The sequence below is a fragment of the Dermochelys coriacea genome, chromosome 3, assembly GCF_009764565.3.
Source record: "Dermochelys coriacea isolate rDerCor1 chromosome 3, rDerCor1.pri.v4, whole genome shotgun sequence".
In the NCBI taxonomy this organism is placed as follows: domain Eukaryota; kingdom Metazoa; phylum Chordata; order Testudines; family Dermochelyidae; genus Dermochelys; species Dermochelys coriacea.
The window spans coordinates 129,461,231-129,747,794 of NC_050070.1; the positions used below are offsets into that span (position 1 = coordinate 129,461,231).

At 40.6% G+C, this 286,564-nt stretch overlaps 1 protein-coding gene across 2 annotated transcripts; it reads left to right on the forward strand.

The window, feature by feature from the left end:
- Positions 1–38,688: 38,688 nt before the first annotated feature.
- On the forward strand, positions 38,689–230,681 carry SMOC2 (SPARC related modular calcium binding 2). 2 transcript variants are annotated; one of them, XM_038397794.2, is made up of 13 exons: positions 38,689–39,456; positions 96,716–96,887; positions 122,281–122,387; positions 123,824–123,923; positions 139,898–139,945; positions 144,882–144,932; positions 145,732–145,806; positions 173,796–173,982; positions 182,258–182,340; positions 217,550–217,652; positions 220,929–221,203; positions 225,582–225,622; positions 228,964–230,681. In XM_038397794.2, the coding sequence occupies exons 1-13, from the start codon at positions 39,379–39,381 to the stop codon at positions 228,985–228,987; spliced, it is 1,344 nt and encodes a 447-aa protein (XP_038253722.1). In that variant the 5' UTR covers positions 38,689–39,378; the 3' UTR covers positions 228,988–230,681. The 2 variants fall into 2 exon arrangements, with proteins under 2 accessions (XP_038253722.1, XP_043367257.1); XM_043511322.1 differs by having other exon boundaries at positions 39,055–39,456; positions 144,849–144,932.
- The last annotated feature ends 55,883 nt before the right edge of the window (positions 230,682–286,564 follow it).

Here is a 286,564-nt window from a genome sequence, read left to right on the forward strand (position 1 = left end):
GTAATGGAGACAGGCAGGAAGGATGAAAAGCAAAATTTGATCATCTATTTTTTTTTTTGCTTTCTTTTAACAAATACTGGCTTTCTGTCAGTCACCCCCATAAGGCCTCACATGCATTCTTTAGGGAGCTCTTGCTGTGCTAGTTGAGCTCAAGTGAAATGTAGTATTTTGTATTTCCTTTTGTATTTATTAAATGTGTCCACACAGCCTTTGGCTGTACAAATTTGAAAACCAAGTAGTTTGTTGATCTCTGTCAGCTCTATGTAGAATCCCATCCAGAATAAACTAGACACATTTCCCACTGCTACCTCTGCAGGCAAAGGCCTGAGTAAATAGATGAGCCACACTCCCTGTCCAGAAGGTCAACAGATGTGCATTCTGTCAGATCAAGGGAGGAAGCAAAATTTCACAGCAGAGAGTTCTCCACTGGCAACTCCCTGCCACCAGTGCCTAAGTCTTCAAAACTAGGGGTTGCTGGCAAAAGTGATCCGGCTGAGCTTGTGGAAAGAAAGAGAGAGGTGGTCTTGAATTGAGGCAGTTTAATATCTGACATGCTTTCTATCAGTGGGGGGTGGGGGTAGGGGGTTAGAGGCCCCAGTCCCGCAAACCTGTACTCATAGAAATAATTCTATTGAAACTGAGGGATTATTTACAGGAGTAAATATTACTTACATAAGGAAGGCCGGAAAGATCTGGCCATACATTGTGCACTTGTAGGAAAAGGACTATGATGATCTAGAAGGTCTTTTCCATTTCTAACTCCTAGGATCCCATGAGCCAAGCTGACAGAGAAAAGAGAAATATTGGGTGCCAATCTGCCTGATTTACACCTGTGTAAGTGACAGGAGAAACTCCAGTTCCATCAATGGAGTTATGCTAGTACAAAAGCAGCGTGAGAGGAGAATCAGGCCCCAAGAGTGGTTGCATGATGGCCAAAATATTTTAGCCTTTATTCAATATTAGGTTGACTCCATTGACTTGAACCCACTTACTGAATTTAGCTCATGATGAGTGGCTGCTAGCAGGTATGATAGTTGTAGCTCTGCTTGATCAAGCCAAAAGAGATGCTATGATATTTATTGTATTAGCTCCCAATAGAACAATCCATCAACTTTGTATGTATTCAAACCATAATTAAGGCAAGCTGGTATATGACAAGCAATTATTCATAATCCATGAATAGCAAGATGTTGGGTATACAGCTAATGTCAGGTGACAGCTTTTCCTTGTTGACATTTTGAGAAAACAAAACATTCATTTAAAGGTGAGCTGAGGTTACTTGGAAAGCCTTTTTTTTTTAAAGGGTTTAAGAACTGTGTATGAGCACAAGTGGAGGACAGCATGTGGTACCCACTGATTTATTTTAGCCACATTGTAAAACATATTTTTGTCTTTTAGCTACCTGTCAAGACCTTTGTTCAGGGTTATATTACTCCTGCCTGAGCTGAATAAATCACAAACAATGCAGAGCAGACCATTTTCCTGCACTCCCCATATGGCAACGGTTACCAAACATTTTTGTTAAATTGTTCCCTGGTGACTGACTGACATATGGACCTCCCAAGGCTGTTCATGTCCCCTCACTCTTGGCATGCTTGCCACCATCTCTCCTTTTGTCTTTCCTCTTTCTCCTGTTCTTTCTTTGTTCTCATCTTCTTGTTTTTTTCTCTCTCCCCCCCTCCCTTTATCTGACTACCTTCGTTTTTTCTCCTACCTTTTCTTCTCCATCCCAGCATAAATTCGCCTGCTCCTAGGCCACCTCCTGTTTCCAAAACCTGTAATGTTTTGTGTCTTGTTTAAGCACGCACTAAAACACTAACACAGTCCATTTCTGGCCAGTCCTATTCCCAAGAGCTCATTCTGACTGCCAAGCAGGGGTTAACAGGACAACATAACTACCACTCAACAACCATGATGAGACACAAACAGAAGAATGGTGGCTATCCTATTTTGATCTATTTGAACCACTGATGCTGGGCTAACAACCCCATCTTTCTTGCTGTTGTCTGACACTAGCCCAGAAAGCCAGATGTTCTGAGCTAGTAACTTCAGAAAGGCATGTCTGTGTCTTGCTTTGGTTTCAGTCTAGCCAGCTACAGCTAGAGATGTTGACCTAGTGTCACAGAGACTTCTCTCTTGATATCAGCCCAATCAGATAGAGGAGCAGAGCCAGTGATCTCACATAGGCCTGTGCTTTTACAACACGCATCAAAAAAGGTGCTGAGCAAGGATTAAAGCAAAAGGGAGCACATGGAAGGGCAGCCTGGCAGCTCCCCCCGTTCTAGATGCTGAGTAAGAGAGTTCCTCTCCTCTTCTCTACAGCTTGGGTGAGCTCAGGAGAGCTCCCTTACCTTCTGCCACTGCAATGGCTGGTGAAATGACAACTTGTGAGGTGGGAGAATCAGAAATGGGATCAAAAGTGGGAACTGGTGCCTGGATGTGTGGAGCAGCTGTCATGGAGTCATTCCTGGAAGTGTGTTCTCCTTCATTTCCATGTTAAGGGCCATTCCATGCCTTAGCATGCTCAACATACCCCCTGGAGAGTTTACGTTAGGAGGCCCCAAGTCTTTCCAACAGCAGGTGGAGCAGCAGATGGAGAAGAATTGTCCAAGGTGGAGTCCCTGATCTACATTCATTTTTCTATTTCCCTGCTGGTTTCTCCTCTGGGGCAGAGGGAAAGAAGTAAAACCTGCCACCTCCAACTCCTCTTTTTTCCTGGGGAAAATGGGGACCCTGCTCTCAATTTTGCCAACCTGAGCTAGAATCTCAATGGCAGAATGGCAATATTAGTTCTGTCTTCTGTCCTGGCTCTGCATAATGGGAAGTGGGGGTAAGAACTCCAGTGTTGTCCCCCATATAGCACTATGGTCTGTGTTCACAAACATATCCATCCTTTTGTTTGGCTGGCTATGGACCTTTTGAAGGATGCTGCCTCCCTTCAGGCGCATTTCCTCATCTCCATTCTCTATCCCGTACCACTTCCCATCGCACAAGACAATGCAATGATATTCATGTCAAGACCTCAACAACCATGATAACATCCAGGACAACCACCAAAACCAGTCAATTCCATCTTTCTATTTTGATCTGTTTTAACCTCTTCTGTCAAAGATTGGTGACATTGACACAGAGCAAGTTTATTCTGAGGCCTTGTCCTTCTCCTAGCGTGCCAAAGAGGTGGGGAGTCTAGAGGGAATGGTGTTGATAAGCTAACGAGACATGCAAAGAGCAATGCCACATTCTATAACCAGTTCCAGTTCTTCCCATTCAAATCCGATTCTCCCTCTCTGGTAAAATGCACAGGAGACTCCCCTATCTGTCAGATGCATCATCTGCAATTTGGATTGTCTGCTCTCCTCTATTCAAGAGCTGCCCAGTGCTTCTTCCAGTCGAGGTACATTATATGAGGTGGGGGAGGGGGAGTCAGAGAGCATACCTGGTTTGTGGCACAGCTCCCTGATGTAACTGATCTGGTACTACCCCACCACCCCCTGCAGTGGTTGGACCCTCATTTTTGATGAAAGTTTGAGTTTTGACACTACAATCAAAATATGGGGGGAGGGATGGGGGGAAGGGAAGGAGACCTTGGAAACAGTTTTACCTAGTTTTCTCCCCTATTTCTGGCTAGCTCTAATTATTTGTAGAACTGAGCTAATATTTCACACCAATGAATTTATTTCATGCATGTAACTTTTTTTCTATTTTCAGAATTTCCACAAGATGACCACAGGTTCCTCAGTGATAAATATTATTTGCATTATTGGCAGAATGTCTTTTTGAATGTTTTATTCAATGGCTTGATTGTTTCTATTCAAAATTTGAGCTGTGTTGCCTAATTGTTACTGGGCACTTAAGTCACATGGTATTATTTCAGTTCCCTGATTCACACTTCCTGTGTGAATTGTTGCATGTACAACTTTATAATTCAGCCGGTGTGAGACTACTCACACAGACAACTTTAAAATCCACTTTCTTTCCACATTCATGCCACTGAAACTTGATTCTTTGAATGTTTAAGAAAAGGCTTGCAATGTTTAAGGGGAATGCAAAAATGGCAGGAGCATAGCCAAGGTGAGTGCATTTCACATCAGTTATAGAGGATTTTTGCATTATTCTTCCAGCTCTTATGTTCTATCATTTTAAACATATTAACAGGTTTTTTATATCCACCAAAAGGGAATCCAGTTGTAGCTGGTCAAACAAGTTCCAAACGTAATTTTCTCACAAACCTTTTCCAGTTTTTACACTTTCATCCAGCTCATTAATGTTGGAGTCAATGGATCAGGACTAGAAAAGTAACTGTGGGTGTGAGATACATGATTGTTACATGACTGAATTCAGTGGACTTCTCTAATGTATAAAAGTGGCCAAATATCTCTATTACAACCACAGAGAGTTTCTCACTCTTAATCTCTATGCTTCTCCCATGATGTCCTTTCTGTATCCTTGTCCTACATCGTATCTTTGGACCTTCCACCATGTACTTTTCTTTCCTTCCTTCTCCTTGTTTGGCAAATGGACACCCTCTCTTCATTCAAATTATATGACAGAGTTGCCTGTGATAGCAGGGGACTGGACTCAGTGATCTGGGTTTTCCCCTCCAGTCTCCAAATAATTTCTTAAGGAAACCACACTTCTCCCATAAAGCCTTTTAAAAATAATCCAAAGTAAAATGAACCATAAAATATCTACACAGTTTAGAGACAAGACTACTATTTGGTGGCTTGATGTATTATCAATTTTAGACCCAGGCAAATAGAGGAACAAATATCTTCAAATATTCATCTGAATCCAAAGCAAAATTTCAGTCAGTCATTTAATGGCCCTTTTGTCTCTGGCTTTTTGTGAACTTCTATGAGTTTGACAAAACTTGCAATTTTTTAGCTTGCATGTTCCCTGAGAATGAATTTTGAAATTGGCACATTCAGTTGTAAAATTTGAAACTGACTGTTCAAAATCCGTTGGATAGTTTTATAACCAACATGGTACAAATTGAGAAGCGCAAATTGTACAAAAGAACATGCAATTAAAAATCCATGCTGTGCTAGGTATAAAAGTAATCCAATCAGGGAATGGAAACAACAGCAGGTGACTTGAGTTTTACCCAGCATAGGTCATATAGAGAATATCTGCAAATTCTCTGTATGCAGAATGATCTCCCATCTGCTTTGTTTAGAACTTTGCCTCCAGAGGCAGGAGAGTCAAAACATTTGAGTACAGCACATAATGGAACGGGGGGAAAAAGTTCCTGACGAGAAGGGTATCTGTCATCTCTCTCTTCTCTCTATCCCTTGCAAGATAGAGTGAAGGTAAATGCTCTGCAGGGATATTCCTATCCGATAGCACAAGGTGCTTACCATTCCTGCCTCTAGGAGGTTCATTACTGATGCAAGACAATGGTTAATGTAACCCTACAGACCAAGTCTGCTATAAGTAGATGCTGTTTTATTGATGATCCCATTAATAGCTGGTGACAGTGGAGAGTGAATTTCCACAGTTCACAGCCTTTTGTAAGACCTCTTCTGGAACATTTCTTTCCACTGTCATCACCCAGACTCCCCCTTTGACCTCTTTATCAGTCAGTGAGTGGTACCAGAGGCTTAAGATGCATACTCACAGCAGTACACCATGTGCACTTTTCACAGCAGCACACCTAGTGGGAAGAATTAAAATAGCCCAGACATATAAAATAGACATCCTTGAACGGGTGTCTATTAAATAACTCATAAAGTAATAATACTATCATTTAGTTTCCCATTTCCCTCTCGTGGTTACCATGATTGCATTAGTGTTGATCTTTATAGTTATAAGGCCAGATTCAAAACTCTCCGAGGTCAATGGGAGTCTTTCCATTGGCTTTGGCTCAGGTCCTTAATTAGCTCATGGCAGGGGCCCCAATACTTTGTGACACCAAGGGCAGCACTGGCTACTTGCCATGAGACTGAAAAAAATGCAACCATGCTTGCTTTGCTTTTACCTTTCTTAATAGAAGAACAGAAATTGCGGCTTGTATGAATTCACCAGCAACTGAAATCTGCAGTTAATCATTTTTTATTATTTATAGTATCAAAAGAGTGCTCAGTGCTATGCAAAGCATGGAAGATGACACTGCAATGAATAAAGGGGAATGTCACTAACCAACATTGTTGCTGTTCAGCACACAGAATTACATGTACACACAATGGATACCTTGACTGCCCTTAGTGCCTGAAAGACTATCTGAGGACTTTGAAGCCTGCCAAATGTTTCAGAGCTCTGCTGTTAGTCTTATGCACAAAGCTACTCAAATAAAATAGTGACACTGCTGGTGATTGCAATTGTGAGAACAGGAGGAAGGCCTGTTGCTCAGTGCGAGATAGGAGAAGTACAGGCATTAAAGATCATTAAACTGTCTCCTGGACTTAATTGATTTTGCTCCTTTTGATGCCTCCTTCCGAAAACCTTTGCAATAATTTGCAACATATTCTGTTACTTAATTTGCTTGCATTGTAAAGACTACATAGGAGTTATCATACCAGACCTGGCCATTTGTTCAACTAGTCAAACATCCTGTCTCTAGCAGTGAATAATGCAAAATGTACTTTCCCCCCTTATTTTCCAATAATAAATAACAACACTTAGCATTCATATATAGTGCTTTAAATATTCAAAATATTTTAAAATTCTGTTTTTTTCAGAAGACTCAAGAATTCAAGTTAAACATCTCTTTTCATAATTAAAATCAATCAATTCAGTTACTTTTAAGTCCCTTCTTCAAGGAAAAATAAGCAAAATGTTGTAGTCTTTCTATTATTTTTTTAAAGCCTAGCCTCATGGAGATTGCATATATCACATATGGACATGTTTAGTTTTTTAATGTATATATAAGGCATCTTTGAAGGTTTTGTTTTCATACCACAAGATGCTGAGTAATCTGTTTACTTAGTAAAATATGTAATAATCCCTAAAGAAAACTCTGAAAAGTTTAACATTCTCCAAAGCATATAGAGCTTCTAATTTAATGTAATGCTAAGATCTCTGAGTTCGGCTGCAAAGCAGGATGAGCTAGGCTGGTCAAAATATATGAACGTATAAACAGCATTCTTTAATATATATAGTACCTATTTAAAACTCCTGTGCCTGGCAATCTTTGGGCATTTAGTAGAGGCCACAACTTTACATGGGAGCGCAATGTTCCTCTCATTAGGTGTAGGTGTGAGTAGCAGAGAGCATTTTTGACAATGTCCCTCAGTTCCTTTCTGTGACTTGCCACGCAATTCAGTAATAACACCCAGCACTTTAAGTCTGTACACTGCCCTGAAAAACTTATCTAATTAACCCCCTGTGGGGTAGTTATAGTTATTTCCCCCACTTTCTGGAATGGGCCAAAACCCTCGTTCTCTCTCCTGACCATATAGAGGCTCAGCAGCCAACTACGTCTCCACTAGCTGGGCTCAGACAAAGCCAGTGATGTGCCTATCCTGCTCTTATTCAGTATTGACAACTCTTGCAATTTTACTGTGAGTCTCGTGATATTTGGTATTTTTCTTGATGCTCCAATTCCTGGGCTCAGATGAATATATGAGATTCTCAGTTTTCATTAACAAAACCAAGGGGAATAAAAAGCAGCTCTTAAAAGAACAGTGCATCTTTTTAAGCTGATCTCATGATTTTGGGGGGCCTGGTTGGCTCATGAGTTCTGAGTGCTTGGGGTTGGCAGTACTGCTCACTGACTGGCAGAAAGAAGTCAGAGTGGTGTTTTCTTCCCCCACCTAGGGAGGTAGTCAAGCAGATGGGAAGGTTCTTCTCAGCAGCTCCATGTAGGAGATACAGAACAGTTGGTCAGAGAACTCCCTGCTCACACAGAATTAGATCCTGCAAGGTGCCGAATGCTCTGGCCTCTTCCAGTGAAGCACTTAAGTATATGCTTAATTTAACACACAAGTCCCATTGAAGTCAAGCCCACAGAGGCTACGATACAGATAGTGGTGAAAAGGAAGTGACCCTACAGCTTCCTGGGGCAATGGGCCTGTCTGCAATTGTCTTTTTGGGTCCTAGAGTAAAACGATCACAGAGTGACCTGCTGCTCAGTCTCGGGCCCAGGCCAAAGCTTGTATAGTTTGTCAGTGAGATGTTATCATCTCGGAGAAGACAAAACTCGGCTTGCAGAAATGTTCTCTCTTGCAAGAGATGTCACGTTGTGGATTGTTGGTGGCAAAGGGGACACTCCTTATGTTTTGTTCTCATCCCACTGTTGACATCCATGACGGGTTTCCCTTTTTCCCTTATGCTACTGCTCAAAAGATTCCAATCCCTGCCTCTGCACATGTCAAAATGTATTTCCAAAGCAAATGACAAACATGAGGGGCAATTAGAACTGACACTGTGGTGTCAGGAGACAATATAGTTCTTGCCCTTTTCAAGGCTCATCTTTCAGGGGAAAAATATCCCTCACGGTCAGTAACATTAGGTAGAAGGCCAAAAAGGATTGCAGAGGATGTGCCATTTTAGGAAGCTGCATATTCAATATTCAGCAAATAAGCTAATCTCCCCATGCTGCTGCCCAGGACCAGTCATGCTTTGTTCAACTGAGCTACACAGAAATTGTTACTTGTCCAGCATCACATACAGAGCCAGCAACCGAAGAGAAGTGGGCACAGAACCAGAGAGTTCCAATTCCCAGTCTCTTTAACTGACTAGACAAGCTGCCTCTGTTAGAAAACAGTTGCCCTCTGTCAGAAAATGACAAAATCCCAGAAACATGTTATCCAACAATAAAAAGGAGAGGTGGTGGGGTCACGTTGACAGACTTGTAGACAGATTTCTTTATACAGAGTTTTACTGGATCACAGAACCAATCTTGCAACATCCACATCAGAGGTGCTTGAAAGATTTTTTTCTGATTTTTTTTCCCCCAGATTAAAAATGGCTTTTTGGCCATATTGAAAATTTTGCTGGGAATTTTTTTGGTAGGAATTTTTTTTGGTTGATATTTTCTGTTTATATATGTTTGTATATGTACATATATATTGGGCTGTTTATATATTTTTTTACATTTGGCTTTCAACTCTCCCCCCAAATTTTAAGTTTTGGTTTTTCAGTGATAAAATAGAAACATTGCACAGGAAATACATTTTTTAAACAATATTTCCCAAGAAAAATAATTGGCATTTCCTGACTAGCTCTTGCCATTAGGAGCTTCTCATGGACTTCAATGAGTGCAGGATTGGGTTTTATATAGCTTTGTAAAAAAATCAGACCATTTTGGTGTGTTTATGACAGCAGGCAAGAAAACATTTGCTGCAATGATGAAGTCAATGATAATTCACTGGTTTTGTAAAAACATTTCACTGTTTTACCCCCCCCCCCAACCCCACAAGCTTTTTCCTCAAAATCATAAATCTTTGCACCTTTTTTGTAGTAAAAATGACAATGGTTTTGAGCCAAAAAGTAACTAGACGTTTTGGTAGAAATGGAAGAACTTTGCTCAAGTCCAAAACCTCATATGCTCACAAACCCCTATTAATTTCAGATTTTTTTCCAGTGAATAATTTCATGCAGCTCAAATAAACAGTCTACATTTTAATGTATTAGCTGAAACTTTTATGAACTATGAAATATATGCTAGGACACGTCTACACTATAAAATTATGTTGACCTGATTTACATTGTCAGACATCCGCCACTGTTATTACATCTTTGTGCATATGCACACTATGCTTCTCGTGTCAGCGGTGCATGTACTCACCAGGAGCACTTGTGTCGATGCACAGTGCAGTTCACTGTGGGTAGGTATTCCACTGTGCAACTCGCCATCATCCAGCCCAGGGTGTTTTGGGAAATTTTTGCAATGCCTGATGGGGCCAAAACAGTCATGTCAGAGTGACTGGGATCAAGGGGTCAACTTCCCATAATGCTGTGTTCCCCATCCCATAATATTTCACATCTTCTTTTCAAAATTCCTGCAAACCCACTTGTCCCGCCTCACTGCCCGCCCTCTCTGATAGAAGCATGGAGCCTGCATAGCTCTGCACCATTGTCATGAGCAGTCCAAGCACAGGGCGCTTGACCCTGCAGCATGTGCAGAGCTGCAAGGAGAACCGTGGGGAACATGATGATTCCTGGGAGGCTAGTTTGCTGTGACACATCGAAAGAAACAATTCAAGGTTGGTGGTGGTGTTCACAGAGCAGCTGTAGATGGTCTAGCACCAGTTCCGGGTCCGAGAAACAAGCACTGACTGCCGGGATCACACTGTCAAGCAGTTTGGGGATGATGAGCAGTGACTGCGGAACTTTCGGATGCGCGAGGCCACATTCCTGGATCTGTGTGCTGAGCTCATCTCACCCTTCCAGGGCAGGGACACCAAAATGAGAGCTGCACTTTTTCCTCTTTTGTAGGGTGATAGTGGAACAGTGAAAGCAATGGCATGACTATAGTTGGATCTTAAGATCTGTTTCATAGATTCAGAGATTCATAGATACTAAGGTCAGAAGGGACCATTCTGATCATCTAGTCTGACCTCCTGCACAATGCAGGCCACAGAATCTCACCCATCCACTCCTACGAAAAACTTCACCTATGCCTGAGCTATTGAAGTCCTCAAATTGTGGTTTAAAGACTTCAAGGAGCAGAGAATCCTCCCTCAAGTCAACCATGCCCCATGCTACAGAGGAAGGCGAAAAACCTCCAGGGCCTCTTCCAATCTGCCCTGGAGGAAAATTCCTTCCCAAACCCAAATATGGCGATCAGCTAAACACTGAGCATATGGGAAAGATTCACCAGCCAGATACTACAGAAAATTCTTTTCTGGGTAACTCAGATCCCACCCATCTAATATCCCATCTCAGGGGATTAGGCCTATTTACCATGAATATTTAAAGATAAATTAATTACCAAAATCACATTATCCCATCATACCATCTCCTCCTTAAACTTATCGAGTAGAATCTTAAAGCCAGATAGATCTTTTGCCCCCACTGCTTCCCTTGGAAGGTTATTCCAAAACTTCACTCCTCTGATGGTTAGAAACCTTCGTCTAATTTCAAGTCTAAACTTCCTAGTGGTCAGTTAATACCCATTTGTTCTTGTGTCCACATTGGTACTGAGCTTCAATAATTCCTCTCCCTCTCCTGTATTTATCCCTCGGATATATTTATAGAGAACAATCATATCTCCCCTCAACCTTCTTTTAGTTAGGCTAAACAAGCCAAGCTCCTTGAGTCTCCTTTCATAAGACAAGTTTTCCATTCCTCGGATCATCCTAGTAGCCCTTCTCTGTACCTGTTCCAGTTTGAATTCATCCTTTTTAAACATGGGAGACCAGAACTGCACACAGTATTCCAGGTGAGGTCTCACTAGTGCCTTGTATAACGGTACTAAAACCTCCTTATCCCTACTGGAAATGCCTCTCCTGAGGCATCCCAAAACCGTATTAGCTTTTTTCACAGCCGTATCACATTGGCAGCTCATAGTCATCCTATGATCAACCAATACTCTAAGGTCCTTCTCCTCCTTTACTTCTAATTGATGCATTCCCAGCTTATAACTAATATTCTTGTCATTAATCCCTAAATGCATAACCTTACACTTCTCACTATTAAATTTCATCCTATTGCTATTACTCCAGTTTACAAGGTCATCCAGATCCTCCTCTATGATATCCCGATCCTTCTCTGAATTGGCAATACCTCCCAGCTTTGTATCATCTGCAAACTTTATTAGCACACTCCCACTTTTTGTGCCAAGGTCAGTAATAAAAAGATTAAATAAGATTGGTCCCAAAACTGATCCCTGAGGAACTCCACTAGTAATCTCCCTCCAGCCTGACAGTTCACCTTTCAGTAGGACCCGTTGTAGTTTCCCCTTTAACCAATTCATTATCCACCTTTCAATGTTCATATTGATCCCCATCTTTTCCAATTTAACTAATAATTCCCCATATGGCACGGTATCAAATGCCTTACTGAAATCTAGGTAAATTAGATCCACTGCATTTCCTTTGCCTAAAAAATCTGTTACTTTCTCAAAAAAGGAGATCAGGTTGGTTTGGCACGATCTACCTTTTGTAAAACCATGTTGTATTTTGTCCCATTTACCATTGACTTCAATGTCCTTAACTATTTTCTCCTTCAAAATTTTTTTCCAGAACCTTGCATACTACAGATGTCAAACTAACAGGCCTGTAGTTACCCGGATCACTTTTTTTTCCTTTCTTAAAAATAGGAACTATATTAGCAATTCTCCAATCATTCGGTACTACTCCTGAGTTTACAGATTCATTAAAAATTCTTGCTAATGGGCTTGCAATTTCAGGTGCCAATTCCTTTAATATTCTTGGATGAAGATTATCTGGGCCCCCCGATTTAGTCCCATTAAGCTGTTTGAGTTTCACTTCTACCTCAGATATGGTAATATCTACCTCCATATCCTCATTCCCATTTGTCATGCTACCATTATCCCTAAGATCCTCTTTAGCCTCATTAAAGACTGAGGCAAAGTATTTGTTTAGATATTGGGCCATGCCTAGATTATCTTTAACCTCCACTCCATCCTCAGTGTTTAGCGGCCCCACTTCTTCTTTCTTAGTTTTCTTCTTATTTATATGGCTATGGAACCTTTTACTATTGGTTTTAATTCCCTTTGCAAGGTCCAACTCTACTTGACTTTTAGCCTGTCTCACTTTATCCCTACATGTTCTGACCTCAATAAGGTAGCTTTCCTTGCTGATCCCTCCCATCTTCCACTCCCTGTATGCTTTCTGCTTCTTCTTAATCACCTCTCTAAGATGTTTGCTCATCCAGCTTGGTCTACAACTCCTGCCTAGGAATTTTTTCCCCTTTCTTGGGAGACAGGCTTCCGATAGCTTCTGCAGCTCTGATTTAAAGTAATCCCAGGCTTCTCTACCTTTAGATCCATAACTTCTTCAGTCCAATCCACTTCCCTAACTAATATCCTTAATTTTTGAAAGTCAGCCCTTTTGAAATCAAAAACCCTAGTTGCAGATTTATTTTTGTTAATCCTTCTGTTCAGTTTGAAATGAATTAGCTCATGATCACTTGAACCAAGATTATCCCCTACAACCATTTCTTCTGAGGTCCTCACTACTCACCAAAACCAAATCTAAAATGGCATCCCCTCTAGTCGGTTCAGCAACTACTTGATGAAGGAATCCATCAGCTATCGCATCTAGGAAAATCTGAGCCCTAATATTATTATTAGCACTGGTCCTCCGGTCTCCCATGATCACGCAGTTTCCATTAGTATTTACTTTATTAAAAACATTAAAAAGGGCTCTATGCATATCCAAATTAGATCCTAGTGGTCTATAGCACACCCCAAGCACTATCGTAGGGGAGGCCCTACTAGTTTTCTTCCCCAGTGTAATTTTTGCCCAGACGGACTCTGTCTTATCCATTGCATCGCTTCTTATTTCTTTACATTCTACCTCATCATTGATATACAATGCTACTCCACCACCTTTACCTTTATTTCTGTCTTTCCTAAACAGCACATACCCTTCAATACCTGTAGTCCAGTCATGACTACTATTCCACCATGTTTCTGTTATCCCTATAATATCAGGTTTCACTTCCTGCACCAGTAGCTCTAGTTCCTCCATTTTGTTACCTGGGCTCCTCACATTGGTGTACAAACATCTTAATTTTTGCTGTTTGGCCTCGCTCACATTTTGTACCCTATTAGGCACAGTCATTCTACAGCCAGTATAACCTATTGGACTGGTATCCACACTGCCCTTCCTCCTTATATACATTCTCCTACCTACGGCTATATCCTTTCTTACTTCGTCTTCTTCCCTCTCAATGCTAAAATCTGGCGTGGAGATTACCCTCACATCTCCCAACCATCTCCCCCAAATTCCTAGTTTAAAGCTCTCAATCAGTTGTGCCAGCCTCCATCCTAGAAGTCTATTTCCTTCCCTACTCAGATGAAGTCCATCCCGAGAGAACTGTTCTCTGTCCATGAATGTCTCACAGTGGCCATACATCCCAAAGCCCTCCTTATAGCACCACTGCCTAAGCCATCTGTTGACAGTCATAATCTTGTCACACCTTTGTTGCCCTTCTCTAGGAACAGGCAGAATCCCTCTAAAGATCACCTGAGCCTCGATTTCCTTAAGCGTCTTCCCCAGCCTAGCATAGTCTCCCTTAATACTTCCCAGCTAGAATCTAGCCATATCATTTGTTCCCACATGAAGGATAATTAGGGGATTCTTTCCTGCTCCCTTTAGGATCCTTTTCAACCTCAGGTCTACATCCCATATCTTAGCATCTGGAAGACAGCACACCCTTCTATTCTCTGGATCAGCTCTGGTTACAGGCCTGTCTATTCTTCTCAATAAAGAGTCCCCGATTACATAGACCTGCCTTTTCCTGGTGACGGTGCTATTCTCCAGTCTCTCCCCTGTTCCCTCTGGCTGCAAGTTCTTTCCATTCCTATTTTCCCTTATAACTCTTCAACCCAGCCTGTATCCTCCTGGGGCTCATATTTGGTGTAGTCTCCCTTGACTCTTCCCCTTTTCCTATAGGGCTAGCCACTCTTCTCTTCTTCCTTGCCCTTCCACTTTCAGCGACTACCTGCTGAGCCCCTTCTTCATTTTCCAACTCTGCAAACCTGTTCCTAAGCTCTATTTCTCCTTCACTAGCCTGTCTTTTCCTCTGCCTGGTTCTTTTAGTCACATGCTTCCACTGACCACTTTCCTCACCCAGTCTCCCCTCAGAATTCCTCAGTCCTGCTTCCATCTGCAAGTCTGAGCTTTTCCTTTCAGATACCTCATGTCTTTGCTCCGTAATCTGCTCACACCCCTTTCTAAACTCAACCAGACTTTACACCTGCATCTCCAAACCTCGGATCTTTTCCTCCATCAGCTCTATCAGGCGGCATTTCGTGCAGACAAAACTCTTACCAGGTCCCCCCTCCAGGATCATGTACATACTGCAGCTTCCACATCCAGTCATCCTCATTGTGTCTTCCACGACATGAGTCACTCAGACTGCTGCCTCCGTATCTGTCATAGCCTTCCCCTCTAAATCCTGTTAGTCCGGGTAACAAACCACACCAAAACAGCACCACCCACAGCAAAATCAAACACCAAACAAGCACCACAATACAAACTCCCACTCAAACTCCCCCGTTTACAGCTCTGTTTGCTGGCTCCTGTGCCGCTGCAGCTGTCTGTTATCTAATCCAGAGCAGATAGGGTGGTCACATGAATGGCTGCGACTCCTCCAGGATAAGCATGGAGTGGACAATCCTCCACGATATGTCCGACAGTTTGCACCACACCACAGTCGCAGTTCAGTTCCCTCACTTTCCATCTATGGAGAAAGTATTTGCATTTTCCATGTTGGGTGCAGTTACGGTTTAGAGCTGTCCCTATGTTCCATGGGGATGAGAAGCTGGCATTTTCACCCTTAGGTCATTGATTATATTTTTATTTGGTACGTTGGCAGATACCCAGGCTTCAGACCATCTTCTGCGAACATCCTTAACTTCCGCAAGGAGAGCTGTGGCATGAGACCAGAAGGGTTTTCTTGATTTAGTCAGTGGCAAGGGGGGTGTGTGTGTTCTAGGTAATAGTGGTGCATTAGTATGGTATTTGCCCCAATCTTTATGTATCCCCTGTCATAGGGTCTCTGCCAATACTGGCACCATTTTCCGCAGGCAGTGGTGATTTTAGCTGATATTTCACTTCTGAGGGTAACAGAGGCAGAGAGAGCAGAGATGCTGTTGGCATCCAGGTGCTGCTCAGGTTCGTATGTTGCTAGCCTGTGCACTGCAATGGAGCCTGCTGAAGTGATCAGTGAGCGGTGTGTGGGAAAGTGTCCTACTGCAGCAGCAGAAATAAGGCAGCCCTCCCCAGAAACTTTTGGCAGAGGATTGCACAGTACCTCTATAGAAGTTTCCTAGAGATCTCTACAGAGGATTCATGGGACATCCCGGTGCACATAAACAAACTGCTCCGCAAGGCTCCCTCTACCTAAATCTAGAGGAGAATGAAAAGCAGATAGCAACTCTACCTCTCTTTGTTGTCCGACTACTGCTTCTAACATAAGTAAAATACAATACAAAAGCGAAAGAACCAATACAAAATAAAAGAACAAAAAACCAAAAGCAACAAACCCCCAAAAGATTCAAATATCCCATTAAACCAAACTCAAATGCTGTCAAATTCTGTATCCTCCTTCCCTGGATGAAATCTGATGTCAAGTTTCATGTAGGAGTGTGTCATTGATGAGGTATTAAATCACTGAATACAGGGGATGTTTACTTATCTAATCTTTCGGTTTGAGAGATCAACACAATCTTTTAAGTATCATTTTGAATCAACAAATGCATGTCAGATGTGACAACTGCTGCCCGTTTTGAGTTATTTCCTACTTCTTCTTGGTTATGCTTAAGTTTTGTTGGGGGAGATGTAAAACAATGGAAGATGAACAAACTGGTGGTGTGTAAAAATACTCTTGAGCTTTGGAGGATGCAAAAGTGAGCTGCCAGTCTATGTGCTAGTAGCAGCTGTGTATCTAACTCTGCAGGTATACTTCATTCCACAGCATTTCCAGCTGTGAAGGAAAAAGTGACTAATAACCCCAGGACATGCAAACTGAACACACACACACACACACACACACACACACACACACACACACACACACACACACACACACAGTCTTAATTTTTCAAATAAAAGACTATATTTAGTGTCTGTGACCTATTTATTTGTAGCACCCTCACCAACTAGGGCATTGGAGTACCTTATCACAAATGATGGGAGCGTTAACATGTTTTAAAAGTATGTACACATTTTCTAAAATATATTTGCTAAAAGTCATATTGTTGTGATTTTAAGAGCTGATATCTCGCAATATGCCGACACTAGAAATGGATATTGTACGCAGTATTCCCTCTAATTTTTTCCCACACATGTGCAGAATTAATTTTGTTATGTGCACCAATATGGAGGTGATGTGTCACACCTCACCTCCATATTGGTGCACATAACAAAATTCATGTGGTGGGGGTGGGGTTGAGGGGTTTGGAGTGTGGGAGGGGGGTCAGGGCTGGGGAAGAGGGTTTGGGTGCAGGGGTGTGAGGGCTCTGACTGCCAGTGCAGGCTCTGGGGTGGGGCCGGGGATGAAGGGCTTGGACAGAGGGTTGGGGTGGGGGGAGTGAGGGCTCCAGCTGGGGCTGCGGGTTCTGGGGTGGGGCTGGGGATGATGGATTTGGGGTTAAGGCTGCCCTGGGGTTATGGTAGGGAGAGAGGACTCTCCCAAGCTATCTCTCCCAGCAGCAGCACCTGGGCTGGGGGGGATAGGCACCTCTCCCCACCACAGCAGGTCTAGGCTGGGGCTGGGTTCGGGCCGGGGGGCGATCTAAATTGGGGTTGGGGGGAGGGGCACCTTACAGGTAACTTAGGTCATATGTCACTGCAAGCAGAGCCAGCCTTACACTCTGTGGGTGAGCTGTTGAAACAAAATTTTACTGTCTTTCCCCTCAAAATATAAATAGCTCCTGTCTGCTGGGATGACACCACTCTAAAGAGGGTCTGAAGATTTATGGGAAGGTTGGCAAGGTGATGCATTGGGGCACCCAGAGATTACTGACTTATTTGATCTGTTATGTGCCTCTAATTTTATACACAAATGTTCATCACCCTAGTTATCTGAGAAATTCCTCTTAATATAAAAAGAAGTTGGAGGAGGTGAGGGCCAGAATCTTCAGGTAGCCTAAAATTTTCCACTCTACCCAGGGTTGGCCTTACCATGAGGCGAACTGAGGCGGCCGCCTCAGGTGCCAGACTGTGGGCAGGGGGGCGCCACTAGGACCCAGAGTGTAGAAAATCGTGTCTGCTGCTGGTGCATATGTATTCTCTCTGCTCTAGTTGCACAGACATGGTGGAGTGTTGTGCTGGATGAAGGAGGGCACAAGAGACATAACAGGCAGGCAGGAGAAAAGATGAGAGGGAATAACAGAAAGCAGCTGGAGCTGCAGGGAGAAAAGGCTCCTTCTCTCTATGTATCTCTGTAACACCCCCAGGAGCCTGGACTGATTAACACCAGCTTCTCAAAGAGTTTCCTGTTTCCTGCTGCTTCCCTGAACCCACTTGAGGGGAACAGGCAGTCAACTGAAGTAGTAGGAGCCAGTTAGGCCCTTAAGACGCTGATATCTTCCCTCATTCAGGCCCTGCTACCAGCCTGCTTATTTGTCCCCTTCAACTGAGTGTTGAGAGCCACTATAGCTGGCACAGAACAGCAGTCATGAGCGAAAGAAGAAAACGCCCCTCTGGGGCAGCATTCAGAAAAAGCAAGCAAGCAAAGGAAGCTTTTCTATCTAAGCAGAAAGGAGCTCTCCTGACATACATAGACATAAATGTTCACGGTGAGCCTTCCAGCCCCAGTGAGGATGTGAGTGGTGAGGAGATGACTGATCTTCCAGTTAGTCAGAGTGCAGCATCCATATCTCCATCTCAAATGGATATAACCATGCACATTCCTGAAGAAAAGTGCAGATCAGAGAAGAGTGTGGTGGAGGTGCAAGAAACAGCTGCTGCTGAGTTTAGTTCCTTAAGTCTAGATGATCCAGGACTGTGGACCCACTTGAGCAGTAGCCTGAGGGACTTCCTTGTTCTGCATGGGCCACAGCAAGTGAAAAACTTCACGTTCCCCAAAGACAATGAAAATAGAAGTTTCCATCCAACATATTACTGGCATGAAATCCCCAATGGTGACAAAGTGGAGAGGCCATGACTTATGTACTCAAAAACCCGGAATGCGGCATACTGTTTTTGTTGCAAACTCTTCCAGTCTAATATTCCAGCCACATTGGGTTCTACTGGAACAAAAGACTGGAAAAATCTGGCATACAATGAGAAGGCAGCAAATCACCAAAGAGCATTCTATAGGTGGAAAGAGCTTGAGATGAGACTAAGGTTAAAGGCCACCACAGATGATCAGCATCAAGAGAAGATTATATCAGAGTCTCTTTAGAGGCAAAATGTTCTGAAAAGGCTCATTGCCATTGTGAGAATGCTTGCTACACAAAACCTAGCACTGCGTGGCACTTCAGATCAGCTGTATGTGCCAAACAATGGAAACGTCCTTAAAATTGTGGAGCTGATGGTTGAGTTTGATGCTGTACTTCAGGAGCATCTAAGAAGAGTCACCACCCAAGAAACGTACACAAACCACTACCTTGAAAAAACAATTCAAAATGAAATCATGCAGTTACTGGCAACAAAAGTCAAACAGAAAATTGTGGCAGATCTGAAGTCATCAAGATATTACTCTGTTATTCTGGACTGCACACCTGACAGCAGCCATATGGAACAAATGACTTTAATGATGCATTTTGTAACAATAGCAGAACCTAGTGAAAATGTCCCTGCAATGGTGACTGTCAGAAAGCATTTTCTAGAATTTATTGACATTGATGATACTACAGGAGCTGGTATGACAAATGTGCTTCTTAAAAAGCTGGAAGATATGGGAATTGTGAGAGCTGACATGAAAGGTCAGGGCTACGATAATGGTGCAAACATGAGAGGAAAGAACAGAGGAGTGCAGACACAGATCCGAGAGTTAAATCCTCAAGCTTTTTTTGTCTCATGCAGTTCTCATTCATTGAACTTGGTGGTCAGTGATGCAGCATCAGCTTCCAGTGAGGCTGCTGATTTTTTTATGTAAATTCAAAGCATCTATGTATTTTTCTCTGCATCTACTCATCGATGGCAAATTTTGAAGCAACATCTGGGAACATACTCTCTGACACTGAAACCACTGAGTGCCACATGATGGGAAAGTCAAGTGGAGGCGATAAAGCCCATCAGACACCAAATTGGGAAGATAGATGATGCCATAGTTGCCATTATGGAGGATAATGCTATGACACAAACTGTTCGTGGGAGAACAGTGGCAGAGGGAAACGGAATCACCAGAAACATACATAACTTCAAATTTCTGCGTGGATTAGTGTTCTGGCATGATATACTGTTTGAAATAAATGTTGTAAGCAAGAGACTCCAAGGTGTTGACCTTTATATATCTGGAGCAATGGAACAACTGAACAAAGCAAAGTCATACCTACAGTCTTAACGGTCAGATGAAGGATTTCAAAATGTTCTAAAGTGTGCACAGAAGTTGGCAGAGGAACTTCACATTGAAGCTATTTTCCCACCCATTCAAGAATACAAGAGTCACCGAAGAAGAAGACATTTTGATTATGAAGCACGGGATAATCCCATAAGAGACCCCAAACAACAATTCAAAGTTGAATTCTTTAACCAGGTGCTAGATTGTGCAATACAGTCAGTTGAAGAACGTTTCATGCAGCTCAAGGAACATGGCAGTATATTTGGGATGTTGTAGGATATTCCAAAACTCCTCACTATACCTGAAGAAGATCTACACCAGCAATGTAGGGCACTAGAGACAGTGTTGACACATGATGACATGTGTGATATTGATGCGAGTGATTTAGGTGATAAACTGAAAGCCCTTTCAAGATACATTTTAGCAGGATCAACTCCAAAGGCTGTTCTGAAATATATGTGCACAAATAAGATGACAACCCTATTTCCAAATGCCTTTGTTGCTCTGCACTTACTTCTAACACTTCCTGTAACAGTTGCAGTGGAGAACGCAGCTTCTCCAAGCTGAAGTTAATAAAAACACATCTATGCTCCACAATGACACAGGAGAGGCTGGTTGGCCTTGCAACCATCTCAACAGAGCATGAGCTGGCCCAGACTGTGGACCTTCAGCAGGAAGCAGTTCAAATCTTTGCAACTAAGAAGGCACAGAAAGCACCACTTTGATTATTCAAACAGATAAAAATGCCAGTGTTTACTATGCAGCCAAGAAAAGTTACATTTGCTGTTCAGGTGTTTGAAAGTTAAGTGTTATGTAACATTTTTGAACAAGGCATTTTAAGTTGTTAGTTCTCCTTTATTGGGGTAGGTAGCAGAGGAGTAGAACAGGAAGAAGGCAGAAATGAGACCTTTCAAAGTTTTGGTCCAAGTGAGGGGGAATGGGGACGGTCATTTGAGCTCCCCACCTTAGGTGCCAAAATGTGGGCCGGCCCTGACTCTACCAGTCAGTTCACATTTTTAAGGATAGCTTCACAAAGAGAAGGGCCAGGAACTTAGACAAAAAGCTGAAATGATTCCTGTCATTTCTAGTTCCAAAATGAGATGGGAGGTGGGGGGAGCCTGTGGCTGCAGGCTTCAAGAGCTTCCAAAGGCTAGCTCTGACCTCAAAAACCTGGAATTTCTGCCGTCTCTAGGAGTATAAAGTAAGTTGAGATAGGTTTCAGAGTAGCAGCCGTGTTAGTCTGTATTCACAAAAAAGAAAAGGAGTACTTGTGGCACCTTAGAGACTAACAAATTTATTTGAGCATAAGCTGTAGCTCACGAAAGCTTATGCTCAAATAAATTTGTTAGTCTCTAAGGTGCCACAAGTACTCCTTTTCTTTTTTAAGTTGAGATATAAGATCTTAAAGCTGTCAGAGGTACAAGACTGAACAGTACCACTGCAGTTACTCGTCAGTCCTTGGTTTTCTCTAGCTAGTCTGCCTGCAAAGGACTTTCCTCTTTTAGCATGGTAAGTAGTCCTACAAGAAACCACTGATGAACAATGCATACCAAAGAGAGAAGGAAGTGAGGCAATAGTGTAGACAAGAAGGAATGGATCATCCCAGACAACATTCCCTTAGATTCATGCATTTTGGGATGGAAAGAAATAAGACAGTTGAAATGGGTATTTCAGAAAGAATGAGATTTGTCTTTTTATTACTAAAAGGAGGAGACAGTATTAGGCTTTGAGAGGGGGAAAAAAGTCATATTACCAGCACAGGTAACTAAGCTTAATGCCAGTCTGGGGATGCTTTCCAGAGTATTTGTAGAAAAGTGTTCATTTCTACCTCACATTGTTAAATCTCTCTGTGTTTCTGTAGAATAGCTGTTTGTAAAGATTCTGAGAACCAGTAGCTTACAGGCTCCTCAGAGAGAAAAGCTAAGTTCTGCCTTCTGGAAAGGCAGAGTCAGGAGTGAGCAACGGCTTTGAATAGCATAAAGAAGTAACAAGAGCCACTGTGAGCCCAAGGACAACTGAATGATCCTCAAAGGTACAAGGGACTGTCCTATCTGTATACAGCAGTTCAGTGGTTGGCAGCATCCCTGCGATCTGATATTGAACATGCTGATGTGTCACACTGACACTGCTGTGGGGACAAAGTTTACACAAGCCTTTCTTGTGGACTACAGTACGGACTTGCTTTTAAAGTTGCGCTATTTGTGGCACCATTATCAGTCGATACATCAATAGAGCAACACGCACTCTCATGACCAAGAGACTCAGCTTTGTAATTCCCTCTTTGCAAGGCAGCTCTGTCATCTGTAGCTATGTTCAGAATACAATGGTACATTTTCTTGCTGCTTTGCACTACTGTGATTATATCATGTCTATTCCCATATTCTTTATGCTGGCTTCTTATAAGGTGGCAGATTGGCTTTTAGAAAGTCGCTATTGGGTTTTAAAGACCTTGCAGTTTACCCTAGTCTTTGATCATTCAAGACCTTCTCCTTGACCCTTGTACTGATAGGATTCTGGTCACTGCTGCCACTTACCAAAATAAATCACCCCATCATTGGATCAGCATCCAATCACACTTTTTCGATAGGGAGCCCAACAGCATGGAACTTGTTTCCCTGGGAATCCATATTATTTCATCCCTCCATACTTTTAAAAAGCCTTGTAAAACTTTTTTCATTTTTTTTTTCAGAATGGCCATCTAACTGTTTCTTTGTTTGTATTTTCTGATGTTTCCATTATATGGTATTTATTCTTTGTGTATTGTATTTATTTTCCTTTGAGTTGTACTGAGCCCTGAGTGCTTTGGCAGGGAATAGATGTTACTTAAATAATAACAACACTAGTTCTATTAAGATATTGTTTAGAGTCACAAGCTCTTGAACAGAGCGGGTGACAGACCTCTGTTCAAGATTTAGGGGAAATGAATATTTCCAAATGATACAAGCTATTCAAATAGTCACATCCCTTCGTAAACAGAAGAGACCTTGTTCAGCAGTACCTGATATCAGAAAGGGAGTATGTTCTTTGATTCAAGGAGGAACCAATCATCTTTCACGAAGGCAGCTATCACCACATGAAAGAAGGAAAACTTGTAAGTTAAAGAGCAGGACCATACCATCTTGGGCTAAATTCTGCTCTCAGTTATACCACAGCAATGCAATGAAATCAATGGGATGGACAGGGATAAGGGAGAGCAGAATTTGTTTCTCTCTCTCTGAACTGTCATTTGGATACTGGCTACAGATGGGAGCAGCGGGCTGCAAAAGGGTCTGTGAGATGATTTGTTTTGTTATGTGGTTTGCCTCTGTAACTAACTTTACAGCCTAACTCTAGCAGAGCTTGCCAGTGTTAAACTAGGTGTGTAATGCATTTACACATCTAATTTTTATGGTTTTCTCTCTGTTTCTGAAAAATTGTCCATAAAACTTCTTTTGGTTAAGCCCAGGTGTTCTCAAAGTCTTTCAAAGGCTTAGTCGACACTAGAAAGGGTTTGCTGGTAAACCTGGGCAAAATTTTTCGACCACAACTCTTTTATTTATTTATTTGGGAGCGTGGGGAGGGCAATGAATGCACAATCGGGTCAATCAAAATATTTCAGGAATTTGTGTAGAATTTGCCAATTTCTTTCAGTAAAAAAGCCAGAATGGTTTGTTTTGACATTTTCAATATGGAAATGTTTTGATGTTTCGATTCAAAACTTTTAGTTTTGAAATCTCCTTCAATTTTATTTTTAAAATGGTTTTGTTTGCCCAAAATTTTTTTTTTTTTTAAAAGGAACTTGTTGGAACTGCCAGCAAACAAACAAACATAAAAATCAGTTATTTGCACAACTCCGTTTGCCTGTAGAGCTATGCCAGCAAACCTCCTGGCCTCAGTGGACACACAGCTTATATTGGCAAAAGACCATTTTTGCTGGCATAGCACAGACCAGTTTCCAAAATGAAATAAGCTAATCCAACAAAAGGAATTTTTGCCCATATAACTATGTCTACGCTAGGGCTTTTGCATGTACAAAAATGTCAAAAAGTCATAGCCCTGCCTGACACTGCTATGGCAACAAAAGTTTCTAATGTAGACCATAGATTGGATCACCACATCTTATCAGAACTATTGTCTCAGGCCATCTCCCTTTCCATGCAAGATCACCAAAGCCATTACACCAATGATTTACATGGAAAAATATCAGGAAAGCATTTAATATATTTTTAGCTTCTTTTAATGCAATTTAACAGCTGGAAGCAAACAGGAGGCTGAGCAATACAACCAGTAGCTCCCTTCAGATCACCATCAAGTTCTGTGTAGACCACCAGTAGTCTATAGACCACAGTTTGAGAACCAGTGGTATAAGACAAACTGAATCGGATATTTGACAATTATCTGAGATAGTTGCTGGGTCTTGCACTCCTCTTAAGGAATGAAATTATCTGGTCCCACTGGAGGAATAACATATGGTCACAGGCTCAGAGAAAGCTGTGGACTTTTTCTGAAGCAGTGACACAGAATAGAAGATGAGAACTGTTGTGAGTACAGGGAGAACCAAATGACCTCATGAATACAAGGTGCCAGTTACCGATAGTGTTTCACATTCTTTTAGAGAAAATAAGTCCTGAAACTATTTTTTCCCCTTTCTTTTTTTCTACATTTCTCCCAGTGCAAAGTACTTTATTCTTCCAGTGGAAACCAAACATTTGTTAAATATTTAGTGCAAGTCATCTCTCTCTCTTTCACGTGGCCAATGTTTATACTTCAAAAGCAAGAATCTTCTTTCTCATGCCATAGTCACTCCACAGAAATAAATACAATCCACAGAACACACACAAATCTTTGCTCAGGAACACCATTTTAAACACCTTATGGATTAATGTTTATGGAGCCTGTCAGAGATTTAAAACCACAAAAAGAGTAGAAAAGGTGGAAACCAACCTTTTGTCTAACATCAAACCAAGCAAGGAGAGAATCTTGGCAGGTTGTTTATTTAAGCAGACAGGTCCCCATTCAATTGTTTGTGACTTTTTTCCCCCCCACTTACTGTTAACCATAAATTTTTCTCTTTGTTACCCTCTTTTCCCTTCACCATGGTGTGATGTAGAGAAACACACAGCCAGCAGTTCCCCACTAACTCAACCAATAGCACAGCAGCCAAAAACTATAGCAACTTTCTGCTTTTTGCCTTACTTTAAAACAAAATAAAGCAATAATATTGGTTTTGCTCTAAAGTGGTAAAACATCACATGCCTAAATGATGTTTTGACATTACATTATGGGCCCTATTAAAGGTCTTAACAAACCTTGGGGCTTATCAGCATGCTCTTTTTAAAATTATGATTTGTTTTAATTAATGTAGTGATGGGGATAAAACGGTGTGCAGTTGGTGCTTGATCCAAAGTCCACTGATGTCAGTGGAAAGACTTCACTGAGCTTTTGTGGGGCCCTAGAGGCTGAAGCAATTGGTTAATCCAAAGGACAAGTACAGTTTAGGAAGTGAAAATAGAGGCTAACTCATGGTGCCCCTGGCTAACAGGCCTCTACCCTGCCTCTGAGAGGGTCACTGGCCATATAGTCACTATTAATTACAGCTGGTCAAAAATAGGAAAAGAGTTCAGTGAAAAATTTCAAAGTTGTTTCCATCTTGTACAATTCAAAATTGACCCACTTTCCATTATTCACAAAAATCTTCTACACCCCTCTCCCCCTCCCCGAAACAGTAACCGAAATTTTGATCAAAATAGTTTTTCCTTTGCTGAAAACCCAGTAAGGCAATATGGCTCTTGGTGGATGAAAAATGTTGCTAATAATTTTGAAAAGGATTTTGAAAACATATTGGTAAAGAACAATGTGGAAAATATTTGCAAAAAACAGAACATTTTGATAGTGATGACAACTTCTTGTAAAAAGTTTCATTCATGTAAAAAAGTCACTTTCAACAAAAAGTTTGTGTGGAAAATTTTGACCAGCTCTTCTACTAATTTAGGTATATTACAATTAGTTGGAAAGAGTAACAAGCAATACAGAGCAGTATGTATATCAGAGGAGGAGTACAGAGGCAAGTGCCACTCAGCAGCTACAGTATAGAGCTCTCACTTCCTGTAAATTTATTACAGTACTGTACATACATCAGTTCAATCCTACATTCTGCAACTAGAGGCCTTTGCAACCATTGCACTCTGAAGGTAGGGTGCGATTTCCAAAAGCACTTAACATTGCCTTTACTCTGTTTCTATTGAAATCATTGACTCCTATGGGCTTCAGTAGAAGTCCTACCTTTAGTCCTCCTCACATTGTCCTCTTGAGATTCATGCATTAGCCTCCCAAAAGAAGGCATAATTATATTGCTCTCTTCTTCATCCTACACCTCCCACTATCATCATCTCCTCTTGCTGATCTCATACTTACACAGTGAGCCCTTTATCCACATTGCATTGCAAGGAGACTCTATAATGCTATATAAAAATAATAACTGCTCAACCCTTACACATTTTATACAAAGCCCCATGTACTCCATGCATCACTCAGGAAAGTCAACTGCAGTTTCATTGGAATTAATTCTAAATTCCATTTAATCTCATTTGAGGGTTCTAATTAATTAAACAGGAAATGGACAATACAATAAGTTCTGTAGACCATGTGCTATTTATTTTGCTATTATATTTATTTTACACTGACCCCATATTTTTCTTTTCATTGTGCCATTGATTTTTGTATGGACAACACACACAAGTTTCAGGGGGGAACAAGGAGGTTTGGGCAGCTGGGTAGGGATAAACTGGATGAAGTGAGCTGTAGATCACGAAAGCTTATGCTCAAATAAATTTGTTAGTCTCTAAGGTGCCACAAGTACTCCTTTTCTTTTTGCGAATACAGACTAACACGGCTGCTACTCTGAAACCAGACATCAACTGGGCACTTCACACCTCCCAGAGCTTTAGATGGGTTAATTTACCATTATAAGAGCTACAAACTTGCTTTAAAAGAAATAACACCTAGACTTTGTAGTACAATTCTGTCAGCAGGGGTGGAGACTGGAGCAAATTCCGTGGCTGTAAAATGTACAGAATCCTAACAACACACTATACTTGAGAAATAGAAGCTGTTTTGGTGCAAATCCATGTCTCTCTAGCTGTACAACCCTTTGTGTTTCGTTTGGCCCCCTCCCCTTCCCACCCTGCTATTGTGTATTTTTAGAATGCTCTGATCCTAAAGAGATGTGGCCCGAATAAAATGACCCAATGGTGGGTTCCCCCCCACCCTTTATTTTTTTTCCCTCTTCTCACTGCAACAGAATTTCTCCTAGAGGATCCTATGGAGTCCACACTGCAGCAGCAGTTCTGTTACTTTTTCAAAGGGTGCAATTTGCCATTGCCTTGCCTCACATTGTCTCTTCCCATCCCTTTTCAGACAGCTATAAACCATGGGGACTCAATAGAGAACAGTGCCTGCATCTCCCCACCGGATTATGACCAGCTCATTCCTGACCACTGCCCTTGCACACCCTCAGCTGAGTCCATTGTTTGCTGGCACAAACATGCATTACTTTCCCATCTGGCATAGCAGATTTGTTTCCACTTTGTTTGGAAAGTCTTTGAGGTCAGGGAGAAGAAAATATAGCCCTACTGTCCTGTGTGACCATATGATTAACTAGGGTTTTGAGGGGGCAGGGCTAACCTTTGTTTTTGTTTGTTTTCCACACTTTTTTTTTAGCGAATTAGTATTTGTGAAAGGTGCCAGATTAACAACCCTGGAGACTGAAGTCCTCTGTTTATGCACAGAACAGGTACAGTATGGGTAGTGGTGATGGAAACTTCCCCACATTGCTCTACCAACGTGCCTCAATCCTGTCCTGGATTGCTCTCTTAGTGGTGAGGGTGTAGTTCAGTCCCTATGCCCGTATAGTGCTTGGCACCTGTGCTGAGATTGCAAACAAAGGGGTCAGTTGAGGTGAGAGACTTTGCAAATGTCCTTGTCCCCATGAGACTGGCTCAAGCTCATTTTACATAAGGCCAATGAACAACCATTAGATGGTAATGATTTTTATTAAAGATCTGGACAGGATTTACAAATCTCAAGTAGGGACCAATTATGTAACATACATCTTAACATAGGGACTGAAAATAACAAATATACATGTACATTGCACAGCCACTTCATACCCCACGTTTGGGGCTTCAGTAACTTTCTGCTACCAAAATGTCAGTGTAGTGGTAGCCATCTCCGCTGAGCCCCAGCTCGCCCCCGTACTACTCTAAAGGGAGTAACGTATGTAGGGTGCTGAGGCAGTGTGTGCTTGGTAACTGTTCTGTGTCTTTGCTGTGATCATCTGTACCTTTATAGTCAGTCCACTATTTACACTCCATTTAATACAAATTAGTTAAACCCATGTCCTCCAAAAGATGACCAGTTCTACGTCAGATCGATTATGATGATGATGACAACGACAGAAGTTCTGATAAACTATAAGAAATCATATGAAATAAGCACATTCCACATTGTCTGTTCCATTTTTCTCATGTTTATATCATTACGTAACTTACCATCTGAGGGGCAGAAAGTCATCATTTTATTTTTTGTTTTATTTTTCCTCTCCCTGTTCCCTATTTGTTCCCTATGTAGATTGAGCCACTCCACTAGTGTTCAGAAAGAGTATTACAGCTAATACATTACTTCATGTAATGGCTATAATTTCCTGAATATTTTTGCTTCATCTTTGGTGCAAATCCAGGGACTCCAATAGGGATCAATTTAGCCATATTGATAATGTACACAAATACATACACAGGCATCTATTATTATGTATGTTTTTAAATAATGTGTCACCATAAATATATTACAGGAATGTACAGTAGAACTTCACTAATTGTCACTTTGCTAATCCACAAATCTGATCCTTTTCAAGAACAAAGAAAAATCTTGTCAGTCTCACCCCATTTCTCAGCACAGATTTAATAAAGGAGTGTCACAGAGATAACTCATTCTTGTAAGATTTCATTAACTTTACAAACATGCAACAGTATGTCCACTAGCAGTTAAAAAATACCATCAAAAATAAAAACAAATTGCTCATCAAAGTAAGTTAGTAACCTACATTTACGTTTGTGTATTCCTAGGTGGTTTTGTGCGTGTTATGTTTGCCCAACAGCTAATTTGCAAAACTTGGTAATCAACAGAGTATCTTGGTAATTAATAAAAATAAATTGGATTCTACAGTAGAATTAGCACTATGTTTAGATTGACAGCAAAACAAATCCCAGCTTCTTAAATTATCTCTCACTACAGTTCTTTCTGGAGATTTGGGTAGTTGTCTTTTTTCAAACAAACTTTCACACACTGATAGTTCTGGGGCTGTACCAATGAGTGTATTCATTAAATCAAAAATGGGCAGAACAAGGAAAGGTATAGAGCCTATTGACACTGTTAGCATTAACATACTCATAGTCCTTATGGAAATTCCCTTTGGGGGAGGAAGGGAGCTCTAGGGTACAATAGCTTGAGAAGAGCAGGAGTTATACTATCAAAGGGCCAGATAAGTCTGAGTAGAGCTGGGACCAGTACAAAGATAGGCCTTTGCTACCACAAGATATAGTGGTTCTGGGAGCCAAACTTCAAGTCACTCCCATTGTTGTTGTTAAGCAAAGAAGGCAAGGAGAGAAACTCTGCCTCAAAGAGAAGAAGAATTCTGTACAAACTCCACAAGTGGAAACTCAGAATTTCCTGTCCCCCATGCAGGAACAGCCCATGTAGGGGACCACGTGGCCCTTGTTTAACAAATTGTTATATATTAATTCAGAGAGACAAGGTGAGTGAGGTAATATCTTTTATTGGACCAACTTCAGTTGGTGAAAGAGAGAAGCTTTCAAGCAACACACAGAGCTCTTCTTCAGGACCTGACCCACATTGTCTCTCTAATATCCTGGGACTGACACAGCTACAACAACTCTGCATACATACTAATTCAGTCATTTCCCACAGCCTTTTCATTCCACAGACCACTTCATAAGAGAGATTCTTTCGCTGACCCACCTCCCTTCCAACATTCCACACCCCCACATTTGGGTCTCAGAATGTTTCATTGTATAGGTTACCAGCAATGTGTGCGTGGAGCACTGGTGTTCCTCAGACCACTGTATGAGAACCACTGGTTTAACAGAAATAGCAAAATACCAACCAAACCCTCACACAAGTCACATCTAGAGACACTGGGCCAGCTTCTCAGCTGGGTGTAACTCAGCATAGCACCACTGACGTCAGGGGAAATACACCAATTTACATCAACTGAAAATCTGGCCTATCTACTTTTACAGCATTTTAAACAACCCAGTTGCTGTATGCATCTGAAGTAAAGTCAAATGTGTAATCACTGGGCTGGTTATCTCTGATGCACATTATGACAGAATCATAGAAATGTAGGCCTGGAAGTGACATCTAGTCCAGTCCCCTGCAGTAAGACAGGACTAAGTATTATCTATACCATCCCTGACAGGTCTTTGTCTAACCTGTTCTTAAAAACCTCCAATGATGAAGATTGCACAACCTCTCTAGGTAATTTGTTCCAGTGCTTAACAACCCTGACAGTTGGGAAGATTTCCCTGGTGTCTAACCTAAATCTCCCTTGCTGCAATTTAAGCCCATTACTTCTTGTCCTGTCCTCAGTGGTTTATAACAACCTCTTTATAACAACCTTTTATGTACTTGAAGACTGTTATTGTGTCCCCCTTCAGGCTTCTCTTCTCTGAACTAAACAAACCCATTTTTTTCAATTTGTCCTTGTAGGTCATGTTTTCTAGACTTTTAATCATTTTTGTTGCTTTCCTCCGGACTTTCTCCAATTTGTCCACATCTTTCCAGAAGTGTGGTGCTCAGAACTGGACTCAGTACTCCAGCTGAGGCCTTATCAGTGCTGAGGAGAGTGGAAGAATTACTTCTCCCATCTTGCTTGCAACACTCCTGCTAATACATCTAAGAATGATGTTAATTTTTTTTGCAGCAGTATTACACTGTTGACTCATATTTAGTTTGTGATCCACTATAATCCCCAGATCCTTTTCTGCAGTACTCCTTCCTAGACAGTCATTTCCCATTTTGTATTTATGCAATTTACTATTCCTTCGCAAGTGTAGTACTCTGCATTTGTCCTTATTGAATTTCATCCTATTTATTTCAGACCATTTCTCTATTTTCTTCAGATCATTTTGAACTCTAATTCTGTCTTCCAAAGTGCTTGCAACCTCTCCCAGGCTGGTATTGTCCACAAAATTTATACATGCATTCTCTATGCCATTATCTGTATCATTTATTAACATATAGAATAGAATCAGACCCAGAACTGATCCCTGCGGGACTCCACTCAATATATCCTTCCAGCTTGATAGTGAACCATTGATAACTCCTCTCTGAGCACTCTTTTCAAACCAGCTGTGTACCCTCCTTATAGAAGGTTCATCTAGGCTGTATTTCTCTAGTTTTTTTTATGAGAAGGTCATAGTGTGACAGTATCAAAATCCTTACTAAAGTCGAGAGGTATCACATCAACTACTTCCCCCTATCCACAAGGCTTGTTACCCTATCAAAGAAGGATATTAGGTTGGTTTTTCATGATTCACTCTTGACAAATCCATGTTGACTGTTAAACTTATCATCTTACGTTCTTCTAGGTGCTTACAAATTGATTGCTTGATTATTTGCTCCACTATCTTTCAGGGTACCAAAGTTAAACTGATTGTTCTATAATTCCCTGGGTTGTCTTTAGTCCTCTTTTTATAACTAGGTACTATATTTTCCTTTTTCCAGTCCTCTGGAATCTTTCCTGTCCTTCACAAATTCTCAAAGCTAATCGCTAATGGCTCAGAGATCAGTTCAGCCAGTTCTTTAAGTATTCTAGGATATATTGCATCAGGCTCTGTTGACTTGAAGACATCTAACTGGTCTAAGTAATTTTAACTTATTCTTTTCGAATTTTAACCTAAGATCCTAGCCCATTTACACTGATGTTCTCTATGTTAGTTGTCCAATCGTGGCTAACTTTTTTTGGTGAAAACTGAAACAAAATGGCATTTATTACTTTAGTGATTACTGCATTTTCTGTTTTTGCTTCTGTTATCCCATCTGTTATGGGGCTTCATGACAGTGCTGTAAGATTAAATAAATAAATAAATAAATAATAATAATAATAAAAAAGCCTACTACCCCAATTAACTTCCATAAATTACTTGAAATCAAGTGGGTCATGAACAATTATGACTTTGCTAACAGGTGAACATGTTTTTCACTTTTAGTATCCTCATTATATCTTTGCTGATGACATTTAAACAAATCTCCATGTCTTAGAATAATACTCATGATCAAGAGTGAAGACACCATCACAAATACATGCTGATCCAGGTATCATTTTCGAAATTAAATTCAATAGTGCAAATTAAATGATACCAAATAAATAAATAAATAAATAAATAAATTGGACAGTGAAATTTATTTATGATATTTGATATTTTGCACCTAGAGACTGCAGTTTTTACACATGCCTAAATAGTTAGATCTATTAGACTGGGAAACTATCTCCCAAGCAAAGCAAGCCCTTTGCCAGGGAATTTTAAAAGTAACCCGGAAACAGCACCAGAAACTGTATTTTAGAGAAAAATCTTGCATTGACAGAAAAATGGACTAGAAATGGTTCTCCTCCATTTTTGAATTCAATGAGTAAAATCCTTGCCCTACTGAAGTCAATTGGAAAACTCTCACTGACTTCCGTTGGATGGAGATTTCACCCTATGTCATGGCAAATAAACAATACTTAAATAAATGTGATATTACACAGAGAATTTATAATTGCACATCCTCTGCTCATATGCCCTGTTTATACCACACATTTTTATGCATCTCATGTTCCATCAATGTTGACCTCAGCACTAAAGGAGGAGAGTGGACCAGAATGTTAAGTGTGTGGGCAGCATGGAGGGAAATGCTCAGTGTAATTGAAAGGTTTCTTTATTACAGTATCACCTTTCATTACTTTTCTGTCTATATGAATTGCATCTGTGTGGTCCATGCTGCCAAGTGCTCCCGGCAAATTGTGTGTCTGTTGCCATTTTTAGCAGTAAAGATACAGGTTGGTGACACTATTTAGTAGAATGGACCATTCAAAGAGATATTTTCATACAGAAAAAGGTTAAAGGCTGTAAAGAATGACACATTTCTTTAAAGTTTGTCAGGCAGCAATTTGAATTTGGAATGTTTCAAACAGTTCTTCCCCTATCTCCCGTCGCAGATGATTTTTAAATCATTAATTGACTGATTTTTCAGGGCCTGTGATTGACGCTAATCACAGTGAGCTTAAGTTTGCACACAGCTGCAATGAAGGAACTTGACTGACTACAAGGGAGTTACACCAGTTTTACCCTGGTATAACTGAGAGAAGAATTTATCCAATGGTGAATATATTAGTGGTGACAAAAATGCGACATCTATCAGAAAAACATGTAGCAAATATCCCATCTCCCACTAGGAAATGAACAATAGATTCCCACACTGTTGGCAGAGCACATATTAATAACTCTGGTGTCATATGGACCAATCCTGCCAGTTACAGAGTAGCACCAATGAGATACTGTGTGCCTTCAATTCATATCGACCAAGCAGGATCAGGCCCATAGCTTTTTACTAGGACAACATAAAAGTGTGAGATAACATAAGACAACGGACAGGATTTCAACCAATAAGAATGCAGTGGGTTAATCACCTAAAATCTAATCAAAGGGTGAGAGTTTCAAAAGCACATAAGTGTCTTAGCATAAGACTCTTTGAAAGTCAATGGGATTTAGATATAAAAGGCCTCAATCGTACAAATACTTATACACAAGCTTAACTTTGTTTCCATGAGTAGCCCCATGAATTCAGAAGGTGTGGGAGGGGGTGCGGGCTCCGTCTGGGGGTGTGGACTCTAGAGTGGGGCCGGGGACGAGGGGTTTGGAGTGCAGGAGTGGGCTCAGACCTGGGGCAGGGGGTTGGTGTGTGGGTGGGGGTTCTGGCTCCAGCCGGACAGCAAATACCTCAAGTGGGTCCCAATTGGCGGCGCAGCAGTGCACTGCCATTCACAACCCCATAGTCTGAACTACCGGGCTGTGCAGACAAGTCCTAAGTCCCCAGTTTTGCATTGAGAAACACATTCAGCCTGCTGCACCCTTGCACAGCCCCAACCAAATCAATTAGATGCTGAACACAGTGGTCCATCTGCATGATTTCAGTGCAGCATTGGGACCCAAGATATTTTACTCCTGTGATTTTTAAGATTTAAGAAATGAACTGGTTCCTTTCCACAGTTGGTCTTGGTGGATTTCCCATGACCCCATCACAATCCTTCATGGAACACTGCTATAGAATTTAATATAGAATGCTAAACTTTCTATAGTCTTTTAAACCAGCCTAGATAATTCTAATAGTAGGAATATAATTCCTTATTAATTTACATAGGCTAATTTAAACTTTCTATAGAAAGACTTTTATGCTCTTCTAAATCCTATCAAATTTTACAGCATTTCCTATAGAACCTTATTGGTTTCATTCCTATTACATTGTATAGGAAGTGCCATAAGGGATCACTTGTGTAAGCAGCTTGCATTTCTTTTTAACACTTTCTGAATGGGCAGTCCAGAAATGACAAGAGAAGGAAAGGAAAAAGCATGGTCTTGCAGTTAAAGCATAAGATTAGGATTTAGAGCTGTTCAACTAACTGATTTTTTGGTTCATTTTGGATTCTGGAAAGTAACGTTTTTTAGTGAACTGTTTTCTGTTACTTATAATTTTGTCTGTTTGGGCTGAAATTTTCCATGTCAGGTATCTGATTCAGGCTGAAGTTATTTTATTGATTGATTGATTGATTTTGAAAATTTCAGCTGAAACGGCTCAGCCATTTCCAAGGATTCTGGTGACCTTTTCTTTGAAAAACGCTAGCACCTCCATTCGTTGGAGCAGGGACTTTAAATTTGACAGCAGTGGCCTTTGTGTCAGGCCTTTATATCAAAATTGCAGTTTTGAATGTGCTCAGTAGACACTACTTAGATTTTGGCAGCTAAATTCCCTGAAGATTGTGTTTGCACTGAGCATACTCCACCCTGGGGCTGGGTAGGAATTTCCCTGCAATTGCAGCTCCGGGCTGCTACCGGTTCTGCTGGGTCTGGGCATCCGAACTGAAAGCAGGAGACCTCTCTCTCCAAGTCTCCCAATGACTGCCTGACTGAGCCCAGGAAGCGTGAAGGATCAGGCTGTCTGATTCAGATGCAGAAGGGACAAGTGCAAGAGTGGTGGTGGTGGTGGGGGCGGGGAGAGTTAGGAGCTAGAGCAGTGGATTGGGACAAGAAGCCATGGCGTGAGATGGGGGCAGAAACTGGGACTGAAGCCTAGCAGTGGGGAGAGAGAAACTGGGACAGGGAGCTATGGGAGGTGGAGACAGGGATTGCAGGCTGGGTTGGGGGGAGACTGCAACGGTCTGGGCAAGGAGACTGGGAGACAGAGAGGGAAAGGAGGAGGGGCAGAAGCCGGTAGGGAGATTGAGATTGGATAAAGAGCCAGAGGGAGACTGGGACAGGCTGGGCAATGGGACTGGGACAAGGATTGGGGGAGGAGCACATATACATTGGAGAAGGAGTCCAGGGAGGGAGATTGGAACTGGGAGCCAGTGCTGAAGGGGAATGTGGATAGGAAACCGGGGCTGGGAAGAAAGACGGATTGGTTGAGGAGCTAGGAGGGAGGGAACTGGGACTTGCTGGACAAAGAAACTGGGACTACAGTCAGAAGCCCAAAGCATAGGACAGCCTAGGTCAGGGGTGGCCAACCTGTGGCTCTGGAGCCGCATGTGGCTCTTCAGAGGTTAATATGCGGCTCCTTCCATAGGCACTGATTCCAGGGCTGGAGCTATAGATGCTAACTTCCAATGTGCTGGGGAGTGCTCACTGCTCAACCCCCTGCTCTGCCCTCACTCCACCCCTTCCTCAAGGCCCCTGCCCTATCCCCCAAGCCTGCCATGACCTCGCTCCTCCCCCTCCCCGCAGAGCCTCCTGCGCATGCGAAACAGCTGACTGTGGCAGGCAGGAGGCGCTGACTGGTGGGGCTGCCGGCAGGCGGGAGGCACTGGGGGGGCTGCTGACATATTACTGTGGCTCTTTGGCAAGGTACATTGGTAAATTCTGGCTCCTTCTCAGGCTCAGGTTGGCCACCTCTGGCCTAGGTGATGAGAATAGTGTTGGGAGGAGGAGCCAGGGGTGGAAAGAGACAGGACTGGGACCAGAAACAGGTTTGAAGGGACGATACCAGAAGGTATCATGCTAGGGGGCAATGTGCAGGAGAGTCTGTGCCAACTCAAGCGCTCTCCCCTCCTGAGCCTGGAATGGAACCCAAGCTTCCCGAGTGTCACCATTCCTCTGCTGTCAGCATTATCTGTGAAGCCCATTGGAAAAGTATACTGGGCCACACTAAGGATGATGACGTATTACTGCTATCAGTTACCCCATTGGCTTAAAGTGGCAGAGATCTTTGTGGTTGCTCTAAAGGTTCTAACCCTGCTGATGGCCCAAATGGACGTCAAGATGACACATGATGAAATTTCTGGTTTTCAGTTTGCTCTTTAAAAAACCTAGGAACTCTCACACACAAAAACTTGATTTGAAGAACACTATTAAGATTGCAAAGTCAAGCACTCACAAGTTAGGAAATACAAGAATTAAGGTTGTCTGTGCAACTTTAACTTAGGCCCCATGTACATTATAATACATTCTTCAATTATATTATCACAAGCTCTTTTCCCCACAGCCCTGCCTCATTTAGTGTGTGGGATGAACCTGCTTGGAGAATAAATAAGGGCTGAGCAGTAAAAAAAGGCTCATCTGTAGAACCTCTGTCTCATCTGTTGCAGAAGCAGGAAGGTGTGTAGCAAATAAAGCAGGAAACTACAGGAAGGGAAAGGAGGGTCTCAAGGTTAAGACAGATGAAGGCTGCCCTAAAGAACTGGAATCTATCCTTGCCTTTGTCACAGAATTCCTCTGTGATGCTGGGCATGTTGCTTAAACCACATTTTTCATAACTGTCACTAGTTATATGGACCTCATTTTCTCTGTGCCTGACTTGGGACTCTGAGACCTTATTTGCAGAAGTGCTGAACACTCACAGCTGCAACTGAAGTCAGTGGGAGTTGTGCTTCGAACATATGAAATGGTAATTACTCTGAAAAATCAGCTCCTTAGTGTTCATATTGAGCACCTAAAATTAATGGATACTTTTTACTACAATCTTTCTATGCCCCTGTTCCCTATCTTTAAATGGAGCTAATAATACACACTCATCTCATAGGGGAGCTGTAGAAAATAATTTTTTTGGTGAAGCACTCAGATACTAGCGTGATGGCCACTACAGAGAAGCCCATGAGGATATTACTAATTCTGTCAGAAGAGCAAGGTTTGAATAATGTGCAGTAAATAAGGCTCAGGGCCACACCCTGAACACCTGGGAGAAAAAAAAAACAGTGAATAGCTTGCTCATTAATTGAGCACCACCTGTTCTGTGCACTGAATGAGGCAGTGTTCAGGGTGGGGGGGAAATAGTGTGTGAAAATACAATTAAAGGTTATCATAATACCTATGTACAAGGGGACAGAATTAAATTTGCACAGGCATTCTTAATTCTGGCATTTCATAACGTTTGAGTGCCTGATTTTGCAAACTTATTAGTGCTATTTTAAGGTAGCTCTTTTGTGTATAATATGCATGTACAGTGGTTAGAATATTGAGACTCCAGATACTAACATAATGTCAGCAATCATTAGAAATGGCTTATTGTTTCAATTAGCGTCCGGACCATTAAACCCTGGAGATATCTGCAGTTGTAAAGCTCAGAGAACCGCTGCTTGCTATGGGATCACTCGATTAAAAAGAAAGATGGCGTGTAACAGTTTCTTGTACCTATCCTCGGTAAGGAATCTCTAGTTTTAGAAGGAGATAATAAACAACACTCCTTTATGCGGTTCCCAAAATATAACTTACAAGAATGCAAAGCTAACGCTCTGTTACTTTAATTTAATCACCAGGCATTTCTTGAATACAGGCTGATAACCAAGCAGTTCTACTGCATTTCCCACAGAAACACATACCAAAATCCATGCAAGACATGCTTTGGCCAAATCCTTTCTTCCCCTCTATGGTACAAGGCCTTTCAAGTAAACTGACAGCCAGTTGTCTCACCGTGCTCGAAAGCAGTCAAGCTTTGGGTTTGTGTGAGCCAGCCAGATTCGTGTCCTCCCGTTACAAGCCCAGGCTGAACTATTTCAGCAATGCTGCACTGAAAACGATGCTTTCCAGCGTCAGGGTGCAACGTACCGAGCAACAACAAAACAGGCCGGTGGCTCTGAACTGGGCAGCAGACAAGACCCAGGACACAACCCTGTGCGCCCCTTACCCCTCTGGGTCGCGCTCATTGGTGGGTATAAACCAACCCGCACACGCTCGCCGCTCTGCACATGTTGTTGCACAGTCTCCAAGAAACTGCCGCAAACCTCAGCGCTGACCGCGGACCAGAAATAATAAAAGCTGCGTGTCCCCGTCCCCCCCTTAAACATTACTTTGGTGGCCGCGAAGATGCTTGGGGTGTGTGCGCGTGTCCCCCGGAGCCAGGCTGGCCGGGTCAATCCATCGATCAGTCAATCAGCGGAGGATCGGGGGGGGGGGGGGCGGGCGAGGGAGCCGTGAAAGGCAGAACGCAGAGGAAAGAGAAATAAAAGATTTGGGGCGGTTCGCACAGCAGCAGCAGCAGCTCCAACCCCGCCAGCGGCTGCAGCGCGAGAGGGCACGTGCGAGCGGTGCTGCCCCGGGGGAAGACACAGAGGAAGGGGGGGGGGCGGCTCGTTGCCCCTTCTCTCCCCCCCCCCCCCCTTCTCGTTGCCCCGTGGCTGCGGCCGGCGACCCTCCGGCGCCGAGCGCAGCAGAGACGCGGCAGGGAAGCCGACAAGCGGCAGGCCCCGGCCCCGGCGCTGCAGGCGAAGCTTCCCGGCAGCACGTTGCGCGGTCTCGAGGGAGCCCGCGCCCAGGCTGGGGAGGCAGCTCCCGGGCCGGAGGTGGGAAGCGCTCGAGGAGCCGGCGAGGGGAGGGAGCGCGCTGTCTCCCAGCCCTGCGCTTCAGGGGGTGGGGAAAGAAGCCCTGGGCAAAGGGACCTCCCCGCGGGAGAGACTGAAAAGGAGCCAGCGGAGGGGGGGGGGAGGCTGAGGAAATTCCCCCTCCTCCCCCGCCAGCAGCGACTTTGCGGCTGCCCCGGCTCCGGATCAGGATGCGCCTCCCGTTGCTGCTGCTGCTGCTCCCGGAGCTGCTCCTCCTGGTGCCGGCTCAGAAGTTCTCCGCGCTCACGGTAAGGCTGGCGCTCCCCTCAGGTGGGCTTCCCAAACCAGGCCAGCCCTCGGAGCTCGCCGCTTGCGTCCAGCGCCCGGAGCGAGTGTGAACCGTTTGGGGGGGGGCGCCCCCCCCCCCCTCCCGCCGCCACCAACAAATCCTGGACCTGCTCCGCGCTCAGGCCAATGCGGAGGCTGAATGCGGTGCCCGGGTCTTAGGGGGTGGCTCCAGGGGACTCTGCCCGTGTCGGTTCTAACCTGGTCTCGTTTCCCGAGATCAAGCCTTCCCAGCCTGTCCTCGGGCAAGGGCTGATGGATGGCTGTCTATTGCGGGAACGCGGTGCAGAGAGACAAGGAGGCCCCTTTCCAGCTGACAGGCCCTCCTGTCAGAGAGCAGGGCAGCTGACTTGAAACAACTTGGATAGACCCCGCACTGCTTTCTGTTCACCTTGCCTGTAAGTCGAGCACTGGTTAGAGAGAGACGCAAGCCGCAGGAGCTAAATAAGGAACCTGATGGTGGACGATTTCGAAGGGTAAAGCGTGCGAGTGACAAGGGCAGTAGCAAGAGAATTCGGCACCCGAGTTTCGCCAGAGAGCGGGTAGGCATACGGGTTGCAGGGCACACTTCTTCCCCTTTGTTTGTAACGGGCTAGGTAACTCCGCTGCTGCTGAAAATGCTTTTTCTGAGTCTCCCTGGGACAAGATAAAGTGATGGTGGGGGGGGGGGGAAGAAGAGGAAATAAAACCTCTCCGTCTTCTTGTATCTATCTTAGATATTGAAAAATCTTCAAGGCTGTCTTTATTTGCGTGTATCCTGCAACACAGAGGTAATACTCCATAAAAAGTACGATTTGCATTTTCCAAGGAGAAAGATTAGCTATTACAGTTAAATGGAAGTTTACTGTGGGTTTCCACAGAGCGTTAGTTTAATATAGGTTTCAGAGTAGCAGCCGTGTTAGTCTGTATTCGCAAAAAGAAAAGGAGTACTTGTGGCACCTTAGAGACTAACAAATTTATTAGAGTATAAGCTTTCGTGAGCTACAGCTCACTTCATCCGATGAAGTGAGCTGTAGCTCACGAAAGCTTATGCTCTAATAAATTTGTTAGTCTCTAAGGTGCCACAAGTACTCCTTTTCTTTTAGTTTAATATTATTGCCTTTCTTATGCTGCAGTGCATCCACGTTGCACTGAAGGCTGCATTTGGAAATGTGTGGATCATCTTTGGTTGACTATTTTTTAACTATAAAGCCCCATGAAACGTCCCTCCTTGGCTATTCTGGGGCCCATGATGCTAAACCTGGGACTGTGTGTAGGGATGGGTGAGCCAATTCATTAGGATTGCTAAATAAGCCATAATCACTTCTCTAGCCAAGACCTGAGGTTTGCAGCTAATAGCTCAGCTCAATCTTCTCTTAGAGGTTGCAGTGTTTGCAAAACTATAATTAATGCAATCTGTAGAAATAAAAATATATTTATATTTATTCAAGCACTCATTTAAAAACAAAGGGCAGAATACCCATTTTCAGGCAAAGTGTTTTGGTAAAGGATATTCAGTTTGGAGGTTTGCAAAGGGAGATGTGTTCTATTTTATCTTAAACTTTCAGACAATGAGCGTTTCTATAAGATAGTAAATGTTACATAGTGATATTTTCAGGGGCTTGGGGATGTTGCTTATACCTGAAATTCTTCATAAAAGGTCTTGTCTCCCTGTCTAATTTCTTGAAAATTATTTGTAGATTAGAAACTGCTAACTGAAACCACAAAGCTCACTCCAGAATTTTATAGTGTGACACTTTTGTAAGCACAGAACACATGAAATCAAGTGGATATTATCCTTTTTACTCTTGGAGTACCATAACACCACTTGGAAAGACTGGTTTTTAAACTGCTCTCTCGCAGTGAGAGGATTTTTGGAAAAAAAAGTAGGACAAGGTGATTTTTGGCACTGAATTCCAAGTTTGATTTCAAAAGCACGTTAGAAGTTGAGTTAGTTGGTTACATGAACAAGGTTTACAGAAACCAATACTTTGTTTTCTTTCCTTGGTCCATTATAAACATTTTAAATGATTGTGAATTAGAAAGGCTACCCATCTTAGTTGTTCCACATAAAACTTCTGTTATATCACACCTTGCAGCCCAAAGGATCCTAAAGCATTTTACCACTGCATTATATATACACTGCCACTGAAATGCAGCCATCTCTGGGGAGATGGATGGTAGCTCTACTGAAGTGGAGGAAGTGAAAGTTTGGCCAATGAGACTGGGCCAAACCACTGTCTTATAAAATGTAATATGTCCATACAAGGCAAATAGAACTTTGGTTTCACCTAAAATACTTCCCTCCCCCAAATAAACTGTATGGCACTCAATTTATATACCTTGGAAGGATGAAGAGCTAAGTCAATTCTGATGGCATTTGAACCTGGGCTTCCAGAGGGAATTGAAGTTTGAAACTTGATGCTTAGGTTTGATCTACACTGGGGTTTCCTCACTGGTGGCAACCAGCTCTGGTATAGCTGCAATAGTGCTAACTCCTATAGGCAGTGAGCCTAAGCCAGTTCTTCACAGCACTCCCTGTGGATGTGCTCTCAGAGAGCTGGCCAGCAAACATGTCACTGTTTACATTAGAAATCCTTAATCCATAAAGTAGGTAATAAACACCTGGATGCACATAGTCTGCAAACAGAAAATGTTAATCTTGTAAAAATTTCCCATAAAAATAAATCTTGGCTCTTGAGTTTTGGTACCACGTGGGGTGGGGGGTGTTATTCCTACAAAATATTCGGAAACGTTCCTTATTAAAATGGAAAGTGAAGTATCACAGCAACAGGTAGCTCAATACTAAATCATCCTGTATTCTTCCTTACAGTCATTTGGCATGTAGTTCACAGAGTGTATCAATATGAAAGTTATTTTTCTCCAGTCATGTGTTCTTCATTCCTTATTTCCTAATACATTAGGGACATTGACTTCCCTGAGGTACTAACACAAAGGGGTGCATTTTCATCTCTAACACTTCTTGGAGATGTTAATAGGTGTTGTGTGTGTGAGAACTGAACCAGGGATATTTGGGTCAAGACGTGTGGACGGGAGCGAAGGGAAGTGTGTGTGTTTTGTTTTGTTTTTTTTTGTTTTACCTGCTGCATCATTCTACAATGCTAGGTTATCTTCCCCTGCTTATGAACACCCATCTCTGTTCCCTGTGGGAAATGAGAGCTGCCCACCAACAACACAGTTTGGAGAGTAACTAACAGAGGCCAACATTTTCAAAAGTGGCCACAGATTGTAGGTATGTAACCTCACACACCAGGGAGCTGAGTTTCTCAAGAGCTGAGTACCAACAATTCAGAATGAACTCAGTAGGAACTGAGTGCGCTCAGCCCTTCTGATAATTAAACCTCAGGTGTTTTAGGCAAAAAATCAGAGCATGCAGAATCAGTGGCAAGTTTTAAAAATGTGGCTCCATGGATCGGAAAACTCACTTTCTCTCATTCAGATTATGAACAGCTCTAGATTTAGAAGAGAACTTGACAATGTTGAGCGTCAATTTTTATGTTTGGATCTGGCAAAATAGGAGTTCTGGGCTTTTTGTTTTAACTTATTTCTCTGGTAGCCTGAGAAGCAGAGCAAAAATTGCTTTCAAACAAGAGTCTGTTGTCCGCTTCCATTTAAGTGAGCTGTAGCTCACGAAAGCTTATGCTCTAATAAATTTGTTAGTCTCTAAGGTGCCACAAGTACTCCTTTTGTTTTTGCGAATACAGACTAATACGGCTGCTACTCTGAAACCTTCCATTTAATTAGGAATACATTCTTCAATTAAAATTCCCTTGGGGGAAATTAAAAGCCCAGGGCTTAAATTAAATGGAAAAAATGATTTTGCAAAACTTGAAGTTTCACAAAACCCAAAGGGAAAAGTTCTAAAGGTTTCACACAACTCATAACTCCAGTGGGTTCGCCAGTCCCTGGTAACCAACCTCATTGGTGGCTCCAGTGCTGAGCCACAGCTGGCCTCTGGTCATTGTATAACTATGTGGCTTCCTACTGCCTTGACACTAGCAGCCAAACTGATTTCTGATGCGCACAGGAGTCAAAGACTCCACCACTGCATCCAAAATTATAATCTGGTCCTTAAAATTATTTCAATCTTGCAGAGCTCTTGGCCTGTTCTCGTTCTAAGACTGCCTTTGCCAAGCTTGCTCCTGAACTCGTCTCCTGTGAAGCATCATGTTGCAATGCCAGCGAGTATGAATAAAGGGGGGAAAATATCTATCATATTAAAACACTGTCAACTACTAGCTGAGCCACTAGGCTGGGGGGAGATTTTATAAACAAAAATTGGCAGCAGAACACTTTGGGAAGCTGGGGTGGGAGCTATTTCACAAGTACACTATTTTAGGGGACATCTAGATAAGAAACTGTTGAATGTGGAGGGGCTGTAGCCAATTTAGCTCCCTCTCCCTCTGTCAAACACCACTATACAAAGTCTTTACCATCTAAAAAGAACTAAATAACTGTGTTCTGGAAACAAGTCTATGGAATGACAGATGGGATTCTGCAACTCTTACAGTACATCACTAGAATATTTTCCTGACGTATTACTTTTGTTATGGCACATATTTATTTAGCATCACAAATCTCATATCTATATCTATACCTATATCTATCTTCTTACTGAAATATATTTGGTAGATGAGAGAACAGAACTAGATTGGCATGATTCCAATAAGGGAAGTCACATATTATGGATTTAGGTATTTTTGCATTGAAATACAAAGCTTAATGTATAGTTCATCTTTCTCTAAGTTTAAGTAACACTTAGATTACTTCATTGATTCTGAACTGAAAACATGGGGCATCTTTTACACTATGTTTTTAGAACTATCAGTGCAGCTTCTATCTCAGCTGGAGTTGTGTGTGTGTGTATTAATAGGATGCAAGTATTTATTTGAAAACATTTGCATTGTTCCTAATGTACCACGAATATTTAATTTTATGCCCAAAAGACATGCAGAATCATGTTTGTCTTTCAATCAAATATCAATCTTGGATCCTAGCAGAAAAGAAAATTCTTTTTTGCATCTGGAAAAATCTCTTACTGAAATGTACAGCTCAGTCTGTCAAACATTTCTTTCATCAGATGCTGAATATTTCAAGGAACAATTGTTTTCTTTTTCTCCGTTGGCACATGCTTTGTGAGTATTCAGTAGCATTTAATGCCCTGGATAGGTTCCACAACACTCACCAGTATAAGATGGACCACTAAGGTAGTTGAGTAGAGGGAGGCTAAACACAATCAAAGCTTTCCAAGTTATGGACCCAGTTGAATGGTGCCTACAAAACCCAAATATTTGGAAAAGTTACTTTAATTGTGACTCAAAACCAAGACCATAAATAAAACTGTAAGTGGCTCCAGATCCTAACAGCACTGTTAGAGAATATGAGCATTGATGCAACAAAGGGTACATCAGTTCCGAAAATAAAACATTCTCAGCAATGCTTCCCTACAATAAACTTTCAAGACACTTCTCATTGTAAAAAACCAAACAAACAGGGTTATTATTAAAAGTGTCAGAAGAACTTTAGGTTGTGTTAGAAGTCACTTTTATGCATGCAGCCAACAAACACAGTCCCATTTAAAAAAAGAAAAGGAGTACTTGTGGCGTCTCTAAGGTGCCACAAGTACTCCTTTTCTTTTTGCGAATACAGACTAATACGGCTGCTACTCTGAAACCAGTCCCATTTAATGTGAAGTAAACAATGTAGATTGACTTGACAGGTTGACTGCACACTGGGAGTGTTTTAAAACTGAAAGGGTGGTGGGGGGGATATAGGGGGTGGTTTACAGGAAAAAAATATACATAGGAAGATACATTTATGAAAGGCCCTCCAGTCCATTTTGCTGCCTTCATTCATTCCCTGTCCTGAGGGGTAGTCCAAGGAGCCATAGCACTAGTGTTTTTTTTTTTTTTTTTTTTTTAACTGTGGGCAAACCTCCAAAGCTTTGGAGGTTCCGTTCATTTTGAAGGAACATCCAAAAATTTAGATACTTATCCAAAACGTATTTGAACCTCATTGGTTTGGAAATCAGTCTAGAATTCTCTTCAGGGTCTGGCTTGCTCAGGAGTTTGCTAGTGTTTCCAGTATTTTGGCCAGGCCAGAGTTACCACAAGAGCAGCTGTTTTCATGATATTTTGGTACTTCACCTTTCTGTCATGCTCAAGACCTGGAAGTGGAGAGGGGCCTGAAAATTAATAACCAACCTAGGAAGTCCAGAGAACTATTTTTGGATTGCAAATGAAAGTTTGAGTTTGGTTCAGGCGTGTCAGTTTTTATCTGAAATGTTTCATATGTGCTTGACAGAGCTGTGTCGAGGATGGTAATTGTGTTTCATGAAAGGAGTTAGGGATTTCAAAATCTGGTTTTATTCTGATTAGGAACAAAAACTGAAAGTTTTGAAATTCTCTGCATAGGAAAACTGCAAACATTTGTTTCAAGTCAATCAAAACCTTTCATTTTGATACAGACTTTTTGATTTTATATTATAATATATAAAATAAAAATGCTTTGAAATGACAAGTAGTTTCAAAACAAAAAAAAACCTTTAACTATCATGTCAGAATAGGATTTGCAATATTGTCAGAACTTTTTTCTAGGGGAGGAGGCTCAAAATGAAATTCCAGCAACATTGACCCAATTTTGCAAAAATGTTTAGATTTCAACAGAATATCCTATTCTAATGGAATATGGTTCCATCAAAGTTTCTCTGACTAGCTCTACTTCCTGACCAGTACCCACCCCCTTTCATTTCACTAGCAGAACTGAAAACACCTTCCACATATGGACACTGATTATTGGCTCAAAAAAAAAAAGTTGAGGAAAAGCTTGCAATCTGTTATATGCTGACATTACAGGTACTAAGACAAGGAAAGATGACTGAAAATGCAGCAAAAATTTAGAAATATTTGTGTAGATTACAGACCAGCAAACAACCCTAGCTGGCTAAAAGATCAATAATGGCTAAAATGGGGGCAAATTCTCAGTGCAGACAAGGTCAGAGAGGCCATGTCTAGGAAGAGAGGCTAGTGGAATCTCCATGCCCATTCATTCCTTGGCCTTGCTGTCAAGGTTATCCATTAACCATGTCAATTGATTGTTTTGTGTGATGTGGCCAGCTAGTCACTTGGTATTGGTCTGAGTTTCCTGACATCACAGCTCCAAATAATAAATATGCTTCCGAGAAGAATAGGTAACACAGTACCACTCGTTGGCACAGAATCACTAGGGTAAGATTCTTAGTGCCATAGGTGCAATTAGCAGCCTGAAATTTTAATCAGCGTTCGGAGAATAGAATTTTTTTTGTTTGCAAACCTTAAACTTAAGTAAATAAACTGATTTTAAAACAATTTTTTTTAATTTTTAATTTTAGTTTTAAGAGATGGTATTTTATCAGCTGATTGAAGATTCAAGATAGCAGACATAGCATCACAGAATCATTGTTAGGGCCACAAGGAACATAAGAACAGCCATACTGGGTCAGACCAAAGGTCCATCTAGCCCAGTATCCGGTCTTTCAGCAGTAGCCAATGCCAGGTACTTCAGAGGAAATGAACAGAACAGGTAATCATCAAGTGATCCATCCCATGTTGCCATTCCCAGCATCTGGCAAACAGAGGATAGTGACAAATCCCTGCCCATCCTGCCTAATAGCCATTGATGGACCTATTTTCCATTAATGTATCTAGTGGTGTGTTTTTGGTTTTTTTTGGACCCTGTTATAGTCTTGGCCTTCATGACATCCTCTGGCAAGAAAAATACTGACTGAAGGTTATCCATGCTCATTCACCCTTGGAATTCCCTAACGTATTGCTCTGCCCAGAAGTTCACTCAGGAATATTTTCCTAGTATCCACTCCAGTGGTGGGGAACTTGCGGCCTGTCAGGGTAATCCGCTGGCAGGCCGTGAGACAGTTTGTTTACATTGACTGTCCATAGGCATGGCCGCCCGCAGCTCCCAGCGGCCGTGGTTCACCGTTCCCAACCAATGGAAGTGGTGGGAAGCAGGGGCCAGCACGTCCCTGCTGAGATGGACCAGTGAATCAAAAGCAGAGTAGCAGACTGCAGCACAAAAGACAACTGCATCTTGGTGTGAGGCGTGTGTGCCACTTGAAGAGTTTCTTTATTTTATACTCCTATCAAGGAGGGAGTAATGGGGAGGGGGCATGGGGGTTAGGCTTGGCAGAAGAATCTGGGGGTCTGTCCTTATTCTGGGGGAGTTGAAGAAATGGGCAACGCTTTTCTGGATTCACAACCCATTTGACCTTAATCCACATCTGCAAAGAGAAGTGAATTTACCCAGTGCACATGTACTGAACTGTCTCAGCAATGGGAAGGTGCATGTAACCAGTGTAAGCTGAGCCATATTTTCTGAATACTGGATGTAAATGTTCAGTTTCCCACATACCAGAAATGCTTTGAGATTGAAATTAAAGTTCTAAAATAGGCAATTTAAAAAAGTAGAATCTTTTTAAAAGTAAAGCCATTGTAATATGTTTAATATAGACTGAACTATGCTTTGTTTGCTTTTCTCATTTCCTCCTGTAATATGAATACATCTATTCTCCTTTTTGAGATATGGAAGTGAATTTAGTGCTTTTGAAAGGGAAAAAAAAAGACAGTGCTAAAGCCAGGCATGGCTAAAGAAGATACAATGGAAAGGTTTACTAGACAGCTCCAACAGTGGACTTAAATCCTCCTCAACAGCAGCCCTGCTATCCAAGTCTCAGATGACAGTTAAAGACTGCCAAATACACTTTGTTGTGTAATTTTTAATTTAAAATGCACAAAAACCTAAGATCTTGAGAGCGAAAGCACAAAAATCATTTGTTCCAGGAAACCAAATAGGAATCAGACAGTGCCTCCTAAAGTGTAGGGTTCGTGCATTAGTCTAAATAGGGCCAGATTCCAAACACATTCACACCGGTGGCCACTGCAAATCCAAAATAACTCCAGTATATCTGGTGTATGGTCTTTGTAGAGTTCTATTTAATGAAATACTGCCCTGATGGACACACTGTGTTGCCCCAGTGGTGCTTCATAGTCTTGGTCCAGACAGAATGTGCCAATTACATGTCCTGAGATTATATGTGAGATTAATTATTCTGATCATTTTTTTTTCAAAGTCACCATTTATCAAATGTTTAGATGAACATTATCCAATCAGTTCTAATTACAGTACATAGACTATAATAAATATAAAAAACAGTACCCTTAGAATATGCATAGGGATTAAAAACACAGAGGACTGTGATTGGAACATACATATGTATGTGTTATGTTAATTATCCCTGCTATATTTGATAGGATTTCTTTTTGGATGTAGATGTCAAAGACCTCAGAGACTAAGGATAAAGTCCAAGTGGAGTGTGATTTTTGCACACATCCCTATATTCTAAGACATTTCCCCTCTTCTTACCCACTGCCTCCCAACATAGCCAGGTGGTATAACTCATCTACCATCCTAAAGGGCAGGCAGGTCACACACATCTTCCTTTGAAGCCAACATCTATGGCACTTCATGAATCGGCCACTGGAGGGAACCCAAGAACAACATTGATCAGCTCAGTCATCTGTGGGGGGCTAACAGTGTCAAAATTCCTCTCTCCACAATGCAATAGGAGACACACTGCAATGGGAACCTCAGCGCCCGGTACTTGCACCTCCACTTGCCATTAAGTGGGACACATGAAAGACAGTATCAAAGGAATCTTAAAAATGTGGGATTTCTTTCTTTAAATAGAAGATCTTCTGTAACTTTAGTGCCACGATTCCCCCAAACATGAATCATTTACAGTAATAAGAATGCTAGTGTGGCACAGGAGAATTACGGTCTAAACTGAAAGCAGTCCCTTACACTGTTCTACATTTTGAGGTGCTCAACCTACCGAAGAGGCGTTTGGCTGGCTCGTAAAATGTTTATTGCATGCATCATTTGGCATTCGTTTTGAAGCATTTATTTACAGGACTTTTAGTGAGTGTGGTAAGAGAACGAGAACTTATTTTCCACACTGCATTTAATAGGATTATGTTTCAAGCAGCATCCTCTCGGGAAGGCAGGTTTCAAGCATGTCAAAATTTTTGATGGATTTCAGCCTGAGTGGATTTAGTTGCAAATCTGAACTTTGCACAGGAGGGTTTATCTTTCCATCGGTTTTCCAAAGAGGCATCATAAATTACATTTCTGGAAGAAACAAAGCCTTTTGAAAGAAGAGTTCATCTGGTAAATTCTTCCTCTAAATTCCCCTTCCCTGTCCTGTCATGCCATGCACTACACAGATAGCGACATAAGCAGATGCTGAAGGACTCTCCAAGCAATGCCTCTGTCATTACTTGATGATAGAACTTCCTAACACAATTTTCGGGCTTAGTCAACATACAAGTATTGACAGTGCTATTTCCTTTGAAAGAGGAAAGGCAAAACTTAATGAGCACGATTCTCCATTGTCCTGCACCTTGTCCAGTCATTTACATCAGTGCCAAATAGGTGTAAACTATTTCCACCATTCTGATGTGGTAGCATTTTACACCCACTTGGCACTGGGGCACCTGCTCATATAAGGTGCAGGGTGACAGAGAATCAGATCAGGCCCTTTAACACTAGATGGCGGAAGCAGAATTGATATCAAGGTGAAATAGTTTGAATCATCCTGTTATGGATTGGTTTGTGTCCCCCTATGGCTTGGGGAAGACCCACAGAGGCAGCACTGTGGAGTTGGAAATAGAGCTCCCAAATTGGTACAACGAATGGAGAGATTGCTTTTGATTTGTCTGCTGATTTTTGGCAATGCACCCATTTTATTTTCAACTATAAATTAATGCAAATCCCAGTCCTTATTGGTGATAGCCTCATGTCCTGGACAGCGAGGAATTTACAAGAATCCCAGTGGAGGAATGACCGGCGTTGTGGTCCCTTTTTGCAATGAGGAATGCCATTCCAGACTCTACCCCATGTTACCAACCTCCTGCCAATGATTGATTTCCTCCCTGCTCAAAGCAACAGATTTGTATTTTGGCCAAGCCCGTTAGCCACTTCTCTTTAAGCCTTAAATACAGAATATGAGGTTACTTTTCCCATTTAGCAGCCATCACTGGTATTTTTATTTCCTGTGATGAAGATTTGAGTATAATGTTACTGATGGTAAAATGGATTATACCATACGATAAAGAATTTATTGATGAAATACCTATAGCAGAACTAAAACTAGCCTGAGTTCCTCCTGGTGGTAAATCTACTTGGACTGGAGGGTTCAGCAGCTCAAACAGCCTTTAACCTCTAATCCACTGCTGGTCAGCAGCAGGCCAGTGCAGATGAGGTCTAGCCCAGGAGCAGATAGTGGGATCCACTGTTCCAGTTCCTCTTCCAGGAGGCTTCGGTTATTGGGCCTTCTACAGAATCCTAGCCAGATTTTAAGGTTGCCGTCCATAGAAGAGCCTCCAGATCATGGGGAGGCAGGCAGAGCGGGGTGCAAATTGCCCACTGTGGTAATTTGTCTCCAACAAGTTTGTTACAGAGTGCTTGCACAGTGTCTTCTATAGCTAAAATTGTTGTCTCCTCAAGCCAGAAGTTACACCTGCAGCACCAAATGTAGATGCACCCGAATAAAGACCCTCCCAAATCAGCTGGTTGATTTTTTTGAGAGATTCAGCCCTGTGCAGAGGGGTTAGCAAAAGGCCTGGACACCAATTAAGTCACATTTCAGGCCGAAGTGGGACATCAGTTTTGCATTAACCTTGAGCTGGCTCCTCTGCACAGGGGCAAATTTCACCCTTTCGTGTTTTTTCCAACTTCTGAGAGCTTGATTTCTCAACCTAATCGTTGCAGGGATGTGATCTGTCCGATCTCTATGAGAAGTCAGGTATTATTAAAAAGCATATCCCTTGTTCATACAAGGAGCTGCAGGCTCCAAAATAACATCTGCTATCCTTTGTTTGTAGGTCATCTAATAGCATGTATCCAAGAATGCCATCTTCTCTCCAGGACAATGATTCCAAATTTAGGTTTGAACATACTGTGTGTATATTTCACCTCTACATTCCTGTGCAAAGTTTTACTGCTCATTTTGCTTGTCAAGAATGATGGTTCAGTTCAGCAAAATTCCAGAATTTAAGATTTTTTTTGGAAGTTTATCCAAATTATGTGAAACATTTTGGTCTAAGAATCTCATAATAGTTTTGATTTGACAGGATTTTGAAAGTATCCAGGTTTTAGCCATGTTGGAAATACTGCAAGGGCTGTTGTATTTGGTAGTTGATAAATTTGCAGAGGTATCTGAAATTTAAAAAACTCCCCAATCTCACTCCTCCAAGCAAACAAAAATTCAGATCAGGTTCACTTCCCGATTAGGTTAAGGCAAACATTTAGTTCTTATTACATTAGCCTGCTTGTCCACCATCCTACATTTCTAATGAGTGGAATACAGTACATTGTTTTAATATCTGGGACAGTACAATGTACAGTACCATGAGTCACATTGTAGGAATAGCCAAAAGTTTCTCTGTTTGCCTGCCTGCAAAATATATCATCTCTTGAAAGGTAGTTTGTCTCTCTAATACCCAGGGGGTCAGGAAGCTCTAAAGTGAGGTTTGTTTTACAACTGTGGCAGGAAGGAACATTTATTTAATACAAGCAAGAAGCGATTGATTAAAAGTTTTCATTAAAATTAAATGGGTACAAATAGGTCTAACCACAGGTGAAAACTCATTACTTTCATTAGACTGCGGTTAAATCAGTGTCATGCAGATGCTAGGTTCAGCCCCTCAAGGGGAACTTCGTATAAAACAGAAGGACATACATGGAAAAGAGCATGTTTGATGGATGGAAAACCTGAGTGAAATGTCAAGTCATCAGCGTTTAAGAGGTCATAGTTCATATTCCATAGCTAGTCTCTGGCATGCAAGATGTGTTCTCAGGAAGAACCCTGAAGCAATCTGTGTTAGGCAGAGGAAAAGCAGGTGTGCTACTCCACTCATGTTTGATAAAGGGAGTGCTAAGCTAATATTTACTTCCTGTGCATGGGCTTTCTTGTTCAGAATTGCTTCATGATTTTTAAAGCTATTTGCATTTTTTAAACCTTTTTTTGCCAATGATATTGCAATTTACTGTAGCTACATATACAAGTTTTTGCAGATGAATAATAATTTTTTTTCAGTACTTTGTAATTATAATGTGGCCTGAAGATCTCGTATATAAACACATGCACACACCATCCTGTATTCTCAACTTGGATATTGTTCAGGACCTGCTCGTGTTTTGTGCCATGCAAATGAATGCCTCTTAGAAAACAGCTGTGTCTAAAGTAGGAATTCTCCAACAGTCCATTAATGGGCAGTGGCCTTTTCAGAGGAATTACAGATGGAGATACTTAAGTTTAAGTGAGTGCTGTAGAGTATACACCATTGCAATGAAAATTGTTTGAGCTCCTCCCTTTTGTTTAGAATGGACTCAGCAAAACTTTTACATTAGAACCGGCATTCTTTGCGTATCCCAAATGCCCATGGAGGTCAATGAGAGTTTAGTGTGTGTGCAAGCCCTGCACAACCAATCCTCTTAAATGCAACCATCTAACCATATACTTCTGGACAATGGAAGCTGTCCATTTTGGAATTAACCGACATCTGAAAGCAGATAAACTTGTGAGATGATGTAGTTTTTTCCTCCGCATCAGCTCATCTCAGAGTAACTCTGCAAAGATAGAATCTGTAATTCAAATTGGCCTTGATATGAGAATTGTTCAAATGGACTGAGAATTAGCTGAATCAAAAGACTGTAAGTAAAAGCTAATGGCAACACTTTTGATTTTGGGGCAGGGAGTAAGTCCTGGGGTGATGAACTGAAAAGCATAGTCATTACATTTGCAGGGTGTTACTAATCTGGTGTGTTCCAAATACTAGCAAGGAGAAAGAACAATTTTAGAATGGACTTTGAATTGTATGAGATATGGGAAGGGGAAAAAAAGAGAAGAAAAATAAGTTAAACATGGAGATACTCCTAGTAAGTCATCAGAGGAGAAATATCCAAAGAGATATTTAGTTGGAAGGAGACACCTGGAAAGTGGTAATGCTGAAAGAAAGAGACTGAAGAATGACAATGGACAGCAATTTTGATATGAGCTGGGAAAAAAAACCCAGAGCAAATGTGGGCTATTTAGGCAGTAGTGTCAGGTATTAGACATGGGAGGGGATAGCTCTTCTATTATTATATACATGCATTGATAAGACTGTACATGGCATAATGCAGGCAGTTTTGGTCATCTCTTTACTAGAAAGATATTGACTAGCAGAGGATAATTGAAAGAGGAGAGCACAGAAATGATTAAGCAACGGCTTTTGATGAAGGAGTAAAACAACTAAATATGTGTAATCTGTTTAAACAACTCACACCTAAACAAAGACGTTTGTGATACTGGAAAAAAAAAATGAGGAGTCCTTGTGGCATCTTAGAGATTAACAAATTTATTTGGGCCTAAGCTTTTGTGGGATATAATCCACTTCATGAGATGCAGTAATTATGGAAATGGAAAATCCAGTAAGCAGGTATAAATATACAGTACATGAAAAGATGGGAGTTGCCTTACCAAGTAGGGGGACAGTGCTAACGAGGCCAATTCAGTTAGGGTGGATGTAGCCCATTCCCAATCGCTGACAAGAAGGGGTGAATATCAACAGAGGGAAAATTAATTTCTAGCATTGACAAGGTCTTTACCAGTCTCCGTGCGTTATGTAAAATGTAGTTGGTGGGTCTACTCACACTCATTTTCTGGAACAAAATAGAAACCTGATATCAGCCTCCTGTACTTAGATAGCAGTGAGACAATATTAGTCAACGACAAAATACTAGTCTGGCATGTACTGTATGGAAGAAGGAATCAGACTCCTTCACCTTGCTCTGTAGACTGCATTAATATCCTGAAATTATTGATGTCCAGTGAAGTACGCTTTAACTCATTCTTATATCATGTTAATATTTATCATGCAATTGTAAACAAATGAAAGGAAATTCAATTGGTTTTCTTTTGAAATGATAGACAAACTCCAGTCTGACGAAACAACACTTGATAATCTACCTTTCCTTCTACAATACAAATGCAGTTTACTCTACTGCTGCCCAGAGGGTCCAGATTCCACTTCCATTAAAGCCATGACTTCTAAGTTGCCCAGCCCAGCTTTCAATGAAGATCCCATTGTTGACCCCAACAGCAATGGCAGAGTGTCTTTTAGGTCATTGCCTGGCACACTTAAATTCAGGCATGGCCATGTGCATGCTTCAGAGTATACTGTCCACCCCAGATATTGTGAAACATGAGTTTGGTAGCATGAGACAGAGAACAAGGGATGCTGACCTCCCAGGTAGAGCTCTGCGAAGTAGGGAAGCTGTGAAAAGAGGGGAGAAACCAGGGCCTATTGAAGGAGAAGAAGAGAGTTGCAGCCAGCCACCCCAAAACTTTGGAAGAAAGCAATCCAGGTCTTATTTTTTTTTCCAAAGCAGCCTGCTTATCCATAAATAAAATGAACTGATTTTATAGCTTTTTCTTCCTAAAGTCAAACTATTACAAGTTCTTTATATTATATCAAAACTATATTAATTTCCCTAACATAAAACTTTTTGCAGCCTTAGCTTTAAGTTAACTATCGTATTACATATCAATGCAATAACTAAAAAATATCAAGGAAATGACCAGTTAAAGCATCACGAACACTCAAGCAACAGCTGTTCTCCCAAAACTCCATTATGCCCAAGCACACTCAAGACTCCCTAGTTTCACGACAAACTCCATTTTCAAACCCACTTACAACCAGCTCAGATGCAGCCATCCATTTCATGGCAATCCCACCCAAATGCATATCTTGCAATCCAGTCTGACCTAAATTAAGATATTGGGCCAGATTCTCATCAGAAGTCCTTTGAATTCAATGGAGCGATGCCGATTTATACCAGATGAGAATCCAATCTATGGTCTAAAGGCATTGATGTATGTGTAACAATCAGAATTAAGGTGTTGCATCTCCCACAGCTTGCTTTCCCCCTGTAACTGTACAATGCACGGAAACAGCTAACAGTACATTATTTAATCTAGCAATGTAAATGCTTCTCAGATCAATTTACTTGACACTATAATCGGTGGAATCATGAAACAGAATAAGGGAAAAGTCTGTTACTCCAAGGGTGACTCATTTTGTACTTGAAGCTCACCTCCATGAGAGCTTTGGCCTTTCCTATCACAGGTATTGCTAGGTCTGACAGTTGCTTTGCCTCTCTCAAACAGCTGTACAGCATATGCTGTATTTCTGAAAGATATTAATTTTTTGCACAGCTTGCATGTCAAAGGTGAACCCTTGCACTGTTGCCTGTATATCTTCCAGCTACAGTAGGAGCTGTGCCATGTGAATCCATTTAGCTGCTATACTGAAACAGCTTTTCAAATGTGCTGCCGCTTGAATGAAACAGAGGCAGGTGTAGACTGACTGAGAATCCAGATGTTATCCCTCCCCCGGCTCACCACCTAATAAAATTTAAATCCAGAAATTTGTAACCCTTATGATCATATACTGTCATCATTCAAAGCCATTATGGAGTGTATCCTGCCCCTGCCTCTCTGTGGCTATGGAAGCTGCCAACCGGCAGCAGATCCAACGCAGGCCTACTGTGCAAAGTAGGTGCTGAATATGGGGGAGTGCACATGCTCTGTAGACACAGAGCTCAGCTCCGCCAGATCCTCCTGAATGCCCAAATACAGAGGATGAGCTAGGACAGGGACAGAGCCAGCCCTGTGAGAGATGGGTCTGGGTCCAGAGAACCTTTTGCTAATGGACCCTCCTGTTCTTCCCTTTCCCACTTCCATAGATCCTGATATCCTTACCCCCTGATCCATGCAGGGGATACGCTGGGTCTGTGGAGGCTACTGAAGCTGCAATAGTGGCCAGAGTGGCTCTGTAGCCATGTTAGGGACTGCATGCATGTCAACAACAGTTCATAGGAATAAAAAAGGATAAATCTGAATGAATGGGCATGGATACACGATTGTGACCCCTTGTCAGAAGGAGATGATGAATGACTACCACAAGAGCATTTCTGTCCTCTACACAGGCCTAAAGCCAACTAACGGAACGGAAGCAAATCCATGGTATTACAGGAGCTGCTTTGCCACTCCCTACTCACTTCATTACCTAGTTTTGAATTACTTCTATTCAGCAGGGAGTCATAGGAAATGGAGTTGATTATGAGGATGCTTCTCTTGCCCAAGAGAATTGTCTGTCAAAAGATCCTTGAGACCTTTACCTGAAATACAGTGAGACAAAGCCACAGACATCTGCCATGGAGTGGACTGAGCAGGGAGAGGGAGGGAAGAGTCATTCTAGGTGTCAAAAATACATACATACATACATACTTGAAGGATCAAAGAGATTCACAAGAAAAACACGTTTTAATTAAAATCATATACAAGATATCCATCTACCCTGGAGCTCTTTGGAGGAAAAAAAAGTTCACCTCTTGTTCAAATCCTGTACATGCATGATATACTCCCTTTGCCGTTTTAAACTAATACTCTGCTTTCCGGGATAAGAGGCTTTTTATTGGCCAGGGTTTAAGCATAATTGTCTCAACAACATAAAAAATAGAATCTCTACCAACCAAACTGATTAGATGGACAGCTAAATGTTTTCTTTAATGATAACAATTACATAAAACTACAGCATCAAAAACCAGATGATCATAAATGCATTGTTAACATTTTTCAAAATAGAAGACACTAGATAAGCTGGGCACACAAAGCACATGAAGAGAAGTTCACCAGGTAAATCAATAATGGTATAGTATTGAGTATCTGTCAATTTACAGCACAAGCATCTTCCAGTTAAAGGTCAAAGCCTGGTTCCTTTTTCTAAATGCAAACAAGCTTTGAACAGGGAACAAACAAAATTTGGACACTTTTTTTTTAAAAAAGCATTATTTTCTTGAAAAAAAAAGTGTCAAAATGGTCTTTTTTGAAATATGAAGAAAATTTCATTTGAAAATTTCCCACCAGTTTTGAAATCTGCTGAAATAAGTAAGCCCATAATGTTGGTATTCTTCAAAAAAATAAAATAAAAATCATGTATATTGTACTGCACCCTATAAAGTGCAATCACTAAGTGTTTGTTTTAGGGCTAGTCATAAAAGGGGGGGGGGTTTAGTTTCAGTTTTTCTCAAATTTCAACCAGCCTCATTATTTTTCATGTTTAATGTAAGAAATGGACATGTAGGCTGCTTGTAGTTTGTGTGTGTGTGTGTGTGTGGTTTTGTGGTATATCAGTTACTGCAACTACATGCTAATTAATATACCTAGAAAAGTTTCATGAACTCAGACTAGTTTTGTGAACCTTTTCAGCTCAAAAAGTACTCCCAAAAATCTGCAATCCATCTTGTGTCAGTAGCAAACCAGAACTCACTGCCAGCATAGATAGTGTTGCCTTTGCTTTCCCCCCCAATTATTCTCCTTTACCTTCAGAGTATTCATCCAAAGTTTGATTCATGCTACCATACTGGTTTTGGATAAAACAAAGATAAGAAGTTTCTCTTCCTCGGATAATGGATTTAGCAGATGGCGTGGACTTTGTTCTTTAAAAGCCAGTATGTTCACACCATCCATACGTGCACTTCAGTAGCCTCCATTTCTGAGATTTAGGGCCAGTTTTTCAAAGCTCTGTGCAGTGCGAGCACCACTCAGAAGGCACATTCAGCTGATATGTAGGTAAAATCCCACTATTTTGCATGTAATCTAGAGGACTCTGTGAATAAGCAGGACTTTGTGCAGGCAGTTACCGGTCTTACATGTGCAGATGAATATTTGTGTGCACAGTTGTGGGAGTTTGCCCAAACTTCAGGTGTACATAATATTTGCATGGTTCTGCATGGTTATAGAATAAGACATAGGTATTTTAGTCTGCACCCTATCCTCCATTATTTACTTATTTCCTTGGTTGCAGTTCAAGTTATATAGTGTAAGATTATTGTGCACTCTGCATCCCTTGGGGGAAACAAGTGAAATAAGGTTTTATTAACCTAGTGTAGACAAGATGCTGGTGGCCACTGGCATATCGGTGTTTTAGCTACTGATGTCCACACCAGCTTTGAGCAGGGTTAGGCAATATAGTGGTTAAAATGCTAGCAGACTGCCTGCTTTAGTACTCCTGCCCTTGCTACTGTCAGTGAAGCTGCACCAAAATCATCCACAGTATCACACCAAAGGTTTTAGTAGATTTACACCAGATGAATTTGGTCCAAGATATTGTTAATTAGACAAAACTACACAGTATGGGCCAGATCCTCAGCTGTACTAAAAATTGGAGGTGGGGGAAGAAAGCCACGTTTACTTTCTCCTGAATCTTGGGATAATGGGTCAAAATGGCCCCTGGCATATTTCAGAATAGCCCACGGACTTCTCTAAATTATTTCAGATGGAGGATTCCTAAAGATACTGGTCTCCTAGGTGAAGACTGACCTGAGTGCCCCTGCCTGTGACACCTCCTTCCCCAATAAATGCTTCCCCTGCCACACACGCAGAACACAGCCCTTTATGAAAAGCAGTGCTGCCTGTCAATCTGGTTCTGCCTCCTCCCTACAACCTTTGGGGTGCCACAAAGGATAAGAGACAGAACAGTCACTGCACTCCCTGCAGCACAAAGACTGCAATTCTTCCTGCACAAAAAGATTGGTCTTCCCACAGAATCAGTCCTAAGCTTTTAACCAATAGTATAAACTACAGATAACCTTTCTACAGAGGTTAGATTCTCCACACTGCTTTGCACCTTGAGTAGTCATTTATACCAGTGCAAAGACACTCGCTGACACCACTACCCCAAGCAGAGTTTTGATCCTAGAAAGAAGGAAGGGCCAGAGACTACAGGAAGGCCACAGTGGCTTCACTTTTGATTTTCCGTGGAAGGTGTTCAGATACTATGGTGATGGGCATCAGTATTAACCTCTGAGATACTAACTTTGTACCCACTTGGTAAAGCTACAGGGGACAGCATAACATGCAGGATAATGGGGAATCTAGACTTATTTTTATAGCACATTTAATTTGGGCGATCTGAAAGTGCTTTATTATTCATTTCATTACTGAGTGAGGGTACTTTGCTTAGAGTTGTACATGCATACGAAAGGATGCAATGCCAAACTTAAGGAGCTCAAAATCAAACAAAGATAAACCAATTCATATAAATGTGCATAGCTTGAGAACAAGCACTTAAAAAAAATTCTAATTGCGTGCATACAAAACCTGTTGAACAGTGTTTCTCAACCTTTTTGTGCAGGCAGTCCCCTTTGGACTTAAAACCGTGACCACCTCCCAAAATTGCAACCCTTTCCCTTAAGCTTGGGATACGGGGGTTCAGCCCCCCCTTGGTTTGGAACACAGGGCTCTGTGCTTCAGCCCCCCTCGGAGCGCGGGGCTGAAACATGTACATTAAGCTTTAAAGATGCCCCTGTGGCGAGGAGTCCCAGGCAATTGCCCTGCTTCCTACCCCTTAATGCCAGCCCTGCTTGTGACCCCCCCAAACCTCTCCTGTGACCCCCCCCCGGAGGTTGCGACCCCCAGATTGAGAAACATTGCTGGATAGGAATCACTGATTCAATGCTGGAATTCGTCCACATCTCGGATAGAAGGCTGTAGCCACTTGTTGAGAACAGTCAATTGCATGCTCCAGCCTAATCAATCTCTGTAGCTAAAAAGCACCAGTCTTTGAGGGACCCTGCATCCCAACGACCATATTTCTAAGGTACCTGTCACTGTACTATGAGCCATCTTAATGTTCATGACCACACCCAACGTGCTAGCTAGCATTCAAACAAGGCTCACCCTTCCACAGTTTTATCTGACATAAGCAGTGACCTACAACAGGAAATGAATAGCTACTCTCCTTTCTTTGCAAGCTGCCCATTAGCTCCACATCCTGCTTTCCAGTTCACGTGAATGGTCAAAGGCAATAGAGTCTTATAAATGTCTGGTGGGTTGCCATAATCAGAGAAGCTGCAGGCAGGAAGTGACCTTGTATATGTTTTATCTTATATGTGTGATGTGTAGTGGTGGCATGGGCAGGATAGATAGATAGTCTGTGTACTGTGCCTAATGCTTCAGAAAGCCTAGGGCCAGCCTTGTCAGCAGTGCTACAGAGAAGCTTTTCAAGCTGGGAAATGAAGACAAAAATGACAGAAAAGACATACATACTACTTACAAAAAAACAATTGCTTTGAAAATTTTCTTCCCGTGATTGCCCGAGAGGGACAAATTTCCAAGATCTTGAAAGTCCTCCCCAGGAGTATCTGGAGGACCACAAGCCTCTCCAGGGAAGCCTAAATTTGCAGACTCACTGAAAGATTGAATTTCATACTCACAGCTGCATTAGTGAAACAAAGTATTCTTGCCAGCACTGTCTTTTGTGAGACAACAAGATGATTTATCAAGACCACTTCCTCCACCACCAAAAAAAGAAAATAAAAAATATAACAAAAGAAATCCTTTCCAACTTCTTGGCTTATACGCTGAAAAATATATCTTCCCACATTTGGTCTTAGATTTTCTTCTTTTTTTTCCTGCCCTCCACAAGTAACTCTTTATATGAAAAGTATTTGCATATTGATTTGGATTAACTATCAGCAGATCTGGCAGTAAAGATGGCACAAACTCAGAACCAGTTTCAGAATTTGTGATGGGGATCACCATCCATAGTCCATCTCCTGGACTCAGATTGGACTAGTAAAAAGATAGGAAGGAAACTCCCAGCATTCTCCATGAAATTTTACGGGTGGGGATGGTAGTAATTTTCTGGTGTTGTAGGCCAGTGTTACCCCCCAGACCAAAGTCTTTAAATCAAGACTGGCTATCTAAGATATGCTATAGGTCAAAAAGAGATTACAGGGTAGATGCAGAAATTACTGGCTGAGGTTCTATGACCCATGTTATGCAGGATGTCAGACTAGATGATCATAATGGTCCCCTTTTGGCTTTAAACTCTATGAATCAAAGCACACAGTACCTTCCTGGGATTGTCCTTGAGCAGCAGAGTAACATGCCACCCCATACTATGGGCTGTGTCCAGAGCTGTCCCTTGGGTAGGGCGAATCAGGGCAACCGCCCTGCCCCTGAGCTTTGGGGGGCCCCGCACTTCGATAAAATTGGGTCTGTCCCGATATTTAGCCCTTTGTCCTGCGTCCCGACGGATGTACGATCGGGACACCATTTGTCTGATATTCAGGTGAGGAGGCAGGTGGGCAAGTGGGGTGAGGAGACAAACTGGGAGGTGAGCAGCAGGCGGGAGGGAGGTGAGGAGGCACGCGGTTGGGCAGACGGCGAGGAAGAGAGTGGCGGTTGGGCGGACAGGGAGGGTACGCCAGACAGACAGCGAGGAGACTAGCGAGAAGGCTGATTTCTCCTGGGCCCCACGCCCCTCTAGGGACAGCCCTGGCTGAGTCCTTGTGACAAAATCTAGCTAGCTCCAAACCTTTCAGTAACACATGATTAGAGCTTTTAAAACTTACTCACTGTTGGCTGACATATTGAATGTATTGACATACGTCAATCTAGGGAGATTATCGTTATGCTGCAGGTGGGGCTGAAGACAAGGGAATGGAATGACCTGTAAGTGCTGAAACTACACAACAGTGCACAACAGTGAACTGGACAGTCTCTACGTAAAAGAATGAATGGACACAAATCAGACGTCAAGAATTACAACATTCAAAAACCAGTTGGAGAACACTTCAATCTCTCTGGTCACTCGATCACAGACCTAAGAGTGGCTATACTTCAACAAAAAAGCTTCAAAAACAGACTCCAACGAGAGATTGCTGAATTGGAATTAATTTGCAAACTGGATACAATTAACTTAGGCTTGAATAGAGACTGGGAATGGATGAGTCATTACACAAAGTAAAACTATTTCCCCATGGTATTTCTCCCTCCCACCCCACCCCCCACTGTTCCTCTGATATTGTTAATTGCTGGAATTAGCCTACCTGCTTGTCACCATGAAAGGTTTTCCTCCTTTCCCCCCCCTGCTGTTGGTGATGGCTTATCTTAAGTGATCACTCTCCTTACAGTGTGTATGATAAACCCATTGTTTCATGTTCTCTGTGTGTGTGTGTATATAAATCTCTCCTCTGTTTTTTCCACCAAATGCATCCGATGAAGTGAGCTGTAGCTCACGAAAGCTTATGCTCTAATAAATTTGTTAGTCTCTAAGGTGCCACAAGTACTCCTTTTCTTTTTGCGAATACAGACTAACACGGCTGCTACTCTGAAACCTCTGATTACTGATCTATGTTACACTGCATGCGATGTTTGGAACTAAGCTCATCAAAGAGTTTCTTCCACAGCCCTGCAAGGACCAGAGAAACTAACAATTTCTTCTTTTGGCTTGAATGGGAAGTTTTTTGTGGACAAGGCAGCTTATATCAACAAAGGAGGCATTTTATCCCAGCACAGTGCTTTTGGCTAATAATTGTCATACACAAACTCTAAGCAGCATAAGATCTCTGACTGCTTAAGTGTTCAGGTTAAAAAAAGGAATGGAAAAAGAATGTGACTTAACATTTCATGTAGAAACAAGAAGTAATCATTTCTGTTTTCAAGATGGGATTTTTTTTATAATTAGTGTGCTTAAAACTGAAATAGGGTCCTCCAACTTCCCCCTTATTTCATTAGCCCTTCCAAGAGTTCTTGAAATAGAGCTTAGCCTGAATGTTTTTACTGATCTAGGCATAATGGAAAGTGTCAAGTATTTGCTGCTTTTGAAGGCCATTTGAACAATCAATCTGGCCCTACTTCTGGGATGAGGAAGAGCCTGCCTGGAGTAACTCAGCCCATGAGTTTTCCATATTACACTGTTAACTTATCTGCTCTTTGAGAAGCTGTCAAAACTCATGGTTGCCCTATAATGGCACCTTGAAATTTTCAGATGTTTTGTGTTGAATCAGGAGTGGAGTTTCCCCTGGAGAAAGAAAAATGGGGAAGGGATTGAATGATTTTTATTGCTAAACTCCTTGTGTAGGTAGATTCATGCAAAGATGATGAGACCTTGCTTATCTCTGATTAACTGTGAACAGTTCTCTAACATGCAGAAAAGCACAAACCTGCAAGATGAAAAATATGGATTGCAAGTGAACATATCTGTCTGGTGGTTCTCAGGTACAAGAGGTGATGCAAATTATTCAGTCATGATTGTGTTCACTAAAGAGACAGATACATTTCTCTTGGCGGATTCTCAGGAGCTTATGCTAACACGTAACCCTATTTAATGAGATGTGTAGCATAGATGTGTGGGAAGATGTGTGGTTTATCTATTCTGGGCTCTGCCACTGACTTGCTTTAAATCTCTGTTCTTTATTATACCCATCTGAAAAATGGAGAGAATACCTACCTCTCAGGGAGGTTGTGAAGCTTGCTTTACTGGGGGCTACTGGTCTGTTATCAATATGAAAGGTTTTCCTCCTTTCCCCCCCCACTGCTGGTGATGGCTCATCTTAAGTGATCACTTTCCTTACAGTGTGTATGATAAAACCCATTGTTTCATTTCTCTGTGTGTGTATATAAATCTCCCCACTGTATTTTCCACCAAATGCATCCAATGAAGTGAGCTGTAGCTCATGAAAGCTTATGTTCAAATAAATGTGTTAGTCTCTAAGGTGCCACAAGTCCTCCTTTTCTTTTTGCGAATACAGACTAACATGGCTGCTACTCTGAAACGTGGGAGATGTGTCCCTCAGATCACAGGTTTTGTAGGTGCTGCAGCCTTAAATGGCATTATGCATTTGTGCATACCATTAAACCACTATTTGCCCTGGTATAGGGCTAGCAAAACTGTGCAGCCATGAATAATTCATGATTGAAGAATTTTCCAGTTCAGTTATTCCTCCTCAGCCCAGTTCCTGATTGTACCAAGCAGGGTAACTCAGTGATGTAAAAAGCATCGAATTGGAAACATTCAAGCTCCCTGAAAACATGTTGAAATCCTGGCTAGGTTAACTCAGCCCTTCATTCTTCTGAGGTACATAAATTGACTCCATTGCACATAGGTCTGTTGTATGAGAACCTGAGTATTCATGGCCTTATCTATCTCTATCTTTGCTATTTAGTGATTGCATGTATTGAATAGCTTCATGAGTATATTGCTGTAACCCTTCTCTTTCTCACCACCTTCCGTCTCCCTCAGCGGTTGTCTTTGGGGCAGGGACTGTGCCTTCCACAAGAGTAAAGCAGGTCTGTACAGGAGATAGAGCTTTCTATCTTTGCTATTTAGTGATTGCATGTATTGAATAGCTTCATGAGTATATTGCTGTAACCCTTCTCTTTCTCACCACCTTCCGTCTCCCTCAGCGGTTGTCTTTGGGGCAGGGACTGTGCCTTCCACAAGAGTAAAGCAGGTCTGTACAGGAGATAGAGCTTTCTTGGATGGCAGTGTGAGACTGTGGAACAAACTCTCATTACAGACCTCATCACCTTCTGTGCTAAATGTAAGGCACGCTCTGACCAACACAAACCCACAACAGTGTGTACATATGGAAGAAAAACACCGTTCCAAAACAAAGCACACCACTGCATAGACAGTTATCCCTGGGGGGAATCGATGAGAGAAAGAACCACACATGAGAAGTATTTAGTCACATCACCTAATGCACTAGCAGAAGGCACTCGGATATCATGTGATGAGGGTGATATAAAAAACAACTTATAGAATAGCATAGAACTTCGCCTTCTAAGAAGCACTTAGCACAAATCCGGGTACTATAAAAATGACTTTAAAACCATGGCCGCATCTGCTCTGCATGGAAGCTAAAGCTTAGAGAACTTTTCATAAGTCAGAATGCTTGGCATTGTTGTAACAATTTGTATGCCCAGAGCACTGATCGGACATTAAATCTCAACTTCCCTGTGGAGAGGTAAGTGGGTAAATATTGACTCCATTTTAGAGATGGGGAAGCTATTAAAGAATGTTGAAGTGACTTGCCCAAGGCCATCCAATGAAATAGTGGTAGGTGCAGGATTAGAACTCTAGACCTCCTAACACTGTTAATGCTGGAGTGGCTTTGTCCAGAATTGCCTTTCCCCATCTGTGGTGCAGCACAGGCAGATATGTAGTTGGCTCAAGCTGCTGCCTTTTATTCCCAACCTGACTGTATTGAATTGGCATTGTATGTACGCTGGTTTGTATCATTCCATCTCCTTTTCAGCAGAAATCTCAATTGGAATCCCTGGGTAGTTCTGCTGAGAAATCAATGCAATGACATGGCTCCATCATTTAGATGCTTCCTGACAAAAACTGCTATATACACGCATCAATTTAATAATATTGGGCCAAATTCTCCTCTCCATTACACTGGTGCGACTTTATTGAAAGCAGGGTGGTTGCACAAGTGTAACTGAGAAAAGAATTTGGCCTATGGTGTCTACAAATGGCCTAACAATGATAGTAAACTGACATCTGCTATTTATTATTTGTTAGAACTGAACCAGATGCCTTTATATTAAAAGGGTATACTCCAAGGAAAACTCCTAACAGTGAATCCTGATGTACCTCCCACAATCCTCACATTGTTGTCAAATTGTTCACCTGCAAAAATGAAATCAAAATAATAATGTAAAAACACTCTAGGGCATTCTATGTCAATGATTTCCCCAAACACTACAGATTATAAGGGGACTATAATGTTTGGGATCTTTTACTGTAGAACACTGATTTTTTTTTAAAACCATTTTAGGATGAAGTGTCCAGCTTTAACTGAAAGATATATTGCTTTAGGAAAGACAGAACACATTCCAGCCTGTGTTCACTGCTTTTGGAACTCGCATTGCAAATGAGTCCTCTGAAAGCATCACCAGCCCCTTCAGTTACTTGGTCATTAAAAACAACACAGAGAGCACATTTAATTGGTGCATGAAGATCCTAGCTATTGAAAAGCAAGGCCCAATTGTTAACAACACTTTACTGACTTTTATAAACTGGATTGGGTTCACAAGTTCAGAAAAACACTAGGATTCTGTCCAGCACACTTTTACATTAGTAGAATCTAAAAGGCTTAGATACCAGATAAAATAGCAAATTATGTTTTAATCTCCTGGGCTGCTGGTGGAGTTCCTGAAGTTGATATTAATTATTTGCATTTCCATAGCACCTAGGAGCCCCAGTCATTGATCAGGACCCCACTGTGGTAGGTGCTATGCAGACAGAATGAAAAGATGGTCCCTGTCCTCAAAAGCTCACTCTAAGTATGACAAAAGACAACAGATGGGTCAGTATGAGGAAACAAGAAGACTGTATTGGTCAGAAAGATAGGCAGGAGACTCAGTAGCCCAACTGTTGTCAAGTTTTTTGTAGGCATCCTGGTAAAGGAGTTTTTTTGGGGGAAGAGGTTGTTAAATGAGGATAAGGAGTTAGTTTTGCGGATATTAACATTTGTAGCACAGTTATAGCACAAACTCAAGTCCATGGTAAAGTCAAATCCAGTACTACAGTTTGCAATAGTAAGTAACCTACCCATGCTTCACAGTTGCATTACGTTTATTGCCAACAATGTTCACAGTAGCCATTTACCTCTTATCACTAATAAATGGTAATATAAAAGTGAAGAAAGGATTTAAAAAAATATGTACAATGGAATTAAATATTTTAAAAATGAAAGGAATACCTATGGTGTGAATTTATAGCACAGAGAAAGACCTACTCTCAGAGTGAGAGAATAGGTCATTTTCCATAGACATTAATTTCTTGACCTCTGTTGTGATGGCCTGCAAGGTTGCTGGCTGTGATGTTAAAACTTGTCCACCTGGACACAAGTTCATTTCTCACCAGCCACTAACCTATCAGATGGCAAAAACATTTGGTGACTGATCTGGACTGGAAGATTTGAACATTTGACCTTGAAGTGAAAGTCTCTTGAGCTATCAAGCCTCCAAATCTGGGATATTTGCCTTCAATTAGTAAATCATCACAACAACATGCACCAAAGAATAAATCTATCAATCTGGGGTAAATAGCTACTGATTCACAATGAAGACAACTAGTCCAAAACCAGATTAGCATAGCAGCCAGTGACCTAATCAAGCTACCTAGGCTAAAACACAACTTCATGAGTAATAGGCTCTTTTCTATGGTGCTGCTTGGGACTTTTGTATTTTGCAAAGAAAAAACTGTCACCATCATGTAAGAAGAATTAGAACTTTAATGTATGTTTTTCTGTTATGGTATAACATGTTGTTAAAAAATTAGACCCAAAGGAACGAATTTCCAGTGGTGGATCATTTTTGCCCATTATGTTTGGCAGTGTGTTATTCAATTTTGACAAAATATCAGCTCTTTTGCACATAACAAATGCCCAAATATCTCAGATACATTTAAATCAGAGGATTCTTAATCAGATCATGGCAATAGCAGTAGCACATATTTCAAAAATAAAGAATGTCACCAATTTGGAGTAACACAGAAGGACTGTTTCATTTCAGCATTGTATTTGTACACATGGAATACTGATAAAGCTTTGCAAAATTTAATTTGTACTCATCAATCATGAACATGGTTGGGAATCCAGCTCCCTGTTCCTTTGAGTCATCAGTAATAGACCACAACCAGGCTTCTGCTCAATCATTTACTGTTAGTGTGTGAATTTATCATTCTCGCTCCAGTTGCACAGGAGTATTAAGCATCTGCTCTCTATGGCAGATTGAAGAATCATCAAGAAGCCACTTGGATTTCCTTAACAAATGCTTATCACATTTAAACACAGAAAGAAAATTCCAAACAGCTACAGGTCAGAAACGTCAGATTCAACCATTTCCAGGAGCCAGTATTTTATCTGTGCTGCTTTGATGATGTTCTCGGTAGACATGTCCAGATTGATACTGGGCCCCATCTTGTTCCCAGGGAAGTTGATGTCAAAATTGGTGTTAACTTCAATATTGAAAGTATTGGATTCTTAATGAAATTCTGTAAGAGCAGAATGATAGTTTCAGCTATGTATCAATCTTAAGTTGAAGCCAGCTATTTTTGTCTACAAGAAGCAAAGTAGCTATATGTGCTGTAATTAACCCATGTTCAATTGGCTCCTATAATTAACTCAGTTTGCTGGATTAACTGCCAAAGCATATATCCAGCAACCCCAATTCCATGATAAACATGTGCTTAACTTTTCTGAAGATCAGGAGGAACATGATAAATATGTGAAAGAAACAAAGATTTTTTTTTAAATTAAATTTACCGATGGGAGAAATTAACAGGCTTGGAGACTAAATTCTTCTCTTTAGTCAAATAAAAATCACAATGAGGATATAGTGCTTAGACAACACGATTCAACCCTCACTCAGAAGACATACCCAGTATCTGTAGTTCAGTCTCCATGCTTGCTTAGTCCTTGGCATCTTTTATGCCCCCCCTGAAGTGCCATTATGATAGCGTTTTGGTGTATTTCGACACCTGTGCACTAGGTTCCAGTGCAATGCAGGATGCAAGGATCAAACTTGCACTTACACACACAGACTGATAGTTTGAGTCAATTAAAATACAAAATGAAACACACAACACAGCTTCCCCAATTTAAAACTATCAGCTCATTACTGCAAAAACAGACAAAAGCATCTGAAGTGACAGGTACAGTAATACTTAAAAGGCTCTGACAAAGCAAAATTTCTTAACCTGGATTAATTTGAGAAATCAGATTTAGTTTATGGATATATAGGAACAACTCTGGCTTTGGCAGTTTTCCCATCTGTATGCTCAAGGTTCACAGAACAACTCTTGCCATAAGTGTGTAAATGCAGAAGAACATATGGTTCCAGCTCATTTCCCTCCATTTATCTCCCATGCAAACAAAAAATTAGGAGGCTTGGTATTGATACATTTCAATGTACTTATCCAGCACATGTGGCTTTGGTTTTATGCCACTGTTACACAAGCACATGGCACTCGGCAAGAGAAGAGGGAAGTCCTAATTTCTTTTAGCTTAGTGCTCAAAAACCTAGAACAGCTGGATCAACATAACAATGAACAAAAGAGTGAATGGAAACCCTTAGAGCCTCAGTTAGAATGGTCCTGATATTTCTGACTTGGATGACAGTAATTCCCACTCCTGTCAAGAGACGAACAGTTGCTGGCTCTAGGCAATGGAGCGTACCTTTCACTTAATGGGAATGCACTTTCTTCCTAAACTTAAGATTGCAGTGTGACTTCCAGCAAAGAGAGCTCCTTCACAGAATTAACTGCATATTTTGGATGCAAACATTAGTCCCTCACAAAAATGAAAGCTAGTCCATTATATTATCAAATACCAATTACTTCTGACATCACTTGGTTTCAGTAAACAAAAGAGTGTTCTACCTAAAAGGAAAAACAATGAGGAGTCCTTGTGGCACCTTAGAGACTAACAAATTTATTTGGGCATAAGCTTTCATGGGCTAAAACCCACTTCATCAGATGCATGGAGTGAAAAATACGGTAAGAAGTGTATATATATGAAAAGATGGGAGTTGCCTTACCAAATGGGGGGTCAGTGCTAACGAGGCCAATTCAGTTAAGGTGGAAGTGGCCTATTCTCAACAGTTGATTACTTTTTTAGTGCTAATGAGGCCAATGCAATCAAGGTGGACGTCGCCCATTTCCAACGGTTGACAAGAAGGTTTGAATATCAGCAGAGAGAAAATTAATTTTTGTAGTGACCCATCCACTCCTAGTCTTTATTCAGGCCTAATTTGATGGTGTCCAGTTTGCAAATTAATTCCTGTTCTGAAGTTTCTTGTTGAACTCTATTTTTGAAGTTTTGGTGTGGCTGATGTGGTTAGATCCTATGATGATATCCCTTGAATAGATATGCGGACAGAGTTGGCAATGGGGTTTGTTGAAGGGATTGGTTCCTGAGTTGGTGTTTTTGTTGTTTGGTGTGTAGTTGCTGGTGAGTATTTGCTTCAGGTTGGGGGGCTGTCTGTAAGCAAGGACTGGCATGTCTCCCAAGGTCTCTGAGAGTGAGGGATCATCCTTCAGGATAGGTTGTAAATCTTTGATGATGCATTGGAGAGGTTTTAGTTGGGGGCTGTAGGTGATGGCTAGTGGTGTTCTGTTACTTTCTTTGCTGGGCCTGTCCTGTAGTAGGTGACTTCTGGGTACCCTTCTTGCTCTGTCCATCTACTGATTGACAATCTACAGATCTAGAGATTGACAGAGCCAGAAGAGTACCCAGAAGTCACCTACTATAGGACAGGCCCAGCAAAGAAAGTAAAAGGACGCCACTACCCGTCTTTCTGATTTGCTGAAATTTTTCAGAGTTTTCAGTTTTGGTTTTAACCTAACTGAATTTCTTTTTCTTTTTTTTCCCAGAACTGCCAGCAACTGGAAAAATTAGTCATTTACTCAGTATTGGGTCATGGTAAAAGTATTAGTGCAGTAATAACACTTAATTATTTAGGGTCATACTTTTTCTCTCAAGTTTATCTGTCAAAATATGTGTGGTTTTAAAAACAAAGGCAATGAAGAATTCGATTTGCAAAATGTCTGGAGGAAGAGGAGGAAGTAGTATCATCTCCTTTGTAACCTTTAGCCCAGTGGCTAAGCTGCTCATCTGGGATATGGGAGACCTGGTTTCAACCCACCCTCACTTTTGCCTATGTGCAGAAGGGATTCCAACAGAAGGGATTCTTGCGCATTTCAGGAGGATGCCCTAACCACTGGGCTAAAAGTTAGTAGGAGCTGCCACCACCACAAGCTCCTCCACCTTTTCTGGCTGAAATTATTCAGTAAATTTGTGTTTCTTTTGATAATAGTTTTGGATTGACCAAAACTGCATTTTTTGGGCAAATAAACCATTCACCTGAACAATTTCACCCAGGTCTATAGCATGCTGAAGATCTTCACATTCTATGTTGCAATTCCCAAAGTTCAGCTGTAGAATAATGAAGTTTTCTTATTATTATGTGAAGATACGGTTGATATCTTGCACATTTAGTGTCTACTGCCTGACACTCCCGGTGAAGAACAGTGAAAGTTGGTACTGCAGTTGGAAATAAAAGGCAACTTCCAGTTTGACAACTCTTTCTTTTCCATATTTTTTTAATCCAGTATTTAGTTGCTATATATTTTCCCACAATCTAATTTACAAGTTACCACAAAACCTGTAAATTAACAACTTGATGTTGGCTATACAGTAGGGTATATTAGTATAAATCACAGCATACTATGAATTACTACAGGGATACAGAGGAGGGTCCAAATCAAAATCCTGGAACTGAACACCCTCAGACTTTCAGAAAGTTTGGATGAAGATCCAAACTCTGTGGCTTGGACTTTTCCTTAATCAAATGATATTATTAAAATTCATCTTGTGTGCATAAACAAACCCAGCTGTGCAGGGAATTTCTGTGCATATTTTGGGCCCCATTCTACTCTCACAGGGGTATAATTCAGGAGTAACTTCATAGAAGCAAATGGAATTACACTGGTGTAAAAAATAATAAAAAAAAACCTGTGTGAGATTGTTCTTTATGTGATACTTTTGTTCTGATAAGGCTTGCACACACTGGATATCTAGAGAGAGCCACCAGCCATGATGCTACTTGTAAATATGCTCAAACATTTGTTCCTTCCAAATTTTATATAATGTGCATATGCCTCATTTGTATGCTAATCTAATAAGAGTGCCAGCCTCCTGGAAGACATTTGAACTAGAGATAGATGAACAGATAGGACAAAATATTGATCTTCACTCCACAATCTCCCCTCTAAGGAAAATAAAAAAAACACTTTAATCAGCACTCCAGCTGACTTCCAGCTAAAGTCTTTATTTAGATTCAACAGAGTTTGCCTAACTTATTTTGTTTTCCATTACTTTTGCATGCACATCCAGTTCTGGCTAAAATGTGGCTGTTTTCATGGTATTTCTGTCCTGGTCAGAAGGAGGAACTCCTGGAAATTTTGCTAGAAAATCTTTTCTTTCAAGAGTCCCTGCCTGGTTTTTCAGACTCCCTGAAACAGAATTTTGTATGTTTTGAGATTAACATATCACTAATCACAACTTCAGTGAATTCCCTGCCCCCTCACCATCTCTTTACTTTGGACATAAAAGAGGGAAGTATAAATGATCAAGGAGGGGTCTTGATTCATCATTGTTAGTATAAGATGAATTATACTTTAAGTACAATTTGCAACCCCCCTTCCCAGCAGGGAGCAGCTGCACCCCATAGGATTTCACTTCCAAATTACAATAGGTGGACTTTGCACTGTTGCCCTTTTCTGCAGTTCTCCCAGAGGGGGACAGGAGTTTTAACTTGCACCACTGGGAATCAGCAACAACGCATCCCTGGTTGCACCAGCCAAAGACAATATAAAATGAGATGAAAGAAGGCCAGAATCTGTGCACTTCAGGATACGTTACCAGGAGCTGTTCAACAATAATATTTAGTGTGTGAATTAGATTATCATCTACAAAGAGATAATGGGATAAAACCACAGGACAGGCCACTGAAATTATTTGTTCTGGAATTTTGTTCAGGAGGAATTGGTAAGCCAACAGCTATAGGAGGGCAACAAATGCAATCAAATATGAGCCAAAGAGGTATATGGAGTTGTAAACATTTCTTCCTTGATGAAGTATGAAAGCAGTGGGACTTGGCGTGGCAACTAAAAGTCATGACTCCTCTCAAACTCGCCATTCAGACATGTTTGTCATTTTGCACAGGGCCCGGATGAGCTATGAGGGACTCCCTTCCCTTAAGAATGGCAGATTTCTGTAGCTTGGACCAAGTATAAATCTTTTGAGGAACATTCAGAATCCTATTTTTGTCAGTAAAATATATCACTAGTAAAGTCTTAGGATGGCCTGTGGAGAACCCAGCACAGCCCAGTGATGATTATCAGCTCTCTCCTCCATCTCCCAAATCCTATTTAAAAAACATCACAGGAAAGGCCAGTTCCTGGCCTCCAGTTTTTATCCTTATTTTTCTGTTTCACCAGAGAAATGCTCACCTTCGAACCAATATTGCAGTTTATGCTAAAGCAAAAAAAAAAAAAAATAAATCTGAAGTTAACATACAGAACATTACCACAAAGAGGGGTTTGAGCAGTAAGCCAAATGGGAAAATTCCAAAAACATCCCAGTGCCTCTTACATTAGCTGATTAATTTGTGGTAGTGAGATAATATAGCGTGCTCCATCAGTCCAAGACTTTCTCTTCTGTGGAAATAGCTGGGTGGAAGTCTGTTTGTACTCATCCCATCAATACTGGGGCACTCCTAGTTAAATCTTATGTTAACTAAATCCTGCCTGTTAGTCAGCCAGTCAGAACACTGGGGTTAAGGTACTAATGTTCCACCTATTTTATAATAAAATTCATATTGGATATTCAAAACTCCAGCATCATCTGGCTCTAGTTTTGCAAAGTCCTAAGAAAAGCATCTTTTGTCACTTTCTGTGATCTTGCTTGTGCCTTCCCTGAAAGAGGTTGGAACAACACTGATCAGTTTCTCGGCTTGAGAAATGGGCCCTTGGGTGAAGATCTGGTCACATGGAAGATTAAGTCCAACTTTCAAACATCATAAATATGATGTAACTACCTAGACAGAAGAGAAAAGTACCATATCTGTCTGTTGGTATTGTTTTTGTGTACAGTGTGCATGGAAGGTTGACACAATATTGCAATTTCATATATGCAATGCTTTGGAATATGCTGTGTCTTTTCTGGATTGCTCTTTCATAAATATTCAGAATGAAACATACTGTAGTAGAGAGCAGAGTTTTCACTGGACATATTTAGCAGTAAGAGTGAACTGTTATTTATCATATTAATTTCAGAGTTGGCTCAGGTCATTTCACCTCCCTAAGCCAACGTTGGTTGGTTAAGATCATATCCAAACCAATCATAATTCACCAGTGAATCAGTAATAGAATATTTTGGGCTGGTGTATAAAAACATATCTTACTCCATGTTTAGTTTACTTGGATCCTATTGTGGCTCAGACATACAAAATCTTCTCAACTCCAAGTTGAGTCCAGCTTCTTTGGTAAAACTTTTGATATAAAACTGAAGTTGAGATTAAGACCTCAGATAATGTAGAGCTGCATTCATCATCAAGCAGTTAACACGAACAAAAACACTAATTATATACTCTCATACTGCAAATTGGTGAGTAAATGGGGATTTTCCACTGTCATTTATTTTCATTAGCTAACAGGCAGTCTGATATTACAATCCAGGTGCATCACAGATAAAAGACAAAATTATTAAGTCACTGCTGTGATGGAAAAGAGACAAGGAGATTGAAGTATTTGTGCAGGCCAAAAAGTACATCTTTTGAGGTTTGAGTATTTTCTATCTGGAACCATGGAAGATTCTTAATCACCTTTCCATTTTCCAGGCAGGAAAATTTATCTGAGACATAGCTACCCAGAAGCAGCATGGTACCATATACAGACAACTTTAGGTGAGCTTTAGAGCTTGGAAAAAATACTCCTTGAAGACGCACCAAAATATACCTTCTGCCTCAACATTTCCATAACAGCTGTGCAGCAGCGTTAATTACATCAAGTCTTGTTTTTTAATTGGATGGAAATATTAATACCGTACATTATTGTTGCTACACAGTTTTGACTCAAAGACTCCTGAGTGCTACACAAAGAACACAACTGAATACTGAACATTTCTTAAGGTTTATAAAACCCAATAACGAAATAAAACACTGAACTAGGCTAGCACAGAAAATCCTAATCACTTACCACTCAGCAACGAATAATCCTGACAAAACACAAACTTCAGTCAAATCTTTGGCCTTGTCCAGAGGGTGACAAAAACTTGTGGCTTTAGCACTCATTTAAATAATGCACAGCTCTTGTATAGCATTTTTCCACGCAAAGAGTTTACAAAGATAGGCAAGTATAATGATCCTGATTTTACAGGTGAGGAAACCGAGGACCAAAAGAGGTGAACTGACCTGCCCATGGGCATTTAGTGAGTTAATAGCAGAGCCAAGAAGAGAAGTCAGTTCTTTTGGTGTTGACTCCAGTGCTGTGTTTTCTGGATGACTGTGGTTCCTATCAAGAGGGGAGTACATTACAAAACATGTATTATACATTCAAAACTTATATATACACTGCTGGTCTTTTATCCTCTTCTATGGCTCAAAAATGGAGAAACATTGTGTGGATGAGAGAGAACCTTGAATTGGGGACCAGGGGTGCTGGAACTAGGGGTGTTGAGGGTGCAGCAACACCCCCAGGGTTGAAGTGGCTTCCATCATATACAAGTTTACAGCTTGGTTCAATGGCTTTCAGCACCCCCGCTGCAAAGTTATTCCAACACCACTGCTGGAGATGCTCCCTGAAAGAGCCAGAGATGTTAAAAAAAAAAAATTCAGAACACTTTTTTTTTAAATAAAAAATGCTTTGGCATGCAGATTCACAGCATCTTACTTCAGTCCCTGCTTCTCCCTTGGAACTCCAGTCCTACTCCCATGAAAAAACATTGTTTCAAAGAATGGAAAACCAAAGATCCTAATTTTAGTTTTCAAAACATCCCTAAGCATTTTTTGCAGCAAAATCCTTCATTTTGGAAGAGAAACTTTATGACTCTTGTCATTGTTCAGCTTGGCTAACAAGCAGGCCTCATCCAGCCATGGCTAATCCTTCCACAGGGAAAAACCTTTGGAGTGAGAATCTTGTGGTTAAGACAGTAGATGGGACTTCGGGTGTCTTGGGTTCATTCCCCAGCACAGCCACAGACTTCTCGTGTGACCTTGGATAAGGCACAGTCTCTGTATGATGAAATTTCCCATCTGTAGAATGGGGATAATGGAACTTCCTTCCTCAAAGGCAGGTTGTTATTTATTATTTGTATTGTAGTGGTTCCAGGAGCCCAAATCATGCTCCAGGACCCCACCGCGCTAGGTGCTGTACAAACAGAAGAAAAAGACAATCCCTGCCCAAAGAGCTGACAGTCTGGTAAATCTGTTAATGTTTATGAGTCATTCAGATACTATGGTAATGGTGACCATCTCAATATCTCTTACATACGTATAGTGGTTTTTGGGTGGTTTTTTGGTTGTTTGTTAAAATGCTTGGATCAAGTTTATTTTCTCATGCCCGAGTAAAAGGTAAATAATATTCTTTGATTCTGACTGACTTTTTTAAAAGTAGGATTGATATGAAAAGAATTTAAATCTGTAACCCCATTTTCAACGGATTCTTTTAATAAATAAAGTTTACTGAAAAATTCCTGCTGTAAAAATGGAGCTGTATAATAATAATCTGCACTTTGGCAGCTCCGTCCCTCTGAGGATCTTGAAGCATTTTACAGATGTGAATTAAAGTAGCCTCACAATAACCTTGTGAAGAAGGTGGATATAAGCTGTAAGGCGGGCAAACTGAGGCACAGAGTGATTAGAACTTGGCCAGTATCTCACAGGAAGTCTGTGCTAGAGCCCGTAAGAGAACATGGATCTCCTGGTTTCTAGTCCTGTGCCCTAACTCTGGACCAGTGGGTTTCAACCTATTTACCATTGTGGGCCTCATCCCATACTACCTGTATGGCCCTGAGGATGTCACATGGGCCACAGCTATGTGCTGATTGGGCTGCAGGTTGAGAACCACTGCTCTGGACTATCTGGTGGGCCAGCATGGTTCTGCTCAATTGGATAAAATAACAGAAGTGAACCTTCGCTCAAAGTTCAAACAAACCCCAAACTTAACCCCTTTCAGGTGTCAACATTTGATTAACTTTTCCATACAGAGAAAGACTTTGAAATGGGTGCCCCACTTCTGTCACTGTTTCGGATCAGGACTGAAAACAGAAGTACTAAACATATTAAGAATGGGTGAATTGTACAGTGGACTTGCCAAAGAACCTGACTATCGGCCATATTTCCCTGTCAAATATTTGTAAATATCATTCCAAAAATATTCTGCTGCTGGATATTCATCTTGACCATTCCTTAGTCTGCTGTTCTCGGCAGCAAACCTGTGCTAGGATCCCAGTTGGCCAGGCAGAGCCAAAAATTGCTCGCTAATTGCTTATAGTTCTGCTTGACTGGGCACACCTCCCATATGATCTCAGAGACAGAGGGAGGGGATTGAGGGTTCTCGTATAACAGCTGCCTAAAGTTCCCTTTCTCCTGAGGGGAGTAAAGAATGCCTTAGCAGCTATCCTACTGCCCCCACAAGCTTCCTTCTCTGGGTTTCAGGGGACAAGGCGTGAAGGTTAAGCTCTCTAGCAAGTCTTTCAGTCATCTCCTCTTACTCTAAGGGGGTAGGGATAGCGATTAGGGATTTCAATGCTGGCCTTTCTAACAATTACAGAATTTTCAGAAATGGGTCTGTGGCCAGCCCAGACTCCCTGATCCTTAGAGTGATTGGGGAGAGAAAATTTGGCTTGCAAACCTCAAGTCCCCAGTCTTCAAAAAAAGATGACTAATTTCATACAGGCCCAAGGAGAGGTAGATGTTTTCATCTGGATATTATTTATAATGGGGACGGGAGTTCAAGGGGTGGGTGTGTGTCCATGTCCAAAAATATTTTGAGTGACAGAATTCTGGAATATCAGAGCTGGTTGAATACTGTTTATTGAAGATATTTTTCAAATGTTGCCATTTTCCAAAATAATTTATTAGAGAAGCAACTTTTCTCCCCCTCCAGTGTTCAACAATCTTTATAGATATCACAATCAATATTTTTCTGGTACCTGTCCACTTCTGTTAATTATTATCCAATCCAAATCATGAGAGTTTTATCTATTCCCTAACAAAATACTATGACAGAGGCTGTTCTTGTGGTATTTCCAGAATGATTAGAACCAGGATATACCAGTCGATGAATAGAGCTAGCATGAAAACAGAATTCATAGTACATCTCTGCAGAGGTGTGTCCGTCAGTAACTCAGTGAGAGGATATGGGTCTATTGCAGAAGTGGTTGTCAAGGTTCTGTGGTCTGCAATGTGCAGGAGGTCAGACTAGATGATCACAATGGTCCCTTCTTATCTTAAAGTGTATGAGTACGAGTAACTGCAAGAGGAGAAGTTGTAATCCAAAAATTTGCATCCCAATTTTGTAGAATCAAGATGTTCAGATAAAATTGAGATCAGCACCTGAGCTCTTTGAGCCCTAATACTTCACTGCAGGGTACAAGGAACTTCTATTACAGTTAATTACCTGTACCTTTGGTTTTAGTTTCTTTCACCTCTTGTTTTTCCAAAGTGCCTGACACGGATTACCCATCACTAACTGAAGGTGACCCTACTTCCTGGTCTCCACAGCAGTGTTAATGCAGGAAACTGCTCAGACTGCATCTCACATTACCTGAAACTCTGTATTTTCTCACGGGGCTTTTGATATTATTAGAGGCTTCCAATCAAATGAAATGGTCCTTCTTCATGTCCATTCTCTGCTCACACATGTTTAAAGAGGCAATTAGCCTTTTCTGCTGGAGTACAATACCCTCTTCTGTCCTGGCACTCCTTGAAGCCAGTCTGAGTCTTGTTCCTTTTCCAGTGTTTGTAGCATCTCCTGGGTTCAACCCACACTTTTATCTTCTTGCTGTCATTTATAGAACTATAAAGCTTAAATACTTATTTTTACAGTGTTATAGGTTCTTCACTTACAGGCTGGAGAAGCTGGAGTATTAAGGCCCAACCTTCAACCATCTTTCTGTCCTGTGTTTGTACAGCTCCTAGCTCAATGGGATCCTGGTCAATAGCGAGGGCTCCTTGGTGCTACCACAATTCATATAATAATCAGTTCCCACATTCTATTTTTATGGGCAAGCCTCATCTGTTGTGGATCATGATGCAAAAGGAATAGAATAGGCTGCCATGTTATGTTTCTTTTTCCTTCTTTGATGTCCCTAGGGAAAACTTATGCAAGATTTCAAAGCAATAGGCCAGCCTATATCTTCAAGCCTGGCAGCATGAAAAGTACAGCACGGAGAACTGAAGGTTTTTAACCATCAGAGGAGTGAAGTTCTGGAATAGCCTTCCAAGGGAAGCAGTGGGGGCAAAAGATCTATCTGGTTTTAAGATTCTACTTGATAAGTTTATGGAGGAGATGGTATGATGGGATAATGGGATTTTGTAAGTAATTGATCTTTAAATATTCAGGATAAATAGGACTAATCCCCTGAGATGGGATATTAGATGGATGGGATCTGAGTTACGCAGGAAAGAATTTTCTGTAGTATCTGGCTGGTGAATCTTGCCCATATGCTCAAGATTTAGCTGATTGCCATATTTGGGGTGGGGAAGGAATTTTCCTCCAGGGCAGATTGGAGAGGCCCTGGAGGTTTTTCGCCTTCCTCTGTAGCATAGGGCATGGTTGACTTGAGGGAGGCTTCTCTGCTCCTTGAAGTCTTTAAACCATGATTTAAGGACTTCAATAGCTCAGACATGGGTGAGGTTTTTCACAGGAGTGGGTGGGTGAGATTCTGTGGCCTGCGCTGTGCAGGAGGTCGGACTAGATGATCAGAATGGTTCCTTCTGACCTTAGTATCTATGAATCAAACTCATTTTACCAAATTAGGAACCTGTTTGAAAACAATAGAGCCAAGATTTAGAGCACAACTGAGATATAGAGTCTGGCTCTGGTAAAGCACAAGTTCTGGCTGCCGCATGCTTTTCTGTTTTGCAACCTTTAGTAGTTCTAGAAACAGAACAAGAATTTTATTCCAAATACAAGATTTTTTTGTTTTGCAAAAGCACAGGCTTCAATTTCATTAGAATTAGATGGCTTTTTAATTCTTTTCCTTGGAATATAATGGTTTAAATTACAGAGGAAAAATGTTTTGTGCCACACAAAAAAGTTCCATGTAACCAAAATTTTGAAGGGAAATAAAACCACCAGTGGTTCTGCAAAACCCCAAACATGACCAGGCTCAGGCATCCCTAATGGAAAGGGGTTTATTGACCAGCATACAGAATACTTATCTTTCAAGAGTGTTATGTATATTTATCAATGTAATTTCAGTATAGATTTTTTCTTACATAAGACAATATTTTACATCTACAGTATATAGTTGTAAGCTTAACCACAATAATTTCTGTCTCTGTTGCTTTGTTTCCTGCATTCCAACATGCTTTGTCCCGAGAGACAATGACAACATAAATGGAAGAGAATAAGAACTTTAGTCATCTACAATTCTGTGCCGTGATCTAGCTTTATGGGTGGGGTTCAGACCACTAATGTGATTCCCTTTTCAAGTTTCTGCCTGCATGAATCAATTGCTTATTTCTTTTAAACCAATTTTTAAAAAAAAAAAGCTTGATTGTAATATTGTCGCATATGGGATCTTCTCCCCTCGGAGATGCCTTCTCTTCCCTTTACTTCCCCACGGGGAGAAGGCAAGCAGCCATGTTTAGTGTGGCCAGTTGCTCAATAGGTTCTGAAAGTCAGTGTACACACACACACACACACACACTCTCTCTCTCTCTCTCTCTCTCTCTCTCTCTCTCTGAAGGATTTGTTCCCTACAATTCTGAAGCACTTTGTCCAGTCTAATTTTATTTTTCTCATGTGATGGGGCTTTCACAGTTTCCACTAGTAAGTGATTCCATAGTCCAGTAGAGCTCTTCAGTAGGAAATTAGGACCAAGCCATCCCCTAAAGCTCTGTGGGAAACAAAGGCTAGCAGATACAAAGTCAGGAGAGACTTAACCAACCTAATCTCTTCTCCCACTTTTGGAAACCATGGAAGCTCCTGTGCTAAAACTCCATCTCCTCTGGGGAGTGGCACACATTAGTGAAACACGGGGGCCAGATACTTTCCATATCAGCATCTCCTGCTGGCACTATGGATTTCTGATCACAGACCCAATAGGGACACATGGCTGCTTGTTGCTAACTCTTGCTGGGTGTTGGCTACTACAGTGTTACAGGGGACTCTGCCAGTGGCAGCGTAGCTCAACACTGCCAGGAGGGGTAGTAGGGGTGGGAAAGAAGGCAAAGCAGCAATAAGTGTGTGAGGAGGTCCCTTCTCCATGGATCCCAGGAAACTGCAGCATTGGGGTGGGGTGGGGGACATTTCTCATGCCTATCTTTGGGGAGAATGGTTTGAGACAAGATCTGAAAGGTGATCTTTAGGGTTTTCTTGGACATCCCGTCAGTGGATAGGGATGTTTTTGGTCCTTTGATGATTTTCAGCTTACTGTTTCCTATATTAAGTTGCATCCTATTACTCTTAGTTGTACCCTGTTTAGGAAAATGTATACCTATTCCTTTGTCCCAGCACAAACATTCTATGCGTAAATGTCGTGTTCTAATAACTGGATTTTTTAAAAAAAATATTTTAAAGTAACATTTTCAATATTGTAGAAATCATTTAAAACAGGCTTAGAATACCTTGATTTGAGCAAAACTTAGAAGTCAAGAGTGTCAATCTTCTAAAATCCTAATAGTTGGGAAATAGAGAGGCAGCATAAACAAATTATTCCACCTGTGAGTACCTTAGTTAATGGGGTGTTTGTGTGTGAATCCAGCTATATTCTAAAGGACGGGTCAGGAGTCATGAAAAGATGGGGAGAACTAGTACGAAGACAATGTGGCCTACTGAGAACTGGCAACTGAGAAGAGACACAGTAAATGACTGCAACCTGGCAAAGAAAATAAATTATGAAGAACAATATCACAAGAATGAAAGGGCACAGAATTACCAGTGATTTGGGGATTATGATTCAGTGTTCACATGACACTTCCCTTTGCTTAGAGAATTAGCAGATAATGATATACAAACTAGAATACTTTCCTGTCTGAAAACTGTTTTGGCTTGAGTTCCAATATCAGTACATGATGGATTTTTTTGTCCACAGTAGTCCAAAACCCATTCATCCATAGAAGCTATGTGGCTGCCATGATTTCATTATCCCTAAGTATTTTACTGTAGTGACAATACTCCAAAACCAAAGTAAGAGTGTCACTAATCTAAAAATATATAAGCAAAAGCTATATATTTGCTGAAGAAATAAAAAAGATCAGAATCTCTCCAATTAGTGGTTACTTATGCATACAAAGGACATCACTCTACTGATAAAAATTGGCCTCTTTCTTCACCACATCTATACCAGTGCTGCATTGCAACACTATACTTAAGGTTCTGTCATGCTTTCCATCCTAATCCACAGTTTAATTTTCAGGCAGCATATCACAGCAGGCTGAAGTTTGGCTGGCATACCAACAGTTTGGATACAGTTTGGGTTTTTTTCCCAGAAAAAATGGTGTAAATCACATACACCAGTTCTTTAAGTCACACAATGACTCAAAATAATAAAATAGATAATACCTGAAAGGAGTTTTGATCATAGAAAAACTGAATTAGACTTTCTGGACAACAAATCTTACACTGCACAGTCAGTTTGTCCAGACTCTGTGCATGCTGGTATTTTTAAATAGCAGGACTCTAAAAGGCTATTTTCACCTACTGTGTACACACAAAGCCCAGTTTTCAAGTGTGGGTGACTTAATGGAATTTGGGACACTCTGATAAGAACACTGACGCATCTAACAAACGGTTAGTGTGGTTATAGGTGTTCATCACATTGTGAAACTCAGGCTCCCCCTATATTTTATAACTTGTTCACTTTCAACAATATGGGTTCAAGCAAATATTTCACAGCATAGGCCTGATTTTCAGATCTTGTGGCTCCCATTGACTTCACGTGAAGTGGGCATTCAGAACTTCTAAAAATCATATCCTACAAGCATAGGACAGAAGGCAGTTAAAGCTCTTTCTGAAAGGATAATACATCGAGTCTAATCCTTCTCTCACTGAAGCCAGTAGGAGTTTTGCTATTAAGTTCAGTGAAGGCAGGACCAGATCCTAAAACTGTGCAGGTCAAAAGAACAGAACCTCCTGTAACTGGACTATTAATGCACTGACTAGGAACCCAAACTTGGGACAAAAATCAATAAAAGATAGTTGGGTTCTCCATTGCTTTAACGGTTCCATAGCATCTTACCATATTTCCGTATATATATATTCCCCCTTTCAGACTGCTTTTCCACCCCTTCAGAAACAAAAGGGAATCAATTCTGCCTTAAACAAAGCAAAAACGAGCAGATATAGAAGAAACATGAGATTAAGTGGCACTTTTGGACCCTTTAAAATGTCCCATTTCTTCCTCTGTAGCTTGTGCCGCTTTTCTTTTTCTTATTGCAGGATCTCCCCCACGGAGACTGGGAACACTGCTAATCATAGGCCAGATCCTTGCATACCCAAAGCACCCACTGAACTCAGTGAGGGTTACCACTGGAGATTTTGAGGGAAGAGGGACTGCAGGAAACTGAGTCTGGATTGACGAGCAGTTAATTTTTGTCCCTTTCTTGAATTAGGATTGAAAAAGAAAATGTCATTAGGTTTGATTGGGGCGCAGTTCTGTACATCTGGTCCACATGGATAAGGAAGCCAGACTGACACATTTGTTGAACGGCAACACGGGAAGAAATGAATTTGCTGACATACATCTTAGCCATACATCCATCAATATAGCATAATACAGCTCACTTAACTAAATGCCTGTTAAAGCAATAAACATTTTTTAAAACAACCACACCAAAGCATAACATATCAATCAAAGCAGAGCCCTATTTAACAATCAATTTACTGTGCTGGACTCAACAAGCTGATACTGTAGTTTAGTACATTTTCAACACCAGAGGAATGCAGCAAGCCTCTCTGGAATCCCTGAACTGCAGGCACTGATGGAGTGAAGCAAAATAAGGTCCTAATTGATAGGCAACTTGGAACTGACCTTGGGCACAGACCCAAGGCTGCTCTGCAAAACCATCTCGACTAAATGAAATCACATACTGTAGCTGGTTTATCAACCATCACTGACACAGCTCGCTTAGAAAGAGGACTGATGGGTAAGTCACACCTGAAGAGTTACATGTAATGTAATGAGGGAAAGAGGTGTCTGTGCTCAGAGGTTTAAAAGGGCCCCTTTCAGCAAGACCACATTTTAGCAAACATTAAAGACCAGCCCATTGACAACTTATGGAGACCTTCTGTTAAAAAATGATTCTTCAGGAATAACAGTATAGTTTCTGTTTTCCTTCTTGAGATATTAGTGTGGAAATTGATTTAATACATTGCAATTTAGACCAGAAAAGCAGCATTGTACTGTGAAAGCAGTCTTTTACTTCAGGGGCTTCTTTGCAAGAGCAATGACTGAGAGGGTTGTACTGCCTTCTCAGGAATAAACAAAACAGAAAAGCACAATAAGAACCAAGAATACTCACTGATTTGAGGGATGGGAGATAACCCATCATTCAGATACAAAATGGCAGCCTTAGGCCTGCAGCTGCTTCTCTCTCCTGCATTTAAAGGATCAGCTCTGAAACAAGCATGCTGGGAAAGGCTCTTATCAGAGGGTGAAACCTCCACACTCCCTGAGAGCTGAGCTGTGACTAGGCAATTAGGGAGTAGCTCCTAGGGAAAGTATTGGACTCCTACCTTTCTAAGGGCTGGGGATATCCCACATGTTAGAAAACTAGAGCTTGGTATTTTTGAAATATTTGTGCCCTTCTGTTGTTCTCTAACAATATATTTCTAAACTAAAATCTAGATCTTTTTGGACATCAGCTGTTTCCTGTGCTTAGAATGTATCCCACAAGAGCACATGGTTACAGTAATATTAGAAAGGGACTGAAACTGAAACTGTGAGGTTCAGATCCAAATTTCCCCCAAGTTCATAGTTGTTTGGGTTGGGGATTCCAGTTCAGGACCCTTATAGAGACAGCCCTGGCCTGTGAAATCCACAGGTCTGTTTTAGATTTTGATTTCTGGTTTGCATTTCACTCTAGTTAGCATAGCAATACATAAGTAAGTTCTGCCCTGTCCAGCTAATACCAGAGCCAGGTCATATTGCTGTAATAGGATTTGTGTTTCTTAAAAGTGCTGCTGCTTCTGCTTATTGTCCTTTATAAAATCATAATCATGTGCCTGCTACATCATTGGTAGTTGCTATGTAGATTATTATGATGCAATAAACAGCAAATTCATTTGTGGTTCTGTAGGAGCAGCAGGAACAAATGATTGTCCAGGCAACAAGTCTTCATTTGCAAATATATTTAATAAAGGAAATTAGAGGTCAGAATCTCAGCTGGTGTAAATCAGCCTGGCTCCACTGATTACTCAATGGTCTATTTTATTAGTCACATGAGTGATGATAGGAGTTAATGGAACTATGCTGATTTACATCAGCTGAGAACGTGTTCTAATGAGAAGAGAAAAACAGAAATTATTGGTCTTGGTTCTTCTAATGCACCTTTAAATCCAAATAAACTCCACTGACTTTACATTGGTGTGTGATAGTAGCAGAATTTGGCACATTACAGATAGTATAATAGTTTTTAATAGAACTTCCTATGAGCTGACTTTTTATGTTCCATTGGAGAGGCATCTTTCTAAACAGGACCTCCTTAGAGATGCTGTCTTATATGTGTGGATAGAGAATTGCATTATTATCTACTCTGAGTTTTCCATCATTATATCTATCATATATCTAGCTCTGAGTTTTCCATCATTGTATTTATGAAGGATTAGCAGCTATAGAGGGGTTGTTCAAGATCCGCTGTTCTATGGAAGATATGTTAAATCCAGCAATCATTTGGAGCCAGCATTTTGGAGTTTAACTGTGATAATGCTGCCCTAAATCACTCAGTAATGAAAATAAACAGTGGTAAAAGCAAAACAAACCAACTGTGACCCTAACTCTTGTCCCTTCAGAGTGAATCCTGAACTTAGGGTGTCTGTTCTGTAAACAATACATTATAAGACTGTTATGGTGTGCTCCCTTTCTGGCTGAGACCCACGGGAATTAGGCACCTAAATACCTTTGAGGTTCTGGGCCTGAGATGCTACCCTATGTAAAGAAACAATCTGGGGGTTGTTTGTTATGTAAATGTGTTTTAGCGCTTCATCGCTTATCTGGTGAATGATAAAATGGAGGGCTTGTTCACACTAGGAAAATAAGTAGGTTTTAGGCAAGTGAGCTAAAACAGTTCCATGGTCATATTTTGCCCTAGAATAGACCATGACCAGCAGATGTTTTAAAATAGCACTGTCTTCGTATATACTGGAGGCCAAGTGGTGTTTAGCCTTAGCATACAGCCCTGATTTCTATCAGTTTAGAACACATAGTACAAATACAGATTTCCTGTGCATGGAGTGGAGAAGTCAGAATATTCCATTCAACATCCCACAGTAAACTGATGCAGGATAAAAAAATTTCTTTCAAAACTTTATGACAAAGTCGTACGCTTTTCCAAGGAGAACAGTGGATTTACTTCTCTCTCTGTCATGCTTGGTTCTCATATTTTCTACCTGAGGACAAATTGCCAACCTTTTGGTTTGGCATAATTGAATTGCATTTTACCCCTTAAAGGACAAAGTCAATTCCATATAATTGTGCACTTTCAGCTCTCTGTTTTCCCCAATGGATAGGCTCTATCCTGTTGCTATTAAAGACAATGGGAATTTTGATGTCAGTGAGAGTGGAAGCTGGTTCTGTCTAAGGCCTTGCCTACATGAAAGGCTTACTTTGAGGTGTGCCACTATAAATTCTAATGGGTTCTTGTGTAGTCTGTGCACTTTAAGGGTTTAGGTTGGTGTAATTAAATCACTTTAGTTAAATTGTGCACATTTTCTTAGGGTAGATAAGGCTTGAGAAAAAGACATTCTTCTCCCCTGCCTAGCTCAAATTAGAATTAGACAACAGCAGCTCCTAAACCCAAAGGTACATATTTTTCCTAAGATGATACAAAATACATATTGCATTATTTCACATAACATAGAGTAGAATTTTCCCAGTTACAATTTAAAACATTGAGCCATATCCCATGGCTAATCTTTACACTTCAGTTTACACCTTCCTGTTATTTATCCTGCCCTGACCTACAAGATGCAGAGCATCATGCAACTGCTTCCATGCACAGGGACTGTAATATTGGCCACGGCCTCTCTGCCACCTTGCACATGAGACTTTTGACAAACGGATGCACCTAGCTGTGGACTCATTGACCGTATACCACTTCTCCACCCTAGGAGGTTCTCTACAACCTCCCCTCCACTTTACTTGAGTAAGAGTTGCTGCACAGCACTGCCTTGCAGAGTACAAGGTGTGTGAAATCTCCATGCTCAGTCTCTTTGAAGCCTGCCCTCATTGAGCAGTGGAATTGTAGTAACTCAGCTGCATTTGAGTACTTTCTGGGCCCAAGAGGTGAGGTGTGGGCAGGAGGTGTCCCTATAGGAGTGAAACAGGATTCCATCACGAATTTGGAAAATCTAAGCTAAATAGAGGAAATGCATGATGAGACACCGGTCACAGTTAATGAGTTTAAGAGAACTTGTCTCTTGATGGACAGTTTAATCGCACAGTCAAATAATAACCTAATGCCTATACTTGAGGTATTGGAAAATCTTTCTAATGGACTGGCGTGCTGCTTGTGGTTGAGGAAATAAGCATCCCCACCTTCCAAAGACCAGCTGTGGGACCATTGACAAGCATGGGTTACAAAACCAAACTGAGAAACAAAGCAGAGCGGGAAATCAGATATAGAAATAATTTTCTCAGTTTAAAGTACCGTTTTGTGTATCTGCAGTTCCATAATCCTACAGTTCTAATGTTACTGAATCACAGCAGTTAAAAAAAAAAAAGAGAAGAAACATCACCAGGACTGTGTACACTGCAGGAGAGCAATTTACAACCAGCATTAAGAACCTTTAACACAAGAGACAGTGAGAGAGTTCTATTGGAATACCATGTGCTGGGGATATAAGATGGCAAATAATGGCATTTTATCATTTCTCAGATTTACAAAATTTTAAACTAAAATATCACACTCTGTGAGTTGATTTTTAATGGAGACCATCTGTTGTATTAATTGAGGTATGCTAAGAGACTCAAGACTCCTCCAGATTTAGTACCATCTTCATCATTACTTCTTTGTAGCAAATGCAGTGTAAAATATTTACAGGTTTCAGAGTAGCAGCCATGTTAGTCTGTATTCGCAAAAAGAAAAGGAGTACTTGTGGCACCTTAGAGACTAACAAATTTATTTGAGCATAAGCTTTCGTGAGCTACAGCTCACTTCATCGGATGCATTCAGTGGAAAATACAGTGGGAGATTTTATACACACACAGAGAACATGAAACAATGGGTATTACCATACACACTGTAAGGAGAGTGATCACTTAAGATGAGCTATTACTGGCAGGTAGGGAGGGTGGGGGGAAGGAAGAAAACCTTTTGTGGTGATAATCAAGGTGGGCCATTTCCAGCAGTTAACAGGAATGTTTGAGGAACAGTGGGGGGTGGGGGGGGAAATAACATGGGAAAATAGTTTTACTTTGTGTAATGACCCATCCACTCCCAGTCTCTATTCAAGCCTAAATTAATTGTATCCAGTTTGCAAATTAATTCCAATTCAGCAGTCTCTCGTTGGAGTCTATTTTTGAAGGTTTTTTGTTGAAGATTAGCCACTCTCAGGTCTGTAATCGAGTGACCAGAGAGATTGAAGTGTTCTCCGACTGGTTTTTGAATGTTATAATTCTTGACGTCTGATTTGTGTCCGTTTATTCTTTTACGTAGAAACTGTCCAGTTTGACCAATGTACATGGCAGAGGGGCATTGCTGGGACAGGAGTAGCAGCCGTGTTAGTCTGTATTCGCAAAAAGAAAAGGAGTACTTGTGGCACCTTAGAGACTAACAAATTTATTTGAGCATAAGCTTTCGTGAGCTAGATAAGAATACACAATCTAGCACTTTGCACATAAATATGGTACCAGCTTCTGTAGTACTGTCTCACCCATTAAGACAGGAAAATGGGCAGAAATCTTAATTTAAGGCTGGATCTTCTAGCCCTTACTCAAGTATTTCTATTGGGTTCAACAATATTTATTAACAATATTTCTGTTGGCTTCCTGTGAGCAAGGGATGCAGGGTTGGACCATCCTGAGCTGCTACAGTGTGTTCTAATGCCTGCACATTCCTTTTACTCTTTTTTTCAACAGACATAAGTGAACATACTAATATGCTTCCTATAAGCTATCTTTTCTGGCAGTTGTTTGTCGTTTTGTCTTCCCTACTCTTAAATCCCTTAGCTTGCTAGCCTGGTGGAAACTGTTTAAGTGTACAACACAAATTCTCCACTGAGGTTTGGCTACCCAACAAGTTATTCAAGTGGTTTTGTCTCATAGGGTTTCTCTTCATCCTCTGCTTTTCCAGGTTACTCCAATATCCTTGAACCTATAATTTATCATAATCTCATCTAAATGCTTTGAAATAATAAAGAGCTTAAATTGAACTTTTTTGGCTGAATGCCCTCCAAAATGTAACTTCATCAGTGAACACTCAGTATTCCAAGAAGGTGGGTTCTGTTATTCAGAGTTTAAACAGCCTCGGAGATTTTCAGTCTAGTTCGGTGTTGTGAAATTGATGGCTGCCTGCTGTAATCGGGCATATTGGCCGTACCTCTCTCAACAGGTTGGTTGTTTTGGTCTGCCTTGACTCGCTTTAAGATACAACTTTCCAATGACACTAAAGTAATTTGCTCTCAACACATTTAGTTTGGCAGTATTCCAGAGATGGATTGTGATGGTGGTGTTGAGGAAATGTTGTTTTCTTGGTTTATTCCTAAACTTTCATAGCATGACAAAAGACAGGGAAGCACAAGAAAAAAATCAAGTGACAAGTCTAGAAAATTTCAAATTTCACGTTCCAAATGAATTCAAAGACTAGTAATGGCGAAAAAGGCATTGGCAAAATCTTGCTAGAAAGACTTTAAATGATCAGTGTCCCCACTACCTTGAAATCAAGGCACAGAAAGTACATTAAAACATGAGCTGGGGCATGGAGAACCTGCGGAATTGGTGATGGGATAAAAAGTTACTGGTTCAAAAGAATAAATGGACACAAATTGGACCTCAGGAATGGTAACATACAAAAGCCAGTGGGAGAACACTTCAATCTTCCTGGACATTCTATAACAGATTTGAAAGTAGCTATACTTGAACAAAAAAACTTCAGAAACAGACTTCAAAGAGAAACAGCAGAACTAAAATTCATTTGCAAATTTAACACCATTAATTTGGGCTTGAATAGGGACTGGGAGTGGCTGGCTCATTACAGAAGCAGCTTTGCCTCTCCTGGAATTGACACCTTCTCATTTATTGTTGGGAGTGGACTACATCCACCCTGATTGAATTGGCCCTGTCATCACTGGTTCTCCACTTGTAAGGTAACTCCCTTCTGTTCATGTGTCAGTATATTTATGTCTGCATCTGTAATTTTTACTCCATGCATTTGAGGAAGCGGGAATTTTTACCCACGAAAGCTTATGCTCAAATAAATTTGTTAGTCTTCAAGATGCCACCGGACTCCTTGTTGTTTTTGGTTCAAATCCAGAGCAGGTTGGAAGTGACCAAAATTTAGTGTAATTTAATGGCTGTTCAGTGGCCATTTCAAAATGAGTTTGGTAGTCTCAATCCAGTTACTAGTGGCCAGGATGTTCACATTGGCCTTGACTCTAATTTTCCCTTTGTAGGCACTCTCCACAGAGAGATCAATGATTGAGGGCCTGAACCAAATCATATTATTTAATTTATTTGTACAATGGCAACGCCTAGAGTCCCCAGCTGACATGGTACACTGGTTACTAAACAACCAGACAGTAAGAGGTAGTGCCTTCCCCATAGGGCTTACACTCTCACTAGAAAACAGAGTGAAAGAGTTGGAGAAGGATGGTCTAGTTGTTAGTGTAGCACTTTGGATTCAGTTCCTTCCTCGGTCATAAGTTACCTGTGTGACCATGAGAAATCACATAGTTTCTCTCTGGCCCAGATCCACAAAGGTACTTAGGTGCCCAAGTCCCAGTTTTAGGCTCCACTGCGATCTGCAAAACTTCCACTTAGGTGCCTAAATTCACTCAGCAGCTAAGTTTTGGCAGTAAAAGTTTCCTTTGTGCCTAAGCTTCTGTCATTGGGCACACACACGGTTGCCTCTCTTTAAGCGTCCAGACACCTATCTCTCATCTAACCCTCAGAGCAATCCACAAAGTGAGGGAAGATATGTGATCATCCACCAAACTTGCATGCAAGGTCTGGACCTTGGATCTCCCACCTCAGTGCCCAAACCATCAAGCTTCAGAGTCGTTCTTGCCGTCTCTCTGGTTCAGTGACTCCTTCATTGTTTAACCACAGTGTTCAAATCCTTTCTTTCCCCACATGTAGAGGGGGAAATTACACCCAGGTGTTCCATGTCCCAGGTGAGAGCTCTCACTATTGGATTAAAAGATATAGCCTGGGCATCACTTCCTCCTTTGGCTCGCTTGTGTAGAGCAAGGCAGATGCCTAGCTCATTCTCCCAAGAAATGAGTTAGGTGCCCAAGCCACCAGACTCCAGAGGAGGGATTCCTGGTTGTAGATCACTGCAGCCCAATCTTCAACGCCTATTTCCATCAGCAGGGTGTGGCTTAGTAAACGCCCTTCTCATCAGCATCTCCCATTGCTTAGGCAATTCCCATCTCATGTTCTGTCTTTTGTGGATATCATTCTTAGGCACATATCTCCCCATCCATTGTGTAGGTAGCCTAGGTTCCTAACTGAGGCTTTGTGGATAGCAGTGTTGTTCCTGTGATTTTTCTAGGCTCCTAAAAGTTAGATATTGCTCAGCATTGTAATCTCTAAATCCCTTTGTGGATCTGGGTCCCTACATCTCAGTTCCTAATCTGTAAAAGGGGGATATAGCACTTCCCTATAACGGAGGGTTGTGAAGATAAATATGTTAAAGCTTGAGCTGCACTCAGATGTTACAGTGGTGGAGGGCATGTGAGATCCATAGAGAAAAGAAGTACTATCATCCATCCCCCTTTATAGATGGGGGAACAGCGTGACAGAGATTAATTGTGGTTTTGCCAAGATCACACAGAAAGTCTGTGGCAGAGCAGGGACTTGAATCCAAATCTCCTGATTTCCCTTCAAAAGTCCTAGTACATTCTTTTTCTCTTGGGATGTCTTGTCATTGACTTCAAGGGATCAAGTGCTGGATGAGGATGGAGACCAAACTACCCTCTCATCCGTATTCTCATCAGGGTGGATGAAGATTGCATTTCCACTGTTTTTTCTGTTAATCAATAGAGTAAGATTAAGTCTCTACAGCTCCCACTTTATTTATCTAGGTATTAATGTAGCTTTTCCTGTCATCATAGTATCTGAGCACCCCTCGAGAGAAAAAAACACACACACAAATGACTATGAGGGGGAAAAAAACATAGCTAAAATGACAGGTTTCAGAGTAGCAGCCGTGTTAGTCTGTATTCGCAAAAAGAAAAGGAGTACTTGTGGCACCCTAGAGACTAACCAATTTATTTGAGCATAAGCTTTCGTGAGCTACAGCTCACTCTATCGGACGCACCCGGTGGAAAACACAGAGGGGAGATCTACATACACATACAGAGAACATGAAACAGTGGGTTTTATCATACACACTGCAAGGAGAGTGACCACCTAAGATGAGCCATCACCAGCAGCGGGGGGGAGGGAGGAAAACCTTTCATGGTGACAAGCAAGGCAGGCCACCTCCAGCAGTCAACAAGAACATCTGAGGAACAGTGGGGAGTGGGGTGGGGTAGGGGGGAGAAACAACACGGGGAAATAACTTTACCCTGTGCAATGACTCATCCATTCCCAGTCTCCACCCAAGCCTAAGTTAATTGTGTCCAGTTTGCAAACCAACTCCAATTCCGCAGTCTCCCGTTGGAGCCTGTTCTCGAAGTTTTCTTGTTGAAGAACAGCCACCCCAAGGTCTGCAATCGAGTGACCAGAGAGACTGACGTGCTCTCCAACTGGCTTTCGAATGTTATAATTCTTGACGTCTGATTTGTGTCCATTTATTCTTTTACGTAGAGACTGTCCAGTTCGACCAATGTACATGGCAGAATTGGAGTTGGTTTGCAAACTGGATACAATTAACTTAGGCTTGGGTGGAGACTGGGAATGGATGAGTCATTGCACAGGGTAAAGCTATTTCCCCGTGTTGTTTCTCCCCCCCACCCCACCCCAGCCCCCACTGTTCCTCAGATGTTCTTGTTGACTGCTGGAGTGGCCTGCCTTGCTTGTCGCCATGAAAGGTTTTCCTCCCTCCCCCCCTGCTGCTGGTGATGGCTCATCTTAGGTGGTCACTCTCCTTGCAGTGTGTATGATAAAACCCATTGTTTCATGTTCTCTGTGTGTGTATGTAGATCTCCCCTCTGTGTTTTCCACCGGGTGCGTCCGATGGAGTGAGCTGTAGCTCATGAAAGCTTATGCTCAAATAAATTGGTTAGTCTCTAGGGTGCCACAAGTACTCCTTTTCTTATAGCTAAAATGCAGACACAAGGCATAGGTTTTTCTCTGTCAGTTGATGCATCTGCTCCTGAAGCTAATTCCTATTAAAAAGGAAAAAGCAAAACAAAAGAGTGTTGTCAGCAGAAAAAGAATGCTTTTATTGTTTGTTCCTGTGGTGCTAAAATGTGAAAATTACAGTCAAATTCCAACTATATGAATAGTTCTGTTTTTTTTTAAATGGAAGCTGTGAGGTTGTCTCTCCATTTACAGAAAATGATAATTATCATGTCTTCCCATAAGACATCTGCATTTCCTCACTTTAAATGCTAGGAAATGCAAACAAAGCACAGTTTTCAGAGTAGTAGCCATGTTAGTCTGTATTCATAAAAAGAAAAGGAGTACTTGTGGCACCTTAGAGACTAACAAATTTATTTGAGCATAAGCTTTCGTGAGAAAGCCATCATAGGGCCTAATCACATCAGCCACACTATCAGAGGCTCGTTCACCTGCGCATCTACCAATGTGATATATGCCATCATGTGCCAGCAATGCCCCTCTGCCATGTACATTGGTCAAACTGGACAGTCTCTACGTAAAAGAATAAATGGACACAAATCAGATGTCAAGAATTATAACATTCAAAAACCAGTCGGAGAACACTTCAATCTCTCCGGTCACTCGATTACAGACCTGAGAGTGGCTATCCTTCAATAAAAAACCTTCAAAAACAGACTCCAGCAAGAGACTACTGAATTGGAATTAATTTGCAAACTGGATACAATTAACTTAGGCTTGAATAGAGACTGGGAGTGGATGGGTCATTACACAAAGTAAAACTATTTCCCCATGTTATTTTTCCCCCCCACTCCACTCCCCACTGTTCCTCAGACGTTCTTGTTAACTGCTGGAAATGGCCCACCTTGATTATCACTCATAAAAGGTTTTCCTCCCCCACACCGCTGGTAATAGCTCATCTTAAGTGATCACTCTCCTTACAGTGTGTATGATAAAACCCATTGTTTCATGTTCTCTGTGTGTGTATATAAATCTCCCCACTGTATTTTCCACCGAATGCATCCAATGAAGTGAGCTGTAGCTCACGAAAGCTTATGCTCAAATAAATTTGTTAGTCTCTAAGGTGCCACAAGTACTCTTTTTCTTTTTGTGAAACCACAATTTAAGCATGAAAACTAAGTGGATTTATGACTGGGTTTTTTCTCTTCACTAAAATAAAGGTGAGCTATATATAGCCAATACTTTCCTCCAGAAAAGGGAGGTATGCAAGTCTGCAGGCTTGTGTATTTTGGATGCACAAATTCTGCTTTTATTCCTCTTCCTTGCTCAAAGCTTTCCCCTCTCATTAGCCTACATACATAACCTAAAGCTTTAAACTTTCCTGTATCTGACATTAATCGTAATAAAGCATCATTGCACAATTTGTAAAACCAAGCCAGCATTTCAGCTGGTTGATGACATTTTGTAAGGTCCATTTCTCTGTGACTTGTAATGCCCAGGAGGGTGATTATCTGCTGATAACTACATGCCTTTCATACCTTATTTCTTATTCAGAAAACAGTAAAATGATAGAGAAAATTGTTTGAGGACTTAATGGATTCACCTCCTTGGCGGCATCAGCCCTTTTGATGCTTGGAAAATAAAATTTTAGTGTTCATATCTGTCTGAAAGTGAAAATGGCATAAAAACTAGTTAGGGTTAGGGAAATGTGTTTCAATGCAAGCAGATCCTACTTTTCTCAATTCCAGGAACAATGATAAGCTTATATGCACCTGACAGGAGACTAAAATCCAAACTGATGACCATTTAGCATGTTCAAAGTGACTGTGGAATTAAATTATTTTTTTTTCTCTAACCTGTTGTAACTCCTAGCTAGAACAACCTGACAGAGAGACTTCAATCATGGCCTAAATTTTCTCCCCTCTACCTCCATTACTGGAGGAGGTTGGATGACACAGAAGCGGGGATCAGATGTCCTTCTTTGTGGTGTCTGTCCCAATGTGCCTGCAGAAACCACTCCAGTCCAAATCTGTGGGGGGTAGGAGGGTAGTCTCTGCAGAGCAGGAAAGGGTATGCTGGGGTTGGGGCTCATGGAAGAAGTCACAACCCATAACATGCCTCTTTCCAACCCTGGCAGATATATATCCTGGAGTTTAGGCAGCATTAAGTAGCCTGGCATTTTACTCTGGGTGAAATTCATCTCTTTGCAGTAGGGCCAGAAAAAGACCCCTGCATGCACCACTTAAGACTCACATAACCCTTTTGAGGACTTACGATGGATGTTGCTGGCATATGGGTCTGTGCTGGCTGCTCTGCACAGAGATGAAAGGATTTTGCACAAGAAGGCCAGTAGCAACAAGGCTCCCACGCTGGATGGAGGCGGGTCTAACCATTATCACTCAGATACACCATTAGCTCATTATTGCAGAATGAAGCTCATGTTTTATGTAAGTATCCAGACTGAATCTGAACCTTTCAAAGTGTTGCAGCTCACCCGTGGCTACTATAAGTAGCTAATGGATCACAGTAAATCCTCATTTCTGTTTTGAAGGGGGTTTCAATTTTCCAATATCAGTATTTTTGCCTGTAAAGGCTCTGAGCAACCTCCTTTCTCTCCAGAATAATTGTTTAATGTTCAAAGTTTCCCTAATTAAAATAATAAATTAAGTATGCACTGCAGCGATGTTTTAATTGCTAGTATTTCACATTAACAGCTGAACCATCCAAAATCAGGACACACCAAATTATCTGTTATTTAGCATACAATTAAACATTTTTTGGAGCGCACTTGGGTATATTCTCTGGCGTAGGTGATCAGGAAATGCTTTTCATACCATTGATGACCATTGACTATTGGAGTGAACTTCCCAAAGTCTCATGCCTTTTTGGTTTTGTTTTTACTTTTAGTTTTTGAGAGTGGACCAAGACAAAGACCGAGAATGCAGCCTGGACTGTGCAGGATCCCCTCAGAAGTCACTTTGTGCCTCTGATGGTAGGACTTTCCTGTCCCGCTGTGAATTTCAACGAGCAAAATGCAAAGATCCTCAGTTGGAAATTGCATATAGGGGCAACTGCAAAGGTAAGCACTGCAAAGCCTGGTGGGTTCAGAATGTAGAAACCTAAACTAAATTAGGGGTGTTGTAGTCTGATAATCAGCAGGAACAGTGGGGTTTTAAGGGAATGGTTTCAACCCCACTAGACAAGAATTGACCCAAATATCTCTAAGTATGGTAAGAATGGGAGGTCTAGATCCTATTCTAAACTCTGCCACTGATTTGGGGCCTGATGCAAAGCCTATGAAGTCAATGGCAGTCTTTCTGTTGATTTCAGTGGGCTTTGCATCAGGCCCATGTTATGTGATCTGGTTCAAGTGTAGCTTGATTTTCCCATGTGAGGGGTTAGGGGGGGAAGTTGGTAAAGTGATGAGATGCTCATCTGAAAGATATGCTGTTCGGGCAAGTTATTATAATGATATTATATATGAAGATACATCAGTCAATGCAACAGAAATAAAATAAACCCAACTCCTTACAAAGCAAATGATTTATATTTATTGCCTCAGAGGGATAATATGATGTTTGGTCTGGATTCTGCAAGCTTTCCTTTCCAAGTGCAGATGACCATTCATGCAGTACAACTTTCAGGATAAGGCCCTCTGTGCCGGTGTTTTACTGGCTGATGAGTCTTCACATTAATTGTGCTACAATGAAAAATTCACTAAGGACCATTTCCATGAGTAAATATTTGTCTGAAGCAGCCATTTGAAAGTATCCCCCAGAGTTTCAAATACAAAATGATTAAATCTTTAATTGAGAACCCTCCTCTGCTAGACATCAGTATTTTGGTGATTTCCCCTGATATCTCAAGCATCCATGTGTTTGGCTGGGCTGAGCATCTTTTTGTTTAACAAGGAAACTCAATTTTGTGAGATTAATTCAAATATGTTTTTCTTAAAATCCCTAATTTTAAGAGACAAAATTGGTTTCTTCTAGAACTGGATTTGCAAAAGTGTCTAAATAAGTTAGGAGCATATATCCCATTGAAAATGAATGGGAACTGCACTCCTAAGTCACTTGGGTGTTTTTGGAAATACCACTCATAGTCCCTATGTGGTCACTTCTTCATCTAGGGCCTGCCCCAACTTTCATTGACTTCAATAGGAGTTGGATTGGATCCTCACTGTTACTTTCTTTGGCCTGATGCTGCAATTTATTGTGCGTGGGTGGACTGCCATGCCTGGAAAGGTCCTTTTTGAAGTCAGTAGGGCTCTGGGTAGGCGCAGCAGTTTGCCTGTGTGCAAGATGTTGTAGGATTGAGGCCTTTGTTTATTTCCCTCCAGTTCTTTGCAATTTCCTGAAGCAAATGTTCTTATGCCCTTTGCATATTTATTTAGACACATAACTGCACCTCTCTTGAAGCCTGATTCTGTGAAGTGATGAGCACTCATAATTCCCTCTGAAGTAAACGAGAATGGAGAGTGACTCAGCCCTTGCTGGACTGGGTCCACAGTTAGGATTTTCCTGTGTGTACCTCAGAAATAGGAACCAAACAGATTCCTGTTTGAGGCTTCCTGCCTACCGCCTTAAGTACTTTCCATTGAGGCGGGCAGGCTCATTCTTCTACTTCTTAATTACATTCCTTTTGCTAGAAAAAATATGTTTGTTTTGATTCAATTTAATAAACAAAAATAATCACCCAGGAGGTAAATGCATGGGTTTAAATGACAAGAAAGAAGTCTTTTAAATTTGTGTTCATTTTGAAATCCAGTGAAATAAGTTTGAGATGGCAGCAAAACCTCATTCTCCTTCCCTAGTTCCTTCATTTGTTCTATCAGTTCTCCTTCTCCCCTAAGTTCAGAGACACTGGGCAATGGGATGTCCCAACATTTCAATTCCATTATTTAGTGATCTAAAACATGCACATGCTGGTCATAGAGACCTTGGGCTGGCATGCTTAGAGAAATGATGATATGCTTCCTCTCTTAAATGCAGGGCTTGATTTCCTTCTCAGTGCTTTATTTTATTTATTTATTTATTTGTTAAATATAAGTATAACAATGATCACAAAGATTTACCTTCCCTTACACTCTAATAAGAACAACAAAAAGATTGAGACCACACAGACTCAACCTCTTGAGACAAATTTCTACTTCATCTCTCTCTCTATTAGCTCTGACAAGCCTCTAAAGCACCAAGATTGCTCCAAGAGACATTCTGTCTCCTCCTCCCCCAGACGAAACATCATGCTAGCATTGTATTAGTTGATGGATCTACTTCCTTATATGAACAAAGAAAACATAATGGAGTTACTTGAGCCCAAGTGCCTGTTGTTTCCACTAACAACAGGAAGAATTATTGTAAACACTTTGTGTTAGTGCACTCTACATATTTAAAACACTATGCACTCTGTGAAGTAAAACGTTATGCATACTTTTTTCTTCATTATTTCTCCATGCAATTTACCAAATGCACTGACAATGGCAACTACAGAATGCTTCTTTCCCCCATAAAAATATATAGAATTTCCCTATGCAAAGCCTGTGGGGATCAGTTCTAGTAGTGCTTGCAAATTTTTGCTGCAATTGGTGATATATCAAAGTTTGTGGAAGTACTTTATTGCTGTGTATGTTTTCACCTATAACATTTTAGCACAGTTGTAATCCTGGCATCTGACTCCCCAGCTCTACTTGGGCAGTTTAAATATAACCATTAGTTGCCACACACAGCTCAAGGTAATGCTTTTTGTGTCTCAGCTCAATGAGCACTAAATTCACTCGACTTTAAATTTTATTTTTCTATATAGATGCTATACTGCTTTGGGGCATAAGTGCCAGTTGTACACCTGATGAATATCAGTGAGAAAGATACTAATCCTATTTTCACTTTTAATTTCATATTTAATTTAATCTAATCAAAACAGCCTTGGGGTGTTCAGTGACATGGCACTTCACTCCTGCCCATGGCAGCAATCCTCTGAACTAACTCAAGCTGCGCAAACAAGTTTGAGCACAGAAAAAGGGAGGCCAACTGGTCTCACTGCAGTTTCAATCTTTGCCTCCCACCTTGCTACAATGTCACCTTTGATAACCCCAATCAAACTTTCTACTGAAGGTGCTGAGACAGACTCCACTTCAGCCAACTGCCTATGAGGAGCGGAGCTTGTTGTTGCAGGTGATGGACTGATTAGTTAAAGAGCAGAGCTTTTTAGTAGAGCTGACTGAGAACATTTTCATGAAAATTGAATTCTGTTTACATGTCTGTTTTTGGACCAAAACCTGAGCGTCTCGATTCAGGAAGGGCGGGGGGAGAGAGAGATTCAGGTTCAAATCCATACATGCCTGATTCCAAGCAGAATTTTTCATCCCTGATTACTTTGAATCCGGCAGAGCAGGGACTTGAGCCTGTCTCTCTCTTACCTTCTCCCCCAATAACTTCCCAACTAAAACTTCAGCAAAACTGATACATCTCCATGAAATATTTTGGCTTTGATGCAATTTCATTTTTGTCCAAAATGCTGTGACCAGCTCTGGTTTCAGGTCAGCATCCACACTGAGCTCTTGTGGCCGTCTCTGTCATCTAGCCTCTCTGAATAACTTGTAGTCAGCATTTTCTCTTAAGCCTTTTACATGCCTGTTTACACAATCAAAACTGGGATATTTTACATACACAATAAAGTTTGAATCAAATTCAAATTAATGTCTCCTCACATTCTTTTCTCCAAATATTAGCCCCAGACATATCTGTCCTTCCACAAAAGCCAAGAATTCACAATGACTTTCTTCTTTGTCCAATTCTGTTATCAGTATTTGCTTGATATATTTATTTTGAGACTGTCAAAAGACTGGAATTACAGAGATACTGTTGTCTTAAAGAACTTATTGTTTTCTCTATTATTTTTGTTAATTGTTTAGGTTTCATTTACAAGGAAAAGTTGACTTTTAAGGGAATTCGTTAGCACCAGGGGGGAATCTATTTTTAAGTTTGGATTTTAAATGAGACAATAAAACCTATTGACAGAACTTTAATCCCAGTCTCCTTTCTCCCACTTCTGTCCCCTGTGCCCTCATGCCTGTAACAGGCACTTAAATAGCTGTGTGTGAATTTTTGTTTTTTAAGATAATAAAGTTAAGGGAGGATGAACTGGTCTGAAATGAGGTACTTCATGAGCCCCACACCCACCTTTGACCAAAATTAGAACTTGCCTAATGGACTCTTTTAATGTTAAGAAAAACAACAACCCTGCAATTCATTTTTCTCTCTATTATTTTTCATTTTTATGCACTCTTATGCTTCCAGGCAAGGCTGGAACCAGATGCTGAAGTGCTGGAAACATTATGAGAAGTCTGATTCTTGTAATATTTCCAGCCCACTTTTGTAGCTTCAAGAGGTTCAGCTAGTTTGAATAAACTTTAGATGAACAGCCACATTTTTGGATGCTTCTCCAAATCAAACCTAAACTCTGAACTTCCCTCATTAGAAACAGACATTTGGTTGTGCAAGAAAATTGGTGCGAGCTGAGAAACATTATTATTTGTGTTACAGTTGAACCAAGAAAAAATAATTGTGATCAGGGCCTGATGCATATATACATAGAAGGAGACAGCCCCTGCCCTGAAGTGTTTACAATCTAAATAGAAAAGAGTGGGTGAAAGGAATAACAATAGTTCCTATTTTACAAATGGACCACTGAAACACAGTGAGATTAAGTGACTAGCTGAAGGTCACACAGGAAGTCTGTCACAGAACCAGTGATTGCACCTAGATTTGGGACAGTAGTCCAGGTCCTTTGTCAAAAATATAAAGGGAAGGGTAAACATCTTTAAAATCCCTCCTGGCCAGAGGAAAAACCCTTTCACCTGTAAAGGGTTAAGAAGCTAGGATAACCTCGCTGGCACCTGACCACAATGACCAATGAGGAGACAAGACACTTTCAAAGCTGGAGGGGGGGAGAAACAAAGGGTCTGAGTCTGTCTGTGTAATGCTTTTGCCGGGGACAGAACAGGAACAGTGTCTTAGAACTTAGTAAGTAATCTAGCTAGAGATGCATTAGATTCTATTTTGTTTAAATGGCTGAGAAAATAAGCTGTGCTGAATGGAATGGATATTTCTGTTTTTGTGTCTTTTTGTAACTTAAGGTTTTGCCTAGAGGGATTCTCTGTGTTTTGAATCTAATTACCCTGTAAGGTACTTACCATCCTGATTTTACAGAGGTGATTCTTTTTTACTTTTTCTTCTATTAAAATTCTTCTTTTAAGAAACTGTATGCTTTTTTCATTGTTCTTACGATCCAAGGGTTTGCGTCTGTGGTCACCTGTGCAAATTGGTAAGGATTTTTATCAAGCCTTCCCTAGAAAAAAGGGGGTAAGATTTGGGTGGATTTTGGGGGGAAAGACATTTCCAAACAAACTCTTTCCTAATAATAATAATACCGGTGTTAGACATTTGGTGGTGGCAGCGAAAGTCCAAGGGCAAAGGATAAAATAGTTTGTACCTTGGGGAAGTTTTAACCTAAGCTGGTAAAAGTAAGCTTAGGAGGTTTTCATGCAGGTCCCCACATCTGTACCCTAGCGTTCAGAGTGGGGAAGGAACCTTGACAACCTTATTCACAAGACTGTCCTGGTATACTTTACTTAAGCCTATTGGTATAACCAGTATAACCTGGAACTCTACTCTGTTGAGGCTTGATCCTCTGAGGTGCTGATCCTGTGAGGTTGACGTGCTTGAACTTCTGTTGAAGTCAGTGGGATTTGAGGAGTCTTGGAACCTTGAAGGAGTGCTCCGTGCTTTTACAGGATTGACTCTTGATGCTCTGTAGGTAAATATGAACCATCTGAGCTAAAATTTCCTGACCCTGGACAAAATGAGTGCCTGAGTACACCCAAATAGGGCACTTAAAAATAATAGGAATAGAAAAGTCACATAATAGTCTACAAACAACCTCCAGATCCTGTCATCTGGACCCTTGAGTCATGCAGAGCCCCTTTATAGTTAGTGGAACTTTGCACAGCACAGGAATCTGCTGTCAGAATGCTGCCAACGGGTACAATCTTGTTGTTAATGGGGTTTTTTCTTAACTAAGAACTGAGCCCAGATCATCCCTTAAGGTTTGCACTTGTGGAAGGATCAAAAGTGGCTGGCCCAAGTGGAAGTGGGGAGTTGCACTGACATAATCTTTAATCCCCTCATAAACTTCCCAAAGACCTTGTGTTGTCCTTGAGCTCTATGGTTTCTGAGGAGTGAAAATGTGGAGCGGACGAAGGTCATAGGGCGATGTGAAACCTTCTCTCCAGGGCTTCATACCCTACCAATCCTGCTCAGAACTCCTCAGCATTTAGATTGCATGGATACTTTCTCCACCCACTGAAGCCTCCCGAGAGTTGCAGTTGGGGTTCCTATGGCATCAGAAATCCACCAGAGCCATGCTGCCAGGGAGGATGAGGAGGGAGCCTGGGCTACCCACCTTCTATGCTTGCCCACAATGAGACACCTTTCAGCTTGTCTGACCCCTCCATTTCTCTCCCCCAGTCTTTTCTTCACATAACAAATGGACATGCAACATAAATCTGTGTTGCCTTTTATAAATCAGAAAAAAAATCATAAATCAGGGGAATGTAAGTGACTCATGATAGCGATGGATTTCCAGATCTCAAGTGCTGACTTCTGTTCAGGCTGCTTGGAGAGGACCTATCTCTCTAATTCTGCTTTGATCTGCTCAATGGCATTTTCACAGTTGAAGCACAAATATTCTGAGATTTTTTTGAGGCAGGTTCAGTTGGAGGAGGAGAAGGGGTCCTAAAAAATCTCATTAAAGGCTGACATTAGGCAGTAATGCCTTCCTTCCAATTCACACTGCTGTGTAGGTTTCTATCTGGTGCTCAAGTATGCGCTGCACTCCAGCCTTTGGAGGCCAAGCTTTACATTTAAAGGAAGGAATATTATCTAGTAATTAGAGCATGGGATTGGGGATAAGACTTTTCTATGTTTTATTTCTGGCTTTGCATCTACTTTGAGTATGACATTGAATAACTCAGTGTGTCTGTCTCATTTACCCACCTGTACAATGGGCACCTAACGGTACCTAACTCAGATGTTGTGAGACTTCATTAGCATGTATAAATTGTTTCAAGAGCTTTGGGATGAAAGATTTTGTATAATAATAATAATAATTAATAATGGGGCATAACCTGAACTTTTTAGTCCTCACTCAGGCTAAACATTTATTGCCTTAAGTGAATTTTGCCTAAGTAAAAACTTGGTGATTTCATCTTCAGAGTCTGGATATCCAGGCCCAGAACCAGCCAAACACTTAATCACATTTTTATTTGTAAGCATATGAGTAGTCCCTTTGACTTCGATTATGCTGCTTCTGTGCTTTAAGCTAAGCATGTGCTTTGCTAGATCAGGGCCTTATTTCTTATATTTAATTTGTATTTATTTATTTATCTGACAATACATAGGGCTGTATGTTTGTGGCAGAAACTGTGCTGTATAATAAAATCTGTGACAAGATTTTTTTCATAAAAAGTCATGGCCTTTCCCTTAGGACTTTTCTAAATTTTCTGTAGGTTTTTAGAACCATCCTGTAGCATTTAGTAGATAATCATATTTCTGCAGTAAAATTCTATTGCCTGATTCAAAAATATATACAAAAGTTGTACAAATTCTCTATTAGATTTTTTTAGGGGTTTTAGAATAATTTCTATAGAATTATTGGTTTCACCTCTATAATACTGTATAGGACTTTTGCATTAGTCTTATTACTCTGGTTAGCCCATTACTGAACATGGCTCCATCCATGAATTCTGAAAATGTGAGTTTATATATTTCTAGTGTCGTGATTTTCAAATGGTTTTAGGTTACTCAAATAATTTGTATTGTAAAATTATGTATTTGTTTGACTTCTCATAATTTTCCATGACAAACAATAAATGTATATTAATATTTAAACTAAAATTTGGGTGGGGAGCGACGGTTTCTGCTACAACACCTTCTTTTTCCATTTTTTGGAGATGTCAAACAACCATCCTTAGTCAAAAGTAGATTAGTGGGAATCTTGCTCTGTTGTGAGAGGATCAGTAATTTTTTTTTTCAGAGACCAGAAACTGTTAATGTCAATTGAAACTGAACATTTTAGTACTTGACGGACATCTCTTTATCTCACACCTCAGCTTCTTCAAGTATCAAGTCTCCAAACACTGTCAGCCTGCTATATCTTGTCTCAAAGTGAGCAGTATCTAAAACAGAAGTGTCCAATGGAGAAAAAACAGATTTTTCTTACTGGTGCATTGTCAAGAGAATAATGAATAATTGACAGCAGCAGTTCATTTTTCAGTTTTACTGATGCTATAAGGGTGGATTGAAACAAGTAGCACTCTACTTCAGCCTGCATCAGTTTAGTGTTCTTTAAATATTCAAGGTCTCTCTACATAAGTTATTGGAGGTTCAGGCAATTGGGCATAAGTAGGGCCATACCAAATTCACGGCCATGAAAAACACATCACAGACCATGAAATTTGGTCTTCCACTCCCACCACACCCTACCATGAAATCTTGTCTTTTGTGTGCTTTTACCCTACACTATACAGATTTCACTAGGGGAGACCAACATTTCTCAAATTGAGGGTCCTGACCCAAAAGGGATTTGCAGGTGGGGTACAAGGTTATTTTAGAAGTGTCATGGTATTGCCATCCATACGTCTGCACTGCTGCTGGCAGAGGCTCTGCCTTCAGAGCTGGGCTCCCAGCCAGCAGCCGCGGCTCTCCAGCTGCCCAGCTCTGAAGGCAGTGCCACCACCAGCAGCAGCAGCGCAGAAGTAAGGATAGCAGTACCGCAAGCACCCTTCCACTCCTTTTTGGGTCAGGATCCCTACAATTACAACACTGTGAAATTTCAAATTTAAATAGCTGAAATTATGAAATTTACGATTTTTAAAATCCCATGACCATGAAATTGACCAAAGTGGACCCTGAATTTGGTAGGGCCCTAGGCATGAAGAAGCTGAAGAGGGTATGTGATGTTTGCTTTTGAATTCTGGACACCACGAGAACTTTCAGTTTAGGTGTCAGCGATGGTACACACAAGCTCATATGGGACCAGGTCCTGGAGTGCTTACTCAGACAAACTCTCATTGGCTTTAATAGGCGTCTGACTTGAAAAGGAGCTGCAAGATTTGCAGAGTTATGCACTCAAGATAATAATTATTTGTTTTTCAATAATGGCAAGAAGATTAACTTAAAAATAAATGGAAAGAGGAAAAAAATAATGTGACAGATGGTGATTGACTAATAGCCTGTATCCATTACACAAGTTCATTCTGGACAATGGCAAAGCAAGTGTGCCTACACAATCCTGCTATGGTGTCTCAACTCTGTCCTGGAGTTCTTCAACACTCATAAGGTGGTAGTTTGGGCTCCAGGCATAGCAAGTATAGCTATATTCATTCCTTACAATTCATTCCTCACTGCTAAATAAGTACAACCCAGACAGCCATCACAAATAATATTGTTGCTATTTCTCTGTAATGATGTAGATCCCTTTCTCTATGGGAAACCCTATACAGCTTATGTTTAGCTTAACTAATTTATGGTATCTTAAAGAGCCTTACTGTTTAAAAATGCCCTCCTTTTATGGGCTATCATAGACATAACAAAAAGTACTCTCTTCATTTTCAGATTCACATAAAGAATTAAAACACACATAAAAATGTGTGGAATTTCACATAAAATATTTTGCTATTTTCCCAGAAAGAGGAATATACAGCATTTCAGTAACACTACAAGAATTAAAGTTCCTGGCAGTGGTGGAAAAAGTTTGTCACTCTTACTTATTAGGTGTAGAATGCACTCCTTGCAAGTCTCCAAACACAGGGAAATTTACAGCATACACTTCAGTAAGGTAAACTTTTCTCTTCAGATTCTAATACTACTACTCAACTGTGACATTCCCTACATGTGGGAAAAGCAGGATATCACTACTGAGTGTTTCTCTGAGGATGTGAATTTTTTGCTACTACTTTAACATTATGAAAAATAAACTTGGCCAGAGCCATCCAGCTTTACCAATCCTTCACCTTCTGCTAACAACCTGACTAAAAAGATAGAACTTGCATCTTGTCTTGGTAGGTCAAACAAGTCAGGCTTTCAGAGTAGCAGCCATGTTAGTCTGTATTCGCAAAAAGGAAAAGAAGTACTTGTGGCACCTTAGAGAATAACAAATTTATTTGAGCATAAGCTTTCGTGAGCTACAGCTCACTTCATGAAGTGAGCTGTAGCTCACGAAAGCTTACGCTCAAATAAATTTGTTAGTCTCTAAGGTGCCACAAGTACTCCTTTTCTTTTTTAAGTCAGGCTTTGTTAGACCAATAGGGGGAATTCCAAGGTTGAGGGCCCTCCAATGAAAATACTTTGTAGTCCTATGACAATCAATTGTGGGAACGCTTAACTGAAGTGCTGCTATTGCCTGTTAGCTGAAGAACGGGCTAATAGGAAGAGCACTGGTCTCTGAAGATCTTATTCTTTTAGCGTTTAACTCAATAGACCGAGGACTGGGCCCAGATAGGGTTTTGTAGGTTACCGCGAACACCTGGTATATCAAAATGGAAGCTTAGCATATTTTCCCATGCATAAATGTACTATACTACACTTCTTGCACTTTTTCTTCCTTTCTTTTCCCCTCCATTCTTTTTTCTCTCATCCTTCTCCCACACCCAGCAAATTTTTTGGGGAAAAAAAATTCAATTTTTGAAAATGACTGGGGGGAAAAGGAAAATCACAATGAAAAAAATTCACAAAAAATTGAAGAGACATTTTTGCAAAAAAAAACAATTTTTTTTTAAAAAGGATATTTTATATGAAAAAAATGTTGTTGGCCAGTTCTTTCTAGAATTATTTTCCTATTGGAGGTAACTTTCAACTGTAAGTTGGTGGCACATTACAGAATTCAGATCCTGATTCAGATGCAGCTCTAAACTTCTCTGTATTCTGTTATTGGTCCATCTCATTCTCAAATGTATCATCTTTTTCATAATACTGTAACTTCATGCAAAGATTGGTAAAGTCAGTTAGAATGCACAGGACTAGGGGGTGAAAAAAACTCTCCTTTATAGTCAAATATATTTTCAGCCATAGCCACAGCTCTGCAAAGTTCAACAGTTCCACTTAGTAGAGGTTTGTGCTAATACTGTCTATTGATTTCAATCCATATCATTTCACTTTGCGTTTCTGTACAAAATTAAAATCTCAAAGCAAAACTAAGTTGAAATGACCAGGACTGAAGCCCCAATGCAGCAATGAAGACTTGAAAGCACACTTTGTTGTGAATTTTTCCTGATTTTTGATGTAGAATCATAAATAGGCCCATATTCCTATTAACCTGGTCAGGCTCATTCAAAACCTTTGTGAACGTTTGTGCCCCTTTCAGAATGTCCGGTCTGTGTTTTGGGTTTGTATTTCTGTTGTTTCAGATTTTCCTGTGAATACTTGGTATGCTTCTAGGCACACTGTATCTAGTCAAAAGAAAGAGGAATATTTTTGTGCCAAGGAGGATTCCAGCCAGCATTCCTTGTTTTATCTTAAAGCTTAACTATCTAAGTTGCTGGGTGGTTGCAAATGTGAAAAACACAGTGCCTGGCTCCATTAGATGCCAAGAGAAGAGGGTTTCAGCTAAGATAATGCTGCCTTCTTGTTAAGATCCAGAATGCAGCTATAAAAATGAAAAGACAGAAATCATCGGGTGATCATTACTAGCAAGTACAAAGTCTTTATGTTGCAAATGTGTCACGTTAAATGTCCCTGCAGACATCCACCCCCCTCTCCACTCTCAAAATTGTGGATGTGTCTTCAGATCTTTGAAGCAAGGAGATTCAAGCACAAGTGACTTGTTACATATTTCCTATCACTCTAGAATACTGATGAATATGTCTTTTAGCCTAGTGATGATCAGCTCTTAGAGCTGTATACAGCCCTAGATCCAGTGTCAGTGGGGATTACTGCATGGACTGAGGGCAGTATATACCCTTACACACCAAAGACAAGCCTGTTACATTGAAAACACTTTTAGCACAGAAATAATAATTTTATTACGTTAATGTTGAAGTAAAAAGAAAACGGTACAGAGTTTAAGCATAGGAGTTTCTGGTTATCAGGGAATAAGGTACAGATTATCAGGGCGTGCAAAATTCGGTTTAGGAATGGGTGTTGTAAGAAATACATAATCTGCAATCTCCCCAATTCGAGGTAAAAGTTTAACGGGTCAAAGTACAGACATTGAGATATGGGGGTATGTTGTCCATATAATGGCTATGTTCAGGTGTGGAGTATAATGAGTGGATACAATGATGAGGATCGATCTACCCTCATTTGGTGGGATTTAATGTTCAGTGAGTTCATGGTTTCAGTTCATATGGTCCAATGGAAAAAGTCTCTCAGTCCCTTTCCCATAGTTGATGCACAATGTCAAACCAGCTCACACCTCCTGGTAATTTCGGTGGCCGGTGATGTATTCAATGTAGATGTCCCTGGACCATCGGATGGCACCTGAGACCATGAGGCGCCGCATGAGCCATGCATAGCGTCGACCGATCCCACAGGTCCACAGCACATGCTCGTTGCAGGGGTTCCAAGCGCCCAGGGCTCCGATGACCAGGGCATCCATCTGCACCTCGTCGCCCTTCGCTCTCAGGGGGGCATATTTTTCCAGCTTATGAGCTCGGGCTTCGCAGAAGGCCAGGGTCCTGTTCTCGAAGGAGACCGTGATGTTGACGAGGATGATCTTTTTTCTGGGCCTCGTTGGTGACTGCCACATCAGGTCGCAACTGGCTGTCAGTACCAGGGATGGCGCAGTTCACGGCGACCTCCCCTAGGCGCGGTGCGATGGCTTTCACCAGGCGGTTCTGGATGGTGTTGTGGCACAGCTCCTAGGCTCTGGAGTGGGGCTTGCAGCTGCACAGGACGTGGGGCAAGGTCTCGTTGGAGTAGCTGCACTTCCTACAACGCTTGTCTCGGTTCCCGTGGCAGACGGCTCTGTTGAGCAGGACGCGGTTGAGCCGGGTGCAGTGGCTGAACTGCCAGTCGGCGAAACGGGTGAAGCTGCCCCTGGCGAGGAAGTGGTTGCTGGCGTCCCACTTGCTGGTCAGTTCGAAGGCTTTACCCTGGTCCAGTTTACGCTTCAGGGTTTCCATGTACAGTGAGTGGATGGCTGCCTTCAGGGTCCTCTCCAATATGCCCCTGGCGCTCGGAGTGGTGTTGTCATCGGACCTGATCTGCGGCACCAGGATTCCCAGCTCCTGGCGCTCCTTGCACCACTCCCAGCGGCAGCCAATGCACTTCCCCAGGTCACGCGTGGTATATTACAGTCACTGATTAATGCATGTTCTCCCAAAATTAGAAGTACACCAGATGTACATAATGCGTGCACTTACCAATTAGTAAAAGAAACAGGGAAAGTAACGGGAAAGAAAAATGAAAAGAAATAACATCTTCATTCCAGCCCCAATTCAGCGAGATACGTAAGTATATGCCTAACTTGAAGCATTTGAGTAGCTCAATTAACTTCAATGGGCCTATTCACATGCTTAAAATTAGGCATGTGCTTAAGTACCTGGCTCAATCAGGACCTCAGTTGCTGCTGATGTCTACACAGTGATATACCGAACACTTCCAAATGACAAACAGGGCTATTTAGGAAAAGTCAGATTATCTGGGCACTCTGCAAGATAGAAGGAGCCAGAAATGGGAGCCTTCGGTAAGAATTAGAGTTATCTAGATTATGGGCTATGCTAAACCTGCATGGATTTAGGAAAGCTTTCTGTTCAGCACAAGAACAGTTAAGCATCTGTGCAAAGCCCTCAGGGTTTTTTTTAAAATTCAAATAATTAAGTTTAACCATTTTCTAAGTGGTCTTAACAATGTGATAAACGTTAGTCTGTTCAGTGGGATTTTCAGTCTATAATAAAATAAATAACTAAGCAAACCGTTATAATATTTTATGTATAAATATGTAACCTATGTCAAACACAGTCAGCGCCCCTAAAAGTAAGTGAAGCTCAGTGGATTGGGAAAGTTAAATTTTTGTTAATCTTACTTAACACACATATTACCATCCAACAATGAAGAAAAAAATATAGGATTCACTAAATCAAACCCCATTTGCAGAACATGTATTTATTTACTTATTTTGGCAATCAGTTTAATTTCCAGTGAGAGAATTTGGATTAATCTTCCTGTGGAGCCCAAAACTTGCTGTAAATTTAATTCATATTGGATGTAGTTATAGAAATACAGTTTGCATCCCGGTTAAGATTGTGTCATTGTTTCCATTATAAACCTAATTTTTTTTTCTGCCAGGTTTTTTCTCTCCATGATACATTATAGCAGAATTGACAGCTGTATTAAAGGTGATAGTTTTTCCCTTCCTCTTAGACTGCAGGCATCAAACACTATTTTATTGAAGGCAAAATGTTATACCAATAAAATAAAAACCAGTAGGATCTTATTAAAGGGGAAAAGGCAAAATGCCACATTTATTGTGAATACAGAAAGACTCATAGTAAGCAGTTAGTTATAGCTATAACATTCCATTCAATCTCATATTTATTCACACACACACACACAGGTTCTGCAAGGTTCTTATCATAGTTACCAGCCTTAGAGTTGCTCATGCCAAGCCACTGGCCAGGTGGCCTGGACATGAGGAGGGAGCAGGGCCTTGTCAGATGCTTATCTGATGCTCCTGGAAGTTGGTTTACAGAATCAGACCCCAAAGTTCTCACTTTCTAGAGTCCATTTTTATAGGAATTTCTTCCTATGCCAGTTTATAGGAATTGCTTCATCATCAATTGCTGAATCAATCAGCAGATGGCACATTCCTGACGGCTCCGTGCTGCCAGATGTTACCTTGTTCTTTGGTTCTCCCATTCTTGAGGCTGTTGGGTGGATTCCAGTCTGCCCTCCGGGGGTCCTCTGGTTATTTCCACTTGACGCCTTCTTCAGCCGATGGACACTGGATTCTTCGGCAGGCACCTCCCTGATCATTCAGTAATTATCCACACCAAGCATCCATCCACATACATCCTCTATCTCTATTTTAATCACAATTATTAACAAAGCAAGATGAATACAACAAAAGGGCGGGGAGTCTCTGGGGGCTGTTTCTGTTGTTACAGAGTATTGCTTTGAGTCTCTCTCTGTGTGAGTAGTTGTTGTTACAAAGAATTGCTTTGAGAACAGACTCTGTCTTAAAATCCTGCAAGATCTCCTGGAGGGTGTCCTCGGGTGTCTGCCCGACACAGAAACCCGTCAGCGTGCCAAGGTGCCGGTACGCCTGCCCCTTTGCCGGGGGGATGACAGGCTCGCCCTGGATCTGGAACCCTGTCACCTGCACCGAATCCCTTTTGCTGCCATCGATGTGGAGAGATGTGCACTTCTTTGCATTGAAGCAGAGCCCCATCCAATCGGCAGCTTGACTGGTGGCATCTAGCATACGTTGGAGGTCCTTTGGGTCGTCTGCGGTCAGGACCAGGTCATCCGCGTAAGCCAGGATGCTCACCCTCTCGCCGTGGAGGTTGAAGCCATCTGTGCCATTGAAGATCGCTCGCAGCAACGGACACAATTAGCAGCTTGCAAGTTTCACACATAGAGGGAGAGAAACAGTACCAAAAACCCATAGTCCTCTTAATTAGTAATACTCTGGAATTTAAACTATGGAGAATCAAACTCATATGATCCAACATAATCACTCTTTTGACACTAAGATTTATAATTGTCAGTGTCACTTTCTATGCAGCCTATTCAAGAGAAGGTACTGTGAGGCAATTTGAGTTTGTGATTCCAATTCATGCCACATACATGATCCTAGTGATATATCTTTACTACAAGGTTCTGGGGCAACAGGCAAGGTGAGGCACCCCCACTTTTGAGGAGTCCATTCAGTACAACCTCTAATGTCCAATAGCTTCCTTCCCTCCCCAGCCCACTGGCTCGAGGTCCAGGGTAGCCAGAAGGATCCCATGTGTAATATGGGGAGCGGGCTAACCTTCAATACCTTTGCTTCCAGGGACTGTTGGTGTGCAATTTTGACAACAGTTTCTCCCATTAACAAGTCTGATTTTACAATATTGGAAACGTATTGCATCCATTCATATTGATAAGTGTCAAATAATGATCTTTCTTTGTTTTAACAAATGTATCAAACCCTCAATATTTCCCCAATGTGACTCAGAACATTTTGTGTTCCAAAGTAGCTAGGGCAAGTATCTGCATTTCAGTGCATCCCATAGCTATGGCTGTGTAGTTTCCTATTTCTAAATTTTTTCTTTCTCATGCATAAGCCATGTGGTAGTATTAAGCCATTGCCAAAGATTCCATCAGGCTTTTAGGTTACCAGACCAATTTGGACCAAGTCTACATTGGCATGTACTTGTTTTTGTATCAGGCTGTTACGTAGCTGGGACAGAGAGCTTAATTTATTTTTAATTACCTGCAGGTCTGCAGTATTTTTTTTTTTGTAAACACACAACAGTGCTAGCAACAAGACAAGACAAAACATAGAACACAAAACACAATTTCTATTGTGACAGTAGATTCATGGTATTGGGTTGCTCTTCAGCTGGCATCAGCTTTTCCTGATTTTCTGAAAGACAAAAGAACATGTTTCTACCCCTTTTTGGGGTGGCAGATTATGGCTTAAAATATTTATTTTACAAATACCCTTGCTGATTGCAGGCAAAACAGAGGAATTACCCCCATATTTTCCTATTTTTGTTCTATAGGCAGGCCAGGTTTCAATGGCTTCTATCTTTTAAGGGTTAGAGGGAAATTATTGCACTGTTTAGTAATTAAATCCATGAGGTGGGGTACCTCGGTTTTCCTTCTTATACAGCAGACCAATTTTATAACGTTTTTCCTGCTGTGTTAAGCTTTAAGTTTATTTTCAGGTAATAGCTGAGAAGCATCATTACCATATGACCTTAAAGGATTTTTCCAGAAATCATACACACTATACATTGTTACAGGGGTACTTATTATCATTAAATTTATTAAAATTATCTTGTTATACCATGCCTTTTATTTAGACAATTTGTTTGCTGACCAGGTATGTCCTTTATCTGCAGCTCCTTTGTGCTGCTAGTTCTTTCCTTCCTTTATCATTTAGGTAATTTGCATTTTCACAGACACTTTCTGCTTTTGGATTTAAAGCATCTTAAAAGGGGCACAATCAACTTTCACCAGAGTTTTGATCACTTTTTTAACTCCTGCTTCCAAAACACACAGCAATCTAAAAAAGAAAACCCACCTATTGTGGCTCCCTTTGGAGCCCTAATAGTATTTTAATTAAGTAGCATGGTATGTTTGCATTTCTTTTGCCCCTTCTACAATATACCCTGCACATGTTCAGGGGCAAATGCACATTCCTTCCATAGTTTAACTTCTATAACATTATCAATATCAATTTTTACATAAGGTGTAACTATTTTGTTTTTTTTTGCTTATAGAGTTTTCATGTACCTTTATCAAAGTGACAGTCTGATTACTCAGAGCCATTTTAAGACTCAGTGTTTCTAACATTGCTTCTTTTTGTTTTGTGCACCTCACCCCTGCTGTTGCTTCAGAGCGGCACTGTCTTTTTAAAATTTCTTATTATTTATTTATTTACTACAGCTCTCATCTGCTATTTTGTTACAAAAACAAACAAACAACAACCAACCAACCAACCAACCAACCAACCAACCAAAAAGAATCCAGAATTTTTTTTTCTGTTCTCCTGATTTTGACTGCCCTGCTGCAGCTACAACTTAAAAACATTTTAAATTTTGTAAAGCATTGAGTTACCTTTTAAGGGTTAAATGCCAAATCCTAAAGCCAAACAACACTTATTACCTGTGTCTAACAAAAAGGTCTGTCAGTTTTTCAACTTTGAATTAAAGAGTCAAATGGATTTTTAGTGGTATTAATTAAAACAAAAACAAAACCAATTGGTCCTTAGAACTTTACATATTTACACACACACAGATAGATACATACACATTTTCTTTTCCTTAACATCCCTTCTACATTGCTCTGTTTTTTACATCTTACATTCCCTTTATACATTTGAGGCAGTTAAGTTCCAATTGAACTCTCTTATGTTCATTTAGCAAATTTGACTAAATTGTCCAGACAAATGATTTTAATCAGATGGTTTATTTTTGCCTGGCTAATTTACAGACATTCCTTTGGAAAAGGGCCCATTTTTCCTTCAGAATGGCTGCAAAGAAACCAAGAATGCTCTTTCTCTAACACTTTTCCTTTTTAACATTTTCACAAAGTTTAGCTGCTTAATTCCCTCCAGCCTCTGTAGAGTTACCTTTTTCACTCTCTTTCCTCTTTGTAATTGTGCCTGGGGGTGCCGTATGTAGGACCTTCTCCCCTTTCACCTGTTGTAATGGCTGCTACCTGTTTAAAGGCAAAGCCCAATTTTTGTCTCAGACTCTTAATTAATGATTCACAACGACTATGATTTGCAGGTGCTCTGCCCTTCTTCAAGGTTAATTTCTTTACCATACCTTGGAGCATATGATTCTCTCTCAATTTTCTCAGAGGCTTTAGCTTGGTCTGCCAGGAATTCTCTCTTTTTGCATTCCTGGAGTGCCTCTTTCACTATTTTCAGCTGACTTTGGGTATTTGTAGCCAGGACTTTCCAATTGTCTGCTCCTTTTTCTGTTTGTGCCTTTTCCTCTTTACATGAAGACAAGCGGAGGTAAGAATCCTTACATGCCTCCCACAACACCAAATTGCTGCTGCATCTCTTTTGGCAGCACTAGAAGGTTTGTATATGAGGATATACTGAGCCAATCTATCCTTTAGGTCCGAAATAGTTCAGACATCAGCTAGGGCTTGTTTAGTCCAAGGACTGTGCCCAAATTTTTGAAGAATTTGTTTAAAAGATGTAATTTCATTAACAAAAGGTGAGGTTGGAGTTCCTTCTGACTCCATTCCTCCCTCTGGTACTGGCTTACCCTGTTTTCTTTTAAACATCTTAACATGGATATTTCAATCTCTTTGTCACTCCTGATATTATTTAGCAAGTGACACAGCCTAGAAGTGAGCTGTAGCTCACGAAAGCTTATGCTCTAATAAATTTGTTAGTCTCTAAGGTGCCACAAGTACTCCTTTTCTTTTTGAGAATACAGACTAACACGGCTGCTACTCTGAAGCCTAGATTCTGAAATCATAGTTTATCAAATTTCATCGTCACACCTGGCACAGGTCAGCGAGTGACACAGCCTAGATTCTCTGAACCTGCTACTCCTTATTCTAGCGAGTAGCTTAGCCTGGCCCTTAGGCCTTCTTGCTGCTCCTGATACCTCAGTGAACAACAGGACTTAGGTTTAGTAATCGTAGCTTAATCTATACACTTTCCCCTGCTACTTTCCCGGAGGCCAGCAAGTCCCCTGCTACCTTCTTGAAGGCCAGCAGGTCTGGTTAACTTGTTTTTCCCTGCTACCTTCTCAGAGGGCAGCAGGTCTGGTTAACTCAACAGAAATGCCTAGCTCAATAGACCTGGCAGTGTGCACACCAATATTTACAATAACTGAGGTTTTTTACCAATATTCCCCCTTTTGCAATTCTCCACCAAAATGTTATATCAATAAAATAAAAACCAGCAGGATCTTATTAAAGGGGAAAAGGCAAAATGCCACATTTATTGTGAATACAGAAAGACTCATAGTAAGCAGTTAGTTATAGCTATAACATTCCATTCAATCTCATATTTATTCACACACACACACACACACACACACAGGTTCTGCAAGGTTGTTATCATAGTTACCAGCCTTAGAGTTGCTCATGCCAAGCCACTGGCCAGGTGGCCTGGACATGAGGAGGGAGCAGGGCCTTGTCAGATGCTTATCTGATGCTCCTGGAAGTTGGTTTACAGAATCAGACCCCAAAGTTCTCACTTTCTAGAGTCCATTTTTATAGGAATTTCTTCCTATGCCAGTTTATGGGAATTGCTTCATCATCAATTGCTGAATCAATCAGCAGATGGCACATTCCTGACGGCTCCGTGCTGCCAGATGTTACCTTGTTCTTTGGTTCTCCCATTCTTGAGGCTGTTGGGTGGATTCCAGTCTGCCCTCCGGGGGTCCTCTGGTTATTTCCACTTGACGCCTTCTTCAGACGATGAACACTGGATTCTTCGGCAGGCACCTCCCTGATCATTCAGTAATTATCCACACCAAGCATGCATCCACATACATCCTCCATCTCTATTTTAATCACAATTGTTAACAAAGCAAGATGAATACAACAAAGGGCGGGGAGTCTCTGGGTGCTGTTTCTGTTGTTACAGAGTATTGCTTTGAGTCTCTCTCTGTGTGAGTAGTTGTTGTTACAAAGAATTGCTTTGAGAACAGACTCTGTCTTAGAATGTACTAACACAATTAGCATCTTGCAAGTTTCACACATAGACGGAGAGAAACAGTACCAAAAACCAAGAGACCTCTTAATTAGTAATACCCTGGAATTTAAACTATGGGGAATCAAACTCATTTGTGATTTTAATACAAAACTTCTTTAATATGATCCAACAAGACAGTGGATTAGATGGGGGTGGCAATCTGTTCCAGTCTGGGTAATTCCTCTGTTAACTATAAGGTTGATCCTACATTAAGAATTTCCTTGCATACTTCAAATTTTCATTGATTTCAGTAGTATTTTGGTTGCACAAGGAACGAAAAATAAGGCACAACGAAGGGCAACGAAAAGTACAACGAAGGGCAACGAAAATGATTAGGGGTCTAGAGCACATGACTTATGAGGAGAGGCTGAGGGAGCTGGGATTGTTTAGTCTGCAGAAGAGAAGAATGAGGGGGGATTTGATAGCTGCTTTCAACTACCTGAAAGGGGGTTTCAAAGAGGATGGCTCTAGACTGTTCTCAATGGTAGCAGATGACAGAACGAGGAGTAATGGTCTCAAGTTGCAATGGGGGAGGTTTAGATTGGATATTAGGAAAAACTTTTTCACTAAGAGGGTGGTGAAACACTGGAATGCGTTACCTAGGGAGGTGGTAGAATCTCCTTCCTTAGAGGTTTTTAAGGTCAGGCTTGACAAAGCCCTAGCTGGGATGATTTAACTGGGACTTGGTCCTGCTTTGAGCAGGGGGTTGGACTAGATGACCTTCTGGGGTCCCTTCCAACCCTGATATTCTATGATTCTATGATTCTATGATTCACTATGTTTCTAATTTTCAAAAATGTATGAGAATTTGGTCCCAGATCCTGTAAATATGCACATGCTTTTCTTTACTCACAGGAGTAGCTCCATTGAACCCAGTGGGTGAAATTCTATGCTGTGCCTTTAGGGGTATGCCTACGCTGCATTGTAAACCAGGGTCTGTGGGACCTAGGCTTGTGGACATGGTGTTTCCAAGCCTGTGCTTGAGCATCCACACTGCATTGTAAACCTGGGTTAACAATTGCTAGACCTGGGTCTTATAGCCACGCTTATGCGTCCATATTACACTACACTTCTGACTCAGGTCTGTAGTTTGAGCTGTGTCCACACTGAAAAATGGCAGGGCTTGAACTTGATTCTCAGCAGGACTTGAGCTGTGACCCACGCCCCTACCAGAGTTCCAGGACCTGGATCCTGAGTGCTTGCTGACCCTAGTCAGACTGATCTGTGTGTGGATGAGACGGGGACTTGGGCTCAAACGTGAGTCAGAGCCTGGGCCTAATGTGCAGTGTAGACATATCCTAAGAGGCTCACTACTGTACTTGAAACCTAGGGAAATAGAGGCTAATGTGGCTTTAAGCCATTTGTGCTCTCCCACTGTGGGCTGCTCCAGGGGCTAGAGTCGTCACTGGGGTAATTTAGACAGCACTGGTCGACTAAATTATGGCAGCTTTCCTGCACTGCCCGGAATCTCTGCAGCACTGTGTGCTGCTGCCCACTCCCATCCTGCCCCTCTTGCTCCCCACCATGCTTGCAAAGGGGTGCTCAAAGGACAGCCTGCTGCTGTCTTTCCCAGTTCCTGTGCCAGGAGAATTCTCCCCCAGCCACAACCAGAGCTTTTAGGCAGCCTTTATGCTGCTCCAGCCCATGTACCTCAAGTACAGGGGCCAGAGCAGAGATAAGAATCGTACCCAATGTCACAACTGACTTGATTTAAAATTACATGTGTGCATAAACCATTTGCGGGTATTGGGGTTTCTATTGTCTGAATCTGGGCAGATAAAGCCTCAACATTTTACAGGGGCTAAATCCAAATGATCTTTCACCCACTCCACATACTGAACTCCACCTTGGGCCTGTCTATTACTATTGGATTGGTTCCCAGTCCTTACATGAGACGGGAGCTAGACTGAGTTCAGTGGGGAACCACTCACAAACCAGCAACTGATTCAGGCCTTTAGTGTTGAGAGAATTTGTCATTAAATGCTTTCAAAAAGTTAAGTGAAATCAGATTCTTTTAAAAAATGTTTCTCTTTGTAGAGCTGGAAACCCAAGTACAATAGCATTGTGAGGGTGCAAGCTTTGTCTAAAAATGCTACTTAGCATTATATGATGCTTTTCATCTTCCACGTGCTTCACAGACATTAACTTGATGCTGATCTCACACCAGTAGGACACCATTCACATCAGTAGAGTTGCTCCTGATTTACACCAGGCATAACAATAATTAGAACCAGGCCCATGAAGTAATTAGTCCTCCGAACACACCTCAGAGATAATTACCATAATATTTTAACCTAAGTTCACAGTCCAAGATAGGTGAGTGTTTAAATCCAAAATCACCCTGTTTTAACTCAAGCAAAAGTATGATTTTGGGTTAAAGACACTGGACGAGTGAGGTGGGGGAAAGGAGACCTCAGCTCTGCTACAAACTACCTGTGTGAGCTTTCACAAATCATTTGACTTTTCTGTTTTCTGTGCCTCAATTCCCCCTCTGTAAAATGGGGCTAAAATACATCCTTTATCCCACTCTTTGTCTGTCTCAAGTATTGCCCTTCTGTGGCAAGGACTGCCTCTTGTTAGGTGCGTACATAGCACATTGCACTACAGGACCCGCTTTTTGGCTGAGGCTTCTAGGCTTTTCCATAATAACACTTTAAAATTGTATAATAATATGACTTCAATGAAGTTGCACTTGGGATGAATTTAGCCCATCTGTTTTGATAATCAAATGTGTCATTAGTAATACAGATTTGATATTTTTATCTTTCCTGTCCTTTTATAGTTCCTCACTTTTATAAGTTTGTATCACATTCCCAGCTTTAACTGAATCACAGTTCTTCCATGTGCTATTATAAATCTTGATAAATCAAAAAAGCAGAATAATTTACAAGGATGTATCTGGAATAATAGTTTGACTGTTTCCGCTGCTTAACTTGATAAGAGAGCTTTCTACCGGGTTTGCTTTGGGGTTTAGAGAGGCACTGTAATTCCATGCTACTAACTTTCAAATGCTTCCTATAGCTAAATAATCCAAGAAACATTAGACTGCAAACTTGAGTTTTCTATTCCATTCAAATTGATCACTGTAAAGGCTAGGAGTATTAAATTGACTGCAAATATGAAGGCTTTAGAAGGCAGAGATGTTCAGGAACAGGGTGGCGGACAAGGTGTTTGGAGAATTTATCTGTCTCTGGCATGCTTTTATGATAATTCAAATATTAGAGATAATTTATAACTCTATCAGTATTGTAGTAGAGACCTTATGTGCTGGAATTTATATCACTTTTCCTTTTAGACATTTAAACCACATGTTGTGATAAAAAAATGAGGACAGAATTCCACCAAAGGAGTGATTTATTTTCAGTTTAAAACACTGGCTACATTAAAACCACATGTAAGTAAGTACTGTGTAACCAAACCAAGCTCATAATAAGGCTTAAGACACTGAAGGTAGATTAAATATTTTTGGTTTTTAACTTTGGCAGAGCATGGACTAACAAAATCTACCTAAGCTACACAGTACATTAACCAGAATGGAAGTGCAAGTTCCCTTGGTGAAAATCTAAGAAATTATTAAAGTGCATATACAAAACAATTTAGCCTCTTGTTAACTAACTTTTCCTATGTATCTGTGAAGGGTAGAAGGTTTCTGTCCATTTGCTAGGTGACATATTGGGTCTCTTCAGATGTCCCTTCTGAAACATCATAATGATTCAATGTTTAATCTTAATACTTAACTTTTTATAAAGTCATAATGATTTTCACTTCTAATAACTTTACAAACTGGATTAATCCTCCGAACACTCCTATGAAATAAGTATTATAATTTCCACTTTACAGAGACGTAAACTAATGCATAGAAATTAAGTGACTTGTCCAAGTCCAGAGAGGAAACCAATATGAGAGCAAAGATTAGGACTAAGGGACTCCTAATTTCTAGACCAGCACTCAGATGATAACTACTATTACTTTACACTTATTTAGCACTTTCGAGGCCAGATTCTCTGGTCCTTTTACGGCAGTTTAGCGTTAGTATCATAGAATCATAGGACTGGAAGGGACTTCGAGAAGTCATCTAGTCCAGTCCTCTGCACTCATGGCAAGGCTAAGTATTATCTAGACCATTCCTGACAGGTGTTTGTCTAACCTGCTCTTAAAAATCTCCAATGATGCAGATTCTACAATCTCCCTAGACAATTTATTCCTGTGCTTAACACTCTGACAGTTAAGAAGTTTTTCCTTAGCACAAAGTTTCCCTAAACCAGGTGGATGTTGGCCAGTGAAGAATTTGACCTGTACTCAGAAATCCTGCAGTTCCATAGAGGCTGCATAGTGGCTCTAATACCATTCCCCCACCCCCAGCCTCTGGCACAGTGGGTGGGTCAAGGGAAAAGGGGGCATGGCTGGGGAATCCAAGTTTGCCAGAATTAAAGTATGTTTCAGTTTTCTCGAATCCCATAAACCACAGCTGACTTGTTAGCTATATTTTTATAATCATAGAAATTAGGGATAGAAAAGATGTATTAATTATTATACATACTCCTTGCAAGTGAAATAATTAGTCCACATATTGTACAGTAGATTATTATTATTAATTTGTATTACAGAAGCACCTAGAGATGCCACTAAGAGGAAGGCCCTCTTGTGATAAGCAATGTAGCAATGTGCAAACACATTGTGTGAGAGAATCCCTGCTCCAAACAGCTTGCAGGCTAAATAGACAAATGTTGGGAGGAAAAACCTAATAGTAGGTGTACTGCTGGTAGACCAACTACACTTAATAGAAAATAGATACATTTATTAGATGTATATGCAGGATCGTACCAAAGGGAAGCAGTGATGATATAACTTTTTTGATTTTCTTTCATTTTTTTCCTATTTCTAAACACTCGGGTAACAATACATCATCAGGAAAGAAAGGATCCAATTCTTTATTTGGGTCTCTGAACCTTCTTCCTTGTTTATACTTTGGGCTATCACCTACACTCTCTTTAATGTTGCATCATTCATCTTGTTTGTTTTCTCCCTTTCCTTAGATGTTTCCAGGTGTGTGGCAGAGAGAAAATACACCCAGGAACAAGCCCGCAAGGAGCTTCAGCAAGTTTTCATTCCCGAGTGTAATGATGATGGCACATACAGCCAGGTTGAAAAGTTTTGGCTCAGTATTTTTATGTCCTGTTGTTCAGCATGCTCATGTGTTTGTGATGCAGCGAGGGAATTCCATTAACACTGAAGTTTAGAAGTGGGAGAATAGTTCACGTTTTGTACCAATTTAGTCATTGGCCTCTCTTCAGAAATGATCAACAAAATAGCTGAATGTGATGTTGGTTATTGTGATGTGCACCCCATTCCACTAGGGTGAGACAACCAAGTCATTTCTCATAGCTCTCTGACGAGTCATTAGCTGGTAAAATGTGTATGATTTCTTTCCTGTTCCTGATCCAAACCAATAATCTTGTGGTAAAAGAGTCCATATCCTATTTCCAAAGCCATGAGTCATACAGTAATCCTCCCTAACCCCTGCTGAATCTCTGTTCAGGCATCATGGACTGAGACTGAATTACTCAGGCAAGGACTTAGAATCCAAGAGGGGTACAATCTGAAGCTTTTATCGCAGTCAGATACATACTAAGCAGGACTGTCTTCTGCTACCATTATAATAAGTTTTAAAAGTAGAGTCATGTAGAAAGTTACTGTAGTCATTTTTAAGTGTAGCTAATAGTTTACATTTACCATATAAATATCAGTATGGTAGAGAAAGTGACACTAGACTCCAGGAGAGATGTTAAGACGTTGGGATTTATAAAGCAATTAATGTAAAGTAGGCATTCCAGTAGTTTGCTCTCTGAGAGCTTTGGGCATGAATAATACTGGAAAATGTGCTGTATCCTGTTGTTACTGTGTGCGAGATGATATGTTGTCTATCTGGAAAAAAGCTAGAGGGGACTTACTTCAGGAACGGAGACAGTCAATCCATGTGTCCCCTAGGGAGCTTTTGTGAGCTTTTCATAATGCCTGTATCCTATTCTTTCAGTATAGGACATACAACAAGCAAACACACATTAATAGCTTTCTCCTCAGTTCTCCACTGAAGCACCTACTGTAGAGTGCTTGAGGGAGGCTCTGCTTTTATGCTTTAAGGATATTCATCAGACTTGAATTATGGTCTATTAGTGTTCAGAGTAGCAGCCGTGTTAGTCTGTATTCGCAAAAAGAAAAGGAGTACTTGTGGCACCTTAGAGACTAACAAATTTATTAGAGCATAAGCTTTCGTGAGCTACAGCTCACTTCATCGGATGCATCCGATGAAGTGAGCTGTAGCTCACGAAAGCTTATGCTCTAATAAATTTGTTAGTCTCTAAGGTGCCACAAGTACTCCTTTTCTTTTTGCGGTCTATTAGTGGATTATCTTACTAGACACAGAAAAAGACATTTGATATCTTTAAAAATATATTCTACTGGAGGACTCCATTGTACTCAAGAGACATATATAAATATAGACTCTATGTGCCATGAACATTTCAATATGGTCAACATATGTCTCATAGATTTCCCTCACTTGATGTAATTTCCTGACAGGTTCAATGTCATAGTTACACAGGATACTGTTGGTGTGTCACTCCCAATGGACGTCCAATCAGTGGTACAGCTGTAGCACATAAAACTCCACGATGTCCAGGTAAGTAATGATTTAGTTTATCAGTGACAGCTATCCATTTTCTCTACCTGTCTCAGTTTTTAGGATTTTGTACAGTGCTCATTAACATGATACCTATGTGCCAACATATAGTGTCATGCAACAGCATTGCTGAAATGATTATTTCTATATCTTATAATTTTCTTCCTTGTAAACTCACTGCAAACATTCCATAGAGTTTTACTTTTTAAACATTTTAAGTATTAAGAACAATTAAAAAAAACAACACTGTCCAAGGTTTGGTATTGTGAAAAAAAATTCTCACCAGTAGCCAAACGGGGGTGGGGGGAGGGGGAGGGAGAGGGGAAGGGAGGAGGAATCACCACACACTCTTTTCAGTAAAGATGAAAAGTAGTATTAACATCAACGTTAAACCGTTGTTTGTAGAAAATGAACAACAAACAAAGACTGCCATTCCCACAAGTTTTTACTTTAAATCAGTGCACATGAACAAATTAATCAGTTTTTTAGAGACTGCCTTTTAGCCTCATTTCAAACATGTCAAAAATGTATGATAAATCAGAATTGTACAAGCAACTGTACCAATTACTTTTCCAGGTGCTTTAGGTCAATACAACAGCTCTCTTTCTACAGAGAGAGCACTAACAATATTGCAGCTTTGTGAACTGCAGCAGCACTACCCCCTGCACTTTAAACTTTTTGTAGTGGTAGGATTAATTGACACCTTGGCTCCCTGGAAGATAGTGTTAGGCAAAAAGATTTTTTTCCCAAGAATCAGGGAAGCACAGACAATGTTAAAGGAGGTTTATTCATGGTACCAGGAAGACTGATAAACAGCTTCCAAAATATGGTGCTACAGTGGCCTGTTATATACATTCTTTTATTAATTTATTCGTATATATTGTTACAAGTAAAAAAAAAACCCTAAACAAACATAAAAATAAAAAAGTACACATGTATAGAGGTCATCCTAATTGCATTAAGCATCTATGTCTACCTTGCGAGGGAAAAAGGCGGGGTGAGGGTGGGGTAGGGATGAGTGCTTACAAAGATCCAGTGGGCTGTGAAGGGAAGTTTTGTTCTGTTTTAAGAGCTAAGTTACTGGGCAGGCATTTAACCATATAAGGTTATTAAGTGTTTACATTTGTCAGTGCCCTTGGGCTACTAAAGCATTTCTGCTTGATCTGTGGTTTCTGTCTTAGTTGTTAGCTAAATTTTAATTTTTGCCTGACAATAGGCAGAGTTGAAGAAACTGAGATATGGCTTCTGGTAAGGCTCCCTTACCCAAACTTTCCCGATAGTTAAGCATATTTTCAGAGCAGAAACCTTTATTATTATAATAATAATTACAAGAAGGGAGACGACCAGAAAAGAAGTTAATATGTAAGAACAAAAGAACATCAACATTTCAGGCTGCTTTTAAGCCTTGTGTGACTTAAATGGTGTGGAGAGCCTTCCAAGTGTCCTGTCCTACGGTAGTTATTACCCCAGGATCCATAAAGTTCAGTTTGTCCAGTGATCTAGTCCAATCTAGCATATATGCTGAAGAGTCACTTTGGAGTCAGACAGAGTTGCCAAGAGCCACATAAAATGTTCACAAGTTTTAAGATTTAATAATATACACAGAAGTGTATTTTAATGTAATGATTGATGCAACTCTGACCCTGATTCAGGACCATATTAAAATGCTTAAGTGTTATCCTAAATAGGGATGTATTTAAGTGGTGCTTAAGTGCTTTACTTAATTGAAGCCTCCAACAGGAGTTTTGCAATATCAGTGATCATAAAACCCAGTAGCTCCCTCAATTTCACTAACCTCAACCAAAAAGGATTATGCATGTGCTGAAATCTCAATAAATAATTGTCTAATAGCTCTGCCACAGTGTGTGGCATTAATTTCTGCTCCACGGTTCTGCTGAATTACTTACTGGACAAGCAAATTCATGGGATTTTTCATGTTCATTGTAATCAAGAAAAAAATGTGGTTAGTTTCAAATGCTTTAACTGATTAATCAAGACACAAATTGTTCAGTTTCTTCACTTACACCGCTAAAATGTTTGCTTTGTTCAATCAAAGTCATGATGTGAGCTGGAATATAGCCATAAGAAACCCATCTTTCTTCTGTATTCAGGACCAGGGCCCCAGTTTTGCAAAGACTCATGCATGTGCTCAGCTTTACGCACATCAAGTAGTCCCGCTAAAGTCAATGAGTCACATGTGTGCAAGTCTCTGCGGGATCAGGGTCCAAATCAGTGCATAGGACCCGATTCTGCACACTAAAGTTAATGGTTTTCCATTTATATGAGCGGATGCAGGACTGGGCTTATAATGTCTCAAATACCTAGGAGAGGATTTTGAAATGCTGTGATGAAGAGCTCAATCTTACTTAAAGAGGACTACACAACCACCTACTACCGTATGAGAGACAGTGCTACAAATTTTAGAAGTTTTATACAGTGAAATAACACAATCCCCTGTGCTAATTTTGCAGAATGACATTCTTGCTGAAGCAGAGCTGCAGCTCTAGTCTGTTTCCCAGTCTGTTTCCAGGATCACCATCTGTCAGGACTGGAGAGATTTTTTTCCAGAAGGAACACTGAAGTTTTCCATTACATCTACTATTTGCTTTTATCTTTTTTCCCTTTTCTATCATTATGCCCAGGAATGATGCCCAAAATATCATTACTTACACAGAGTTCATACTTGCTTCTTTCTTAATTAGTTCTTTTGGGATATCACAGGCTCTTAACCAAGCCAAACTGATAAACTGTGTAGTTTCTGGCCTATTCTCAAGAATTCCCTTGCTGTTACTTAATATTGCAAGTATACATGTTACAGCAGTGGAATCTGAAAACTGAATGGTCATGTATTCTTCAATTGCCTATGCTTTTCTGGGGACAGAATGTTGTGGTTAGTTACAAGGAGGTCTTTGATTATTCCAACATTTACACATACAGTTTCATCACCTTGACTTTCATATGAGTGGTTGCATGGTATCACTGTTATCTGCTATCTCACATGGCTTACTTCATGGAACTTTTGCTAATAGATGTGTTTCTTCTTTATTTAAGGGTATGGATTTATTTGATATGTGGATTTACTTGCACACAAATATTTGGCTTCCAAACAAAAATGCTTAATATCAAAAAGTACATATCTCTCTTGGGTTGATCTTTTGTGGTGGGATATTAGATGTGGAGTCCTGAACAAAAGAACACTTTTTTATCCATTCCTTAGGAAAGGTCTTGCATTCCTAGTCCTATTTATATTTCTTCAAACTGAGCATGGATTTTGAAGTATTTGATGTTTGCTTTTTCACATTGTGATTTTTTTTCAGCTTCTGTTTACATGTTTAACCAGCTCATAAAATAACAATTATAATCAGGGAACTCCTGTACTTCTTCCCAAAGGCCTAAAACTCTAACCAACACCTCATGATACTGCCATCCCCATCCTCTCTGTAGCTAGTAAAATTATGCTCTCACCATCTGATCTCCTCATGAGCTCTTGTCTTATCCTTGTATTGATTGTAAATTACTTGGGCAGCTACTATGTTTTTTTCCATTTTTTGTATAGTGCTGACCACACTGTCAGTGTAATAACCCCCACCAGTTTATACCTGTGACCTTTGACACTTCACTTGAATCCAAAGTAGACACAAATCCTTTAAGCAGATTCATACAGAAAGATGCTTGCTCCCATTCAAAATCCCATTGACATCAGCAGAGCATGGTGTGGAAGTGGGAGTCTGCCTTTACAGATCAAATAGCATAGTCCTTAGCCTTGGTTAGTATTTCACCCTATTTAGCAGAGATTTTCTGAAACTCCCTTGGCTATGCCTGTTACCATGATGGTAGAGTCTTTTTCTGTGCTTATATTTTATTGAGGCAGCTACTGTTAAGCCCATATGTTTATAGTGATTCACCCATGATGCTAGAAAAACACAATACCAGAAATTCCAAATAATACCTAATAATACAAGTATTCCTAATATGAACAATTAAAACTGTAGCTCTTAAGAACCTAATGGCAGTTTGCTGCTCAGCCATTTATTTTCTGTTTTGGAGGCTTTCAAATCTGCATGCCAGATTTGTGATGTTAGATAGTTTTTCTCTGGCAAATTTCCTTGTCTAAACTTCATGTTGAAGTGGCCATCAATTCAGTATGGTAAACAAGACTTTTGACGCAGCGATTCACTTATTGAAATCCTTATTTTAGATCAACAAAAACATTCTGCAAGATTTTTTTATTTAATTTTCATTTTAATTCTCAGGGAATTTAGCAGTTCTGAGGGGAACAGAATTGAGACAAGCAACTCATTTCACATAGGCTGCTGAACAGTTGTCAAGTGTAATGGTTTTTCATTACTATCAGCCTGGGTAACAAGATCTGAACTGGTGAGAAGTGATAGGTTTTATATTTCTTGATAAAGCAGATTGAGAGGTGACTTGATCACAAAGTATAAATACCTTCCCAGGGAGAAAATACTGGGTTCTAAAGGGCTTATTAATCTAACAAAAACCAACAGCTGGACGTTAAAGCCGGACAGATCCAAATTAGAAATAAGACACACACATTTTTAACACTGAGGGTGATTAACCACTGGAACAAACTACCAAGGGAAGTGGTAGATTCTCCATCTTTTGTTTTAGGTTCACCCTGTACTTTTCTTTTGGTGGCCGGTAGAATACATACTCGCATAGCCCCCTTAGCAAGGGTATGAACAGCACTGTGGCCAGGCAGGCACAGCTTTAGGTGAACAGGGTAAAAGATGAGACTGAAGGGTGTGAGGATGTATGCAAGTACATGCTCTCTACTCACCCAAGCCATGCCTCCCTGTCTATACTGCTGTTTTTTAGCTGTGTATTGTCCCATTGCATACCTGCTGCTGAATCCCCCAGAGAGAAAGACTATAGCAGGTGAGAGGCAGTGGAGAAAGGCATAGGCAGTTACCCACTGTGTAACCTTTCTCTGCCACAGGAAAAGGTAGAGGAAAAAGGCTTTGCCAGCTCCTCACTACTAGAATCCTTCCCCTGCCACAGAGAGAGGCTCAAGAAGTGGGGAAAGGCTCAGTCAGGCTTGGATGCAATGTGGACGCAGTCCGCTTTTCTCTGTGGTATGTAGCTACAGATACACTGATGTAGGTGTAGGCTTGACATCTTCAAACCAAGACTGAGTGCCTTTCTGGGAGATATGATGTACCCATACACAAGTTATTAGGCTTAACATAGGAGTTACTGGGTTGAAATTTAATGGGCTGTGATCAGATTAAATTATCTACAAGAGATCAGATTAGATTATCTAAAAATTTTCTGGCCTAAAAACTTATGCGCAAACCTCACAGCTGTGTAATCCACTTCATATTGCTTTTTGCAATCACATTAGCACCACTAGTAATAATTGCTAGAAACTCTAGCTGGGATTTTCAAAGACGTCTAAGAGATTCAGGTACCCTACTCCCATTAAAACCGAGTAGGATTTCGACGTGCAAATCCCAGACTCCAGTCTTCAAAAACAAACAACCTTTAGCATAAATCTTTCTGAAATATGATTAGGTGGGCATCACATATGGACTAATTCAGCATCACATTCTATTGCTTCAGAAAGACTGCATTAAGTAGAGCTCTTGGTCTTAGGTTTGAAATGAATTTGCACAGAAATTCGAGGTGATTATGAAAAAAAATCAACATTAGAACTGGTCAGAAAGTTATTTTACCATTGAAAATTTCAATTAAATTAAAAATAATGATTTTGGCAAAATGTTCCACCAAAAAATGGACTTTTTGGCAAAAAATCTAAACTTAACAATTTTTGGCTGAAAATCAAAAATACTTGGTTTAAAACTTTTGGTTTAAAACTGAACATTGCTATTGGGAAATGCCATTATGACCATTTACACCAGCTGACATTCTGCCCCTAGGGTTGTTATAATACTCCAAACTAGGCAAAAATCATGTTCTAATTTTGGGGTTTCATTGCTATAAGTTTCCAACTATTCCACTTTTCAAGGCTTTTTATTACCGATCTATAATAATCTGTCTATAGTTTCTGCAGTATGACTTGCTCAAAATGCAGTTTTTCAGTGTTTTCTGCCAGGTGATAATACAATAGATATTTAAGTTGCTAAATCCATCAAATCATAACTTAATTTAAATTGAAGTTGTTCCCATTTTGCATAACATTCTAACATAATAATTCCTCATGTTATGATAATGGCTCTTAATGAACTGCTCCATTTCTTGTTTTTAATGTATATTCAGTCTGATATCAAGAAAAAGAAATCAGATTAAACCCTCACTTTATTCTGAAACTATTTTTATAGACGAGCAATAATAAAGCATTTAGTAATTTTTAGCAGGTGTTTAATGAATGATGCGTTGGCTCAACTAGGGCATGATTCAAAACTCTTTGAATTAATTGGATTTTTTAAAAAGACTGTCCGTTTAGTTTATGGTTTTTAATGCTGTCCATCACCGTAGTATCTAAGTACCTTCCATGTAAAATCAATAACAATAGAAAAGTCTGTAGTGGACTTCATGGAGCTTCTGAATCGCCTCTCTCTTCAAGGTAAAAACTGTACTGGGGTGTTTTTGTTTGCTTGCTTGTTGTTTATTTGGGTTCTCTTGTTTAATTTGTTTGTGTTACAGGTTTTTACTTCTATTTTTAGTTTTAAAAAACGGGGGGGGCTGTTTATTTGGGTAGATGAGGCTATCACTACTGTTAGTGTCATTCTTGCTGTGGTGGAAAGGCTTTTTCAAAGAGGAAGGGCTTGTAGTGTTTCCTAAAGATGATCAGATTATGTATTTACCTAATGTGCTCTGGAAGTTCATTCCACAACCGGATCCCCTTGACCAAAATTGTGTTGTCCCCAGCTCTCACAAGCTTTATGTTGGGCTTTTTGAGGCGGAAGCTAGGTTTTACACAGGTCTGCTCTTAATTCCTTAGAGAACAGAGCCCTTTTAGAGGACAGAGCCTCTGTTAATGTCAATGTTTATCGATGACACCACACTAACCAACAGGCAGGAGTAACAATTTTGAGTTGTTTCGTTAATTACTGGCAGTTAAAATGGAGTGACAGAATTTGCCGTACCAGATCATGTACAGTCACTAGGATACCCTCTCTCTAGCAGCGGTCATTATCTGATGTTTCAGAGGAATCTGGAACTGTCACCCTAATGTGAATGTGCCAACTATAAAAGGTTGTACATGTGTATGTGAAAAATCCTTCCTGACCTCTGTGTTCATCAATTAACACTCTGGAGCATGAGATTTATCTTTATCTTAGCCTCCATAATGACAGGTTTCAGAGTAGCAGCCGTGTTAGTCTGTATTCGCAAAAAGAAAAGGAGTACTTGTGGCACCTTAGAGACTAACAAATTTATTTGAGCATAAGCTTTCATGAGCTACCCGATGAAGTGAGCTGTAGCTCATGAAAGCTTATGCTCAAATAAATTTGTTAGTCTCTAAGGTGCCACAAGTACTCCTTTTCTTTTAGCCTCCATAGTAACAGATGTTACAACTGATTATAAAATTTCACAGCCACAGGATCTGATTACATTTCTTTTACTTATGTCATAAATTTAAAGGGAAGGGTAAACACCTTCAAATCCCTCCTGGCCAGAGGAAAAACCCTTTCACCTGTAAAAGGCTAAGAAGCTAGGATAACCTTGCTGGCACTTGACCAAAATGACCAATGAGGGAACAAGATACTTTCAAAGCTGGAGGGGGGCAAGAAACAAAGGTTCTCTCTGTCTGTGTGATGCTTTTGCTGAGAACAGAAAAGGAATGGAGTCTTAGCACTTAGTAAGCAATCTAGTTAGATATGTATTAGATTCTGTTTTGTTTAATGACAGGTTTCAGAGTAGCAGCCGTGTTAGTCTGTATTCGCAAAAAGAAAAGGAGTACTTGTGGCACCTTAGAGACTAACAAATGTATTAGAGCATAAGCTTTCGTGAGCTACAGCTCACTTCACTGTAGCTCACGAAAGCTTATGCTCTAATACATTTGTTAGTCTCTAAGGTGCCACAAGTACTCCTTTTCTGTTTTGTTTAAATGGCTGATAAAATAAGCTGTGCTGAATGGAATGTATATCCCTGTTTTTGTGTCTTTTTGTAACTTAAAGTTTTGCCTAGAGGGATTCTCTATGTTTTGAATCTGATTACCCTATAAGGTATTTACCATCCTGATTTTACAGAGGTGATTCTTTTATTTTTTTCTTCAATTAAAAATCTTCTTTTAAGAACCTGATTGCTTTACCAAAAGGTAAAATAGTTTGTACCTTGGGGAAGTTTTAACCTAAGGTGGTAAAAATCTGCTTAGGGGGTTTTCATGCAGGTCCCCATACATTCATGAAAACCCCCTAAGCTTATTTTTACCAGCTTAGGTTAAAACTTCTCCAAGGTACAAACTATTTTACCTTTTGCCCTTGGACTTTATTGCTGCCACCACCAAGCGTCTAACAAAAATATAACTGGGAAAGAGCCCACTTGGAAATGTCTTTCCCCCCAAAATCGTCCCAAACCCTGCACCCCCTTTCCTGGGGAAAGCTTAATAAAAATCCTCACCAATTTGCATAGGTGAACACAGACCCAAACCCTTGGATTTTAAGAACAATGACAAAAGCAATCAGGTTCTTAAAAGAAGAATTTTAATTGAAGAAAAAAATAAAAGAATCACCTCTGTAAAATCAGGATGGTAAATAGATTCATAGATTCATAGATACTAAGGTCAGAAGGGACAACTCTGATCATCTAGTCCGACCTCCTGCACAGCGCAGGCCACAGAATGTCACCCACCCACTCCTATGAAAAACCTCACCCATGTCTGAGCTATTGAAGTCCTCAAATCATGGTTCAAAACTTCGAGGGAGCAGAGAAGCCTCCCTCCAGTCAACCATGACCCATGCTACAAAGGAAGGCAAAAAACCCTCCAGGGCCTCTCCAATCTGCCCTGGAGGAAAACTCCCTCTCGACCCCAAACATGGCAATCAGCCAAACCCTGAGCACATGGGCAAGATTCACCAGCCAGATACCCAGGAAAGAGTTTTCTATAGTAAATCAGATCCCATCCATCTAATATCCCATCTCAGGGGATTTGGCCTATTTACCCTGAATATTTAAAGATCAATTACTTACCAAAATCCCATTATCCCATCATACCATCTCCTCCATAAACTTATCGAGTAGAATCTTAAAACCAGATAGATCTTTTGCCCCCACTGCTTCCCTTGGAAGGTTATTCCAAAACTTCACTCCTCTGATGGTTAAAAACCTTCGTCTGATTTCAAGTCTAAACTTCCTGGTGGCCAGTTTATAACCATTTGTTCTTGTGTCCACATTGGTGCTGAGTTTAAATAATTCCTCTCCCTCTCCTATATTTATCCCTCTGATATATTTATAGAGAGCAATCATATCTCCCCTCAACCTTCTTTTAGTTAGGCTAAACAAGCCCAGCTCCTTAAGTCTCCTTTCATAAGACAAGTTTTCCATTCCTCGGATCATCCTAGTAGCCCTTCTCTGTACCTGCTCCAGTTTGAATTCATCCTTTTTAAACATGGGAGACCAGAACTGCACACAGTATTCTAGGTGAGGTCTCACCAGTGCCTTGTATAACGGTACTAAAACCTCCTTATCCCTACTGGAAATGCCTCTCCTGATGCATCCCAAAACCGCATTAGCTTTTTTCACAGCCATATCACATTGGCAGCTCATAGTCATCCTATGATCAACCAATACTCCAAGGTCCTTCTCCTCTTCCGTTACTTCTAATTGATGCGTCCCCAACTTATAACTAAAATTCTTGTTATTAATCCCTAAATGCATAACCTTACACTTCTCACTATTAAATTTCATCCTATTACTATTATTCCAGTTTACAAGGTCATCCAGATCCTCCTGTATAATATCCCGATCCTTCTCCAAATTGGCAATACCTCCCAGCTTTGTATCATCTGTAAACTTTATTAGCACACTCCCACTTTTTGTGCCAAGGTCAGTAACAAAAAGATTAAATAAGATTGGTCCCCAAACCGATCCCTGAGGAACTCCACTGGTAACCTCCCTCCAACCTGACAGTTCGCCTTTCAGTAGGACCCGTTGCAGTCTCCCCTTTAACCAATTCCTTACCCACCTTCTGATGTTCATATTGATCCCCATCTTCTCCAATTTAACTAATAATTCTCCATGTGGCACGGTATCAAATGCCTTACTGAAATCTAGGTAAATTAGATCCACTGCATTTCCTTTATCTAAAAAATCTGTTACTTTTTCAAAAAAGGAGATTAGATTGGTTTGGCACGATCTACCTTTTGTAAAACCATGTTGTATTTTGTCCCATTTACCATTGACTTCAATGTCCTTAACCAATTTCTCCTTCAAAATTTTTTCCAGGACCTTGCATACTACAGATGTCAAACTAACTGGCCTGTAGTTACCCGGATCACTTTTTTTTCCTTTCTTAAAAATAGGAACTATATTAGCAATTCTCCAATCATTCGGTACTATTCCTGAGTTTACAGATTCATTAAAAATTCTTGCTAATGGGCTTGCAATTTCAGGTGCCAATTCCTTTAATATTCTTGGATGAAGATTATCTGGGCCCCCCGATTTAGTCCCATTAAGCTGTTTCAGTTTCGCTTCTACCTCTGATATGGTAATATCTACCTCTATATCCTCCTTCCCATTTGTCATGCTACCATTATCCCCAAGATCCTCTTTAGCCTTATTAAAGACTGAGGCAAAGTATTTGTTTAGATATTGGGCCATGCCTAGATTATCTTTAACCTCCGCTCCATCCTCAGTGTTAAGCGGCCCCACTTCTTCCTTCTTAGTTTTCTTCTTATTTATATGGCTATAGAACCTTTTACTATTGGTTTTAATTCCCTTTGCAAGGTCCAACTCTACTCGACTTTTAGCCTCTCTCACTTTATCCCTACATCTTCTGACCTCAATTAGGTAGCTTTCCTTGCTGATCCCTCCCATCTTCCACTCCCTGTATGCTTTCTGCTTCTTCATAATCACCTCTCTAAGATGCTTGCTCATCCAGCTTGGTCTACAACTCCTTCCTATGAATTTTTTCCCCTTTCTTGGGAGACAGGCTTCCGATAGCTTCTGCAGTTTTGATTTAAAGTAATCCCAGGCCTCCTCTACCTTTAGATCCATAAGTTCTTCAGTCCAATCCACTTCCCTAACTAATTTCCTTAATTTTTGAAAGTCAGCCCTTTTGAAATCAAAAACCCTAGTTGCAGATTTATTTTTGTTAATCCTTCCATTTAGTTTGAACTGAATTAGCTCATGATCACTTGAGCCAAGATTGTCCCCTACAACCATTTCTTCTATGAGGTCCTCGCTACTCACCAAAATTAAATCTAAAATGGCATCCCCTCTAGTCGGTTCAGCAACTACTTGATGAAGGAATCTATTAGCTATCGCATCTTGGAAAATCTGAGCCCTATTATTATTACTAGCACTGGTCCTCCAGTCTATATCTGGGAAGTTAAAGTCTCCCATGATCACGCAGTTTCCATTAGTATTTACTTTATTAAAGACATTAAAAAGGGCTCTATCCGTATCCAAATTAGATCCCGGAGGTCTATAGCACACCCCAAGCACTATCGTAGGAGAGGCTTTACTAGTTTTCTTCCCCAATGTAATTTTTGCCCAGACGGACTCTGTCTTATCCATTGCATCGCTTCTTATTTCTTTACATTCTACCTCATCATTGATATACAATGCTACTCCACCCCCTTTACCTTTGTTTCTGTCTTTCCTAAAGAGCACATACCCTTCAATACCTGTAGTCCAGTCATGACTACTATTCCACCATGTTTCTGTTATCCCTATAATATCTGGTTTCACTTCCTGCACCAGTAGCTCTAGTTCCTCCATTTTGTTACCTAGACTCCTCGCATTGGTGTACAAATATCTTAATTTTTGCTGTTTGGCCTCGCTCACATTTTGTACCCTATTAGGCACAGTCATTCTATAGCCAGTATAACCTATTAGACTAGTATCCACACCGCCCTCGCTCCTTATATACATTCTCCTACCCACGGCTGTATCCTTTCTTACTTCATCTTCTTCCCTCTCAATGCTAAAATCTGGCGTGGAGATTTTCTGGACATCTCCCATCCATCTCCCCTCAATTCCTAGTTTAAAGCTCTCTTTATCAGTTGTGCCAGCCTCGATCCTAGAAGTCTATTTCCTTCCCTACTCAGATGAAGTCCATCCCGAGAGAACTGACCTCTGTCCGTGAATGCCTCCCAGTGGCCATACATCCCAAAGCCCTCCTTATAGCACCACTGCCTAAGCCATCTGTTGACAGTCATAATCTTGTCAGACCTTTGTTGCCCTTCTCTAGGAACAGGAAGGATCTCGCTAAAGATCACCTGAGCCTCAATTTCCTTAAGCGTCTTCCCCAGCCTAGCATAGTCTCCCTTGATACTTTCCAGCGAGAATCTGGCTGTATCATTTGTTCCCACATGAAGGATAATTAGGGGATTCTTTCCCGCTCCCTTGAGGATCCTTTTCAACCTCAGGTCTACATCCCGTATCTTAGCACCCGGAAGACAGCACACCCTTCTATTCTCAGGATCAGCTCTAGTTACAGGCCTGTCTATTCTTCTCAATAAAGAGTCCCCGATCACATACACCTGCCTTTTCCTGGTGACAGTGGTATTCTCCAGTCTCTCCCCTGTTCCCTCTGGCTGCAAGTTCTTTCCATTCCTATTTTCCCTTACAATCCTCTTCAACCCAGCCTGTATCCTCCTGGGGCTCATATTTGGTGTAGTCTCCCTTGACTCTTTCCCTTTTCCTATAGGACTAGCCTCTCTTCTCTTCTTCCTTACCGTTCCACCTTCAACAAGTACCTGCTGAGCCCCTTCTTCATTTTCCAACTCTGCAAACCTGTTCCTAAGCTCTATTTCTCCTTCACTAGCCCGTCTTTTTCTCTGCCTGGTTCTTTGAGTCACATGTTTCCACTGACCACTTTCCTCACCCAGTCTCTCCTCAAAATTCCCCAGCCCTGCTTCCATCTGTGAGTCTGAGCTTTTCCCTTCAGATACCTCATGTCTTTGCTCCATCATCTGCTCAAACCCCTTCCTAAACTCAACCAGACTTTCCACCTGCATCTCCAAACCTTGGATCTTTTCCTCCATCAGCTCTATCAGACGGCATTTCATGCAGACAAAACTCTTACCGGTTCCCCCCTCCAGGATCATGTACATACCACAGCTTCCACATCCAGTCATCCTCAATGTGTCTTTCACTACAGGAGTCACTCCCACAGCTGCCTCTGTATCTGTCATCTCCTTCCCACCTAAATCCTGTTAATCTGGGAAACACAAGCCACACCAAAAAGACCACCCCCCCAGCAAAAGCAAACCTCAAACAAGCACCACAAGCCAAACTCCCCTTGCAAACTCCCCCTCAAACTCCCCTGTTTAGAGCTCTGTTTGCTAGCTCCTGTGCCGCTGCAGCTGTCTGTAAATACCTTACAGGGTAATGAGATTCAAAACATAGAGAATCCCTCTAGGCAAAACCTTAAGTTACAAAAAGACACAAAAACAGGAATTCCATTCAGCACAGCTTATTTTATCAGCCATTTAAACAAAACAGAATCTAACGCATATCTAACTAGATTACTTACTAAGTTCTAAGACTCCATTCCTGTTCTGTTCCTGGCAAAAAACAACATACAGACCGAGAGAACCTTTGTTTCTCACCCCCCTCCAGCTTTGAAAGTATCTTGTCTTCTCATTGGTCATTGTGGTCAGGTGCCAGCGAGGTTATCCTAGCTTCTTAACCCTTTCCAGATGAAAGGGTTTTTCCTCTGGCCAGGAGGGTTTTAAAGGTGTTTACCCTTCCCTTTATATTTATGACAACTTATGATTAAGGTTATGGTATGGGTATTTTAGATTTCTCTGAACAAGTTATTTGCAATAATACATTTAAAAAAGATTTTAATGTTATTTAGGTTGTTATTAAGTGTGCAAAGTCAAGCACTCAAAAATTAGGAAATGGTAGAATTAAGGGAGCCTGTGCAACCTTAATTTTCCCCCTTGTTTAAGCATCATGACAGTCTGTAATTACATGATAGCATACTATTTTTCCCCAGCACCCATGCCTCATTCAGCTAGCAATGATGCTTAGTTACTATCAGCCTGGGAGAGATTTCAACCATTAATCTAGGGCAGTGGTGGGCAACCTGTGGCCTGCAGGCCACACATGGCTCATCAGGGTAATCCGTTGCCGGGCTGCAAGACAGTTTGTTTATATTGACCATCCAGAGGCTCGGCTGCCCGCAGCTTCCAGTGGCTGCGGTTTGACATTCCCAGCCAATGGCAGCTGTGGGAAGTGGCGGCGACCTTCAATGTAAACAAACTGTCTTGCAGCCGGGCAACGGATTACCCTGATGGGCCGTGTGCAGGCCGTAGGTTGCCCACCACTGATCTAGTGTGAGCAATTCATAGATACATAAATTCATAGATTTTAAGGCCAGAAAGGACTATCAGTTATCATTCAAAGTTTCCATATCTCATTAGCAATCAGTTCTCCAAGCTATCCAGTGCCCCTATTTCTTCTTAACGGGCAGGACTCTCATTTTTATTACATGGATGTTTGATAAAAAGAACTTTTGCCTGTTTTAATCAACAAATTTTTCAATTTTATCAAAATTTTGCCATCACAAAATTTCCAAGGAATTTCATGACAAAGATCAAGAATTGTATTCGAATTTAATAAGCCTAAACTGGAAATTAAAGTGAACAAATAAAAGTAGTTGCAACATAAAACAGATAATTGTGCAATACAATTTGCTGTTTCCTATTTTTCAGTTGTGCAGATAAATACACTTTGATCCACCAAACTATGTAATTTGCAGTCTAAATATTAAATGCCACAACAATGAACAAATCTTTACAAATATTTTGTAAAAATTATTGTATTTAATTTTTCATTTTGTTTCCTCATTTACATATATTAAATGAGAATTATTTGAAGCATACAACTACTGTCAGTTTGGGGTCCTGGATTCACCAGTCCATCAAATTCACTTTGTGATGCCTATGTGGTACTTAAATCAGCCAGAGATTTGCCCTAGAGAGTTCCCCCGGTGTAGAAGGAACTGATGTAAAGCTAGTGGAGGTAGCTGTGTTAAGGGGAGGGGACATTGGGATCAGAGTGGCAGCAAGGCAGAGGGGAAGAGAGATGGCATGGTGAAGCAATGCTCTGCTATGCCCATTTCTCCACCAGCATAAAGTCCCGGGAGTGGGGGCTTACATCAGTGATATAAATTAAAGCTGCCTCCTACTACTTTAACATATGACAGCACTGGATAAATGAGATCAGAGAGCCTTGATTGGCTCTTATCAATCCCCCCTCTCTGCCGTGTCCAGGAAGATCTGAGAAACCATGGACAACAAACTATCTATTTGAAGTATCAGAGAGGTAGCCGTGTTAGTCTGGATCTGTAAAAGCAGCAAAGAGTCCTGTGGCACCTTGTAGACTAACAGACATATTGGAGCATAAGCTTTCTATAAGGTGCCACAGGACTCTTTGCTGCTTTTATCTATATGAAGGGTTTGATCTTTCAAATGGAGCCAACGGGACTCCTATACCTAGGCAGAGCCCTATTGAAGTCAATGGAGTTTCACACAGGTGTAAAAGTCTGCAGCGTGGATCTGATTGCAGGATATGGGCCTATGACTATGACGTGCATGAGCATGTTTTCTTGCATGTGTATTCCTCTGCTGTGCCTGGGTTCTCCTTGACTTAGGTCCGGTGGTGACCAAAAACAAACACCTCACCCTAAGTTAATCATGAGCAAATGTCAGTACCGGGCCAAGCCAAAATCCATTGGCTTACAAAGGAAGAAATGTCTGGTATTTATGGCTGACAGAAACAGAGGGGAATAATTTAGACTAATGTGTGTCACTACAAAGGTGAATGGATAATGAAAGTAATTTTTTTTTTTGGTTTACACTTTTTTCCACTTCCAGGGTCTGTAACTGAGAAGTTGCCACAACGAGAAGGTGCAGGAAATACAGGTAAATGTCTTAGAATGTTGTGAATTTTTTTTTAAACTATGGAAACTAGTAAACTTTCAGGATTTGAAACCTTTATCTTTCACAAGTTTGAAATGAAAGTTTTTTTGTGTTTTTGGTTTTTTTTTTTTTACTTGTCCAAGTTCATTCCTAGAGATTTTGCTGCATTGGGCTAACTGGAAAATAAACTCCCTTCCCAGTCCATTGCTACCCTCCCAGTAAACAGTTTTTAAGTCTTTTAATTGCCCCTAATATTCTCTAGCCCTGGATGGCAGCCTGTACTGTCTGTCTGGTAATGCCAGCACTGTCTAGCCCCAAGATCCAGGGAATTGGTACGATTACTTCATCTCCATGGCAACCTGGACTTGCTCATCTGAGGCCTGGCACTTTGTTCTCTACAGTGATGAGTTCAACTCACATTCATAGCCAAAGAGTTGCTGCTGTTAAAGATACAAGCTCATGTATGTATCCTATAATAATTCACGTTTCTGGGGCAAATTTTTGTGTGATGTGACTCCACCAAGGTTGTAGGAGTTACACCAGGCATGAATTTGTGCCCTTGACTTTATTTAAGATAAGACCAAAAGAAAAAGAAAAAAGTAGTAATTCTAAAGGCAAATGAAAATATTTAACCAAATTATACTCTCTGTAATGCTGGTTTAAATGGACTTTAAAGGAGTTACTCCAGATTTATGCCAGCATAAATAAAAAGACTGTTTGTAGTTATAGTTGACTTATGATTTTGCAGGAATTTTAACAATTTTATATTGTACCCTGATTTTAGTTTGACCAGTGTAAGTGGCGCTATTATGTTGAGAAAATCAGTAGCTGTTCGAAAGTTAGTTATTAAAAGATACGTTAATGAGCAGGAGAAACCTTTCCTTCATGTGTTTACCAGATAGCCTCTGGGCTCCACTGACTCCAGTTATCCACAGACTCCTAGGGAAGTTTGCTGTGGGTCATGAATTTTATTCTCAGCTGTGAACTACATTATCTGTACCATGTAAAAAACTTGTCGGGTCTTGGAAGCCTTTGTTTTTGTCTTTGAGCCTTTCTTCGGAGAGCTGAGCAGTGGTGAAGATTAATTAAATGAGCCTTCCTGTCTACATTCAACTCTGCTTGATGTGTATATTGGCCGAAACCAGGCATGAAGGGAAATGTTGTAGAACACTGAAGCATCCAGTTGTGTTCTTTGCTGTTGAGGGCAACCAGCTGCCAGTACTTATCTGGCTAAAGATGTCTGACTCTTTTTTAGTTTCCATGCCTTATTACAGACATACTTTGGGGTCCTATTTCTCAATCATGCCCAGAGTGTTCTTAATCAACATTTTCCATATTTTAAGATTTTGTATGAGTATCTTCATCTTATAGCCAACAAACCTTGCAAAGTCCTCTCAGCATGAGAGTGAAATTTCCCTTCAGAGATTAACTTATTCTCTTCCTGGCTCTGGTGGGAGCGGGGAGGAGGAAAGTGTGTCTTCATCTGAGGTGGGTATTGATCTGCTGATACACCTTTGTTTTATATTATATAATATTCGCTTACTTTCCTCAAAACCCTAATGCACTCATGGGTATTATCATCACCTAGGAGATGTTCTGTTGTGAGGTGGCAGTCAGATTTTAAATGCCATAAAGCCAATGCCATAGAATGCCAGAAACGTAATGATTATTGATGAGGATGTGTGTGAAAGCTGAGTTATTTGCAAAGCCCAAATGAACAGCATCTATATCACCAGGGGTCAGAGATAAACAGAGTGCATGTGTAATGTAGCCTTCTTCATCAAAAATGTTTGCTTTTGACATTACACAAGTTACAGTTGACTTGTGCCTTGTTTTTATTCACCAGCACAACTGCAGCACAAAGTGCAGATGTCCTGTTTCCCAGGAGGTTCCTGATTCTTCCTTTTCAGTAGCTGAATCCTTCCTCCCCACCAACCCTTTCTTCCAATCTGTCCGTTCCTTGCATTTTGCATTAACTAGCACTTTCAAAAACGTCAGAACAGATCTAGGGAGCACTACATAACTATACTACCAGTTGAGTGACAGGAATTTCAGATCCATCTTTGGTTTTACAATTCATACAGTAGAAATATTTTATAGTTTAAGAACACAATAGGACTGCAGCCTCTGAGACACTCCCTTCCTCCAGGAATTCCTTGAAGAGTCAGAATCCACAGATTAGAATAGAATAGAATAGAATAGAATAGAATAGAATAACTGACAGACCATACCTAGATGGCCAGCAAGATTCCTGTGATATTTCTAAGTCCCACACGAATGAAGCTTGTCTTCTGATTTGGTTATTCCAATAGTAAAGCAAACTTTCAGGCCTTTGAAAATTAGGGTCTCTACGGGACAGAAGCCGTGCTGCTGCAGTGCTCTTAAACTGTGGAGGGACAAAAGCTTCAGGGACGTTTCCTAATCCACTTTCCTAGTGGCCCCACAATCCAGAAATTTAACCTCTTTCCCACTCAGGAGAAAAAAAAAGTCTGTCTTAGCCACAAGTCCTCTTGTTCTTTTTGTGGATACAGACTAACACGGCTGCTTCTCTGAAACCTGTCTTGGCTGAAGAACACTGTTATCTGAATGACCGCCATATCCCCATCCTCTGATTTTAGCCAGGGGCATGGCAATGTTTTGAATAAGTGAGATCTGAGTACCAGAGCTGTGTTTAAACATACACATTCAGTGTGATCTGCATGAAATATAGTGAATTTGGAAAACCAGTTCAATTAGAACTGCTCTGATTTTATATCGTGATGATGCAGTATTGCTTCTTATTCTGAACAGTGAATTACTGTATATCTTCTTCCAAACACTAACACTGTTTTTTCAGAAACAGGTGGATCTGAAAGAGCAAAAACAGGAAATTACTGGTGCCCCAATGGGATTCTTCCCTTCAAGTTAGGTATGCCTCAGGTGTGTCTATTGCCCTGACCCCACTTCTGTGGAGAGCTAATCTTTTTCAGATTATAGGGATATCCTCAAATCAAAGATCTGATTCATTAATCACCAGCAACAAGCTTCTCTCTCTTCCCAATTCTATGCCAATTTTTGGACAAGGCCTTTTTTGCACCTTAGCTCCTTTAAAAAATATTGTCATGGACTAATGTTAAATGCCACTTGAACAAAGATATTCATAAATGGAACAATGCTGCCACTAGAATACTTTTCACTGGGCTGCTCGTCTGTAAGGTTTCCAGTAATATAGCTGAATTCAGACAATATCACTTCCAAGAACAAATGCCCTATCTAATGAAAGGGTATGGTGGAAAACAATTAGAAAATTATAATCAGATTGAATTAATTTATTTGTATTATTTATTATTCACTTTGCCCCCCAAATCTGGAGATTTTTCTGAATCAGATAATGGTTGACAATCTAATAGTAAGTCTTGAATTCATATATAATTAGATGTGTTTGGTGTCTTCTCTGAAATGAGTTGGTGGCTTCAGTCCACTTTCTACAGAATATTACAAAAAACACTGGTGAAACTGACAGCAATGTGCACTCTTGTCATCCATCTCAACATAGTGACCAAATATTAAATGGATATGGAGAATGAATGACTTGCTCATATAAACAGGAAGTCCCCCACAAGTTTAGATTGAAGTATATTGGTTGGGAAGTTTCCACTGTTGCTGCTTTGCTTTACCTGTTCTGCAGAGAGAGGACTTTAGGATAGCATGACTATCCGTCTAGTATTTATCAGCAGTACTATGTTCCTGAGGAGTAAATTGTGGTCTCGTATTGGGAAGACAGATTACTTCTCACTCCCTTGCATGATCTGCATAAAGGCAACAGAGTGGCAGACAGTGTAGTGGGGACAAGGGAGCAGGCAGAGGCAGCTATTGAGTTGCAGTGGCAAGGAGGTGGATGGTATAGTCCATTTTCACTGTTGCCTGAAATCATCCTAGTAAAAATAGGTATATGAAAAAGCTATATTCTGTTATAGCTTCTATGCAAAAGATTGGGTAAACAATCTGGAAACAACATTGTGATCCAGAAGTGGTGACTTCAAGGAATTCTAGCCAAATCCTGCACAGAGGATATTGTTTCTGGTGGGGCATCAAAATGTTGCAGGCAGTTCTGCTTCACAAGAAATGCCAGCAACTGGCTGATATGGACAATTAAGTTATGTTGCATACTGTGGCTCATTCAGCGTATTAAAACATATAAACAGCCCACCCCTTCAAATAGCTAAAAAATGGTCTTTGGATTGAAAATATGTATTACTGCTTTCCAGAGATTGCTCATTTGAACTATTTTTTATAGTGAGATTTTCTAGCTACATGTATTTCTTGCAATGCTTTTGAATAAGTTGAAGATTTATCCTTATCTTTACTGTATTCTTTTCGGTACATTTGACTCCCTCTTCTCTTGCAGTGGTGGTTGGTTGCAAGGCATGGGGATGCCTGACTGAAGGATGATAGCAATGCAAATGATTATCTGGTTCTTTAAGGAACTTGTTTTTGAAAACAGCTGGCGTATCAAATGAATTTTGCTGGGCCAAAAGAAACCCTGGTTTTGTTTTAGGCTGGAGAAGGACTACATCCATTCATTTGCCCAGATTGCTTTTGCTTTCACAGGGCTTCCCTTTTCTATGTCTATATCAGTTTCTTCTTTTGAAAATATTTGTTTAATTAGTTATGTTCTATAGGAATCAATGCATAGTATTTTTTTAATCCCTCGCAGTGTACAACTCACTGACTGATGTCTCAAAAATCTTGCACTCAGGTCATTCACATATATATAAACAGTAACCTTGAATGCCGTAGATTTATAAGCTGTAGTTTATGTGTGTGATATAATACTTATGGTGTTTGTTAACCGGCCGGAGCTATGTGCAAATCATTAGCATCAACCATGTATGTACACTTATTTAATTTACTCTCATAATTGTAGTCTCCTTGCAAATCTTTTCCATTCTGAATTCAGATGATGCCTCAGCTCCTGCGCTGGAGACTCAGCCTCAAGGTGATGAGGAAGGTAAGCATTTTTAGGAATGGTAACAGAGTAACGCCAAAATGACACATTATATACCATATACTGTAGCATAACTGTTACCTTAGAGAAAGGGCTCCCAAATGTTACAGAATTTAGCACGCTTTTGGTGATTTGCCAAGAGGCTGAAAGCTTCCATACCTGTTTCCAAGTGGGACAGCCAGAGTACAGCAATCTTACTTGTAAAAAGTGAGCAAATTTCATAGGGACCTCACGGAGACACAATAACTATGGAATCTCATAATGCCAAGTTCTCAGTCATTTTTCAAAGTGAAGATGCTCTTCAGACTTGAGCTGTTAATTTTAAAGCGTAAAGGGCCAAATTCAAATGTGAAAGACCAAATTCTACCCTCGTTATGCCCCATACATCTCTTCTGACAACAGGGTAAGGTCCATATTCTGCCATACTTCCTCACATTGGGTGATAATCAGCCCTGTGCTGAAGGCCAATACAATGCCTACTTGCCACATCAGCCCTATTTTGCTGTATTGGGCCTACACTCAAAGTCAGTTATTACTCATTGTGCGTAAGGATGGCAGAATCTGGTATGAAGATATTAACACATAGGTGCCAGATTGTACCATATTTTTTCACTGCTGCTAAGTGCATGAATGTAGCTGTTCTAAAGTGCTGCAATGTATCCTTTTCTTTGTTAGACACGTACCATAATATGTTGTCAGCCTTATCTTGTTCATTAACCACTTAATGTTTGTTTGCTACAGATTGTTTTAGTTTTTTAAATGATGATAATAATATAAATTTTATCATGCTTGATTTTTCTAGATATAGCTTCTCGTTACCCTACATTATGGACTGAGCAAGTAAAGAGTAGGCAAAACAAAACCAATAAAAATTCAGGTAAGATTATGTGGTCTCCTTGCTTTGCAAAGTTGCTTGGAAGCAATTTATTAATTCATATTCAAATTGCAGTTGTGGAAGTGAAAGTCATTTTTATACACCAGAGCTTATACTTCCATCTTCCCATCACAACAGTGTCTTAAAGATTTGTGATGTAATGTAGAGATTATGTAACATGATTATTATATTTTCCTTTTTTACATTTAAATGTTTTTGGCCAGCTCCTCAGCTGGTGGAAATCAGCACAGTTCGTTTGAAGTCACTGGAGGGAGCCATGACAATTTGAACAGCTGCAGATCTGGCACATTTATTTTTCTCATCTACATGAACACTTTGCTTTTTTTGTTTGGAATATGTATTTTTAATTGATTTGGTACAATATAGTAAGTATGTATTTAGAAAAAGATGGTGTAGGGCATATGTGTGAGGGGAAATCTGGATGAGACAGATCTGAAAGGGAGAAAGAAATTGCTTGTCAACTCAGAGAAAACTGGAAGGATAGATTTCTCAGTTTTTCTTTCTTGTTTTATAAATGTGTCATCTGCCAAATTATGATAATTTGTGTGTTAATTGTCAAGGACCAATTTAATATGGGTTTGATGACATTGATTTGTATTTTATTTTTAAAGTTTTGACCTTACTCTGTTTGTTAGTCTATCACAAGTGAGCTTTCAGAAGGGTGGAACTGGGCTTCTATGCAGATGTCTAAGACCCACAGTGAAATCTCTCAAGTGCTGAGAAATCTCCTGCTTCGGAGGGCCACAAATCCTGCCCCCCTGATAGGATGATCTGTAGAAAACTCTCCAAGTAGAACTGCACTGAGTTGCGTGGCTGTCATATGTTATTTTCCTACTTCAGCCATTAATTGAGCTCCTATGTCAGGTAATGCCATATGCATGAATAATAGATAATAGCAAGGGATATTCAGTTGGTACAAAGCATTTATACAAAACTGAGGTATTGTTAATAAAGCCCCTGATTCAGCAAAACACTTAAGCACACATTTAAGTCCCAATGGAAATTAAGCATTTCCTTAAAATTAAGCAAGTTAAAATGTTTTGCTGAATTGGGGCCAAAATGGATATAAGAAGATGAGCAGTGATCAAAACAAAGAAGGGTATATTATTGTAGGGCCCCACAAATCCCCACATGTTAACTCTATGGTTTATTCATAGCACCAAAACAATACTTTCCAATATTTCCCTTTTCCCTCCAAGAGAGTATCACAAAGACTTAGAAAAGAATAGGCCTAAAGAGAACCTTCAGGGAATGTTCTAAGCCAGTGGGGTATAAACTGGAGGGGCATGCCCCCTCAAGAGGTTCCCGTGGGGGGTGAAGAAACTTCAGCCTTTTGACCTTTTAAAAAACAAACATACAAATAGAAGTGCAGGCTGGGTTATTTTCAACAATTTGGTAAGTTTCATAACTACAGTAGGCCTATGATGCCTTTAAAATGAATTTTGATTCTCATTAATTTTAAAACTCATTTAATGATTAATAATTGATATTAAAAGGCCTAAACCAGCAACGTATATAATAATAGCTGAGAGCCCAGGACCCCTCAAGTGAGTCAGATGCTCTAACACTAAACCAAAGGAATGAATAGTCTCATCTCCGTTTCCCCTCCACCGTCCAGTGCGACCTTCAAGTCTAGTGCATGCACAATCTACTCAGCAATGCAGAGATTATGATGCCATAAAAAGTGCCAAGCAAAGACTCTCGGACAGTCAGTATCAAGTGAACTGTTTATGTGTATGTTTGCAGTTTGTAATACTTTGTGTTTACTACTTCCTAATAATAACTTTTACTAGTCTTATAAATTTAGTAATAAATATACATTTTTCATTCCTAAATATACATTTTTCATTCCTTCCACCAACTTGCAAAAAAACACAATTTTTTTTCCAGATTACATGTAATGGAGGGAGGGTGCAACAAATTTTGTGAATGGTATGGGGGTGGGGGAGCAACTGGAAAAATTTGCACACCACTATTCTAAACAAATGCTTTCCATGCTGGAGATTTATTTCGTTGTTTCTCTATGTAACATCAGCCAGAAAGAGCAAAATTCTTCTGGAAATGTAAAACAAAAAAAAACAGTCTCTAGAAGTACTTCTTTTTTAGGGGTATTTATTTCATTTTTATGATATTGGAGACCAGTTCAGGCCAAAGCAAAAGAGTTACTGAGTTTGGAACAAATAGGAGTGATTCAAGATTCAAACATGAAGAAGCATGGGAATTCACAAAAGAAAATGCTGATGAATGTTACTGGCTGTTAATGAGTCCTTCATGAACAGTGAGATCCAATACATCAAAATTCGAAGGAAACATAGATATCTCTGTCGTTGCTTCTATTACCTGTACAATATGATCATACTGATGGGGAAGTTTCAAACTGTTTAAAATTAGCATACTTATTAGCTGTATTAAGTATTGTCATTGTTCTAGCCTCCACCTATGCACAGCACAGCACAGGTATGGCTCCACTGCAGAATTAGTCTGGGCTATAGATTGTGTGTTGCCCCTCCTCACAAAATATTCTCTAACCTGGGTTTGAGGGTGCATTGTGCCCACGCCAGCAGACAAGGCTGTGGGTATAGGATGAGCACAGGTTTCACTTCAGCCCACGCTAGCAACCCATCTATTTGCAGTGCTGTTGTTCCTCCAGTCCTATCCCACAATTCCACCTGGGCTTTATTTCCTCTCTTACTCCTCCCTTCTTTTGCATTGTGTTTGAGCCCCAAGTTTGACTGCTCCATTTCTTCTGTACTTCCACAGCATTTGAACAGATGTCCCTTGTTGTAACAGTGTAACTCCAGTGGCCTCAATGAAATTGCTCTGGTGTAAATGACAGAATAATCTGGCCTCCTATGTGAAAATTCAGCAAAACTGTAATCTATGCTGAATACAAATATAAATATCTGGTAAAATGCAAGTTTCTACTTACAGTCTTATGGGTCAGTAGTTTGTCTTGTTTTGTCTCCTTTATATTTTATATTTACTTATGTATCTTACTCTTCCATGTGTGTCATGGTGGAAGATATATGGCAGCAAATAAACTTGCCCTGACAAGAGAACTACTCATAAATTTTGTTATTGTAATGTAAGCATGTCTGATTTTAAAATCATATGCCATCCTTTGCAAGAAAGTACCAACACTTTTGATGGGTTAAGGACTACAAATGAATACATTGTATTTATTGTACCTTACCCATAACTGGCTTGTAAAACATTTGCTGTTCTGTAAGTGACCTGTCACTTATAATTAGCCAATAAAACCTGTGTTGGCTTTTAGTAACTGCAGGACTGAAAATAATGGCTCAGGAAATTCAAGTTTATATTAGTTATCTAATAATTTGATTTTAAAAAGTCTAAATGAATTTAGCACAAATAACTGGAAGATTTACAGATGCAGAGGATGAAATTACTGGATTACATTTCAGTATTATATAACACTTTCTGGTGCACCTTCAGTTTGTTGGTTTGGAGAAGTAGATCTTAGCTGGTTAAAAAAGGTGTTTGCGAAGTAATGTTTAGTCTATTAACTTTTGTCGACAAAATGTTACTCCTAGCAGCAAACCATTACCATCAGGGCTTATGATGATTGCAATTAGAAACATCTGAATATTTCCATTTTAGCTGTGTTTTTATGTTGCAAATGATTTTCAAAAATGATTTTCTTCATAATTTTCCTGCCTGGTGGCATTTATCTAACTTTTAAAAAAGTTTGTATGTGCTGAGGTTATATGTTTTTCAAATTTCCTTCTATGGCCTTATAAAAAGTCCAAGAAAAGGTCTTTTCATGTTTTTTTTCTGCATTTATTAAAAATAATGTTTTTTTTCTATGTGAGTTTCACCAAAATATTAAAGTCCAATCCTCAGCTGGTGTAAACCAGAGCAGCTCCACTGAAGACAATTTACAATATTTTGGAACCTGGCCGACAATATTTTACTATAGCTATTCATATTCCAAGCATATTCCAAGACATTTTGGTCAGATTCCCAATTGGTGTAAATCAGAGTAGCTCTATTGACTTTTTATGGAGCTATGCCAGTTTAAATCAGTGGAGGATCACACCCTTGTGTGAAGTATGTAGTTTTGTGTGTGAAAATACAGGAGAAGGAAGAGTGACTGAAAGCCTGTGTAAGTAAATAAGTGAAGTTTAGCATACACCTGGTTAGATTCATGATTGTTGTTTAGATTTCTTTTAGTGAGGAAAGATTTTGCATAGTCTGTTTTGGGAACACTTCTCTGGGAAGGGGGATTTAACTGAGGATATTATTAATGCCTAGAAGAAAAACCCTCAAATTATTAAATTCAGGTGCACTGTACCATATACACACAAAAGTAAAAATAAATGACCCCCAACTGCATGTAATTTCACAGGCCCCAACTCAGAATCTCTCTCACCCTGACTAAAGAATGCACTTAAGCTCATGATTATGTTGTTTCCTGAATCCAGACCATCAAGAGCCATCTACTGCAAATTGGAAGAGTCAAACCCAAATAATATGTCACCAGAGTCCCTAGATACAAAACAACAGCCTTATAAATGTATAGGTTTAATTTTATGCATGTATTAATAGTAATAACTTTTGTATTGGATTTCATTAAGAAATAAGTGGTTTATTGTTAGCATAGGCATTTAGGTTTACCTTAGTCAATAGCATAATATAGAGTTTTTATAGAGTGATTTTTAATTATTTTTGTTCATAGCTTAGTACTATCAACAAAAAAAGATGCCTGAAAGAAATTTTAACATTTCTTCACCCCTTAATGAACTTGACATTGATTTACATGCCTAACTTTAAGCACATGAGTAGTTTCATTGACGTAATGAGTGAAAATGTTGGCCTCATTTAAGTCAGTGGCAAAACTCTAATGTAATTAATTGGAGGAAGGATTTCACCCAATTTGCTTAACTTGGGGGCATTATTAGTTTTACATATGCACAGGGAGGAAAAGACCATGTCTGACATTTGATTTCATTTTCCAAAATAATGCACTAGTATTTGATCCATACAGTTTAAGATTACATTGTCAATTTCAAAGCAATAGACATCTGATATTTATAAATGTATACCCCAAATTAAAAAACATAGTAAGAGAACCAAAAAATGCCACCGTGGCTAAAAAACAAAGTAAAAGAAGCAGTGAGAGACAAAAATGCATCCTTTAAAAAATGGAAGTTAAATCCTAGTGAGGAAAATAGAAAGGAGCATAAACTCTCTGGCAAATGAAGTGTAAAAATATCATTAGGAAGACCACAAAAGAATTCAAAGAACAGCTAGCCAAAGACTCAGAAAGTAATAGCAATTTTTTTTTAAGTACATCAGAAGCAGGAGGACTGCTAAAGAACCAGTGGAGCCACTGGATGATCAAGATGTTAAAGGAGCACCTAAGGATCATAAGAGAAACCTAATAAATTCTTTGCATTGGTCTTCACGGCTGAGGATGTGAGGGAGATTTCCAAACCTGAGCCATTCTTTTTAGGTGACAAATCTGAGGAACTGTCCCACATCGAGGTGTCATTAGAGAAGAATTTGGAACAAATTGATAAACTAGATAGTTATAAGTCACCAGCACCAGATGGTATTCATCCAAGAGTTCTGAAGGAACTCAAATGTGAAAATGCAGAACTACTAACTGTAGTTTGTAACCTATCATTTAAATCAGATTCTGTACCAAATGACTGGAGGATAGCTAATGTGACACCAATTTTTAAAAAGGCCTCCAGAGGTGATCCCGGCAATTACAGGCCATTTAGCTTGACTTCTGTACTGGGCAAACTAGTTGAAATTATAGTAAAAAACAAAATAGTCAGACACATAGATGAACATAATTTGGGGAAAAATCAACATGGTTTTTGTAAAAGGAAATCATACCTCACCAATCTACTATAATTATTTGAGGGGGGCAACAAGCATGTGGACAAGGAGGATCCAGTGGATATAGTGTACTTAGATTTTCAGAAAGCCTTTGACAAGGTCCCTCACCAAAGGGTCTTAAGTAAAGTAAGCTGTCACAGGATAAGAGGGAACGTCGTCTCTTGGATTGGTAACTGGTTAAAAGATAGGAAACAAAGGGTAGGAATAACTGGTCAGTTTTCAGAACGGAGAGAGGTAAATAGTGGTGTCCCCCAGGGGTCTGTACTGGGACCAGTCCTATTCAACATATTCATAAATGATCTGGAAAAAGGGATAAACAGTGAGGTGCAAATTTGCAGATGATACAAAACTACTTAAGATAGTTAAGTCCCAAGCAGACTGCGAAGAACTACAAAAGGATCTCACAAAACTGGGTGACTGGGTAACAAAATGGCAGATGAAATTCAGTGTTGATAAATGCAAAGTAATACACATTGGAAAACATAATCCCAACTATACGTATAAAATGATGGGGTCTAAATTAGCTGTTACCACTCAAGAAAGAGATCTTGGAGTCATTGTGGATAGTTCTCTGAAAACATCCACTCAATGTGCAGCAGCAGTCAAAAAAGCTAACAGAATGTTGGGAATCATTAAGAAAAGGATAGATAATAAGACAGAAAATATCATATTGCTTCTATATAAATCCATGGTACACCCACATCTCAAATACTGCATGCAGATGTGGTTGCCCCATCTCAAAAAAGATATATTGGAATTGGAAAAGATTCAGAAAAGGGCAACAAATATTATTAGTGATATGGAATGGCTTCCATGTGAGGCGAGATTAATAAGACTGGGACTTTTCTGTTTGGAAAAGAAACCACTAAGGGGGGAATATGATAGAGTCTATACAATCTTGACTGGTGTGGAGAAAGTAAATAAGGAAGTGTTATTTACTCCTTCTCATAACATACAAACTAGGGGTTACCAAATGAAATTAATAGGCAGCAGGTTTAAAATAAACAAAAGGAGGTATTTTTTCACACAATGCACAGTCAACTTGTGGAACTCCTTGCCAGAGGATGGTGTGAAGGCCAAGAATATAACGGGGTTCAAAAAAGAACTAGATAAGTTCATGGAGGATAGGTTGATCATTGGCTGTTAGCCAGGATGGGCAAGGATGGTGTCCCTAGCCTCTGTTTGTCTGAAACTGGGAATGAGCTACAGGGGATGGATCACTTGATTATTACCTGTTCTGTTCATTCCTTCTGGGTCACCTGGCATTGGCCACTGTCAGAAGAGAGAATTCTGGGCTAGATGGACCTTTGGTCTGACCCAGTATGGCCGTTCTTATGTCCTAAGGCAATATCAATCATCTGTTGAGGGCTCAATCCTACAGCAGCTTCATTCACAAAACTCTATCACATAGTACAGCTACAATATATGGTACATAAAAGATGTGGTACCATTTCTATTGTAAATGAAGATTTTACATGTAGAAAAATAACAAAGTGTTTTTAATATAAGTTTATGCAATTAAATATATATAATATTTAATTGGACAGGCAGATAAGACAAGCAGTTCTCTTACTCAGTGTATATGTATATATAGGGTAAGATAATTATCTTAAATTGGACAGGGAAGTAAGACAAGTAATTATCTTATCTATCTATCTATCTATCTATCTGTCTATGCCGGTTCCCTTATATTTCATTCAACCCATATATATATATATATATATACACACAGGGTAAGATAATTGTTTGTCTTAGACTCAAACTGGACAGGCAGGTAAGACAAGCAGTTATCTTACCCTATACAGTATATGTGGGTGGAGTGAAATATAAGCGAACTGGCTAATGTGCACACATACTTTTGGCACTTGTTTTTCTTTCTTACAAGATGAACCATGACATGTTCTGCTTTAACAGCACAACTGTGATCAAGACTGAAATTATTTTAAATATATATAGGGTAAGATAATTGCTTGTCTTACCTGCCTGTCCAGTTTGAGGCTATCAGCAGAGGCTGTCAGTGATGTGATTAATGTGACAGATGGGTATTACAGTGTTTGTACAAAGTTTTCCTTAACTGGTAATTTCTCCAGGGTTAAGTAACACTTATGCAACTGGTTGCCACTGAATTTGTTGGTGGTGATATTATTACAGAAAAGCCCAAAGGCCCTGATTCCACAGGTAAAATTCACTCCGGTATAGATGGCCCCACAAAACACATGCTACATTTAAGTTCTTATACTCGCCCCTTCTGTATGAAGCTAAAACTTTCAAAAGGAGTTTTGCAGGTTTGAGGGCCCAAACTAACATTTTCTTTCCCTTGAAATTAAAATCTTGTTTCTCTACCCCATCTAATGATTTCCACTGGCCACTCCTCTAGAAACAACAGGAAAATAAATAACTAGTAGACAGGAAAATGAAAAAGAGTTCTGTGCCTTTTTACTCCTTCTCACATATTGTTTCATTTTCCAGATGTGGCTCTTAATATTAATTCAAGAGTAGTTTTGTGCAGCTAATGATGTGAGACTTAGCAAAAGAAAACTAAGACCCAGACAGCTGAGTACTTCCAGTTACAGGTGTCTTAAGAATTCATTATGAGTGTTCTTAATCTATTTAGAATCTAATATATTCAGACTCATTTTGTACTGTGGAGAATTTAGGTGTGTAACTCTTGTTCATGTTAGCACATATTAAATATGCACATCCTAGTGAACTGATATTAGAACACAGAAAGGACAGGCAAAATGGAATGTTTTCAAATCAATATATTCCTTTAAACATTTTTTTTGAGTTTCCAGATAGTTACCTTACTATAGAAATGGAACCCAGCTGCAGAGTTTGGATCCAGATTCTACCTTCCCTCAAATGTGCTTGTGGTGGTTCTAGTTTAGTTTAAGTCTACCAGAATACACATATAGACTTAAAGGGCTAGATTCACCAGTATATTTGGGAAGCTTTGTGCAGATTCACTGGGACAAAGCAGCCATAAATCTAGTTTAAAAGACCAGAGTTAAAGGGATTCGCATAGCTGCTTTACACCACTGGAGCAGTGCAAAACAGCCAGAGTTGTCCTGGTGAATCTGGCCAATTAGTTGCAAAGGAATGTATTTTGAATGTAAAATCAATTGGGTTTTTTTTCTTTGCCAATACTTGGATTTAGGACCTTGGGTTTTTGCGTTACCTTGCATCAGCTGAAGACATCACTGACATCCAAAGCAGGGAGTTGCATTCCCTATGTTGCATTATAAGTTAGTGATGCCATCAACTGTAGCAGGAGAAACTTAGAACCTTGAGGGCCTGAATGCAGGTCTTGGCAGGTAAGTAGAGGAAGGAGGTACTTATTTTAAACAATTTCCTCTTAAAACATATTTATTTGCCATTTTTAGCCCACAGATGTATCCCGTTAGTGGGATCTCAGTCTATTAGAGATGAGCCTGAGCCTAAACCTAAACCGAGAATCTAAATAGTGCCAAACTTGGGAAAAGTTCAGATCCAGAAATACCTCTGAACTTTGAAGCTTGGGCCGATCTCTAATTTAAACCACACACACACAAAGCATTTCTATTTTCTACATGGCATGCCAGAAATAAAAACATTTTGTGACTGCCACAAACCTGGCTTTAGTGACTGGTGAAGCTCATCACTGTTATAAGACCATGGAATACATTGCTTGGGCAGCTGCCAGTTGGTGGAAGAGAGAATGATTTTGAGGGGATCTGTGGAGGAGGAGAGGTTGGGATGATGGTGGACTGGGGGCTTCTAAGAACAACTGCATTGGAGCCTCCCCAACTTCCTTATGCTGGCCCTGACTGGTAACTTACAGCACAGTTACCTGGATTTAACTGATCTACTTGCAGTATATTATAATTTATGACTTTTATTTTTTGTAAAGTCAGCATTGTTAAGAAACTGTGGTGGTGTGTAGGAGCCACCCTCATATCTTATTATACCTCAGACCTTATTATATATTTTTATGGTGAGTTATTTTGAAATTCTGGGGATTTTTTTTTAGCCTTCAGTCAGGAATCAAAAAGGTTTCAGAATCAAAAAGTCCAATTCCAAGTTTCAGAGTAGCAGCCGTGTTAGTCTGTATTCGCAAAAAGAAAAGGAGTACTTGTGGCACCTTAGAGACTAACAAATTTATTAGAGCATAAGCTTTCGTGAGCATCCGATGAAGTGAGCTGTAGCTCACGAAAGCTTATGCTCTAATAAATTTGTTAGTCTCTAAGGTGCCACAAGTACTCCTTTTCTTTTTCCAATTCCAAGGTATGTCCTGCCAGCTGAAAGGCAAGCTGTTTGCTAATGGTTTGGGAATGGGTCAGCAGAAACTTCTGACCTAATATGCCATTAAGGCAAGGCAGTAAATTGGTCAGCATGGGTTCTTAATGGTACACCGTTATCCCAGTTGCCACTGGCAATTTTTAATGCAGCCCTAGCTTTCATTTTGTTGTTACAGAAATAGGACATAACGTTCTCCAGTTTCCTGATCAGTGAAGACAACTACTCTTTGTCCTTTTTTCTGTTTGTTTTTTTAAAAGTCCTAAATTGGTAAAGTAAAATCAGTGTTTTCTTTCTTCTCTCTCAGCCTCTTCCAAGAAGATAAACCTTTCCAGACCTCCCCAGAGAGCTTGTATATTGACACATTCTTAAATTACAGTCTGCTGGATTATACCCATTACAGTATTACCCTATCTTTAATAATCCTTCTTTTACAAGCATTTTTCATTTATCTTCATTTTAATTTTACATATTAGCTAAAAACACGTATAAGCCCGAAGTTCTGGCATCTCCAACTTCTTCCTCCCACCATGGAGAAAGATCCTCCCATCCTAAACTATTAAAAAGAAGTGTTCTGTTTTATGTCCAGTTGATATCCTTTATGTTCAGGATGTTCCACAGTTTTATTGGACCCCCACAGTGGAAAAAAAAAAGTCTGCTTTATGCAAGGTGGATAATTTCTCTTTTACTGCAAATGTTAAAGTTTGGTGCCAAAAGATACTAATCTTCACTGAACTATTTTTAATTATGTCATATTGCTTTCTGCAGCAACTAATAACAAAACAGCCATGTCTTAGTTCTTTCATTTTCAGATGCACGTCCGTTCCACCCCCACCCCGGCCCTGCACAGCTAACCAGACATCAGATAGAATAATCATAAAAGTGTTGTTAGGCAACATAAATCCAACCTGCATGTCAGTCTAGCTGTGTATGTTTTAATAGAGAGATACAAAAGGCATATGTTAATGCAGAGATACATATTTATTCATGGACTATATTGTATCCAACCCTGGCTCTGCTAAAGATTTGCTGTGTGTTCTTGGGCAAAAGACTTAGGCCAAAATTTTCAAACTGTTTGAAACAGCACTATGTTAAAGTGCACTAGAGACCTTCTAGTGAACACCAGCAGGGTCTACACTGACCAATTAGTGTGCAACACATTAGTGAGCTTTAGGAATCACACCTCCATAGTGTGCATTGCTGTAGTGTGTAGACAAGCCCTGAAACTGTATCTAGATCTTCAGCTGGAAGGTGCTAGATACGTGCTAAGTATCATTATATTATTAGTGGCCGCTTTTCTCCTCCACTGAACCCATTCCATCTCCCTCTTTTCCTTACAACTGTGTTCCACATAAATGCTAGACGCTGCATTGCCCCTGTATTCTACAATGCCTGAAAATAATATTAGCTGCCATTGCCAGGTTGCACTAGATTTTTGTTACTGCAGAAAAAGAAGAGACTGAAGAGTAAAGCTAGTGTTTTTCATTAAGCTGTTTCTGGTATCTGTTTTAGTTTAAAAAGGGAAATCCAAATTTCTATATTCAATGACAAATAAAGTCATGTTTAAAAAAGAATAAGAATGTGAATTAAAATTCTGGTCTTAAATTCTGCTGTACAAAACATATAAAGGAAGAGAAAGAGAGGACAAAAACTAATATCTAGAGTTGGCCAGAATTCCCCCCCCCCGACTTTTTGGCAAAAAAATTATAATACATTTTCAGCTGAAAATCTACACTATTTTAGCCCCAAACCTATCAAAATGATGCCTCATGGGAGCTGTAGTTTGGAAGTCTCCTGCCTGCATTCTCCTCTATGGGCTGGACTATTTAGTTGGACTACATCAACCATGATGCATTACAGTTTACAGCTATAAAACAAAAACTTCTTGATATGTTTGATATATGTATTAAATTTGTCAACAAAACTGAACTCCAATATTGTCAATAAGTCAATTGTTTCCATAGAAAGCAGACACTTTTAATGAAAAATATTTAGTTGAAAACCCAATTTTTCCATTAAAAACAGTTTTGACAAAAAAATTAAATGAGCCTTATTAATATCATTAACAATTTCTGTGGTGTTTAGGAGAGATTATCACCCCAAATAGTGAAATTTCTTTGTTTTTTGTGGGTTCCAGTGAGAACTTAATGGTTAATGTTATTTGAAGTCTAGGGTAATTTTTCACTTCCATTGCTTTTTATTAAAAACTTCCTTCTTGGGATCTGAAGAGAGGCTAAAATATAGTCTAAGGTGGATTGAAATGAAAATACAAGCCCACAAATCTATAAGATCTTAAACCATTAACAGAACACATTTGGAAACGGTGCCATAGTATGATATTTTATTTTAAAAGAAAGCCAAAAGGTTTTATTTATCTACTAATGCTGTTCTTGCATGTTTTGGAAGAACTGATGGTGTCACACAAGCAACTCAAGCAGCACCAAGAGCTGCTTTCTTTACCCTGCATCCAGTGTTTGTGACATTTACCAATTCTTTCATAAGAGAAGTAGGCCCTGAACCGAGGTTGCTTTGTGACATTCCACTGTGGCAGCCATAAAGACAACATGTGGGGATCCTCCAGTGCTGCAGAACTGGCACTGTGGCTCCTACAGTATTCTCATTCCATGTGGTTGACACAGCGGGCATTCCTGTGACCCAGTGATCTCTGGCAGCCATAACTGTCCCCCTCAGATCCTTGCCAGCCAACAAAATTTAGAAGTTATGCTGAGGGACTAGACTGGTGTATGACCAGTCCGGGATCAGGAGAGTGTCCAGGTGGATTAAAGCCTATTCTAAGGTGCACTGAGCACTTCTCAGTCACAGCCAAGGACCTGAGCCAGCAAAACTGGAACTTCAGTCTTGGCAGGAATGTACAGGAGAAAATTATTTGGGACCCAGTCCTGCAGGCCTTACTCAGAGCCTAATCCTGAGACGTGCTGAGTGTCTGCAACTCCCACTGAAGTTAAAGGCTAGGTTCAGCTCTTTAGGCCTGGGACAGAGCTATGGGCAGTGAGTAGCTGTGCTGGCACAAGAGGAGCTCTGGGGAGGGATTGTGCCTCAAAGAAGTGTCAGTACTTCCCTGCTGTTCCCTTTGTCTCTGGACAACTAAGGCTATGTCTACACTGCGCACCTTTCAGCGGCTCAGCTGGGCCTCTGCAGCCGTGCTGCTGTAAGGTACGCAGTGTAGCTACTCTTTATCGCTGGGAGAGAGCTCTGCTGCTGACAAAATAAAACCACCCCCAATGAGGGGAGGTAGCTGTGTCAGCGGGAGAGTGTATCCCAACAACAAAGCGCTGTCCACACAGGTCCTTTTCATCGGTAAAACTTTTGTCAGTCAGGCGTGTATTTTTTTTCACACCCCTGACTGAAAAAAGTGTTATTGATGGAAAGTACAGTGTAGAAATAGCCTAAGTTACTTCACCCCATTTCATAGGCTGACCAGATGTCCCGTTTTTAAAGGGACAGTCCTGTTTTTTGGGACTTTTTCTTATATAGGCGCCTCTTACCCCCACCCCCGTGCCATTTTTTCACAGTTGCTTTCTGGTCACCCTACCATTTCAGGATGCAGCTTACTGCCCCTAGATTCCTGGCCAGCTGCTCCACCTAGTGAGGGGGTTTGGCTGTGGAGCCAGTGTGACTCCCAATCTGCACTCCAGGCTGCCACTTCCCCTCCTACTTGTTCCCAGTGGATGGTACTGAGCATATAACTTCTGATCTCACTTCCCCCAAACTGGAACCACTATCTAGGTAGCAATTACGAACAAGGGGGAGCCTTACTTCCCACTTCTCTGTGTGGATGCCATAGAAAAAGAGAAGAGCAGAAGATGTCAATATGAATATCAGTTGTTTGAAGAGTTGTTTCTTCCCTATCACTGAAGCACCAGAATGATGGAACAGGGCCCTTTAAAATAATCACATATCCCATAGTTTATGCTCTTAAAATAAACAGTTTAATGTAATAATAGCAAATGACTATTAGAGGGGACTGTTTAGTTTCAGTGGGCTAAATTCTCTTCTCCGTAATACCAGGGTAAATCAGAAGTAATTCCATGGAAGGTAGCAAATTTATTCCACTGTAAAACTCGGGACATGAGAAAAGAATCAGGCCCAAAGCTTTTGTAATTTCTGTTTGCTTTTCCTTTGAATAAAGGTATTCAAAATATTAGGTATATTAAAATATTAGGAATATTAAAATATTCAACCCACTCCGAGTATTACTAGGTGCTACCAAAATGCATATTGAGTAACCTGATTAATTCGCAGCCTGAGAATGTTTGTTGCCCAGATACATTTAATAACATTTTGAAGATGTTTATGAACCTGCAGATTCCTTGAGCTGTAAGTTTTGCATTATCAGGAGCAATTAAGCATTCAACATCAATGCTTCAGGTAAAAAAAAAAAGAAATTGGTGGAACATCACCACTGTTAGTAAGAGACAAGAGCAGACCTGTGAGAAATAAAAAATTTAGGCTTTTTAATGATTTTTCCCTTTGTCCCTCAAACATAGTCAACCCAGTTTCCCTAACTCAAGCAACTAATATGTGATATATTACTCTTCTGGATCAGCAATGGTGCATATACATAGCCCAGTCCTGCACCCACTGCATAGATACAATTCCTTTTGACTTTAGTAGGAGTAGTGCCTACGCTCAGGTGAGGTCTACACTAGATGGACTGAGGGTGATTGATCTAAGATACGCAACTTCAGCTCCATGAATAATGTATCTGAAGGCGACGTACTTAGATCTACTCACCGCGGTGTCTTCACTGTGGTGAGTCAAGTGCTGATGGTCCCCCGTCAACTCTGCCTGTGCCTCTCGCTCTGGTGGAGTACCGAAGTCGACGGGAGAGTACTTAGCGGTTGATTTATCGTGTCTGGACTAGACACGATAAATCGACCCGCGCTGGATCGATTGCTGCCCGCTCAGGTATGTCTACATTCCCTGCTGGATTGACGGGCAGCAATCGATCCAGCAGGGGTCGATTTATCGCATCTAGTCTAGACATGATAAATCGACAGCTGAGCACTCTCCCGTCGACTCTGGTACTCCATCAGGGCGAGAGGCGCAGGCAGAGTCGACGGGAGTGTCAGCCGTTGACTTACCGCAGTGAAGACACTGCAGTGAGTAGATCTAAGTACATTGCCTTTAGCTACCTTATTCATGTAGCTGAAGTTGCATATCTTAGATCGATCCCCCCCACTCCAGTGAGACCAGACCTAATTTGACCTTTAGCTTGTATCTCCAACAGAAAGAGAGAACAAAGCCTGATAGTTTCCTCTTTATTGCCTTCTTGAACAACTTTATCCTCTGAAGTGTAATAATGTGGAAGTACATTTTAAATATGCTTGGATCCTTTTGCCCCACCTCTGTGATATTATTTTTTTTCAATTTTTCCACATGTAACATTATTTTGGTGCCGGTGGTTCTTGCTCTAGAGCTGTCAGTGTGAGTAGAACTGGTTGCAAATGTTTTGATGTAACTTTTTTCCGTCAAAAATTGCTGGGTTTGTGGGAGTGTTTTGCAGAAATGGATCCGTTTAAACAAATATATCTCTCAGGCCCCCAGAGACAGATTGGACAGATTGATAAAGGCATGAGTAAAAATTTCAGCAGAGGAGGGGTTGAGATAATATCTGGTACAGGAGATGTATCAAATATAACAGTAAGCAGATTTACAAACCTGGATGATATTGGAAGCACAAGAGAGTTTGAAACTGAGTGAAATGTCTAGCAGTAGAGAAGACTGTGAGATCTGATCTGAAGGAAGTTATTGAGTTTTGGTTGTGGATGCTCTTGGACTTTCTAATTAACATGGGAGGGGAAGAGAGGAGAATATACCTTTTCTCCCTCTTTGTGTCTCAGTTTCTACTTCTCTCATCTGCTGTTTCTCCTTTTCGTCTTGCTTCTTTTGTTACATTCAGATAAATTAGAATACTGTGTTCACCCTTTTTCTTTGCAATTGACTGAGTGCTTCAAAGAGCCCACCTCCAGAAAACTTCATTTAATGTAGAGTAGAGAGCGGTAATAGATACATAAGGCCAGAGACAAATCAGAGGATGTGGCTGTCATGTGAAAGAGAGCCTTTACAAAGGCTCTCTTCTGTGCTGTCCCCTTCTAGGTAAAGTCAGATGAGTACGACACATTCCCAGATAACCCATGACACTGGCTGCAGGTAGAACTGTTCTGTAGTTACCCACAACTGGGACCAAAGGCAAGCAGGTCTGCAAATACACAGGCTTTTCTATCCCACTTTGGGCTGATGGAAATAGTCCCACTGCTAAAGGCTTTTGCAAGTTTAATTAATTCTGTCACTGGCTGATCAGTCTGGCACACACTCCTTTAGAACAATATGCAGGTTTAATCTGCAACCGGCTCTGGTTTCAGAACTGCCCAACCTCCTCGGAGCCTCATGTGCAGCGTATGCTTTGTTTTTTGCCTCTTACTTTCAAACTATCAAACAATCTTTAATCTTCCCAAATGAAACAGAAAACAGCACACAGAAAGTAATAGATAGAAAGAACCACAGAGCTGTCTTCACATAAACTGTAATAGAAACGTTACCTTATTAGGGGACTGGAGGCCAGCATCACTGCTTCCTGTGATGCTGGTTATCTGGTAAAGTTAAATATTTAGAAGCTGTTTTATTTGAAGAGTTCTGCCAAAACCATCCCTTTGGATTTTCTCTCCAGGTCACAAAGGGCTTCAAACTAAACACACGACTCTGAGTTCTGGGGTAGGTGGCAGTGGGGAGGAGGGACGGGGAGAGATGAAAACATTTTTGGGAAATGTGCTCAGCAAACACGTATAGAAACATAGCTCTTTCTGAAATATGCTCCCTACCCTCATATGCCATGGATTATTAAGAAGGATTTATTTATGTAGAGCTTTTTCCATAGATATAAGTTATTTCCGTGGCTGGTTAAACACTTAAAAGTAATTATCCTCTGAGCGGTTAGTGTAATCATATGAAACACTGGGCTGTAAAGGATTAAGCATAGTGGTTATACATCCTTGAAAGCTATGATTTAACTGAGTCAAGAAGCCTTTAACCCGGCTACCATGTCTGATCTCAGACTCCTTTGAGAACTCGTTCAGTGCATGTCAGGGGCCAAATTTTCTGCTGGTGCAAGTTGGCACAGCTCTATTGTAGTCAATAGAGTTGCACCAATTTGCATCACCAAACCAAGATCTTCAATAGTCCTGACATCCTTCAAAAGGATGTGGGGGTTTTACTGATGCACCAAGTTTGCTGGTCAATACTGACATGTACCATACTTGTGCATTTGTAAAACTGCATGGACTACAATGGAATGTTCCTTCTTTTCATCAGTTAAAGATGAAGGTGGTGGGGGGGGTATTAATTTGCATTACCCTTGTTTTACTCACAAAGTTTTAAGATAGAGCCAAGCCAAAGGTCTGGCTTTGTTCAAGAAGCCAAAACACAAGACGAGCCATTTGAGCTGACTATAAACATATGAAAAATAGACTGCATAAAACTATATAAAACCTTGCTGGAGCTGAAAAGAAGTGATTTTAGAATATTCTTACTGATTTTGCTCTTCTGTGGCTCATCCTTGTTCCTGGACACAGAACTCTGCCAAAATCAGTTGCCCATCCTAACCTGGTTCCAGCTTGTGTTGATTTTCCTACCTCTACAATTAAGATCACTAAGTTCCTATGGTCTAGACACTGCACTGTGGGTGAAATTCATCCCTGTGCAGAGGGCCAGCACAAGACCTCTGCAGGACTTAATTTCACATAAACCTTCACAGTAGGATTTAAATGATGCATAAGACTTGTGCTGGTCCTCTGCACAGAGACAAAATTCACCCTATATACAGAATCCTACATTGAGATAGTGCAGTGCTTCATGGGGAGTGTTGAGAAGCACTGTGCCTCAAAGGGAGACAGTGCCTCCCAGAGCTCCCTGTTTGTACTTTGGAGGGAGGTGTAATGTCCAACTCCTGGCTTCTCATGACAGCGGTCAGGATGCCCGTTCCCCACAGATCTGAAGTCCCCTAGAGAGGAGTTAGGAGGCAAAGCACTCACAATTTCTACTGCATCAGAGCCTTCAGCATGCCAGCATAGCCCCCAAAATGTGCAACTCTGGGCAAAAAGAGTATATAGGCAGAGTGTATACGTTGTATGCTGAACCAATGCATCACTTAGTGGTGGAACTCCAGCTGCAAGCTGGAGCTGTCCTGCCTGCCAATTGGAGAGCCCATGGCAAAGGATGGAAATGAAAACACTGCCTGTCCTCCCCCAGGACTCATTTTGGGGTGCAGGGGGATTTCTCTCTCTCATGTCAATGCGAAAAGTGAGTTGAGAAAGTGAGTTGAGACTGTAGGTTCTAGATTGTCCTGCCTGACAATCCAGTATATAATAAATTGAAACGATTATTATTTTAGTCCCATCTTGCACGCTGAATCAGTAACTGACTGTCTGGAAGAGCTGTCGGCAATGTCCTTGGAAAGCCAGTAGAGGTTAGAACATAAAATGTAGATGGAATGCTACCACCTTGGATTAGAACTTAGCAAGAAGGTGGAAAACATTGGGAGATGCTGGGATCTTTAGCATTGTAGCGTGGTGGTATTAATGTGGCACCAGCTACAGTAAGTGGTGCTTCTAGGCACCTTTGAAATTAAAATAATTTAGGTGTCTAAAGTTAGACCCCAAATCCATATTCAGGCACTTACGTGTCCTGATTTCCACTGATGCTGGGTCCTAACAACTTCTTTTGTATTGAATGGAAGCTGTGGTTGCTCAGCATTCTTGTAAGTTGAGTTGCTTGTGTAAGTGCCTAAATATGGCCTGTATTTTTTGGTAGAGCAACTCAAATAAATTCTCACCACCAGCTCACCTGGCAAAGAATTCCAGTTTCACAGGTTTGTGGAAAAACTGAAACAGTTGTCTTGAAAATGAAAGAGATTTTCCATTGACAGAAAACTCTGAAGTTTACTTGTCAATAGACTTGCAAAGTAAACATGGCAGCCTTGCACAACTTTGGTTAATGAAGGAGCCTTTAGATTGTTATGGGCAACTAAACGGCCAGCTAGATATTGTGTTTGAAAAAAGTCAATCATTTTCAGTTGCAGTAGTTTTCCCAACTGGAAAGCTATATGGTTGCTCAATTTGGGAAAAGTTATACAGCTATATCAAGCAACAGATAGAAGCCACCACCTCTCCTTTGTTATTTGTTCAATGGGAAACTGGGTTTCACAAAATGAGGGAAATTTTGCTCTCACTTTTGCCCTACAAGTCAATGATGTGGGCAGAATTTGACTTTGCTTACATCCTGGGGTTCACAGAACTCATGATGTACAAGAGCACCAGGAGACTATAATTCCCTCCTTGCTAATCTTGAGTCTGATCTCACTGAGTGAAGGGGATTGAAGACACTCATCTTCTCACAAGAAAGAACCCTTTGTGATGAGAGCTTTTCAACTACTTTGGATCACTATTGAGCCTGATGTCACATAATTGACCAATGGCCTAAATGAATGTATTATCATTATGATGATGATTTTATTTTGTATTTTGGTAGCATCCCAGGGCCCCGTTGTGCTGGTGATATGTAAATACACAGCCCTTGGATCCAAAAGTTTATAATCTAATCAATATTCATTCATTTCATCTGCTTTATTAAGAAAGCTTTCTTTAGTTTTCAATTTGTTCTTATAAAAAAACAAACAAAAAGAGATTTGGCAAAAATGAACTACTGTCTTTCATTTCTGAGATGTTATATGACAAGTTTGATCTCAGATCTTCAGGACATAAGACTTACTTTAATGCAAAATGGCTATTTGAAAGAGATCAGATTTATAAGCCAATTTATAAACACTTCGAAGTTGTCAATGATTATATTAAATGATAATCTTCCAAACCATCAGAGCCAAGTTAGGCCACCCCCTAATGGGGTATATAGATCCCAGATGGATGAGGAAGGTGGCAGAGAGGCCCTGTGGGCAGGGCTAGCCCCACCATTCCTGCTCTATCAATCATATATGATAGGGATGAGACCTTTAAAAGGGAGGACAGTGCAGTCAGCTGGGGGTGGGGAGAAGCAGGATTGCCTTAAGCAGCAGAATACGAGGGTGACTATTGACGCTATAGAGAGAACTCCCGGCCTGGAGACTTTTACCCTGTCCCTATAGAGAGTGTAATGAAATCCCAAAATAAGCTGGACTGACTAAGCCTGACTCAAAAACCCAGCCAAGGAGATTTCTTAAAACCTGCTATGTGAGTGCGGTATTGTTGGCAGTACTGTGGACTCCCCCACACTTTTGAGGAGGCCTGGGAAGAGGGTATCCTTGAATGTGTTGGGGTTTGTGACTTTCATTTTGATCTGCCATCTGGAGAGACTTAAGAAAGGCCCATGAAGGGCAGACCCCTCTTATAAGTAATAAGGAACTGGGTGGGGGGTGCGCTGGAGCCACCCAGTGCAAATAACTGAGCATGATCAAGTTTTCCCACCATCTGGGGAAAAAACTGCAAGGGACTCTCTCACATAGCCTTACTCTCACTGAGTAGTAGCTTATTTTGAAAGTGGTTCCATCATTTTCAGTGGGACTATTCACAGAGTAAAGATTCACTCAACATAAATAAGGATGGCAGAATCTGGCTTTGATTTTTTTGTTTGTTTAAGAAGAGAGTCAGTGTAATAGGTAATTTGGTCTCTTACAAATTGTAATAACATACTAGAGTGTGAAAACTTCTGGAAAAATAGGAAGAAACCATACTTTTGAAGGGAAGTGCAGTTCATTACAATTATTAATTTAAATTAATGATAGCTGGTGATAGACAAACTTCAAATGTTGAGAAACTTTATCCTAATATCTTTGATTTAGAAATAGAACTGGAAATCTCTCAAAACCAGGGCTGTACATTAAATTTTACAGTGTTCCTAGTTTCCTCCATTTTGGAAACATTACAATAATAGCCTTTCTCACAGTTTATCTGATATTTCAACTTTTGGCTGAAATTTTGAATTACAGTTGTGTGCAAAAAAGAAAACAATAGGTTAGATGAACCCATTTTTATATACCTATACATATAGAGATGTGGGCTTAGATTATGGACATATTTGCTTATTCTCATTTAAGATTTCTGTCTTAAGGGCCCCAAAAGTTTTGACCATGGGTAGAACAGGAATTTATACAACGTGAAAATTTTGATTTGACCTACTGCCATTAGATACACACACACAAAAAGTTACACTGGCAATAAACATAGTTTATATAGGAAGTCACCCTGTGGGGGTGATTATGTGATGTCTACAAGAGGTTAATGTGGGTTATGAGCATTCTGCTTTTAGCACTTTGTGTAGGCTCAGTGCTTTTCCAGATGATCAGCCTTTATGTACTGCAATATCACTGCATATGAAACCACATAGATAAATGACATCTGTATGTGATTTAGCCCCCTTCATTCAGTGGAGTGAAGTATTACATAAATTGCCTTCAGGGCTGTGTTGAAGCCATAGTCCACGAGCATGCACATAAGTTCAAAAAGTGCAAAATAGTGACCAAGTGTACATGGGAAAATACCCTGCAGACACAAACAACAGGACCTTGAATGTTTGTTTCCCATGCGTTTTCATGAACAATAATGAGCATGGGTAGGAAAGTATCCAACCTGCTACAAGACTGGATGGATACATATTTGTGTTGAACCCCACTGCTGGTGTCCCTTTGAACATGGATGTAAATCAAAACGTGGTGCCATATGAGTATTCACACTGTAATTCAGACTTAGAACTTAGCTTGATTGTTTAATCTATTTGTCCATTTTTTAAAAAAGAACTGTCCTTCACAGTTGACACTTGATCCATGTACAAATATAGGGCCTGATCCTGAAAACACTTATGTGTGTAACTTTACTCACTTGAGGCTTGATCCAATGACCACTGAAGTTAATAGGAGCTATTCCACTGACTTCAGTGTGAAGGAGTACTTGTGGCACCTTAGAGACTAACAAATTTATTAGAGCATAAGCTTTCGTGAGCTACAACTCACTTCATCGGATGCATTTGGTGGAAAATACAGAGGGGAGATTGATATACACACACAGAGAACATGAAACAATGGGTTTTATCATACACACTGTAAGGAGAGTGATCACTTAAGATAAGCCATCACCAGCAGCAGGCGGGGGGGGGGGGGGAGGAGGAAAACCTTTCATGGTGACAAGCAAGGTAGGCTATTTCCAGCAGTTAACAGGAACATCTGAGGAACAGTGGGGGGTGGGGTGGGAGGGAGAAATAACATGGGGAAATAGTTTTACTTTGTGTAATGACTCATCCATTCCCAGTCTCTATTCAAGCCTAAGTTAATTGTATCCAGTTTGCAAATTAATTCCAATTCAGCAGTCTCTCGTTGGAGTCTGTTTTTGAAGTTTTTTTGTTGAAGGATAGCCACCCTCAGGTCTGTAATCGAGTGACCGGAGAGATTGAAGTGTTCTCCAACTGGTTTTTGAATGTTATAATTCTTGACGTCTGATTTGTGTCCATTTATTCTTTTACGTGGAGACTGTCCAGTTTGACCAATGTACATGGCAGAGGGGCATTGCTGGCACATGATGGCATATATCACATTGGTAGATGCGCAGGTGAACGAGCCTCTGGTAGTGTGTCTGATGTGATTAGGCCCTATGATGGTGTCCCCTGAATAGATATGTGGACAGAGTTGGCAACAGGCTTTGTTGCAAGGATAGGTTCCTGGGTTAGTGGTTCTGCTGTGTGGTGGGTGGTTGATTATTTTGGTACCATTTTGAGTAGCAGAATTTAGCTTTCATGCAATTTGATAAAACTGTGTACTGAAAATTACCTGTGAATACATGACTTCTGTATATCCCCAGGGAAACACCAGAGAACTGCAAAACTCACTTTCTTGAATGCTAGTCATACTAATACTGCACTACTCAAGAGTGGTTAACATGTATCACTTTGCACGGCATTTTTGTTCATGGGTTTCTTGTTACTGGCTTTATGTGAAGCGCATTGAGCTTCAAGGCCCAATAAAAGATCCTTTTTCTCTGGAAACCAGCCCTGTCTAATTGTCCTTTCATGGCCCATTACAGTAAAGAGAAAAGGCAGGAGGGGGTATCAACTGAAAATAGAATTTCTTGATGTGGATTCCATTTATCATGTATATGTTGTTGGGGTCAAGGAAATTGAGAGGAAGTGTTTATGTAACGGCAGAAAACGTAAAAGTAATACACAGTCGCCTTTGTTATTTTCTGCAGATTTCACAACTCGTTTCTGCAGAACACACTAACCTCGAGCATATGTGCATACAGCATTTCACGTTCAAGCAGAAGCAAACCATGCATGTTTGCAGCGGGGAGAACTCTGGTGGGAGAATATGGGGAGAACATGTTTGCAACTGGGAGAACTCTGGTGGGGATGGTTCATCACCAATGAAAACTTAGGAAGTGAAGGATTGAAATACCCAGTGTTACAAAGCTAACATGTTGTGTTATGTAAAAATCTAGATAGTGCGGTGATAGGGACTTGAGAACTACTAAAGACTGATGAACAGATAAGCCTTTCTCCAGGATTGATGCACTCAGAAATGATGCACTGCTCTTTTCCCATTTTAATATCTGAGCCTGCAAATATTTACTCATATGAGTAATCTTTGCTTACATGAAATATCCTCATTAACTTCAAAGTGACTAACTCACATGAAAAAAGGTTTTCCAGGATCAGGCTATGGAGATGTTTGCATGTGAATGCTGATTGCATTAATTTGACTGCATACTGCTTTTAGGTGTTTGAAATAAATAATTGGCAACAAGAACTGACCCATTTGACATTATCTGATTTATTTCCTTCTCCCTCCCCCGGTTTTTCTTCCAAAACAAAATTCTGGCAAAATCAACCTGCTTTTGGTAAAGCTTTCAGTCTCAAACAACTACATATTCCAGAGGAATACAGTTCTGTCGAAGTGTCTTTGTTAGCTCCAATAATGATGCAAATATTTATATTGCTTTTGCTGTGGTATAGATTTTTTTGGTGATGTTCTTTTTATGACTTTCTGGCATCCATCTGTTGCAGGCCCTAATCCCAGTAGTTGTCAGATTGTTTGGGCAAACTGTCAGGAGCTTTGACATTTATCACTGATCCTGCTAGCAAACTAACGGTTGTTGACCATATTCCTCTGATACTATGACAAGAATTATCGGAAATAATGTTAATGATATGACAGAAGCCTTTAACCAGTCATGAGAATGGAGTGGAATCCTTCAAGTACTCCTGTTCTAATAGCTAGAGTAATTGAAGAATGAGTTTGGATGGGAGGTCGGACTAGATGATCAGAGTGGTCCCTTCTGACCTTAGTATCTATGAATCTAAATGAACAGTTGCTTCAAAGAGGAAATTAAACTGAGGAGTAAAACTATGGTCTTGGGGAGAAGGATAATGGGTGAAAATTTCATGGTGCTATTGATTTCACTTCTGCAGCACTACATGGTGGGAGGACACATGGAATAGAAGGAATAATGGTGCAACAAATTCCCTTGAGGTGTCAAAGCTACCCAACCAGCAGTGTTAGAATCCGTCTATGGGACAGTTGCTCCCCAAGTTGCTTGATGGCTGATTTGGCGTTGTGGGGGAATGTAGTCAGGCAGCTCGTAGCTTGGGCTTGTCCGTCGGCTCTGCATGTCACTCATCCTTGGGTCTCTTCCAGAAACCCCACTCCTGAGCAAGGTCATTGTTCCCTGCGGGAATTGGGTTCCCGGGGTCCTTTCTGAGCCTAGTTTCTTCCGGTCCCTGGCACTGCTCCTCAGATCCAGCTGCAAGCTACTGATGGAGAGCTGATGTCCAGAGCCTCTCTCTGGGATGCAGTATCTCTCTAAATGGGGGTTGGAGGGAGAGGGAAGGCTAGTCACTTCCTTGGGCGGGGCTGCTCTGGCTACTGGGCTTCCTGGGAGTCTCTAGCAGCCTCTCGTCTTGGGCAGACTCTCCCCCACTCTGTGGCCAGCTTCACCCTTTTAAATTCCCCTTCTCTAAGTAGAGCATGCTCTTCAGGTGTGCTTAATTGGCACTGTCGGAGTGCAGGGCTGCTCCTTAAGCATGCTGTCAGTGGTTGGTGGCTTGTCCCATCCCAGGGAGACCAGCTCTTATATAAGCAGAGGAAATAATATTTCTAGGGCATTTGGTAAAGGAAACTGAATTAGGGCAGTAGCTTTGAAATATGGTTTAGCTATTTAATAGAAACAGAAATGACACCACCAGAATCCCCCTCCCACGTAATAATAATATAATAATTACAAATTGTCCAACAAATCATTAAGAGCCCCGACTGGTTGAGAAATAGGAGACAAAGGGTAGGAATAAATAAGTCAGTTTTCACAGTGGAGAGAGGTAAATAGTGGTATCCCCCAATGATCTGTCCTGGGACCTGTGCTGTTCAACATATTCATGAATGATCTGGAAAAGTGAGTGAACAATGAAGTGGCAAAGTTGGCAGATGATACAAAATTATTCAAGATAGTTAAGTCTAAAGCAGACTGGAAGGAGTTACACAGGGAAATAAAATGGCAGATGAAATTCAATGTTAAGTGCAAAGTAACACATACTAGAAAAAAACAATACCAACTATATATGTACAATGATGGATTCTAAATTAATAATTACCACCCAAGAAAGAGAACTTTGAGTCACTATGAATAGTTCTGTGAAAACTTCCACTCAATGTTTAGCAGTAGTCAAAAACGCTAACAGTATGTTAGGAACTATTAGGAAAAGGGTAGAAAATAAGACAGAAAATATCCAAATGCCAGTATATAAATCCCTGGTGCACCCACACCTTGAATATTGTGTCCAGTTCTGGTCGCCAGATCCAAAAAAGGATATAGTGGAAATGGAAAAGGTTCAGAGAAGGACAACAAAGATTATCAAGAATATGGAAAATGGCCTCCATACAAGGAAAAGACTAAAAAGCTTACCTACTACAAAGCTTTTAAACACACCCTCCATCCACAGTATATAGATCCTCTAATTATGGTGTGGTGTTCGAGTTTCAAGACTTTAAAATCTTTTTAATGTCATTTTATGTTAGTGCTTAGACCTAATAAAAGGCATGCAAAACTAATCAGGGCATTGGGAGCCTTCTGCTCTCCTGTTGACATGCCATACACACCTAAAGGGACCTTGACCACAGCACTAAAATAAACATCAGTGTTGTGCAATCAAATCAGCAGTTTTAGATTTTCACATTTCCTGGAAACTATTCACAGTGATTTTGGAACATGGCCATCTCAAAGCTAGACTTGCCTGCTATTTAGGGTATCAAGGTGAGATATGAACAGAATTTACTGGTTTCTTTTTCACCATGCCAAAGTATATCTTGATGGTGGCTCTCAGTAGCAGGAGGACAGTGCTGGAGCTAGAACAGCATTTTGAACCATAGGTGCCAACTTTCTCTAGACTGCGCCTCCAGTGATAAAGGATTTCATTCACACAATGGATGACGCTAGATGAGATTAGGTTGAAGCCATAACCCATTGTCAGCAGCTCGAAAATCCAGTCAAGGATTTAATTACAGCAGTCACAGGTTAAATTGTAAAAAATAGTGAATTCTGCTATAGATTCAGAAAAAAGAATTGTGTCCTTCAGTCTTAATTAACTTGAAAAAGGAAAATAATTTACTATGTATTACATTTCTGCTGCCACCTAGAATAGTGACTGGATATTTCACTGGACATAGTTAGTTTAGGATTGTTAGAAATTCAGTTTATTTTATCAGGAATTCCTATGATTGTAGTGCATTTACTACATGTGTCATTAGTTTCTAACCTATTCATTGTGTTTTGTTTTTGTTCACTAGATTGACAGGAATATCACAGAACTAATACTTTATTAACCCTTTAAACATTGTGAGATCATGCTCCCAAATACAGCATGATTTTAAAGCTCCTGGAGGACTGAATAGGTCAAGTTATTGGCAATGAGATATTTTGATTTCTCAAGTCTGAATCTGCAGCAGTTTGGTATTGATCAAAAATCATCATAATCTAATGGCTCTGTAATGGCAATTATGAAATAAATTGGTGATATCAGTTAATTTCCTAATGAGCAACTGTTCACAAACGAGACCCATCTTGGGCCCCCTTGTTCACAGTTGCAGCAGAAAGGCCAAGGACTGAATGGGCATGAAGACAGAGCTACCCTCATATTCCTCCAAAGTGTGGACCCTCCGGAGAAGAACTGTTGTTGGTGCAGTGTGGGAGGCTTTTACTGCCTCTGCTTCCTATGTGGATAACCAGAGGTCTTTGGTCTCCAGGGCTGCTAGTACATCACTTTTCATCAACAAGAAAGAAAAAAAAAATCTTGAAATGTATTTTAAGTGTCTCTTTTCGTTCCTTAGCTGAAAGCAAGGAGCAGAATATAAAAGTACTGAAGTACTGAAGAAGAGAATTCATGTGCATGGAATTTTAAAAATTGGATTCTGGCACATTTTCCATTGGTCTGTATAAAGAAAGTTTTACTCAGCTTCACTCCCCACCCCCACAAAAATATTCTAAAAAGTGGCAGTAATTGGGTATCTAAGAATTCCCCCTAGCAAAGGAAAATCCTAGGGTAGTGTAGAGCTGTCATGGTTTGGGTGCGGAGAGGGCATGCCAGAGTGAGAAGGGGCAAGGCAGAGTGCATAACGCAGCTGAAATCTGAGTCCAGTAAATGTAAAGTATTATTGCAACAAGTGTTATCAAAGTCTTTACATGTAATAGCACATAGCTAGGGGTTTATCTGTCCATCACTCCATTAATCCTGAGGGTGTTTTCCATATCCTCATCAACATTTCATCTATTTCTTTCTGACAGCATCATCATGTGATCAAGAACTTCAGTCTGCACTGGAGGAAGCTAAACAACCCCAAAAAGACAATGTGTTCATTCCAGAGTGCGCTCAGGGTGGCCTTTACAAGCCCGTGCAGTGTCATCCTTCCACAGGCTACTGCTGGTGTGTTCTTGTAGACACAGGACGTCCCATCCCTGGTACATCAACTAGGTAAGGCATTAGGAGTTATGATGTTTTCATATGTCCCCAAATAGGCTTATGGGGCCAGAAGCTCAGCAGGTATATATTGGCATAGTTCCGATGGCAATGGAAATAGACTGATGTACACCAGCTAAGGATCTGGCACTCTGGATTAAGAGCTGTTGGAGTGTTAGACTAGGTGTCCAGCTGCTGACTTTGACTGCAATGTTGTGGGAAGCATACAGGTATCTCCGATCTTCCCTTCCCCTATGTTCCTTTTAATTCATGCTGAGAAACTATAGGGTGGAAGCTGGGAAAGAGTCAGCACAGAGCAAGCCCCACTTTCTTGCAGTATGATGATGAAAGAGCCAGTTGACACTTTCTATGTAAGAAACCAAAACCAACATCAAAAATGTTTCTCCAGAAGTCCCCACAGCTATTTTCGTCGGACAAGCTTCAATGGAACAATTGCCTTGAAACCACTAGAGAGAGGAAATATCATTTTAGTATGTTATTAATAGAAGCTTGGAATTCACTCCTCTTACTGAGCCGAATATATGGTAAAGTGTTCTGAACCACATTGAGCAGATGCATTCAGGATGAATATCGGATTCCAAAGGAAGTTATTTAGGCCACTTATTGAGGTTTGGCTCCTGCAGGAACACTATAGAGAGCTCATTTAAAACCAGGGCAATGTATACAGCCTGATGCAAGCATTGACCTTTTCATGGCTTGGTCAAAAGTTATTTTTTGACCGTTATATAAGATGTGTGGAAAAGAATGTTTAAGAAACTGATTGTTCCCTAAGAATGTAATGCAGTGCAATCTTTTGTGTTCTTGGAGCATTGATTTATTGACAGTGTATAGAATTGTTTTGATGTCTGTTTATGCAATAGACTGGACCACGCCTGCACTGTGCAGACACTTAGCTTACGTAGGAGGAACCTACGATCACTGGCAATCTCCTATTTCTTATCCCTTGCAAGCTACAATTCTTAAACTGTCAAATTGAATTACCAAGATTGGCCCTTAAACTGTATGATCAGCACTTCTGATGTTCCCACAGAACCTGTAAACATGTAGTCTGCTCAGAAACAGCCCTGCTCCTGGTCTCTCTCTCTCTCTCTCTCTTTGTTTCTTGTTAAAAAATCATTTTGCCTTGATCCACTTGTTGGTGACATTTCAGTTTTGTTTTAACTTTGGGGCCAGTGCAGTTTTCTTTGCCTCAGCTCATACGTACAATCCATTTCCGAGGATCTTCTTTATTGCTCTCTCCAGTCAGAAACTGAAGTTTCTACACAGCTTCAGGTTGGATTAACCAAACCTAATCTTTCCGGGATCTTTCTGCTAATGCTTCATGTGACTTCTGCTTCACAGGGTAGCCGTTACATTTTATTCATATTGCTTCCTTTCATATTATATTTTTCCTGTAGCCAAACATTTCATGCAAAGCTTTCCTCTCCCGCCCCATTGGTACAAAATGTGCCTTTCAAATCTTTGGATGTTGGTCCTATTGCCTCTCTGGAAAAGAAGGGAAGAGCACTGGCAGAACTGGCGGTTTGAGCGATGGGGATCCTTTTCCTCCATTAGTCTGTGGGGAGTCTTTAATGAAGAGTTTCAGAGTAGCAGCCGTGTTAGTCTGTATTCGCAAAAAGAAAAGGAGTACTTGTGGCACCTTAGAGACTAACAAATTTATTAGAGCATAAGCTTTCGTGAGCTACAGCTCACTTCATTGGATGCATCCGATGAAGTGAGCTGTAGCTCACGAAAGCTTATGCTCTAATAAATTTGTTAGTCTCTAAGGTGCCACAAGTACTCCTTTTCTTTTTAATGAAGTGAGCACTGTGCACAATCAGTAAGAGCTGAAGAGTAGGCAGCTTTCTTTATTCCATGATTTTCTTTCTATAGATTGGAGTGGAGAGGGGGAGGGAAATCAATGTCCTTTTAACTCAGGAGGTCTTTCCTGAGGCATGCAACTAGATGGGTAGTCAGGACTTGTGAAAAATGGTGCATCTGATCTTCCCATCAAACCTTTCCATTGAAAATGCATATCGGAGGAACAACTTATAAGAAAGAAAATAGAAATCCAATACCAAGGACAGTATGCAAGAAAGAAAAACACTCTTTGAAAATCTGTAGAGTTGTTAGTAGAGAATAACACAGAATACACAAGAGCTGGCAGTTGTTGGCCCAGCAATTCGATGCTGTACTTGTTTGTGATATGAATACAAGAGTGTGTGAATGAGTGCTTAAATGTTTCACTTCTAATGCACCTAGAGTACTTTGGTCACCACAGTAAATAATAGTCTCATTAAATCTGTCAGACAACATGAAGGGATGGAGTAAGTGCACGTTACCCCCAACGATTGGCTGCTGAATGAATGATCAGTTGTCAATGAAAGCGTTCCAGAAAAGAGATATCATTGCTGAAATAAAACAAAGATGGTGGAATCAGTGGTAAAAAAAAGTAGGTAAACTAACCTACCCTAAACTGTATGTTCCTCAAATGCAGATAAAGGGAGTTTATCCATTTCTCATTTACTCTTGACTACGTTAGTGGGTGGAATGGGAAATTAACAAAAGAAATTAAAGACAAGACTTCCTGGAAATAACATTAGTAAGTCTGCTGCAAAGAAATGCAAAGGAATCCAGTGAGGCTGAACATGAAAAAACTTGTTAGGACAAAACCTAAGACCAGTGGAAATGTCTCTGGTTTAAAAAAGAAATAAACCAAGTGGAAACAGGTTTATAAACAAATAAACATTCCCCTAAAGTTCTTTCAACCCATTCACTAAAAAAATTGTGCTAATACTTGAAATGAAAGGAACTAACAAAAGACTGTAAGCAAATAGGAAACTGACTACACTATTACATTTTCTACATTGCGTGAAGTTCCATAAAAGAAAACAAATATCATAAACAGTGAAAAAAGGCCTTGACCCTGCACACACTTTCTTAAAGTTAAGCATGTGAGTAATAGAGTAGTGCTTTTTAATTTATGACTTTTAACCTGGCAATGTCCCCTTTCCAATATAAACCTGTCATTCCATCCCTCTGCCACCCTGTTGTCCCCAGCTTCTTGTATTTAATATCTTCTTTCATTGGGTCTCAGTGCAGCTACTTTTCTGTAGGCTCAGCTGGGACATTTAGTGATAGATTGACAAAAGAAGATGACAGTTTTATTGCCTTTTGGGGTTAAAATCAGACCTTTCATGCTACAGTATTTTAACACTTATTTTGCTTTATAGATTTAGATTATATATGATGTACTGCATTTGTATGTACGATAAACCTAAGCCAATAGGCAGAAGTGCAGATGGCAGAGGGGAAAGTAGGCAAGGGGGAGGGGAGGGGAGGGGAGGGAGGAAATGCAGAGTGGGGTATCAGATTAATCAGGGATCAGGCTGGTTGCCAGGTACTACATTAGTATGCACCACTCAAAGATTTCTCTTTCACTCTTTCCCTGGCTCATTGAAGAGGTCATCCATCAGATAGCTGAATTCTACCCTTGCCATCAAAGCAGCTTCTATTCCTGTTGTTCAAAAAAAGTGCCTTTTTCACTCATAGGAGACACACTCCCATGGGCATGAAATTGCATTGCACCTTCCTGGAGCAAACACTTTATCTGATGGGCCACTGGACAATTCAATAAACTTTCATCAGACACGGTGAAGATAAATTAAGCACTGAAGGGGAAAAAAATGCCTCACTGTTTCATTCTGTCCTGTAATGCAGAGTCAGAATGGTTGTGAGGTGTTCTTGCGGCTAGCAGAGCTTCAGGACGTTGCAAAGTTTGTGATGCTTTTAAAATGAATAGTTTGTTGATAAAAATCAGATAAATGCAATTCAATTAGACCTTTTAAGATATGACTGGGTATATGTGGTCACTAGGAGCATGTGTAATGTGGGTATTTCTAATAAGTTGAGCAACCATATGTAGCATTAAATCTAAAATGTCAGGGAGGCAGAATGAGTGTGTGCAAGTATGGACAGGGAGGTAGAAGAGGTTTTTTTCAAAGCCTTATCTAAAAAGGCACGCTTGTTTGTTTAGAATTTAAGCTTTCCCCTGACGTGCTGTAAATTCAGATGTTGCAGGTATGAACTAATGCATGAGAATCTGAAAGTATAATTCCCCAGAAATAGCCCTCATCTAGTTTCTCTGAGCTGAGTGAAATGTAAAAATTAAACATAGAGCACACAGTAAAAGATGAAAAGCATACTAGATTTTAAAAATTAATTGTAATCTATGAGCTTATTAGTAATAGAATCATAGAATATTAGGGTTGGAAGAGACCTCAGGAGGTCATCTAGTCCAACCCCCTGCTCAAAGCAGGACCAACACTAAATAAATCATCCCAGCCAGGGCTTTGTCAAGCCGGGCCTTAAAATCCTCTGACTATGGAGATTCCACCATCTCCCTAGGTAACCCATTCCAGTGCTTCACCACCCTCCTAGTGAAACACTGTTTCCTAATATCCAACCTAGACCTCCCCCACTGCAACTTGAGACCATTGCTCCTTGTTCTGTCATCTGTCACCACTGAGAACAGCCAAGCTCCATCCTCTTCAGAACCCCCCTTCAGGTAGTTGAAGGCTGCTATCAAATCCTCCCCCCCACCTCCCCGCCATGCTTCTCTTCTGCAGACTAATGATTTTTTTAAACTATGACCTTTAATCTTACCATGTCCCCTAAAATACAAAGTGAGATGGATGGGATATAAACTAACAAAATAATGGGATTTATGAGTTAAGGCAAAGCAACCTGAATATTAACCTAGTTATGCCTTGTCATTGCAACCTATGGCCTTGATCCTGCAAAAACATACACATGCTGGCATTTACTCACATAAGTAATTCTATTGAAGTCGATGGGACTTTTCACATGTGTAATTGTTTGCAAGATTGAAGCCTATAACTATTGAGAACTTCAGACACGATGAAAAGATTTTACCAATTCTAGGTGATTTTTATACAACTAGACTATCGTCAAATGAATCTAAAAAAGGGTTTATGGGTTCAATTCAGAAAAGCATCAAAAGGTTCTTTGATCACCAAATGGTGCTGAAAATCTACTGAGAACATGCAATGTTTCAGTACAGTAGAAACCATTAAAATGTCAACACATGCCAGCTATTACACATGTACTAAAGGTGCCTCCCATATTGACTATGGGGAACCAATGAGGTGATCTTAGACACATGCAACTGCTATAAATGCTGATTCTTTTTTAAAAGAGCCTTTGCAATTTCTCCTCCATGTCGCAGCTGAAACAAAAAGTGGAGAGGAACACAGAAATGAAAAGAAAGCAACCATCTCTTGTCACAACTCACATTTCTTGGATTGTCATTCCTGAAGGGGGACTAAATTTCACAGTAACTGCTAGTAAATCAGGTCTGACACTGCTACGTAATCCACAGCCAGCAGTGTGATCAAAGCCCCATTTTCCTACATTGTCTGTGAGCTTTCACTTGTTGGGATTCCAATGGCACTTCAAGAGTTAAAGACAGGTAAAAGGGAAGCAAAAAGAGATCCTCTTTTAAATGGAATTTAGACAAGTTTCTTATCCGCATTTTATGTTTAATGAAAGGACAATGGATTGATGAAATCACACAATCAAAACCAAAAGGCAGAGGACCTGATTCTTCTCTGATTTGCACCCAGTGCAAAGTGGGTGTAAAAGTCTACTTTTCTGATCTAGTAGTGTTTTACACCCTCTTTCCACAGGTATAAATGACTACACAAGGGACAAGGCAATGGAAATTCAGGTCCAGTTTCTTTGTGTGTCTGTGTGTGAGAGAGAGAGAAACAGGAAATTGTAACCCCAAACCTGCAGAATGCTAAGCTAGTTCCATATGCTCTGAGGTAACAAATTAAATAGCTTTATTGTAAACTCCATAGTGTAACCAGTCTCTCTTTTAGTTTAAAAAAATGGCAACAGTGCTTTCCACATTCAGTCCTTGTGGCAATTCCAGTAGCACTGGAAGACCCAAATGTGTAGTTACAGAGCCCCAATGCACACAGTTTTCCTACTATGACGGAAATTCTTTTCCTGTTTGATATTTCACCAGTTGGCTGTGCCCCTATCCATTTATTGGGAACTTCTTAAATCAAGGCACTGAGACTCCATAGGGAGGCTCATAAAATACAGACTGTTTACCATTCTGTGTGGTATGAATATTGTTGCAAGCTCACTAAACTGGCCTCAGTGCACAACACGGGGTGGATTTATTAGTATTGTCACTTATTTTCCAAGTCGGTACATAATGCTAACAACTCAGAATAGTAGCAAAATATGCAAGGCAGGAACGAAGCATGCTTTGTATCTTCTTTGGTTATTCCAGAATTTTGGTTTAAGACACACAAGAGGCTGCCTCAGGATGGTATTCTGAATTTTGGAAGGATGCGAGCAGGATGAGAGTGAGGGTGGATAAAATCAGGTGGGCTCAATCTCCAGCTGTGTCAAGTTTACACACAGTACAGCCTGAAATGGAGGATTGGAAGGTGGCTCTGTGCCGCAGCCACCTTTCTAGTCCCCTGTTACTGGACTGGGCAGGGGCGGAGCTACAGAGCTGCTCTAAGTTATATCACCTGCAACTAGAGGCTGTGATGGCCAAGGATCTGACCGTGTGCTTTGTCCTGAACCTTCTTATTGTTGGCATGCCCTCCAAGCTGGTGGTGGCACAGGCAAAGATCCAGCTATAAATAGTTAAATACAATGGAGCCATCATGTTCATAACCCAAATATTGTTGGCATTTGAAATATCAGCATAGAATCATAGGTCTGGAAGGGAACTCAAGAGGTCATCTAGTCCAGTCCCCTGCACACATGGCAGGACTAAGTATTATCTAGATCATCCCTGACAGGTGTTTGTCTAACCTGCTCTTAAAAATCTCCAGTGATGGAGATTTCACAAACTCCCTGTTCCAGTGCTTAACCAGGCAATTTGTTTCAGTGTTAACCACCCTGACTGAAAGTTTTTCCTAATGTTCAGCCGAAACTGCCCTTGCTGCAATTTAAACCCATTGCTTCTTGTCCTGTCCTCAGAGGTTAAGTAGAACAATTTTTCTCCCTCGTCCTTGTAACAACTTTTTCTGTCCCCTCTCAGTCTTCTCTTTTCCAGACTAAACAAACCCAATTTTTTTCAATCTTCCCTCACAGCTCATGTTTTCTAGACCTATAATCATTTTTGTTGCTCTTCTCTGGACTTTCTCCAATTTATCCACATCTTTCCTGAAATGTGGCGCCCAGCACTGGACACAATACTCCAGTTGACGCCTAATCAGTGCTGAGTACAGTGGAAGAATTAATTCTTGCGGCTTGTTTACAACATTCCTTGTTTACAACATTCCATTAAAATACATACTCCTACAGTGCAGGCTGTGTCTGCTGTAACTGTGCTAATAGGTTGGTAGTAGCAGCAGGAAGCATCAAGCGTGTTGCATCTGAAGATGGGGATGGGGCTGTAAATGCAGAATAGATATACTTCATCATATAGCATCTTTTACAAGACCATGGGGAAGACAGCACAGTTGGTGGCATTTGATAAGTCTACTTGCAGAGCCAATACAAATAGCACAGGGTTTCCTGCTACTATCTGTGACTCACAGACTTTCCTTAATTAAATGTCTAAGAAAGAGACAAGATATATCATGTATCAAGCAGTAACTGAAGATCAGCTGAGTCCATTCCACTCTCAGTTCAAACCATCTCCTTGTCCTCCAGACTTTTCTGTAACTGCTGGTGATTAGTGGTCAGCCTTTTTTACATAAGCTAATGTTTGTTCCAGTCACAATACAGTAATACACAATTTTAGTACTGTAATATTTACCAAGCACAGTACCAGGTTGTTGGGGAGGGGAGAGGGTAAAATTGTTTTTCAGAAACTTCACAACCTGAATAACATGCCAGCTGCCAAATGTGTTATATGGTTTACAGCTCTCTACACCAGTGTTCCGGTAGGTGGGAGGAACCTAATTTTCTTTTTGTATTGGGTTTCCTAATGTTTCTTCACTGCCTTGGTTCCTCAGTTTCCCTAGCAACATAATGGGCTCACTAATACTTTTGTGGTGTTGAGGATGAATGAATTAATATTTGCAATGAGGTCTTTGGAATACCGATACTATGTCTCATTTCACTTCTATCTGTCTATATCCTTGTGTACAACTGTAATGAGAACAAAATTACACACTTTAGTCTCTGAACAAACGGGGTATAATTTCAGTATAACCATATAGAGTTCGAAAGAAGAATAAATCAAAATTAAGTTGGTTTCAGTTTGTTTGTTTTCTCTTTGCTTTCCCTGTAGGTATGAACAACCTAAGTGTGATAACAGCGCCAGAGCTCATCCAACCAAAACAAAGGATTTATACAAAGGACGCCAGCTTCAAGGTCAGTGTAATAGATGAGTTTTGCAGCACATGTTTCAATGGTGTTTAACAACTGGAATAACTAGGGGGAGTTCCTTACCATTGGCCTAAATAAATGCCAGGATGTTGCTACATTGGTCTGTCATTGACTGAAGCCAGAGAGTGGAAGTTTGAATTGAGGTGGCTGTAAATAAAGGGGTAGACATTTTGTAAGATGCAGTAAGATTTGCTTTCTCAGGTCCTGACTCTGTGGACACTGACATCAATACAAGTTTTTCCACCAATTCAGGATCAGGCCTTTGTTGTATTTGTGTAATATTAGGTCTAGACAACTGGGTTTTGTGATATCAGCTGCTGTAAAAGGAAATTGTGGATCATTCTAAAGTAGGAAATCAGAAAAAAGCAAATAATTTGGGGGGATTTATTTTTGTGTGTACTGTGGGAAACTTCTCCGTTCACTACCCACAGAAATTTCAAAATGCTTACTGTGTCAAGAATGTCATTCAATGTTGAAGTTTATCTTCATTAAAGTGTGTGTTAATACTGCCTATCTAGAAAGTAAATGTAATTGCAAAGTATAATTTGAAAAGAAATAGAAGCAACAAACGCAAACTGTATCTGGTTAGACTTTAAGTAATTATATTATGCTCTTTATGGAAGAACTTATATAATGTGTGCTCTTTTAAAACATTCATGGTATCTCTCTATGGTACACAAACCTGATCTGCGATGAAATTTGAGCCTGGAGTATGAATTTCATGACTCCTTGCAAAACACCCCTACTCTGTTTCTTTTATAAAAATGGACATGCAGTGTTCAGGTTTTAGATGTGAGCGTCTAAGTGCCACATAGGATAAACATTGAAATTCAGCACAAGGTCCTCAAATAGCGCTTAAATAGGACTTAAGTGGCGAATAGGTCTTGGGCTAAACCTTCTGATTTATTGGGGATTGGTCCTGGTTTGAGCAGGGGGTTGGACCTCTTGATGATCTCTTGAGGTCCCTTCCAACCCTGATATTCTATGATTCTATACTTCACAGTCGTGAATTTCACTCATAGGGCCACATTCATCCAGGGTGTAATTCCACTGAAGTCAATAGTTACTCAGGGAATTATTTTGAGGCATAACTCACTAGCCTGCCCCTTTTGAAGCCTACAGGGGACTGGCCATTGACTTCAGTGGGGCCAGGACACCAATTACTCCAGTATTTAGTGACTCCCAAGAAATTAAATTTGAAGTAACAACACTCTCACCCTTCTGTTTGTAGGTATAAAACTTGAATAGTTAGTAGATTGTGTGTCTTTTGCATATTGTGTCTGTGTGTAAAGAATATATTTCTGGATAGCTAAGCTGAAGAAATTGATTTTATATTTAGTTCTGAGTATGGTGGCCTCTGGTCATTCTGATTGTTAGCAAAAATCTTTGAAGAAACTTTTGCCCGGGGGGATAATGCCAGCTTTCACACTTCTCTTCTTTACCCAAACTGACAGTGTTTTTATGCAGTGCAATAATGAAGATTTGACCAAAGACAGGAACTTTCTGCCAGTGAGACTATTTAAGAGACCTTTTCATGCTGTAAGCATCTACCTAGTAATTTCATTTTGGTTTAGTAGGCAATGAGCTTTTAATTCTTTCCTTCCACCCTACAGTATTTTGCATTCTATCAGCTTTAACCCCACAAACCACTTCTACAATGTGAACTCATAATTACTATGAATTCTGTGTGGCACAGATTCGGTTGCCTATATTTATGTTGCTTATCCTTAAATAACCTTTGACTTTCAAGTGCTTTGTACTATAAGACAAGGAGTCCTGGTGAAGTCAGTGCAACTACTCACAATATAAGATTTTAACAGCTGATTACTATTTATTTTTTCTCTATTTCTGTTAGAAACAATTGGCCACCTCCTCAGCTGGAATAAATTAGGATAGCTCCACTGACGTCAGTGGAGGTATGCCGATTTACACCGTTCCAAAGCAGGTGTTGCCTCAGACTGGCTAAGCATGCAACAGACTAAGGCTGATGGTATCTGGAATCAAGGCTTTAAACTCATGCTTTCTTAAAAGAATTCCAGTTTTTCCATTTCAGCATTTTCTCCACCCACTTTTAAGGAGCGTATGTAGTATACCTTGACTAAGCATAGAATTTGCTTAGGCTCAGAGTTCATGTAAACAAGGAAGTGATGTCATCATTGGAATTACAATATAGGGCTAGGTTGGTCAACTGACGAGTAGATACCCTTGCTGTCCCTAATCCATTTCAGCAATCAGTTTCAATAGGCAACAGTGCTCCACAACCCCCAACACGGAGAGACTCTCATGATACCAGCTGCCCCAGTGATGGCTGCTCACTTTTGCCAACCCTCCCAAATTTTCCTTCTTATGTAGCTGTCTATTCATAATGTTGGCCCTGTCTCTGCTCCTACCACCCTAGAAGAAAAGTACTTAGATGAGACACAAACTTGGATCTAGTAGCACATTGAACTAGTGCCAGATCACTGCAGGTAGCTGGCCTTTAAGGGCCTAGTTCTGCTCTCCTTTCATTTACTGAGAATTTACACAGAAGTTTACTCCCACTGAACACAGTGGAATTATTCTTGGAGAAGTGCTACTCAGTTAGAGTAACAACAGTAGAACTGGGCCTTTGTGAGTATCAAAGAAACTCTGTAATCCTGTGTACAATTTTATAAAATGTATTATAGTTTCTTCCAAGAATGTTCTGCCTTTACATAACTTGTATTGATGTCATAGGGGCAAAGGACAGGAAGAAACCTCCTGGCTCACTGAATCCAGTCCCCGGCTGTCACAGGCAACCTCATTGTATAACCCTTCATAAACGTATCAAACTCTATTTTAAAACTAGTTAAGTTGTTTGCCCCCACTATTCCTATTGAAAGTCTGTTTCAGAATTTCACTCCTATGATGGATAGAAGCCTTCTTCTGATCTCTAGCTTAAATTTATTCATGGCCAGTTTATATGTATTTGTTCTTATGACAACATTGTCCTTCAGCTTAAATAGCTCTTCTCCCTCCCTGATGCTTGTCATTACATAACTCAAAGCCTTTTGATACACAGGTTCCAAATGTGACAAGTTAACATTTCAGAGTCTGATAATGAAAGAAAAAGAACAAATATGATAACCCATATAGATGTGTTAACTTGCTAATTCATTCAGGATGTCTTCCTTGAGTGATCTTATGAACCAGTGCAGCAGCAGTGCTGTAACTTTCTATATGTGGAAAACCCATTTCCAGAGTGTTCTTCACAATATCATACGAGTTGCAGGGGTGACCACATTTATCATTTATTGGAGCTGGGAGAATGGTTTGAGCAGTAATGCAAAGCTACATCAAGAAGTTGTGTGGCAGATTCCAGTACCAAATATTCTGGGCTATCAAAAGTTGGCAGTTGTGTGACATTACAGCTGAGTGTTGCTATGGGGAACAAGCACTCAATATGCTCATTTCCAAAATGTGGGTGGCAGGAGCCTTTTGGTTTTAATGAACTTTGTACAGAACTCAAACTTGAAGTGCTGTAATCTTGCCTATCTGCCAGTCTCAACATGAGGTCAAGCTTTATCTCATACATGTATCGACACGCTCCATGTCTTCATATGGACTTATGTAGGACATAAGATGTGCATAGTCCTTGTACTGTCCTCTATAAAGGAGCGAATGTACCCTATGTGAACACATGCTAACTTGAAATACAATACTTGATAGTGTGGAAAATGCTTCTGAACACAGCTGATTGAAAATTTTTCATCAACACTTTTTTTTGGGTCACAAAATTGGGTCTGACTAATATTTCCCCCCCAACCACAAAAATTAACTGCTTTCTGTGGAAAGTATTTTGACTTCATCATTGGCACCTGAAAACTAACAAGCAAGAAGGTACACCATCAGAGAGACTGTCTGGCTGAGGATTACATTTCTTAGCTAGAAGTAACATTATCTTGTGAAGGAAAAATAGTGAAGCACACAGGCATGAACTAAGAAATATAATTAACCTGAATTTTCAGATTTAATGCTTAATTTCTATGGTTTTGTAGCTTTAAATACGACCATTAATATTGTTTACATTTAATTTTGGTTTGTTTAAATTTCCATTTTCTTTAATGCTGTTTTTAAAGTTCCTATAGCCATGATACTTCCCCTCATAGCAAGGGCTAATTTTGGGGGGAATTTTAGTTTGAGAATTACCCTAACTGTAATATAATCTACTGGTTTGAGTTCATATGCAGATGTGGTAAATCCATGTGCTAAAAAAATCCTGAAGGTGCCTTTCTGATTTGTGCTTTAATATTTTAATCTAATTTTTCATTTCCAAATATTTCCTTAGGGCCAGATGATGATCTCAGTTACACCAAGAAATCAAGACTAGCACACTAACTTCATTTCAATTATTCTCGATTAATATTGGTTTAAATGAAATCAGTATTTCACCTGTAATAGTTTTACCCTTCCTGGCTGTACCTTGTCTCTCCTAAAAGACCAGTTCCAGATGCTTCCTGCTAGCATATTGGCTCCTGATTAGGTATCAGGTTAGTTTGAAGAAAGGATCCTATGACACTCCTCAGAAAAGATCAATATTTGTCTCTTGATGTAAGTGGATTAACTGGCACCTGAAAGGTTTAGTGTTTAATATGTGGAGTTCATGCAAAGTCATAGCATAAGAGGGATCTGAGCTAGTAAAATTTCCATTAGATTTCTAAAAGTTCTCCCTTAGATTAAATTCTGAATTCACAGTTTGGAAGTGAAATATGGAGAAGGGAACAGTATGTTCTGATGAGGGCCCCAAACCCATAGTTCATATTAATTGAAACTCTTGGCATATAATTTTTCACTGGCTCTACTGGTCTAATGTGGTGCTTCAAGTCCTAGCTCTGAACAGCTTATACTGTGCAGAACAAAACTCATGATTTGAGTTTTTTGTGGGAATGCTGCATAGCTAAGTACAGCTTTTTTTGGTTGTTGGCAATTCATTTTCATCCCATAGTTTCACAGGGATAAGTTAGTCTTCACTTCCTCTCCATGTAGAATGGTGCCAGCATTGAGAGGCAGTCAGTCTTCAGACACATTCTTAAGTGTTTTAATGCTTAATGCTTTGCTTATTTTTAAAGGTTTCAGAGTAGCAGCCGTGTTAGTCTGTATTCGCAAAAAGAAAAGGAGTACCGGTGGCACCTTAGAGACTAACAAATTTATTAGAGCATAAGCTTTCGTGAGCTACAGCTCACTTCATCGGATGCATTTGGTGGAAAAAACAGAGGAGAGATTTATATACACACACACAGAGAACATGAAACAATGGGTTTATCATACACACTGTAAGGAGAAAAGCTTAGTGGTTTGAGTATTGGCCTGCTAAACTCAGGGTTGTGAGTTCAATCCTTGAGGGGGCCGTTTAGGGATCTGGGGCAAAAATTGGGGATTGGTCCTGCTTTGAGCAGGGGGTTGGACTAGATGATCTCCTGAGGTCCCTTCCAACCCTGAGATTCTATGAGAGTGATCACTTAAGATAAGCCATCACCAGCAGCAGGGGGGGGAAAGGAGGAAAACCTTTCATGGTGACAAGCAAGGTAGGCTAATTCCAGCAGTTAACAAGAATATCAGAGGAACAGTGGGGGGTGGGGTGGGAGGGAGAAATACCATGGGGAAATAGTTTTACTTTGTGTAATGACTCATCCATTCCCAGTCTCTATTCAAGCCTAAGTTAATTGTATCCAGTTTGCAAATTAATTCCAATTCAGCAGTCTCTCGTTGGAGTCTGTTTTTGAAGCTTTTTTGTTGAAGTATAGCCACTCTAAGATCTGTGATCAAGTGACCAGAGAGATTGAAGTGTTCTCCAACTGGTTTTTGAATGTTATAATTCTTGACGTCTGATTTATGTCCATTCATTCTTTTACGTAGAGACTGTCCAGTTTGGCCAATGTACATGGCAGAGGGGCATTGCTGGCACATGATGGCATATATCACATTGGTAGATGCGCAGGTGAACGAGCCTCTGATAGTGTGGCTGATGTGATTAGGCCCTATGATGGTATCCCCTGAATAGATATGTGGACAGAGTTGGCAACGGGCTTTGTTGCAAGGATAGGTTCCTGGGTTAGTGGTTCTGTTGTGTGGTGTGTGGTTGCTGGTGAGTATTTGCTTCAGATTGGGGGGCTGTCTGTAAGCAAGGACTGGTCTGTCTCCCAAGATCTGTGAGAGTGATGGCGCGTCCTTCAGGATAGGTTGTAGATCCTTGATGATGCGTTGGAGAGGTTTTAGTTGGGGGCTGAAGGTGATGGCTAGTGGCGTTCTGTTGTTTTCTTTGTTGGGCCTGTCCTGTAGTAGGTGACTTCTGGCTACTCTTCTGGCTCTGTCAATCTGTTTCTTCACTTCAGCAGGTGGGTATTGTAGTTGTAGGAATGCATGATAGAGATCTTGTAGGTGTTTGTCTCTGTCTGAGGGGTTGGAGCAAATGCGGTTATATCGTAGCGCTTGGCTGTAGACAATGGATCGAGTGGTATGATCTGGATGAAAGCTAGAGGCATGTAGGTAGGAATAGCGGTCAGTAGGTTTCCGATATAGGGTGGCGGTTATGTGACCATTGCTTATTAGCACCGTAGTGTCCAGGAAGTGGATCTCTTGTGTGGACTGGTCCAGGCTGAGGTTGATGGTGGGATGGAAATTGTTGAAATCATGGTGGAATTCCTCAAGAGCTTCTTGCATCTACCAATGTGATATATGCCATCATGTGCCAGCAATGCCCCTCTGCCATGTACATTGGCCAAACTGGACAGTCTCTACGTAAAAGAATGAATGGACATAAATCAGACGTCAAGAATTATAACATTCAAAAACCAGTTGGAGAACACTTCAATCTCTCTGGTCACTCGATCACAGATCTTAGAGTGGCTATACTTCAACAAAAAAGCTTCAAAAACAGACTCCAACGAGAGACTGCTGAATTGGAATTAATTTGCAAACTGGATACAATTAACTTAGGCTTGAATAGAGACTGGGAATGGATGAGTCATTACACAAAGTAAAACTATTTCCCCATGGTATTTCTCCCTCCCACCCCACCCCCCACTGTTCCTCTGATATTCTTGTTAACTGCTGGAATTAGCCTACCTTGCTTGTCACCATGAAAGGTTTTCCTCCTTTCCCCCCCCTGCTGCTGGTGATGGCTTATCTTAAGTGATCACTCTCCTTACAGTGTGTATGATAAACCCATTGTTTCATGTTCTCTGTGTGTGTGTATATAAATCTCTCCTCTGTTTTTTCCACCAAATGCATCCGATGAAGTGAGCTGTAGCTCACGAAAGCTTATGCTCTAATAAATTTGTTAGTCTCTAAGGTGCCACCGGTACTCCTTTTCTTTTTGCTTATTTTTAAAGGCATTAATTAAGTGAATATTTCTGAACACAGAGCATATTCCTATGAGCTTCTGATTTTCAAGACAATTGCTCAATATGCACGCTTCTTTCTCCACTGAATTGTGAATTTAAGAGGATTATATTTTTATGATGTAACCAGTGTTTTCACTGACTGAGCTAATATTTTAAATATCCTATCTGTTATGAAGTCTTAAGCTCTGAGGGGCCAATCTAGAAGTTCCCTGACAAAACACCCAGTGAAGTTGATGAGTGTTTTGCCTGAGCTCTATACCTATCTTCCTGAGACCTATACCTATCTTCTTAGCAAGAGAAGAACTGATAACTTGCGTAACTGGTAAATGCTGTCTGTGTTTGAGACGAGTCTATTTATTTAAAAGTTGAATCCACAGCTATGGACAGCTCTACCCTTTGCACACATTAATACTGGGTACAAATGACATGAACGGCAAGTTTGGAATAGAACACTGAAGACAATAGGGGCAAGATAGGTATGAAATATGTGGTTTGGTTGCAGAGGCAAATGAGGGTTGTGGAAATTCTGAATGCAGTAGAATAAATATTTCACTGTGCAGGGTGGGGCGGACGTGGAGAGTCTGCATAGAGCATCCATACTTCCTGGGGAGTACTCTGAGCATTGCTCAGCCAGGCTCCGTACATTATTTGTGGAGGGGAAGAAGTAGGCTGGAGACAGGTGGATTCACTGGCCAAAACTGGAGTGAAGCAGCCATAAGTCCTGCATTCTCCGAGTCTGCAATTGTAGCTCCAGAGCAACTGAATCAGGGGAGAGGATTCTATCTTCACCAGCCTATGCCTGTTTAGCTGAGCTTTGTGCTGGGAAGAGGATCTGGCTCTAATCTTATTAGCTGATTGTTATTTTCTTGATCTTACCATGGGAAGATCAAGGAGGACTATATGAAGAAGAGAGAGAACAGAAAATACAATAACAAAACAAGATAGAACAAAGTGTTACTATTTTTGATATAATACCTGGATTGTAATAGCAATATAACACCATAGGCTTTAGGTTATACAGGAAGCCAAAGCCTGTAGTTATTTTTCAAGGCTCAGTAACTTTCATTCAGTATTCTTGGATCCTGGATGTCCTGTCCTGATCCCCTTAGCCCATGCTGGCCTAGCCATATCACGTCATAGGCACTGACTCAGTGGGTGCTCTGGGGCTGGAGCACCCACGGGGAAAAATTGGCAGCCAAGCTCCCCTCCCCGCCCCACCTCACCTCCGCCTCCTGTCCTGAGCATGCCATGTCCCCACTCCTCCGCCTACCTCCCAGCGCTTGCTGCTGCAAAACAGCTGTTTGGTGGCATAGCAAGCTCCGGGAGGGATGGGGTAGGAGCGGAAACGTGACATACTCGGGAGGAGGTGGGGCCGTGGTGGGGATTTGGGGAACGAGTCAGAATAGGGGCAGGGAGAGGGCGGAGTTGGGGCAGGGACTTTGGGGAAGGGGTTGGAATGGGGGCAGGGCAGGGGTGGAGTTGGAACAGAGGCGGGTTGAGCACCCACCAGTGCAAGTAGAAGTCAGTGCCTATGTCACTAGTGATTTATCTCAGTCCCAATTAACATTCATTGATTATTAAAAAAAAACACCAAAACCCTAACTAACTCAAGAGCTGTTTAATGCTTCCAGTTTAGTGACTGTTTCGTCAATAATACAAAGTGAAATTTACAGTAAAAGCAATTCAGCTAGCAGTAAAGCACCACTGGAAGACAGAGCTGTGTCAATGGTAGCACAAAAGTAAATCTGGCTAATTAAAATGTGATATTACTGGCTTGGCCACAGCGTTTCCTTCACTGCTCAGTTAATAACCTTTTAAAAGTGTTATGTAAATTTTAAAAGGGCTAAATTGGGAGCAATAAATTCTCACTGCATTTGCTTTTCAGCATATTTTTAAAAACTATATTTGTATGGAGTGAGACAGCAGTTTATCAATTCTGCCCTCCCACCTTCCCATAAGAGCTTTTCATACTAGACCTCCTGTTGAATACGGCAGCCTTTCCAAGTGTGTGTTGCTCTATTCCATAGTTAATGTGTCTGTTTTGGAGGACAACTAATATAGTTTCAGGAAAATAACCTTACAAACAGATGAGTGCTAAGACAGGAAGCCTTTAGTCATTTATTTGTCCTTAGAATGGAAGAGTCTCCCTTTAAGTCTACACCTGTGATCCCTCATATCATCCTCTCTCCCACCCTCTGATAAATGAATTTCTGGTTGTATTTTTGGTATAATAGCCAAATTATGGTTAAGTAAAAGTGTGTTATTCCTGGAAAATAAAGGATCAAATGGACATTACTGAAGCTCCATTGAAGTAAATGGAGCTATGCTGATTTACAGCCATTGAGGATGTGGACCTAAGGAGCAATCCAGGCCCCACTGAAGTCAATTGGAATTGAGTTAAATGAGGCCAGGATTTCACCCCTAATATTTCTGGATGGGTGAGATGAGCTAATAGTTCTGAACTTCCATGATAGAGGTCTTGCAATAAAAAATTATAGCATATTGCTATTTTTCCTTGGTGAGAAGCCTGGGCTAAACCAAATGAAGCCTCTTTTGCAATAAAACCAAAGCATAAGTGCAAAAAACAAACAAAACAAAACAAACAAACAAAACCCCACCACCAACACACCCTCCAAAACAACAAAACATAATCCTGGGAAATTTCTGGGAGGATGTTGTGATGCGTTTGGTCACAGCCTCTTGGGACTGTCACCTAATGTGCTGGAATTACCTCTGAGCCTGTTTTCCCTGCCAACTTTAAACTCCAAAACCCTGCCTTGTTGAGCCAGACATGCTAGCCTGCTGCAACATAGACCCAGATCTGGTCCACGCCCGCAAAGCTGCAGACTTTAACCAAAAACTGCTCAGCAGGTCACCTATCTCCAGCACCCAGACACCCAGCTCCCAATGGAATCCAAACCCCAAATAAATCCATTTTACTCTGTATAAAGCTTATACAGGGTAAAATCATAAATTGTCTGCCCTCTAGAACACTGATAGAGAGAGAGATGCACAGCTGTTTGCTTCCCCAGGTATTAATCCCTTACTCTGGGTTAATTAATAAACAAAGTGATTTTATTAAGTATAAAAAGTAGGATTTAAGTGGTTTCAAGTAATAACAGAGAGAACAAAGTAAGGCACCAAGCAAAATAAAGAAAAAACATGGAAGTCTAAGCCTAATACATTAAGAAACTGTTTACAGGTAAAATCTCACCCTCAAGAGATGTTCCAATAAGCTTCTCTCACAGACTAGGCTCCTTCCTAGTCTGGGCCCAATCCTTTCCCCTGGTGCAGTCCTTGTTAGTTCCCACAGACATCTTAAGTGTTAACTAGGGGTTTTCTCATGACTGGCAGCCTCCTTTATTCTGTTCCACCTCCTTTTTATAGCTTTGGCACAAGGTGGGAATCTTTTGTTTCTCTGGATCTCCTCCCCTCCTTCTAAATGGAAAAGCACCAGGTTTAAGATGGATTCCGCCATTCTTTCTGGGTTGGCTTACACGAACACAGGAAGGCTTGCAAGTAAACAGAGCCATTTACAACAAATTGTCCTAGTCAATGGGAGCCATCAAGATTCTAAATCACCATCAATGGCTCACATTTTGCATAATTACAATAGGACCTCAGAGTTAAAGTTTATATTTCTAACTTCAGATACAGGAATAATACATATATACAAATAGGACGAGCACACTCAGTAGATTATAAGCTTTGTAATGATACCTTACTAGAGACCTTTCGCATAAAGCATATTCCAGTTACATTATATTCACACTCATAAGCATATTTCCATAAAACATTATGGAGTGCAATGTCACAGATGTAATACATTAAATCCAGAAACTAGAAATCAGTACAGGAACAGATTTCTTGTTTCAGAGTAGCAGCCGTGTTAGTCTGTATTCGCAAAAAGAAAAGGAGTACTTGTGGCACCTTAGAGACTAACAAATTTATTAGAGCATAAGCTTTCGTGAGCTACAGCTCACTTCATTGGATGCATTTGGTGGAAAATACAGAGGGGAGATTGATCTACACACACAGAGAACATGAAACAATGGGTTTTATCATACACACTGTAAGGAGAGTGATCACTTAAGATAAGCCATCACCAGCAGAAGGGGGGGGGGGAAAGGAGGAAAACCTTTCATGGTGACAAGCAAGGTAGGCTATTTCCAGCAGTTAACAAGAATATCTGAGGAACAGTGGGGGGTGGGGTGGGGTGAGAAATAACATGGGGAAATAGTTTTACTTTGTGTTATGACTCATCCATTCCCAGTCTCTATTCAAGCCTAAGTTAATTGTATCCAGTTTGCAAATTAATTCCAATTCAGCAGTCTCTTGTTGGAGTCTGTTTTTGAAGCTTTTTTGTTGAAGGATAGCCACTCTTAGGTCTGTAATCGAGTGACCAGAGAGATTGAAGTGTTTTCCAACTGGTTTTTGAATGTTATAATTCTTGACGTCTGAGTTGTGTCCATTCATTCTTTTACATAGAGACTGTCCAGTTTGACCAATGTACATGGCAGAGGGGCATTGCTGGCACATGATGGCATATATCACATTGGTAGATGCGCAGGTGAACGAGCCTCTGATAATGTGGCTGATGTGATTAGGCCCTATGATGGTGTCTCCTGAATAGATATGTGGACAGAGTTGGCAACGGGCTTTGTTGCAAGGATAGGTTCCTGGGTTAGTGGTTCTGTTGTGTGGTGTGTGGTTGCTGGTGAGTATTTGCTTCAAACTGGGGGGCTGTCTGTAAGCAAGGACTGGCCTGTCTCCCAAGATCTGTGAGAGTGATGGGTCGTCCTTCAGGATAGGTTGTAGATCCTCGATGATGCGTTGGAGAGGTTTTAGTTGGGGGCTGAAGGTGATGGCTAGTGACATTCTGTTATTTTCTTTGTTGGACCTGTCCTGTAGTAGGTGACTTCTGGGTACTCTTCTGGCTCTGTCAATCTGTTTCTTCACTTCAGCAGGTGGGTATTGTAGTTGTAGGAATGCATGATAGAGATCTTGTAGGTGTTTGTCTCTGTCCGAGGGGTTGGAGCAAATGTGGTTATATCATAGAGCTTGGCTGTAGACAATGGATCGTGTGGTATGATCTGGATGAAAGCTAGAGGCATGTAGGTAGGAATAGCGGTCAGTAGGTTTCCGATATAGGGTGGTGTTTATGTGACCATCGCTTATTAGCACCGTAGTGTCCAGGAAGTGGATCTCTTGTGTGGACTGGTCCAGGCTGAGGTTGATGGTGGGGTGGAAATTGTTGAAATCATGGTGGAATTCCTCAAGGGCTTCTTTTCCATGGGTCCAGATGATGAAGATGTCATCAATGTAGCGCAAGTAGAGTAGGGGGCATTAGGGGACGAGAGCTGAGGAAGCGTTATTCTAAGTCAGCCATAAAAATGTTGGCATACTGTGGGGCCATGCGGGTACCCATTGCAGTGCCGCTGACTTGAAGGTATACATTGTCCCCAAATGTGAAATAGTTATGAGTGAGGACAAAGTCACAAAATTCAGCCACCAGGTTAGCCGTGACATTATCGGGGATACTGTTCCTGACGGCTTGTAGTCCATCTTTGTGTGGAATGTTGGTGTAGAGGGCTTCTACAACCATAGTGGCCAGGATGGTGTTTTTAGGAAGATCACCAATGGATTGTAGTTTCCTCAGGAAGTCAGTGGTGTCTCGAAGATAGCTGGGAGTGCTGGTAACGTAGGGCCTGAGGAGGGAGTCCACATAGCCAGACAAACCTGCTGTCAGGGTGCCAATGCCTGAGATGATGGGGCATCCAGGATTTCCAAGTTTATGGATCTTGGGTAGCAGATAGAATACCCCAGATCGGGGTTCTAGGGGTGTGTCTGTGCGGATTTGTTCTTGTGCTTTTTCAGGGAGTTTCTTGAGCAAATGCTGTAGTTTCTTTTGGTAACTCTCAGTGGGATCAGAGGGTAATGGCTTGTAGAAAGTGATGTTGGAGAGCTGCCTAGTAGCCTCTTGTTCATACTCCGACCTATTCATGATGATATCCTCCTGGCAAACAGGATGGGGATTTCCATTTTTAGAGCTGGTTGAAAAATATGTCCATTTTTCACTGATTTTTTTGAAGGGGCGGTAGTTGAAATGTTGAAGCTTTTCAACCACTTCTGTTAATTTGTGCTTCATATTCTGCAGCTACCTACTTACATACACTAGAATCATGTTGTAAGAATCAGTTTGAGTAATCTGATTTAATTGTTACATCTGAATGAGCACTACCATCAACATCCAAATCAGACAATGGTATAGAAGCATTACAATGCCATGGCAAGTCAGTCAACAACAACAGGCTGTAACCAGCAACCCCCACAAGCTGTACCATATTGTACATTACCGGCTTGGCAGCACTCAGAAGGCTCTGAAAATACCCATGAAACACATGAAAAAACAAATTATATTCAAGAAAAGAGAAGGAAAGAAACATCCTCACCCCTTGAAAAGGGGTGAAAAGGAACTTTCAGTCTACATAAGTGAATGATCACTAGAGGTGGAGATCGTGAAAACTAACTTCGCTATACACCACAAAAAATGAGAAAGAGAGATGGTGCTCCTCCTGATATCAGTGAAGCTGAGTGGGAGCTGGATTGAAGCCAATGTCTCTTATTCCAGAAGTCCAGTGATGAAAAGTGAACAGCTAGCTCACCAATGGGGGGTTTTAGTGGAGAAATAGTTCCAGTAAACCTAAAGAAGCCATTACAGTTTACTGGAAAACACACTAATAGAGCTGTGGCTCTTTTAAAAAAAAGCATATTGCCTACATTGTGGTTATGGGGGAGAGGGAAAAAAAGAATAATGGCCCCAAGTACCATTTAGTCTAATGAAGTCTTGGGTTTCACTCCCCCCCAAACCAGCACTTCTTGGAATCCACTTGGCACTGTTTACTGGTGACAAGTACTGAGCCTGTAGAAATACTGTTGACTTTTTAAAAGATTCATGTTAGTCAGCGTTGAGTTGCCTAAAAGCATGGAGCCCTTACCTCTCTCTGGAGACAAAGAAGCTTCAGAATTCAGGACACTGATCCCCTTCACTTGTTCTGCATATGAAATTAGTCATCATTTGCCTATAATACAGGAAAAAAGGAAATGAAATTGTGCATACTATTTCTATAGGGGAATCTAAAAATTATTAAGGAATCCAAGGGGGGCTGAAAGATGTGTTTGATTTTCATTTATTTATTTAAATGTGGGCTCAGAGGAGGTTATGGGGAAAATCAAGATGGCTCCTTCCTTTTGAAAGAAGTCTGTATTAGAGAGTTAAAGGATCACAGAACCCTTAGAAACAGCTGTTTGGAAATATGACTGTAGATACTGGGATCTTGTCTGTGCTGGGCATAAAACCCTAGTGCAGAGTGAACCCAAAAGAGATTAAAATATCCTCCCCCCCCTCCCCCCGAACAAACTTTAACACTCTTTCCCCTAAGCTATTAAGCTTTGAGAAATGCAGGAAAAACAGTTGTAATTTCTGGTACAGTGAAGACATGGGAGAGGTATCTCCTAACAACCAGGAGCAACTGGGGTGCAATTCATGGGTGAGGGGAGGGGAACAGTGACAGCTAAAAAGATGATGCAGTCTAGATTGAATGTTTGCTGCCAAATAGATTGAAATGTTTATCAGCTGAATCTGGAGGATGGCAGGAAAAGCTGATGTGACTTGAAGGGAAAATACAAACATTTCAATCAACCAGTGTGGTAATCATTATGAAAAAATGACACAAAGCCTTGCTAGAATTTCTTGGGAGTCACACAATAAGATGTTGTTCCTTTTAAGAGGCTTCTCCTTTATACCTTTGATAGGTTAATATAATGTGCTCTATAAAAATAAGCCATTAATTGATTTCCAAGGCTGTTGATCAAATGCTTTGAATTGCCTTGTTTTGATACTACAAGTCCCGCTTGTTGTGGCACTTTATCTATACCTAAAATTAACCTTCAGCTAAACTGCTTAAGTTAGTGTTCATCATGCATCCAAGTTTGAAAATCTTGGCCCATTTTTTTTTTGAAACATTGAATCATTGCATGAAATTTCACTTCACTGACACTTTGGGTAATTTAATATTTAAAGCTAAAATGACCTTGATTATGTCTGACTAACATAAAATATCATGCAATGAGGTTTGCAAACTCCATGTTAAGAGAAATTAAGTATCCGAAGTAGATACTCTGAATTCTGAGCACTAAGTGTATTTTTCTAAATGAAACTTTTGGATTCTTTCTTGTTGTATTAATTGTTATGTGCATTCATAAGACATCCATAACTGCAGTTTTTGAAGCAAAAAGCATTTTCCCAAAGAGAGGGAGCATATACAGTGCTCCCATTCTCTACAGATCAAAACAACTAGATTGAGAAGACCAGTGATGGATTTGTGATACAGGAAAGCAGACTGCATTGCCATAGATTCCAAAATCTGCAGTTAGTGCAAAGACTGAACAAAAAGGTATGTGCTCTCACTCTAGAAGTGCCCATGCTCAGATGCATTATTAGCAGGAGCAATTTCCATGGGTAGGAACCCACCATTGAAAAAGCTTTGATTCAGTATCTAAAAGTCCCCCTTTGGGACAGATCACCAAAATGTTCCTGCAGACGCTGTGGCAGGGCATGAAGAAGAGGTAGGCCTGAAGATACCTGACCTAGACCATCTAAGGATTTATAGATGGTAACCAGAAACCTTCAGTTTCTCTAGAAAGTGAGCTGATAGCGAGTGCAGAGTGTAAAGTATGAGTGTCGTGTGTTCTCATTGCGGTCAACCTTACTCAGAAACTGCATTTTGTGTTAACCAGAGTTTCCAAATGAAGTTTAAAGGTAGCTCCAGGTAATATTTGTCCAGCCATGGCATGTTTGACCATGCAAGGTCTGCCCCCATGAGGAAACTTTGCAATCCTTTGACCAGCCAAGATAAGATAGCGTATCTAGCTACCATTAGTATTTGGAACTTTGAGAGCAGAGATGAATTTAGGAAATCTTTTTGATGATTATTGATATTACAGTAATTCCTAGGGACCTCAGCTACAGACCAGGACCCCATTGTGGTAGGCACTGTACCAATATATAATAAAAAGACAATCCCGGCCCTCCTGAGGCTATGTCTACACTACAGCCTATGTCGGCATAATTTAGGTCGCCCAGGGGTGTGAATAAGCCCCTACAACGTGACATAAGTTACACTGACATAAGCGCTCGTGTGCACAACATTATGTCGGTGGGAGAACTTCTCCTGCCAACATCATCTCCACAAATGGCGGAAGCTGTTTTATTATGCCAACAGGAGAGCTCTCCCACATCAGCATAGAGCATGTTCACCAGATGTGCTGCTGCAGTGCAGCTGCATTGGTTACAGCTGCACTGCTGTAGTGCTGTTTGTGTAAACATGCCTTTGCAAAGCACTTGGACAACATGTGGACAGAGGTCCTCCATTGAAGAGGCAGTGAAAGTTTGTGCCAATTCCTCAAAACATTTGTCTGCCAACATGTGTCCCTCTATTTTACCCAGATTGAGCCTAAACCACTGGCTTTCATCCATGTGTCTCTCTCTGCATCAGGTATCTGGAGAGCAGGGAAAGTGTTCTGTCTGGGTTTAGTGAGGAGTCATAAAACTGAGTATCATCATGCATATGGATACGCTAACCTAGTTCCTCACAATTTACCTCAGTGGCTTCAAATATATGATTTTACTCCTCTTGTTCAAGATACCTTATGGGATTCCACAATGTTAGATGGGGTGGGATCTGAGTTACTACAGAGAATTCTTTCCTGGGTATCTCGCTGGTGAATCTTGCCCATATGCTCAGAGTTCAGCTGATCGCCGTATTTGGGGTCAGGAAGGAATTTTCCTCCAGGGCAGATTGGCAGAGGCCCTGGGGGTTTTTCGCCTTCCTCTTAGCATGGGGCCTGGGTCACTTGCTGGAGGATTCTCTGCACCTTGAAGTCCTTAAACCATGATTTGAGGACTTCAATAGCTCAACATAGGTCAGAGGTTTATCGCAGCAGTGGGTGGGTGAGATTCCGTGGCCTGCATTGTGCAAAAGGTCAGACTAGATGATCATAATGGTCCCTTCGGACCTTAATATCTATGAATCTATGAACTGAAAGCCGTAGAGGTGGGTAGAGCATTTGCTCAATACAAACGTCTAAGAACTTTCTGAAAGGTTTCAGAGCACTGCACAGGATTCAGAATGCTTCTTTATAACTCTACAAAAAATGCTCCTATCAAAATATTCCTAATGTTAGTGTATAGCAGAAATCCATTAATTAATATGGACAAATAGCTTATTCAGTGCATTTTGCCCTTTTCTGTTTGTGAAAGTCTTGTATTTGTTCATTATCTAGATATTTCTTCTGTGAAAACTTCTTGGCCAGCAGATCATTTGTGAGCCGTTCATAGTGAATATTCATAAATCAAAATCCATATCCTGTTGGCCCTGATCTTGCAAACACTGATGCACAGGCTTAATTTTTTTATCATGGGTAGTGTTGTTGAAATCAGGGGGTCTGCTACTCATGGTAGTAAAGGTAAACATGGGGGTAAGTGTTTATAGGATCAGGGGTTGTGCTGGTTACACAGGGCCTGATTTTTCATAAGCATGAGGTACTTTTCAATGCGAATTGTAGCTGCTCAGCACCTGTGAAAAATTAGGCCTATCCAGTCACACGGTATTGTTTTTGATCCCTGATTGGTTGTTTTTATGTAAATAGTCAAGAGCAGTTTGAATTTCAGATTGTTTGAGTGTATAATTCACAGTGCTGGTTCATTAGGCCATTTTAAATTAGCTTTTGGAAAATATTCAAATGAAAATCAAATACTAATTAATCAAATTCATCTAAAATTTGGAATAGTCAGGCTATTTTTTTCCATTAGAGGCCCAGCTCTGCCATAGTTTTCATGATGGTGGAAGGTACCAGTGAGCATACCAAACCTAGATTTGATAACAGTCCAGAATTATGATAGGGGCATGTAAACTTGAGCTGGGCAAATTTGTTCACACAAAATAAGACCGTAAACTTATTAATTTTTAGCAAACATTTCAAATCAAACCTTTGTGTAGAAGGCAAAGTCTTTATATAATTCTTATTGCCTCTGATTATGTGTTTCCCTATATCACATGTGAAGGTGGTAGCAGTATAAAAAAATTGTGGAGCCATGTGATAAACTGCATTTATTCCAAACCTCTGAGCAGTTCACTGGCATTCTGGCCATTATTAATCTATTTCTCCCTGGATTAATCCAAATTTTCAACCCCCTGAGCTACTTAAAAGAGTTGCCAAAAAAAAAAAAACCACCCCACCACATCACACACTACCAAAGAATTCCTTCCTACCCCCAACTGGGCAATATTCAATTCTGCATTAGTGACAGATAAAAAGTCTGATAATTAACTGGAAATGGGAGATTTTCTACTTCCCAATGATGCAAACTCCTACCCCTGGAAGTCCTCAACATATTGGACAGCGAAGACATGGAATTTTTAATGCATAGAAAAGCTATTGTAAGTCAATTTTACATGTTACATTTATTAACTATGCTTTTTCTCTCCCTCTGAGCTCTACAGAGTTGAGCTCACAATAACAAAGAAACATTGGGTTTTTTTTCAAAAAGTCATAATAAAATGTTTTAAAACTCTCTCAAATATTTATACAATAGTTTTTTTGTGGAAAACACGTGACACATACATAGTATGTGAGGATGCTCTGCACCGTTGACTTAAAACCTTTATACCACACCATACATATCATTGTGTGTGCATATATGCCTGTGTATACAAAATCAGACAAAACTCACACACACCTTGTTATATGTCCTAATTCATCCACAGATGAAAAGATGCTGAAATTCTTAAACCTGTTCTGATAATCCACAAATATAAATCAGCCCAATAAAGAGGAATTTTCTCCTGGATTGGACAGAATTCAATGTACTATATTAACTGCTCTACTTCTATGTACTGACCTATGAGGAAAGGTTTAAAAAAAAACTGGATATGTTTAGACTTGAGAAAAGAAGACTTGGGGGATCTGAGAAGTCTTCAGATATGTTAAGTGCTGTTATAAAGAGGTCTATGATCAATTGTTCTACATGTCCACTGAAGATAGGACAAGAACTAATGGGCTTAATCTCTCGCAAGGGAGATTTAGATAGTTTTCCCTAATATCTAACCTAACTATAAGGGTAGTTAAACTCTGGAATAGGCTTCCAAAGGAGATTGTGCAATCCCCATCACTGGAGGTTTAAAAACCAGGCTGGACAAACACCTCTCAGGGATGGTCTAGGTTCACCTGATCCTACCTCAGCACAGAGGGCTGGACCTGACCACCTCTTGAGGCCCCTTCCAGTGCTACATTTCTATGATTCTATGTTATTTCTCCCCTTTATCAAGAATTGTGACATGATTTCCAGAAACATATCTACAGATTTTCTTTCATCTTACTCAATTTATTAGTTGAATGTATCCATCCAGATTAACAACAGTGATTTTGCTATCAGCTTTTTGCAAAATGTCTTATATAGGGGATTTTTTTTCCTTGTCAAGCCTTAGTTTGGAATACAAAGAAATAGACAGTATTTCCTCTAAATCTACTTAACATAATCCACTTCATTTCTCACATCACTTCTCAACTCCTTTTCCCATTTTCACAGGATCAGTGTCCATGATTTTTACCACTCCTTCTGGTCCGTGGCATGAGTTCGTAGGTCTTAGAATTCCAATCCTTTTCTCTTTAAACTTCTCTTGACAGAGTTTTTCAATCTTATTTTTGGTCTTCTATGCCCTTTCTTGATGTCTTCTTCCTTCCATGCTTTCTTGGCTCTTCATTTTTCTCCCATTCTTATCACATGTCCAGTCTACCTCAAATGTGCACTCTGCAATCTGTCACTCAGAGTTCCAAGTTCATCTTCCCCCTAATTTATTTCATGCATACTCTGTCAACCCTCTACTTGCTTGCCATTCTTCTCAGTATACTGTTTCATGCTACCGGTATCTTCTTTTCTTCCATCTCCTTAAAACGCACCATTTTCAAATCACAGAGCAGGCAGGGACAAACACTTTACCCTTCAATTTGTTACTTAGTTGCAGGTGTCACAGTTCTCCTGACACCGTTTTCACTGCTGCCCATGCACAATTCTCCAGATCTCTCTCCAATGGCACTAAGTGTACTTTCCAAGTACACACTTTTTTCCTTCAGACTCAGCTTCTCTCCTGAAACTTTAATCAAGAGCTCTTCTTCCTATTTGCACAAGTTCAGTTTTCTTTGTGTTTACCTTTCAACCATGATCTTCAAACACAGATGCCTACTCAGATACCATATTTACCTATTCCTCTTTGCTGTCAGCCAAAAGGGCCAGATCATCAGCATACATTAGTTTTCTTATTGCCCTTATATAAACCCATGGTACGCCCACATCTTGAATACTGCGTATAGATGTGGTCCCCTCATCTCAAAAAAGATATACTGGCATTGGAAAAGGTTCAGAGAAGGGCAACTAAAATGATTAGGGGTTTGGAATGGGTCCCATATGAGGAGAGATTAAAGAGGCTAGGACTTTTCAGCTTGGAAAAGAGGAGACTAAGGGGGGATATGATAGACGGATAGAAAATCATGAGTGGTGTGCAGAAAGTGAATAAGGAAAAGTTATTTACTTATTCCCATAATATAAGAACTGGGGCCACCAAATGAAATTAATGGGCAGCAGATTTAAAACAAATAAAAGGAAGTTCCTCTTCACTCAGCGCACAGTCAGCCTGTGGAACTCCTTGCCTGAGGAGGTTGTGAAGGCTAGGACTATAACAGAGTTTAAAAGAGAACTGGATAAATTCATGAAGTCCCTTAATGGCTATTAGCCAGGATGGGTAAGAAATGGTATCCCTCGCCTCTGTTTGTCAGAGGGTGGAGATGGATGGCAGGAGAGAGATCACTAGATCATTAGCTGTTAGGTTCGCTCCCTCTGGGGTGCCTGGCATTGGCCACTGTCGGTAGACAGGATACTGGGCTGGATGGACCTTTGGTCTGACCCAGTATGGCCATTCTTATGTTCCTATGTTCTCTGTATAACGGCTGTCCTACTTATTAACTCCATTCCAAGATTGGAGAGAAGTGGACTCAGCACACTGCCTTATCTCAAACCCACCATCACGTCAGAATTCTCAGAAATTCCATTTATTGTTACCACCTTAGCTAGGCCCTAAATCCAAATCATTATAAAATATATGTAGACAGGTGTGTGAATGTGTGTATATATATACTCTCTCTCAACAGTGGCTTTGTAATCAGCTCACTAGATATGGGTTTATTGGTATGCTTGGTAGTTACTTGCTTCCAACTTGCTTTTTATTTTATATAATCCACCCCATTTGTATAATCATCTTATTCATTTCCACAGTTATAGAAATGTAAAAAGTATGGGCTAAATTCTGCTTCTGTTTACATTTCTCTGAATTGAGAATAATTCCATTGTAGTCAGTGAAGATGCTCAGGATTTGCACTGGTGTAAATGAAAGCAGAAACTGGCCTAGCATATGCAGCCCTCCCAACAAAGAGCCAATTATAAACAGTGGTGGACTTTGTTATATTCACTGTATCTGCATCAATTTCCACAGTGAAATATTCACAGAAAGCCAGGAATAAATGGGATCATTTTGTGAACCTCCAATGGCACAGTTTGTCCAGAATTAGAAGGGTACAAAGCAAACAATGCCTCAGAAAAAGGCTGCACATTTTGTATTTTATTTATTTATTTATTTGCAGTGGTGGTGGTGGAGTTTGGAATATCTACATTGAATTTTCCAAGATTTAAATATACTGGGCCAGACTCACTCTGTGGGTTCTGCCAGCTTGTTTTAGCAGAAATCAGCTTGCTGGCCCCCAACAGTGGAAAGTCTGCCTGCAGTGGGATTACAGAGGTACAAGCCATCCACAGCTCCTTTTACAGCAGGGGGCTTAGAGCCAGCCAGCACTTGCTCCAAATATGGCTCAGGCCAGCCTGGGCATGAGCAAGGCCAGGTTGGCTGAGAGCTGTACTGATCTCTGTGTCTTCCTGGGAACCTCAATCAAAGGGGCTCCCATGGAGCCCCAGATGGGAATTTAAGATGCTTCCCCACTAGGGAAGGCACAGGAATATCATCTATAGGCACAGTGTTCTTGTAGGCACCATTGGGTGCAAGTTGATGTTTCTGCACTTGTTTCTGCAGGGATGAATCTGTCCCAGGAGTGTTTATCAGGCACAAAGTACAGCTTGATTGGTGGAGACCAATTAACAAAGGCCTGCATATTTAAGTGTGGAAGTGAATTTAACATTCCAGTCACCACTGTGGCTTTCCAACATTATTTTTTAGTTAGAAGTCAGGAACCTCTCTTCCTAAAAATACGAGTTTAGGCTTCTAATAATAATCTGTGCACATGGAAGGAAGAACGTGTGTGTACAACATGAGGCCTGGTAAGCTCTTGGCACTCAGCTAATTAGGAAGTTTCTCAGAACTCTAACCTGCCCTCTTTAGTCATTTAGTGGGATCAAAGGTTTCATAACTGCTTGAACAAAGCCTATTTCAGTACCATTACAGCACCAGCTGGAATCCTAGGGACTGAGATTATTGGAACTACATAAATAGCACCTAAGGAGAGTCCATGCTCTAGCTGGCATTGACGTGGCCATATTGATTTTAATCAGAGTCACAAATAAAAATAACTATCATTAAATATATAACCCTGATGTCAAATTGTCAGCTTGATCCAGCTCCCATGGAAATCAAGATACATTCCTAGGCTTTCCTGCCAAAATCAGTTTTTGTTCCCTTAATGCCTTTTTTCTCTTCTTAATTTTTTCAGGAAAAAAGAAACCCGTTTTCTCACTCTGAACAGTAGGGTTGACCTACTTACTATTTTTTGTGGACAATAAATTGTAGTGACAGTTGTTGAGATATATATTTCTATGTGCCAGCAATCCTCCTCTTTCTGTGACATGCCCTCTGAGGTAATTTTTGTCCCTAGTTTTTTCTCACTTTGTTTTTGCTGCTGCTGCTTCTTTTTTTAAAGGATCAGGGCAATCAGAGCCATCAAACTCACATACGTGGCCACTTTACATGGCCAAATTGTTTACGTGGCCAGTTCATTACCGTCTAGCATTCTGCATATCTAATTTACATGAATGTTTTAGAAAGAATCTATACATGTTTTATGGGCAGGGTTGTGCAGATTAAGCTCACTGGATATGGAAGATTTTGTTCAGGAAATATGTTGTCCTTTGGAAATGTTTAACCCAGTAGGGAATACACAAATTATTTGTCTGAAGTATCCATAAGAAGGAATTTTTTGAAATATACATCTTGACTCCTATATTAGCATTACACACAGGTCTATGGGAGTGAAACTGCTGGATCAAATCCTGCACTGCACAGACATGCAGCTGAATCTATAAAAAGCTCAATGGACAATACAGTGGCAGTGAATGTAAGGTCCAGAAGCCATGTTTTTACTTATCGCTCTCTTTATGGTTTGTTTAAGAAAAAATGCACTACTGTGATGCTGGCATTTCCAGTGTTTATAAAAAACGGGCTTGCTGTTCATCTCAAGTTGTATTTACTTTTGAAGTTCATTAATTTCTCTGACAGAGGCAGGTGGCTTGGTGAAACCAGGGTCATTTGGGAAGCACGAGTGTTCTGGGAGAATAAAAACTGGCTGCTTATTCTACAGTGAAACCTTGTTTTGTCAGATTCCTCAGCTGCTTGTGCTTTGAGCTTAGAAACCTCACTAAGCAGCTGGGCGAATGTTTTATTGTTGCTAGCTATCATTCAGCTCTAGCTGTGGGGTGTCATGCAGGCAGACTTCACTTAATAGTCACTTCATGTGGAAGGGTGGAGGGGGAAGAGGCAATGTGAACAGATACACAGTGATCTGATTCTCTAAGGTCAGCCCATGCAAAATCTCCCCTGGAAAGCAGAGAATAAAACCACAGTATCCGGGAGAAAAGAAACATGTATTTCTTATCATAATACTGTTATCTGAATGGTTTATTAAATCTGGACTCCCAACTCCAAATAAAAGCGTTTCAAATCAGGACTGAACTTCATGAAAAATTTGACCACTGGGGCCTGACTCTATAAAGCTTTAGAAATTCCTTAATGCAAAAGGACTGTTTGAATACATACAACGCTAGCTCACTGTACATTAGGTAAGGTACAGTAACTGCCTTCCCCCATATGAATGTATTTGAATATAGACAGGAAACCACACAAAAAAATTGTGTACTGAGAACTGTAGCAGCCTGGAGGGGAAATAAAGATGGTACAAATGTGAAGGAACACATTCACCTCATCTTCTCCAGTAGTTGTGCCAATGAATATATCGATTCTTAAATGTCTGGGTGCAAATGTATTTTTTATTTAATTTAAAATAAGGACTAACAGCACTGGCCTGTGCTATACTTGGTATAGGCAGGCATGAGGTAAACTTCCGCTGTGCCTCAGACCTCATGTACTTATACAACTATCTATTTGACTGCTGACCTTTTCTTGAGCAGAGACTAGCAATACCACATTGTGTGGATCTGGGAGGTAAGGTACAGTACACTGACAAATGGGAATTAAGATGACTCAGCTGGCTTTTGATCAAAGCAGAATTTGAACTCTGTTCTCCAGAAGTGAAAGACTCATTCACCAACTGCCCACCACAGCCACCCACAATCCCTGTTTTATCTCTATTTATATATAAGGCAGATAACATTAATATAGCCAAGATAGAATGGAGTCCCATTTTATACCATGATTAATACAATACGATTTACCGGTAAATAGGTAAAAAGTTTGTAGAACAGAAGAGTCATTTTTGATTAAGTCTGCTTTAGAAGATATAAAGATACAGCTCTTATATAGCGTTTTCCTTCTAAGGATTGGAAAGCACTTCACAAATATTAACTGAACCTCTCAAATTCTTGAGAATTAGGTCAATATTATCCTTGTCACACAAATGAGGAAACTGTGACACAAAGAGACTTAATTACCATACTTTTCCACAGGTTGCTAAGAAAGGCACTGGATGAGTTGGAGGTAGAACCTAAGTCTCCTAAGTATCAGTCCTCTGCTCTTGTTACTAGAGCATGCTGCCTCTACTTTTATATGCCCCAAAATCCACACTGGACTCTAATCCAGCAAAGCAATTAAGCGCATTCATTGGGACCTCTCATGAGTTTAATATTAAGCATATGCTTAAGTACTGTGCTAGATCAGGCCATTTAAATTCAGGATGGGTGAAGCTTATGGAGTTGCTGTTTGCAAAATCATTTTTTTCCCTGAACTCTAAAACCATGAATATTTTTCCAAGGTTGATTCAACTAAATAAGGCCAGAGGGGAGTACTATGATCAGCTGGTCTGACCTGCTATATAACACTGGCTGTAGAACCTTCCCAAAATAATTTTGGGAACATCCAAGCTTGATTTAAAAATTGTCAGGATGGAGACTCCACCACGACCATTGGTAAATTGTTCTAATGATTAATTACTCACTGTTAAGAATATATGCCTTGTTTCCAGTCTGAATTTGTCTAGTTTCAACCTCCAGCCATTGGACCATATTATACCTTTCTCTGCTAGACTGAACAACCCATTATCAAATATTTGGTCCCGTGTAGGTACTTATAGACTAATCAATTCACCACAATCTTCTTTTTGTTAAAATAGGTTGAGCTCCTTGTGTTTGTCACTGTAAGGCATGTTGTCTAATCCTTTAATCATTCTCGTGACTCTTCTCTGAACTCTCTCCAATTTTTCAACATCCTTCTTGAATTGTGAACACCAAAATTGGGATCAATGTCAAACCGAGATGTCTATAATTTCCTGGGTTGTCCCATTTTCTTTTAAAATATCGGCACAACATTAGGTTTCTTCCAATCTTCTGGAACTTCCCCAGCGTTCCAAATCTTATTGAAAATCAGCATTAATAGTCCAGTGAGCTCCTCAGCCAGCTCTTTTAACACTTAGCTGCAAGTTATCCAGACCTGTTGATTTTTAAAATTTTCTAACTTTAGTAGCTGCTGATTAATATCTGCCTTAGATACAAGTGGAATGGAAAGAGTGTTATCATGACTACATCTTCTGTTTTCTTCTTAAATACAGAAGAGAAATATTTATTGAACACTATTGCCTATTCTGCATTATTATTGATAATTCTATGTTTTCCCTCTGGTAATGGACCAGTACCATTATTAAGACTGTTTGTTTCTAATATACTTAAAAACCTTCTTCTCATTGTCCTTAACTATGCTTGCCATAGATTTCTTCTTCTGTTCATTTTTCATCCCTTATCAATTTTCCACAATTCCTACCTTCTGATATATGTTCATTTCTATCAACCTCCCCTTTCTTCCATTTGTTAAATATTGTTTATTCTTTATAGCTGCCTTCCCTTCCTCTCTAAACCAGGGGGATGATTTTTGTTTGTTTGTTTGTTTGTTTTTTGACTAATATGGCTTTCTGGGCACCTAGTAGACTGTTCTTAGACAATTCCCAATTATCATTCACATTTTTCTAATTAAATTCTTCCTCCCAGCTGATTGATAACATGTTAATCCCTTTAACTCAATGTCTGCACTGCCAAGGGTGTCTGTATTAGAGCACAGAATGTCCATCTGCTGAAATTCGCTTGGAGCGTGCAGTACTTCTCTACCTTTTTTACTCCTCCCTCTTGCTTTCGGTGCATGGCCTCTCCCTTTTCTTTTGTTCCTTTGTCCTCCTCCTTATTCTCCATCGTATCTCTCTTTCATCCTCAGTTGCCACACACCGTTCTTTCCCTTCTCCCCTTAAATCTTTGAACTTGTCTATACACAAAATTTTCACCAACTTAATGTAAATCTGTTTACAAACAAATCTACTTAAACCCTAAGCAAACCCTTTTTGAACCTTCTTATATTGGTTTAAATCTCACTTGCCCCTGTAATTAGCAGGCACAAGCTAAACTGAAACAAGTCAGGCTTAAACACATTTAAAGGTTTAGGGGCTTTTGCTGATTCTCTATTGCTTCAGTTTAAACCTGGCTTGTATTGGTTTAGCATGCACTTGTGATTTAGGGTTTAAGTACATGCTGAGTGGAACCAAAAATATCAGTTAAAATTTCACACCCTGAGTAATTTCAGTTTAAATCTGTGTGGATACCCTTATTTTGGTATTAAAATGCCTTTATATTCATTAGTTAAGTTGATAAAGGATCAATGTTAACTAAATGAAAAGCATTTTATACCAAAATGAGAGTGCCACTCTTTCATGATTTCTCTGTCCTACACCCCCACATAGTATGCACAACTCAGTTTTCTCCTTTCTCTCTTCCTTCACTTTCTTTCCCTCAGTGCTGTTGGATGTTGCCCCTGCCCAGCAGCACTGTGTTTGAAGGTACTACCAGTTTTAAAACTGCTACTGTTGCTGAAGGTGTTGGGAAGGTGCTATTGTGCACACATGCAGGAATAAATGCAACAATTGGTATTTCTGAAGGACATTCCCACTGAGAAGATGTAAGGAGCCACAGTTAACCTAACATACAGATTAGTGGTTAGCATCCTAGTAATCCATAATGGATTGCCATCATGTAATTGGATCATCCTATTGTAATACTATCTGAGACATTTAATAAACAAACTGCATGCCGTAAATTACTTCACATTAAGTCAGCTGCACTGCAGCCTGGCAGGAATACATTTTAGAACCATAACTTCATTCATCTCCATCTTTAATTTACCCTATTGTGCTTTTGTCATTGCAGGATCTTAGCTGCCAAATATTATGTATCCATTTATTTAATTCTTCTTACACAGTAGCCAGATTAAGGACAGTGTCAGATTTAGCTCTGAATTTCCCTGCTTTTTGTGGGTAAAAGTCAGACACTCAATGTGATGTAAACATCCGTTCATTGTTTAATAAAGTACACTATATTGTATTTGGCTCCAGGGATCCATTCTACACAGATGCCAATTTTCAAAGGCTAGTTAGAAAGCCCAACACAACTACCCAGACCTCTGTTAGTGCCCCGCAGTAGTTATTTAGATGCTGATTAGTTAGTTGAACTTCATTTTTTTTTAAAAATGAATTCTGTCTACTGATGTAGTCCCTGATCCCACAACATGCCAAGGCACCCTCAACTCCCTTTGACCTCAGGGGGAGCTGAGACAGTCTCAATACTGCATAAAATCACATCCTGTAAAACCACTGCACTGAGCAATTATAGGACTTTTCTTTGTTCCTTTGTTTTAGTCATTTCACGGTTTCTTTTCTTTAACTAAAGATTAGCCACTGAGACCTGAAACCACAAGCTGTCAAATTTAGCAATAGGTATCCATGAAGGTAACACAAATGCCAGCTCCAAGCTAAGGCTATACCAACACTTCAGATTTCCAAGGATTAGCCCGTTCCATGGTAAAGGAACATTTTAGCGGTTCCTGCTAGCTCTTCCTTTAGCTCAGTTTCTGTCAGCATTTCCATTTTGTAAACCCTCATTTTAATCAGTGCTGCAAAAACTCACTCTGGATTAAAATTCAGTCTATAACTCGCTGGCCTCGGAGCAGTGTCCCCTTCCCCCCGTGCTATGATTGAAATTGGTGGGAATTAAGTTTCAGATGTCTTTTGGTCTTAGAAATGGTTTCAATTTTAAAACATGAATTTGAGGAACTGATTCATAACTTTGGCTATTTTAAACATTTTAACATAACTTAAACAGAAAGTTGGCCAGGGTATTGAAGTTTATCAAGTGGATGATGTCTGTCCTTCCCTTCTCCCACCCCCAGGGCACTGTGTGGCTCCCACCTACCTCTTGTCTCACATTTGTCTCCCCAACTCCTGCCCCAACTCACCCTACCCCATTCCTAACTACTCCTGTCCAATAGCGTGTTTGGAATCCACATGGCACAAGGTGTGAACACTTTCTTTGTTGGCTCCAAACATCCTGCTTCCACTTTAGCAACAGAACTGCACCCATTTTGCTGCATCTGTGGAACTCCCCATTTGTGGTGTGGGGCAGGGTTTGCCCCATATCTGATTTGCATTTACAAAAAAGGCAGTTCCTAAACGGGTCTGAAAACATCCATAAAACACCCCCCCCCCATCCCCCCAGGCAGCTGAGGTATCACAAGGGTTCTTTAAATCGTGGCTGATCTGACATGCCACACTGTACCGTGCTGCAACACGTGGGGATCATAGTTAGTGGGAGGGCTCAGCTCTCAGACAGGACGCATTTCTAGACCGCACATCTTGAAAAACAGCTACGATCTATGCAAATGTGTCTGGGCTGAATCAATTTGAGAACCTTACTCTGAGCTTCCTCCATTCTGTTGGTTTAAAAGCAGATGATTACCAGTATCTGAATACAGTCTTTTGTGGCTTGTGTTAGCAAAGGGTGGGTGCAGTTGGGATTCTCATGTCTGCAGGGGAAAAAGTCTTGCTTAGTCAGAGATATCCAGGGAGATAAAAGTACAATATCAGTTTGCAGCAAAGGCCACATTTTCCCTGCTTAAGTAGTCTGCTTAAGCTAATTAATGAATGTGGTAGACATCCCCACTAAGCATTTCCTTACACTTCCATTTTTCCATTTCCCTACAGAACTGTGCACCTTGCTAATCACGTCATTTCCAGAATTACAAACTGTTTTGTAATTCCTTTTTCTCCTTAATGGACATTTAAATTGTTGTAATTTAATGTGGTTATTTTGTACTCATCTCCTAAAAAGAAATAGCCACATGAGGAAAATACCTAAGCAACTTAAAAGTAGTATATTGTTTTTAATTGAAATTTAGTCGATGTATTGCAACACCCAAAATAACATTGACATTCATAACAATTGACATCCTATGTGACAACACAGAGGATCAGCTGGCTGTGGTGCTTTTATTAAACTGAATTTGACAAGCTATTTAAGAAAGTGTGGTTATGGCCAGGAATGGCACTTGCATATTTCAGTGACATGTGATTTTGAAATACAGTATTTCCGACAAACGTAATCCTGTAAAAATGGCACCTCATTATTTTTCTTTCCTGAGCCTTATGATTCTTCTGTATCACATTTGCTTTGTTTACTGACCTAGTCACCATGCTATAGCTTCAGAAAAATAAACAGCAGTCCCAGTCCTGCAATTGGATCCATGTGGGTAGATTGCAGTTTATATTCCATTTAATACTGGATGAACCTCAAAAGGTCAGGCATTTGGGTTCATTTTGGCTAAACATAAGCATTCAGAATATCAGATGCTTCATCAAACTATCCAGACCACTTAGGACTGCAAAACTGGGCTGGTTATTGTGTAGGAAGGGACTCCCTCAAACAATTTCCAAACCCCCCTGTTTCCAATCAGGCACAGAGTAAAGCAAGAACAGTGTTTCCTCTGAGTAGGTCAGCACTTTTGCTTCAATTTCCAGCTAGAACCAGGAAAACAGAAGTGCTCCAAAAAAAAAATTACAAATAAAGTCAGCCAAACTTTTTCAAGTTTTGCTTTGAATTTTACGACAGTTGAGAAGCTTCTTATATTTCAGTCCCATTCACTTATGCTTTGTCCCCAAAACTACATCCCTGAAAAGTCACAGACTGTAGCATCACTCACCTTCAACACCATAGAAGGCAAGAAAACAGTTTTACACTTTCTTTACTTTAGGTTGTATTTTAATTATTCTTCTTTTATTGCATAACCAGAATAATAATAGTGCTAAAATATAATCTCAGCGAACTGCTTTTGCCATTATCAAAAATGTCTTTGTCCAACTTCAACATTTCATCACTTGCAAAAACTAATTCATTGGCTCATCTCTTCTGTTATGCACATCACCCCTTAATTTTAGTATATTCAACCATGTAAGTAACATAGTAGTCTGCATCTAATGAACTTGGACTAACAAAATTAGACATTATATATATTCCAAGCTCTAAATATTTTGAATTTTAATATATGAGCCTAAAAGATATTTCTTTTACTACCTCTTGCTTACTATTCAATCTGATTTTCTTAAATTGAAACAAAGAAAATTCACACAAAACCCCCAAAATACATAGGTTTAATGGAGAGTTGAAATCTACATCCCAGTCCAGGATTAGAAATAGCAGTCCGGACTGTCTGTGCCACATACATGAGATACTGGGGCCACTGGATTTTAGTCATAGTGGATCTATAGCCCTCCTCTGGCTAACCCCAACCTATCTCACTGCATCCTTATGCACTGGACCATGCAGGGCTGGCACCCTCTCAGCAGTGCCCAGCCCATCTCTAGTGTGGCCCCTCTGCAGGGTTTAAGTGCTGAAGATGACCTTGCCTGGCCTTCTGCACTACAGATGAACTTCACCAAAAAGGAAGAAGGATGGGTTTGTGGTTAAGGCATTGAACCAGGACACACAAAATTAGGAGGTGCTCAAATACCACAGGCCTACAGGTCACACAAAGTTCCTAGATAGACAGGAATTTTCCATTACTTACCTGAACAAAAGCAAACCTCCAGTTTTTTATATAAAACTACCAACCAAATAACCAAATAACAAGGATGCTCTCCTGAACTTTGCTCTCCATTATACTTGTGCAACCCCACTGAAGTCAAGGGGGCTACATAGGTAGAAGTGACAAGACACTATGGCCCACTGTTTAAATCCTGTCACATGGAAAAGCATCTATAATCTTCAAAGGGATTTCAGTGTCGGGTACTAGCTTCTAGGGACAAGATTTAGCCCTATGTTAATATTAGCAAACAACAGGGAAGTAAAAATGCTCATGCTCAAGTTAAATGCTATCAGACTTAAGACAAATAACTCAAGAAACAATTTCCTCAGTTGCTGATGCAGCAGGAGGGTTAGTGTGAATACAGCAAATGACTCCTCTCTCTAATTATTATTATTTTTTTTTTAACATTTAGACATTTTTACATCAGTGAACACACACACTTTTCTACTCATTCCTGTAAGTGTGCTGCAAAAGACTTTCTTTTGAGATTGAAAATACTCTACTTTGGCACACTAAGGCTGGTGCTCCCCAGAGCTAATTCTAAGGGGAGATATATTTATATAAAGATGTGTATATATGTGCACACACATGTGTATGCATAAATATAAAATAAATTTTGCTTAATTGCTTTTATATTGTTGTGTTTCTAGCTGAAGTGAGGTGTTTGTGTGTTCCTGTCATGTGTGGTATGTATTTGACGGTTTAAGGTTTCTAAGGACTATTCTATATTTGACTGGAGAACGTAATTGTGGGTAAAACTATCCCTAAAGTAAACACTTAATTCTGTGTTACATCTCTGAACTCTTGTCTCCAAGGCCTAACCTTGGAGTGTAACACCATGTGGTTTCAAATTCAACCCTTTAACAACAAATTATATAAGCTGTCAAACCCACACAATATAGGCAGCAGTAGAAAAAGAAATTGAAGCAAGTATACCGTAGTAAAAGCCATAAGATCTTCATAACAAACTAGCCTTTCCCTTTCGACATGCAGTCCACTGAGAGTGAATTATTCATTACAATCCAACTAAATGTCCCCCTAGCTCTGCCATTTTACCCGCAAGCTTGTGGGAAATTAAAGAACAGCATGAGGCCCCCAGAGAATTATTCTGAGTTGATAACACCTGTAGAGAACAGAGGTTTCACTATGTTGTGATTACCATGTAACTGCCCTCACGTCAGCAAAAGTTATAATTGGGAGAAACTGAATATTTGCTCTGCGCTTAAGTGCTGAGGATTTTGTGTGGTTTCAATTCATGTTAAGTAGCAGAGTTATAACTGAGAATGTTTCAGAGCAACAGGTTATTTGTTTTAACAGTAAGGTTTTTTTCTTTACAAAGATGACGATCCAACTGCTCTTGCAATTTTATGAAACACACAGTTAGGAACCCCAGTTCATTTTAAGCAAAATTGCCTGTAGCTGGTCTGTAACTATAAGAATTTTTTTTTTTGTAATTTCTTGTGAATTAAGACATATATTTATTTTCTTGTCTGGCTTTGCCTTACATGAATTGCTAACGTCTGATTTTTGAATTTTTGTGTGCACATTGTGTGTGTCTGACAGCTGGATGGATAGCCACTGGAAAACATTCCTAACTATAACCTTTGTTTCTTACAGATGTGTCAAAGTTGTTACAAAGTGACATGAAAAAATTGAATTGTAGCTCCTAAATTATCCAATTTGGATATTAAAAATAAGTCAAAAAGAAAGAGAGAGAGGTCAAGTCATCTCAAGCTATTGTTTACCCTGCTAATTTTTCTTCCTTAGTGATTTTATTTTCCATAAGCGCTGCCTCAGTTCTCAGATTGTGTTCAGTGGAAAATGGAGAATGACTAAAGCAAAGAGGAACTCTTGTAAGAGAGTCACATTTGGTTTCAGATATGTGCTTTTAGTATAACGGAACTTGCTTTAGTGAATTCCTGTTATATGCATCTTACATGGATAAAATAGCCCCAGTGCCAAGGGGAAATATACAAGACAGGGAATTCGTAACTGCATAAATGTATTTCACATAATATTCAGTGTCTTCTGTTGCTGCATACAACTGCAAAACAGCTTAACCCATTCTGACTGTGCCACACAGGACTAATATAACAGCAGCTCATTTCCTTGTATCAACATGGGACATATTAAACAATAACTTGCCAGACAAGGTTGAGCTTTTCAGTCTCAGATAATTCCACCTCCTTCTTGAGGGGCCGTTGTGAAGTGTAATAAAGTAATGAATGCCTACTGATACACTAATCTTCCTTCCCCACAAGCCTTCTACGCATTCCCCTCTTCTGCTTTCTGGAAGAACACTAGAGTAACTGGGCCTCCATTAGAAGTATTTACTATTAATATACTAAAGAGAAATTTGAGGTGCAAAATATGGATTTCAGTCCGCTGTCTCCTCTGCAAAGTTTGTGGGTATTTGGCTCATGCTGAAGTTTAGTTCAGTCCTTTACAGAGATAGGGGAAAGCATGAAGTTTGGATCAGGATCCCGGGAGTAGGGGAGGGCTGGGGGATAAAACAGGTGGATTGTGTAAGTGAAAAATCCATCTGTCAACAACTGTTAGATTATCAACCGAATCCCTATGCTCCAGATGCCCTGCTTTGAAATTGGATTTTCCAGTGTATATTTGTCCGGTGAAATATGCACCTTAAGTTCTGAACTGTGCTGTCAATCTATTTTAGAGCATTAGCTCCCTGAGGCAGTGACTTTATTATTATTAAGTAGTATCACAGTAGCACCTAGAAGTTCCAACCAAGATCAGGGCCCCATTCTGCTAGATGTTCTAAAGGAGACAGTCCCTGTCCCTGAAGAATTTACAATCTAAATAGGTTAAACAGGCAAAGGATGGGAAAAAAGAAGTATTATCCCCATTTCACAAATGGCAAAATGAGGCACAGAGAGATTAACTGCAGACCACAGTAGTGGTGATCAACATATTTAAGAGTAGCAAAAGAGGGCATCTAAAACCAAGGTCATGCTATTTGGCTTGTACCCTGCATTGTCAAACTTCTGATGGACAAGCGTCAAATGACTGTTTTTTTCAACATATCGCACCAATAAAGAACTTATGTTACAAAGCAAAACAAAAAAAATCTTGAGATAAAAGGAGATGCATCCAAACCATGGGAGCTAGTTCTGAATCTGGACTCCCCTGACTTCAAGGGTCATTGGACCTGTTTTCTGGTTCTGATCCATCATATAGAGATGGGCCTGAGTTTAGAAATTTGGACCTAGACCAGGATGTTAACTTGCCCAAAGTTTGTGGAGAGCTTAAATATAGTATTCTGGTTCAGATCCATCTCTAACAAAGAAATATTTTTGGAGTTAAATTATTATGTGGAAAATGAAACACAAGAAAAAGGAAACTCTGTTTCTCTCCTAGGTTGTCCAGGGGCCAAGAAGAATGAGTTCCTGACCAGTGTTCTGGATGCACTCTCCACTGATATGGTCCACGCAGTCTCCGATCCATCATTGTCTTCCAGCAGGTGGGTTTTACTTGGGTGATTGGAAATGGATCTGTTGTGTGTGCCTTTAAAGAGTTTTGATTGCCTTTGGAAATTAAAAAACAAAACAAAAAAACTCTTTTAAACAGCAATTTTATTTCTACCTCCATGAAGTCCAAACAGTTTCCATTAGAACTGTTAGGGAATATCTCCTGCAAAAATATCATGGGCTGTATCCACCAGGCAGAAACTTAAAGCCTTTGTTGTTGGTGTCTGAATTCTCACCAGCAGTATAGCATCAGGTCAAATAAGTCACCCCAGTCCTGATTTTTGTTTTCTTACTAAACTTCACTTGAAGAAAGTGGGCTGTTTTCCTGTTTTCAATTTTGCCTGGTTTCTTCGAAAAAATAGATGTCTGCAGCTACTGTAGCTAGGATTTAAAATGCCTAAGTACTAACAATCTTCAGGCTTCTGGGTACAAGCTGCTTACCTACCTGGGGTCAGGAAGGAATTTATAGTATTGCACTAGTCAAACACATTATGGAGATTTTATGCTTTCTTTAAAAATATCCATCGTGGGTCACAGCTGGAGTCAAGATACTGGACTACACTGACTGATCCAGTAAGCCATTGTGTTTTGATGTTCTTCTCCTTTCCATGATGATATCCTTTACCCATTTATTTCTATCTTCAGATTTTCCTTCATCTGCTTTAGACTAAATTAATGGATTAGGACCATATTTTGCTTACCAAAGGCTCTTAAATAAACTAACCAGTCATGAGATAAGAGGGAAGGTCTTTTCATGGATCAGTAACTGGTTAAAAGATAGGAAACAAAGGGTAGGAACAAATGGTCAGTTTTATTAATGGGAAGTGGTAAATTGTGGAAATGGGAAGTGGTAAATGATTTGGAAATGAGGATTAACTGTGAAGTGGAAAAATTTGTATGCAATACAAAATTACTCAAGACAGTTAAGTCCAAAGCTGATTATGACTAGTAACAAAGGGATCTCACAAAACTGGGTGACTGGGAAACAAAATGGCAGATGAAATTCAATATTCATAAATGCAAAGTAATCCATGTTGGAAAAAATAATCTCAACTATAAATTAAGAGGTGTTTTCACTCAAGAAAGGACTTGGAGTCATTGTGGATAGTTCCCTGAAAGCAATGTGCAGTATCAAAAAAGCTAACAGAAAGTTAGGAGCCCATTAGGAAAGAGATAGATGATGAAACAGAAAATATCATAATGCCACTATATAAATCCATGGTATGCCCACACCTTGAATGCTATGTGCAGTTCTGGTTATCCCATCTCTCAAAAATATATTAGAATTGGAAGAGTACACAGAAGGACAACAAAGATGAGTAGGGGTATGGAACAGCTTCCATAGGAGGGGAGATTAAAAAGACTGGACTGTTCATCTTAGAAGAGTGATGAGTATGGGGGGATATGAAAGAGGTCTATAAAATCATGAATGGAGTGGAGAAAATGAATAGGGAAGAGTTATTTACCCCTTCACGTAACAAAAAAGCTAGGGGTCACCCAATGTAATTAGTAGACAGAAGGTTTAAAACAAACATAAGGAAATTTCTTCAGAGAATGTAAAGTCAACCTATTAAACTCGTTGTCAAGGGATGTTATGAAGGCCAAAACTATCACTGGGTTCAAAAAGGAATTAGATAAGTTCCTGGAGTATAGGTCCATCAATGGCTAGTAGCCATGCTCCTCTGGGTGCCCCTATACCTCTGATTGCCAGAAGCTGGGACTGGACTTCGGAGGATAGATCACTTGACATTGCTCTGTTCTTTCCATTCGCTCTGCATCATCCGGCACTAGCCACCATCAGAGACAGGATACTGGGCTAGATGGATCATTGGTCTGATCCATCATGGCAGTTCTTATGTTATTGGTTATACCCTGGCTACTTCATTGACTGCAATGGGCGCTTCCAAAATGTAACTGAAAGCAGATTCTGACCTTCAGCCTAGAATTTAGCATTCAGCATTTTGAAATAGCAATGAGAGTGGGAGATGCTAAAAGAATATAATGGTCAAAAGCAAAAAGGTCAGTTAATTAAGCACCTCATTTGAATCTCTGCAATGGGAATTTTTAAATAAGCCATGGGAAGGAAAACAATAACTTCCATTTCTCAGTGTAGAGTTTGTAAATGAGAAGTTTCAATTCATAAATCTTAGAAGTGGCTTTTATGCCAAGTGGAACACTGTTTCCTTTCTTTTAATACAATGTAATGTCCTGCCATCCATACATCTCAGATATGTTTTTCAGCAGAGTAATCGTGCTGTGACCATTCCTCTTCTCTCTGAAGAAGCCAGAGCTATTGCTAAGACACCATGGCTTCTAGCCTCTGGATTCCACAGCACACTCACTCAATATTTTTCTGTGGTAACCATGTGTCTTCTGTGATTGTATACTTAAATCATAACAGAGACAAGAATTATTAATTCCCGTACTTCCCCTTCTTTATGGCAGGAAGATATTTTAGCATCATCATCTTTCCCAGAGAAACAGGAAATTATGCATATTTGTCTTTATTCTCATCTGCCCGTCTGCATTTTCTTTCTGACGCTGGCTCTTGTCAGCGTCCTTGAATCATGATTGGTTTTGTGTGTATTTGTGTGATGGTACCCTCTAGTTGCTGCATCACAGAATATAAGGGGCCTGCTATTGTTAGCTTCTATGGCAGGAGTTCTCAAACTGGGGTTGGGACCCCTCAGAGGGTCATGAGGTTATTACTTGGGGGATTGCGAGCTGTCAGCCTCCACCCTAAACCCCACTTTGTATCCAGCATTTCTAATGGTGTTAAATATATAAAAAAGTGTTTAATTTATAATGGGGTTGAAATTAGAGGCTTGCTATGAGAAAGGGGTCACCAGTACAAAATTTTGAGAACCACTGCTCTATGGACAATCTTCTTTAGTTAAGTGGCAGAGACCTGGAATTTGCAGCAGAACCAGAATTCCAGTCTCAACTCCCCATTGGTAGGGATGTGTGATTTCTAATGGTCATATATAAAATGTTTGAACCAATATGAACATTTTTACTGATTCACCATTTTAAAACTTTCAAGCCACCAAAAAAAATTAAGTGTGATCACTGTATAATAATGGTGTTCATTTGCAGCTCTTGTAAAACCTGGACTCCTCAGGACATCAAGAATTAGTCACAAATGATTTCTCAAGTCACCCTACCTCACTAAAATATCCTTATCCACCAATATTAATCTAATGATTCATAAGTAACAGAAGAGGACTGTGTGATCAAATGTAAAGCTTAATGTTCTGTTTGCATTGCAGGCTTTCAGAACCTGATCCAAATCATACTCTGGAAGAGAGAGTGGTTCACTGGTATTTCAAACAACTTGATAAAAATTCCAGTGGTGACATCGGCAAAAAGGAAATCAAACCATTCAAGAGATTCCTGCGAAAAAAGTCTAAGCCCAAAAAATGTGTGAAGAAGTTTGTAGAATACTGTGATGTGAACAATGACAAATCCTTATCAGTTCAAGAATTAATGGGTTGTCTGGGAGTAACAAAAGAAGAAGGTAAAGCAGACACAAAGAAACGCCACAGTAAGAACTTTTTCTAACTATCCTTTTAACTAAATTTTTTGATCAGGCAGAGATTAATGTTATAGTTGATAGCTTTGGGAATCCTGAAAAAGGTATAAAAATGGTGATGGCAACTATGACTAGCTAATAAAGGTTCTTCAGTTCAAGTGGTAGGATTGGTGCTTTTGTATCAGATGGCCAACAGTTCAAGTCAAGTCAAATCCTGTTGAAGTTAGTATTGCATGATAGGAAGACAAAGAGGGTAAGTTAATACTGGATTCCACTAGAAGGTCACTCCAGCAGAACAACACATTCTGGTTATGATGAAGACACATTTGCTTGTTCTTTGGTGTCTTGCTATGGAAGGAAGCAAACTACTTCACTTTCTAATAGCTACTTGAGCCATTTCTAGAGCACCACTGAATGGCTCTGAAGAAAGTGCATCCATCCCTCCATTAGGCAGGCAGAATGGTTGCTGGTACACAGAGACTTTGAGAATTGATGTAGAGGGAGTCAAATAATTGAAGATCCTTGGAGGACTGAGGAAATCACCCACAGCATCCCTGAGAATGCTGGAAAGTGGGAGAGAAAGTCTCTATTGATACACTTGTTTTGTATTATAAGAGACTGTAATTAAAATGTGAATGTAGAATAGCTGTACGGTTTGCTTAATATTTTTAAGAACATAGAAGAGGGACCCCAGTCAAAGACCAGTAAACAAAGCTAACACAAATGTGATAAGGAAAGAGAGGAACAGGCTGACTGGGAAACTTCTGCCAAAAACAAATTGTTCCCATACAGCTTTTATTCATGACCAGATATTGTAGGTCAGAGAAAACAGGGTAACAGCAGTAGACTGCAGTCACAAAGGAAACTGGCTATTAGCAGACAAATGGATTTTGTAAAACATATCTAATCCAGTACATTTTCTGTGGGTTGAATAATAATAATACTGCGTACTTTTCACCTATACAGCAGATCTAACAATCATTGAGCAAAGGTGCAGAAGGTCCACTTACAGAGGTCAAAATGGAAAGTTAACAACCTGGTTAAAGTCAACAGCCTGGTTCTCATTTACACTAAGGCTACTATACACTCCTCTGGCTGTGTACAAAGGTGCAAATGTAATAATTTACCCATTTACATCTACTTTAAGACCCCATTGCACTGCCAGGCAGTGCACAGCAGTCTTAGTTTAAATGAAGACCAAGCTCTAAGGCCAGGTCTACATTACAGACCTGTATCAATATAACTGTGTCGTTCAGGATTGTGAAAAATCCACACCGCTGAGTGATGTAGTTATACTAACCTAGCCCTGTGAAGACAGTGGTATGTTGGCAGGAGAGCTTCTCCCGTCGATATAGCTATCACCTCTCAAGCAGGTGAATTAACTACATTGACAGGAGAAGCTTTCCCAAGTGTAGGAGTATCTTCACCAAAGTGCTACAGCTGCATCAGTGCAGTTGCACCACTGTAGTGCTGTACATAAAGACAAGCCCTAAGTGATTTGACCAAGGACACACAGCAAGTCAGTGACCGGACTGGGACTAAAACCCAGTTTTACTTACTCAGTCTCCTATACTCTCCCCAATGGTCCACCTAATGGATTTTGGTTGCTGGAAATTGAAACCGCTGGCTTTCTGTCAAATCAAAAATGTCAAAGAAAAATTGACAAAAATAAAAAAAAAGACACTAAAATTTTTTTGCGAGGGAAAAATAAGTTCCCCACTAGCCCTAATCATTTTAAGGTGTGTTTTGGGGTTTGGTTTGGTTTGTTTTTAAAAAGGTTCATCTTTAAAATTAAAAAAAATAAATTTCTGGTTTGCACAATTTGGGGAACGTATCCTGACTGATGAGCCAGATTCTTCTCTCACTTACGCCAGTGTAAAGTGGGAATGACTTCACTGAAGTCAGATTTACACTGGTGTAAGAGAGGGGAATTAGGCCTGATGTGTACAGGTGATTCCATAATCTTGAATGGGTGCTACACATGCCACATGGGCACCATTTCTTCTATCAACCGATATAAAACCAGAGAATCACAATTCCTACCTTGGTTCCCCTTGGTTCCAGCAGAAGGCAAGTTCCAGCAGCCATTTAGAGGGTACATGTTTCTTCCCCCATTACACCAGCTCACTCTGCTGGCCAGCACTTTGGGAGTCAAAACTAAGGTTCCATCTGCTCTACACCTCCTCTCCACCTACTCACTACCAAGGGCAGGGGGAGTTGAGACCCAATGAAGCCTGCTTTCTTCCCTGCATGCAGACTAGCGATCTGGATATATGCTTCTGCATAGCCACTTAAGGGCAAGTGACAAAATTCCCCTTTATAGATTAAATCATAATGATCCCTGCTGGGTGGTGGGGCATACACTGTGGGTAGTGTTTAAAAATAAAAGGAAATGCCTCCAGACAGCCATCCGTTTTCCAAGGTATTTGTTCTTGAGGGAGATTAGAATAAAAATCAGAGCAATAAATAAATGAGTTTGAGATGTCCAACATTAATTGAATACATGACAACACTGACTAAACAAATGTCAGATATTTACTGGGAAGGAATCCAGTTATTCAGCTTTCAAGTCACTCCAATAAAGAGGCAGCTTTGTTACTGAGAAGGGGAAAGAAGAAAATGCATGTTTTAGTGAGATGTTTGAAATGGAGGATCTCACTTATGAAAAAATATTAAGTTCTATTGCTCCAAAGAATGACATTTCATAATGGGGGCTTTCTGTTCTCTAGAATGCTCTTATTTTTGCCATAAGCAATACAAGTGAAAATATACTGGGCAAACCAAAGGGAAAATATTTTCATGTAACCTTACTGAACTAGCCTAATGGAAGTTCATTAATCTAATCTCCATATATCTGGAACTAAATGTAACCTTATCACTAGTCATAGTATCACAGACAAGAGAAAAAATCACCACATAATGCTGTTGTTTAAAGAACACTAAATGACTTGTCCAAGGTCACACGGAGTTGATGTTATAGTGGGATTAGTAATCAGGAGTCCCCTGCTGCTGTCACCACATAGCCTCTCTGTCAAAGTCCGTCTTAACAGAAAATTAGTGATCAAGTCTGTCTTGTAGGCAAAGCAATCGTCTAGCCCCATGGAAAGTCTGTGATGCAGAGCATTTCATTAATGATTGCTTATTGCTTATAATGACAGGTTTCAGAGTAGCAGCTGTGTTAGTCTCTATTCGCAAAAAGAAAAGGAGTATTTGTGGCACCTTAGAGACTAACAAATTTATTTGAGCATAAGCTTTCGTGAGTTACAGCTCACTTCATCGGATGCATCAAATAAATGCTTATGCTTAAATAAATTTGTTAGTCTCTAAGGTGCCACAAGTACTCCTTTTCTCTTTGCTTATAAACACCCAGAATTATGGCCCATTTCCAGCAGTTCCTGTCAGTTAAAAACAAGGATTCTATACAGGTTTTCTAGGGTCTCTGAGGAGATGCTGCCCCCCGCCCTTTGTCTGTGTTATTGGGTATATTCATAGTGCTGCCAGTTTAGATAAGACATTCCACTGCATTTTGGTTTCATCATTGGGTCCTCTTCCTGTATTCCAGTTGTGCCATTGGCTTGGACAAGAAATGCAGATTTGGTCTATATCGGGGTGGCCAACCTGAGCCTGAGAAGGAGCCTGAATTTACCAATGTGCATTGCCAGAGAGCCACAGTAACATATCAGCGGCCCCCCGTCAGCTCCTCCATGCCCCAAGTGTCTCCCACCCGCCAGCAGCACCTAACCCTCCATCCCTGCACCTCCCGCCTGCCGCGATCAGCTGTTTTGTGGTGTGCAGGAGGCTGGGGGAGGGAGGAGGGGAGGAGGAGGAGCAAGGGTGAAGCAGGCTCAGGGGAAGGGGCAGAGTGCGGCTAGGGCCTGGGGCAGAGCCAAGGGTTGAGCAGCGAGCACCCTGTAGCACGTTGGGAAGGTGGTGCCTGTAGCTCCAGCCCCGGAGTTGGCCCCTATGCAAGGAGCCGCATATTAACCTCTGGAGAGCTGCATGTGGCTCTGGAGCCACAGGTTGGCCATCCCTGGTCTAGATGCATCAAAGGCAGCAAGCAGCATGGATACAAGATTTGCACTGTGGTGACTTCTCTTTGATCAAGTTTACATTGCTGTACACTGTAGGCAGACAGCACGGAAAAATCTCCATTCCACTTCAACTGCATTCTCCAGCCCTTATAGAGCAACCATTGCAATATTCTGCAGTAACGAGTAGCACACTGCTGATTACAATATTACTGTGGTTTTAACTGGAAAGCACTTTAGGATGTTATTTCTGTAATAGGGAAAAATCGCTTATCCACTAACACTAAGAAAAATGTACTCAGTACTGCACAGAAACAACATGCAAGCCATTCTCATGACTTTTTTCCCCTCTCTTTTACCAGCCCCCAAAAATAATCCTGAAAGCACTTCCTCCAACAGGCAGGTGAGTACTGGAAAAGCCTCTCCATACTGTATTTTTCAGCTATTATAGTTTCAGCCTTAAGGCTACCCATACTAGTCATCTGACACTGTGACTTGGGTGGAAGGATTCTGCATGGAACTGTTCAGCGAACAGCCTGTTTATTCAGACCAGTTAAAATTCTCACTTGTGCAGAGGGCCCACACAAAGCCTATGCACCTCTTAAGTCCCATTTAGGGCTTTCTTCACTAGTGCAATGATGTGTTTTTAACCCACCTAGAGTAGCCCAGGCAGTTGTAGTTTTAACACATTTGCTGGTTGAGGTAAACCTTAGTTGGCAATCTAGGGTTTACCTTGACTAGCTGACACGTTATAACTACAACTTGCCTTATCTACAGTAGGATTATAATAAATGCCAAGAACACTCTTTTTTCCTAGTGAAGACAAGACCAGTCAGGATATAAATGGGGCCTAGATTGCTATAGTTATTTATTAGTTAGTATGCATGATGCCATACAGGACACAGTGATAGATTCCCTGCCCAGGAGACAGACATTAAACAGATAGGATGTACTGGGAAGGCCAGGGGAGGGAATTGAAGGTGGCTTTTTTTGGCATGGATTTATATTTATGTATAATTTTAAATTAACAATTCACTTCTGGAGGGCATCATGGATAGAACTGCCAGTTACTTTTATATCAGGCACACCATGAGAGAGATGCCATGTAACCATTATTAATGCACACGAGACAAAAGCCAATTCATCATCTGCTTCTAAGTTACTAATGAAACTACATTATTTAAAGTAACAATCCAGGGGATTAAATAGCAGCATTAAATGAGACAGAATGATCACTGTGCTATAAAAGGGACATAATTGTAGTTAATTAAACACCACTTCCTATCTATTGGAGAGCTAAATTTGTCAAAAAACAAACAAATACAGGGTGAAATTGCTACAGCATTCCCCAAAGCTAAGGCAAAGCTCTTTGATTGCTGCTAGCCAATTTGTTACTTATTTTATCTCTTGATTTGTTTAATGTTGGGTGCACACTTCCTAATGCAAGCTTTGCATTTGTTGCGGGTTTTACCAGAGCTCTCCTACACACGCCTTTGATGGAATGTAAAACGTTCTCACAACTACAGAGATGTGATAAATTTTCTTTTGTTTAAACAAATGTTCATAGTCTTAACTTTTCAAATCCTGCCCGCAAATCACTTACACTTTAAACAGGGCAGCCTGCAAATAATGACTATGGCGGAACTCAAAAAATGTTCAAAGGGTTATTTTAATTACGTAATAGCAAATATTGGCACATGTGTGTAACGCTCAAAGCATAACATGCCCCCCCTCCCCTTTTCCTGTAATTGGATTCTAACATGTAGCATCTATAATGAAAGAGCCCTACTGTTTCTATTTTTTAAAAAAATCTTTACATATTTTTGCAGACTCAGAATACATTATTTTAAAAGCTGTTGGAAAGAAATGATAGCCTTGAATCTTAAAAGGTTGGCTGCGCAAGCCATCTGTTGGCAGTCACATGTATAACAATGCAAAGCTACAAATGTCCCTCATATGCAAAAGGTGGCTTTCATCACAAAAGCTTGCACTTGGCTTGGAAGCCATTGGAAAGTAAGTAATCTGGTTAGGAGCTGCTCAGAAGAAACCACCTGCCTAAAAGGGAATGATCAAATCAGCCACTTTAGAGATGGGCAATTGAACAAGAATCATCATGAGAAGGACCACATCATTTTCCTTAGTAATTCTTTTTTTAATTGGAAGAGTAAACAAAGCATTACCCCATATTCAGTAACATAGATTGTGTTAATATACAGATACAGCACATACACCAAGTCCATGTAGTCTTATGTGTGACTTTTCAATCTGAAATAAAATATTAATAGAGTTCAAAGAATTAGGTTAGTGGCCACATGCCACTTGCTTTTCTCAACTTCCTGCTACCCATCTCTTTCTCTCTCTCGCTTTCTCTCTCTCTCACACACACACAGCAAATATTCTGGGATGCATTAACAGGGATGTCATTTGTAAGACATGTGGTAACTGACCTGTTCTACTCGGCACTGATGAGGCCTCAGTTGGAGTATTATGTCCAATTTTGAACAAAAATATATATGGATAAACTAGAGAGAGTCCAGAAGAGAGCAATAAAAATTATTGAAAGTTTAGAAACCCAGCCTATGAGGAAAGGCTAAAAACAACTAGATATGTTTACTCTTGGGAGAAGAAGACTGAGTGCAGACCTAATAACAATCTTCAAATATGTTAAGGTGCTGTTATAATGAGGACCATGATCAATTGTTCTCCATGTCTATCCACTGAGGATAGGAGAAGTAGTAATTGGCTTAATCTGCAGCAAGAGAGATTTAAGTTAGATATTAAGAAAAAAACTTTCCAACTGTAAAGTTAATTAAGCACTGGAGATTCAACAAACACCTGTCAAGGATCGTTTGGATATATTTGATCCTGCCCCATCACAGAGGGCTGGATTAAGTGACCTCTTAGGTCCCTTCCAGCTCTACATTTCTATAAGTCTATATCTGTTAGAGCCATATTGAGAAAATAAAAAAATTGTAAGGCCATATTTTCTTTAAAAGGACACATGCAGCCCAGAGGAATGTACAGTGGAACTACAACTGGTACATAAGCCATTTGCCAGTGGTCTATTTCCTATGCGGCACATGCCATAGAAAGCATATTACAAGGTTCTGCAACTTGCATAGATGGAAAGATTAATTTCCAGTTATAGTCCTGATTTACTACTATCTCAGAAGTCACATCCTCTTCCAGTGTGAAATTCACTGATCCGTAAAGCTTAGAGAAGAAACTTAACACCAAAGCTGTAGAAAAGGCAGCTCAATATCACAGATGCAAACAAATACGAGAAAACAACCAAGACAAGCTCCTAAGAAAGAAACCCAACAGCTCTCTCATTCCCAACTCTTGCTGCAGTTGCTCAGAAAGGAGTTCCAAAGAACTCTTTGCGAGAAGAACAGCACCCCCTTAAACATACAGTATCCATATAAGGACCCAGATTTATCCCACCGCAACAGCTTTTATTATCTAGAGCATTGTGTTTCACAGAACCCAAGGATGCCATAGGTAGAAGGTTGTAAAGATGTTGCTTTTGTCAATCTATATGGACAGCAAAATAGACTGTTAACTCTTTGGGCGGTAAGGTTTGTTTTTTATGTGTGTTTGTACAACATCCAGCAAAATGGGGCCATTATCTTGATTGGGGACTACGGACAGCACTGGAATATAAATAATAGGTGTTGGTATGTGAATGAAATTACTTGCAGGCATCACTAATAATAAAACCTTTTTAAAAAAATATCTTTTCAGCAAAGCTCTAAGAAGCAAGGATGAACAGCTTACATATACAAGCCAGATCTCTTTGACATGTGGGAGATTTCCTCACCAAAAGGCAATAAAAAAAACCAACCATAGTATTTGCACTTTGTACTTTAAAATGTAAATTCACCTTGTAGAAATGAGATATTTAAACAGACTGTTTTTTTAATCTGTGAAAGTGTAACAGCTAGTTTTGAAAAATTATCACATACAATGTATGTGCCTTCTTTTGTTGTATGAAATCTGTATGTGTTGGAGATGTAAAAGTTTGCATTTAAACTTTTTTTAAGCAGCTTTCTTGCAAACATTAATATAGAAACCTGCCTCTAGGTATCTTGGTTTTAATAGTATGCCTTGTTTTTCCTTACAATACAGTCATTTAAACATAGTTATGCTGAAAAACTGCTTAAGATCTACTGTATTTACAATTTTGTCCAAGCAGTGTTGGAGATTTTATGTTTCCAAGTCCAAGGGAAGTGTGAAAATTGCTGTTGACTCATTTTTGCAGCCTCTAATTGAATGGATATTTCCCTGCTGGTGACATTTTGATTTTATTATTTTGCTTTCCAAAGATAATGCAATGAGAATGCAACCACTAAAGGATTCCAACAGCTATTCTACGGTTAGGACTCTTATAGAAAAATGTATTTTATTCATTTGAGGTGCCTTCCATTATAAATTTTACTAAGGTTTTTTTGTTTGTTTGTTTTTGGGTGCGGGTGAGGGTGTGCATATTGGGTGGGGGGGGAGGGTATGTCCTTTTGCCTGAATTAGTCATGCAACTAACTGAAAAGCAATATGATGGATCATCATATCACTCAAATTAGCCTCTGTCAAGCCCTAGAGCATTTTTCTGCAGTAAGCATTAGGCAGAAAAGGGACATATTTGTTCAGTATTGTAAATCTAATTATGAAGAGACAAAGACGGCTAAACAGACTTGTCTGTCTTTTGTTTTCCCTACATTTGGCTGAGCCCCCATTCATTCCTGGAGGTGCCGCAGGGTCCATGAGATGGTAGAGCTATCACTGAACAAATTATGAATAGTTGCCATAAGGAGGTGTAGCCAGAAATCCCCCTGCCTTAGGCATTCTCCTTGCTCTCTGGGAGAAGTTCCTACAAGTTTTCATACCTTTTCTGTCATGTTTTCCTCTCTCTCTCTTTTCTTTCTCTCTTTTAGAGTGCCTTAAGGGAACAGGAGCTTGCAGATGTGAACTAGCAGGGAACTTGAAAAAAGGTTCAGACCTTGAACATTTGAATTGATCAATGCAGAGATCAATGGACTGCTGGCATCTAAAAACCGTAACATGTGGTGGGGGGGCACGTTGCAATGAGCAGCAGTTTTATTCCATGTTGTTAGAATAAGTTGTTTGGGACCTGCCTTCGGAGCAATGTGTAGATTAGCTAGTCAGAAGGATGACCTGGCTCATACTCGCATATGAAAAATCTTTGTTACGGAAACAAATGTTTCAATTAAATTCCACATGTGAATATATGCTGAAATATTGCTACGAGACTGCGCATATGTTGGAATTGTTAAAAAAAAGAACGTGTCGAGGTGTTGTTGGTTGTTGTTTTTTTGGGGGGAGGGCAAAATGCAAATGTGTGTTTTCTTTGTAAAAGCATTTTTTATTCAAAATTTGATACCGTTTTATCATGCTAAACTTTGAGTTTAATCTTTTTTTAGATTAAAGCTTAGTATGCTATCAAACCTGTTCTGGTTGTTTTTCTTCTATGACGTGAATAGCTTTTAAGAGACAACAGAGGCTAATGAAGGAAACCATAACCAGTCTTTCCTCCAACACACTTCTTTTCCAGCAGTGACCCACATTCTGTACCTATCAGTCAAGGTTCTTAGACAGCCCCCATCTCTCTGGTTTCCACACACCTCCTGAGGCAGCTTAAGAAGAACATTTAATAAGGTAACAGGAATATAGAACAAACACAATGATGTGTTTGGTGCGTCTACAATCAATCACAGGACATTATATCATTTCAACCTCCTTTTGATCCCAGGTTCCTTGCAGACTGTTATCTTGCCCTATATTGGTTCATGTCTGTTCTACATTGTAAATTCTTCAAGATAGGAACTTTGGGCCAGATCCTCAGCTTGTCTGTAAAATGCACAGCTGAGGTGGGGTATAAGTAAAAATAATAGGTTCAGTGCTGGAAGTACTCAACACCTCTCAAGAAAGCTCAGCAAGACTGGGCCCAATAGATTTAACAATAGCAATTGTAAGAAGGAATCTGACTCGACATCACTGTGCTCTTCAGAAGAGATGTTACATGTATGCAATGGAACAATCTTCCATGGAAATGTACATGGCACACAAATTTTTTTTTCAAAAACAAGGGTAAGAATTTGTCACTAGCCATTAAAATCAGCTTGTCTAAAGAATAGTCTTAGGTGCTTTTAAAGTCTTCAATCAATGTTATGACCATTATCCGAACTATCCAAAGAGCAGTATGGGATTTAACAACATGACTCTTATGAAAGTCAATGGCTAAATCCTCAGAAGTTATTTCAAAAATCTTAGGGATTTTAGTCATGTAAATATTCCCCTGCCACAGCCATGGTTTGGTTTTAATGTCCTGCAACTGAGCTATTATAAATAATACATCGTTGTTAAAACTGGATTTAGAGCTGAGCCAAAAGCAAAATCCATGATAACATATCTGATCATCAGGGAAATTCAGTGCTGGCCCATATATCTATTTGGAGACAAGCTTAGACCCTTAATTTCTACATCCACAAACTGGAGAAATGCAGATGTAGCTTAGGCCCTCTTTCTGTAACCAGACACGTTCCTGATCCTACAAAGGGAGCTATGTTGATAGACCCTTAGGCCCACACAGAGTACCAGTGACTTCTTTGGGACTTCCTGTAGGTCTAAGGTGGAGGTGTAACTTTGAGGTGGAGGTATAATTTCCAGTTTGAGGAGCAATACCTGCGCAACCTCTGATCAAGCTTGTGCTCTAAAAATAGAAGAGTAACTGTCCGGGGAAAGGATTAGCTTCCCAAGTACATGCCTAGCTTGTTGGTCAGGTATGTATTCAGCTGCCCCAGAGCTAGCCACCCGAGTACATACCCATCCAAGATGCCAGGCATGTGCTCAGGAGGCTCACTCCCGCCATTCGCACCATGGCAACTGAGTACATACCTGTCCAAGATGTGAGGTGTGTACTGGGGAGGCTAGCCCCTCCCAGCCCCACTTCTATTTTTAGAGCACTAGCTTGGTCAAAGCTAGGATGGGTATGTCTTCTCCAGTTGCAATTTACACCTCCAGCTCAACGTGTAGCTGATCCTAAGAACCTGTCTGCATGAATCCTTTTGCAGGATTGGTAACCCCTATAGCAAATGCAAAATTGGGCTACCAGGCAAGAGGGGAAGAGGAGAAACATCAATGCACAACACTAGGGAGCAGAAGGAAGAGAGGTTTTAGGACAAGATTAAAAATTAAGAATGAAATCCTGCCCCCACTGGACAGAACAGCAAAACTTGCATTAACTTCAGTGGAGCCAGGGTTCCACACCAAGGATATGTCTACACTGCAGCTGGGAGCATGCTTCCCAATGTGGGTAGACAGACATGTGCTAGCTCAGTTTGAATTAGCATATTAAAAATAGCAGTGCGGCCACAGTGACATGGGATAGCCACCCACATACATACCCAGGTGATTGTTTGGGTTTATATTTGGGTGGCTAGCCCGAATCACTGCCCATACTGCCATGGCCAAACTGCTATTTTTAGCATTATTAGGCCGAGCAGAGCTAGCACATCTGTCTAGTCACACTGAGAAGCATGCCCCCAGATGCAATGTAGACATACCCTAAGTGAACGAGAATAGCAAAGGGAGAGGGTGGAGATTCTTAGGCAGTTGCAGATGGAATAAAAATAATATTAAAGGCCATTTAGTGAAAAACATTGTTAGACATGTAAAATTGTCCAGGGTCTGACAGAGTAAAAATAAGCAATTTAGTTAATGGGTTCCTTTAACGGTAGGTAATAAGAGGTGGATTAGTGGAGGTTAAGAAATCTTTGTTGACAAAGAATTTAGATGTCCATCTTAAATATTTACACTAGGGTATTATGTAACTAGATTTTATATTAAGAACTGGTGTCAGGCTCTTTAATGTGGGAAGTGAAAGGTTTATTACTTTTGTTTTCTCTAAGATGGCAAATTAATGTCTTTTGGAGTAATTACTTTGGCATTAAATGGAAAATAATTAAGTTTATTGATGTCTGAAGCATTAGACTGATTACAGTAAATTAGTGATACCAATTGTATACTTTGCCCTTTTGAATGGTTTCAATTCAAGTGAAAATATGTCCTTTGTTTAAAAAGCTCCACTATTTGATGGTATTTTTTCTTAAATAAAAGTTGACGTGGGAAGCATTCAGCAAACAAAGGAACATATTTCTCTACCTCAAACTAAAGAGCAGGAAAAAAATCTTCAATTTTTAGCTGTAGCAAAAACAAATATATTTGCACAATGACCCCCCCCTCAAGTTCTTTCCTCCGCATCTTGTCATAGGTCCTGTATAGTGTCACTGCTGAAATACTACACGGCACATGTAAAGAGTGTACATTGACAGATGAATCCATTGCGAGCACATGAACGATGCAATGCTGCCCAGTAAAATAGTCAACTGTAGGTATGTTTTCACCAGAAAGCATCTTTTTTCTTGATATTAGTGCGGCACATAAAGTTTCATACTGATTTTTGTGTGCTGAATGACTCTTCGCTCTGATGTAATATCCACTCCCTCATGTCATGGATACTCTGAAAGAACAACTTTCCTACAACTCAACCCATTAAATAAGATCAATCTATTTCAAGGGAAAGGCTGCAACTTCATTAAAGTGTAAAATTTTGAGTATACAACATATAAAAATATATCAGTATCTCTTAAACTATTTTATAAATAAAGGGTTTAACTCACTAGCCTGAGTTCCGTTCCATCATTAAAAGTACAACCATGATTATGCCTGTCTTGCTAGCCCAGATACTTATATGGCCCTTATTACTCTCATATCTGAGCACTTCACTATCTTCAACGTCCTTTTCCTCATAACAGCCCTGAGAGATAGGAAAGTGCTATTAGCTTCCTTTTACAGATGGGGAACTGAGTCAGAGAGAGACTAAATGACTTGCTCCAGGTCACACAGAATTCTGTGGTGGAGTAGGGAATTGAACCCTGTCTTCCAAAGTCCAGGCTAACAGCCTAGGCACTATACCAACTTTCCCCTCTCCAATCAGACTTTTCCCAGGCTATTGACTGCTGTTTGACAAACCCTTGTCTGTTCACCACACAGAGGAACAGTTCTCCACCTCTTAACTCGAAGCTGATCTACAGGCAGTGTTTCTGTACCCAGGGCTTTACACTGAGGCCAAGTTGTGGGACCCAACAATAAGGGACACAGAGAAAACAGTGCAGGAATCTGTAAAAGGGAGATTACTCCATAGCATGGGTTCTCATCATGGGAGCTTGTGACCCAGAGGAATCACAAACAGTTCAAATGGAGGGGCAGGGTGGGGTTTGCAACCACTCTTCCTTTCTTTGTGGCTAGGTAGGAGTGGGGTCCCAATTCTTTGTTGTAATACGGGCATTTATGGCATGGAAAAAAACCTTGAGAACCACTGTTTTGTAGTATAAGTGACAACGTCTAAACTCTCAAAAAGAAAAGGAGTTCTTGTGGCACCTGAAGTGAGCTGTAGCTCACGAAAGCTTATGCTCTAATAAATTTGTTAGTCTCTAAGGTGCCACAAGTACTCCTTTTCTTTTTGCGAATACAGACTAACACGGCTGCTACTCTGAAACCCGTCTTTTTTTTTTATTTTTGATCCACAAGATTTTCAATGGAGGTGACAGAACTCCAGCCTTGATTGGATTGGAAGTAAATACAGGTCTCAGATGATGGGTGTTTGAGAGGTACCATGCATGTTCTGCCACTCTATCAACAAATGCACCCTGCTCTTGTCAGATACTGAGCTATACTAACAGCTATCCTGTCTTCACAGTACACTCTGCTTCAACACCATCAGCACAGAACACTAGTCTTTTCATATCCCACAGCTGGGAGCCATATTCTCTCCTGTCTATATTACATATTTCCTAGTGTTACAGAGCTAGCATTGAAAGCAGGGAGACGGAGCTCACTCCCTAGCCCAAGGCATCACCCAGCTTAACCATGGAGCTGCTGCATTTTAAAGAGCTCGTTGTTTTGGAATTGGTGGGGTGGTGAAATGAGTAAATCAGGGAGCAATGGGTAAAGTGAATGACAAAACAAATGAGAGCGACAGAAACCAAGGGAAAGGTGGGAGGAAGGTTTAGAGAAGAGCTTAGACCCTTAGAAAAAGTCAGGCAGAGAGACAGAAAGAGGGTGTAGCCCAGAGAGGGAAAAGAACACACAGCCAAGTGGAAAGAGGAAAATGGAGACCAAGGAAAAGAGAAAGAGAGAGCGCGCCTAGGTGAGAAAGGAAGGGGATCAGAAGGCAAATCACAGGGGAAATAGAGACGCAGAAGGCAGAAAATGGAGGTGAGAGAAAAAGATAGGAACAAAGAGGGAGAGTAAAGTGGAGAGCAAGGCAGGGAATAAAAAGTGGCCGTGGAAAGAGTAAGAAATAGAGCTCCAAGAGAAATACAAAAAGAAAAGGAGTACTTGTGACACCTTAGAGACTAACAAATTTATTAGAGCATAAGCTTTCGTGAGCTACAGCTCACTTCATCGGATGCATTTGGTGGAAAAAACAGAGGGGAGATTGATATACACACACAGAGAACATGAAACAATGGGTTTATCATACACACTGTAAGGAGAGTGATCACTTAAGATAAGCCATCACCAGCAGCAGGCGGGGGGAAGGAGGAAAACCTTTCATGATGACAAGCAAGGTAGGCTATTTCCAGCAGTTAACAAGAATATCTGAGGAACAGTGGGGGTGGGGTGGGGGGGGTGGAGAAATAACATGGGGAATAGTTTTACTTTGTGTAATGACTCATCCATTCCCAGTCTCTATTCAAGCCTAAGTTAATTGTAGCCAGTTTGCAAATTAATTCCAATTCAGCAGTCTCTCGTTGGAGTCTGTTTTTGAAGCTTTTTTGTTGAAGGATAGCCACTCTTAGGTCTGTAATCGAGTGACCAGAGAGATTGAAGTGTTCTCCAACTGGTTTTTGAATGTTATAATTCTTGACGTCTGATTTGTGTCCATTCATTCTTTTACGTAGAGACTGTCCAGTTTGACCAATGTACATGGCAGAGGGGCATTGCTGGCACATGATGGCATATATCACATTGGTAGATGCTCAGGTGAACGAGCCTCTGATAGTGTGGCTGATGTGATTAGGCCCTATGATGGTGTCCCCTGAATAGATATGTGGACAGAGTTGGCAACGGGCTTTGTTGCAAGGATAGGTTCCTGGGTTGGTGGTTCTGTTGTGTGGTTGCTGGTGAGTATTTGCTTCAGATTGGGGGGCTGTCTGTAAGCAAGAACTGGTCTGTCTCTTCAGCCCCCAACTAAAACCTCTCCAACGCATCATCAAGGATCTACAACCTATCCTGAAGGACGACCCATCACTCTCACAGATCTTGGGAGACAGGCCAGTCCTTGCTTACAGACAGCCCCCCAATCTGAAGCAAATACTCACCAGCAACCACACATCACACAACAGAACCACCAACCCAGGAACCTATCTTTGCAACAAAGCCCGTTGCCAACTCTGTCCACATATCTATTCAGGGGACACCATCATAGGGCCTAATCACATCAGCCACACTATCAGAGGCTCGTTCACCTGCGCATCTACCAATATGATATATGCCATCATGTGCCAGCAATGCCCCTCTGCCATGTACATTGGTCAAACTGGACAGTCTCTACGTAAAAGAATGAATGGACACAAATCAGAAGTCAAGAATTATAACATTCAAAAACCAGTTGGAGAACACTTCAATCTCTCTGGTCACTCGATTACAGACCTAACCGTGGCTATCCTTCAACAAAAAAGCTTCAAAAACAGACTCCAACGAGAGACTGCTGAATTGGAATTAATTTGCAAACTGGATACAATTAATTTAGGCTTGAATAGAGACTGGGAATGGATGAGTCATTACACAAAGTAAAACTATTTCCCCATGTTATTTCTCCACCCCACCCCACCCCACCGCCCCACTGTTCCTCAGATATTCTTGTTAACTGCTAGAAATAGCGTACCTTGCTTGTCACCATGAAAGGTTTTCCTCCTTTCCCCCCGCCTGCTGCTGGTGATGGCTTATCTTAAGTGATCACTCTCCTTACAGTGTGTATGATAAACCCATTGTTTCATGTTCTCTGTGTGTGTGTATATCAATCTCCCCTCTGTTTTTTCCACCAAATGCATCCGATGAAGTGAGCTGTAGCTCACGAAAGCTTATGCTCTAATAAATTTGTTAGTCTCTAAGGTGCCACAAGTACTCCTTTTCTTTTTGCGAATACAGACTAACACGGCTGCTACTCTGAAAAGAGAAATACAGAAAGTGCTAGAGACTGAGAGAAGCAGAGAGGGGAAAGAAGGAAGAGAGGACAAGAGAGCAACACACACATATGAATGTGCTGAATCCCAAGAGTTTACACCTCCTAGGTCCGGAAACGGGTTCAGTAGCCCCACATCTACTTCTTGATCTATCCTAAAGGGTCCAACCTGACTTAACTGTCAATACACCAGGGACAGATTTGGCCCCATGCATTAAAATTGGCTGTGGCTCTTAGTCTGAAGAGACCTCTGTACTCGTGGCCAATCCTGAGGCCATCCCTGGATCCAGGAAGTCTGGATTCAGGAAGTCTAAGCAATATTTAATGAAAATCTGAATGCAGAAACCAACATATATTTCTAAATTAGGAGCAGATTTGGACAGGATGAGGAAATCCTAACCACAATAAAGATTATTTTCCTTTTATATTTTTTATGCAGTAAAGCTTTAAGCAAAATGTAATTAGATTTTTTGATTTCATTCATTGTGCCAATAGATCCTCTCATGGCTTGGCTGATACCCTACGGTTTAATATTTTCTTTAATCAACACATTGATAGCAACAGACTACAACAGAGCATTGGTGTTTGTGGTTGCCTTTATGTTCACTCTTGGGGTGTCTGAAAACTAATGATTTAAAGACTTTTCAAAATCTTTAATCTAGGGATTGTGGGTTCAGAACTTATGCACAAAATGTGCTCAGGGAACCTCTGAAAACATCAGAGGCTCCAACTGGAACTCCCTGGAAGGCAATGAATGCTGTGATAGTTGGATTGCACCAGATGGACGCTGTAATATTCTCTTTCGCTGCTGGCACCATCCAAATGATCATGAAAAAAGCTAATACTAGGAAATGCTTCCCACTCAAGATTTTCAATAATGCTATGGAAGGTGTGTGTGATCTATAGCACGCAACACATGCAAGTCTCATGAAAATAGTACACTGAGTTGCGTAGATGCCAGTGTGTCAGAAGTATCTGGGAGAGGACCGGAAGGGGAAAGGCAGGCCTGGGAATGTGTAGAGAGAGACACACACCCCTTAAAGGAGGATGAGGTAAGAGGGAGAGACCACTAAATGTCATTAGTTGAGGCTATCCTTTCTAGAAATCTCAATCCAACCAAGTTAGTTTCCAACCTTACATTTCATTTTGAAGAGAGATTTTAATTGCATTCTGATACACTGGGGGGAAAAACACTCTCTCAGAGACAAGGTGGGTGAGATAATATCTTTTATTGGATCAACTTCTGCTGGTGAGGGCAACAACCTTTCAAGCTTACACAGTCTCTCTCTCTCCCTCCCCAATAGAAGTTAGTGCAATACAAGATATTTCCTCACCAACCTTGTGTGTCTAATGTCCTGGGACCAACATGGCTACAACTCCACTGCATATGACACTTTATCTCGTTAGTTTCACTGAAAATCTTGCTGAAAACATCTACAGTACCAGTTAGAACCCAGAAGCTTTTCCTACTAAATATTTATATCCTGGCAGTGCCCAAAAGCCCCAGCTTGGATTGAGGCCCCATTGTGCTGGACACTGTGCAAGCACAGATCAGAGACAATCCCTACATTGTGGGGCTTCCAATCAAAAGAGATTAAGGGATGTGGATACCACCCACAAGTGAATGAGTATGGTAAATTGGGGCAGCTTTTTTAATTACATGTATTGTGGGGTTGAGTTTGTTTATTTTATTTGGGGTTAGAGGTAAGGAGGAAATAAAAAGAAGGCAGCACAGCTTGTCACCTCTTCAGCTGGTCAGCCAGCAGGGTTTTGTAAGCATCATGGCAGAGGTGAGTCTTTAGGAGGAATCTGAAGGAAGGTAAGATGATGACTGTTTGAGTTATCAGGGAGTTTCCCACATGGATTGCTTAATTTGTGCCAGGGCTTGTTTGAGCCCTGGCACCTCTTTCATTGCAAATTAAGCACTGAAAGGGTGGGTTGGTTAAGGAAAAAGCTGACTGGTGGCCAGTAAAGGCAGGGAATACAGACAGAAAGAAGATGGGGGGTTAATGTCACAATAGGTTACTCAATCAGCTAGGTGGGGGGGGGGGGCTAAGCAAGGAAGAGTCTTAAAGCAGGAAGCTTGTTTTTTATGCAGAGATGCAGGGGACCCAAAGAGGTGATGTGATTAAAGCAATAAGCCAAGATGATTTTAGCAGCAGCATTCTGAATATACTTGAAGGGAGCAAAGTTGCAGTAGTCAAGGCCAAAAAGTGGTAATAAGAAAACAGAAGAAAAGGAGGACTTGTGGCACCTTAGAGATTAACAAATTTATTTGAGCATAAGCTTTCGTGAGCTACAGCTCACTTCATTTGATGCATACAGTGGAAAATACAGTGGGGAGATTTATATACACAGAGAACATGAAATAATGGGTGTTACCATATACATTGTAACGAGAGTGATCAGGTAAGGTGAGCTATTAGCAGCAGGAGAGCGGGGGGGGGGACCTTTTGTAGTGATAATCAAGGTGGGCCATTTCCAGCAGTTGACAAGAACGTGTGAGGAACATTGGGGGAGGGGAGGGGAATAAATATGCTAGAGCATAGCACACTGCAAATGTGTGGACAGAATGTGTAAGGAACAATCGGGGGGGAAATAGTTTTACTTTGTGTAATGACACATCCACTCCCAGTCTTTATTCAAGCCTAACTTAATTGTATCATCCTAGTTAATTGTATGCATCTGATGAAGTGAGCTGTAGCTCATGAAAGCTTATGCTCAAATAAATTTGTTAGTCTCTAAGGTGCCACAAGTACTCCTTTTCTTTTTGTGAATACAGACTAACCTGGCTGCTACTCTGAAACCTGTTAATTGTATCCAGTTTGCAAATTAATTCCAATTCAGCAGTCTCTCGTTGGAGTCTGTTTTTGAAGCTTTTTTGTTGAAGAATTGCAACTTTTAGGTCTGTAATTGAGTGACCAAAGAGATTGAAGTATTCTCCGACTGGTTTTTGAATGTTATAATTCTTGACGTCTGATTTGTGTCCATTCATTCTTTTACATAGAGACTGTCCAGTTTGGCCAAATGTACATGACAGAGGGGCATTGCTGGCACATGATGGCATATATCATATTGGTAGATGTGCAGGTGAACGAGCCTCATAGCGTGGCTGATGTGATTAGGCCCTATGATGGTGTCCCCTGAGTAGATATGTGGGCAGAGTTGGCAACGGGTTTTGTTGCAAGGATAGGTTCCTGGGTTGGTGGTTCTGATGTGTGGTTGCTGGTGAGTATTTGCTTCAGGTTGGGGGGCTGTCTGTAAGCAAGGATTGGCCTGTCTCCCAAGATCTGTGAGAGTGATGGGTCGTCCTTCAGGATAGGTTGTAGATCCTTGATGATGCATTGGAGAGGTTTTAGTTGGGGGCTGAAGGTGATGGCTAGCGGCGTGCTGTTATTTTCTTTGTTGGGCCTGTCCTGTAGTAGGTGACTTCTGGGTTCTCTTCTGGCTCTGTCAATCTGTTTCTTCACTTCAGCAGGCTGGTATTGTAGTTGTAAGAACGCTTGATAGAGATCTTGTAGGTATTTCAAATAGGCCTTCATCCTTCTTACCTCTTACACACATGATTTTCTTGTTGAGATCTATGGTATGTGTGGCTTTCCAGGACTATGCATCTGCCCCCATGTGAAGAAGGGCCAGAGACACCATGAACTATGTAAAAATCAGGTCATGCAATCTCCACCACCTAAGCAGATCTTTGGGAATAGCTGGCTCAAATGCCACTGACCCTCAGCCAGCCTAACTGAGCCAGTGCCCCCTGCATACATTTCTTTCCCAGACACCGCCCTGACTCTTATTATACATCAGAAGCTTTCAGAGTATTTTTTAAGAGATTTGAAAACACACACAGTTCAAGTCCATGCATTCCACATTTCTCCTACAATAGAATTAAAGAAATGTTGCAGAATGTGACCATTGAAAGACAACAGAAATTGTTTTACAATGCAACTTTGCCTTTAACTAGCAATGGATATGTGATACCCAAACATAAGAAGTGTATTATCATATTTTCCTTCTTAATCCTAGCATAATTGTGGAAGTTATTTGTTTAAGAATCAGCCTATATTGCAGGAGTGCTAGAAATAAGACAGTAATGATGTCTGCTTACTTCCAGAAATATTTCCACATGTCTTGTTTTAGTTTGAATTGGTTCTCCAGTGGAAAATGTAGATATTGTCACAAGGAAGATATATATGCAGCACTGGTAGATTGCATCCACTAGTGCAATTTTCCCTACCCTCTCCCCTAAGCGTAGTTACCCCACTCCTGGGAAAAAAGGCAGCTGATTGGGGAAGCAGCCACAGCTGTGGCCACACCCAATCAGTCCACAGCTGGCCTTGATATAAGGCTAAGGGAGGAGCTGGGTCAGTCTAGGGTGACCAGATGTCCTGATTTTACAGGGACAGTACTGATATTCGGGGCTTTTTCTTATATAAGCACCTATTACACCCCCACCCCCTTTCCCAATTTTACATATTTGCTATCTGGTCACCCTAGGTCAGTCTCACTCCAGCCTTGGAGTGGGAAGGACCTAGCTGCCAGGGAGAAAAGGGTACCTGAAGCAGAGCAGTGCTGGGGAAGGGCAAAAGGAGCTGGGGAGCTTCAGCCTGGCAACTCCACAGGCTGAGGCCTAGTTAGGGACCTAAGGAGATACTGGGGCTGCAGAGGTGCAGCCCGGGGATAGGCAGAAGCAGCTGGTCCAACCCCCTTGCCAATGATAAGTGGCCATTACAGACTGCAGAATGCCCCAGTGAACTGGCAGTAGTCACTGAGGCAAGGTGGGCATAGGGGGGAGGGGAGATCCAGAGTGTGGAGGTGCTGCTGGGGGACAGCACCCCAAGATAAGAGGGCACCGGGGTCCAGGAGGGACACTGGGGCCTGAGGCAGGAGGGACACTGGCCCTTAGGAGGTGCTCTGAGGCTCAAAGAGCTAATTCTCAGAATGACCAGCAGGAGGCACCGTGACAGAGGGTGCTCGAGCCACTACAAGTCCAAAAAGAGGCTGTGACACTGAAATACTGAACTTGTACCAGTTGCTGCCTAATGAATAATGCTGCCATCCTCCTTTGGATAATAGAAAGCAGAGATGGAAGAAACCTATTAAGTTGTCTCATCCTTCCCTTTGAAGATGCAAGGTTATTCCTTCCTGTATACTTTTGGCAATGCTTTGTGGAGTGTACTTTTACTTTTTATGTTGCATGCATGCATAATACTGAGTTTTAATTATGTTTCTAACAATCACTTTCTTTTAATTAGAGGCAGAAGAAAACCAAAGGAATTCCCTTTGTTCTAGGAAGGCTAACAATCACATTCTGCCTTGAAAGCATTCAGAAAATCCATATCCTGTGAAGTCCTATTGACTTTAATAGTACTCTTCATGTACTTCCATGGGCAAAATTTGGCCTTAGCTGGTTAAGATGTATTCCGGAACATCACAAATTAGCTTTTCTCCACTAGAGAGTTTCTCTGTAAAGGCAAATGAGTTTACTGGTTTCATCATAATCCCCGTTTGCTCATAACATCACAAAACCATGAGGTAATTTGCCATAACTGACAGCCTTTGCTTGGAAGACACGAAGAAGTGGAATACAAATGACGTTGTAGATCAAGGTGTTAGTTTCAGTGTCAGAGCCATACTTTGCCCAGTGCCACCCAGTGCTATTCCTGGCTATAAATGTTCATGAGGGTAAACCCCATTTTTAAAGCAGTTCTTACATACTAATTGTGACAAAGTGGGAATTTTGTGTAATACTGTTGATACCTCAGTTTCCCTCTGTACTTGGCGTTGTTACTAAGTGATAGAAAAAGCATCAAGTCCACTCTTGAGGCAGTGCAGGAGACATGAGGTGCGTCTCCCCTGGCAGTCTGGGCTGGAACGAATGGGTCGTTCAGAAACTGGCTAGAACCTGCTGAAAGTGACCCAGATCAATACAGAATCTGAAAGACAATGGGAAGCCCCAATGACCAGAATGTTCACACCCAGCAATCAATAATTAAGAGGAAGAATGTTCCCAACTCTCTTTCCCCACCTCTCATCAGGGAAGCTGAGCAGAGGCCAGATTGAGAGCAAAGGACTGAAGTGACTGGCAGGGGATAAAGGGTTGGCTTCTGGAAGAGGCTGCTTGTTCTCACCTGGGACTGACAAAGGGTCAGAAATGGAGTCTGGGTGAAAAGGGCCAAAACCTGAAATGGAGTCCTTTACAGCTCAGTTGGTGGATTGCTCTGGCTTGGCCAGATGAATGACGTTTTAACACTTATTTATCTATACTAATTTACAGAACTTTCAAGGCTGTGTTCCAATTGACAAATAAACCCTATGCAGTTTTGAATATGCTGCTTGGTGTCATGGCAAATCTTTGCAGAGGTGCATTGGTCCCTAAAGAGTGCGAAAGTCTTTGACTAGGCATCAGTCTCTGATGGACTTACTAGGCAGAGCTCATGGTGTGAAGCCAGAGGTGCTGGAGCCCAGAGGCTCAGTTCTGGAGATGATGAGACCACATGGTCTACCCTGAAGGAAGAGTGAGAACCCTTAGAGGTCTGGCACACTGACAGCGTTCCTCCAAAAGACCGTTTCAAAGCTGGGGCATAGCACAGATCCTGTGGACCTATGATAATAATATGTTACATTTATCTTAAGACTTAGTTAATAGTCAAAGGAAGACATGTGTAGATATAAATATCTATAAAAATGTCCCATTCCCTAATATGCTGGGTGTACTTCCCTCAATAAAAACACACTTAGAATTGAAAGTAATAACGTTGTGTCAGAATCAGAACAGTCCCCAGAACAATTTCCCTTCCCGAGTATCTGTACCAATCCCATAAAGCAACTTTTCACTTCCAGACTGGGTGAGGTAGAGGCATGAGCAAACAGAGGGGCCTTACTCTGTACTTCAAAGTTGTGAACAGAGTGGAGACAAGCAGTTGGCTGCCACCAGGTTTCTGTGATTTACACCAAAAGCCCAGACCAGTGGATAGCTGGCGCCAGATACAGGTGTACATATAGTTATGCTTATTAGCTGATTTCTTGGGGGAATGAGAAATAAGTCTGAGGTAGAGATTTGAAGGACAAGACAATAGTCACTTCAATAACCAGATATTTTCTGTAAGAAGGGAGAGGATCAAACTTCCGATATGTAATCCAGACATCAGTACTGATGTAATGGTCTGGATTATCATCAGAAGGAAATAAATGTGGATCCATATATTGTGAATAATCAGCTGGTTGGCTGCTTCTGTGAAGGATGAATCAGGAACAAGTTCAAGATCCAAAATATAAGAATTAAACAACTCAGTATATGTTTGCTTATACTGGGTAAAATTCACTGCTATGCAGAGAGCCTATATAAGATATAGGCACCACATGTGTGGGCTCACCACACAGGGAGTAAATTTCACCTTTATTGACCATGACTTCTGAAGACCTATATTTAGTAAGGAGCAAGGTTGGCAGCAGAGAGTATAAAAGCAGGATTCTGACAAGCCCACCGTTCATACCAGAAAGCTGTGGTGTGCATGTGTGTGTTCCAGAAACCTGTAGGCAGTAATTGTGAAGAGAAATGATTAGTGTACATCAACTTAAAAGGGATTTCAATTTTAATTTAGTTATTTACTTCAAAACTAAGAGTCACACAGAAGTTGTAGATAAAAGTTTTGAGATTGAGGGCTTGCCAGTGAGAGTTCTGACCTGTGAGTGAAACTCGTGTCGCAGGAAAGCTAGTTATCCTTTGCTCATCCATTCTAGGAGTGACTAATGCAAGATCCATAGCAATGAGTCATCTGTGGCCATATAGATGGCAAGCTGCGGTACACTGTTATTGTAAATGAAAAGTAGAGGACAAGCAGTGTACAGAAAACAATTGCAGCAGGGAAATCCTAGCTAAGAGATCGACAGACATTTTTCCTGGCGTGAGACTTGCTTTTTAACCCAGTGATTCTGTATAAAACCATCCTTCTTATCACAGCGGCTTAGTAATTCCAAAGGTAATTCAGGCTGTAATATTTCCCTCAGTTACACTAAAGCCTCTTTACAATGTGAATGGAATTTAATCCTTCTTGAAGATACTACTATTTTGCTGCCAGCGCAGTGTAAATGGGCCTCCGTACCACTCAGAATCAGGCCCCAGATCTAATTTTTCCACATGGGCTGTGTCAGTTTTTAAGCAGAACTTCCTGGTGCTTGCATATTATTTCTTTTCCTCATCCGTTGTCATCTCTCCTTTGATTGTATGCTCTTTGAAGCAGAAACTGCCTGTGACTCACTTTGTGCAGTTCCTAGCACAATAAATCCCCACATGCTCCCGCAACACAACTAACCACCACAATGCTTAATGCTACCAGTGGCTACATTGCCACTCATTTCCATTTGATAATTTTTATTTTGTACTTTGTACTCATTTCAAAGTATTTATGTACTTCTAATGTGCTATGAACTTTATTTGAAGGTATGCTAACGTACTTCAGGTCTACTTTCTCCTCACCTACAAAACACTGAATCAGCTGTTCCTCATACAGCCAAGCCAGTTTGCTTTCTTGCTTTATTATAGCAACAGATGTTGGTTACTGCCAAGATTACAGCCCATACACTTGACAGCGACCTCTTGTCTAAATAATGCATTACTCAAAGCTCTGTATCGGGACTGCACCATCAGCCAGCATAATTTGGGATGCCTAATAGAAAGATACGCAGACAGTGTCATGAAATACCTCTGCAACATTCAACTTTACGACTTGAAACTCGTCTCAGTGAACAGCTTAGCAAATTTACCCAGAACAGGTACAATTTTGGTAGTAGGGATGTGGTGGAGCTTTGATATTTTCTTCAATGTGGCCAGGGTTTCACCCTTTACATCAAGATTGGTTTTTTCCCTCTTATGAACTAGCTCAGCCACAGATCTGGGTTTGATGCAGGAATTACTGGATTTCATTCTGTGGCCTGTGTGATGCAAGAGGTCAGACTAGATGATCATAATAGTCCCTTCTTCCTTAATAATCTATTAATTCTAAAATACGATTTTACATATACAAGATCGCTTTTAAGAAAAGGAGTACTTGTGGCACCTTAGAGACTAACAAATTTATTTGAGCATAAGCTTTCGTGAGCTACAGCTCACTTCATGGGATGCAACTTTTGCACAGGAGATGAGGGTGAGGATGATCGCTTTTGCACAGGAGATGAGGGAGGGAGGTGGATTAATGCAAATAGCTTCAACTGCACCCCAGCTGTAATTTTAAATGGTAAATGAAGCTCATCTCTAGTGTTCAAATCTGCCATTGGATGCAAACATTGCCAAAGTGTATTTTTTTTCTTTTGTTTTGAGGAGTAGGAAGGAGGGTGGGGAAATATTTGTATGCAGGGGTTTAGTTCAATCCATGATAGAGATTAGGAGCTCAGTTCCAAATTTCTCCGATCTTTAGTTAAAGTGAAACAAAATTAAAAGTCAGCACATCCTCTCTCTTCATGGAGGTTTTTAAGAACAGGTTAGACAAACATCTGTCAGGAATGGTCTTGGTTTACTTGATCCTGCTAGATGACCTCTTATGGTCCCTTCCAGCTCTACAACTCTAAGATTCTCTTACTGTGTGATTCTATTGTTACCATAATCTAATAAATAGCATTCACCATCAAGCTAAAAACCAGGAGTCCAAAAGGTACAAAGAGGAGGAACATAAGAACAGCCGTAATGGGTCAGACCACTGGTCCATCTAGCCCAGCATCCTGTCTTTGGACAGTGGCCAGTGCCTGATGCTTCAGAGTAAATGAACAAAACAGGGCAATTTCAAATGATCAATCTCCTGTTGACCAGTCCCAGCTTCTGACAGCCAGTGGTTTAACGAAAGAGGAGTATGAGGTTGCACCCCTGACCATCTTGGCTAATAGCCATTGATGGACCAATCCTCCATGAATTTATCTAATTTTATTTTGAACCCAGTTATACTTTTGGCCTTCACATAGCAATGAATTCCACAGGTTGACTCATTGTGTGAAGAAATATTTCCTTTTGTTTGTTTTAAACCTGCTGCTTATTAATTTAATCAGGTGCCCTCTAGTTCTTGTGTTATGTGAAGGAGTAACAAAAAATAAATAAATCTAGCTTTGTATGTTGCACTTTCACAATAAAGAGATTGCATTACAGTACTTGTATGAGGTGAATTTAAAAATATTTCTTTTGTTTCTTTTTTACAGTGCAAATATTTGTAATAAAAATATAAACTGAGTTCTATACACTTTGCATTCTGTATTGTAACTGAAATAAATATATTTGAAAATGTAGAAAACATCAAAAAATAATAATTTCAATTTTATATTCTATTAACAGTACAATTAAAATATTGATTAATCAATTACTTTTTTTGAATTAAGGTCATTTGTTTTGAGCAAATTACTTGAGTTAACTGTGATTAATTGACAGCCCAGAACTTTCTATCCATAGAGATTCTATGGTACAGTTTGAGTCAATTAAGATTTTTTACTTTATTTGACTGTATGCTTTCTTTCTCATACAGTGCCACTCCCTCACCAGCACAACCTACTCTGTCATTCCTGTATATTTTGTACCCTAATATTACCACATCCCATTGATTATCTTAATTGTACCAAATTTCCATGATGCTTATTATATCAATATTCTCATTTAATGCTAGGCACTCTAGTTCACCCATCTTAGTATTTAAACTTCTAGAATTTTACATAAGCACTTGTACATTTTGTCAATATTCAGCTCCTTGTCTTCATGTATTATAGTAGAACTTCAGAGTTACGAACACCTTGGGGATGGAGGTTCGTAACTCTGAAATGTTTGTAACTCTGAACAAAATGTTATGGTTGTTCTTTCAAAAGTTTACAACTGAACATTGACTTAATACAGCTTTGAAACTTTACTATGCAGAGGGAAAATGCTGCTTTCCCTTTAATATTTTAGTAGTTTACATTTAACAAATAATGCATATACTCTTCATCATCCGAGAAGATGCCCCGTGCCTAGCTGGTAGCTATCTATGGCCTCAATTCAACACAGCACTTAGGCCCAGATTTTTAAAGCTATTTAGTCATTTCTGTCCTCAGCATCTCAACTCCTAACTAATTTAGGAGCCTACATCTCATTTTGAAAAGGAATTTAGACAACCGGTGAGATTAGACTCCTAAATACCTAAATCCCTTTTGAAAGTGTGATGGTGATGGCAGCAATGCCTAAATCTCTTTAAAAATCTGGTTGTTAGACATTTACTTAAGTGCTTTGCTGAATCAGGGCTTGAGTCAACATGAAAGACCAATGGTTTCAAAGTTAGTCAGGCCCTATAGCTGTACTTAATGGAGCTACACCAGCGTACACCAGATGAGGATCTGGTCCAGCATGTAATATTCCTTTGTTTTAGCCATTCCCCATGTTTGAATGCAGAATGTTCCTGACATTTGACAGTGAGGTGAAACAACTTTCATGATGCTACTGATATAATTATGATAAAACACAGAATTCAGATCAGCACTGGGAGGGAAAGGACTAAGGAGAAAAAAAAAGAAAAATAATCACATGCAGGAACAAAGGCTAAAGTTTTCAGACTTGCATGCCTGTAGTTAAGCACTTCAATAAATGGTCCAATATTCAGAGGTTAAATCATATGCACTGCTCATTAACTTTAATGGCACAACACAGTACTGGAGATGGGGAATTTTTTCATGTGAATAATTTTTGGCAAAAAAATGCAAATTCAAGTCCACCGACACAATTCATTAATTGGGGTCAATTTCAGTGAATAGTTTCAATCAAAGAACACTATGGAAATGTCAAAACAGTTTATTTCAGAACTTCTGAAATGAAATACTGATGTTGCACTTTGGAAAGCTGTTTTGCTCCAGAATTTCAATTTTATTAAAAACATATTTTAAAATAAGGTTAAAAAACCCTCAAAAATAAAATGAAACATTTCATTTTGGATCAACCCAAAACATTTTCACACATACCCCCACTCTTTCTTCCCCCACCATAAAAAGTGACAAGATTTTGTTTCTGATTGTCCTAAACCAAACTTTACTTCAATTTGTTGGCTTGGCCACCAAGTGGAAAAATTGGTTATTTGCACAGCTCTACTCAGCATCGCTAAATTCAGACCTTTAATTATACGCCTAACTTTAGGCGCACAATTTTGAAAATGTTGGCTTAAGACTTAACTCACTGATCGATTTTGTAGCAGTATAATATTACTCAAATAGTCAGATAGTGCTAATAACAACGTTAGTAATACTGACTTCTGGGATCTCCTTCCAGCTGAAGCATATGGCTTTTTTCTTAGTCCTAATGACCATAACATGAACCATCAATCACAGGCTCTTATTCTCACATATGAATTTAATAGATAAAATACGTACAAACCCTGATTCTGTTGTTTTTTAGATTATTGTTTTAGTTATTGGTATTGTCATTTCCCAAAGTGGACTATGAAGCAAAAGTTGGCTAGGACACTGTACTGTTTGACATACAATTGTTAGTGGGATGTTCAAATGATAACAGCAGTTCCTCAAAGTTATCTTTAGTCAAACTGTGCAGGCTCTTTTACATTTAGCTTATGCTATATCTGCAGCAAGTTCTTTAAAGGTAACTAATGACTTTTTGAAAGTTCTGGAAGACATCTTTAAAGAGAAAACCCCACTGCTGCTGTTTGAATCATAGGGAGCTCATAAACTGCTTGTAATTTTTTGTTCAAGACAGTAAAGCATACTGTACCTTATGATTTTGCTTTAAAAAAATCTATCTTTCCCTTCCCCCCGCACCACATACCATCTCCGCGCATACACCTATAAATTTAGATTTGTGACAAATTCCTTCCCAATTTTGTTTAACCCCTTCATCAGAATTTCAAAAACATCTCTACAGTCCAATGTTACATTGAAGTGATTTGTGAAACTCCTTTTGAAACACTGAGGAATTTCACTCCTTTTCAAACATCGCGGAATTTCACCTTGTGGGATAAAGGGCCTGATCCTGTTCTCATTAAAGTCAATGATTGACCACTGGTTTCAATAGGAGCAGGATCTGACCCCAACTCCTACTTGCCTTGCTCATGCAATGCAGTCAGTGGGGTACTTTATGTGGCTAAGGTGAGCATGTTTTGGCGTACATGGTATTTGCCAATCTAGCCATGACATTTAACAAACAGCTTTTTATTAAAGATTTTGCACACTTCTGTTGTGTTCACCTGCACATACTTCTTCCAGGCACAGCTGCAGTTTCTTGTGATGCTTGAGCATATCTGGTTCCCCTCCACACTTGAAAATGCAATAAACATTTAATAACAATAAAAAAACCAAGAGTTTGAAAGCAGCTTTTTTTTTTTTTTTTTTACCATTGCAGTAAAATGGAAATTTTCCCTGAACAGCTTATGAAAAGCCATCTGTTATGCCAGTAACTGAAGAGAAGCTGCCTCGCTAAATTAAATGAAACAAACAAGCTATAATGGTATTGTTTTAATTAAAGATGCTGAATCAAGGATGCAGCCCACAAATGCAACATACAGGTTTTATTCATTTGAAATGGTCCATGGTCTTCCACTCAGCAGGAGGGACTAATCTCAGTTACATATCAATTTATTTGACATTGAGCTGGTCTCTTGTTTTCATTTAAATTTGAATGGTGGCCCACTCACCTTTACCCGATTCATTCATGAAGACAGGATTTTCAACCTCGAGAGATCAAAAAAAATCATGAGTTGGACCCCCACGAATAACGAGATTTTGAAAAGACCACACCATGTGTGTGTGATGATTTCAGGTGAAAAAAGCCAACCTTTAATGCATGCAAAAATGCACACTTCTCCCTGGCTGCTCATATGGAGACTCTAAGTACCTCATCCTGAACCCTATGGTATGGAAACTGCCATCCATTTCCTATTACTCTCCTGACCCCAAACCTTGCCCCCCCTCGGATTTCTCCTCTTCCCTGGACCCAGTAACGGCACCTCCCCAACTCTTCTCCTCCCCAACTTTGTTGCCTCTTCTCTACCACACGGCTTCTCCTCTGCTTGGTTCCCAGGCAGAGGAAAAGTCCCAAAGTAGCAAGAGGCCAGGAAGTGTTGCTGCAGCAGTGGTTTTTCCCCTGACTCCCCCTCCACTGCATCCTGGGGCCCCAGGACCCTCTCTCTGCTCTAGGGCCATACATGAAGGCAGGGCTCAGTGGCAAGGCAGGTCTGTGTCCTCAGCCCCAAGGCTCTTGCACAAAACGTTGCCAACCCTGAAAAGTCACAGGAACAGAGGAGCTTCTTGCGTCACGGCGCCAAAATCCCCCGACTCGAGATCAGTTCCTGAGAGTTGGCAATACGGCCTTACCCTGGCTGCTAGGATGAGATTCCTCTTCCTCACCAATGGCTGGAAGAGCTGCCATCCCATCCCCTTCATCCCCCACCCCTATCTACTGTGCCCTCCTCAGCCTCTTCCCATCTCCAAATTCCCCTTCACTTTCCAAATCTGCCCCCTGCTCCCCTTCACACTCCCCATCCACATTCAGCATGTATGCTGCTCCTTACAGTCCTGCCTAGCCACCCGGATCATGGAGTGGCAGCCCTTTTGCCCGTGGGTGTGCCTTCAGTCTCATTGAAAACAGCAGGAGGAGGCAGCCAGTGTCACAAAGTGCAGTCTCACTCCCACATGCAGGTGGACTGTAGCCATCTTGCTGGCTTGAGCCCCTCTAACAGCAATAGGCAATGGCAACCATTTTGAATAATGGAAAATTTGTGAGTTGGCACCTATCATCATATTTTCATGGGACAGGTTACAAAAACCCCCACAAAATTACTAGAGTTGTGATAAAAATCATGGGAGTTGGCAAAACTGTGAAGGCTACAACCAGGCCCTCTAGCTACAGAGAAGTACTTGTGCACCTAGTATCCCTCTGGCACAAGGGATTCCAGTGCAAATGAAAGTATTTATATCTGTAAGTCACCATCACTTAAATAGGAGCTTTTTGCATGAGTAAGGGCTGCATGATATGGAGCTTTCCTGTAGTTAGATTATGTTAGGGATATATACATAACCCTCCTCCCACTAATAAAAAAGTGTTTCCTTAGCCTCCCTTCCACAAGGGAATGAATCTCCACAATAAGCTGCAAGTCTTGAGAGCTTTAGAGGAGCAGTATGTTCAACCTTCAAGGAGGGAGAAGATAGAGCAACTAACACTGTTCTTGGACAAACTTCTCTTGCCCAGGACTCGTGGAATGGATGAGCCTCAGTAATAAGTCACAACAAGACCTCCTCAGACAAAGATGATTGGGATAGTGCTATGAGAAGCATGGACCAAATTCAGAAGTGGTGTTAACTGATACAGATCTGCTGAAGTCAGCTGAGAGGTGCATCCCCTCACACTGAAAATTGACCCATTGCCTTTTAGATCAACTGAGCCCATCTAAGCTGGGTGAATTTTGCTTTTGTTTATTTATCCATCCCTCTTGTAGGAACACTAGACATGTATAATAAGATCTGAAATTCTGCAAGGTCTCAAAGCCCTTGATAACACACCTTTAAGGAAAGTAAGTAGGATTGCACACATACTATGGATGGGTAAAGGAATGAAGAAGCCAAGTGATTGAATGTGGTTGAGTTGGGTCTAAATTGCTGGTTTTCATTTACTTGCGCTAGCCACTAGACCACCCTCCCCACATCCGTTGATCAACTTCTACAATGTATTTTGGTACTTGATTTTGTCTGGGATTGGGATCCCTCCACATACACAATGTTTTTGATGCACTGTTATGAATGCTGTGATGTTAGCTTTTGTACGGTGCACAGAAAATATGACAAGTGAAAATAAATGTAAAATGATGCATAATAAGTCTATGGAGGACATAGCACAAATACCCCCTTTCAAGCCAAAATAAACCACAGGAAATTGTATAATAAGTTCATATTTTTTGAGGCAGATGGCAGACAATCAACTTAATGGTTCTTTCCCAAGCCTCAACACTTTTTTTCCCCAGACCTTGTATCAAGCAGCTCTGGTAACTCCCAAATTATTTTTTTAAATACAACTTCTAAAAATGAGATTAATTTAGTGCTCAAAAAATGAAAAGGCCTGTTTGCATTGGTGACCGCAAAGAGCCTGTCAAAGCATTGACAACACTGGTAATCTTTTCCTATCTTTGCTGAATATAGGATCTCAGAGGTATTTGTATTACGCTAATTGTAATGTTTTTCTATTGTGTGCGCTCTTAATTTTCAAGCCTGGATTCCATAAAATATATTGAGTTGTATTCATGGTCTGTGTGCTAATTTATGACTTATTCTGCCAAAAAATGTTATGTCTTTATAGTATGGCTATATGAGGAATGCAGACCTGGAGTAACCAGGTGTATATTATGAACATGTGGTGCTCAACCTTACAAGGTTCATTACAGCTGAGACTTCAAAACCAGGTTGGTTTTCAGTCACAGAACCCACACTCATGATCAGTAAAATCTGAATTTTGCCAACAAAGACATCTACTTGCAGGAAAGAGGTTGCTCTGCGTTTTGATAGTTTAAAAAGTCAGCCAACTGCAAACAGTATTTAGTGAGTTATGGCAGTGTTAGTTATAAATGGAATAACACCTGACTCCCCTTCCTATTCTTAAGACTTATGTTATACTAGATAATGTCATTATAATTCAAGCATGGAAGAGGATGGCTTCATTGCTGAATTTAAAAAATCTTTCATTATTGATTTCCTGTGTAACAATCCAAATATTTGCAACACATGAAACAAGGCAAAAATCCAAAGGAGCTGCAGTAAGCAAACAAATATATTACCGAAAGTATAATATCAGACAGAGCTCCGTTCCCCCATCCTAATCCTCCTCTCCCTGCGGAGGTTTGGCTAAACCTTGTGCAATGTTCTGAGTGTGCTGGGAATGGAAAGAGAAGAGGACACAGATTAGAGCTATGCAAATAATGGATACTTGGATTCACCTATTTCTGAAAGGGAGAGAAAAAATTTCATTTCAGGTTGAACCAAAAAACAAACATTTTCAAAATCATTGATTTGAAAAGTAAAAAAAAGCTATTTTGATTTTAAGCATTGATTAATGCATTAACAAAATAAAATTAAAGGTCATTTCAAACAAAAAAATCTAAGCATTTCATTTAAAAATTCCAAAGTAAAGTTTTGATCTTTTTTTGGGGGGGGAGTATTCCCCCCACTCCACAATTCAAATTTGACAAAAGTGACAGAAATTTGGGAAGGGTTTCAGTGTCGCTGAATCTGCATTTTTTTTTTACCAAAAAGAGTTTCAGTTAAAAAATTTTACCCCGGCAATGTGGAAACACCTCTTTCCACCTATCCTATAAATTCATCCAAACAGCAGTAGGGCAGGATAGTCTAGGCCTCTGTTAGAGTACTAGGAACAGGACTGAGATAACACATTCCTAGTGCTCCACTGTCATTAAAGATACTGCCCACCAGTACAGCTTCCCCCCACCCTTATTTTTATCCACATGAAAAATTGCAATGAAAAGTTTTCATTTGAAGTTTTTCCTATTTATCTGAATTTTTTCACAACTCTATTGATGAGAGTGGCAAAGTGACAGAGCTACATTTTTCCTTTTGCTACTCTCTAACTTTTGGAGAAAGTGGAGAAATTTTGAAGACTTAGAGTGATGAGGCACTAGATGGGGAAGGTTCTGAGTTACTACAGAGAATTCTTTCCAAGTATCTGGCTGGTGGGTCTTGCCCACATGCTCAGGATCTAACTAATCACCATATTTGCGTTGGGAAGGAATTACCCCCTGGGTCAGATTGGCAGAGACCCTGGGGGTGTTTTGCCTTCCTCTGCAGCATTGGGCACAGGTCACTTGCAGGTTTAAATTAGTGTAAATGGTGGATTCTCTGTAACTTGAAGTCTTTAAACCATGATTTGAGGATTTCAGTAACTCAGCCCGAGGTTAGGGGTCTATTAGATGAATGGGTAGGTGAGATTCTGTGGCCTGTGATGTGCAGGAGGTCAGACTAGATGATCATGATGGTCCCTTCTGACATTAAAGTCTGAGTCTTAAAAGAAAAAAAGAAACAGCAGGTGGTGGTGTGATGGTCTTAGCATACTGGGGCTTCCCCTTAAGGCTCAGTTGTAACTCACCATCATAGAGCACTTGTCTTCCATCTCATGCAGTGGTGTACTTGGCACTCTTCCCAGATCTCTCTGGAGTCCCATCTCTTTCAGAGCATCAGTGTCCTTAATGTTGTCTTTCACCAGTATTAAATGCAGGTAGCAAACTCACAAGTCTTCTGCGCTCCCTAGGGACTTAGTTCCAGTTTCTCCATCAAGTGATATCACACAAAGCAAAGCAAAACCCAGCACACTCCCATCCCTTCAGTTTTGATATTTCAATCTCTCTCCTGGTTCCCCTTTGTCTTCTGTCTTATTGTCAAGATACCAATCCACAGGGCCATTTCCCTTAAGTCCTGCCCCCCTCTTTAGGGACCCATCACAGAAGCTAAACCTGGTTCCTGTAGCTTATTCTTCTTTTCCCCTCTCTGTCTGGGTCCTCCTTCAGCCTCTCCACCTAGAAGAGAAATTCAACCGGCTTTTCCCCTAGCCCTTTTCCTTAGGAGGGGACAGAGTCTCCTCACCCCGCTCGATTTCTCCCAACTACTACCCTGGGCTCCTTCCTTAATGGCAGCCTGCCAGTTTCTCCTCAGCTGGGTCTGAAACTGAATTAAGCCTGCATGTCCTCCAGGTGCAATAAAGTGAGCTAACTGTGCTCTCAGGATCCCCCAACTCTTTATTAGCCTGTGTGGCATTTCTACAATCTTTCATATGCAGAAAAAAACCCCAGTCCTTGACTGCATTCATTGTATTGCGGTGGGGAAGTTCATAAACATCCAAAATTTTGAATATTTGAGGTTGTGGGGTTGAAAACTAAATCAAAAATTTGTTTCACTGAGATTCTTAGAAATAAAAAAAAATTGAAAGTGACATTTCAAGAAAAGTGCTTGACAAAATCCCGTTTCTTTTTTAAAAGAAAAATGTCTGTCACAAGATTCTTAAGGTGTCTCCAGGCCCAACACTCTCTTCCACACAGAGTACTGCAATTAAGAGCACATACTGCTCCTTTTTGAGCATGTTCTAGACTACATTCTCCCATTGGCAGCTGCTCTAGGCTGGCAGGATGGCTCAGGGACACTTTATTGAGCCACACTGTCCTCTCTCCACACTTTGTGTCTTTGCCAGGATTCCTCCCACCCTCTTCCCTCCCAAACACTGCAATCTGGGAGAGTTGTTTTTCTGTAAGTAGTTAGGACAGAGAAATTCTCTTGTGATTCTGCTACTAACTCTCTGTATGGTTGTAGGCCTCATCCAGTACAATACTTTTTGTGCCTGTCCATCTGTGAAATGGGGAAAATAGGTCTGATGTACTACACAAGGCTTAATAAATTCATGCTTTTAAAGTGCTTTGAGATGTTCACCTGAAAGCTGATACTAAGAATATTTTACACCAATGCATTACTCAATATATAAAATTCCTGAGTAGCAAACTCCCATGGGAGATCATGAAATACCACACAAGATCTGTACAGTAGGTATAATTCTGGAAGCCCTCAGAGCCAGAATCATCAGTCTTTGTACTGTTGTGCTGCATAAAGTTTAGAAAAGTTAAATTTACTCCTACCATGGGGCAGACTGTGTGCCTAAAGCTCAGCTCCTTCACCCCCCGAGCATCCAATGTCAATACATTAACTCCCCTGGTCCCTTTCCCATTTCAGCAAGTTGGACTTTAGCCTTCAAGCGAAAGGAGAAGTCTTCCCCTTAAGAGAAGCAGAGAACCAGCCAGAGTCCAAATGAAAAAAAGACAAGTCTATCAGCCTGCATTTTCAGGGCCTGTATAGTCTGTTCTCTCCCATAGGGCAGGGACTCTTCTTTCCTTGTAACAGGTCTATCTGTTCTTCACCACCCTTAAACTAAGTCCTTCCTCTTACCTTGCAAAAGTTTCCATAATCCTTTCTAAAAAAAAAGGAGTACTTGTGGCACCTTAGAGACTAACAAATTTATTAGAGCATAAGCTTTCGTGAGCTACAGCTCACTTCAAAGCTTATGCTCTAATAAATTTGTTAGTCTCTAAGGTGCCACAAGTACTCCTTTTCTTTTTGCGAATACAGACTAACACGGCTGCTACTCTGAAACCCATAATCCTTTCTGTTACACAGCACCACCTGTTGGAAGAATGGTGGGGTGGGCCTCTGCTTTGGTCCCTCCACTACACACTCCCACCCTGGGAACCTAAATAATCTACCCTAATCCCCAAACTACCTTCCTCTACTGTTTCCCAGGGCTACTTCCTACAATTTCAGTCCCTCATCAGGCCTTGTCCCTGACTTCTCAAGCTTCCTGAAGGAGAAGGAGAAGCCACAGCTCCCTATATATCCCAAAAGGCCTGGCTCTCAGTCACATGCTCTATCACATGATCCCTGCTTTCCAAGTCCTGTGACCTAGGAGGAAACCAGGCACAGGCCACATCTGGCACTTGAACCACTTAAAGGCCCCAGCTAACTAATAAAAATGAGTTTAATATAGACCACATATGCTCAATATACTAGAAAAAGTATTATATGACTAGAATTTACATGCATTAAATTCTATATTAGAATTAGATGCAGAGAAAAAACATTTAGACCCTGTATACTAAACAATATCACTGAATAGCTTTCAGAATTATGATGGATTCTACAGTACATGTAGTAAAGTCAAACAGAAACAAGCAGTCTTCATATTGGAATGATAAAAATAAATTAATATTTTACAGTCACGTCCAAAACCTAGACAAGGTTGTAACTTGCTTCCTGGCTGTAGATCACTAAATTAGATGAGTATAGTTTTAGTGTTTCCATGTGTGGCAGCAACCTGGGAAATATTATACTTAATTAGCGCATCAGAATACTCAGCCTTTGAATACACTTCACTTTCACTAAGAGTACTCAATCAACCTGACCCCAGTGACTCCCTGATGCCAATTCTCTCATACATAAAGTCTTAGAGACGCTTCAGATGTTCATGGAGCACAGTGAGCAACGAGCCTTCTTCTGCATCCTGTTATGGCGGCTAGGTTTGCAAATCAAGGCATCTTTTTGTAACATTTCTGGCAGAAAAAAATCTCAAGGACATCACCTCTCAGCGTATTTCTTAGCTTCAAGTAGATGTTTTTTATTTGGAGCTCTTACGAGAACACTGCTCCTCTCAGTCGTTCCTAATGAGAACCACATGCTGGTAAATGGGATCACTATGAGAACAGGACTTACAGTTGCTGGCTTAGTATGTGTGGCTGTTTGCATTGACAGCTATCTCAGGGGAGCCTGAGAAGGAGCGAATGACAACTGGCGAACCACAAATATTAGGAATTTGGGAAAGAGTTTGGAGGGGAACAAAATATACAGGAGGAAGAGAATTCAAGCTCTTTTAAAACTACTTTTTGCTTCAATTATGAGCAATCAAAATATATTAAATAGTCATACACCAAAGCATTGTTTTCAGGGTTGTTCTAGCCATGTTGGCTCCAGGATGTTAGAGAGACAACATGGGTGAGGTAATATCTTTTATTGGACCAACTTCTAATCCTGACTCACCTTGTCGTTCTAATAGACCAAAACAATCATTTACATTCCAAGTATACAAAATGTCCACTCAGAGGTTCCATTCCCAATCTGATTTGCTGCGTGACTAGGGGCTAGTCATTTCACCTCTCTGTATTTGACTTTACAGATCTGTAATAGTTTTTTTTCATATGTAATTTCCTAGATATTTCTAAAAGCACATTGAAAAGATAGAAATTCCATCATGTGGAACTATGTTGACGATCTCCTCCCCCCCACTCCCCCACAGGTGATCAGCAGAGATGGAATACAGGAACTTTAGATCCACAACACAGACCTTAGCCGCTTGAGCTAAGGAGTAACTGGTACCAGTAGTAGTCTGTAATTTTCTATGTGGACCATCCCCTAGAAGGGGGATGTGACAATACCTTATAGCACTATTTGCTAGACAGCAGAGAAATGTTGGAAATCAGTAACCCTTGTTTTTATTCCTGGCTCTGAAAAGGAATGTTGCCCATTGTTTTTTAGCAGTGTTGGTTTCCTTAAGTGAATACATTATAAAAAATTACATTTATACAGCAACTTCCACCTAAGAACCCATGTTCACTTTACAAACAATTAATTTACCATCACTAACTCCTGTGAGGCTGTTATTAGGCCCATTTTACAGATGGGAAAAGCTCAGAAATAGACTTGCTCACAGTTTCATGGGGAGGGAGATGATATTGATGCACAGGAGGCCCACCAAAATTCAGAGAAAAAATGTTGTAAATGAGTAGGGCTGGTAGGAAATGTACCTTCAACACTGGTTTTCAACAAAAAGATAAGGGGGTGAGGTTTGATTAAGTGACATTAAAACATGGAAAAAGAGAGACTTTTCATCAAAAACCCAAACATTTTGGCTAAAACCCCTAAAGTTCTGATTTGGAAATACCACTGTCGTGCTTTGTGAAAGTTATAGTTCAGGTGCCTTTTGTCCCCATTCTACTCCATGGGTTGGGTTTCCTTCGCAGACCCCACACATCTTCCATGAGACACCATGACCAGGGATTCCCATCGTGCACGACAGTGACTTTATCAAAAGGGCAGTCCGTGTGGCACCATGGCAGACAGAGTTCAGCCGTGGAGATCGGCCCACTGAGTAGAGAGCGACAGGAAGCACCCCGAACTACTCCTCCAATTAGGCACCAGAATGGCACCGAATCAAAGTTTACAGATCAAAATCTTCTATTTCTGATTTTTTGTCCACACACACACAAAAATATTCCATGGCAAGTTTCTACAAACACCATTTTTTTTCTTCATTTCATCAAAATTTTCAACAGAAGAAAATCCCAGTTTCTGATCAGTTCTAGAAATGGATATAGCTCTGCACTCTTCACAAGCAATGGCACCAGTAGCTTTTAAAAAAACTCCACAGGCAACTGGAGACAGCATGAGCCCACATAATATTAGGGGCCCCTCTACAGAGAAACCAAAGTATGTTACCGGAATCTCCCCAACCGGAGTATGTTACCGGAATCTCTGCAGGTGATGTGGAGCTCCTGACCTTGCTGACCAGGAAATATTGAGTCTACAGGTATTAAGCTAACTAAGAAAGAAAGATAAGGGAAAATCAGTTATTTACTACTCAGTAGCTAATCTGGAAAATAAATGATGTCTCTACATTTCCACCAAATGCATCCGATGAAGTGAGCTGTAGCTCACGAAAGCTTATGCTCAAATAAATTTGTGAGTCTCTAAGGTGCCACAAGTACTCCTTTTCTTTTTGCGAATACAGAGTAACACGGCTGCTACTCTGAAACTCCACACTCCCTGTTTACATTTCAGTGTTTATTTGTTTTCTGGTGTGCCTGTTTTTTAAATTAAAGTTTTATCGTGCCATTTTTGTGTCTTGTGTGTTTTCCAGAAGTTTCCATGGCATAGGCGATACCAGCCCAGTGAGGGCTGCTATTGGGCCCGTTGACAGGGCATAGCTCTGTGGGATGATATTTGTTAATACAGGAATTTACTGGCCACTTGTTAGCTGATCCCTGAATTTCCACCAAATGCATCCGATGAAGTGAGCTGTAGCTCACGAAAGCTTATGCTCAAATAAATTTGTTAGTCTCTAAGGTGCCACAAGTACTCCTTTTCTTTTAGGGAGTGTGGAGTTTTCTGTTCAACTCCTGTTCCAACAAATCCCCCATAATTTTATAAAACAAGAAAGTAAAAAGGCAATAGGAAATAGAGAAAAATAAAGAAAGAGAAAAAAAATAAGCACACAGTCCTCGCAGTCCTAGTGGGTAGGCTTGGCATAGACATCTGGGAGCTGCCTTAGGTGAAATCCTGGGCACCACTGAAATCAGGGGTATATCTCCCATTGACTTCAATGGAGTCATTATTTCACTCCTAGATTCTGGGCACTTGTGAGTGGAGAACAACAGAATACTCAACGATAAAAGATACATTAGAATGAAAACATCTGAACAATCACAAAAGCAAAAGATGTGACAGTAAATAGGAATTATAACTCCAGTTCAGACCAATGGTCCATCTCATTCAGCTTCCTGTCTCAAACTGTGGCCAGAATAAAATACTTCAGAGGAAGGTGCATGAAACCCTGTAATAGACAATTATGGAACAACCTTCCTATAGGGCAGGTTTCTTCCAAAGCCCTTACAGTTAGTGATTGACTAATTTTGAGACACATGATGATTTATATCTCTTCTACATTTATAATGTTTTATTTTCTCTTATGTAACTGTAGGTGTTCTCATTATCCACATAAACGTTCAATCCTGGTTTGGTACTGGTAAACTATTTGCCTCCAAGAATTCCTGTAGAAGGGAGTTCCACAGGAAAATTGAGTTTTGTGTAAAGGATTTTCTTTAAATTTGTTGCCTTTCATTGAATGTTCCCATGGTTTTATGTGATAAGAGAAGTTACATATTAATTCAGCCACACAATCTTTAAAAATGTCTGATGACCTTAAAATCTCACAGGATGTAGCAGGCTGATTCACGACTAGTTTGTTTCTACTTGCACATAGCATATTAAGTCCATGTATGCATACTATCAGAGGGATGGATGCAGACCAAGTCATGATATAAATTTTACAGCTGGCTGATTCAGCTGCAAGGTGGAGCTTGCTTTCATCTGTAAGAGGTGTGATTTTGGTGGCCCCATTTAAATTGGAAACACTGAATTTTATCACTGTCAAAAATAGTTGCCTAGTGTTTTGCTGGGCAACAGTATGATTTTCCATATAGATCAGACCAAAAGCCAGGAGCCCATCTTTAAGGGGTAAGCACCATTTTTTGCAGCATAGGAACAGTGGTCCAGATCCACAAAAGGAATTTAGGTGTTGTGATGCTCAGCATTGTAACTCCTTGCTTTAAGATGCCTAGAAAATCACAGGAACACGACTGAGATCCACAAAACCTGAGTGGGGCACCTAGACTCCCTACACAATGAATAGGGAGAAAAGGCACTTTAGAATGCACTCCACAAAGCCAGTGCACAAAGTGGGAATAATCTAAGTTAGCGAATGGGAGATGCTGCCCAGAGAGGTGGGTGCTAAGCCCTGCCCTTCTCTTGGAGTTCAGCACCTAAGGGCTAGTCAACACTACAAAATTAGGTGAGTTTAACTAAATCACTCACACCTGCATGATTTAATTAAGATGAACTAAGCCGTGGTGCAGACACTGCTATGTCAACAGAATATTTCTTCAATCGACCTAGCTACTGCCTCTTGGCGAGGTTCCTCTGTTGCTTTAGTAAGTGTCTACAATACAGCACTTCACTCTGCTGCTCTAGCATTTCTAATGTAGACAGACCTTAAGTCTGGGCTGCAGGGAGGCACCTGTCTCGGCTTGTGATTCATGAACCAGGGGGAAAATAGGTGTTCAGCCACTTAACTCACGTAGGGGAACTTGATCCAGTAGGAGTGCTCAGAGGCTGCCTTACCCCTCCACAAAACAGTTGGAACAAGGGGAAGGAGAACCACCTACCTCCCTTATTCACTTGTACCCAGGTCAGGTGCACCCTACTGAAAGATCCATGAGCTGCATTTTCATGACCATGTTCCAAATGAATCCCCCTTATGCCAAATACAATGCTGAACACCAGCAAGTCACTTATGCTGCAACTGCATCCTTATTTGGAAATACTCAGGAAGTGAAAAGTCCACTAAAGTGCAGTTATGTGGCATGCAACTATTGGAAAACATAGCCCTGAGTGACTTGTTCAATGTCACAAAAAGGAGGTCCATATCATAGATGGGAAGAGAAGCAAGGTATTCTCATTCTGAGTTCCCCAACCCACTCAAACCTTCCTATCATCTCTGCTTTAATAACCTATTCCCACTGGATAGGTTACCCCCGTTCAAAGATTCAGTAAGTAAACTGCAATCATCTTAGCAAACAGAACTGCATGGTAAACGCTTTGTCTTAACAATGAATGTTGTTCTTGAGGCAGAGAAAAGACAATGAAAGTTGGACAGGAAAAAACAACAGACCGCACAAGATGAATATTGCAGTCTGCTCTGTACTCAGCATATTAGCTGCTGCTGGAGTTTCAGACATTCCTCTCTCTTTTTGGAGGGAGAGCAGGGGTGGGGGAGACTCCTATGAAAATATAAAATATTTCATGAATAGAGACACCCACAGATATTTACTAAAGTTGATAAACAATGGAAAACTGAGGGCACAATCTCAGCTTATTTTTATAAAAATAAAAAGCTCTCCATGTTTGCCATTTTGGGAGCCTCAGGCCAGCTCAATTAAAGTTAACAAAGGCGTCATCAGGATAAAGGCCCTTGGAAATGGAGTTTCAAGACGACTACACAGCAACTTATGCCTTTTCACTAACAATATGATTTTTAAACCATTTTAATTCAACCAGTGTAAAAGTCTATGCGGAGCAAGAAGCAATGGTCTCAAGTTGCAGTGGGGGAGGTCTAGCTTGGATATTAGGAAACACTATTTCATTAGGAGGGTGGTGAAGCACTGGAATGGGTTATCTAGGGAGGTGGAATCTCTATCCTTAGAGGTTTTTAAGGCCTGGTTTGACAAAGCCCTGGCTGGGATGATTTAGTTGGTGTTGGCCCTGTTTTGAGCAGGGGGTTGGACTAGATGACCTCATAAGATCTCTTCCAACCCTAAGCTTCTGTGATTCTATGACACTTATTTCATAGTGGACAAACAACTGAACATGAGCTCCCAGTGCAATGCTGTGACAAAAAGGACTAATGCCATCCTTGAATGTAAAAAGCGGGTAGTAGTGAGGTAATTTGACACCTGCATTTAGCACTGTGAGACCAAAACTGGGCATAGTCCTCCAGTTTTGGTGTCTGTAGCTGAGCAGTTACCCTGCTCCTAGAAAAAAGGCTTGGCTGATTGGGGAAGCAGCCACAACTGGAGCCAAGCCCCAATCAGGCCACATCTGGCCCTGTTATAAGGGCTCAGGGAGGAACTGGATCAGTCTCTCTCTAGCTATGGAGAGAGAAGAACCTAGCTGCTGGGGAGAAAAGGGTACCTGGAGCGGAGCTGGGGAAAGGCCAGAGGAGCTGGGGAGCTCCTGCCTGGCAACTCCCCAGGCTGAGGCCCTGGTAAAGGCCTATGAAGGTACTGGGGCTGGGAGGTGCAGCCCAGAGATAGGCAGAGGCAGCTGGTTCAACCTCCTTGCCAATGATGAGTGGCCATTATGGACTGCAGTTTGCCCCAGTGAGCGGGGGCTAGATGATGACTGGCAATAGCCACTGAGGCAAGATGGGTGTAGAAGGTTGGGGGTCCCCCTGGAAGGGGAAACCCAGAGCATGGTGGGGCACTGCTGGAGCAGCACCCCAAGGTAAAGGGCACCAGGTTCCTGGAGGGACATGGGAGCCAGCGGCAGGTGAGACACCAGCCAGTAGGAGAGCTACTGTACTCTGGAGAGCTAATTCCTGACATGACCAGCAGGAGGTGCTGCACCAGCAAGTATTAGCTTTACTACAGTGTCCATATTTTAAAAAAGAGGCTGAAAAATTGAAGAGCCACATAAATAATTTGAGGGCTGCAAAAATGCCTTACAGTGAGAGACTTACCTAGCCCAATCTGGTTAACTCTTCAAAAAGAAGATTGAGATATAACATGATTACAGAGTGCATTTATCTTTACAGGGAAAAAATACCACATACTAAAAGGCTGTTTAAATCAAGCAGAGAAATAAGGCACATGTTTTTAAGAGTGGTGTGACTAACCATTGGAACAAACTACCAACACAAGTGATGAATTCTCCCGCCTTTGAAGTCTTCAGAGCAAGACTGCATACCTTTCTAGGAGATGTGCTTTACTCATGATAAAATTCTATGGCCATTGTTATACAGGAGGTCAGAATAGATTATCAGATGGTCCCTTCTTGCCTAAAAACTATGAATCTATTGTTTAAACCAAGAGTATTTTTAATTTAGCTTAAATCAATTAGGACTTTTCTATATTAGGAATGGATTTAAGCTAAACTGAAATAAGCATCCATACAGGTGTTTGCACCAGTTAACTAAACTGGTACAAGTTTTGTACACCTGTGGCCTCTGTTATGTTTTAGGCTGAAACCAAGAGGCCTGTCAGGTGACCTGTCTTAACTTTTACTGTGACACATTCTCTCCTGTCCCCTAGCGCAAGAATTTCAGCACCAGTGAAGTGGAAAAAAAAATTAAGCTTTTTTTTTTCCTGTGTTTTTGATTTGTTTATATGGCACATGTGACAGAACTTTATAAGTCAGTTTAACTGTTTCTCCTGAATGGTCAATTAGTCATTTCCCTCTCTTGTTTGTGCAGATTTTTCATTCAGTACAAGAGAGGAATTTGACAGTGTTTTCTTCTTTTCCAATAGGAAAATATGATTGTAAACCCACAAAATTTGGCAGAGGAATTCCATGCAATACCTGAAAGTATTTCTAACTCATATTTTCAATATGACTAGATTTCAAATTGACCCTGTCCCTTTAATCAACACTTTTGGGAACTTCAAAAATGTTTATGGTTAAAGTCTGAGTTTTGACAGCAGTGAAGGTTAGTTCTGGTTGTATCTGAACAAATTCATTTCCCCCTATTTAGGCCCCTGGTCCTGCAACTGATTCCATACAGATGGATGGGTCCAGAATCAGTTGCAGGATAGATGCTGTAGAGTTTACCTACAGCACCACTTATAAATGTCACCAGTGCAAAACTTGCTAAGAATTAGTCTACAACACTAGAAGAAAAGGAGTACTTGTGGCACCTTAGAGACTAACAAATTTATTTGAGCATAAGTTTTCATGAGCTACAGCTCACTTCATCGGATGCATTTACTGATGCTGTATCTCACGAAAGCTTATGCTCAAATTTGCTAGTCTCTAAGGTGCCACAAGTACTCTTTTTCTTTTTGCAAATACAGACTAACACGGCTGCTACTCTAAAACCTGTCTACAACACTAGGTTCTCTAAAATTTCCTCTTCTTTTCTGCTATAGATGTAACCGTGGGAGTGCTGGTGTTTTTATTATCTGTCATCTATGCTTCCTCTGAGCAGGGATAGACAATATGGCAGCCACTTATCATCTACACCACTACTCCCATGGGTGCTGGCCTCAGTTGAGCTAAACCAGCAATAGCAATGGTGGGAAATGTCAAGGGGGGAAAGTACTTGGTTTATATCCACTGCTACCAAACTTACTGCCTTCATTTTCCATGATAGCTATTTTTCATTGTAATTAGTTCTTTTGTGGGGTGGGAGGGAAGAGAAAATATCATGTTTCCCCAAAATATAATAAAGACTGTCTTTTGATTTATCATTCATTTAAAAACATGCTCTAGAAAAGACTTGGGACAAATGAACATGTTTCACTGTCATCCCCTCAAATCTTAACTGTTCAAAGTATATTTTAATATGTGGAATGTGTGTGCTGGGAACTATCCAGATCAGCAAAATTGCCTGGGAAAATTCCATCCAGAATTAAGAAACCTGCACCAGCACAGTGGCTTAACATAAAATAGTGCTGGCACGTTCAGGTAGCTTGCCATGGTTGAGAAGAAGTGGTTTGACTTTGCAGAACTCCCACTTGGTTTGGGAACATGAGATCTACATTTCAGCGAGGTCTGTTTCCAGAAATAAGAGTGAATTACTCAGGTGCACACATTATCCCCTCATTGGCCTTATGCAAGGTAGCCTCATAAATGGTACAGTACACATAAGCTTACACAATGCATTAGGCAAACATGTGAACCCAAATATGGTACCCATAGTTACTGCTCACATGTTCATGCCTGGAATTTATATGAAACCATGTTACATTTAAGTGTGTGCATTCAAATTCTGAAAATCCTGTCATGAGTTTGCAAAACTGCCAGAGACAATTTCTATCACCCTACTCATCTTCATATCTGGAACCTTCAGAAGGCTGTTCGGAGGGCTGGCTGCTCCCACCAGGTACACAATTAGAAAAATGAGCTAATATGGAAAGTAGAGCAGGGTCCATACTGGCGCTTAGGTCAGCATAACTTCCGTGGTTCAGTGGGACGGCTTATTCACACCCCTGAGCAACATAAGGTATACCAATGTAAGTGGTAGTGTAGACATAGTCTAATACCTGGCAGGAGGAGATGCTGCCTCAACCCCCAGAAGAGAACACAAAGTAGTTCCCACTAGTGTCTAGAGGTTGATGTTTCACTTCTGCTTTCCTTTTAAAAGGCCAATTTCTTCCCTCCTGCCTTTTAGTTCTGTTGACCTCCATTAAGTCTGCTGTAACAGCTGCCTAAAGTGCCTGTGGCCCCATGCAACACAGGAGAAGAATCTTAGTCCTGATGTTACTGATATAGTAAACAGTTGTGGAGGCCATGTCCCCCTTACCCCTGCAAATGGTTGCATCCATAACACTAAGTCAGGACTGAGGCACATTGGCAGAGCAGTATAAGAAGCTTGAGATGTGCTTGGAAACCATGGTGAAATGGTACCTTGGATTTTTGATGCTCATCTTGCACCTGTTTTGTACTTCTTTTTCCAAGTCTGTCGATACTTCCCTTTGAAAGTACTAAGGGCCAGATTTTCAAAGGTATTTAGGTGCTTAAAGATGGAAATAGGTGCCTAGGTACTTTTGAAAATCCCACTAGTTACCTACCTAAATGTATTCAAAATGTCAAAAATACACACCAGGCATTCCCACCCCAATCAGCATCATATTGTGTGTGTTAAACACATCAATGCCCACATATCTTGCCCAAAATCATTTTTAGTAGGACTATTAAAAAAATCCATTAAAATGGCTTTTTGACAGAATTTGGATTTTGCCTAATTTAATGTATTTTGGGGAAATGTGTCCACTTTATGGAGAAATATTCAATTTTCCATCAAAAATGAATGACCTGAAAAACAAAAATTTTGGTAAAAAAAACAAAACAAAATATTTCTTTCGGAAATTGAAATTCCAAATATTTCTATTTGGATTTGTCACCACTGTGCCTCATGAGAGCTGTAGTTTGGATGCCTCGTATGATTGTTCTCCTCTATGGGCTGAACCGCAAAGGGCTCTGATGGTGCACTGCTTCTCTTCACCAAGAGAGGAGACCATGGTGCATCATGGGAGAAGGAGTCTAACCAGGGAACCTGACCCATAGAGGAGAATGGGGTCATAAAAGACACCCACCCTACCATGTCCATGAGATTTGGGTAACAGATCTTCCCAGTCAAAATATTTTGGGTTATGACCAAAATACATTTGATTTCAGTTTTCAATATTTAACAAAAACAACCCCACAAAACAGTTTTTCTGTGTATGGGGGAGGGGCAGTGGGGAATTCAAGCACCTCTAATATTTTAGCACACTCCTAAACCAATTGAGCAAATATGCAAACAAAAAGGCATTGCTGTCAGACAATGAAGATTTCAGTGTAGTTGTAGCAGGGTTCGTCCCAGGATATTAGAGAGACAAGGTGGGTGAGGTAATATCCTTTATTGGACCAACTTCTGTTGTTAAAGGAGTTTTCGAGCGCCACAGACCTGGAGAAGAGCTCTGTCTCACTCAAAAGCCGGTCTCTTTCAACAGCCGATGTTGGTCCAATAAAAGCTATTACCTCATCCACTTTGTCTGTCAAGATGCGTCTACACTATAAAGAAAAACCTGTGATGCCAAGTCTCAGAGCCCAGATCAATTGACTCGGGCTGTGTGGGTAAAAATAGCAGTGTAGACATTTGGGCTGGGGCTGGAGTCTGGGCTCCAAGGCCTTCCCCACATACAGGATTTCCAGCCCAAGCCCTATTTTTAGCCCCACAGCCTGAGTCCCATGAGCTCAAGTCAACTGACCTGGGCTCTGAGACTTGAAGCCATGGGTTTTTCTTTACAGTTTAGACATACCTTAATGAAAATTTCAGTGGAGTACATGAAGCTGGTTTTTAAGATAGCTGCTACTTTAAGATTCAAGAATGTCCTTTAGGTCAGTGGTTCTCAAACAGGGGTACATGTACCCCTGGGGGTGCACAGAAGTCTTTCGGGGGTACATCAACTCATTCAGATATTTGCCTAGTTTTACAACAGGCAACATAAAAAGCACTAGTGAAGTCAGTATAAACTAAAATTTCATACAGACAATGACTTGTTTATACTGCTCTATACACTATACGCTGAAATGTAAGTACAATATTTATATTCCAGTTGATTTATTTTGTAATTATATGATAAAAATGAGAAAGCATGCAGTTTTTCAGTAACAGTGTACTGTGACACTTTTGTATTCTTATGTCTGATTTTGTAAGCAAGTAATTTTTAAGCACTTGGGGGTTCGCAAGACAAATCAGACTCCTGAAAAGGGTACGGTAGTCTGGAGAAGTTGAGAGCCACTGCTTTAGGTGGTACTATATATACTCTGTGTCACTTTGGTAGCAGGCAAAGAATTCAAAATCTTGACCATAAGGGGGTCTCCTTTAAGATCTATTTTAGTTTTTCTTGCCATGCTGAATTGTCTTTTCAGGTTGCAGACTGGTATAAAGAGGAGGCCCATCAGGGTAAGCAAAATACCTTTTGATAAGAAATGGGTTGTTCATTTGTGTTAAAGAGAAATGGTAATAATTTTTCATTCCCAGCAGACAGCCTTGGAACTTGCAAATTGAGTAGGGGACGTTTGCAAATAACCATCTAGCAATCGCTGATCAGATTCCACTTTAACCACTGTAGTTTGCAGCTTTTAGCCATACTAACAATTCCTCCCCCACTCCACCACAAACAGCTTTGGTTTACCTAATGAATTCAGCAACGCTCATGCTCTGAAAACCTCCAATACATCTTTTCTAGTGTTGCAGAATGAAGGAAGCACTGTGAACACATCGATTTTTGACTTTTTGGGATCTTGCATTCAATGCTGTTTTGTAATCCTTTCAAGAACAGCCCACTTTAACATATACTTAACATTCATGGTGGCAGGGAAATCTTTTTTTTAATCTTTGTCACTCCTTCAATGTAATGGGCTGAGCACCTACTTTCAAGAATCTTGGCCTACACGTTTAGTTATTTTCCCCTTCCTCCCATCCCATCAACATTATTTTTCATTTGTTCTTGTCTCACCTGTTTCCTAGTTCCTAGCACAACTGAAATTCCACAAGAAAGGCTGTTCATTCAGCATGTTTTTCAAACCCCAGTGTGTTGCATATTGGCTAGTTTGGATAAATATCCGGGGTGAAATCCAGGCCCACTGAAGTCAATGAGAGTTTTGCCTTTGACCTCAGCTGGGGCAGGATTTCATCCTTGAAACTGTAGTTGTTTATACAAAGCACACTTACTGTTCTTTCATTTAAGGTTCACCAATCACTCCCACAGATTTTCTCTGTTCACATTTACTGTACTGGTTTGGGAAAAAGAAAAGGAGTACTTGTGGCACCTTAGAGACTAACAAATTTATTAGAGCATAAGCTTTCGTGAGCTACAGCTCACTTCATCGGATGCATTTGGTGGAAAAAACAGAGGGGAGATTGATATACACACACACAGAGAACATGAAACAATGGGTTTTATCATACACACTGTAAGGAGAGTGATCACTTAAGATAAGCCATCACCAGCAGCAGGCGGGGAAAAGGAGAAAAACCTTTCATGGTGACAAGCAAGGTAGGCTATGCAGGAGGGTAGGCCATGCGGGTACCCATCGCAGTGCCGCTGATTTGAAGGTATACATTGTCCCCAAATGTGAAATAGTTATGGGTGAGGACAAAGTCACGGCTAACCTGGTGGCTGAACTTTAAACCTTCAAATCAGCAGCACTGCGATGGGTACCTGCATGGCCCCACAGTATGCCAACATTTTTATGGCTGACTTAGAACAACGCTTCCTCAGCTCTCGTCTCCTAATGCCCCTACTCTACTTGCGCTACATTGATGACATCTTCATCATCTGGACCCATGGAAAAGAAGCCCTTGAGGAATTCCACCATGATTTCAACAATTTTCATCCCACCATCAACCTCAGCCTGGACCAGTCCACACAAGAGATCTACTTCCTGGACACTACGGTGCTAATAAGCGATGGTCACATAAACACCACCCTATATCAGAAACCTACTGACCGCTATTCCTACCTACATGCCTCTAGCTTTCATCCAGATCATACCACACGATCCATTGTCTACAGCCAAGCTCTACGATATAACCGCATTTGCTCCAACCCCTCAGACAGAGACAAACACCTACAAGATCTTTATCATGCATTCCTACAACTAGAATACCCACCTGCTGAAGTGAAGAAACAGATTGACAGAGCCAGAAGAGTACCCAGAAGTCACCTACTACAGGACAGGCCCAACAAAGAAAATAACAGAACGCCATTAGCCATCACCTTCAGCCCCCAACTAAAACCTCTCCAACGCATCATCAGGGATCTACAACCTATCCTGAAGGACGACCCATCACTCTCACAGATCTTGGGAGACAGGCCAGTCCTTGCTTACAGACAGCCCCCCAATCTGAAGCAAATACTCACCAGCAACCACACACCACACAACAGAACCACTAACCCAGGAACCTATCCTTGCAACAAAGCCCGTTGCCAACTCTGTCCACATATCTATTCAGGGGATACCATCATAGGGCCTAATCACATCAGCCACACTATCAGAGGCTCGTTCACCTGCGCATCTACCAATGTGATATATGCCATCATGTGCCAGCAATGCCCCTCTGCCATGTACATTGGCCAAACTGGACAGTCTCTACGTAAAAGAATGAATGGACACAAATCAGATGTCAAGAACTATAACATTCAAAAACCAGTTGGAGAACACTTCAATCTCTCTGGTCACTCGATCACAGACCTGAGGGTGGCTATCCTTCAACAAAAAAGCTTCAAAAACAGACTCCAATGAGAGACTACTGAATTGGAATTAATTTGCAAACTGGATACAATTAACTTAGGCTTGAATAGAAACTGGGAATGGATGAGTCATTACACAAAGTAAAACTATTTCCCCATGTTATTTCTCCCCCCCACCCCACCCCACCCCCCACTGTTCCTCAGATATTCTTGTTAACTGCTGGAAATAGCCTACCTTGCTTGTCACCATGAAAGGTTTTCCTCCTTCCCCCCCCCCCCGCTGCTGGTGATGGCTTATCTTAAGTGATCACTCTCCTTACACTGTGTATGATAAACCCATTGTTTCATGTTCTCTGTGTGTGTATATCAATCTCCCCTCTGTTTTTTCCACCAAATGCATCCGATGAAGTGAGCTGTAGCTCACGAAAGCTTATGCTCAGATAAATTGGTTAGTCTCTAAGGTGCCACAAGTACTCCTTTTCTTTTTGCGAATACAGACTAACACGGCTGCTACTCTGAAACCTGTCATTATGGTTTGGGAAAGTTACTCTTTGCAGAGTGGAAGCATAGTCGAGGAGATAGAACACAAGATAGATTCAGGAGATCTGGAACATTTTCCCCGTGTCTAGGACTGACCTGGGCAGTCGCAAATTATTGATATATACATCCATATATAATACAATCTCACAATCATTTTGTACAGCTATGGTTCTGTAACAAGCTTGTAGATGCCCTTGAAGAAGATGGTCAGATTCCTTCTGATCAGTTTTAAAACTTCGAAGAGAAGTAAAATCTCACTGCACTACAACTGATTGCAAATCTTCTTCATTCCAGAACACAGACACACTACATTTTTCATCTTCAAACTATATTTTCCTTATTGCCTTAGGAGCAAATTCCATACTATACATTTACACAATAGTGCAGCATGGTACATATAGTATCTTTTAAGTTGTCTATTAAAATCCATTTGGTATGATATATTATTTGTCAGTTGTATAATAATACACATAGAGAACATATGTTAAAGCATATAAAAATGTACTGTTAACAGAGAACCTCCAGCAGTTGGAAGGTCAAGACATACTAATGGGTCTTTTCCTTATCCAATTTCTTTGATTGTATAATTCATAAACCATTTTTGCTAAGGGTACATCTACACTACGAAATTAGTTCGAAATTATTGTATTAGAATTTTCAGAAGCTATTTTATACATTCGGTCTTGTGTGTCCCCACTAAAGTGCTTGAATTCGGCGGAGGGCTTCCACAGTACCAAGGCTAGTATCGAATGTCAGAATGGTGCACTGTGGGTAGCTATCCCACAGTTCCCACAGTCCCTGCCGCCCATTGGAATTCTGGGTTAAACTCCCAGTGCATGATGGAGCAAAAACATTCTCATGGGTGTTTCTGGGTGTGTTTCGTCAGTCGCTCCTCCCTTCATGAAAACTACGGCAGACAATCGTTTTGCGCCTTTTTGGTGTGCAGACGCCATACTGCTTTCAGCAGACGGTGCTCCACTGCTCTCCTGCTACTATGATTCCACCTCTCATTTCCTCTAATTTTCCTATGTAATCTCTATTATCTACTCTTTCTCTTCCTCATCGAATGCTTCCACTGCCAACTCTGCTCAGTCATCGTGAACCGAGCAGTACAGCTTCTGCCACCAACTCTTCTCTCCCGCTATTGCCGTACTTCTGAGCTTCTCATGTTGTCTGTCCTGGGCTCCCACCTCCGTGAAAGCTACAGAAGACAACCATTTACCGCCTTTTTTCGGCTACCGTGAACCGAACAGCACCTCTTCCACTGCCACTTTGCTCTCCTACATTTCGCACCCTTTTTCCAGCATTACCCATGCAGGCACCATAGCCATGAAGCCTGCTCAGATTTCCACTGCAGTTTTGACCACTGTAAATACCTCGCACATTATCCAGCAGTATGTGCAGAACTTGCAAAACCGGGCAAGGAAGCGACGAAAGCGCAATTACAATAGTGATGAGGACATGGACACAGACATTTCTAGAAGCACGGCATGTGGTGATTGGGAGGTCATGGTAGTGTTGGGCCAGGTTCATGCCGTGGAATGCCGATTCTGGGCCTGGGAAACAAGCACAGACTGGTGGGACTGCATAGTGTTGCAGGTATGGGATGATTCCCAGTGGCTGAGAAACTTTCGTATGGCGTAGGGCCACTTTCATGGAACTTTGTGACTTGCTGTCCCCTGCCCTGAAGCACAAAGACGCCAAAATGAGAGCAGCCCTCACAGGCCTTGAGAAGCGAGTGGCCATAGCCCTGTGGAAGATTGCAACGTCCAGCAGCTACCGGTCAGTCAGGAATCAGTTTGGAGTGGGCAAATCTACTGTATGGGCTGCTGTGCTGCAAGTAGCCAATGCAATCATTGACCAGCTGCTATCAAGGGTAGTGACTTTGGGAAACATGCAGACCATTGTGGATGGCTTGAATGAGCTGGGGTTCCCTAATTGCGGCGGGGCGATAGACAGAACGCATATCCCTATCTTGGCACCGGAACACCGGGGCGGCCAGTACATAAACCACAAGAGGTACTTTTCCATGGTGCTTCAAGCACTGGTGGAGCTCAAGGGAGGTTTCACAGATATCAGGGTGGGATGGCCGGGAAAGGTGCATGAGGCTCTGAGCAGGGATGAGCCCTTTAAACTAAACACGAACAGCCCAGCGCAGCTGTGTTTCCCCCCAGCCCCCCACTGCGTGGCTCCGATCAAGCTCTCACTCACCAGAAGTGCCTTCTCCAGGGTCATGGTCCAGGAGCCCGCCTTGGGAGTGGGAGGAGGCTATTGGCTCCAGGGTTAAGAATAGTTCCTGGCTAGGGGGGGGAAAACAAATTCCCCACTTGCTGCCTGTGCACTGTCCTCCTCCTCCTCTTTGTCCTCCAAAACCTCATCCTTCTCGCTCCGTGCTACTCCCCCCTTGCAGGTGTCCACGGACAGTGGTGGGGTAGTGGTGGCGTCACCCCCCATAATTGCATGCAGCTCACAGTAGAAGCAGCATGTGTGGGGCTGTGACCCAGAGCGCCCGTTCACTCCCTGGCTTTTTGGTACACTTGCCTGAGCTCCTTGATTTTTGTACGACACTGTTCTATGTCCCTGGAGTAGTCTCTTTCCGTCATGGCCCTGGAGACTTTAGTGTACGTATTTGCGTTTCTTTTTTTGGAAGGTAGTTCTGCCATAACAGATTTGTCTTTCCAACATGCGATGAGATCCAGTACTTCCCGTTCGGACCGTGCTGGAGCTCGTCTGCGAACCCTGGACTGCGTGGTCTCTTGTGATGGTGGACTCTGCATGGTCACCTGTGATGGTGGACTGTGCTGATGGTCACCTGTGCTGATGGTGACCAAACAGGAAATTCAAAAGTTCCCAGGGCTTTTACTGCCTACCTGGCTAGTGCATCAGAGTTCAGCGTTGTCCAGAGCGGTTACAAGGGAGCATTCTGGAATAGCTCCCGGAGGCCAATATCGTCAAATTGCGTCCACGGTACCTGTAACCTGGAACTGCAATCTCGATTTTAGCGCTACTCCACTTGCTGAGGTGGAGTACAGAAATCGGATTAAAGAGCCCTTTACATTGAAAAAACTGGTTTGGTCATGTGGACGGAATCAGTTTTAGTTTGAAGTAACTTGGCTAATTCCGAAATAACTGGGTACTCTAGATAAGGCCAAAGGCATCAAAAACAGGAAACTGTGGACTGAGGTGACATGAACATGTGACCCAATGACACACACATGGTAGAGAAATGTATATGTGGCTAGTCTTAGATGATACAGTATTCTGGGGCAAGTCTAACACAACCCCTCACCCCTGATTCCCCACCCCCCCATTTTTACCACAGATTTTCCTGCCACAAACTGACTTTCAGTCCATGTTATCTATCGGGTGTCATTTATCCACAGGTTTATAGGCACCTTTATTTTGTTTCAAGGTAGCATTGAAGCAGAAACTCTGGGATTATTCAATACTGAGCAAATGCTGCGCTTCCTTCCCAAAACCTTCCATAAAAATCCATTACATTCCCACTGAAGACTGTCTGGTTTCTCTGTCACTAAAACCTGGCTCTCATAACATGTTATATCTTGCACTCATATAGCACTTTTCACCTGAGGATCTCAAAGCACTTAAGTAAATACTGTTATCCTCATTTTATAGAAGATCAAGTATTCCTTGCCTTTTCTCAATTACCAAGCCCTAATGGCTCCTGAAGAATAGGTGTGTTACATGAGGTATATTTCCAGGAGCAACCCTAAACATGCCTCCTCCCGAGTCTCATAAAGAGAGGTTCTCAGCATGGATGGAGAAGCCAACACACATTGTTAAAGCCTCAGCTGGCTCTTCTGTTTTGCCACCAGCCTACCCTGTCCTGGTCCAACAGGCTGAACCTCACAGAACCCAGAGAGAGGCTTCTGCAAGGTCCAGTAGGAAGGGGAAGCATGAGAACTAGTCAGAACTTCTCCCTTTAAAGAGTGCAGACTCCCCTCTACAAATGAGCATAGAAGAGAGCAAGGACTCAGAATAGGATAGGCCTCCTTCCTTCTAAGGTTCACTGCTTGTGAACCCTGAATAAAATCTATTCTCTAGGACATCACCCAGGTGGGGAATCTGGTAGAAGATTTACTCTTATCTGTAGGCATAACATCACAGTCCCTGCCGATACACAATAGTTATATTATCTATATTACGTAATAATGTTAGTCCCAATCGAGGAACCTTTACTTAGATGAGTACTGTAATCCCTAGTCATGTGGCTAAAACCACTTATTCAATTGGATTAATTGGAAGAGCTACTCCCGTACGTAAAGATTTGCAGAATCTGATTCAGAGAATCATCTTTATTAATGACCTGGATGTAGGAATAGAGGGCTACTGATCAAGTTTGCAGATGACACAAAGCTTGGGGGGCGGGGGGGATTACCCTCCAAAGTGTTGGCAGAGCTAAAATTCAGAGGGATCTTAATAAATTGGAGAACTGGGCTATAGACAACAAAATGAAATTCAACAAAGACAAATGTAAGGTGCTACATTTAGGGACAAAAAAAACAAATGCATGAATACAGAATGGGGGGAAACTGGCTTGGCAGCAGTACTGCTGAGCAGGATCTGGGAATTGTGGTGGATCACAACCTCATTATGAGTCAGCAACTTGATGTTGTTGCAAAAAAAAAAGGAAATGCAATTTTAGGTTGCACTGAACTGTGTCATTGCATGAAAGTCGCAGAAGGTGATAGTACCATTCTACTCGGCACTGGTTAGGCCTCAGCTGGAGTACTGTGTCCAATTTTGATCACCCATATATAGAAAGGATGTAGAGAAACTGGAAAGGATCCAGAAGCAAGTGATGAAGATGATCAAAGGGATGGAATGCAAGCCATATGAGCAAAAGCTGAAAGAATGGGATATGTTTAGTTTGGAAAAGAGAAGATTAAAGGGAGATGTGATAGCAGTCTTCAGATACTTGAAAGGCTGCCATAAAAAAAGATGGAGAAAAGTTGTTCTCTTTTGCCAAAGAGGGCAGGACAAGAGGCAATGGATTCAAAGTACAGCATAGCAAATTTAGATTAAATCTCAGGAAAAACTTCCTAACTATAAAAAAAGTAGGACAATGGAACAGACTGCCTTCAGAAGTTGTGGAAGCTTCTTCACTAGAGATATTCAAAAGGAGGACGAATAGCCATCCATCTTGGATGGTTTAGACACAACAAATCCTGTATCTTGGCAGGGGGTTAGACTAGGTGACCCTTGTGGTCGCTTCTAACCCTATGGTTCTACAATCGTAGAAGAATCAGTAACTAATATTGATAATAATCAGCATTCATATTCTTCAGGAGGATGTCTACAATCCTACCTTCCTCATCAATCTTAATGGGAATCAGATTTGTAAGGATTTGGTTCCATTCAGTAATACCAAACCTTGGACTTAATTTGTTTTGGACACATTTTAACACTTAGTAAATAAACAAACGTACTGTTTAAAAATTTCATTTATAAAGAAAGCAAAGCTAAAGTTTTTTTTTAAATAAACCAAAACAGTAATCACAACCAAATTAATTTTGGTTAATTTTGGTTAATTAATTTTTTAAATCACAACCAAATTAATTTTCTTTCTTTCAAAGAAACCAAAGATGAAATTGGCTGCAATGAAGGAAAATCTCCTAGGAGCACAACACAAGTGCAAGCCCCCGAAGAAAGGGGTGCATTGCCAGAAAAAGCTACCTTTGAGTCAATCCAGCAACCATAACAACAACATGCAGAAACCAGTAAGAAAACAAATATGGACTGTATAGTGTAAGGAAAAACCTCCAGACACACAGAAAAAAAAAGAGTATAAATAAAACAAATGACAGACGAACTGGCATTTTATAAACCAGTGTGTTTTGAGAGGAATAATCAAAGGTAACAGCTGCTAACCATATCTTAACATAAGTTAGCCCCTTGTTTGCAATCCACTGTTACAAAAGACATACAGACAGTGTCTAACATAATACAGAGAAGGAAACAGCAATATATTTAGTCCACAGTCCCACAACTGCATACGCATTACTGGATCACTATGAAAAATCCCACTGAGTTGAACTTGTGTCCATACAATTGCATGTTTTGGATCATAGTCAGATACCTGATCCTTTGTGGGGTATTTAAATAACCAGCAAAGCCCTATCTGGTACTAACAGCTTCTGATCTCATCTGCAAATAAATTCCAACGATGCTTGCATGGATAAGTATTCCCTATGTCATATCGGACCCACTTTTGGCAAGTGCATGAATAACCCACAAAATAACTGAACATTATAAATCTCTATGTTGACATGCCTTATTATGATATATTGTTAGAAGGTGGTCCTTCTGGGAGGTGTGCAATCTCAAAACTTTTAACCAGCACTTCTGATACTGCAATCATTTAATAGTGTTGCCAACTCTTGCAGTTTTATCACAAGTCTTGCAATATTTGGTGTCCTCAAAATTAGGCTGGAAATCTCATGAGAACCAGTTATTTTGTGAGATTATTAATACTTCCATTCAGGCCAGAAATATCACAAGAGCAGTCTACGCCATGGTATTACAGCACTTCTGATACCAACCAAAAATCTCAAAGTGTGAAAGTTGAAAATGAAAAACAGTAACAGAGTAACTCAAACATCAAAACTGATTCCAGCTCTCAAACACCTGAATGCTCAGTGGTCTTCACAGGAGGTATTTGATTCCAGTGGCTACCTCTATAGGAGGTGTTTGAATCTGAGGATTGGCTTAGGTCTCTGTCTAAAATTAATTGATTTTGAAACTCCATAAAATTTAGTTCATGTTTATGGTTTACAGGAAGGTTTTGGAGATGTTTAATTTTAATCTAAACTGATTTGCCCGTCTCTACTGTGAATAGAAAATATTTATTACCTATAGATTAGAGCTGTTCAGAAGATGGGTTTCTTCCCCCCACCCCACAGAAGTTTTTGCCTTTCTGGTGAAAATAGAAAATGTTTTTGGGTGAAACTGAAACTTTTTAGGTTTTTTGGATTTTCAGTGAAAAAGCAAATTTTATGTGGAAAACAGACACTTTCTGCAAAATGTGTTTAATTAAAAATCCAATTTTCAATCAATCAAAAAGATTGATGGAAATTTTGACCTGTCCACATTTTATATATTTCAATCCCTAAAAGAAGATCTGGAAGCATATGATGAATTAAAATCTGAACTATGTTTGAATTCCTGACTATAATAGGTAGCCAATTTAGCTGGTTTTAGACAAAACGTCTATTGACAGGTGTGGAGATTTGAATGGATTAAAGTCAGACACAAGATGGTGAGGGTGGGAATACATTGAGGCTAGATGGAACCTTCTTTGTTTTCAATGGTATCATTTAGCACATTACTATTCAAAAAAGCTGTACCTTTAAAGCATCTACTTCAAATCTCTCCTCACCCCTCTAGTCAGTTCTTTTTAAACCCTGGGATTAGGAGGCCAGCAATCTCCTGGAATTCACTCTAGAATGCTATGCTGACAAATTTGCTATGGCCATCTGGCCCTTTGGGCAGGTGCAGTGGGCCTTCAAAAAATTAAATAAAGTCTGTTTATTGTTCACTTTGATTAAAAAAAAAGACATCTCAGTTTTGCAACAATAAAAGGGCTGACAGGTGGATAAGAGTAAATGTTCTATTTCATGAGATATGGCAATTTTTTTGTAGTTGGAGGGCACTTCAAGATAGAAATAGGAAATACAACCAGCAAATGACAGAAGCTCAAATGACTAACACCTGGAGAAGCAAATCAAGTCAACTTGAATTTACTCATCTATGTATTGAATACATTTCTTTGTTCCTGCTGGAGGTCTCTATAGACAGATTTCAGGCAAAGCACATGGTGTGAAGCAAAAATGTCTTATCTACTTGCATAGAAGTTTGGGTTTGAAATCAGTTGTTAGTTTAACTAAAAAAAAAAATAAAAAAAAATGACATGCTCCCAAGTAAGTTCCCAGAGATGCTGGGTCTGCCAATCAAGTCAGTCTTGTAAACTAACATTATTTAATCTTTGAGGTTTGTTTTAAGCCATGGCTTTTCACCTTCCTCTGCAGCATCAGTTATTGGCCAGCATTGGAGGCGAGATACTGGTCTAGGTGAATTCCTATGGACTAGATGATCTAAGTGCTTTTCTATCTCTGAATTCTCTGATGCTTCAGTATGAACTATTTCTAGATCAGTGCTTTGCATTCAAATCTGAGCTGATCTCTCTACATATCTCTCCCGCAATCCATTAGCTCTCAAGGAGTATATTATACAATAAGGAAAAAGATAAAATGGGGGACAAAATAATAGTTTCCTTTAAATGTAACAATTAAAAACCTCATCATGACTCTGATATTTGTACCCATTTTTAAAAAAATATATTTGGGTGTGGGAGGGAAGAGATGCTGGTAGAGACCCCTATGTTTAGGTTGCCTAATACTTTCCAGTAAAAAGGAAAAGAGGTTCTTGTATTTTTTAAGGCATTGTAACACCTACAGTTTTGCATCAGGCCCATGAAATTCAGCAAGGACAAAGTCCTGGGGCTAGAGAAGTGTTTTTGCTTTATCCAATGAAATTCCATTCACGTTTGACTGAGCTATAAACTATTCGAAAAAGCCACTTCGGTCACTTGTAATGTAAAGCCCTGGCTGGGATGATTTAGTTGAGGTTGGTCCTGCTTTGAGCAGGGTATTGGACTAGATGACATCCTGAGGTCTCTTCCAACCCTAATCTTCTATGATTCTATGTCAGTAAAAATTTGGTAGCACGACAAAACACCACCACAAATATTCTAAAGCTGGGGCTACTCTGCCCCCCTATACAGCAGCATATACTGTACCAGGAAACCGGGCAGGGCTGCCAGAGCAGTTGTAGCAGCACGGGTGGGGTGGAAGGATGGCAAGCACTGATCTCAGCTCACACCTGCAACTCTGTACGTTTTCTCAGTGTACTATGCCCCTCTCTGAGCACCACAGGTAGGAGTATCCTTATACTCCCAAGGATGGGATGGGAAAAGAGAGAGAAAGCTGGTTGGGATTCCCTAATCAGCCTCCTGAACCCAGCATGTAACGCTAGAGGCCTATCCCCACTTCTGGGCTAACCACATTCTCCTGCTGCTAGTTAACAGTTAATCTTAGAGTTTACACGGTAATAGCCCTGCGCTGAAGGTGCAAGGTTTAAATCCTGCTGAGAATGCAGGATGGCTTGTTACCGTTGATTTGCTTTTTACTATTTTTCCTAAAAAACACCACACTGTTCAAAGAACATTATTTAGGTTGCAAAGTCAAGAACTCTAAAATTAGGAAATGCCAGAATTAAAGTTGTGTAAGCAAACCTGCCCCCTTGCGTGTATGCATTATAATCACAGTCTTTAATTACGTGATGGCATGCTATTTTTTTCACAAGACCCCACCCTGCTTCATTCAGTACCCAAGATGAATACACAAAGTGGAAGAATTCAGGCTGCACAGACACCTATTAATCTGTCATTTCCTATGTCACCTATTGCTTACAATTTGCAAAAATGTTGCATGATCTAGCTGTTCCTAAAATAACCCATCATCTTCTGAGTAGAGCACACTGCTGTATACAAGTATGTAAAATGTATATACATAGCCGTGGTAGCAGTGACACATATGCATTCACTTTTATTCAAAATGTTTGGAATAACTCATATATGCCAGGGTTTAGACCACGCTGGCTTTTTATCCGTTTCTGTAACTTTGTGGGGAATATTAGTTCCAGTATATGCGGTGCAGGAGACAAAAACGTTTTGGTGAATCATGGGAACTGTTCCAGCACACAAGAAAAAAAATATTTATTTTCTTCCCCATCTCTACCTCTCCAATTGTCATAACATTATTGTCCCAATCTGATTTCTTTTTACATAAACAAAAGCTTTTGCGTTGGCTTGCCATTGTTGTTTCCAAACATTTTTCCTTACATTTATGGCCATATAAAGGGATGTAGCCTGGAAAATTAGAGGATTTTCTAAATAATTCCAGCATGTCTGGTGGGGTAGGGGGAGATAATCATTCAAAAAACAAGAACTCTGTTTCTTTTATAAGTTTTAAAAGCCACCTATTGTCATCATAAATGAGGACTTTACAGACAGTATATCTGAGGACAGTTAGAAGCAGCGAGAACTGTAGATTTTCTTTGGATAACTCTTGATTATTGAAAGTAGATTTCCCACCAGATATTTTTGTCTGTGATATATATTGGATGGGGGATTTACACACACACAATGGTCTCTGAAGAATGTAGGCGTTGTATAATGTTGATACTCATCCGTTTGAAAAAAATGAGTATCTGTTGAGGACAGACAAAATGAATGGCTGGTTTCAGCAGGTTTCACCTGACTCGAGGTATGAATCTGGTATTTTGCTGTCCTCTCTACTGACAGTATAATACCAGTGGCATCTCCAAGATTAACATTACAGCCTGCGAGTTGCTATGCCAACAGCATAGGAAATACTGTCACCTTGTCAATCAGCTCGACTTTGTGTTTTCCTTTCATCTCCTTTGCAGTGGTCTTTGAAAATAAAACCCAATCTCTCATTCATGATTCACAGAAACGGATTATCTCTGCTGTGACAATGTGTGAGTGGTCTTTCAGATTAATCAGTCAATGGTAGACCCTGCTCCCATAGCTACAGCAGAATCAGCAGCCCTTTGGGACTTCCAAATAGACCAATGTCTTGTATACACTTTTGGAGTAGTTGAAGGAAATCTCTTGTGTGTGTGATGATTTATGGAAGATTAAGACATTTTTCAACTTGGAAGCCTCATAAGAATATGCACCTGACACTCTTACTGGATGCTAAAAGAAAACACAACTAACGACAAATATGTTGTGTAATCAGTAACGATCAATTAAATATCACAACTAGCACAGTAAGCAAAGCATTTATGCCATGTTAACAAGACAGAACACCATACATGTATTTATGCAGTTCTGCTCCAACACCCGCAGTCTCCTCAATCCCTTGTAACTTTTCTTTCACTTTATTAACAATGAAAAAAATATGCACATAAATAATGAGGAAAATAAGGTGGGAAAATTTGCTCAAAATCACCAAATTTTACATCTGCAAGAAATTAGAAAAATCTGCAAGCTCCTTTTTGTTTCTAAACAACATCTCTCTTTGTGTACTTAATCCTGGCACAAGCTGAGAAAGGAGCCGGGCCTTTTGCAGAAATTGAATGGTTTCAGTAGAATCTGTATTGTATACATACTCGTAAAAGAAAAACTAATACTGGGCATGAAGGAAAACAGCCAGTCCTTTCTGGAAAGATTGTTACCCTTTCATAGGTATGTATGAATCCAATTTCCAGCAGCCTACCAATTTACAGATGGATTATGCACGTTGTATAATACCTGTATTAAGGTGGGATTTGATTCACGGGATATAAACTGTTAGGTTAATATCACTTGGCTCATCTAGGGGAGAGAAAGACATCTGAAAAGAAGTAGAAAGCTAAAAATATCTAGGAATACTAACTCTTTCAGCTTAAGGGAAAAGAGAATATTAGCAGGGAAGAAACTAAATTTATTAAAAATGGGAAAGAAAACATTATAAAAAATATGAATTTTCAAAGTGGCTTCCATTTTGCAGGGATTGAAATTGAAGAATTTTTTCTCCCAAAATATTTTTCAAAACATTTTTTGAAATTTTTCCCATGTTCTCCAATTTTTTTCCTTTTTGCCCCTCAGTGCAATAAATAAGTGTTCAGGCTTTTTTTATTTCATTTTTTTCCTTTCGCTGTTCTGTAACTTTTTAATGGTTACAGAGTTTCAAAAGAAAAAAGAAGCTGCAACTCTGCAATGTTACATTTCAAAACTTCTCCAATTTTTGAAAAGTTACAGAGTGCCAGTTAGAATTTCCTTTTTCCATCCTCTAATTTTGCCAAAGCTGAGGAAGTTTAGAAAAAGTTAGTCTCAAAAGGAAAAAAGGAAAAGGAAAAAGTGAAGGGAAATATAAAAAACCCAGACATTTATTCTGTTGAATTTAATGGCAAACAGGAATAAAGGAAAGAACAGGAGAAAAAAAATCCAAAATTTCAAATTTTTTTAAATGAAAAAAATTAAAAGCCAGAAGATTTTCATGGATGTTTAAAAAAGTCATTTTAATTGAAAAAGTTTTTAATAACTAGCTTTAAAAATTAATATTTCTCATCAATTCTGATGTTAATGTAGTTAGTGGCTGCACTGGGAGTGGTTATCAACAGGAGAGCTGCACTAATAAGGGATTTTTTTGGTTCAGCCAGACAACTGAAAAGTCAGGGGAAATATTTGGCTTGGTCCAAAAGCATTCAGAATTTGTCACCAAACTGGAGAAGTCCATTTCAGGCCAGCAAACTATTTTTCTGTAGCCTCTCCTTTATAACTTTTAGACCAGTGGTTAGGGCGATTGCTTGGGATGTGGGACACCCACTTTTGAATCCCCACTCTGGCACATAGACTTGAACTCAGGCCTCCACAACCCAGTTAAATGTGCTAGCCACCAGGCTATAAGGTATTCCAGGGTTCCATTTTATATACATACTTAAATATTCTTTGGGCCAAAGAGCAAATGAGAATGACTCCAACATTTCCTAAATTAGACAGAAGAAAAACTGTTGGTCTCTCCATAATATGCTATTTATCATGGCTGAAGATTACTAGAGTGCAAAGAGGCCAGAACACATCGTATGTATTAATTAAGACCCCTTTCAAGCCTTGTTTCCAAAGCAAAAGTAGGCCTTAGTTGGTGAATAGCTTTTGTCTATGCAAACCGGTGAGATACATTACTCGTGCAAGGAAAGCTGTCTGAATGAAAAGGGAAATGTACACCCAGCCTAGATATGTCTCAGTGTTTTGCTTTCTAAATTGACTTTAAAAAAAGTATAAGAGAAAGTTCAACAATTCCATAAGCTTCAATTATTTACTTAAGAAATCCCTCTTCAGTATCAATTTTTACATCATTATATACTTGGATATTAGAAGCAGAATGTGTCTTTTTCCTCTCTGGAATGACTGAAATGGATTTCTAAGGCTGACACCATTTATTTGCAGTCAGCCAAAAAGGACTTGGGCGCTTTGTCTCTCCATCTCTCTCTTTCTGGATAAAATGGGATAAAAAGGGAAAAATGATAACTAAGTAATCTAGGAAATAGTTCTTGGCTGTGCTCCAGAAGAAAGAAATTAGTTATAACTCTCTACATTAGGCAAAAAGTGAAATAAATGATTTTCATTTAATTTAAACTATAAAGAGGTGAAGGAGCTATCTACCCACATGTGGTTACCTAAAAGGAAAGGTAATGTGCTGAGCAAGTATTTTGGTATATTTTCCTCATTGCTCTAGTGGTCTAAGTATGAAGTTTTGCAGGGATGACTGGGGGTTCTTGCTGAATTTGCAGTGTTGTCAATCTATGTGATATCCATATAGTCATAGGAAATTTGTGAGCCATAAAACTATTCTGCTCAGATTGTGGCATTGGCTTGGTATTGCTTTAAGGCAGAATGCTGAGTAAAGTGCACTGAGGCACGTTAGTGATTGATTATGCCATTCACACACATTCATCACAGCTGGTTAGGAAAAGGGAAGAGGTTTTAAAAGGGAGGAAAAAGTTGGAGCGCACTCCTACAACTTTCCCCTTAGGGCACTGAAGGAAACCATGGTACCAATGAAGACTGGCAAACTCGTTTGGAAAAGTGTGAGAATCTGAACCCTTCATTTGTCCTCCAGATTGT

Excerpts from the sequence above, each read along its gene's own strand:
- SMOC2 (XM_043511322.1), top strand. The coding sequence starts at position 39,379 with ATGCGCCTCCCGTTGCTGCTGCTGCTGCTCCCGGAGCTGCTCCTCCTG. Across the intron at positions 122,388-123,823 it reads ATGATGGCACATACAGCCAG|GTTCAATGTCATAGTTACAC; the intron begins GTTGAAAAGTTT and ends ATTTCCTGACAG. Across the intron at positions 221,204-225,581 it reads AGACACAAAGAAACGCCACA|CCCCCAAAAATAATCCTGAA; the intron begins GTAAGAACTTTT and ends CTCTTTTACCAG.